General features: G+C 52.3%; 62 protein-coding genes across 62 annotated transcripts; 24 read left to right on the plus strand and 38 right to left on the minus strand.

Moving 5' to 3' along the window:
- Nucleotides 1-2,436: 2,436 nt before the first annotated feature.
- On the plus strand, nucleotides 2,437-4,573 carry J7T55_000035 (uncharacterized protein; the record flags this gene model as incomplete). Its single annotated transcript, XM_053134245.1, has 5 exons — nucleotides 2,437-2,539; nucleotides 2,757-3,219; nucleotides 3,311-3,824; nucleotides 3,877-4,371; nucleotides 4,430-4,573. 5 exons carry the CDS (start codon nucleotides 2,437-2,439, stop codon nucleotides 4,571-4,573), a joined length of 1,719 nt encoding a protein of 572 aa, XP_052987936.1.
- Nucleotides 4,574-7,557: 2,984 nt separating this feature from the next.
- J7T55_000036 (uncharacterized protein) lies at nucleotides 7,558-9,743 on the minus strand (the record flags this gene model as incomplete). The annotated part of the gene is made up of 5 exons (XM_053134246.1): nucleotides 7,558-8,408; nucleotides 8,470-8,621; nucleotides 8,805-9,401; nucleotides 9,462-9,600; nucleotides 9,650-9,743. The coding sequence occupies 5 exons, from the start codon at nucleotides 9,741-9,743 to the stop codon at nucleotides 7,558-7,560; spliced, it is 1,833 nt and encodes a 610-aa protein (XP_052987937.1).
- Nucleotides 9,744-13,638: 3,895 nt separating this feature from the next.
- Nucleotides 13,639-16,761, plus strand: J7T55_000037 (uncharacterized protein; the record flags this gene model as incomplete). Its single annotated transcript, XM_053134247.1, has 3 exons — nucleotides 13,639-15,268; nucleotides 15,325-15,811; nucleotides 15,861-16,761. 3 exons carry the CDS (start codon nucleotides 13,639-13,641, stop codon nucleotides 16,759-16,761), a joined length of 3,018 nt encoding a protein of 1,005 aa, XP_052987938.1.
- Nucleotides 16,762-17,599: 838 nt separating this feature from the next.
- On the minus strand, nucleotides 17,600-19,234 carry J7T55_000038 (uncharacterized protein; the record flags this gene model as incomplete). The annotated part of the gene is made up of 5 exons (XM_053134248.1): nucleotides 17,600-17,797; nucleotides 17,853-18,289; nucleotides 18,354-18,888; nucleotides 18,952-18,979; nucleotides 19,041-19,234. 5 exons carry the CDS (start codon nucleotides 19,232-19,234, stop codon nucleotides 17,600-17,602), a joined length of 1,392 nt encoding a protein of 463 aa, XP_052987939.1.
- Nucleotides 19,235-20,199: 965 nt separating this feature from the next.
- Nucleotides 20,200-20,627, minus strand: J7T55_000039 (uncharacterized protein; the record flags this gene model as incomplete). The annotated part of the gene is made up of 4 exons (XM_053134249.1): nucleotides 20,200-20,226; nucleotides 20,282-20,363; nucleotides 20,422-20,453; nucleotides 20,532-20,627. 4 exons carry the CDS (start codon nucleotides 20,625-20,627, stop codon nucleotides 20,200-20,202), a joined length of 237 nt encoding a protein of 78 aa, XP_052987940.1.
- Nucleotides 20,628-21,073: 446 nt separating this feature from the next.
- Nucleotides 21,074-21,676, plus strand: J7T55_000040 (prefoldin subunit 4; the record flags this gene model as incomplete). Its single annotated transcript, XM_053134250.1, has 4 exons — nucleotides 21,074-21,088; nucleotides 21,158-21,280; nucleotides 21,349-21,416; nucleotides 21,484-21,676. 4 exons carry the CDS (start codon nucleotides 21,074-21,076, stop codon nucleotides 21,674-21,676), a joined length of 399 nt encoding a protein of 132 aa, XP_052987941.1.
- A 924-nt stretch (nucleotides 21,677-22,600) lies between these two features.
- On the plus strand, nucleotides 22,601-24,732 carry J7T55_000041 (Polyamine transporter 3; the record flags this gene model as incomplete). The annotated part of the gene is made up of 7 exons (XM_053134251.1): nucleotides 22,601-22,658; nucleotides 22,724-22,914; nucleotides 22,973-23,129; nucleotides 23,204-23,215; nucleotides 23,279-23,523; nucleotides 23,614-24,297; nucleotides 24,364-24,732. The coding sequence occupies 7 exons, from the start codon at nucleotides 22,601-22,603 to the stop codon at nucleotides 24,730-24,732; spliced, it is 1,716 nt and encodes a 571-aa protein (XP_052987942.1).
- Nucleotides 24,733-25,539: 807 nt separating this feature from the next.
- On the minus strand, nucleotides 25,540-26,546 carry J7T55_000042 (uncharacterized protein; the record flags this gene model as incomplete). Its single annotated transcript, XM_053134253.1, has 2 exons — nucleotides 25,540-26,098; nucleotides 26,182-26,546. The coding sequence occupies 2 exons, from the start codon at nucleotides 26,544-26,546 to the stop codon at nucleotides 25,540-25,542; spliced, it is 924 nt and encodes a 307-aa protein (XP_052987943.1).
- A 683-nt stretch (nucleotides 26,547-27,229) lies between these two features.
- J7T55_000043 (uncharacterized protein) lies at nucleotides 27,230-28,129 on the minus strand (the record flags this gene model as incomplete). The annotated part of the gene is made up of 1 exon (XM_053134254.1): nucleotides 27,230-28,129. The coding sequence occupies one exon, from the start codon at nucleotides 28,127-28,129 to the stop codon at nucleotides 27,230-27,232; it is 900 nt and encodes a 299-aa protein (XP_052987944.1).
- Nucleotides 28,130-28,936: 807 nt separating this feature from the next.
- On the plus strand, nucleotides 28,937-30,893 carry J7T55_000044 (uncharacterized protein; the record flags this gene model as incomplete). Its single annotated transcript, XM_053134255.1, has 6 exons — nucleotides 28,937-28,965; nucleotides 29,109-29,228; nucleotides 29,322-29,344; nucleotides 29,722-29,930; nucleotides 29,990-30,152; nucleotides 30,220-30,893. 6 exons carry the CDS (start codon nucleotides 28,937-28,939, stop codon nucleotides 30,891-30,893), a joined length of 1,218 nt encoding a protein of 405 aa, XP_052987945.1.
- Nucleotides 30,894-31,118: 225 nt separating this feature from the next.
- J7T55_000045 (uncharacterized protein) lies at nucleotides 31,119-31,468 on the plus strand (the record flags this gene model as incomplete). The annotated part of the gene is made up of 2 exons (XM_053134256.1): nucleotides 31,119-31,219; nucleotides 31,270-31,468. 2 exons carry the CDS (start codon nucleotides 31,119-31,121, stop codon nucleotides 31,466-31,468), a joined length of 300 nt encoding a protein of 99 aa, XP_052987946.1.
- A 639-nt stretch (nucleotides 31,469-32,107) lies between these two features.
- J7T55_000046 (uncharacterized protein) lies at nucleotides 32,108-33,292 on the minus strand (the record flags this gene model as incomplete). The annotated part of the gene is made up of 4 exons (XM_053134257.1): nucleotides 32,108-32,127; nucleotides 32,309-32,615; nucleotides 32,908-33,039; nucleotides 33,095-33,292. 4 exons carry the CDS (start codon nucleotides 33,290-33,292, stop codon nucleotides 32,108-32,110), a joined length of 657 nt encoding a protein of 218 aa, XP_052987947.1.
- Nucleotides 33,293-35,165: 1,873 nt separating this feature from the next.
- Nucleotides 35,166-36,758, minus strand: J7T55_000047 (uncharacterized protein; the record flags this gene model as incomplete). Its single annotated transcript, XM_053134258.1, has 1 exon — nucleotides 35,166-36,758. One exon carries the CDS (start codon nucleotides 36,756-36,758, stop codon nucleotides 35,166-35,168), a length of 1,593 nt encoding a protein of 530 aa, XP_052987948.1.
- Nucleotides 36,759-40,332: 3,574 nt separating this feature from the next.
- On the plus strand, nucleotides 40,333-40,916 carry J7T55_000048 (extracellular conserved serine-rich protein; the record flags this gene model as incomplete). Its single annotated transcript, XM_053134259.1, has 2 exons — nucleotides 40,333-40,384; nucleotides 40,459-40,916. 2 exons carry the CDS (start codon nucleotides 40,333-40,335, stop codon nucleotides 40,914-40,916), a joined length of 510 nt encoding a protein of 169 aa, XP_052987949.1.
- A 725-nt stretch (nucleotides 40,917-41,641) lies between these two features.
- J7T55_000049 (uncharacterized protein) lies at nucleotides 41,642-41,947 on the plus strand (the record flags this gene model as incomplete). Its single annotated transcript, XM_053134260.1, has 1 exon — nucleotides 41,642-41,947. One exon carries the CDS (start codon nucleotides 41,642-41,644, stop codon nucleotides 41,945-41,947), a length of 306 nt encoding a protein of 101 aa, XP_052987950.1.
- Nucleotides 41,948-42,166: 219 nt separating this feature from the next.
- Nucleotides 42,167-45,805, minus strand: J7T55_000050 (cytochrome p450; the record flags this gene model as incomplete). Its single annotated transcript, XM_053134261.1, has 8 exons — nucleotides 42,167-42,314; nucleotides 42,391-43,267; nucleotides 43,335-43,581; nucleotides 44,036-44,180; nucleotides 44,242-44,521; nucleotides 44,647-44,659; nucleotides 44,711-45,682; nucleotides 45,752-45,805. 8 exons carry the CDS (start codon nucleotides 45,803-45,805, stop codon nucleotides 42,167-42,169), a joined length of 2,736 nt encoding a protein of 911 aa, XP_052987951.1.
- Nucleotides 45,806-46,380: 575 nt separating this feature from the next.
- Nucleotides 46,381-49,014, minus strand: J7T55_000051 (uncharacterized protein; the record flags this gene model as incomplete). The annotated part of the gene is made up of 4 exons (XM_053134262.1): nucleotides 46,381-46,526; nucleotides 46,955-47,515; nucleotides 47,581-48,787; nucleotides 48,844-49,014. The coding sequence occupies 4 exons, from the start codon at nucleotides 49,012-49,014 to the stop codon at nucleotides 46,381-46,383; spliced, it is 2,085 nt and encodes a 694-aa protein (XP_052987952.1).
- A 948-nt stretch (nucleotides 49,015-49,962) lies between these two features.
- Nucleotides 49,963-52,484, minus strand: J7T55_000052 (uncharacterized protein; the record flags this gene model as incomplete). The annotated part of the gene is made up of 7 exons (XM_053134264.1): nucleotides 49,963-50,195; nucleotides 50,863-51,014; nucleotides 51,075-51,490; nucleotides 51,555-51,714; nucleotides 51,794-51,903; nucleotides 51,986-52,138; nucleotides 52,203-52,484. 7 exons carry the CDS (start codon nucleotides 52,482-52,484, stop codon nucleotides 49,963-49,965), a joined length of 1,506 nt encoding a protein of 501 aa, XP_052987953.1.
- Nucleotides 52,485-53,231: 747 nt separating this feature from the next.
- J7T55_000053 (UNC93-like protein 2) lies at nucleotides 53,232-55,317 on the plus strand (the record flags this gene model as incomplete). The annotated part of the gene is made up of 10 exons (XM_053134265.1): nucleotides 53,232-53,466; nucleotides 53,517-53,562; nucleotides 53,627-53,783; nucleotides 53,853-53,945; nucleotides 53,997-54,016; nucleotides 54,254-54,415; nucleotides 54,490-54,573; nucleotides 54,652-54,935; nucleotides 54,997-55,099; nucleotides 55,164-55,317. The coding sequence occupies 10 exons, from the start codon at nucleotides 53,232-53,234 to the stop codon at nucleotides 55,315-55,317; spliced, it is 1,338 nt and encodes a 445-aa protein (XP_052987954.1).
- Nucleotides 55,318-55,702: 385 nt separating this feature from the next.
- Nucleotides 55,703-56,422, minus strand: J7T55_000054 (uncharacterized protein; the record flags this gene model as incomplete). The annotated part of the gene is made up of 3 exons (XM_053134266.1): nucleotides 55,703-55,782; nucleotides 55,899-56,235; nucleotides 56,300-56,422. 3 exons carry the CDS (start codon nucleotides 56,420-56,422, stop codon nucleotides 55,703-55,705), a joined length of 540 nt encoding a protein of 179 aa, XP_052987955.1.
- Nucleotides 56,423-58,823: 2,401 nt separating this feature from the next.
- Nucleotides 58,824-59,396, plus strand: J7T55_000055 (uncharacterized protein; the record flags this gene model as incomplete). The annotated part of the gene is made up of 2 exons (XM_053134267.1): nucleotides 58,824-59,150; nucleotides 59,217-59,396. 2 exons carry the CDS (start codon nucleotides 58,824-58,826, stop codon nucleotides 59,394-59,396), a joined length of 507 nt encoding a protein of 168 aa, XP_052987956.1.
- An 813-nt stretch (nucleotides 59,397-60,209) lies between these two features.
- On the minus strand, nucleotides 60,210-63,520 carry J7T55_000056 (uncharacterized protein; the record flags this gene model as incomplete). Its single annotated transcript, XM_053134268.1, has 6 exons — nucleotides 60,210-61,741; nucleotides 61,796-61,989; nucleotides 62,052-62,170; nucleotides 62,242-62,502; nucleotides 62,701-63,013; nucleotides 63,081-63,520. The coding sequence occupies 6 exons, from the start codon at nucleotides 63,518-63,520 to the stop codon at nucleotides 60,210-60,212; spliced, it is 2,859 nt and encodes a 952-aa protein (XP_052987957.1).
- Nucleotides 63,521-64,117: 597 nt separating this feature from the next.
- J7T55_000057 (uncharacterized protein) lies at nucleotides 64,118-65,277 on the minus strand (the record flags this gene model as incomplete). The annotated part of the gene is made up of 2 exons (XM_053134269.1): nucleotides 64,118-64,834; nucleotides 64,909-65,277. The coding sequence occupies 2 exons, from the start codon at nucleotides 65,275-65,277 to the stop codon at nucleotides 64,118-64,120; spliced, it is 1,086 nt and encodes a 361-aa protein (XP_052987958.1).
- A 1,692-nt stretch (nucleotides 65,278-66,969) lies between these two features.
- J7T55_000058 (uncharacterized protein) lies at nucleotides 66,970-70,002 on the minus strand (the record flags this gene model as incomplete). Its single annotated transcript, XM_053134270.1, has 4 exons — nucleotides 66,970-67,160; nucleotides 67,218-68,235; nucleotides 68,298-69,554; nucleotides 69,613-70,002. The coding sequence occupies 4 exons, from the start codon at nucleotides 70,000-70,002 to the stop codon at nucleotides 66,970-66,972; spliced, it is 2,856 nt and encodes a 951-aa protein (XP_052987959.1).
- A 9,702-nt stretch (nucleotides 70,003-79,704) lies between these two features.
- Nucleotides 79,705-81,926, minus strand: J7T55_000059 (perilipin mpl1-like protein; the record flags this gene model as incomplete). Its single annotated transcript, XM_053134271.1, has 4 exons — nucleotides 79,705-80,214; nucleotides 80,368-80,456; nucleotides 81,192-81,396; nucleotides 81,459-81,926. 4 exons carry the CDS (start codon nucleotides 81,924-81,926, stop codon nucleotides 79,705-79,707), a joined length of 1,272 nt encoding a protein of 423 aa, XP_052987960.1.
- Nucleotides 81,927-84,715: 2,789 nt separating this feature from the next.
- J7T55_000060 (uncharacterized protein) lies at nucleotides 84,716-86,115 on the minus strand (the record flags this gene model as incomplete). The annotated part of the gene is made up of 4 exons (XM_053134272.1): nucleotides 84,716-84,825; nucleotides 85,208-85,607; nucleotides 85,660-85,794; nucleotides 85,924-86,115. The coding sequence occupies 4 exons, from the start codon at nucleotides 86,113-86,115 to the stop codon at nucleotides 84,716-84,718; spliced, it is 837 nt and encodes a 278-aa protein (XP_052987961.1).
- Nucleotides 86,116-87,103: 988 nt separating this feature from the next.
- On the plus strand, nucleotides 87,104-88,960 carry J7T55_000061 (uncharacterized protein; the record flags this gene model as incomplete). The annotated part of the gene is made up of 1 exon (XM_053134273.1): nucleotides 87,104-88,960. The coding sequence occupies one exon, from the start codon at nucleotides 87,104-87,106 to the stop codon at nucleotides 88,958-88,960; it is 1,857 nt and encodes a 618-aa protein (XP_052987962.1).
- Nucleotides 88,961-90,348: 1,388 nt separating this feature from the next.
- J7T55_000062 (uncharacterized protein) lies at nucleotides 90,349-92,401 on the minus strand (the record flags this gene model as incomplete). Its single annotated transcript, XM_053134275.1, has 4 exons — nucleotides 90,349-91,731; nucleotides 91,941-92,184; nucleotides 92,261-92,296; nucleotides 92,385-92,401. The coding sequence occupies 4 exons, from the start codon at nucleotides 92,399-92,401 to the stop codon at nucleotides 90,349-90,351; spliced, it is 1,680 nt and encodes a 559-aa protein (XP_052987963.1).
- A 1,501-nt stretch (nucleotides 92,402-93,902) lies between these two features.
- J7T55_000063 (uncharacterized protein) lies at nucleotides 93,903-94,860 on the plus strand (the record flags this gene model as incomplete). Its single annotated transcript, XM_053134276.1, has 5 exons — nucleotides 93,903-94,043; nucleotides 94,185-94,230; nucleotides 94,289-94,322; nucleotides 94,378-94,601; nucleotides 94,748-94,860. 5 exons carry the CDS (start codon nucleotides 93,903-93,905, stop codon nucleotides 94,858-94,860), a joined length of 558 nt encoding a protein of 185 aa, XP_052987964.1.
- A 2,965-nt stretch (nucleotides 94,861-97,825) lies between these two features.
- J7T55_000064 (uncharacterized protein) lies at nucleotides 97,826-99,598 on the plus strand (the record flags this gene model as incomplete). Its single annotated transcript, XM_053134277.1, has 1 exon — nucleotides 97,826-99,598. One exon carries the CDS (start codon nucleotides 97,826-97,828, stop codon nucleotides 99,596-99,598), a length of 1,773 nt encoding a protein of 590 aa, XP_052987965.1.
- A 2,271-nt stretch (nucleotides 99,599-101,869) lies between these two features.
- Nucleotides 101,870-103,104, minus strand: J7T55_000065 (uncharacterized protein; the record flags this gene model as incomplete). Its single annotated transcript, XM_053134278.1, has 3 exons — nucleotides 101,870-102,169; nucleotides 102,263-102,846; nucleotides 102,924-103,104. 3 exons carry the CDS (start codon nucleotides 103,102-103,104, stop codon nucleotides 101,870-101,872), a joined length of 1,065 nt encoding a protein of 354 aa, XP_052987966.1.
- A 3,837-nt stretch (nucleotides 103,105-106,941) lies between these two features.
- J7T55_000066 (hexokinase hxk2 protein) lies at nucleotides 106,942-107,406 on the minus strand (the record flags this gene model as incomplete). The annotated part of the gene is made up of 2 exons (XM_053134279.1): nucleotides 106,942-107,209; nucleotides 107,261-107,406. The coding sequence occupies 2 exons, from the start codon at nucleotides 107,404-107,406 to the stop codon at nucleotides 106,942-106,944; spliced, it is 414 nt and encodes a 137-aa protein (XP_052987967.1).
- A 528-nt stretch (nucleotides 107,407-107,934) lies between these two features.
- Nucleotides 107,935-110,187, minus strand: J7T55_000067 (uncharacterized protein; the record flags this gene model as incomplete). Its single annotated transcript, XM_053134280.1, has 1 exon — nucleotides 107,935-110,187. The coding sequence occupies one exon, from the start codon at nucleotides 110,185-110,187 to the stop codon at nucleotides 107,935-107,937; it is 2,253 nt and encodes a 750-aa protein (XP_052987968.1).
- A 1,612-nt stretch (nucleotides 110,188-111,799) lies between these two features.
- Nucleotides 111,800-117,458, minus strand: J7T55_000068 (uncharacterized protein; the record flags this gene model as incomplete). The annotated part of the gene is made up of 3 exons (XM_053134281.1): nucleotides 111,800-116,812; nucleotides 116,876-116,882; nucleotides 117,001-117,458. The coding sequence occupies 3 exons, from the start codon at nucleotides 117,456-117,458 to the stop codon at nucleotides 111,800-111,802; spliced, it is 5,478 nt and encodes a 1,825-aa protein (XP_052987969.1).
- Nucleotides 117,459-124,285: 6,827 nt separating this feature from the next.
- Nucleotides 124,286-125,455, minus strand: J7T55_000069 (uncharacterized protein; the record flags this gene model as incomplete). The annotated part of the gene is made up of 1 exon (XM_053134282.1): nucleotides 124,286-125,455. The coding sequence occupies one exon, from the start codon at nucleotides 125,453-125,455 to the stop codon at nucleotides 124,286-124,288; it is 1,170 nt and encodes a 389-aa protein (XP_052987970.1).
- A 1,233-nt stretch (nucleotides 125,456-126,688) lies between these two features.
- On the minus strand, nucleotides 126,689-128,407 carry J7T55_000070 (uncharacterized protein; the record flags this gene model as incomplete). Its single annotated transcript, XM_053134283.1, has 1 exon — nucleotides 126,689-128,407. One exon carries the CDS (start codon nucleotides 128,405-128,407, stop codon nucleotides 126,689-126,691), a length of 1,719 nt encoding a protein of 572 aa, XP_052987971.1.
- A 1,078-nt stretch (nucleotides 128,408-129,485) lies between these two features.
- J7T55_000071 (uncharacterized protein) lies at nucleotides 129,486-133,184 on the minus strand (the record flags this gene model as incomplete). The annotated part of the gene is made up of 11 exons (XM_053134284.1): nucleotides 129,486-129,497; nucleotides 129,568-129,750; nucleotides 129,825-129,887; nucleotides 129,940-130,124; nucleotides 130,566-130,656; nucleotides 130,715-131,273; nucleotides 131,993-132,049; nucleotides 132,100-132,226; nucleotides 132,418-132,865; nucleotides 132,923-132,985; nucleotides 133,167-133,184. 11 exons carry the CDS (start codon nucleotides 133,182-133,184, stop codon nucleotides 129,486-129,488), a joined length of 1,806 nt encoding a protein of 601 aa, XP_052987972.1.
- A 419-nt stretch (nucleotides 133,185-133,603) lies between these two features.
- Nucleotides 133,604-138,654, plus strand: J7T55_000072 (Vegetative incompatibility protein HET-E-1; the record flags this gene model as incomplete). The annotated part of the gene is made up of 4 exons (XM_053134286.1): nucleotides 133,604-133,609; nucleotides 133,675-134,169; nucleotides 134,226-134,478; nucleotides 134,831-138,654. The coding sequence occupies 4 exons, from the start codon at nucleotides 133,604-133,606 to the stop codon at nucleotides 138,652-138,654; spliced, it is 4,578 nt and encodes a 1,525-aa protein (XP_052987973.1).
- Nucleotides 138,655-138,759: 105 nt separating this feature from the next.
- On the minus strand, nucleotides 138,760-139,912 carry J7T55_000073 (midohydrolase family protein; the record flags this gene model as incomplete). Its single annotated transcript, XM_053134287.1, has 2 exons — nucleotides 138,760-139,648; nucleotides 139,737-139,912. The coding sequence occupies 2 exons, from the start codon at nucleotides 139,910-139,912 to the stop codon at nucleotides 138,760-138,762; spliced, it is 1,065 nt and encodes a 354-aa protein (XP_052987974.1).
- A 7,482-nt stretch (nucleotides 139,913-147,394) lies between these two features.
- Nucleotides 147,395-149,976, minus strand: J7T55_000075 (uncharacterized protein; the record flags this gene model as incomplete). Its single annotated transcript, XM_053134288.1, has 2 exons — nucleotides 147,395-147,733; nucleotides 147,793-149,976. 2 exons carry the CDS (start codon nucleotides 149,974-149,976, stop codon nucleotides 147,395-147,397), a joined length of 2,523 nt encoding a protein of 840 aa, XP_052987975.1.
- A 973-nt stretch (nucleotides 149,977-150,949) lies between these two features.
- J7T55_000076 (uncharacterized protein) lies at nucleotides 150,950-152,223 on the plus strand (the record flags this gene model as incomplete). The annotated part of the gene is made up of 2 exons (XM_053134289.1): nucleotides 150,950-150,957; nucleotides 151,032-152,223. 2 exons carry the CDS (start codon nucleotides 150,950-150,952, stop codon nucleotides 152,221-152,223), a joined length of 1,200 nt encoding a protein of 399 aa, XP_052987976.1.
- Nucleotides 152,224-152,506: 283 nt separating this feature from the next.
- Nucleotides 152,507-153,127, minus strand: J7T55_000077 (uncharacterized protein; the record flags this gene model as incomplete). The annotated part of the gene is made up of 1 exon (XM_053134290.1): nucleotides 152,507-153,127. The coding sequence occupies one exon, from the start codon at nucleotides 153,125-153,127 to the stop codon at nucleotides 152,507-152,509; it is 621 nt and encodes a 206-aa protein (XP_052987977.1).
- A 1,025-nt stretch (nucleotides 153,128-154,152) lies between these two features.
- Nucleotides 154,153-154,869, plus strand: J7T55_000078 (uncharacterized protein; the record flags this gene model as incomplete). The annotated part of the gene is made up of 1 exon (XM_053134291.1): nucleotides 154,153-154,869. One exon carries the CDS (start codon nucleotides 154,153-154,155, stop codon nucleotides 154,867-154,869), a length of 717 nt encoding a protein of 238 aa, XP_052987978.1.
- Nucleotides 154,870-157,688: 2,819 nt separating this feature from the next.
- Nucleotides 157,689-158,749, minus strand: J7T55_000079 (uncharacterized protein; the record flags this gene model as incomplete). Its single annotated transcript, XM_053134292.1, has 3 exons — nucleotides 157,689-157,770; nucleotides 158,000-158,152; nucleotides 158,418-158,749. The coding sequence occupies 3 exons, from the start codon at nucleotides 158,747-158,749 to the stop codon at nucleotides 157,689-157,691; spliced, it is 567 nt and encodes a 188-aa protein (XP_052987979.1).
- Nucleotides 158,750-168,134: 9,385 nt separating this feature from the next.
- J7T55_000080 (uncharacterized protein) lies at nucleotides 168,135-169,547 on the minus strand (the record flags this gene model as incomplete). Its single annotated transcript, XM_053134293.1, has 1 exon — nucleotides 168,135-169,547. The coding sequence occupies one exon, from the start codon at nucleotides 169,545-169,547 to the stop codon at nucleotides 168,135-168,137; it is 1,413 nt and encodes a 470-aa protein (XP_052987980.1).
- Nucleotides 169,548-171,240: 1,693 nt separating this feature from the next.
- J7T55_000081 (tp-dependent rrna helicase spb-4) lies at nucleotides 171,241-173,163 on the plus strand (the record flags this gene model as incomplete). Its single annotated transcript, XM_053134294.1, has 1 exon — nucleotides 171,241-173,163. The coding sequence occupies one exon, from the start codon at nucleotides 171,241-171,243 to the stop codon at nucleotides 173,161-173,163; it is 1,923 nt and encodes a 640-aa protein (XP_052987981.1).
- An 861-nt stretch (nucleotides 173,164-174,024) lies between these two features.
- Nucleotides 174,025-174,975, minus strand: J7T55_000082 (Initiation-specific alpha-1-6-mannosyltransferase; the record flags this gene model as incomplete). Its single annotated transcript, XM_053134296.1, has 1 exon — nucleotides 174,025-174,975. The coding sequence occupies one exon, from the start codon at nucleotides 174,973-174,975 to the stop codon at nucleotides 174,025-174,027; it is 951 nt and encodes a 316-aa protein (XP_052987982.1).
- A 1,320-nt stretch (nucleotides 174,976-176,295) lies between these two features.
- On the plus strand, nucleotides 176,296-180,292 carry J7T55_000083 (uncharacterized protein; the record flags this gene model as incomplete). Its single annotated transcript, XM_053134297.1, has 7 exons — nucleotides 176,296-176,442; nucleotides 176,576-176,778; nucleotides 176,903-176,976; nucleotides 177,601-177,736; nucleotides 177,875-178,170; nucleotides 178,226-178,746; nucleotides 178,829-180,292. The coding sequence occupies 7 exons, from the start codon at nucleotides 176,296-176,298 to the stop codon at nucleotides 180,290-180,292; spliced, it is 2,841 nt and encodes a 946-aa protein (XP_052987983.1).
- Nucleotides 180,293-181,624: 1,332 nt separating this feature from the next.
- J7T55_000084 (uncharacterized protein) lies at nucleotides 181,625-181,858 on the plus strand (the record flags this gene model as incomplete). Its single annotated transcript, XM_053134298.1, has 1 exon — nucleotides 181,625-181,858. One exon carries the CDS (start codon nucleotides 181,625-181,627, stop codon nucleotides 181,856-181,858), a length of 234 nt encoding a protein of 77 aa, XP_052987984.1.
- An 89-nt stretch (nucleotides 181,859-181,947) lies between these two features.
- On the minus strand, nucleotides 181,948-183,471 carry J7T55_000085 (uncharacterized protein; the record flags this gene model as incomplete). Its single annotated transcript, XM_053134299.1, has 1 exon — nucleotides 181,948-183,471. One exon carries the CDS (start codon nucleotides 183,469-183,471, stop codon nucleotides 181,948-181,950), a length of 1,524 nt encoding a protein of 507 aa, XP_052987985.1.
- Nucleotides 183,472-184,523: 1,052 nt separating this feature from the next.
- On the minus strand, nucleotides 184,524-185,777 carry J7T55_000086 (carboxy-muconate cyclase; the record flags this gene model as incomplete). The annotated part of the gene is made up of 3 exons (XM_053134300.1): nucleotides 184,524-184,894; nucleotides 184,959-185,511; nucleotides 185,583-185,777. The coding sequence occupies 3 exons, from the start codon at nucleotides 185,775-185,777 to the stop codon at nucleotides 184,524-184,526; spliced, it is 1,119 nt and encodes a 372-aa protein (XP_052987986.1).
- A 1,750-nt stretch (nucleotides 185,778-187,527) lies between these two features.
- J7T55_000087 (uncharacterized protein) lies at nucleotides 187,528-189,153 on the plus strand (the record flags this gene model as incomplete). Its single annotated transcript, XM_053134301.1, has 1 exon — nucleotides 187,528-189,153. The coding sequence occupies one exon, from the start codon at nucleotides 187,528-187,530 to the stop codon at nucleotides 189,151-189,153; it is 1,626 nt and encodes a 541-aa protein (XP_052987987.1).
- Nucleotides 189,154-190,588: 1,435 nt separating this feature from the next.
- On the minus strand, nucleotides 190,589-191,697 carry J7T55_000088 (40S ribosomal protein S0; the record flags this gene model as incomplete). The annotated part of the gene is made up of 4 exons (XM_053134302.1): nucleotides 190,589-190,842; nucleotides 190,901-191,349; nucleotides 191,443-191,481; nucleotides 191,567-191,697. 4 exons carry the CDS (start codon nucleotides 191,695-191,697, stop codon nucleotides 190,589-190,591), a joined length of 873 nt encoding a protein of 290 aa, XP_052987988.1.
- Nucleotides 191,698-192,104: 407 nt separating this feature from the next.
- Nucleotides 192,105-193,320, plus strand: J7T55_000089 (uncharacterized protein; the record flags this gene model as incomplete). Its single annotated transcript, XM_053134303.1, has 2 exons — nucleotides 192,105-192,150; nucleotides 192,392-193,320. 2 exons carry the CDS (start codon nucleotides 192,105-192,107, stop codon nucleotides 193,318-193,320), a joined length of 975 nt encoding a protein of 324 aa, XP_052987989.1.
- Nucleotides 193,321-193,538: 218 nt separating this feature from the next.
- Nucleotides 193,539-194,812, minus strand: J7T55_000090 (uncharacterized protein; the record flags this gene model as incomplete). Its single annotated transcript, XM_053134304.1, has 4 exons — nucleotides 193,539-193,622; nucleotides 193,680-194,572; nucleotides 194,631-194,719; nucleotides 194,781-194,812. The coding sequence occupies 4 exons, from the start codon at nucleotides 194,810-194,812 to the stop codon at nucleotides 193,539-193,541; spliced, it is 1,098 nt and encodes a 365-aa protein (XP_052987990.1).
- A 451-nt stretch (nucleotides 194,813-195,263) lies between these two features.
- J7T55_000091 (uncharacterized protein) lies at nucleotides 195,264-197,356 on the plus strand (the record flags this gene model as incomplete). Its single annotated transcript, XM_053134305.1, has 4 exons — nucleotides 195,264-195,298; nucleotides 195,385-195,474; nucleotides 195,548-196,944; nucleotides 197,079-197,356. The coding sequence occupies 4 exons, from the start codon at nucleotides 195,264-195,266 to the stop codon at nucleotides 197,354-197,356; spliced, it is 1,800 nt and encodes a 599-aa protein (XP_052987991.1).
- Nucleotides 197,357-198,124: 768 nt separating this feature from the next.
- J7T55_000092 (uncharacterized protein) lies at nucleotides 198,125-199,015 on the minus strand (the record flags this gene model as incomplete). Its single annotated transcript, XM_053134307.1, has 5 exons — nucleotides 198,125-198,264; nucleotides 198,345-198,444; nucleotides 198,530-198,708; nucleotides 198,808-198,865; nucleotides 198,932-199,015. 5 exons carry the CDS (start codon nucleotides 199,013-199,015, stop codon nucleotides 198,125-198,127), a joined length of 561 nt encoding a protein of 186 aa, XP_052987992.1.
- Nucleotides 199,016-204,396: 5,381 nt separating this feature from the next.
- On the plus strand, nucleotides 204,397-205,302 carry J7T55_000093 (uncharacterized protein; the record flags this gene model as incomplete). The annotated part of the gene is made up of 2 exons (XM_053134308.1): nucleotides 204,397-204,957; nucleotides 205,027-205,302. The coding sequence occupies 2 exons, from the start codon at nucleotides 204,397-204,399 to the stop codon at nucleotides 205,300-205,302; spliced, it is 837 nt and encodes a 278-aa protein (XP_052987993.1).
- Nucleotides 205,303-207,590: 2,288 nt separating this feature from the next.
- On the plus strand, nucleotides 207,591-208,274 carry J7T55_000094 (uncharacterized protein; the record flags this gene model as incomplete). The annotated part of the gene is made up of 2 exons (XM_053134309.1): nucleotides 207,591-207,624; nucleotides 207,751-208,274. The coding sequence occupies 2 exons, from the start codon at nucleotides 207,591-207,593 to the stop codon at nucleotides 208,272-208,274; spliced, it is 558 nt and encodes a 185-aa protein (XP_052987994.1).
- A 498-nt stretch (nucleotides 208,275-208,772) lies between these two features.
- On the minus strand, nucleotides 208,773-210,591 carry J7T55_000095 (uncharacterized protein; the record flags this gene model as incomplete). The annotated part of the gene is made up of 3 exons (XM_053134310.1): nucleotides 208,773-209,692; nucleotides 209,765-210,344; nucleotides 210,550-210,591. 3 exons carry the CDS (start codon nucleotides 210,589-210,591, stop codon nucleotides 208,773-208,775), a joined length of 1,542 nt encoding a protein of 513 aa, XP_052987995.1.
- A 922-nt stretch (nucleotides 210,592-211,513) lies between these two features.
- Nucleotides 211,514-212,941, minus strand: J7T55_000096 (uncharacterized protein; the record flags this gene model as incomplete). Its single annotated transcript, XM_053134311.1, has 1 exon — nucleotides 211,514-212,941. The coding sequence occupies one exon, from the start codon at nucleotides 212,939-212,941 to the stop codon at nucleotides 211,514-211,516; it is 1,428 nt and encodes a 475-aa protein (XP_052987996.1).
- Nucleotides 212,942-214,112: 1,171 nt separating this feature from the next.
- Nucleotides 214,113-220,956, minus strand: J7T55_000097 (uncharacterized protein; the record flags this gene model as incomplete). The annotated part of the gene is made up of 14 exons (XM_053134312.1): nucleotides 214,113-214,237; nucleotides 214,304-214,779; nucleotides 214,838-216,296; nucleotides 216,462-216,654; nucleotides 216,967-217,013; nucleotides 217,477-218,917; nucleotides 218,966-219,390; nucleotides 219,461-219,712; nucleotides 219,850-219,943; nucleotides 220,046-220,085; nucleotides 220,175-220,269; nucleotides 220,408-220,516; nucleotides 220,606-220,625; nucleotides 220,816-220,956. The coding sequence occupies 14 exons, from the start codon at nucleotides 220,954-220,956 to the stop codon at nucleotides 214,113-214,115; spliced, it is 4,917 nt and encodes a 1,638-aa protein (XP_052987997.1).
- Nucleotides 220,957-222,611: the final 1,655 nt, after the last annotated feature.

Below are 222,611 nucleotides of genomic sequence, written 5' to 3' on the forward strand. Positions count from 1 at the left end.
CAAACAACAATATTGAATCTGTCAATGCTATCGAAGCTAGCTCGACGTCGCGTGAACCTTATCCCTAGACGTACATGATCAGTGACTACCTGCAGTGGGGCACTCGAAGATTGTAGCAGGTGCTGCAGAAGACCTTTAGGAGGTGCTTAATGAAGTTGCATTGTGTACGTGAGTAGCGTGGTACGATCAAATACAACGTCGTTTTGTGGATCGCAAATAAGCTTTACGCTGGCAAGGGTCCTGTGTGGCATCCACGATCCAAAGGGCGATCTAACAGGCGATCCAGGAGGTTTGCTGTGCTGCCCTGTTGACAGCTGCTGAAATGCAAACATGCGGAATTGGCCTGCGGGATTTAGGGGCTCGGATCCGAGGCGCGCGCTTCCTTGAACGTATGTAGCCCTGCAAGGCGAGGCGAGGATCGCGGTCTGCACCGTGTTTGGGAGCTGTGACATTTTCCTCCTGGAAGACAGCTACGATGAATAGGTCACCAAGAACCCACACCTGTCAATTTCGGCCATTTAATTCTAATAATGCCGTAGAGTAGCTTCTTGATTTGGCGCTGAAGCTTTTATGCAATTAAACCCCCTAATGGCATACAATGTGAGTGCACCGTTTGCACCTTAGGTTTTCGTATCAACCGCCTTTGGCACACCACAGCTAGAATACGTCTATCCAAGTAAGAGCCTTAGCGCTAAACTTGAAACAAGTTCCAAGAATAGAGGCCAAGATCAACCATATTTAATTACCGAGCCAACGGAATCTCTGGGCGTCAGCACCCTCCCCCGCCTCCCAAGGCTGCATACGGTGACCAGCATCATGAGTAACGTCCCGGATATTAACCTTTCTAGCTAGATTAAACTCCCCAGGTCGTCTTACAATTCTTGTCTAGACTAGTATTTTGCAGGCCACCTTGTTTCCACTCCTCGTGGGGTACATGAACGGATTGTCTGGTGACGACTCGGGCATCACACTGGATAGGGTTTCGTACCGGAAACCTGTATGGTTAAATTGTCTTGACCTGGTTCGTTTCGAACTCTGCGAGCCTATTTAACATCAGCACATAGCCGAAGGGCCCTAGCACTGGCCCATCGCTCGATTCTGCCGCTGTTGGACGAAAGATGCCGCCGCGAGACCAGGGCCAGCCTTACCTACTATGCGCAGGGACATGGTCACGGCGACAGGGCGCACCTGTGGCACCAAATCCTAAATCTGGCGCTAGCCCACATTCCACCAAATGTTTCAAACATGTCCAAACGCTATGTCGTTCTGTCAGTCTTGTGGTGTGGTCCCTCTTATGCATCTTGGATGAAGACGGCCAAGAAAAAAACCCTATCGCCCTCGGCGTAACTCCTTGATTGTAGTGACCGATATCCTAGCCCTGCTTAGCCCAGTGCAGTATATGCGATTAAAGCTGAGCTTAGCGTGCTTTAATTCTGGAGCTGACGAAAGTTGCGTTTGCCGATTGGATACTCAAAGTCCAGCCACGTGTATTTGCCAAACTATCATCGCGGCTCAGAGGCGGCAGTCGCGCAAGCCACAGCTACAAACACAGGTAGGGTCCACTATAACCAGCACGTTGCCATGTACACTTGCAATGTTCTAGAATATGGCAGCTTTGTACGCTGTAAAGAGTGAAGTGGAATCACCTTGTGTTGATGCAGCTGAGCGCCACCCCTCTTGTGGTCAGGGCAACTAGGAGCCCTCACTTGTGAGACATGCATGAAGATAGGTCTTAACAAATCTAATTCATAATACTTGGGGAGAATGATGAATTCCGCAGGATTTGGTGTCCATTCGTGATGACCGAACTCCTCTTCTCCGTCCGTTTCCTCAAGGAGAGAGAAGTGAATGGCCGCTCTGGATTACTTCCTCGGCTGCAGGGATCAAGTATCTGCCCACGTACAATCAGGACGGCCAGAGTATCTGCACGAGAGTTTCATATGTAAACGATAACGTGAGGTACCATAGGTTCCATTGACATCCTGTTGGGAGTTCTGTGCATCTGCTTCATGCTCCATTATACCAGAATGGGGAAAAACCCGTCAGCCTCATGGACGCGCCCGTGCCAAGATAGGATCAACTGCCGTTACACGGCGATCTGCCCCCGTCCCAGCAATGTAGCATCGTGGTCAAAGATCCTCAGCGCGCCCGCGGAATACGGGAACTATCATCTGTACTATCTTGTTTCATACCTTAGCTGGGAACCGCATTTGAAGCGGAATCCAATTGCGAAGCTGCAAGTTTGCACCCTGGATTTCGGCGACCGAATACAATAAAGGCATCACGCCCTTCCCAACTAGGTCATGGTTTTTCGGCGATCATTCCTGATCATCTTCTTCACGCGCGTATTGTCAACGGAATAGCTGCTCAGCTACCGGTTTTGGTGGATTCTCCGTGCACCGCCTCAGCCTTGTTGAACTTATACATAAATCCAAAATGTCTCCCTCAGCGACAACGACGACGAAGACGCATACCGGCGACGCTTCCCCCACCCAGACAACCCAACGTACAAGGCCTCGACAGAAGCCTGGCGCGGCTTGTGAGGAATGTCGGCGGAGAAAACTCAGATGTGACCGGCGGCAACCCCAGTGTGGCTCATGTCAGGCAACTGGCGTTCCGTGTCACACAACAACAGTTCGGGCGGCACGGGGGCCAAAACCAGGTTACCTCAAGGACCTTAAAGCTCGAATAGGTAAGTCGGCCGTTGAATTTAAGCCTTTATCTAACACTGCTGACTGTTTATGCCTACGATCTAGCCGCTTTGGAGGGCACTCTCATACAACAGGCCCAGCAATCTGCCCGCACAACATCTCCGGATGAAGACCCAGCATCATGCTACGATCCTTTTCTGTTCCACGGCGCGGATTCGCTCAAGCTTTCCCATCCGGGTAGCGAGCCCGAAAATGTTTTCCTCCACGACATGGCAACGGCCAACCCGATCTCAAATGGATTGGAACCATCACTTAACTTTCCGTGCCTCGGCGGCACCACCATGTCCCCGACACCGCCAATGGACACGAGCTTGATGTCTCCTCCGCTCACTGCATTCGGCGGCATTGGTTTCGATACAATGCTCCCAAATGGAATGCATCCATCAGGAGAACCAATTTCATCTCTCAATCTCAACAACATGAGGAGGATGTCTACTGCATCGAGTTCTTGGAGTTCCCCAGAGGGAACGACAGAGTTTAGACTCTCACCTCTGATGCAAGCTGACCTGTGAGTGTTGACCTGGCATACATGTCGATTCAAGTGTGCTACCAGTAAACACTTGACACAATGGCACAGTACCGTTGCTAATCATTGCCAGCGACCAGATCTACTGGGATAGGACCCACACATATGTGCCCATCGTCCATCAACGGCGCTACATGGCGTGGAGCCGGAAGCCGGACAAAACCGAGGGCCAGAAGTGTCTTCAACTCGCCATGTGGACCCTGGCAGCCTCAACATCACCCGGCCAGTATCAGACCATGGCCAACTACCTATACAGATATGCCTCACAATCTCTCTTGAACCTCGAGCAATGGGATTCAGGGGATGACTGGCACCAGATGCAGCCCAGTGACTTTGCGCAAGTGCAGGCCCAGCTCCTGCTGGCTTCTTACGAATTTAAATCCGTCGACTTTAGACGAGGATGGATGAGAGCGGGGCGTGCTTTTAGACTTATTCAGCTCAACTGGTTTTACGACATGCTTTCAACGTCTTCGACTTTGTCCGATTGGGTAGAGGCAGAAGAAAGGAGGCGAACGTTTTGGTTAGCATTTTGCCTTGATCGGACTATCAGCTTACGAAATGACGCTCCTTGTACATTTAATGAGCCGGTAAGTGACGCCATATGCCTCATGGAGGAGATCAATACTGACATGACGCAAGATCTACGTGCCTTTGCCTGCGCCTGATGCAGAGTTCCAAAATGAGATTCCCACGGCGACCGGATACCTGAACGGTGACTCCCTAACCGTCGGTGCAACCGACTCGCTCTTTATCGACATCATTCATTTAGCTACGATTTGCGGTAGGGCCGTGACGCATCGTCACCAGTCCATCATTGACAAGTCACTTGGCGTCCACAACACGGCCGGTATTTGGCAGCGCCATCGACAGATCAACTCGCTGCTGGCAGACAATCTGGACTCGACCACATCAAGGCACCAGCCACCCACACAAGAACCTGACCCTCTAGATCCATTCATGGGTATAATGTGGCGGACAGTCATTCTTCATCTTCACTCGACCTTGAACTGCACAGTGTCGGCTGGAAAAGATGAGTACGACTACATGTTGATGGAAAGTATGCAGCGCGGGACCCTAGCTGCGCAGGAAGCGCTGAGCTGCATAGAGCGGCTGTCGCAATTTAACAGTCTCAAGGTTCGATTGGCCCCCCTGTCCCTACAACTCTGAGCTCAGACTAATATGTATTTTACAGCTTCATCCTATTACTGTTGTTCCTCTGGCTCTCTGCTCAGAGCTGATGGAAGCGTGGCCAGACCTTGCAGGACCGTTCAACACTCACTTGGCAAAGATTATGGATGCTACTCATCGGGCAAACAGTGGGGACACTCCTTCATAGACCAGACGGGATCAAAACCAGCGGCATAGAAGTGTAAATTTAACCAGCAGGGAGTGCGCACAAAGGAATGAAAATATTACATAAGGCATGGGCCTGATAAGCTTCAAGTCTCTTACAAAAATCTGATCTTCCCAAATGTGACATCCATGTAACTAGGGGTTCAGGATTTACGCATAAGCTCTAGTGGGGTGCCATATATGCGAACAGCTTACTACGAACGTTGCGATCGGTGGTCTCCCTCCAAATGATTAACTTCGGATGACTGGCACGAAATGCTACTTCTTGAGGAAAGCAAAGCATAAAGTCTAACTAGAGTGTAATCCTCGACCCCAATTTCACGTCTCGGCCCGATGCGAGCTGAGCCGCACAACGTAGGTGTTCAACCACAGGAACCGTTATTCCCTCGCCAACATATTACTTTCAGCCTCACTTGTAACACACCATCTCCATGCAAGCAACGAGAACTAACAGAAACGATGGAGGCTCAAATGGAGTTTGATCAGCGCTTCGGCCACAGTTCATCGGTTTCGCGTTGCATTTCACAGGTAAGACGATGCCGTTGACAGCCGAACCGTATCGTGATGACACGTAGTGGCTGTCAAATTAAGCTCAGTCCTCGAAAAATCAGATGAAGCCACAAATGTTGCGGCCGGGGGAGCAAGGAAATATCGGACGACATTGGCACAGCATGCGGCCACTGTAGCGCGGACGGCTGCATAAAGTTGCCTAGACAGCGCTAGAGGTCTGCCGACTCTCGAGTTATCGCGCATTCGCATAGCTACGCCGCAAGAGAATACGCAGTTATCTTCAAAAATGAATCCGCCCATCTGGTAGATATTGACCCAGGAACAGGGTGCAGATTACTCCGACATCCGATCGATCGATCTCCGAGGTGGCTCGTGGCAGCCTTGTCTGCGTTCGGCAAGGCGCCCGCAGCCAATCATCTTACACGCGTGTTACCAAACCTCGGAGAGCTCCTAGCCTCCCCTGGCAACCTCGCCGCGGGAATATGTCGGTCTGCCAATGCAAGACCGACGAACTCGGCCGACACAGGCAGCGACACAGGGAACAGGGGGTAATAATCTCCCTTCGAAACACTACTCTTGACCACAACGGCTGCAAATGGCAACCTTCGGGGCCGATTTCCCTTCCCAGCCTGGCCCACTCTGAACATCTGCCGGTCTTCGACTCGAACAACGCTCGAACCCCGGCTCCATCTTTCTCACCTTCTCCCCACATCGGGCTGTTAAGCGGTGAGCGTTGCTAAGCCCATCCAGCACGTTGGTAACTAGCGCCCGGACTGATCGACACCGAGCCGCGCATCGCTTTCGTGAGGAACCTTTCCAGAACTGCCAACGGCTCATCGAACAGAACTCCACTTTTCCAACGCCGTTCTCTAGCTGTTCGCAAGCTTCCGTCGTGAGACAGGAAGCACTGGTAAAATGCCACACGGCCGTCCACGTAAGCTTCGTCCTGTGTCAAGACTTGGGCGCTTACGATCGAACCACTGGCATCGCATGATGAATGGGGATGCCTGCCGGATGAAACTATCTTCTGCTCAACAGTCGAGGTAAGTTTCGGCTCTTATAATGTGGACACATTCTGTGGGATGGCCAAGCTCATCGACAAGTCGCATCCCACTTTGCGCATACACTGGAGGTATATCGGCCCCTTGCCGGTCTAAATGGCTCATTCATAGCATCCGCCGCATCCGATTCCGAGTCTGATCCGCGCTCAAGTAGTGGCTGACATGCCATCGACGATTGCTCTGTCCAGACCAGAGGTAAACGGGACGATATATCGTCTTCGCACTGGTTACTGACCTGAGATTATTGCTCCTAGAAGTCTATAGCGACAAGAATCAAAGTCTTTGCCTCGCGGAGAAAGAGAAGATGCATACTGTTTAACAATGCAGGGAAAAGGCCATCTGAGAGGCAATGCCAAGCTCATAATATTCTCTAGAATCGAAAAGCATTAGCTTTAATGTACACCCGGAATAAAATCACATAATACCAAATAGCCGGAATTCCGGCCCCTCCCCTCCACATATGACCACAAGGCATTTGAATTGCTGATCACAATCCGCACTACGAAGTGAAGTTGTCACAAGTTATAAGGCGCCCAACAAGCTCTTCCGAACAATGATATCGCACACTTCAATTGAGCCCCACTCCAAAGTTGGTCAGATCTATGCTGTTCGTAATCAGGAAGCCAAGATTTCTCGTAATTGTATCAAAGCCCAAGATCACGATCACACATGGGATGTTCCATAGCCGACTGATCGATCAGTGGCGTTCTTCTGCCCTTGGGATGTAGATGCCGAGCTACTTGCCGCAAAAGTGCATGCTCGGTACATATGTACGCTGTCTCTGAGACCTCCGAGCTTGATCCTGCTGTTAGAACTATTGGCGCCTCGGCTAAGTCGTGGCAATTGTGTATTCTGTATACTGTCTTGGCTTGTTTGAGAGCTCCTCGTAAGACCTCCTCGTAAGACCTCCGTACACCTGGGTGCGAAGCCAATTTAACTCACAGATACTCATGTATCCATGCGCCTCCCTATCAGAGCAAACATATTTAAGCACAGGCTATGAGGTCACTGAAGTTTACTTAAATTGAGTGTTGCCTATGTTGAGACCATGTCAATCTAGTACTAGCGTAGCCTTCGTCGATACAGAAGCCCATTCAATTGTATTGCGGCTATCGTGGACTCCATGGCTGCCAAGCCCTGTGCGGATATCGTATGCACTGCAGTGCTTAGCCCAATACCCAAAAAGAAAACAGGAAATCATGAAAGACGATTACAGGCCAAGCGACTTTTCGGCAATATGGTGTTCTGATAGCACCAGAGAAGACTTTCCAATCGCGATTCGAAATCAACAATATGGCGTTATTTGAGCATAGCCTTAGACAAAGGAAGTAGCTTGCCAATGGACAACATATCCGACACTCCTAACTCCGTGCGCCCAACTTAAAAGCACAGACAATCAATACATATTCGTCAGCGGCCCGAGGCCCCCATCGCTATTAGAGCCTTCTGGGCTTTCCGCTCCCATGAATGTGCTGCTTCCGACGCCGCACAGGTTGAATTCGGAACTTTGTTCTGGGGGCGAGTGATGGCAAGGCATGCAGCCTGGCGGAGTGGAAAAATTGCCATCCCCGCTGCCGCTCAGCCTCCCATCGGAATGAAGTGCCGCGTCGTGCTCCTGAGTCTGATAGCCTGAATCGCGGCTCTGCGACGATGGCCCGCTCGAAGGATTGAGGCTCTCTCCCGGCGAGCACGGACGGCCATTCTGGGACAACATGGTCGTGTACGGCGCTGGATACTTTGCAGGTGCGGGTTGTGGGGCCGCCTGTTGTGTCGGGATTTCAGATGACGGAAGCACGCCCGGAGCGGAATCTTGAGAAGCATGGATGCCGAAAGGACTGGGATCATACGACGACGACGAAGTAAATTGAAAGTGTCCGTCGTTGGCATCGAGATTGTCTCCAAACATAGGGTCGTTCTCGTTGGGCATCCACTCGTCTGGCAAAGTTTCGGAAACATGGTAAACAAACGCAGAGGGCCTTTGCTGAGCGCCGTATTGGCACTGACTTGTGTTGAATCTATCGCGTACCGTATTCAAGAATCGCCGATCGCGCTCAAGTCTCTTCTCGGAATGATCGTGAGATTGTTCACTACGGCAGTGCCTGAAGGTTTCAACGATGTATCGGAAGCCGTGGCCTTCTGTCGACCCTATATCGTTGTTCACTGTATGGTTCTCGACGAAATCATAGAGTGCTTCTTCACTGTAACAATGTTCTTGTACTTCGTCGAGCTCAACAGGCGGTTCGTGGTCTGTGTACAGTCAGCTGGCCGGTATCCTGCGATGCTCTTCAGTTTGGGAGGTTCTACGAACCTGGAGATGGAATAGCATTGAGATTGTCATCAGGAAATAAGAGATTCCATAATGATGCCCATGAGTCGATTTTGTCTTCATTTCCTCTCGCTGTAAGCGCTCGAAGGGTGTCTTGGGTGATGCCATCCTCGGGATCGTCCTGTCCAACAGGCCTGCGAACTGTGCAAAACTCGGGTCGGACTAAATGATCGTTCAAAGCTGCCTGGTTTGGAAACTGTTCTTGGCAGCGAGGACAGGAACTTGAACTGTTGTCTTTCTGATGGAAAGTCTTGATGTGTCGTCTGCCAGATGTGAGTCTTCACAGGGAGATTGAATCTTTGAATGGAAAGACTTACTTGAGTAATGCGAAGTCCCCAAATGAGCTCAACGCACAATTTCCGTGCCCGCGAACGTTGAAGCGGTTTGGGTTCCTCTTCCGGAAAGGGCAGCTCAGATTGACGTCCTTTCTGCCCATTTTCTGCTTCTTGATTCTCTGTTGGTCCTTGCTGTGCTTTTCTTCTTGGATGTCACCGGGATCGTCTTCATCCTTGCCGCTACGCTTGCGAGAATCGCCGGGTGCTCCATCGCTCTTCCGCTTTCTTCTGCCCGTGCTGTCTTTATTGCTACCTTGGTCCTGAATATGCATGTCTGATTCGCATGCATCTCCATGAGACTCATTGTTTTGTATTGGGAGGCTGCGAATCGGGAGACACAGAGTTTGACACTCAGGGGAAGGCCTTGGGTGATTCATGATTTGCTCAAGGAAATTGTGGATGTAGAGCTCCACGGGGATGTTTCGATCTTCGGGGTTATCGACGCAAGAAGACTTCAAAATGAGGTTGCTAATACTTTCCACTAATTCATTATATGCGAAATCATCGTCATCGTCGCTTGCCAGACTGCAGCTCTCGTTCAGAGAGCTGATGTTGTCATCGGAGTCAGACCAGGATGATCTGCTAATTTTCATACCGTTAGTGACATTCAATGTGCCTAGTAAAGCTCTGAAATCTTACCGTTTTCTCTCTCCAGATGGCTTGTTTCCAGGACTCGGGGTTGGAGAGCGGGATTCCTCGTCTTCCTCGCTTGGGAGGATTTCGTTCCTGCTAGGGTCTTCTGGTTCCACGGTAGCTTCCGAGGCCACGACTGTACTGGCTGCGGAAGACATAGTACTGTCTGGGCTACATGTTCGCTCTCTATCCACCTTGGAACTCTGTAAAGTCGTGTTGATCACTCGTTCCGCACTTTTCCGTGCCTTTGAAACCGACCTGTTCCGAGACGTCTTCTTGCGATGCCATGACGGTAACTCGATCGGCTCATAGGAGGCGAGTTCACTAACCAACCTTAGCGGCTTGGAGTTGAGTGAGCTGGTTTTTGAATCTTTCGATGTTATGAGCTTTCGTTGTGCAAGCATTTCGGTTTGCGCTTGAAAATGGTACACATCTGCCTCGTCCGACGCCACTTCTTGCCTAGAGAAATGGTGGTAAATGACCGTGCCCGTACTTTGTACCTGGTGTTGATGAGGACCAACTACACCAGCCATATTTGATAAGGCAGAGACTGGTGAATCAACGTTTCCCTCACATAGAAAGGAGCGTGTCTCATCCAGTCTTTGTGATTCCCTTGACCGTTCTACGGGAAACGTGTTTTGCTTCCGAGCTGGAGGCAATTGTCTGAGGTGGAACGGCACTCCCTTTTCTCGCCCGTCTGACCACGTGGACAATCTATTGATTTGGCCATTTCCAGAATGATCCATGGGAACAAAAAATCCCCTTGGGTCTGGGAAAGCTGAAGAGCTCTCAAAAAACGACCTAGGAACGTCGACCACGTGAATATTTGCTCCCTTCGGGAATGAATCGGCATCAACAGGACGTGAGCCCATGGCTGTAGGAAAGCTTAATGATCTGAATATAGGAAGCGTTTCATGTGAATAGGGGCTGATTTGGCTATATAGAGTGTTGGCGGACTCCTGGGATAGCATAGAATTGGAAGAGTTGAGTGTGCTGGACCGTGAGAGGCAGCTAGTGCTTGATGCGGTAGGCGTGTCCGGTCGAAAACCTAGAGAGGGATCCATGGCTTTTTCAAGGCTCACGGGAGGAGGCGACGTAGTCCTTTCGCCTTCAGAGAAGTAATCGAGAGGCTGAACGGGATCCTCGGTCTGAGCTTGGGCTTCCTGTGCGTTATGCCTGGGAGGTGACGCGGGCCTCGACCTCCATTTTTCTTTCGCTTTCTGGAGAAAAGACGGTCCCATGGCCTTTTTGTCCATATTCCTGGTCGGAGGGCCCAATCTTAGACCTGTAGACGCACTTGGCGAGGCTCAAGAAGCGAAGTGTAGTTACGACGCGCCCGGTATAAGCCACGATCCAGACAAGCTTAATACCTGGCTCAAAAATTGAAATAGAGTATTGTAAATGCTTAGAAAGTTTGAGAACGAAGGACCCGAAAGCAACTTGATGTGAAGGTGGGCATAAGCTTGCAATACCTCACCCACTGCAGAGCCGCAATTCATTCTGGGCTGATGACGCCGATACCCTGCTGAATCCTTCGCTACCTGGGGCCCAAATTTGGGGGCGGAGGAACATTTTTTACACTTGCTCAGCATTTTAGCTTGCATTAGCCCCACGATATCCAGTCAGCGCGAGGCCATAATGGTGTTGCTGCAAACTACTGCATCCTGCTGCATCAGTCACACCACATGCAGGCACACAGCCAGGATGCCTTGGCTGATAGCTAGGCATCATCTAGGGCAGTTCAGACAGACATGAATGAATTCAATATGGCGCAGGCCTTTTTCTGACCACTGGTTCCCCGACTCAGCCTCGTCAACACGAGATAGCAGCGGCCCTGGGACTATGGGCCTCCTTGAGACCCCCAGCCCTAGGCCAGATATATAGCATGCTGCATTTCCTCAATCGTGACGGTGTGCTTCTTCTTCGTTTGGCCGTGATTTCGAATTGGACAGGTTCTCCTTTTCCTACGTCCGATGGATGGGCTCAAAACATACTCTATGATGTCCCCAAATCCCCTTGCCCGATCTCAGGCGCTCACAATCACGAGACATATGCACGCATTCAGATTGTCACCACTGGTATGTCATTGTAGGCATTGTGGGCGATCTTGTCCAATTCCAGATCTTGTGCATGGAGTGTGCTGGAACAGGTTTAGGCGGGCGTAAAGGATGCACACCTGCGTTCCAAGGTGCCCCCTGATTGGGCCACAGCCATTTGAATCACCGTTGTTTGAATTCATACCGGACTTAAAGCACGTAGATACAGTATCAAATCGTGAATTTTTGTATTCATCTGAGAATTCAAACAGAATCATGGCATCAATTAACAAGAAGGACTATTTAAACATGGTCTCGATCGTGCCGTGCTTTGGCTTTGAGGATGGAGCTTGCGTCAAACAACACAGCTCTAGCAAGCATATTCCGTGAATTACCAGAAAGAACCAAATTCATGCCCTCATTCGTGGTTGATCAAAAGATCTTCCAAACAAGCCCATACTATGAATCAACAAATTCAGCACTGTGGATCCAACAGCTCCTTTAGTTCCCAAACGCGAAGGCATGTCCCATTCGACTCTGAGCTCATGATCATCGACTGACTGATATAATACAGGAAGCCCGAAGGAGGGAGCATGCTCGGCGCATACATCTATGACACGTCATCTCTCTCAGAAATACAATATCGAGGCCCTGGGATGACACTTGACCAGCGACGCCAAGAGATGAAAAGTCGAATTGATAACTTCGACCACCAATTCACAGTCCATAGTGGTCAATCCCGATGTCAACAATCGCGTAGTGGTTCTCGAAGATAAAGACTCGGAGAATCATAAAGGGCGAGCCTCCGATGATCAAGACCCTCTTTCACGGCCTGGGAACAATTGGGGGGTTCTTGAATGAACGAAAACGGGACTGTTTTGGCACTTGGGAGATTTCTCACGGAGAGGGCAGGGAGTACAGGTGAAATTGCAGATTTTATGAGATACCCAAAATAAAACTATACATGCACATAAGATCAACTAGACCTGCACTGGCGAAATGATGTCTTTGAATCCAAGGACCAGAGAAGGACAGTGGATCGAAGAGATCTGGCAATACAAAGTGGACTGCTGAGCAATTATCATCATCTAGCACAGTATGTATTATATCATGCTAATGAGGTATATCGAAGGGATATCGAAATCTCACTTGAAATCTGTAAATGATGCGCTAGGATTGTGTCAGTATCGCATAGGCAGCGTAGCAATGCCTTCATGTATTAAACTTAAATCAGCTGCCTAAATCTTGTAAATGCCGTGAATATTTATAAGTGGTGTGTAGTGATGGTTGAGGGAGTTAGCAGTCTCCGCAAAATGATGAAAGCGTTTATGCATTTCTTTCTTTACCTCCTTTGCTTTTCTCTTGGTGGGAAGGGGGGCAACAAGTGTTCAACTTTGCCACAACATCCCCTTGATGCGTACATACGCATTCGATTCGATCTTGATGGCTCCTTGATTTATACATTCAAAGCGGTGTGTTGTGATTTTCAAAAAGCCAAACTACATGAGGAACTCACAATTCCACTGGCGGAATATCAAGGGAGAACTATGCCGATGGATTTGAGTAAAAACAATACATATTGTTGCCATGACTTCCAAGCTGCCAGCTTCGCGGTCGAGAAAGGCATGGCTCTTCATGAACATGCAGCCAAGTGTTTGACAACACGCCATTCCATATTGACTCCCCCATCCCAACAACACTATTGTTTGGTAGGTGCATAGAAATTTTGAAAGTGAGACAACTACGAGGGCATGTCCCAGGATGTGGATATGTCTAAGCCCATCGAGTCCCCTCTTTTGCCTAAAGTGGGAAGTCTTTGATGCACGTTGGCTTGAGTCACACTACGTGGCACCGGCCTCCGACCCACAGTACACGTATCGAACAAGCCGCGGAAATATGCACAGTCGAGGCGTAGCTAGGCAGAATCGGAGGCTCTGCGGCTCAATAAGTGGAAACCAACAGATTGGCCTCCTTCATCATTCTCGAGCCGATGCTCATTTATGAATTGAGACGTCAATGGTCGCCACAGTACTTGCTTGTGCATGCATTTCCCTCTTGGTCTCATCACAAACTTTATTCAGGTCCTATCTCACAAATAATCAGCTCTGCAGCATATTAGGAACATTGAACACCTCGCAGCAGCCAAGATGACCCAGTACAAGGAGGGAAAGGCATCGAAAGATACACCGAGCCGATATAGTCTACCAGCCTGGTTCATCGAGCGCAACGTCAAGACTCCATCTGATCTAGAGATATTGAAGGATCAAGCTATTATTTGTCAATGCAAGATTTGTCAAGATTATCAAAAAAGCTACGAGGACATCGATTCGGATTCGGATGATCAACCCCCTGAAAGCGACGTTCTTGAAGCAGACGAGGAAGAACACAATAGCGCTGAGACTCACGAGATCAGCCATGAAGATGCCATATCCTACGCCAAGTTCTCAGAGCTACGCGATCTTGTGGCCACGAACATGCTTTGGCGGCATATGCGGCCTCAAGACTCATCCGTTCTGCTTCGCCGGTGCTCTGTTTCGGGTTGCAGCACCTGCGCAATGGAGCCGTTGCTCATGAACGATTTCGTCACTCATGTGGCCAAGTCTCTGGGAACAGCGTTGATAACTCTCAGCTTTGAGGATCTGGAGGAGTTGGGTGGTGACTTTCACGCCCAGGATAAGCGACAAACTCTCAGAAACGCTAATAAGCAGACTTCAGAGAAGGGGTCCGATAGAGAAACGAACGAGACGACTAAAGAAAAAACTCCCTTGACCGTGGATGGCTCAGCAGCTGGAGCCAGTTCAGACAATGGCAAGGAAAAAGAAACCCAGGAGACTTCTGATGAATCCACAACACCAAAGCAACCCACCAAAGACGAATGGAAGGCGGATTCGGCAGATTGGGCAACTTACTCAACACACTTCTTTGCAGCACGCTCAAAAAAATGGGAGGACGACAACTCGATCTCCTACTCAGCTTGGCGAGACCGTGCTGAACAATCATATGCGGCGATTCTGGACGGCGCCTTGGTTAAAGCAGGCCAGCAGGCCAAGCCACAGAGTGAATTGCAAGATGTGGCAGACGTCGCCTCCAGTTCACGTGGGCTTCTTGTGCACTTCATCGACTGTGACTACTCCGTCCTCCCTTTGGACTATCGACAAAAGAGGAGGATTTTGGTCAGACTGGGAGAGCTTGTGCAGAAGAGGCGTACAAAAGGCGAGAATGTGGCCATGGTCATCTCTTCCAAGTTCCTGGATTCAGGAGAGAAGCTTTGCCAGAAGGCAGGAATATCAAGCCTCTCAAATGTTGTGCTGTCTATAGTCAACCCCTCCCAGAAGGCTCGTGAGGAGCGAGACCTGCGGCGCAAGGGCGACATCAATACGCGGCGTCTCAGACGCATCCTGATGGCTGGCATTACTCACACAGACAAGGCTGCTCGGACTATTGAATGGTTGTCAAGTAGCTCTCACGAAGGCCTCACATCGTATGGACAAGAGATGTGGTCTATCGATGCTAGTCATCACGCGGCTGCACAAATCTTGGCCAGGATATGGATGAAGCCAGAGCTTGTCTTGTCATCAAAGCATGTCGACTGTGTGCTACGAAGACTGAAGATGCTTACAAAACCCAAGGCATCCGAAACGGCTGACGAGGAAAAGGACTCGGAGGAGCTTGAAACGATAAGTGATGAGGTGGTTGAGGAAGCTGAGCAGAACCCTCTGGATAATATAACGCTGGACGAATACGAGGAGAGACTTCGTGATTGTGTTGTCAGCTCAAGTATGTCAACCCCAATTTCCTCAACCTTTCCAGTACTAACCAGGATCTTGATGCAGAAGATCTCAATACTTCTTGGGAAGACGTCATCTTGGACCACGACACAAAAGAAGCGATGCAGAACCTGGTACCATCCTCAAAGCTCGAAGTCGAAGGATCCTCGGAATTTCTGCTCTCGCAGTTGCGCATCCGCGGGTGTCTATTGTATGGGCCCCCAGGCACAGGAAAGACGCATCTATGCCGCGCGATCGCAGGGACCTCAGGTTTACGCATGCTCTCGGTCGACTACGCTTCGATCCAGGGAGGTATTGTTGGAGAGGCCGAGAAGATGATCCGAGCCGCATTCTCGCTCGCTGCCAAACTTTCCCCGTGCGTGCTCTTTATCGACGAGGTCGACTCTCTGTTCTACCGCCGAAGCTCCGGGGATAAGAGCTGGGAGCGGTCGGCCATCACACAGTTCCTCGTGGAGATGGAAGGTCTCTCGCAGAACGCTGAGGCGCCGCTGGTGGTCGTCGCTACCAATAGGCCATGGGACTTGGATGAAGCGTTCCTGCGACGCCTCCCACAGAAATTTCACATACAGCTTCCCGACCAGGACTCGCGCGCTGCGATCCTCCGTCTTCCTCAAGAGAGACGATTTGGATCCGGCGGTGGACATCGACGGCATCGCAAGCGTGACGAAAGGCTTCTCCGGCTCCGACCTGAAGAACCTCTGCGCGGAGGCCGCCCTAGTCTGGAAGATCGAGCAGGTCAAGCTCGATTCCCTATACGGCACTATGTCCCCGACGTTTTCTACCGCTCGCAAAGCTCCCAAGAGACTGCGGCTGGAGGTAGATCACTTCACCGCGGCGTTCGAGAGAATGCAGCCGAACAAGACCGAGGAGTTGAGTGAGCAATTGGAGCGGTTCGCTCGGCGCTTCAACCCCGACCAAGGCGAGTTCGGCCAGGGCAACGGCGGAAAGAGATACATCTACAACGACACCGGCAGGAAAAATGAAATATTTAGTGTGCGAGATTTAATTTCGCGGCCGTTGCCGCTTCAGGAGGACACGCCCGCCAACATGCAGATGGTTGTCTGGCGTAGCCCGGAGTCCATGCTCTTTCCAACAACAGTGAGCAATCAGACGAGAGAGCCGACCTCCCTATCGCCAGCCTCTGACATGAAGTCACAGAAAGACGAAAGTAAGATTGAGGCTTGTGCTGACGAGCGGCACAAAGACTCTGAGGATGGTTCGATGGAAATGAAGGTCCACAATCTGGAAGTGTTCTCTTGCGCTGGATTTGACACGGAGAAGGCTCATACGTCTCCCGACCACTTTCAAGACTGCGAAATAATAGGCGAGAGGGATTGTATCGAGAATAGTCCTGAGCCGATCGGTCTTGCTTTATCACAGACAGAACGCTCAGTACTCAAAGCTCATAACCCGAAATCAGGGGCTGATGTAGATTTGTTGGCCTTGCTAGTTACTTTGGCAGCCGTCTTCTGGTACAGTTAGTTGATGGCACACCTGGCTTTGAATGCTTTGAGCGCTGAGACATCTAAGCACGCGGTTTTACATTCAATATCTATGCAGACCGAGAGACACGGTGATGATGTGGAGAGTATCACGCAGACTAATTCACATTTATCATGAGCACATATAGACTTGCATCAATTCTGTGATCAACAAAATCACTTGATGGGCATAAATGCTCGTGACTCGCATTAGCCTTATCTTGTCCCTCATGATGACCGTAATGCAAATGCAATACATGCTTCGCAATGATATATGCACTTTTAGGATACCGGAACCGAACACCGACCGCGTATGAGTGACCAACCACACAAGCTCAACCGGAAATTACTGCGCAACCTGTACCAGGTAGCACAGAGCGCCCAGTTTGTCCAATCCCTATGCCACAGCATTCCCACCAGACCAGACCAGACCAGACCAGAGATGAAACCAGGCCATTCACAGACCAAACCGGACCAGACCAGACCAGATCATGTTGCTTTTTGTTTTTTCATTAATCATTCTCGTGAACCGTCCACTATTAAGAACAGAGCGCAGGCAGTGTGAAATTAATCTACCACCCCTCCTGGCACAACTTGGAGAACGGCCATTCAGAGTCCCCCATTTCCACAAAGTCGATAGGTGAAGGAATTCTCGATTCGGCCGCGGTGATGTGAATTAGAGTAGCATGCTGGTTCGCACGCTCGGTGCGCCAGGATATGTCTGGCTGCTGATGCAAGTGATGTTGTACACGGGCACGGCGATGGCGACGGTCCGCCGTTTGAGAGCCTGAACCATGACCCAGTCCTCGTCTCCGCCGCAGGTAGCGCTGGCGCGCCCCCTAGGACGACGTCTCGGGAGCATCACGGCGGGGGCCGCCCCGGCCCCTGGGGCCACCACGTCCACGGCCACGGAAGCCATCGCCACGGAAGCCGCCTCCACGGCCACGACCTCGTCCTCCGCGGTTTCCACCATCGCGGTTTCCACCACGACGCTGGACAGATTGGAAACCGTCATTGGGGTCGGTGGGGGTCGAAGCCTGAGTGCACATGTCAGTAGTGTTGGGGAATGAAGTGAGCAACATCTCAACGTACCTCTTGCGAGGGCTCCGGGTGATCGTCAGCCCAAGATGGAGCGGCAGCAGTGGCAGTGGCATCAGCGGTCACGACAGGAACAGCGGGAGCATCGGTCGGGAGAGTCTCGGGTGGCGCCTGCACCTCAACCCACTCCTGAGAAGCGGCCAGGTCATTGCCTGTATCCCATTGGTTTTCTCCTGCCGCGTTCGCAGCGCTGTCGCCGACATCAGCATTGGGAATTGTGCTTTCCGCGGCGGCCTCGTCCAAGTGTCCATTCGTCAAAGCAGTGTCTGTGCCAGCGTCTATCTCAGTGAGGCCAGCGTTGGCGACGGTTGGGTCGGTCTGAGCAGTTTCAGTAGCCTCCGTGGGCACGGTCTCGGTCTCGGTCTCGGCCTGCGCAGCGGTCTGGTAGAGGGGTGCGGAATGGGCGGCAGCCGAAGCCTTGACGGTCGCGACTGTGAGGCAGGCAACAATCAGAAAAAGGCTGGCAGCAGTCAATGGAAAGGAATTTGTACTTACAAGTCGTCTGCAGAGTCTCGCCTCCCACACCAGCAGTCTTGTCGTCGGTTCCTTCACACAACTTCAGCATGACACTGACAGCAGCCTCGTCACCACCGTAAACACCCAGAAGTATCCCTTCCAGAGCCTGGTCCTCGTCCTCAGTGGACTCGGGAGCTTCGGCTCGTCGGTGGGCGGCAAGACGCAGAAACTGGGAGAGGACCAAAAGACCGTCGTGCAGCGACTTCTTTGCATCAGCCTCATACTTGTTCTTGACCTCGGCAACAGCGTCTGCCTTTTCCTGCTCGTATTTCTCGGACAAGCCCTTCTCGGTGTCAGACCTGACAGAAGCAACCTGGGCACGGTACTCTCCATCAATCTTCTCGTACAGGGCTAGCTGCTCCTCCAGTCTGGTAACCTCGGCCTTGAGGGAGTTCAGGTTGTCGACTTGCTTCTTTTGATCGGCATTGATGATCTTGAGATTGACGAGCTCTTCGGGGGTTTTGCCTTTGGACTTGTGCTCGTCGACCAGAGCCTGAGTCTTGGACGCATTTCCCTGGGGAGGAAAAACGGATTAGAGTGTGTGGTTGGGAGTCGGAGGTGGATGTTGAGCGCTTACAATCTTCTTGTTGGTGTTGCGGATGCCCCTGGTAGGTGTGTTTAGATGCTGTCTCACTGACCGGGTGGCGACTGAGGGGCACGACTCACTTCTTCAGCTCACGGATATAGGCATGCTCGGAGACTTCGTTGTTTCCGGAGACAGAAGCAGCCTGGTCTGGAGTAGCAGCCGGGGCAGGAGACTCGGTGCGCTCTGCAGCAGCGGCGGCTGCCTTGGCCTTCTTCTTCTTGGAGGACTTGGACTCAGGTTGGGCGGGAGGGTTCTGGACTGATGCAGCGGCCATTTCGATGACGGACAGGCTAGCTTGAGGACAGGCAAGTAGACAGCTTGGTTTGGAGGAGGTTGAGACTCGAGGTGGAAAGGTCTACAAAGGGAACAGTAGTGTTTGCCAGTAGGTGCAGCGATATGACGCAGCCGTATGTTGGATTGACAGGATTGCTTTTGCAAGCACGAAGATAATCAGAATTGATGTGATGCAAGGATTCGTCGCAAAGGTCGTGTCGAGGTGGCTCGTACAAAAGTGAATGAAAAGGGTAGGAGGCTTCCTTAGGTACGGGTGAGAGAGAATTGGATGTTTGCGGGGCTTTTTGCAGGATGTTGGTGTTTGGTGTTTGGTGTTGAGCTGATGGAGAGAGCTGTCGAGGCTGCAGGTCAAGTGGAAATTTTGAAGCGGGCGCCCGACGTCGTTGGACAGTGCCAACCCTGCCTGACGGCGACGGACTTGGGACAAACGGACCCTGGGCCGTGCTGGCCTCTGGATCCGGTCCATGAGCGTAAGCATGACCGTTTGCACTTTTTCTAGATCACACTCGATCTCACTATGTAGCCTTTCCGGCCATCACTTGCGGCCCTCTATAAACAGACAGACTCTCTGGGTGCATGCTCAACTTCTGCATCATATTCGTCCTCTACAATATCAGATATGCACATGGCTGCGGGAATCCATTCCGTCCTAGAGTAGCTCCCGCTGTGGACCCTGCCTTCTTCTCCCTTGCCCCATTCCCGGGCCAACAGCTTATTTAAGGCCTTGTCTGGTGCATCATGAGGAACGGCTCTCAACTAGCAGCGGAGTATGCGCATTCTGAATGCGGCAAACAAGAGTTCACCCACAGCTGCAGGGCGCGTGGCTGTCCTATAGTGATATGTAGTGTTCGGCAGCGGTCGCGCGTCTCTCAAGGTCGGCTCGAGGCACGCGACCAGCACCTCGGCCAGGCCGAATGAATAAATTCAAGTCTGATCAGTGTTTCTTCATCCCTTGAACTTTGCAAGGGTATTCTGGTCGTGTCAGCATCGTTTTCGGTGTTGCCTGGGCATACGATGCTTGTCTTACGCCTGTGACTTTCTTGACACTTCTGGCAGTGATACCCCTCTCGCCCCCTTGCTTCGATTCGATCCCAGCCTCTTTCACTAATCTGTCTTTCTGTTCAGTCAATCGCGCTTGGGTACGGAAATCACGATATATTGGCGTACGTTTCCATGAAGATGATATAGTCGAGGAACATCTGTGCGACAGCCAAAAACAAGGTCAGCGCGTGTTGACTTCAGGAGAACGCGTCGGGCGGTTTTGACGGCTAGCTTACCGTCACGTCCGCATTCTTGCTGACATTGCAGTTGGAGTGGGCCTTGACGATCTTCTTGACAGTCGCCCGTGGGTACATTTTCTGTCCTGGCGCCATCTCGTCGTCAAGTGTCGCGTGGTGAAGAACAATGCTGGGTAAGGACAGGCTGATGATATGGTAGAGTCCCTTCGGCACTGCTGCTCTTAGTACAGAGTCTAGTTTGGACGGACCGAGGTCGGGTTGTTGACTTTCGGCTGCTTCCTCGCAGAGCTCGCCAGGCCCTCCAATCGGCAGCAACAATTCATTTTAGTGGACCCTGCCAATCACGCCTTCAACGTCATACCGTTCGCGGGGACCGTATACGAGTAGAGAGGACTGTGTTCTCACACCGTCCCCGCACAAGCCAGGCCGGCGGCCCCAGAACTCCAGGGGAGAGGAGCTTGGGGTCCAATTTGGAGATCTTTTGACTTGCCAGCGAAAAGGTTGCCTGCCTAGGAGATAGCTTTCGCCCACGACTCTTCATTACCCAGCGCTGCATAACAACAGCAGCAACAGCCGTCAACATGCAGAGACGAATGGTGAGCTTCAGAGACCCATCCTTTCAGCGTGCAGCCAGCCTTGAATCACTAACACATCGGCACATTCAGCTCACGAAAGAGGACGAGCAAGCCGTCGGCGACGAGGTCGAGGTCAGACGCGAAGACCAGGACAAGATTAACAAGTTCAGCCGCCTGCACCAGCGCGAGCTCAAGTACGAAGAGGAGCTTAAGGTCAAAAGCGTGCGCATACTTCCCCTATCGTCCCAACTCGGGCATGCAGGAGCTGACGGCGTGTGCAGAAAGAGAAAGAGGAACTCGACGACATTACCATGGAGCTGGAGCTGGCTGACGAAGACGACAAGATACCGTCAGTACTATAACATACCACCGTACGAGTTGAAACGTTCCGTTATTGACTTGGCTCTTACATGCAGGTACAAAATCGGTGACTCGTTCTTCCACGTCACAGTATCACAAGCACAAGGAATGCTCGAGGCGTCTACGGCCAGGATCGAGGAGGACGTGTCACAGCTGGAGGACAAGCTCAGTACCGCTCGCGAGGAGATGACACAGCTCAAGGTCGAGCTATATGCGCGGTTTGGACGAAGCATCAACCTCGAGACATGATCAATGATACCCATCCTTTCCCATCCCGAAGTGTTGTCCGAACCCACCGGCAGGCACGCCGAGCTCCTTGACAACGTCCGCGTCCGGTGGCCCGATTGTGGGTTATTGGAGCAGGGACGCAGGGCTCGCAGAAATATATGCAATGGAGCTGTGTCTCGCAATATGTTACCTCAGACCCACGCCTCCTGGGCACTTCTGGGCACTTTCTGGGTCAGGGGCGCCGACATCGCTAGCCAGGACAGCCTCCTTCGGACGCATTAGACTAATCGGCATAGGGCGCATGTCAAAGTCCCTGACACTATTGAAGTGTGCCGGGGGCGACTGGCCGCCAGTCGCCCGAGGACGTCTGTCCTAAAGCAGACACGCGCGCACACACACGCAACAAACACACCCACCCACTCTTCCTCTTCTCCAACTACGAAACGCATATTAGCGGGCCCGTGTGACGGCAAACTGCAACTACTGCCACGACTGCCCCAGACTAGGTCATGTTTAGTCCAGATGATCGACTGTTACCCCAATCATCTTGATTTCTGTTTGCTCTTTGCCCGCGGTAATAACCCACTCTTCTTAAGCCCGGATCTATAACGGTCGCGGCTCGCTTCTGAAATGCAAGACGAGTCATCAGCCTCCGGTGGTAGGCACTACCTTGACCAGGACGGCAACCGGCAAGCACAATTAGTAAACTGCCGGACAGCCGTCACCAATATGGATGAATACATAGCCACCTTCCTCTTCACACCGTTATTGTCTGGGACTCTTTTCACGATCCAGTGACTTGATCTGCTATTGTAGTATTTTGTCCCTACGGCCTGTACGTAGGAATGGGTTCAGCTTTGTCGTATCAGCCCTTGCACAGCATTTCCAAGAGTACTCCCTCTTCGTCTATGCCAACCCTCCTTCCCAGCGCATCATTCTGTGTCGATGCCTCGCAATGACAGCAATGAAGAGGTTGGGTCCCAAGGCAGCCCTCGCCTCAGCCGTAAGTATTCGACTACTTAATTCAACAGTCTGGTCTTCCGAAGACGTCAAAGTAACACACAAAAGGAACTGAAAGCCGCTTGCAACGCTTCATCAGTGAGATCGACGAGGAGGATGCGAGATCACGATACCTCGAGGAGGAAGCAGACAATAATGTTATCCAACCCAGTCACGGGTCGATCTCGTCCGGCAGCGGCGAGCGGAGCATCGTTGCTTTTAAGCCCAAGGACCCAGAGAATCCATATAACTGGTCTACGGTAATCCAAAGATCGACATCTGCCATCGAAAACCATTAGCTAACAGGTCACCTTCCAGAGGAAGAAGGCTTTTATCGTATTCACCACTATGACTACTGTTATCAACTCGACTATGGGCAGCGCGCTTCCCAGCAACGCCATTCCATATTTCACCAAGGAATGGAAGGTCACCTCTCAGATTCAGGAAGTACTGCCTATTGCTATCTTCCTTGTTGGTACGTCCAGAAAATTTGATATGTGTTTCTGCGATTCTTAAGTCCATAGCTGACCGAATATCTCTCATTACCAGGGTACATCTTCGGTAAATAAAATACTACCCAAAAAGCCTCACGAGATCGGTCCCTAATAATTTTGAACTCTTCAGGTCCAATATTATGGGCCCCACTGTCCGAACAGTACGGTCGGCGGTGGCTTGTCATCGGGACCTTCGTCATGTTCTGTACGTGGACATTGGCTTGTGCCCTGGCCCCAAACTGGCCAGCCTTCCTCGTCTTCAGGCTCTTCGTGGGTACATTCGCCAGCGCGCCCATTGCGATAGTAGCAGGCATCATGGCAGATATATACGGCGAACACCGGACGAGGGGACGCGCAATGGCGGTTTTCATGGCAGTGAGTCTGACTCGTTCTACGACAAAGCGACCACCATAAATATTACCATGGCTCGATCGGCTTTTGCTGACAGACTGTAAACACATTCAGACAACCGTCTTTGGCCCGCTCTTTGCCCCTATCATTTCCGGCTTCTCCTCGCCCAGCATCGGATGGCGCTGGAGCTTCTGGATCGGTCTCATTTATGCGGGCATGTCGATGATCCCCCTGATTTTCCTTCCCGAGACCTACGGCCCCGTACTCCTCCTCAGGCGGGCCCAGCGAATCCGCAAGCAGGACCCCAAGGCAAACGTCGTCGCACCGCACGAGCTCGAGAGTACAGACCTGCGCCAGCTCGCCGTACGTGTCCTGACCAGACCGGTCCGCATGCTCTTCTTCGAGCTGATCGTCTCCGCCACATGTTTGTACCTCGCGCTCTGTTACGGCATATTCTACATGACCTTCCAGGCCTATCCTATCATTTATCAGGACTTGTACGGGCTCTCGCCTGGTGTTGAGGGGCTTTGCTTCCTCACAATTGGCGCTGGTGCGCTGTGCGCGCTTCCTGTGTTCTTCGGTTGGGATGCATACCTCAAGAAAGCACAAGACCAGGGAAGGCCTTGGACAAAGAAGGAAGAGTATCGACGAGTCCCATTGGCGTGCCTCGGCGGCCCGCTGTTTGTCATCAGCCTGTTCTGGCTCGGCTGGTCGAGCAGGGAAGGAGTCCCATTCTGGGTGCCCATGTTGGCAGGTATACCCTTTGGCATGGGCTTTCAGCTTATCTTCATGGCTCTGGTGTGTTCTGTTTCTGTCCAGCAAACTCCAACACCTCCTTTAGCTAACCTGAGGTGCTTTACATAGCTGAACTACCTGACCGACGCATACGAGATCTTCGCCGCTTCCGCAAACGCTGCTGCCTCCTGTACAAGGTCCGTCCTCGGCACCGTCTTGCCATTCGCATGCACGCCGATGTTTCGGCGTCTCGGCATCCCAGGCGCATGCTCCCTGCTTGGAGGGCTCAGCTGCCTCGTCTGCGTCATTCCTTTCGTCTTCATATGGAAAGGAGAGAGGATACGTGCTGGCTCGAGGTTCTGCATCGTACTGAGGGAGAGGAAAGAGGAGATGGCGCGACGAGTCGAAGAGCAAAGGTGTAGGGATGAGACTGCTGATGAAGGCGAGAATAGAAATAGGACTGGTATTTTTGAACAGGAAAGCAAGGAAGAGGTCTAGCATATGAAGACATCAACCCCACTTCGTGTCGATGGGCTGAGGGCCAAACTTCTGGGTGCACGCGTTGCTGGACCTATTTTGAGAGCGGTGGTATACCGATAGGTAATATGAAATAAGAAACTTCATCTCCGCCGAGGTCATGCTAGTGCTGGCCGATAGGTTGAGCAGTTTCGAAGGAGTGCACACCTCTTGATTTGCCCTGAAAGACCTCATGTTGAAGACATGAGAAATCTGGCTTTGGTCGGCATTTATGATCAGGGCAAGGTCGATATTTATTGAATTGATTTGTTTGGGATGGCAAAAAATGGAGCTGGTGTCTTGGAGCAAGCCTGTGTGAAAAGAAACTTTCACGACGTGGAAAAGAATTCTTCAACGAAAGCATGGCCGTCTCTGTTCATAACTGCAAATGATGAAAAGAGCTTCATGTATTTTGGGTCCGCTATCACGTCATTTAGAATTTTCTCTCCCTCTTGGGCTTTCTCTCGAATATTGCTTAAAGTCAACGTTCTCTACTCACACAGGCCCTCATTCCACAAACCTGCACGAGGGGCTCAAGCTCTTTCTACAGCGTTGAGAAGCTCCAGTGATCATAAGTATGTCAATGTAACTCATGCATAAAATCGCAATACGAGTAATCTATGAGAATCCATAATATAACCAAGTTCTAATAAGTGACTAGGCATGTCCAGGTCAAATCAGGATCATGCTCTATTATACGCTCCATTAGCAAAACCCTGACTCTTTTTTACTTGAAAGAAAACAATTTATAATCAAAAAGAACAATTGAGACAGGTCTCAATTAAATGACTAATTCCGAGACTCCAGCTCTGTCGGAACGCCGTTTGTATATGGACCATCACCGTGTAGCTCGCCTGGCGGCCCCTGATCCAGCTCATGCCGTTGATGTAAGCTTCCAGCATCCAGGCCAGATCTTCTCCCGTATCTGCCTTCGCGCCATACGCTCGTGCCTTTTGGTGCTTCGATTGTTGTCAATGTTGTGACTGGTGTCCGTCTCGCTCGCCTCGATCTGCGCATCATGATCAGCCCGGCGGCTAGTGTCATAACACCGATGCACCCCATCGCTGCCCCAACGCCGATGCCGATGATGTCCCCGTTGCCGAGCGCTCCGTTGCCTGGAGCGCATGTTGATTCTGCCTGCCCGGGGGAGTCTGGCGTACCTGTCTCCTCGGCAAAAGTCCAGCCGTTCACATGAACTGCGACAATCGATGAGGTCTCACTGAACGACAGGTTGGTCTTCTTCCAACCGCTGAACCCCTCGTAGAAGGTGAAAACGGCACCTGGGCTGACCATGCTGAAGCACTGGCCGATGGAACCGGGGGGCTTCCATGTACGGAATGTGTAGTCCCTAAAAGGGAAGCCATCAGTTCTCCAAGTTTCTCACGGAATCTGCTTTACTTAGTAGGGATGATGGCGAGAACGGCGACTCACGACGGGCAGCAACCCACAAGCGTACTGGAAGCGTCCAACACAGACGTAGTCATCTGTACAAATGGTTCAGGGCAGGTGAGAAGAGGTCCGATACTCGTGATGGTCTCGATGTTGGGACCTAATCTATCCTGATCCCACCACGCTGTGACCGCTTTGGGCCCACATTGAGACCTCCGATCCACGCTGATGCCGAACCCAGGGTCATATGCAATGATGGCTTCGGAAGGATCCCACCGCATGAGAGCAGATGTGCACTCTGGAAGGATTGAGTAGGGCGTGATGAGCGGGATCCAAGAAGTGACAGTCCCTTCCCTAGACTCGGGCGGCTTGTAGACTGTTGCTGCGGCCTGAGATGTGGCAGCCATCCTTTTGGGAAAATTGATGAAGAAGATGATTGAGCTCTTTCGAGTTGAAACTCTGGACAGCCAATTCCTAAAAATGCCTTGTTCTTTAAATATCAACAAACCTGTGCCACATAGGTGCTCACACGGGGGCTCAGCTCACGTGGGGGCCGTGTGAGACGCGCCCAACGCAGCAAATACACATAGGTTGCGCGGGCACACACCCTTCCTCCCGTTATTCTATGCATTGAAATTCGAGGAATAGAAATAACTAGGCGTGTTTAGTTGATAACTGACCTCAATTTAGCCAGGTCATGGAAGCGATAGTCGAGACGAAGACGGCATGGTTAACATGCTATAGCCCTGGGCAGGGTGGTCCACGGAACATGTTAGTGTATCCTACTCAGACAACTATCTATCTTGCAAATCCTTGTTGATATCTAGTCTAACAGCATCGAAGACTACTTGAAAATCACGAACATGAGTAGAATTCCTCTTGTCTTGTTGTAGTAAAGAAATGTCACATTTTGTCGTCAATTGGTTAATTCCATTGAGCTTATGAACTTATAATATTGGCAACGAGGGCATGAAAACGCCGAAATCACGAAAATGATGATTCAGAATTTGTCAATTTCTATCTGGGACTAGAACGCCAACCTTCAAGTAACCATTCCGATAAGTAGTATGTACACTCACCATGAAGGGACCTACTTACAAAGATGGACCCACTTGTTCATGGCTTTCATCAAGAGTTTGCTTGTCGCTGCGGCGTATTCCTCGGAAAGGCCATGTTGTAGTCCTACAAATCCTCGAACATGCTCTTCCAAATCCATCATTCGGTTGATGCGGGCTATTGTAGGATCTGTCAAAAATTCTGGCGAATCCACGGAAGCAATATCCGTTTCGAGATTGTGGAATGAAGCCTCGATGAAACGTAGCTGCTCCCTGGCCTGGCATGCATGCCGCTTGACTGCGTCGACCTTCCTGAGAGAGCGGATGATTTCCAAAAGTGTGTATAGAACATCCTTGAGGGCGAAAGAAAGACCATGGACGTTGTTCTTGGCATTTTGAAATTTGAGCCATGCCTCCTCTTCTGGTGAGCTTTGTTCATCCGCCTCAGGACGTGGAGCTTCGTATGGCATATGTTCTTCACGCGCGTTCTCTGGAGCATCCGGATCTGTCTGATTTCTCCACTTCTTCTGCTGTTCCCTGTTCGCACGTCGCGCTCGCTGACGCCTACGAGCGTTTAGCTCGTCCTGGTCAGCATAGAAACGAGGATTGCCAGGAAACTGGGATGGCTGGGGCCCACGAGCACCTCTATCTTTCTTCTCGTTGAAACCCCAGCTAGTTTCACTGTTCGGATGGTTATCTTTCGTTTTCTTAGCTAGCTGCAAGCTTTCATCGTACTTGCTTCTCGACTGGGAGTCTTTGAGCACGTTGTATGCGGCAGATATAAGAACGTACTCCCTATGGGCTTTCTCAGCTTCGGATTTGTCTCGTTTATCCGGATGTTTAGCCAGAGATTCCTTAAAGAACGCCTTTCTAATTTCTGCAAAGCTTGCGTCAGCTTCAACACCCAACACTTCGTAGTATTTCTGAGCAGACATGTTGATTGAGTTGATGAGGCGTTTCTCTTCTACTTCTGGTATTGTTATCAATGTGTGATGAAGCAACCAGAGAGTTTGGATACTGAAAGAGGAGTTCGAATTGAGTAAAACCAGGAGTGACAGTCTATTTATAGCTCTGGGATTGCTTCTGAGATGCCTTTGAACAATGGTTAAGTCGGGCGAACAGAGTCTTTGTTGCCAACAATGCCTCTTCCACGGTAGATGGCCCTTATAAACATTGTACTTAGTTTGCGACAAAGTCAGCGGCTTGTCATAAATGCATAAAGACAAAGAGAAAATAGTGCTGAGGGCTGAGAAAAAGACAATGCGGCGGTGCTCATCTATTGTGCGCCGCGAGTATCTGAAGACATTTCTGTTGGACACCACCCTGGCTGAGGCCGACCATTGATCATCATTTCCCGTCATGGTCTGAATGCGAGAGTGCAACTCTTCCTTCCCGACGAACACTTCAGGATGTCTTACCACCTGTGCATCTTACCCGCACAGTTGTTCTCATTATGAAACCTGGAGCTATTGAGGCTGCTCACGATCATGAAAAATGGTTGCATAGCCGTGGACTCGAAATAATAAAGCCCAAGGCATCTGTAAAGCCAAAAGTTTAAGTCGTGTTCGTGTTCTATGAGTGAGCTAAATTACTCCTCTGAGACTTGAATTACGGCCAGATTTCGCTACTGAAGAAAGCGGAAAGATATCAATTCTGCAAGCTCCTTGTGCCTCTTGATGTCTTGACCTCGATCTGTTGGAGAAATGCGCTGGCCAGCCATCATGTCCCATCACAACAAACGAATGAAGGAAGTCAAAACAGCGGAGGAAATGTACGTAATTCTCCGGATTTCATCAACCAGCATTTTCAATTCTGTGAGAGCACACGAGGTGGTGATACAGGGGCAGCATGTGTGTTGTTGCAACATCCGCACTTGGATCACCTTGAGTACCGGTTTGCTTCGAATCAACGTAGTGAGCTCGAAAGGGACAAAGCGGAGAAGTTCATCATCCAAGCCCTGGAGATAATGCAGAACGTGCGGCGGACATTCCTGGAACAGCAAAGTCAGATCTTCTCAAATTCGTGGTTCCTGTTGTCTAATCCCCCACGTGCATTTTCAAGCGTCGCTATCCAGTGAATATGTACTCCAGGTATGCCTTCAACAAATCTCACCAACTCCCTATGTAGATATGAGAGTCGATACATCGGTTGTCATCATATAAATAATGAATTAATTATGTACAATCGACCGCAATTACTACAGGCCATTAGTCTACATGTGTGACCGAGTAAGAGGAGCCTGGGTGAGCTCACTTCCGAGTGCAAACCTCTACGGTACTTACATTTTTGCCGAGAGTCGTTTCCGATCATCGCAGGCTATCATGCATGGTGTGATAAGCCAAACTCCCACTCAAATGCTGCGATTTCGAAGCAGGTGCGGGGCGATGAGGCGACATCCTCACTATCCTGCAGCTGCACAGAATCCAATTTCAAAAGCTTACAACTACTAGATAGAGTTCAAGAAAACAATACTTGGAAATTTCTTTATTCTCAAAGTTGCTGAACACTATGTCCCGAACTGCCACAGCCTCTGAGTCTGCGATAGCGCCGAGGACTGTCACGTTGCATAATGGACAAATCCTCACCTTCAAATCCAACATCTCCACCAATCTGGAGAGCATACCCATCACCGATGCTAGCAAGATCTGGTCTGAATGCTTAGAAGATCGCCAGGCTGTCGCTGAAGAGGTTCGAGAGGCTTCGCGAACTATTGGTTTCTTCTACCTCATCAATCATGTAAGATTCATTTATTTCGAAAGTAGTTTTGGGAACGAGATATGGCTGATCATGAACAGGAAATACAGGAGAAGTACGCTCAAGATTGCTTCGCACAGGCGAAGCGATTCTTCGCCTTACCCGAGGAGAAGAAGATGGAGGTATGGACAGGGCAATTGCCCACTGAGTATGCAGGTTTTCACCCAATGGCGGCGTACAATAGGAACGGTTGGAAGCATCACGGTAAGCCACTCAGATCGGTAGCTCATCTTGTAGAGCAGAAGCTGACAATGGTTCCCTGACGAGCAAGATCTCAACGAGGCCTTCAACTGGCCGTATGATCCCCGGCAGGACCCCGAAGCCGTTAGCGATCATGCGCCTTCACCGAGTCTCTGGCCTTCAAACTTACCAGGTTTCCGCGAAGGCTTGTATGCCTATCAGTTACAGCTTCTCCGGTTATCGCGCCAATTGACGCGAATATTTGCCCTCGCTCTCTATCTACCCGAGGACTATTTTGACGAGTACATCAAACGGCCTGAGGCTGGTATGCGCATTCTGCACTACCCAGAGCAGGAGAATTGCATCGACGATCAGAACGGCATCGGTGCTCATACAGATGTCGAGTGTTTCACCATCGTGACTCAGGACTCAGCCGGGGGTCTCGAAGTGCTCAGCAAATCTGGCAACTGGGTGAGGGCTGACCCGATCCCAGGAGCTTTCGTGGTGAATATTGCAGACTGCTTCATGAGACAGACCAACGACTTCTTTGTCTCTACCGTTCACCGTGTTATCAACAAAAGCGGAAAGGAGAGGTATTCAGCACCTTTCTTCTTCGGATTTGATAAGAACAAACTACTAGAGCCGGTCCCTACTTGTATTAGCAAAGATAACCCTATGAAGTATCCTATTATGACTGGTGGCGAGTATTCTCGATTCAGGGTAGGGAAAGTCAAGGGCTTACAAGAATCAAACGACAAGACCTAATTTCAGGACTACTGGAGCATTGACAGAAGCGGAGGTGTCGAGCAATGAGCAAATGGTGGGTGATGCAGATCACCTATGACGCATACATGAACGCATCCAACGCAGGCAACATCGAGCAACCGGCGGTAGAGCTATTTGTTGGGTCACAAGTCATTCTTCCATCAGAATAATCCCATACCATCTTATTTAAACTTCAACTCAGGATCACAAAATTGTATCACGAATATGTCCGGAACAGCGCCATCAGAGAACCCAAGCGGCGGTGCACCGGGTGACCGGGGAGTAGAACAGACATCGCTTGACTCGCACCAGCACGGCCAAGCGCAGTATGTTCGGCCAAATCTGGTGTCGGATTCCTTGTTCTAACTAGCGACAGGAACTTGATCGATGAAGCACAGTTGCGACAAGAGCCTACAGACCGTGACATAGGCGCAAACAAGGAGGCTACAGATCCGAGGGGAGTACTACAGGGGCAATCCGGCACGAAGGCTAAAAGTGAGGCAAGAAACAATCAGGGTTTCCAGGTCGGTGACGAGGGAGACCTTCATGATTTAGCTGCAGGCAAACAACCATAAATTGTTTCTTGACTACGAAAGTACGCAGTCCAGTAGCTAAGAGGAAATACTCTTTGCTGGGCCGGAATGCATCGTAACATCACATTCAGCATTGTTACGCCCTAGATAGTCAACGAAAGCACGACTTATTCAAACATTAGACTTCAGCCAGAACTAAGAAGTGTCGATCATGTTCGAACCGGAAAACATACCTAAGTGGCTCTTCGTTCAAACTTTTGCCATGATGATATGTCCGAAGTAAGTCCAGCTGCTCAGCTTTGCCTGTATCTAATGTTGCACTCGCTGAGACATCCAAAGCCGTTGTAACAAGAAGAAAGTTTATGCCCTCTACATTTTAGTCTGTAATGTTTGAAAAAAGGGCAATGACCAACATCAACAGAATATAGTCAGGAGCTTTCATTTATTCAATACAAATATAGATGTCCACAAGCCGGAAGAGCATTGTATATTAATGAGCGGTAACTTAACTGCGTTTTGATGTTCTGGACATCAACAATGTCGTGCCGCATGAAAGTTCTTGTCCCCTTGTGTGCTTGGAACACAGCCTCTTGTGCATAACACCTAGATATATATCTTCCGCAAGAAAAGGTAAGGAGTTGGTATACAATATACATCCACGAGGAAAGGTATCGCATAACGTTAGGTGAATGCATTAGCCACTACAGCATCTGGAGTTAGCTACTAAAACACTAAAGAAGAAGCTTCACGGAGATGGGGAGGAAGAATCACAGTCTGAACAAAAAAAAAAAAAAAAGGACGTTGAGGCATATACTAAAACAGACCATGGATGACAAATGTTTTCTCTTGAGAGGTTTAAATTTGTATGTGGAAGCTGCTTACAAGGCCTTGCGTTCGGGCGTGAAGGATAGTGGAGCCATCTCCTGAGCCAGGCTTGATCTTGTGCTGTCAGCACGGGCGGTCCCAAGACGTTGTCAAGAGTATGTCGCAGCTGTTGAAGCGATGGCCTGTCGATGGGCTTGTGCATCAGACATGCAGATACAAGAGCACAAAGATCGTGTCCGTAGAGCTGCACATAATTCTGATCCATTATTTTTTGCCCGTAAGTCCAATGATTCTGGTTGGCGGCGTCCTGCGTAGCTCTCGGGGGCTGGATAGGGTGCATGAGTGTCATGCAGCACCACATCACCTGAATACCAAATCAGTTAGGCTCGTAATGATCCAATGTATGGCCTACCATTCCAATTTGCCACACATTTGACCACTCTCCGTAGTTTGCAGCAACAGTATTAAGATCACCAATTCTGCTTATTGGGCCCGGTGGGTCGGTTCCCAAGTCTTGGGAAAACGGATCTTGATGTTCCCTTAACTTATCCCAGTCCGAAGTGAATTGTTCCTGATACCCATCGAAAACTTGTCAATTAAAATTTCAAAGACGATAAAATGCCATTGGCATGACTCTTCAACCAACTGTGGCTTACCGGCAAATAATACCCAGGTTTGCCTATCTGCCGATTATCCCATATTTCCATCATCTGTTCCAAGGTATACGGAGGACCACCATCGGAGCTACGAGTTTCATTGGGGGTCTGTGCAATTCCAAAGTCTGCTATCTTGCTGTGGGATTAGCCACGAAATTGGGCGACAAATTTGTGATCAAGATCTTACTTTGAATACCGGCATAGTCCGGTGGTTGGCGTCGGTGTCGTACACAAACACATTCCGAGGGTCGATATCGAAATGAACAATATCATGGTGGTGCACATGTGGGCCTGGATTGGGAATTACCTCGGGTAGCGCTGCGCCGGTCTCGTCAAAAATGTCATTTTCATTCGGTGGCCGTTGTTGTCTTGGCGGGTAGGCCATGGCCACGCATGCTGTGATCACTAAATGACAAGTTAGTAGCTTGTTATATATAAACGAATCAGGTCCCGACTCAGCTGACAAATAACCGACAAGACTCACAGCAATCGAATATTTGCCAAATGATCGCTCCGGGGAGAGCATCTTGAGCTCTACTCACTGCATACTGTGTGTTTAAATTCCTCAAACTGATCTGATTTCCTCTGAAAACCCGACGACCAGCTTTGGAAAGTAGCGCATGCAGGTCTCCTCTTCTTGCCCATTCGATCCAAATTGTACGCCTATTTCTATCCATTACACCGGCCCGTGCCCCAGGTGCCCCCTCACCAATGAAGCTTCGAATAAGGAAGCGCTGTATAATATGCGTCGCCCGAGCTAATAGCTACGTGATCCCAGAAATAGTCAGCTAGAGGTTACATGGCTAAGAAAACGAGGCGCCGTGGTCAGAAGCAGAGTCTGGCAAAGGGCCTTGGGAGGATGGAATTGGTTTTAAAGGGCGTCCACAGACTCGAATTTTAGGTTTTTCATTGGCAATCGCTTCGAGACCAGAATTGTTGTTAGGTATCGCGGTCTTAAGAACTGATCTGGCGATTTGTTGTGTTGTCGTGTTTCTCCACTCCCAGAGACTCGCGATTCCCATTCCTGCATTGACATATCAGTCAGTCGTTGACAACGGTTGGAGCTCAATAAGCCAGTGGTGACATTGGTTAGCTTGTCTCGAAACACGCAGAGGGAGGCATGTAAATTTTGATTGTGAGTGAATCAAGTGAGCACACTGGACGTACCACCAACACCGAGGCATTTTATAACTAATTGGGAGAATTTTTAATATCACGAGATCACAAATTGAGGAACATGTTTGTCAAGAGCAATCACTGACACTTCAAACTATTTCCCCAGTTCGCTTGAAGCTGTTGGAAATCACCCAGAGCTCGGACTATATCAGCTGGATTCCGTCTTGCGACCTGCGACCTGATGTTGGGTCTTGGATTGGAAATCCTGTTGAAGCGGCCGGCATTAAGAGCGGCCCGTCTGCGGTTGCTCAATCTAATGGCAAGTACTGGATCGTACGCGTCAATAATCACTGGCTGTGGTAAATCTCGGTTACCGAATGCTTGTTTTCTAGCATCCCGGTCCCAGTCTAGACCTTCTCTGTAATATTGGAACTTGTCGCCGTATTCTCGCTGGTCCTTAGGCAATTGGAGCATTAAATGCAGAAAATTATTCATCCCGGCCATTATTATATATTCGAGCGCAAAAGAAATATGCTCCTTTACTGGTCTGGTGCTGAGGTGTGTTCTGAAGCAGACCATCATGGTTATATGATTGAAATGCAATTCGGTGATTCTGGGTCACCGGCGGGGCAATTACGTCGGCACAATGCTGAACAAAGGGAGACACCGAATCAATTCCAATTTTTGCGGACAGGATCCATCCGTTTCGGCGATTTTGCCGATACCGCAAACGTCTGCCGCTTCTTCTAATCCAGCTGCATGCATTTGGCTCAATGATCTAATCCTAGTTGACAAAATGAAGGCACGGAAAGCAAGGCCAACATCAAGAGACATCGTGCATCTCAATTGCTACAGATTCTATCTTGTACACTCAAAAACACAACGAACGTTGTGCTCACCAGCAGTTTGTGCGAGAGAAGTAGAGGAGTAGAGTCTACTTAATACTCAGATTTTCCAAAACTGGACCTGAATCGACAGTTCAAGACAGTGTGAATGAGAGAAGGGTATCCTCGAATAATATGACGATGGAAAATAAAAGTCCATCAAGGCCCAAAGCACCCAGAAATCTAGAAATTGTACCTTGTAAACAAGAGAACGAATTGGACACGATATGATGAGCAAATTATTATCTTTATCAGCAATCAATCCGCCTTCGCACGTCCGTTAGCATGGCCATTTGTAAACCCCTTCATGTAGCCTTTCGTATTCTTTCCTTTCACCTCACCGTTGGCCGCTCTATTAGCACTTCCATTTGTATACCCCCCACTATCGGAATCCAAAATAAACTCCAACCCTTTGGTGATGGAGCTGATTGAGCCAAACTTTGCGAACCACGATTCGGATATATATCCCTTGCGCTCGTTCCAGGGGTCGACCGCAGCCTTCCTCGGCAACTTGTCCCGTGCAACCATGAAATAAGTAGACTTCATGCTGATGATGGGTTCGGCTTTCATCTGTTCCCTATTCTGGACAACGGGCTTGAAGGCTACCGCGCCAATCTTCTTCGTGTGGTGGATGACTCGCATCAATAGCCGGAGGCACGCGTCGCTGCCCAGTGTCCAGCTCATGTCCGTGTACCCAATCACCATGGCCAAATTGGGCACACCCTCCAGCATGAAGTTGCGCCAGGCGAACCTTTCCGCGATGTTGAAGCGCTGCCCATCAAGGGTGCAATCCACGCCGCCGAGGATAAGGAGGCGGAGGCCCGTCGCCGTGACAATCACATCGGCGTCGATGGTCTTCCCTGATTTGGTCTTGATACCGGACTCAGTAACCATGTCAATATGATCCGTCACTACCTCGCAGTTACCGCCTCGCAATGCGTCGTAGAAGTCGCCGTCCGGGCAGACACACAGTCGCTGAGTCCATGGGGTATATCTTGGCGTGAAGTGCGGGTCCACGGGTATGCCTGAGCCTTTGAGCTCTCTGGCCATCGCTCTGATGAGCATCCTCCTTGCGAACTGGGGGAAGGTGAAGCAAAAGGTTTTGACAATGGTCTGAAAAAGAACGTCCTTCCAGAAATTCATTGTGTCCGCCACTCTCTTGGGCAATAATTTCCGTAATGCAAAAATATGACGAGGGGCCGCTGGCAACGGCATAACGTAGCTTGGGCTTCGCTGAAGCATTGTGACTTTTGCTGCTGTCTTCGCGAGAACAGGCAGGATAGTCACGGTGGTCGCACCTGAGCCAATGATGACCACTCGTTTTCCGGAGTAGTCCAGGTCTTCGGGCCAGAACTGCGGGTGCACAACGGTTCCTTTGAAGTTCGATATCCCAGGGATCTCGGCCTGCAACGGTTTCTCGTAGTCATAATAGCCGCTACATGCGAGGACGAATTGGGACCTGATTCTCTTTTTCTCTTCTCCGTCATTGATTTCTGCTTCCAGGGTCCATTTGTTCTCGGCAGACGACCAGTGAGCGCCTACGACCTTGTGCTTGAACTGGATGTGCTTGTCGATGCCTGCGGCCTCAACAGACTCTTGGAGGTAATTCTGTATAGTAGCACCGTCCGCGATCTCCTTCTCCTCGCTCCATGGTCGCCACCTAAAGCCGAAACCTGTGAGATAGGAATCTGAGCGAAGACCGGGGTATTTGAAGAAGTCCCAGGTGCCGCCGACTGTGCCTCGCGCTTCGAGCACGGTAAATTTGGCGTTTGGGAATTCCGTTTGGACCTTGTGCGCTGCGTTTATACCCGATGCACCGGCACCTATTATGACAAAATCGTAGTCCTCCATCACTGATAACTAATTCCTTGGCGGGGAAGACAGTTGGGCAATACCTCAAAAAGTAGGGTGGGACAACGAAGCATCTAAATTGTGTAGCATTTGTCGGTTGAAGCGACTGCGCTTCCTTATCTCATTGACGTCAAAACGGAGTAAAACTACCTAGATGCAAAAGCCTCACATGAACAACCCCCATTCGTTTCACTTGCCCAACTCGGGCCACATGGAAGGAGTTGGGGAAGACATGCGACGATCCTCGGTTGCATTCCGGGCTTGTATGGGTCGGGGTGTGTCCTGACAGGAAATGTGAAGCGATTTGTCGAGCACCCATGCGATTGGGTGGCAATGGTTCGAGCGAACTCAAGTTGGGATGATCTCTAGCCATCTGCTCCAAGACACGCATTTGTTTGGGAGAGAAGACAGGCCTTGGCAACTCCAGAACCTTCATGCCGAGGCTTTCCCAGCTTTTCTTGTGACAGTCGCGGCGCCCGAGACTCCTAGTGGTAGCTAGTTGAGCTACTAACACGGGTATCCCCTGTACCTCTCGATTTGGAGATTTGTGAAGCACACGATGATGGACAACTGTCCACATCCCGGGGCCATCCATCTAGCTACTGCTAATCGTCAAACATAAACCGAGGTACATACCGAGGCGTGCCTGAGTGACCTTTGGATGACGATTACATGGCGAGCAACGCTGCCGACAATTGCGAATGCAATTCCTCGCCGCATCCACTTGCGATCAATTAAGTATCAAGGTGACTGATTATCTCATTGCCTATCATTCACCGTGCCTAGAGAATAAGGCGCTTCGTAGCAGAAAAGCATCGTCGACGTCTCGTGGTCATTACGTACCCATGAACTGCTGCTTGAGCTTTAGCCTTCGCCAGTCTGATGATCTAGATTCATACATTCGGGCCGTGTGTGGTACATCGCAATGATCAAAACTCAGAGCTGCTCATATTGCCACAGAGAAAGCAGTGCACGGGGCAAAGGAAGCGGTCGTACAGATGCTGAAAACGGCAGTGCAATGCATCCTGAATACAAAAGAAGATACGATCTTATCCGTACAAGTGTCTTCGGACGAATAACGTAACAATTACAATGTAACCTCAAGTGATACGCGGGCGTTTTCTTTGGGAGTGCTTTGAGCATGCTTTATAATTTTATTTACACAGGAATTTCGCAATATTATTTTGCACCTTCCTGGGATCAGCCATGTTTTTACCGTCAAACTGCGATCTCTAAGATACCAAGCTTCTAAAGTTATCAAGTAGGCGGTATCGGGAGATATTCGAGGGTCGATGAAAATAGTCTCAGCCCATGAGATGGTCATGAGTTCATACACCTCAACTTGTTAAATACACGAGATCAGACACGGGAAAGGAAGCCATTAGTTGTTTTTGAAGGAGCTGAATGCATCTGCTTCCTGTATCTGTTTCCTGAGCTCTCTTAAACAACCTACTCATTATCTGGCGTCGACGTCGCCCTCTCTTTTCAGCGGCAAAACGTTTTTGCACGAAGTGGACTTCCGCATGGAAAGCGTGGCAGAAAATATGGATGCGGTCCCATGGTAAAACATGCCTTTCGTTATTGCGAACTAAACTATCTTTGTCATGATGAGCGGGAGATATTGTCCCAGAGTCTTGAGTATTCGAACATTCAGTGAATCAGAGTCAGGAAGAAGTTGCCAGTGTTTTCCTGACCGATCCGGAAAAGACATGAGTGGTCGTTACTCGGCTCGGATTCATGAACGTATCCCGCGAAATCTCGGCAGTCATGGACGTGCCAGATTCCGCATCGTCGAAACAGATCCAACTTCGCAATCACAAGCAAGGCCACGTCACTACTCAAGAGGCTCTGCCTTTCGGCAAGGGACCCATGATTGGAGCCACTTGCCCAAACACAGGGATACAGAAGGTCAGGCACAGCATCCGAGGAATAAGGCTTGGCTTCGTGACATTGAGCAACGGGCCCGTGCAAATTTTCATCACTTTCGGTTTTCACGTGCAAGTACAAATACATGTGAAAAACGAGAAATCGATTGATGGTACACGATCGACCTGGGTCAAAGTACGCGCATCGACCAACCATGCTCGCTTAATCAGATGTTGCGTAAGTTCAAAGACGGTCTGCTACATCTATTTCCTTTGACAAAAAGATTGAAAACAGGTATGTTTATATTAGGAAAGTCTATAGAGAACTGTTGTTGGGGTCATTTCTCGGTATGGGTATGTGCTGTCCTCCATGAATACAAGCTATCATCAGGTCGGCATACACACTGATTTCCGCCATCTACATGTCAGACTAAAGTTGCAAATTCGCTTGAAATGCCTCGCCTGTGCGCTTATCCAGCTGGTTTGAAGAGGTGATGCCGTTCTACTTCAAGCAAATCATCAAATAACATTGGGGACATACTTGACTTTTCCATAACTATTTCTGTATTTTGCCTTCCTGCTTAAACCCAAGCCAACGACAGTTCGTAGGGTGAAACAGACGTGCCATTCTAAGCATGTCAGCCGTACAATGTTTCCGTGCGCTGAGCTTTAGTACGTCGGATCAGACATCCTATTCCCTATCTTCTACTACTTGGTCAGAGTGCAGCCTCCCTGTATTCGCCATCTGCCGGTGCTGAATTATGTCGAAGCCTTCCGAGATCAACTCCGGATCTACAGGTATCACACACTTCAGCGTTAGATAGTCATCACGTGATAAAAGTGCACTATTTGATTCTGAGGGAAGAACTTGCGCTTCTACAGAAAACAGTCTCAGACTTCAATACGGCTTTGGCCTGCTCTTTCTTGTGGGAATCTTGGAATATTGTGTTCTCCTTGATTGCAAGTATGATAGGAGATCCGGGCCATTCCTTGCTAAAGCTCTCGCGGCGCCCCAGCTGTGTTGCGCAGATATGAGTCACCTCCTCAGCTTGTAGCATAAAGAAGGGGTGTTCTTAGATACAGATAAAGTACGTCGACAATCAGACACATGAAACTCGTCAATTGAGCTGTATCTACATGCAGTCGCACATAGGTCGAACGGAAATCAGGTGAGCATTGATTCCATTGCGTTGAAGAAACTGAGCCACTGTCCCATGTGGAACCAAAAAGAAAATAAGCTGACAAGTTTTGTGGCGTGGCGTTGGCTTGGTCCGACAGCGGGCTTGAAGCGGCCGCCGAGCTGAATGAACCAACATCCGAATGCTAAGCAATCTGATTTTTGACAGTCCAATCCCGCATTAGTCTGGAAAATCTAAGGAACCCAGTTGGTCCTGAAGCGGGCTGTACTCGAAACGTGGGGGGCTGTGCGGCTCACCTCTGTATCTTGTTGGTAATGTGGTGGAAATTGCTCTGCACTTGTTGGATATTGAGCGCCATGGGTGAGCATACCTCAGCACGGCGTACCCTAGCGCTGATCAGAGCTGGCATGTTTACTCGTTGGCTCCCATGATATAAGATGCCAGGTCCTTCCGCTTCTTGAACATGAACGAGACGATTTTCCTAACTTCGACTCTATTGTTTGTAGCCGTTTCCTTCGATCGCTATTCTCTTTGTTGTGCGTCATTGATACCCAGACTCCAAGTCTCAAAATGATTTCCAAACCTCTAATTACCTTCGCCGGTCTGTTGGCAGCTGTGTCAGGTATGTTTCTTCAATGCTGTAATGAAATATTGCCACTTTACCTAGGTACCCGGCTAACACAGAGTTTGCTCCAGCCATAACAATCACTGAGCCTCAGCAGGGCGCCAAGCTCGATTTCAGCGGTAGCAACACAATTTCTTGGACGTCGGTGGACACCGACCCCGTCTCTTTCGAGATCGTCCTCGTGTCGCCGAACAACTCCACGATTGCCCAATCTGTCATCACAAACTCTGTCAACACGACTGAAAACAAATACACCTTCTCAAACTTTGTCACCCCTGTCGGCGACAATTACCAGGTCAACTTCCTTGGCAATGTCGGCACAAACAGGGGCATTATCAGCCAGTCGCAGACATTCGCTGTCACCAAGTCTGGTGTTGAGTCGACTGGCACATCCTCGACCGGTGCATCTGCCACCGCTACTGGCGCCTCGCAGAGTGCTTCCGCCTCTGGTACAAGTGCTGCTAACGCTTTGAGCGTGACTTTTGGCATCGCTGCACCCATCGTCGCAGCCCTCGGCATGTTGCTTTAGACTTCACCAAAGCTTTCAGACAGGAGAGCGCAAAGGAATAGAAGCTCGGTTGCATTTACCTTTGGCCTAATAGAAAATATGATTTGAATATACTAGTGTTTCTCAAGCTTCTCGTTCACCAATCACACCTCTCGCCGCCCCATTGCCCCTGCGTTGCTTCTTCTCGTACACGGCTTTAAAAAGCGATCAGGCGCAGAATTTGCTCAACTTATCAATGATTCCATGTCACTCCACATTTATAGACTATTCTGCATTCTAATGTCATACATATGCGTCCATAACTTGGTTAATATGCCTAGATACCTTTGCATACACACGCCACTCGGCACCTATGAGCAGACAAAATGTTTGAGTACAGCGTATTACGGTACTGTCTTTCAAAACTCGATTTCCCTGCGTCAAATGATCTGATTCAGTATGATTATGTGAGCAAATAGTAGAAACCCAATCAGCACGTCATCGTGACCGAATTCCTACTTTGAAGCCTGTCCATGCGGATCCAGTATTTGATGTAATGACGACGATCAGCACTTATCTGAACATATTCATCTTCGAAGCTCGCCGCCGTGCTTCAATGATCAACTGAACACACGAATTCCGACGTTCGAAGCTTTAAGAAACAACTCGGAAAAGAAAAAACGCCAAAGTGAGTCTAGTCACTTTCAAGACAAACCCAAACGATTCTAATGGAAACTCAATCAAGAGACCAATACCCGTCACGAGATATGAGCAGTGACGCCGAGCCCACCATCCACACCGTCGGTTCTCGCTACAGCCCGGACCTGCCGGAACGCGATGGCAAGACGCCCGAGTACATAGATAAGATACTGCCCAGCGCGCTCGACAGCAAGCTAGCCAAAGGAGGAGACAGCAAGGCAGACAACCATGGGGACGTTGTCACGAGACGCCCCAGCGGTGCCACTGGGCCTCATACTTCGATCGATTCTGGTACAACCAAAGTGTTCCGGACCGTGGGCAGCGCAAATCCCGGCAGTTTTGGCGCAACAGTGAGCAGGGAAAACACTGAATAAGCACTGCCAGTAACAAACGACAATGGTTTAGCCGTGACTTTCGATAACTCTCGACTCTTGAGGTCTGGCCCGAGCGGACTGTTGACAAAAATGATGCTCGACAACAGTAGCCACTCCCAAGTCATCAGCCATCCTAATCTACTCTCGTTTCTTTGCAATTGAGTGGCAAACGTCTTGATTCCTCCAGGACAAAATTCAAGGCGTTATCTTGATCGTCTCTTACTGGTGCCTGTTAGGGTTTCCAGGTACCATCACAGGCACGGACTTTTCCCAGTTGCTAAACCATGTTCTTCCCTCCCAAACATCCTCAACCGGCTTCCTACCTGCAGATATTTTTGCAGAAACCTCCTCGTTCTTCTTCCAGGCCCTGAAAATTTTCCTCTTGTCAGCAAGAAGGTCCGCGCGTAGGGGGGTGTGTGTTGAAAGAGGGCTGGCTGGCTCACCTCAGGATGTTCTCGCCCACCAACTTCCGAATCTGTTCATCCGTGGCACCCCTTTTCATCACAGCTTGGATGAGTTTGGGGTAGTCGGCCACAGAGTTTACACCATCAGCGACATCGGTCGTGCCGTCGAAGTCGCCACCGATGCCGACGTGGTCCCAGCCAGCCACCTCAACCACATGCATTATGTGGTCGACCACCGTCTCGATATTCGCGGCTTCGGGATGGTCCTGATTCAGAAAATAAGTAACAAACATGATCATAATAACGCCCCCGTTATCCTTCAGCCTCGCCAGCACATCGTCGGGCGCGTTGCGGTATACCTTGGCCAGCTCGTAGCACGTGCTGTGGCTAAAGATGACGGGCGCCTCCGTAATATCCAGGACATCGCGCATTGTTTTGTGCGACACATGCGCAAGGTCCGCCATCAAGCCTAAGCGGTTCATCTCCCTGATGGCGGCCCGGCCAAACTCAGTTAGTCCGCCGTCCTGCCCCGTGGCCGTCACGGTCGACGCAGCGGTAGCGTAAGGATTGTCGCAATTGTGGGTTAGGGTGATATATCTGACGCCGAGGTCGTACAGCTGCCGAATCACCGCTATCGAAGACCCCGTCTGGTGCAAGCCTTCTGCGCCCAGCATGGAGGCGATCTTGCCCTTCTTGAAAGCCTTCTGCACACAGGACGAGACGCCGCAGAACTCAAGCTCTGGAGTCTCGGAGATGAAGCGGCGGGCAACATCAATTTGCTCGAGGGTATCTCGGACAGCATGAGTTGGGTCGTTCAGGTCCTTGAGATCCGAATCGCACTCGATGAACACGGACCAGAACTGGCCGCCCATTCGGCCCTCCTTCATGCGTGCTAGATCTGTATGACTGGCTAGGCCTGTGGTACTGTGAGTCGATCGATTTAGTTTTGGGGGATCGATAAGGTTGATGATTATGTCACTCACTATCACGGAAGGGAAAAGACTTATTGTCGTAGATCTGATTGTGAAGCTCCAACCGGAGCAGGAAAGGGAGGTCATTGTGACCATCAATCAATGGTGTTGACCTCAAAATCATATCTGTCCTTGTTGCATAATCGTCCTGTCTGAGATTGGCAGTCTCATCTTGGTTGTATGCAAAGAAGGCAGCCAGGCTAGCTCCAGCCAGGGCAACGAGACTGGGAATCGTCCAGCTCCAGGATGTGGCCGATGTCTTTTGCGTCGCGCTGTTATTCCCCATAATGATTGACGCTGGGGAGATATCGATGCTATAAACTAGTGATCAAACGCGAGTATCTCAGGATCAGAACGACTCGAAGCAAACTGGTTTGAACTCGGCTTATCTTAGCCCAGTCAGAGTATGCGGTCGTTCATTCATTCTATCGGTCAGCAGAGTTTGTTGGCTTCTGCAGCGGGCAAACGGGCCCGTCATCGGGGCTCTTGGCCCGGACTCGGCAAGCTCCATTCGGTATTCCTCTTCAACCACTTCTAATAATGCACAGAAATGGAAACACGTCACTCTTCATAGTTGATTCATTAATTACTTCAAGTCTGATTCCCTCACTACAGATGCTCGCGTGACCTCTCATCACCTTTCCCCTGGCAGGTAATACATGGCCGCATTTATTCCTGCGATCGAAACCATGTTTTAGAGTATGTCACCTTACCGGTGTCAAATACACGTTCAGTGGGAGTTTCGTCCAAAGAAAGAAGACCTTCTGATCCAACCAGTCTTTCTTGGGATCCACCAGTTCGATATCAAAGTTGAACAGTAAGCGTGCCAGTATCGTCCGCATCTCGGAGTAGGCCAAACTGCACAAGAATTAGGAACAGTTCTCATGACAATATACAGCCGAATAACATGGAAACTTACTTCTTCCCTATACAATCCCTAGGCCCCATACTAAAGGGCTGCACCGCTTCTAAGATGTCTCCTGGGAAGCTCTCGGGCGCGAGAAATCGCTCGGGCTTGAAGCTGAACGGCTCGCTAAAGTTGCGGGCGCTGTGGTTCATCGGCCACTGTGCGACGCTTACAACGGTATTTTCGGGCACGAAGTAACCAGCAACATTTGCACCGCCCTTTGGCACAACACGAGGCAGTGGGCCTGCTACTGGCGGATAGCAGCGGAGGGCTTCCCGGAGACAGGCAAGCACTGCAGAAATGCGTCAGTAAGCTGGAATAGATGAGTCATAACAATCACCTTCAGGAGTAGGCGAGTAATATGTCTAGTCATCGACGGTATTGTTGCAGGACTTAAATAAGAGGGACGTGACATACTGTATGACAGATTCTGAACGGAAGAGAATGTAATCTCGTGTTCTGACTTAAATGCAGAGCGTACTTCTTCTGTGACCTTGCGCAAGCACTCTGCGTTCGTCAGAAGCAAGTAGGTGACTCCAGAGAGAAGAGTTGCCGTTGTTTCTGACCCCGCAATGACAAGGAGCCCTGCGTTGGCTCTCAGGCGCTCGAACGGCATGTTCAACTCCTCCTGCTTACGCAACAAAGGTTCGATGAGGTCTGGACGCTCGACGTTGAGGCCCATTCTCCTCCTCAATTTCTCGGCTGTCTTCTGCCCGTTGATTCTGCGGAATTTCGAATTGCGTCCAGCTATCCACGATATCATTCGTCCCAGGCCGAGGAGCTTCATGGCTGTTCCAATCGGCTGCGATGCTAGTCCTCTCTCGATGTTCTTGACCAGTTCGCTTTCTTGGCCTGTCTCGAGACTGCCAAATGGCTCGCCAAAAGCCATGTCGCCGATTATGTCAAAGGTCGTGAAGTTGTACCAGTGGCGCAAGTCGAAAGCTGTTTTCGACGGCAACAGCTTCTCCTTCTCACTATCAGTCTTGTTGACCGGTATACAACGCTCCCGCAGCTGCTGAATTAACAAGTCAACATATCCCTTGACAATTGACTCCTGGTCCCGGAGAGTCCTGTCACTAAAGCCATGGCTGAGCTGCCGCCGGATGAGCGCATGATTGCCGCGAGTCTCCCCTAACAGGGAGGGTGTGACGCCTCGGGTCTGGTAAAAGAGTTCGAACTTGCCGAACTCTTCCCCCTTGACAACTGCTCCGTTTTGATGCGAATAAATGTCCTTCCAGGCATCTGGGTGAGTAAACAAGAGCTCGTCGGGCCTGATGCGCACGACGGGGCCGTATTTCTCTACCAGGGGGAGAAGTTCGGCGGTCCACTTGCCACGTAGCATAGAGACCACGTTAGGGAGACCGGAGGCACGGTTTTTGAGCGGACCGGGGAAGTTCCGGAGCGGATGCAGGAAGACATTGTAGAAACATCGCAGAACACTGAATATCAGCAGCTGGAGTGGTCATCGGGGAATGTCAGTCTGGATGGCTTCGATATCAGACACGAGGATAGCAATACATACCGCTGCTAATGCCCAAATCGTTGCGCCGGATGCGTGAGTGGGTAGTCTATCCATGATGAGGAAAGAACGACATTCAGATCGTTGTGTCTGCTTGTAGGTGAGCCTCGGCGAGCAGAGCGGTCAACAAAGGATGAAACTGCGGTTCAGCGTGGCTCTAATATAGAGTGCTCAACCCTGCAGATCATGACTCGTTGGGGTATGTTTTCTTTAATCCGGACGCGCTCGTCAGCAAGCAGCTTTCCTTCCTCTCCTCAGCGTGGCCAGTTGCTGATTATGAGTTGTCAGGCGGACTTTATAAAGAGATTAATATTCTGGCTCAAAGGTCTTGCCCTGCCGTGATCGTTGGATGCCTAGCTGCATATGTACGAATTGGACAACTGGTCTTGGTTGCAGGCCATCGGAGGAATGGAGTTCCCGAATTCCAGATGATGCATCCGAATAGTAAGCGGCATGAAAGGTTCGTCTCCAATTAAAGTTGGCCAATTGCCAAACCATGATTACTGCAATGAAACATCGTCCTAGAGGTACTCTTCTACTTATTCGCCAAGCTCGCCGCAGCAGCTCGTCAGCGTCGCACTCGGCAAAATGCACTGTAATCAGATCAGGTAGCGACGACGAAGTTCATTGCGCTACCAGCCGTTGTGGTGGCTGGTTGGTGTCACAGCACACGCGGCAGCGCTAACGTCACGGTATACTGAACTGTAGTCGGACATGTGAACTGAAGTCTCCAAATGCTGTACGCCCTGGGGAAGCAGCCCATGCAGATCCGAGCGGGCTTCGGCGTTTAGCAAAAAGTCCGTCTACAATTACCAAAGACAGCCCAGTGTGGGATTCTCGCTAGCCTGGGCAATTCGGGTGTGGTTGTGCGCAAAAAGAAAGGCCTTTATTCGCACCGCGATCTGAGACCGGTCTGTAACCTTAGCGTAACAGGTGCTCTCTCGGGCAACTACCTACCTAAACTGACTTTTATCGGAAGAGCTATGCATGCATGCTCGAAGAGTTGTACAGTAATTAAAGGGAGCCATGAAAGAATTCAAGCAACGCCGTTGAATCAATCCCGGGGCATAACTAGCAGTTCACCCTAAGCAAGCATCCATGGGCTCCAAATAATTTCTCGCCCGATTTCAGTCGCGCCGTCCTCCTCCCTGCTCTTGTGATATGTCATGCACACCAACAGCCCAAGACATCTTCAATTTGACTTACCAAGGTTGGGACCATTACCGGCTGTTAAATGCAACACCATTAAAAGCCAATTCAGGGTGTTCATGAAAATGCTGATTGGCGCGAATATAATCAGCGGAATGAGGGTATAGGTGAAGAAGAAAACCGCTCCCCCGGTCCTTCCCACAAGCTTTCCGAGCTCACCGTCTGCCCTCATCAACCTAGCGGCCTCATGCGCAGTATCTTCGTTAGCCCACGGCCCCACGATGCGGAACTTGGTCGGGAAGTTTGGGCCCAGAGCCCAAGTGAAAAACACCTCGCGCCCGAACGTCCGGAGGATGTGGATCCATGTCGGCGCAGACCCCATGTCGAGTGCGAGCTGATAGGCGTAGCTCTCCTGGTCAACACCGCGCTTCGTGACAGCAACGTCATGATCTTTATCACGGCAGTTGAGCTTGTACGACATCTCGTATTGTTCCACGGCATCGTGAGAACGCTGAGGAGGCTTGAAGCTAGGTGACAAATACGTGCGGTACTTGGAGCTGGTGATGAGGTGATATATCCAATGCTGAGCCTGGAGCTCTGCAAGTGGCGGGATAGCACCTAAGGCCAAATGAATATGTCAGTACCCAACAAGAAAACCATCCTGATGCAAGAGAATTGCCTACCAAAAGCTGGTCGAACGAAGCCGATGTATGCGATGCCATCGTCAATGTCTCGGAAAATGCCCCTGGTCACTGACGCATCCAGTGACGGGTATGCTTCGGCATTGGGGACGAACGGGAACGACTGCTTATACCCAGTCGCGAAAATGACGATGTCAGGCTTGATACCCTTCTCTCTCCTCATCTTCTCTGACTCAGGCCGCTCATTCCTCTCGAAATGTACCACACCCTCCCCATCAACATGAGTTGGCCAGGGAGCCAGATCAATCTTCTTTCCGCCAGTGGGCCTCAGCTCCATGTTCAGCAGCCAGGTTCGCCATCGATTCAACCTCGACTTACTCCGGTACTGCTCCGATATGTAAGGCATTGCCCTGTCACTCTTGCAGATCAGAAGCGAGTCGGTATGCAACCGCTTGGAGCTCACGCCTCCAACCCACTGGTCGAATCCGACACGGGTGCCAGATATCATCCACCCCATATTAGTCACGAACGCATCGTAAACTGCCCACTGCCAGGGTCCGTGCTGCACTACCTGCGGGACATATGCTGTGTCGAACAGGGACGCAGTTGCGCAGTCGAGGGGCTTGTTCGGGTTATTTGGGTCGGGGCCCCCGCTGCGGCCGCCCGCACGGTATGGCTGAGGGATTATCTTTGGCGCATGGTGGAAGCCGTCCCTGTGGCATAGTATGACCCGCTCGGTGGGTGATGTGATGGCCAAATGCGCAATGTCCATGGCTGTCTCACCGACGCCTAAAATCAGGATGGTCTTGTCTGTGCCGAATTGAGAACGGGTCTTAAAGTCAGCAGCGTGCAACGTTTCGATCCCAGCATAATTGGAGACGCCGGGCTTGTAAAGTGGATTTTGATTTTGTCCTTTCTCGTCGGAGGTAAATAAAGACGCATTGAGTCCTGGAATGTCCGGTATGAAAGGATCCTGATTCAGACCACTACATATCGCGACGGCATGGTATTTGTGCTCTACAAGTACTTGGCCTTGGGCATCAGATGTCGTAAGCACATGTTGTGATGTGCTTGTCGGGTCTGGTCTGATGGAAGTGACCTTTGTCGAAAGATGGATATGATCCCACAGAGCAAACCTTGTTGCGTACGATTTCAGATATTCGACGTATCTCTTAGGTGTTAGAAAGTCTTTCTCGTGCTCAGGGACACGAAAATCGGAGAAAGTTGTCAAATATTTCGAAGAGACAAGCTAAGAAGCTGCATTAGCTCTGGTCGAGATGGGAGACCAGTGGTGAACGAGCTCACCTCGGCGTCCTCGTAAACCCTGTAACTAAAGATACCACCAACGTCTTCCGCCTTCTCGAACAAGTGCGCCTCGATATTCGCGCCCGCAAAGAACTTGCGTGCTTCTAACAAGTACTTCAGAGTCACGAGACCTGATGGACCACCTCCAATGACTGCGACTTTGAGAACCATTTTAAGAATGATAGGAGACTGCGTGAAACACTTGGACCTATGTCAAAACAGGCATTTATGCAGCACAAACTGCAGAACGTCGTCCTAAATCCAAGTTCGTCTTTTACGAGGCGGATGGCACGGGTTGTGTCCAAGACACAGAGGGCCCACAACCCCCGGCTTCCTAGAACTAATTGTTTCAAGAGCTAAGGGCTTCGGAGCCTACAAGTCGGTGTGGCGTGTCCGGTCACGAGGCATGTGTGACTTGTTCTCTTCGAAAAAGAACACAGCTGGAAGGGTTTGTGAGAACCACTTGTTCTACAACCCGGTGCACGGTGTGACTAGGGCGGGGCAGGAGGCGAATATGGTCATGGGTTGCGGCCAACTTCCAAACGTATTACCGATGAGAGGAAATCAGTATGCACAGTCTTCGATTTTGTTGGCGTTCTGAGTTGGATTTCGTCGTCGGGATGCAGATTGGCTGTGGGGGAAAATGGCTTTACAGAACGGGATCCATCACAATGACTCGTCTTTATAGCTGGTGCGCCTTTACTTTTAGCTTCCCTTTCTCTAGGTGAAATCTGGTCAAAGCTGAGATAGCAAGTAAGTTGCTTGGCTTAATCAGTAAGGAATGTCAGGGTCTCACCTTTCAGGCTGTAGCGTAAGTGCCGAGGCCGAGTGGCCATGACAACCACTACAGCTGACCATGATTCCTTCTGGAGGAGAGGATGATATTTTCAAAGCGATTGGGGTTCAAGGATGGGCCGGAAGCTTCCAGCTACACTTTCGTGGCATCATTTGATATGTATGTCATCAAATAGACTGATCTTGGCTGCATGCATGGATTCTCTCGCAGTACAAGTGCAGCAAGCTAACCTCTCTGCCAATTGTGCCATATAGTCTAATTATCAGCTGTTAATTTCCTACTACTGTGTTTTTCGTGGCTTACTGTAATGGCAGCTTCGGTTCTCAGGCGAGGAGTTGTTTGTCGGGGATAGCGGCCACTGTCTTCGTCGGCCCGTTGTGCCACATGTGCAGGTGATTGACAGCGGGCATATGCAGATGCGTACAGATTACCGACAAGACAATTGGTGTAACATTGAGGAAGTAAAGGTGCATGTAGATGTCCTTATTTCTCGCATCCGTGATCGACAGTGCTTGAGTTTCTGTGAGGGAGGTAACATCGCGTGAGAAAGTTGCGTCTCGTTTAGCGTGTCAGCTTGCCACAGCTGAAAAGCTCTGCAAGCTAACATTTCAAGACGGAGGGAGCACCGAGCGTCGGAAAACAAGTTCAAGTCAGCTCACAAATCTTCAAAAAATCACATTGCTTTCTATTGATAGCTAGGCTTTAAGTAGATGACATAGAAGATTGAAATTTCGTCAACAAGCACACAAAGAGTTTCTAGTTTCTTCTCTGCAACATCCTAAGCTGCATCTGCTTGCGTTGCGAGTACAGTGGTAAGTTCAGTGCCAACTATAGTAATCAAAATCTTTTCAGTCTTGCCTCGCAATGTTTCACAGTGCAGACTGGTGGCTTTTCTAAGAAACGGTTAGGTCCCTCTGACGAGCTGATCTGTCAGTTTACCGTTCACAATTATGTGGATTGAACCCTTCCAGCAAATTGTCTCAAATATGTGTCTGCGCATCTTGATTCTTTCACCAATAGCCGTGAAATGGAACTCATATCGATGCTGAAAAATAAAATCCAAGCACTCGTGTATCGTGGAAGACATTGTGGTTCGCATCGTGGTGATCCTAACCTGCAATGGGTGCAAATACACCAGCAGAACATCTTTACTGCTTCCATTAACATGCTACATACACATCACAGCCTTGCTTCTTGGTCGTGCTTCCAACCTGGCATCTCACTCAGATCCTTTGCGGGTGCTGCGCGCGTTGACTTCCTCGCGTCACCGGATCCTGGCCGCCACCGCCATGCATCAATCAGGTCTGGTGCCAAGTTTCCCTCGATCAAGTCCACAACATGCTTACCAATATTCGGTAGCAATTTGAAAGAGTGCCTAGTGCCATATTAGCAAATAGACTGCACAGTTGCGGGCAACTTGCTGAAGAAAACTTACCCGCTATCTCCTGTCGCCAGGATAAAGTTCTTCCATCGCGGATGCTCACATATAAGTAACGACGAGTCCGCTGTATCGGTGCACCAGCACAGGGATCGATTGAAGAGCTCCTTTTGCTTGAAGCGTGGCAGGTACGTGGCTATAGCTTTTCGAATGGTGATCTCAGAAGCGTCAGGGTAGGTATCCGTCGGGTGCTTCGCATGAGAACGAGGAACTGATACTGGCTTGGGACCAACAGCACCGTACGGTTGGTGTTGCTTGTACCGGGTGAAACCGGGGAACTCATCACAGACTTTAATGACACCATACTCGTTGGGTTCGAAGAAGAAGCCGATATCACCATGATAGACCACTGGTACCCCCTTGTACTCGGCGGCTTCGTCGGGCGTTAGTTGTATATGAGCATAGACCCAAGCCTTTCGTTACATGTCAGCACAGAAATTCTAACGCTGGATCAACGTTCAGGTTCCAGTTTCTTACCTTTGAGCAGCATTGTTCTTCCAGGTCGACTAATGTTGGGCTCCAGGCTCCTGCAGCAAGAACGATCTTGTCTGCGTAGTACTTTGTTCCATCCTCCGTCTCGACTCCGATACACGTCGTCCCGTCATCTTCGAAAAGTGGGCGTTTGAAGGAGCCGGCACTGCGCCAGGGTCCGACGGTTAGTGAACTGTCTATGCGGTGATCGACGCTTTTCCCCAGAAGGTTGATTTTCTACTCACCCGCCGAAACCAAATCTGACGCCTTGCTTTTGGCAAAACTCGCCGATCGCGTTGATTGCTTTTGCCGCAGCAAGCCAGCCCCCATCGTGACTGTAAATTGCGTTCCAGCCCTGACGATATTCACCATCAGCAACTCAGCAAAATGTGGTATTCAATGATCCGGATGATGATTTGAGTAGACGATGTTCTCACTTTGATGTTCTCTCTTGGCAAAAGTGGTACTTTCGCCAGGATCTTGTCCTCACTGTCCAACCATTCGTGGGTTTCTCCGACCCCTGCATCAATCAGAGCTTGATATTGCCGCCGTAAACCAGCGATTCCTTCTTCTGACACTTCACAATCCAACTAAAGATTGTGGCACGTTAGACTCAAGGATCTGTAGGCCCCTTGCAATAGTTCGCCGGCTTACTCTTCCTGTGTTGTGAAAAAATGGCTTGAAAAGCTCATCATTCCTCCACATGTCACGCGCCTCCAAGCTAAGTCGCACAGTGGCCCTGTCCCGCACCCTTATCCCCATGATCTTGTTGAGGTCGTTTCCTGCAGACTGCGCAGATGGAAAAGGATAAGTGTCAAGCACGGTGATGTTTGACGGGGCATATCCGGATCGAAGGAGGTGCAGAGCCGTCGAGGACCCGATCGTCCCACCGCCCCCGACGACGATGACCTTTGTGATTCCCCGAGAGTCGGCCATATTGTGTCGAGTCTCTCAAACGGCTTGCTGGTCCGAGCCACGGACATTGAAGAATTTCTGGGCGTTTTTAAATTCCACTACGAGGATCGTGACGTTCAAGGCCCTCACGTGTCGGGTGGATCAGCAAAGTGGACATGGATCCCCCCCGCCTAGCCCATCGCTTCGACCTTCCTTGTGTCAAACTCCGTCATGCATGGGCTGGTCACCGTCGGCCCGGACCGGAGATATCCCCGCCAAGCATGCAAAATAACGGGGGCAGTCCGACCTCTTATCAACACCAACGACACATGTCAACTGCTGCAATTCGCCAGACTGTTGCCGGAGCACTCAATTTCAATGTCGTAAAGCAAGGACATGTTGCTAGTTCTCCCTCCCCTGTCATTCTGCTAAGCTTCGGCGGCTAAACGTGTAGGCTACGGTCAAGTCGTTCCACCTTGCAGTCTATCGTGTCTGGTCAACATCACCGTCCAACTATCACGAATCATGGCTTCGGTCGGGGAAATTACCCCATATTGTGTGTTTGGAGAACACACATGGTCGAAGATCTCTAGGCCCACAGATAAGCAGCACCATCCCAGCCAGGTTGGATTGAAGAAGTTTAATCACATACATATATATGTACCTACGTCCAGCTCGTCGAGACAAATTACAAATAGTCGTATGACCACAGCGCAGTTCGTCCGACATTGTTTATTCCTGTCACTTGGAGAATCTTAAGCCTCCACCACAGCATCATCCGAGCACGCCATGTCAAAAGTTGACAGCATTCCCACTCCCAACGGGGTCGGGGCAACCCGAGAGAAGGCCCCATCCCTCGAGGTTGTGGATAGCCGCCCTGATGTGCATCCGGATTTGGTTGATATGGAGGCGTACAGGGAGAATGTGCCTTTATGGAAGAGGATCTGGCAGCATAGTCTGACACAGATGTTGCTTCTAAGTGTCCAGGCATTCTGTGGGCCAGCTATGGATGATGCAATTGCCGGTATGTGATATTCGCTGGACGGTTCGTACTTGATATTGACTTTGCATTAGGTCTCGGTGGTGGTGGCTTAGCGACGCCGCAAACTTCAAACACCGCGTACGTACCCTCCCAAGCATTACTCCAGATCAAGACGCTACTAACATATCTCTTGCTACTATAGCACCGCAATCAATTACACAATGCTGGCAATTGTCTGCGCATTCGGCGGACCTTTGGTCAACAAACTCGGCGTGAAGTGGGCTTTGGTCATCGGTGCCGCAACATTTCCTATCCGTGGCGCCTCGTACTACTGCAACAGTAAATATGGAAACCAATGGGTAGGTCTAGACAATCATTATCTACGCTGCCCCGCATTTCTATTGTCTCTCTGATGAATACTCCTATAGTTCCTTATTCTGGCTAGCTTCCTCAGTGGCACTGGCACTGGCTTTTGGTATGTTGCAGAAGCCGGTTCCATCCTCTCTCTTGCTCCATCAGGGGTAAGAGGTAAATATTTAGCTCTTTGGATCGTATCCCGCAATCTTGGACAGCTTGTTGGCGGCGGAATCAAGTAAGTGCTCAGGCCAGCGCTACAACTTTGTATCCTAATTATTACTGACAGCTTTCTCCCCATGAAGTCTAGCAAAGAATCACATCAAGGGAGTGGAGGGAGGTGTGACCCCAGACACTTACATCGCTTTTGTAATAATTGAATGTCTGGCGTAAGAATACTTCCCTCCTGCGTCGAGCCATCGGTCGTTGCTTGGTTTTCACAAGAGATTTAATGGAACGCTGACAACTTCGGAAGCTTGCCCTTTGCATTCCTCATATCCCCTCTTGAACGGGTTGTCAGGTCGGACGGCACCAGGATCATTGTTTCCGAGTCCCTGAGCACCAAGCAGGAGTTGAAGCAGATCAAGATCACCGCGACTTCCAAGCTGATTCTATTGTCCTGCATTTGGGCATTCTGGTCATTCTTTTATAGGTAAGTCATTCATTTTTAATAATTCATTTATGATCTTCTTTAGCTTATTGATTTTACAGTGGGACATGGTCTACTTATCTGGCCGACTACTTCACTGTTCGCGCTCGAGCACTCTCGTCGCTGATATCCCCATTCTTCTGCATGTAAGTAGCCCGTCTTACCTTTTCCTTCCTTGCGCTTGAGATGTTCAAAACCCCTTCGCTAAACTTTGACTTTCACAGCGTTGGTTGCTTTGGACTAGGCTTCATCCTCGACATCAAAGGGCTAAGCCAGCGACGAAGGGCCCAGCTCGGTCTTTACACAGTCGTCCTCCTGAACATGGGCGTCTACATCTGGTCAATCGTGATGCAGGTACGATTTGACGCTCACAATCCGGGTGCTATCGACTGGGATGAACCTCTCTATCCCTCGGCTTTTCTGCCATATTTCTTTGTACAGACCACCGGACCACTCTCGCAGTCCTACATGTATTGGCTCATCTCATCATTTGCTACCGACGCACAATGTGAGTTTGCTTCTTGTCCACTGGCGTGATCGCGGTACACCATTCTAACCAGAGTGAAAAGCCAATGTTCGCAATGGAGCCGCATTCAGATGCGTCGAAGCTGTGGGCCAAGCAGTCTCCTACGGCCTTAACACTAACGCGAACTTGAGTACTCTTGTTGGTTTGTAAGTCATGTCATCAGTAGACTCGGAGTAATATTATTGAAAATGCTAACAATTTTTGTTCAAGCTGCGTTACCTTTGGCCTCATGGCTGTTGCGCTTGGCCCAATGATCGTATTAACCAACGATGTCCCGGATCGCATTCCAGCGGATGTGCTCGCTGAGGAGGACCAGGCTACAATCGAAGGCAAGAAAGAGGACAAAAATGCCAATAGTGTCTAAGTCATGTAGTGAGAGCTGATTTCCTGGAACGCGGGATTTGTGACGAAGTTCTTTAGAACCGTGAAGCTGTCGCAAGCTAAGCTCTATCGGAGGAACGACGCTTGGCTGGCAGTTCTAGCACATCAGACAAGAGAACATGATGCTTGATAATTACAACTTTAAATTTAGTACTATTTCAGAACTAAACATGCGTGTTTTCAAAGTCTAGAACATTTCAATTGTCTTCCACCATCTGATCAGGCACCAAAAAGTCAATCCCGCCCCAGTACTGCCTCTTCTCATGTTTTTGAGCCCAGAAGTAAGCAATCGCACGCAACAAATATAGAAACGAGAGGTGTATCCGATTCTTAATCCTATTTTCAACTACTTATCCCGTTCATAACCATCATTTGGTGTATGTTGCTAGCATCGAATACTCAGTCTCCGTCCGGGATGTCTGGCTCTTGCGGAGGGGTAATGACCCAGCTATCTTCGGAGTGTTAGATGTAGGTCTAAATGAAGGAGCCTTAATGCAGTATGTTTGCGCGGAATATTTTTAATGGAACATAACGCTGCCGCAATACGGTTTCATATATACTCACATTTTTCTGCACCAGTGTGTTCTTTGCCTTGTGCTTTCGTGGAGACCACTATCCTCCCCCTTTTGGTTTCGAACATGCCGCAGCCCTCTTTGCTAGCCAGTGCCTGATAATCACGCTCGCAGTTCCTGTCCCCGTAAATCAATCTTGTGGACCATGCAAAGGTTACCGTCCAGTGGTTCCAAGGGTCCATGAGTGGGTATTCCATTACGGCGCTGGCGACCTCGCCCGGTTGTGTGTAAACATGATTATCGCAGAAGTCGGAAATATACGGTTTAAGAACCTTGAGCGGAATTCCCTCCTTGTCACTGCACCAGACTTTCATCCGGAACGGAGGGGTCTGCCAAGGCTGTCAGTATTCATTCACGTCAGGACGACCTGGTCTTCTGAAGTAGTCTTCATACTCCAAGCTCACTGGCCGCGACGGGTGTGTAGCGTTGTTCATATCTGAGGCCTGCTTGAAGGCTCTCACCGACAATTCCCAGTGCCACCAGAGGTCTCAGCAGAAATCTGAGATTGACGATCATGGCGAACGTAATTGTATGGCAAGATTCATTCACAGTGCAGAGGGACGTCAAGGAAGACGGGGAAGACAAGCTGGAAAAGAAACGACCAGTAATCATGTCGAGGGGGCTGGGTAGGAGGGACCTTAAGCTGCTCATACCTGGATATGTTGGAAAGGGCCACGTCAAAGCACCTGAGTTGGCCGCGCTAAGTCGCTCAGTGCCGTCGATGCTTCATCAATGATGACTTCGTCATAAAGATTGTTGTCTACATCTACGCGTCACGACAGCTAAACAGTCGTCGGCTGGTGATCTATGTTGGATAACTCATCTTAAATCCAGCCGGGTCAGTAAACTAAATACGTCCATCAGAAAATCGCTCTCTTTGGTGCATCTGAATAATTGACCATGTCTAAACTAACACACTAGCCATTTCGTGACGCAGGCCCTAGTTCAGCACTAAATTGTTGTACGGGCGCGCATCATGATACCTTATGCTACAAAGAGACAGTGAAGAATACATACCACTTAAAGCATTTAACCTCTTCTTTCAATCTCGATCTCATCTAGTTTTGCTCATCTGGCCAGAACATACGATCCAACGCGTCATTCTTTGATACTAGAGTCCTGTATAGATCTACTTGCGCCCGTGCGCATGCAAACATTCAATTTTCTCGCTTGTTCGTATTCTTTTCTCAGCTTTTGAGGAAGCAACTCACCAGGTGATGCAAGGGATGATAACCAATTTAGACGATACGAGTAGACCCGGGACACGAGTTATGTGTTCTATTAACCTGACCCCCAATCCTCAGCCCAGAGAATTGCCTATGTAGGCACAGAATGAGGTTTCTATGAGTGTCTATAACTTTGGAAGTTTTAACAGCAGAATCCTTTGGCGGGTGTACACCGTGAACCAGGTTTCACCCATTTGCTATGGCCTCCGTCTGGCCTGATGGCATGAGTCGACATGTTCCAGTCCGGCACGAATCATGACTGTATAAGCACCAAGCAATACAAGTGGTGGTCCTAGTTTGTCGTTTCGGGCCGAGGCTAGCTACTTTTCTAGCTCTAAATGCTGTCTCCATGCGAGGCTGTGGTGCAGACATCGTTTGACACCTCATCTCTGGGACAGAACTCGGAAAGCTGCTGGCTTTTGGCATTTGTATCTTCGCCATTGATGCTGTGCCGATACACCTGAATGCATAGATCCAAGGCCATCGTATTTGGTGGTGTCTTGGATAATGACTACATATGTAGTTTTCCATTTGTGTGCTCCAAAACTTCGCGATTCACTATTGTCCGCTTGGTGTGCATCGAAGTGACGTCCCTTACCAGTGACGATGAGCATGAGCCGGCAATATATACCTGTCTGCCATGAAACATTTATTTAATCATTCAATAAAACGACTGTCTAATGTTCAGGGCATACTTGACCTCTCCCCATAACCTGCTTTTCCCAAATCGCAGGTTGCTTGCACCCCCGCAGGTGCATGCTTTTGAGACCTCGTCATTAATGTAAGTTGTTGAAGTGAAATTATATTTTTTGAATCATCATCGCTTACAGATTCACCTGCAATATATGCTTGTTCGCACGCCTTTTTTTCGCGTTCATGCCTCGACTCTACCTGAATGATAAGTTTGTACGGATCAGAGGAATCGGGGAACCGCGATGAGATGGTAGTACAAACCCTTCGGACTGTAGCGGGTGGAACAGATGACACAAAAAGTTGTCAATGTGCCTCTCAAAGCGACGAACATCAATCTGTCATATGCCTTGAATCCTGTACGCGTCTGCATGTGACATGCGCATTCTCTCTCTTTGTTGCTGTTTTGGTTGTAACTTTGATTTGCGGACGGAGCACAGACTTGGCAGGCACAACTGGATGTTAGTCAGCCTCGATTTCGTTTCTCCAAGTCCAGCTCCAGTCCCACTATAACTGAAAGTTGTACATGTATTGCTGTTGGACTAGTTCGTGGTTACATCTTGGTGACACCGCAACAGCAACAGCGGTTGCAGCCGTCTTGGTCTTTGGTTCGATCTTGCATTCTTCGTCCATGTTTGCTCGCTTAAGTCTGCCTCTATCGGTATGTACGTAGCACATATATGCGGCAGAGATGTGACTTTGACAGGAGTGATTGTTCATACGCAACAATCTTTGAGCCGCTGTATGAGATTAGAATCTCCCCAGCCGTCGGTGTCAGCGGTGTATCTGTGTACAAGTATCCCAACAAGCAACTTCCGTCAGGTCCTATTTTTGTTTCTTACTTCCCGAGTCTCTTCTTCTTTCTGACCTCTTCGAGCCCACATGATCTTGATCGACTAGAATGCTACTATACCTTGACCGGACGGCCATTTCAAAATAAGTACAGACCTCTCTTCACTACACAGGCAACCTCTCTAAAACACCAGTATCCTTCATACAGCATGGATGGCGTTACCAACATCGACGAAGGCCCGAAAGGCTCCTGGAAATCCCGCAACTGCCTCAGCCTTGGCGAGTACCTCTGTTCATGGTCCTTCAACGGCACCTGGTTGACAGTCGCGCGACGTTTTTGCATGTGGGCCATCATAATTTTACGAACAGTCACCAACATCCTGGCCATGGCCCACAACACTCTTGGAAGCAAGATCGTGAGCATGATTTGCGGTGTCATCATCGGCATCATCTCCTTCGCCTTTGTCTTTTGGTGCCTCACAATTATCGACCGCGCTCGTGGAAATCGTGCTTGCTGGTTCTGCGGACTGGTCGTTGTAGGTCTGCCCCCAAAGAATGGGAGATTTTGATGACGGGTTGCTAATGCTATATGATTTGGCAAGGGACGAACTCACCTAGATGTTTTTGTTATTGTCAATGCCATTCTCCACCTCTCCCTTCTGGCATCGTTCTGGCAGCTGGTACTTCATACAGCCGTCGGCTTCAACATCATCTGGTTCGCCCTCTGGGTTCTGATTGCTTTCTATGGATTCCTCTGCACAAGAGCCCCGCTGTCTATTTAATGGACACTCAGAAGAAGCTGATCACCAAGGGGCTCTACTTTCGTCCTCTTCATGGCAATCTGTTTAAGATGAGTCTGGTAGAGCCACAATATCAAGGGCCTTGTCGAGTCCTTGTTCGATGAGTCTGTCTACAGTGGCACTGTCGCCTCTCAAAAATTGTTTATTCTTTATTGATCTCAATATTACCATGTAGCAAGGCTATGTCTCACACTCATTGATAAGGACGGCTTCATATCATTTTCATCGGCGCTCTATGAACCCTTTAAATACCCTGCGTGATTGCTTCCCCACATACGTGGTCAGGTTACCAACTAGCACATCGACGTCGCGCCGAAAAGCCACTATGAGCGAGGAATTGCATCTTATTCGAGTTGTACTGTCATGCTAGATGGCTCCGACTGGTATTGGAACAATATTTGCCGCGATTGAGACAGCCGATTTCTACATGTGACTGCTGCTGCATCCAGCATCCGCAGAGCTTGATCAAGTTACTGAATAACAAGAGCATACGATGAACTCTCGAGGCTGTTCTTTTCGGGAAATTATTACAAGAGCGGTGGCTGGTTCTGCTCGCCGAAAGGACCTGTTGGGTGCAGAGCTTGTAGGTGATCAGAGACACGGCGCAGACATACTCAAAGTCAACTTAATCCAACTTAATCTCATAGGCGGGTTCAACATGCAACTAGTGGGCTATTTCTTGACGAAGAGATCCGGGTAATAAAAGACAGAAACACAGTTCCATAGCGCGAGAGATCGTCTTATGTCTTTTTTTTTTTTTCTTTCTTCTTGACTTTTGGCCCTGAAGCATGTCGTTCACGCATCTTCCAGAATAACACCCGTTTTCCGAAGTGCCACTAATTCCTCCCTGGAAACCTTGTCCTCGGCTTCAACCTCGTTCATGCGAATCCACCAGTACGACCAGAAGAAATCGCCCAGAGACAAGCCTAGCTCCTCGTACTTGACATCAAATTCGTGCACAAGTTCCTCAAGTCGTTCCGCCAAATATCGCTCCTCATCTTGGATCTCAGCTCCATCCTCAGGGTCCATCATCTCGACGACTATGTACTCTCCCCTCAAGATCGCCAGGGCCACCCCATCATTAGGACCTTCGTACATTCCACTATTTTCCACGTATCTGCAGCACGTGTGGCTCATGCCAAGTCGTTCAAAAGTGCTGACACGGATGAAACTCGACGCGAATTGACGAGCTCCTGAGTGATCGGATAGTCTGCTCGTCAGAAGGTCCATGGTGATTCGCCAAGTCGTCCGGTCAAGTTCAGACAACTTTTCCGCCGGGGTGGCCCCACTGAAGACTTTCCACACTTCTCGGGAGAAGACTGAGGCGGCAGAGCAGCCACTTTGCGTGCAGAGACACTCACATGGGTCCAGAACCGACGAAGTTAGTATTTGCTGTGAAATCGCGGTATACCGTTCACTTCCAAAGGCTGCTGCATATCGCAAGCTCCGCCCCATTTCGCTAGCGATGCGGTGGACCAGGCTGACTCTCCTGAAAATATTGCCTTTGCTCGCTGTTTTTCGGGTGATAGCATTTACTGGTATTGGCCTGCTCAGGTCTTCTCCATGGCTCAGAAACCATTCAACAAGACCTAGCGCGCTACTGCTGCACATGAGCTTCATGTCGTTTCGATAGCTAAGGCCGACGAAGTCTATTATCATCAGCGGGGTGAGTCCGATGAGCTCGACGTTTGTATGGCTGAATCCAGCGCGGAAAAGTGACTCGGCAGTCTCATTGTTCATATATGCGCAGTGGTAGACTGATCCTGGTTGGACGCTCCGGAACTCCTTGGGCACGCTGATTTCCTTCTCGTCTAGCGCCTTAATCACTTCAAATGCATCTTCCTGTATTAAGTCCTCTTTATTGAGGCTCAGGTTATCAAGGATCATGCTTCCGTGGAGTGTGTCATTCGCGAGGCTCAGTAACTTCTTGCGACGCGCCGCGAGAGCCTGCGTCAATACGGGGACAACGGTCAATCGCCCCGGAGTCGTTTCCCATTTCGCGATGTTTTGAATTACTTCCAAATCCATCTCAGCAGATGAATCCAAGAGCATGCTGACACATTCAGGCTCGACCAATTTGAGCGCGTAGTCCAGGGCCGTGGAGCCGTCGTCATCTTCGGCATTGATGATGCCGGTGATAGTATCACCTCCCAGCTGCAGAAGCAGCTCCATGCCTCGAGGCCAACATGTTGCAATATGCAATGGGGTTTCACCCACTTTACCCCTTGCCAAGAGGTATCTTTCGGCGTCGCTGCGTGCGAGAATGTCACACACCTGGGTGTCCCACTTCTCTAGCAGAGCACGGGACAGTTCTCCCTGGTCCATGGCTACCAGAGGTCAATTAAATATTTCGAAAATCACGCAAAATGAGGACAACTCACTGCCTTGCTCTTCAAACATCCCATGCCCGACTATTGGAAGAATCGATGGTCCAAATGTTCGCAGTGGCATTATGTCCAGAACATCGACACCGAGATCCAAAAGGCTTTTCACCAGTCCTGTGGCGACCGTAAAGCCCGAAAAGTCATTCTTTTCCCTACTGGCTAGTCTTTGTAGTACAATGGCAATTGGTGTCCTGCGTCGTTAGAATCGATAGTCCCAGATATCCATGACAAGTAGGGAAAACGAGAGGCTTACTCGTTTAAGCAACTCGTGTCTTTTAATGGGACACCGAATTCTACCAGTGTTTGAAGAAATTGAGAATAGATCTCTTTCATTTCGTCGGCCATAAAATGCCAAAATGCGCTGGTGGCTACCTGTGAGATTGTCGGTCAGCTCAACGTTGGAATTTCAATTGTTCATGTGAGAAGCGTCGATTTGGGCGTACGTGAAGTAAATTGTTTCCAGTGCTGTCTTCAATATCAGTAGGCCATGCTCGACCTTCCATGAACAGACGCTGAAGCCCCCGGAGACAGGACTGAAGGGTTCGTTGCAGTGATTGTACTGTGGAATAGCTGCCCATGTTGAACGTGATACCATCTATCAGGTCAAAAGCCGGGGAGCCTTGAGGGACTGTCGCTCGGATGGTGAAGTTATGCTGGATGTGCAGACTGCGCAAGAAGGCGTATTGGGAGTACTCGATTGCGATCTGAAATTGAAAGAAGTAATTAAAGAGCCTAATCTTTCCGATAAGAGCTCTTCGCTGTCTGTGTCTGAGTGAAAGATAGCAGGATGTTGCATGAGTAACTGGATAAGCAGGGGATATAGAGCCTGCGCAATGACATTTGAGCTCCCATAAGGGCCTTGTTGACGACGAGGTTTCTCCTGAGCTAGGCGTCCCTTGTACCTTGGTCATGAGTTCTGATTCATTCGTAGAAGCTTGAGGAAGCGTCGAGGCTGTACTAGAGTCCTTGATACTTTGAGCGCAATCGGGAAAAGCTTCTTCTATGCGTAAAGAATCTTTGATCATGGTTTCTAGACTGTCCATTCGAGCTTGAAGAGACTGCTCACTCTTCGCAAGTCCAGACTCAAGCGTCTGCGACAAGTCGGGGACCATAGCGGCAATCTGTTCCTGAATATCTTGACCTTGAGCAGAGATAATCGACGAGAGATTCAGAGACTCCGACAAAGTCTCTTGCCGCAGGTTTCTCATAGCATCGCTGGAATATGCGGTCAGCGGACTGAATGCGATCGAGGGTCTTCTCTTGACTCTCCTATGTGACGTACTAATTCAACAGCCCAACCTGAAAAGAGAGTGTAACGTGCAGCTGATTAATCTGCTTTCTGAAGGACTCAAACTTGTCCTTCTGTAACGGAAATGATATTTTGCGTGTCAAGCTGGTGCGGGACCTCTGGAGTGAACCCGTCATTGGTGGCGAGTATTTGTCGCTCAGTCGACTCAAGCCGTCGAGACAGGTTTTGCAAGCCTCTACACACTCGTCCATGGAAATTTTGAGACTCGGTGACATGGGCGGAAGACCGACTCCAAGGTGCTGTCTGTCGAGGACTTCGAGGTGTTTTCGTAACCGCTCCGCGTTTCCCTGGAGGGAGGTAATGTCATCTTCACGCGATCGATAACTTCCACAATAACTAATGAGCCCATTGCAAACCGTGATGCCGAGAGACACCAGCCCCCCAGCGCCAGTGACAATGGAAAATGGATCCATCCTGTATATTTTGAAGCTGAATCCCACCAGCGCGGACTACACTGCTGAAAAGTTCCATGGTGAGAACGGAGGTGGGGGTGCCATGTTTAGGAATAGACCTCAGGACGTCAGCTTGCCGGCCTGAGGCCTCTTTTGACCCTGGTGAGTCGATAGCTGCGCGTCCCGCACATGTGGGTTACACGACATGGCACAGCCAGGCCACCCGGGAGGCCAGGGGGCCGGCGGCTACAAAGAAGTAAGCGACAACTGAAAGCCAGGGTTGGAAACGCGGCATTCGCTACGAAGAGGCCAACAGTCGGGAAAAGCTGAGATGTGATTAACGGCAAGAATTGCGAAATATTCGAAGAAAGCTGGCTACTTTGCCCTGGAAAAAGTGGAAACCACGTGAGACTCAGTCGCTGTATAGGCGCTCTCCAAGAGAGTCACACGACAGGGAAGTATTCCCATCTTCTACAAAAATATCTAGGTGCTTTCAAATTGCTGAGAACAGGTATTTACATATTGAATCCTATCGAGAAAATGAACGAGAACAGTACGCCGGTTAATAACGCCAGGACACCGGACCTAGTAACAGTATATACGCGACATCTAACCCCTCTAATGCACCATCGACTTCCCGATCTCACTCGCCCAACCCTCAGCCCTCTCAAAACCTCTCGAGTATGTCGAGTAGTCTGTCAGAGCCTCTCGCACCTCGTCAATCGAATTCAGCACGAACGGGCCGTACTGCACAACGGGCTGATCCAGCACCTGGCCCGCGACAATAACGAACCGCGCATCGCCGTCACTGCCCGCCTCATTCTCGACCACAATCGAGTCGCCCTCGAGCTCAAACACAACATTATGATACTGCGGCACGGGCTTCTTGTCAGGCCCAAAGAGCGCCTTGCCCTCAAGCGTGTACACAAACGCGTTGAACCCCTCCGGCACAGGCTGCTCGACGCGGCCGCCAGGCTTGATAGTCACGTCGAGCAGCCAGACAGGGGTGTAGGCGAGGTCTTTCACCGAGTCGACGCCGTGGCTGCGGCCCGAGATGACCTTGACGGTCACCTTGCCGTCGTCCGCCTCCGCGGCGGGGACCTCTGCGGCGCGCAGGTCGCGGTAGCGCGGCTCGCACATCTTGAGCTCGCGCGGGAGGTCGACCCACAGCTGCAAGCCGGTGTTGGCGCTCCCGTCGGCGTTCTGCGCCGGCATCTCGCTGTGCACGATGCCGCGGCCCGCCGTCATGAACTGCAGGTCGCCCGCGTGGATGGTGCCCTTGTTACCGGCGAAGTCCTCGTGGTCGAAGGCGCCTGAGAGCATGTATGTGATTGTCTATTCCGCGGTCAGCACCAGTGCATGAACAAATTCGCGTAATGGGAAGTGAATCTCGGCAGGGCCGAACATACCTCTTGGCCCCGATGAGGGTGGTCCGGGAATCCCGCGCCTGGCTTCACGGAGAAATGGTCCAGCATCAAGAACGGTGAGAAGTTTTTGAGCTGGGGCGTGCCGATTGACCTCCTGACCCGCGCGCCTGCGCCCTCGGCCTGCTCAATGGCCAGGAAGGCCTTTCGAATCGCGCGAGGGACGCTCATATTCGTCGTGGTGATCTGCTGTTCCTCAGGGGACGAGTCCGTCGTGCTCGTGCTGTTGATGTTGCTAATGCTGTCGCTGAGGCTTCTATACAGGATCGTAGCCGTCTCGAGAATGTGTTCCTTGAACAGTAGTACCGACACTATTCCAACAATGATGGAGAGCAGGATCGCGAAGGGCTTCATCAGGGAGGGGCGGGCCACGTTCGCCTTTTATATAGCGAGCCGGGAGAAGAAGGTCAGGATGAGGGTGCCGGATGATGGTGGGAGGAGAATCTCCAAGAATATTCTAATTCCCCATCGCAGCGGCGCCAGCTACTTGTGTTCCCGTCGATGGGAGGCGGCATTGGACCAGTCGTCGGCCGTTGAATAATCGCCCCGCTAAGCCCTTAGTAAACGGCGTGTCAGCACATACGGCAAAAATCCGGCTGAAGGCCTGGGATGGGACCTCGGGAGGACCCAGAGTAAAGGCTCGGCCCCTTTTAGCGCATGATTTCTAAATGCTGAGCAAGGATAACGTCAGGGGTTTGTCAGGCCATTGCCCAATCATGTCGGCATCGCGGTTCTGACGTATATGGAGGGTGGCTCGACAGTGAAGCCGCTGGTCTTACTAAAACATATAGAAAAATGTTCTCTTCGACCGCCTGCCCGAATCCAATTCTGCCCTCTTCAATGTTACGTTGTGAAATCCATGCCCAAGAAGTGTATAATCTCCCATAATATAAGATGTATTGCATAAGGTGATTATTGCAGATCGGACCTGATCCTCTTTTGGCGGGATGTGCCGCGCGCATCCAACCTTATTCCCCCAGAGGCATGCCAACACGATGTTATGTTCACGCCTTACAATTTAAAGTAGCCCCCTGCCCTTGCCCCTTCATGATCGATAGAGTTCGCTCCTGCGGTAGTTCCCGTCACGGATTGAGAAGTAGCCTGGGCGATACTATGTAAAAGGCAAGGCATAGTACTGTGTAATGCCAGAACCTCAGTGCTGTCTCCGTATGGCGTTTCCCACCTGGGTTGCCGACTTCTCAGCTGCCGGCATATGCATACGGCTTTATTTTAAGCAAACCTGAGTATTTCTCTAGTGACACCAGCGGGTGTTCATGCATTCAGGCCTGTCAATGCAATGTCACACTGGTACAAGTCAAGGGTTTGGGATTAATAATCTGAGATTCATGTAGCATCCAAATGTATGTGATCAAATACATGGAGTGAGGGACGCAAAGTGAAGCTGTGTGCAGTGGTGGGGGGTTTGTATCGAGGTATCAATAAAAAGGTAGGTAGGTAGGGTAGGAAAGGAAGACCACCAAGCCGTACGTACGTGCGGGTAGGCAAGATGAAAAAGGAATGAAGGCACACCACACCACCACCACACCTCAAAATCTGCGCGAGACCCTTCTCTCTCAGGCAACAAAATCCTACATACATCTCCGACGTCCGAGTCCAGGCAAGCAAAACGTATTGCGTCCAAGCCAGTTGTCACCGCCGTTTTTCGACCCCTCTCTTGACATGCAAACTGTACGTGCAACGGTACGAAAGAATCAGAATATTCAACGTTTCTCCTCCAGGTAAACCACAAAGTCCGCTCCAAATGCCCAACGTTGCCAAGAAAACAAGACATCGGGAAACAAATAAATTCGGGAGCAATAAACAAAGAAATCAAAAACCCAACTAATCAGTCAGGTGTGGGGAATCTGAGACGTTTCGAGAGAAAGTTCCACAACGCCTCATTACGTAGCAGCTTCAAAGTCTTTCCAGAAGCACATCCCCCTGGTATAATGATCAGAATTTTTGTAAAAAAAGAAAATACTTGTACGCCAACGGTTGGCCATGTGTGTGCATGGGTGTGGTGTCTTCTCCGCCGCGTTTCGCTGTTCATCTCCAAAGCTTGTGGAGGTTCTGGTCGTAGCCCGCCAGTAGTTCAATGGATCGCCTCTTCTTGAAATCGGCATCGCGCTTCTTTTTCCGTTGCGCCGCTTCCTCTTCTTTCCTTCTCGCTTGTTGCTCTGCCCAATCGCAGGCTGCTTGCATTTCCATGGATCGTCGCTTCTTGAAGTCAGGGTCTCCTCGTTTACCGAGGGGGCCCTGCTTCGCTGCGATTCACCGCGGCCCGCCTAATGCACTTATTCGAGCGCCAGAGGGGCGGTGGATGAGGGACTCGGCGTGCTTGCCGACAACAGCCTCTTGCTGAGGTATCTCGTTGTCGCTGCGCTCCGTGTAGTCCTCCTCGTCATCCTCGACGATCTTGGTGGGGATCTCGTGGCCGATGCTGTACTGCTGCGATGATCTCTCGGGGGTCGTCATGGTGGACGCGATGGACATGCTCGTCGAGCTGCGGTTGGGGATCAGATCAGGAGTAGGAGGGATGCTCGAAGTGCGTCCCGAGGGGTTGAGATGGCTGTCTTCGCCCATATCGGAGGCGGCAGTCGAGCGACCGTCCTCGCTGTAGCGGCCAGAAAGATTGCTGCTCCTGCGACGATTGGCCGTAGGGGTGTCAATCTCCGCGTCATGGGCCAACTCCAAACCCTCCACAGCAGCTTGGCACTGCTCCGCGATGTTGCGGATAATGTGAGAGATGGCGTCAGTCTTGTCCTTCAAGTGACGGTCTGCTACATCGAAGAAGCTCGAGGTCGAGAAGCGCTTGCTGTTGCGAGCGGCTTTCATGAGGCGCTCCTTGTCAACCGAAGACATGCCGCCGTCTTCCTCAGCGGCCGCAACAAAGCCGTTTGCAATCTCTTCCTCCAGATCGACGGGATGAGTCAAAGACTGCACGAGATGCTCCATGTGGTGGCTCTGTCCGCCGATCAGGCTGCGCAGGTGCAGCACAACCCGGCGGGCCTCGTCACGCTGGCGCATGATGGTCACGTTGGTGTGCTGCATGGCAGCAAGCTCCTTCTTGTTCCTCTTGCGCTCGCGCTCAAGCTCTTCAGCAATCTCTTGCTGGAGGACAAGAGCCTCAAGTGCGTCATCACGTTGCTTCTCCGTTCCAGTGAGGCGCACGGACATACGGGCGGCATCGTCCTTCTGCTGGTCAATGAGGCCACCCAGACGTCGGTTCTCTCTCTTGTGGCCCTCGATCTTAACCTTGAGGTCTTGGGTCTCCTTCGTGAGTGTCTCGGCGAAGGCCTGGAACTTGAGGAACTGTGACGACGAGTTAATAATGCTTGCCATGCCATGGACAGATTGAATTTTGGGATACGTACCTGTTGCTTCCAGCTCTCCAACTCCTCGTTCAGGTAGTTGTTGCGCTTGGTAACCTTCGCGAGCTCGGTATCCATACGGCCCTTCAGGTTGATGAAATCCTGCCAAGCCTCCTGAGCGTCACGAGAGTACTGGTTTCTCTCGCGAACTATCTCATTGAGATGTCTCATAGAGACCTTGGTCATGAGCGGCTTCTTGACAGAACCACCCAAGACGGCCTTGATACCGGTGTTACGACCCATCTTCTCACAAACATGGTCCATGACAGCCATGATGGAGTCCTGGTTCCACCACTCGGGATCCTGGATCGACTCAACCTCACCGCGCATAACGATGATTTGGCCGGCAGGAACAAGCTTGCCACCACCGTATGCGGAGCGCAGATGTTGCGGGACCCCAGACGGGGTGACGTCTCCATTCAGCGCCTGAGTCAAGCGCGTGACAAACTTGTTGCGCTGTCCAGGATTCAGAGCAGTTGGCGGGTCAGAGGTCAGGACAAAGTTGCGGTCCAGGTCAACGACAAGAGCGTCATTCGGCGCTGTGAAGAGTGATCGGCACTCGGCGGTGACACCTAGGATGTAGGGACCGGGCTCCTGAACGAGCTCCTTGGCGTGGCGGGCGTGCACAACCGGTACGTACAGCCCACTCCACTCATAAACACGAACGCAGTACCGAATGGTCTCGGCAGCCACGGTGAGAATGGCTGGGTAGTGGCTGACGAAGATGATGCGACGTGTCGGTGAGATGGCGGCCTCAATCACTCCAACGATGTTGGGAATAGAAAGGCAAGCAAACAAGGGCCACATGGCGAAGTTCTGGAAACCTGTTGGGGACGATGGGAACTGATAGCACAGGGCATAGTCCTTCATATCGATCCGGACAAGATCGTTGAGGCGTGGCGCGGGGAAGCTCAGGATGCGCGAAACCTCTTCGGCATGGAAGAGGTTGGTGGCCTTGTTCCAGTGGATCCACATGCCGCGAAGGTAGTCACCCAGCAAGTTGTAGAGTGGGTACCTGGAGAGGAAGGACAAGCAGTATGGAATCCAGTATGTCTCATCAGTGTTGTCATAGAAATCGGGCTCTGTCCTCTTCCTCAGGTCACGAATGGTCTCGGCTCGCTTCTCGTCCGCTCGTGACCACACCCTCAAGCAGATGCCGTAGAGAGTGTGTGAAGAGTCCTGCTGGAGGACAAAGGCGTGGTGGACGCAGTGAGGCTGGCTGCGACCAGTGCAGATCTCGACATCGTGGGGAAAACAGGCCTAATTCAGGTCAGCGCGTGGTCAATCAATTAGGTGAGGGCGCGGAGGGTAAACCTACCCTCATGGCAGCATGGAGGGAGCGAGCGATGTCATTGTCCTGCTCCAACCTCGGGCTACTGCCCAGAATCTCTGGTAGCCAAAACTGTCCGACGGCACCCTTCATGTGTCCAATCTTGCCTTGAGTTGGGGCCGGGGCCTTGACCCACTGAGAAGGCTCGCGGCCAACACCGCAGACCATGTACGCATGTGTGAGTGTCTTGGGCGTCCGTTGCTGGGCCTTGGCATTGAGGGTCGATGGGATGGGCTGGGTGATTCTCGAGTGAAGCGACGACGTTCGGCTGGGGATGATCAGGTTGTTGTCACCCTGGTCACGGGTCGTAGGGCGAGCATCGCGATCACTCGTCCGGGGACGAGTGAAAGAGGTGTGCGCAGTGAGCGAGGGTGCCATGTTCGCGTATGTGACCCAGAGGTCGGCTTCCGAATTAGGAGAGGGGTTTGTAAAGGGAAGGGAGCTTCAAGAGCTTGCCGTGCAGAGCAGTCGTCGAGCTGGTGGCCCAATTGTCCAAGGTGGGCCTCTTCCAATGATGTGGAGGAAGCGATGAATCAAGAGCAAGGTTGGTCGGGTATCCAAAGGGTAGAGAATGTTTGTCGAGGGCGTGAACCAAACAGTAGATGGTGTATCGACCTGTGAGTTGGGCGGTTGGAGTCAAAAGGAGCGATTATAGTGTGGACAGAGACGCAAGGTTTCCCAAGTGCTGGTCGGTGCAATGGGTCGGTCAATCAGGTCTTGTCCGAGACACCGGAATAGAAAAGAAGAGGTCCAAGTCCTAGGATTTGATTTCGATTCCACGTTGATCCCCCCCAATTTGCGAGAGCCCGTGTTGTCTTGATGGGTCCTCGCTGCTGACACTTGCAAGCAGGTGCAGATGGGATGGAGATGGGGGAACGAAGTAGAGCAACAAAACAAAAAAGGGGGGCCAGAGGGTAAAGAAGAAGGGGGCGAAGAGGCGCAGACGGAAAGATTGGCGAGCCAAACGGAGGGACAGGCGGTAAATAGGAGGGAGGGAATCACACACGCGGTCGAAGTCAACGTTTGGAAACCCTGGCCGACATGGGAGGAAGAGGAGGAGAAGAAGGTGGTGGTGGTGGTGGTGAAATGGGAGGGCGAGCAGAGACGGCAGACACACAGAGAGCAGAGCTCCAAGCTCAGAAGTCAGCACTGCACTGCAACAGCACGAGCACGGGGCCGTTTCTGCCCTGGTCGTGACCGTGAATCAATTACAGGGACCCCACGTCTTCTAGCTGGTCTGGGAACAGGAAATCGTTGGCGTAAAATGTGGCACTTTCCAAGGTTGGAAGTGGGAGAGCAGGCATACGGATACGGACATGGGCGAGGCACTGTAATTTGCGCACTGTGGGTCCTGAGAAACGGAGGCAGACTCACACCCCGCTCTGGCGCCGGTAGTGGCACGGATAGTGCAGTAGAGGGTGGAGAAAAGAGAGAGAGAGAATGCAGGGCAATGAGCTGTTCCTGCAGGACGGATCCAATGTCATACATGCTGTTTGACTGTGCACTACCGTACAGTGGCCTGTCCGTCCTGGCCGTCTTGGAACTGTGGGCCTCTCTGCCTTTGACTCTGGCTCTGGATCGGAGGATACCACAGTATCATGCGGAACGGTCCTGGCGGTACGGGAGCTTAGCAGCCAACGTGGGCGTGATGCAATGTATCACAATATGATCTGACTTATTATGCAGCTAGGTGCTGAGCGCAAGTCACAGGTCACAGATCACAGGTCACAGCGGTCTCGACGCCTTGTCAGTGAGCTGCAGACTGCATTCAGTAGCCAGCCGGCCAGGCCTTCCGCCGCCTAGTTGATTCAGAGGGTGTGATGGGCGAGGACGCTGACAAGAACGGACTTGACAGCCTGCATCCGCGAGGGCCGGCCTAAGAGGCCTGAGGGGCTCGTGCGATTCGCGATGTCGCCTCTGTTGGGGGCAATTCAGGCCAAACCTGCAAGTGTGCACAATGTGCATATGTATGCGAGCTCCAGCAGGTTTCCAGCAGGCTTCCATCACAGCCTCGGAACTTATGTATGGCGATACCCCAGTGGGCCATGTGTTGGATGCAGTGTATCCATATCTACGCGTGTAGGTACGCAGTTGTCTGGGCTTGGTCTCTATCTGCAACGGCATATTCGAACCTTGGTGCGCTGCTGCTACGTTTGGCTTGATACGAGACGTTGAAGCGGAACGGAGAGCGAGAGAGGGAGTGACTGCGACGGCTTGACGCCTAGACGGTGGCAAGGATGCTCATCTAGCACGGTGCCCCACCCGTCCAGGGTCCTGTGTGCGGCCCTGCAGTGTGCACTCTTTTTTCCCCTGGATCGTTGCTGCAGGCCCTGGAGATGGAATCCACACTGGGCCTAGGCGTGGCATATCATGCAAGGGGTCCCATGTCCAATGCTTCCCAATCGCACCCGCTTCAATTTTGCGCAATCAGGTACGTGCCCACGCTCTCCACAGCTTCTCGACGAAGCACAGTATCGAGTGCGAATTCTCACCTTCCTGCCTCTGTCGCCCTCGACGAGAGACGCTCCTCAAGCTGCTACTATAAGCGACATCTGGCCCAATATACCATATCTGTCTGGCTTCACTTGCGTGCGATTAGCGAGATTGACTTGGGACCAGATGACTGCCACCAACACCTGGGCTCCCGATGACTTGGTCAACTCTAATTCTAATAGCACATAGCCAGAGACATGAGGCATCCGTACCGTAGTCCATTTCCAGCGCCCCCTCGTCGACTCCGTTGATCAAATCACAGGTGGCCATCGTCAGTTGCCACCACCGACGAAGTTATCACCAGCACTACTACACAGCTAGCTCGCCCGTCGCGTCCATACACTATACGCCAGGGACCATTCAAGAGCGACAATCGGTCAGCTCTGGTCACGTTGAAACACCCAACTAGTCGAAACATGTCCGAGCCCTGATCCTCCGTTGATCCTGACACGCCACGAGTGAGCCGCAACGGTCGAGGCATCCTTCAAGGCCTCGCTAGCCTACCACACTCTGCCTTTGGCTGCTGTCGGGCTTGGGGCAGGCTGCTCAGAGCTCAGCGTTCATCTCATGGACTGCCATGCGGCTTAAACCGACCCTCATCAATGCTGGCCTGGCCCACGCTGCTGACACTGGCTGAGTCACAAAGCTATCGTCTCGTCTCTTCCTTGCGTTGCCGTCCCTTTTGGACGCACAAGCTCCAGCTCTCCTGACATCGCCGCTGGTCTGAGCTGCTATGTATCACGGCAGTTCGAGGAAACCATGTGGCTGGCAAGCACAATCTAGCCTCGACTGCGTTGTTGGACGTCCTCTCGCTTACGGCGCCTTGGGCAACCTGCCGCGTTTCGAGGCAGGGAAAGCCTAGGTGATACCCTGCCCTCTCATAGCTCCGCCGCTCGTCCCGACTCACACGGGTCGATCTCGACTTCTCAGACTCCTCACAGTGGCGATGGTCACGCACATCATAGCAGCAGGCAACATCTACCACTACTGAGGGAGGGAGAGACAGAGCACTGTAGAGAGTGCGCCCCAGAAGTGCGGCTGTCCACTTTACCCAAGCAGTACTTAGTGGCAGTGTTATCGCCGCTTTTCATCTACACGCCGGGCTTCATTCGCTGCTGCGCATGCCGAGGCGTTGCGCTCTGACCTCCCGCCATGATCCAGCAGCAGTCCGCTTCGGCTTCTGCCTGCTTCTGGGCAGTGATCAGTCCTGTGGCGGCGGCATTCGTAATCCGGGCCCATCCTGCAAATGCGCAAGTCTCGACGATTGGCGGTGCTTGAATCTTCGCGGCCGCTGAAGAATTGCGCTCATCTAACCCCCTTCTGCATCCCCTTCAGTCGCAAGGAGACCCCAGGATATCAAGCCAAGTCGTCCTCCAATCCTGCGACCACGGCTCGTTGCACACCCTTCACAGCACACGCAACAACGCGGTCAAGAAGCGGATGCGGGTGGACATCCACTTGAAGAGCCGGCTGGCCTTGGGACACATCGCCAGTCGATCGTGTGGAGAGGCATGAGTGAAGGCGCGCCGATCGGGTTCGTCAGGGTCCCTCGCACGTACTGGCAGACATGCAGGCAGTGCTCAAAATAGCGATGCATTGACAAATCAATGTGGGTGGTCTGAAGGTGGTCAACTGCGAGAAACCGGTCCGAGCGCGAGGGTGTCATCGCTTCAAACTCGCTGAGATCAAGATATCGGATGAAGCAGGGAAATGCTGTCCTCCGGTCACAACAACTCTGCACCAACGCAATATCCTGATCTACGGACCGCTCGGCCGGAAAATTGTCTGCAACAACTCAATCGAAGGGGGCATCCAACGAGACGTTCGAAAAACAACCCGCGTCTCCGGCGCATTGCAAAACATTCGCCTCGATGACTCGAAAAGGAGCTTCACCGTCACATATCACACCTTGACTGTGACGGTAGTTCGTATCAGCAACCTATAACCAAGCGTGCTATAGGTGTATCCTGCCAGGTAAAACTGCCCAGACCGTCGACACAGAGGGGTCGCGAGTTTCTCTTCTTCACCGAAGCTCAAATCCGATGCAGGTCTCCCGCAATTGATACCAAGCTTGCGTCGACCAATCCAAGCCACAGGGCGGCCACTTGACTAAGCTATACCGAATGTGCCTCCTATGGCAGAGGCCAGATTGGGGGTCAGGAGATTGCACTGAGGCCCTTCCGAATTTCCTCATGAGGTGTCCGACGCATCATGCACTGTAGATCCACCGTGAAACCCACTGTGGGCTCGCTACAGTACCAGATCTGCCGTTTGCCAGAACTTCAGATGGAATGCGACCGCACAGCAGGCAACAGAAGCAGTCCTCCGTGCGTGCGGGCGCCGGCGAGCCCGCGGGCCCGAGTTGCAAAAGCAACTCACTTGGCCCGGCCGATCCTTCCGCAGTAGCAATAGAGATTTTGACAGCACCATCCCGAACGAAGGTTTTTCATTGCCAGAATCCAAACTCCGCTGCCGTCAAGCCAACCGGTCCCGCAAGGCCTCAGGACCGGGGACTGCCGCATGTCTGTCTGTCCGTCATGACCGAGAGTCAAGGTGCACTGGCCCGTGAGGGAGCAGCATTGCAACAGGATGGAAGTGCCGCTTTCACCACGCAGCCAGCTCTGAAAGCTTAAAAAATGTCGTCAATGTTTCTTCTCATGGTTCCACAGACCACGTTCTCCAGTTCAAGGCTGCATGTTCGTCACAGCAAAAGGTTAACGAGTTCGCGTCATTGCTCCTCATCGCCACACCTTTCTGGTCAAATAGCCGACACCATGAAGGAATAGGTGCGGTGCTCGTGCCCCCTCGTGTGCCCACATCCTGCATGTCACGGCTTGACAGTACCGGCCCACATTATGGAACTGTGGATCTTCAAATACCGGTGCAAACAATCATCAGCAGGATTGCTCACCCCATCGCCCATGAAGTCTCCATAGCACAATAGATTGCAAGGTTTACGTCTACTTGCGTTTCACACAAATGGAGGTTCAAGAATATTTATCCGACCTGTCAGCTACGCTTTCATCAACAACCTGCACAAGCCTGGATGAGATGGGAGGAAAAGCACTGACAGGACGGCATAGCTTCTCGAAGGATCTCAGACATCGAACGATAGTCCAAGAAAACTCAACCCGAATCTACGGTTCTGCTATCGCTTAGACTGGTTTTCGCCCCTCCAAGGTTTGCGCTATTGACGCTATTGACGCTATCACAATGGGGGAGGGCCCTTTGGGACGGGCATGCCAGTGTTTCTCGTTAGTAAATCTGTCTCTGTCCGGGAATAAAAACGGTGAGAACGAAACGGACAAACGCACCGATCGACCACGAGGGGAAGCCGACACACAGACCCCCTTCTATCACACAACACGCAGTCAGGAGGAGACAGAAAAAACGGACTTGACTCCCCAATCTGATGCGACAGGCGGAAATTACTCCCCTGCCCCTTGCCTGCTCCGATCACCCCCTGCCCTGCCCTCCGGCAACTTTCCGATTAGCTTTCCGTTCCTCAGGAGGCCATTTCCCGGCCACAGGATGCAGCGCTTTGGGAAAATCCACGGTTTGCTGGTGACGCGGACGTGTTGATAAAGAATGTGCCCAGTCACGTGGCTACTGGTGCTGGCTAGCACGGGCCTTTGAATGTCACCCTTCAAAAAGTCCATGCCTGCCGGTTGATGGGAGGCTCGTCGATGTGTTCCTACGTCGAGGAGTATCTGAGGTCTCATTATAGCACCTCTCATGTCTGCTCTGCTGGCTGAGAACAACAGGTTTTGTTCTATCCAACAACCATGGCGGAGCGACAGAGCCAAGCGTGATGCCCGGGAAATCGGTGGGGCTCTCCCGTGGCCTCGAGCCTTTTATCCGAAAGCAACACGAGGAAGGCTTCGCAATGAATCGTAATTATCGGCAAACCATTGGTTCTGTCGAGTCGTCCCGATGCCCGGGAGAGTTTTCTGCGGACCGCACGCCGAATGCTGCCAGAAGAGGAACACGGCGGAGCGACACACGGAGACGAGCTGTCTCGGTGGGATGCTTCCCATAGTGCCGCATGTCAGCCCCCACCCCCCCTCCCCACGGCCTTCTTTCCCTCGAGAAAGAAGAATGAAAAATTAAGTGCTGCGCATACTTGCGATGGAGCTCCAGCGAGTCACCCAGCGGTCCTCAATTTTGGTGACCCGGTTTCAATGGAGGCTGGGGATCGTATATCTGAACCCAGGGGCCCACGATTAAGGTTGGTTGGTGGGACGGTCCTCGCCTCCACCTGTCAAGATTTGCCCAGGGCGCTCTCGCACCGCATACAGCCAGTTGCGGTCGGATGCTGCCTGAGGGGTGTGGGCAGAGGAAGGCGAGGCGGGAAAGTTCGTCTGTCGTCGAGCCAGGCACGGCCTTTTCCAACTCTCCAAGGTGCGCGGACAATGGGGCTTGACGTTCGATCAACCCAAAACTTTTTCTTGGTTCGGACGGACGTCCACCCGCACGGCAGGAAACAGAGCTCGCCTACTTCACATGTCCACTGTCCGCGGTCCGTCCCGCTGCTGTTGGCCCTGTGTGATGGCTCACATTTTGCGCGGGTGGGAGGGTCCCACTTTCGCCCACGGGTTCCTCTATGGCATGCGCGGTGAGGATAGCTACCGTTCGTACCGTGTGGACGTGTGAAAGGCACGTGCTTGCAGTGGACGGCTGGATTCACACCTGCTCACGAGATTCTACCCTTTTGGGGCCGAGTCTTGTCGTGATGGGCTCTCCAAACCCGGGCGGCAATCGCCTGAGGCTGATGTGTATCGGAAGGCGATATCGTCACATGTCGACGCTTGTGGCTCACCGCCGTCTGCGCGATCCACCGCCCGCATCTCTCTCACCTGTTGAGGCAGACTATGAAGCCGGGCCTCACGGCGCCTTCGGAAAAACGGTAGGTTTATTGTGCGCTATCGAACGACAGAATTGAATGTTAATGTACCCGACCGAGCGTGATTGAGTGAATTCGAGACCGTAGCCACCTAATGTCGGATCACCGAGATCCAGGTGGAGGCTCGAGATGGGCTGCTGTTGAGCCGAGCAACATCCGAACGTCCTATGTCTTCACCGTCCTGTACACACATCTTTCTGTCCTTGGCACGAGTGAGTTCTCGTCAACCGGTACAACAAGGTAGCGAAAGAGGCGACAGGCCGATGTGTCGTGTTGGCTTCGAGCAAGTTGCCCGGGGCGGGAAATAAGGCCTCTCCTCCCGCCATGCCACAACTTGAGATTCTAGCTGCAGGCGAATGAGAATCATGTCATCACAGTGAGATGCTTACCTTGTCACTTGTTCATCTTACATTGCATGTGCAGACTAGTGAATAGGTAACAAGGCAGCCTTGACATGCTTGCCTTCCGATACGGCTGTTTATGCTAATTGGACACATTTTTCACGAAATGACCGAAGGCACGTTGCCGGTGACAAAGTATCACCTCACTCAGACCCGAAATGCTCAAGTCGGGCCTCATTCTTCTTATGGTTGGCCCTGGGGAGAGAGGTCTCCTTGCTCAAACAGCGAAACGACGCCCACCAGTAGATTCCGCAATGGATCCAATACGGTCATCTTATATTCTTATAGAGAGCAAGGCCCAGTAAGCCAACGGCCAGTGTCACTCTCCGTTTTGGTCGCAGTGGTGTGCGTGCGTGGGTAAAAGGTATCGCCACGTTCCATCTCGACGGGGGACCATACTTGCCCGACCACCAGGTATCCACCCTCACCGGTGCATTGAACCTATGTCTATTTATGTATCTATCACGAACGTATGGAGGAAGACACGCGGCTACATCCTGTCCTACCGAGCTGTGCAGTACTTGGGCATGCTTTTCACACAAACAACCGCAGACATGGAAACGCAGCCAGTACCTCTCGAGCCCAACTTCGGGGTGACTCCCGCACCACGAGATCCATCGACAGAAACTGGGAGAAATACGAAAGTCTAAAACAGACTCAACCCATGGCATCCCCAGGGAGTGGGACCCTCATCCAGTACAATGAGCGCAAGACCACACCGAGAGACTTTTCCGTAGCACCACAAATCAAGCATAAAAACCGCGAAGCTCACAAGAAAGTGGATAAATTCCCGTCAAGTGGAATTCCTTCCAAATATATATGGCCACAAATACACTGAACGCCAGATGTTGGGAAATGGAAGGCCAGGGGCTCCAGGCAAATGACATCGACAACGCATAGCCGGACAGAAAGGCTTTGGTTTGACAAGGAGAAGAGACTTAGCTTACGAACAGGCCATCTAATCTGCCATTCTAGGTCAGACACTTCTCGCGTTGAGCGACCTGTCCGAGCTGCCTTTGTCTGCCAGAGGGGACACCCAGTCCCTTCCCTCCCACTGAGCAGCTCCAGAGGCACAGACGAACGAAGCAAGCAAGAGCCAAAACCACAAGACCCCGAGGAAATTTATCTAATCGTTCCCTCTCTCGTGCGGGAAACTTCTCACCCACCCACCTTGTCAAGACATCACCACCACCCCTATAGTCTTCACCCTCGGCCCCTGAGGACCGCCCGCCCTGTCTCCATCGTCGACCTCCCCGGCACAGAACACAGAATCCGTCATCCATGCAGTCACCCACGGCGAGCCCACCTCTCCCCGATTCTATGAGAAGGCCCAGGACTGGGCAGAAGAGAGCATCCGGTTCGCACTCATCACGTCCTGCGTAGTATGCGCCCAATGTCCCAGTCTGATCCTCACAATCTCAAGCGCAACAAGCCCTTGGTTTACTCCAAATGCTTGATACCACTTTCCGCTAGGGTTGTGGATGAGATGATGCTATGCAAGTAAGTGTAGAGGTGCAGTAGGACCAACAGACGGCAAGGACACGCTCAGAGGAAGGCCAGCACTTTGACCCATAGCATCAAGCCTTGATGGAAAAGGGCAGGGCGGCTGTGGAAGTGAGGCTGAGAGCGAATCACGTACGAGTCTCAGCAGACTTGACGAAACCCAGACGAAGCAACGTTGTGTAGTTACCAAATAAGAGATCTATTAGCTATTTCGTTCCTCTGAACACCTGCCGACATCGATCCTCCGTTACGGCCACAGGTCCAACGCGCAACACCAAATACGGCTGCGACAATAATAATAACCGCCTCGGTCGTCATCAAGTCATGGAAATGCAGACTGAGTAATAAGTAGTATTCTGCCTTGCTCGGGAGTATGATATCAAGGGAATCAGATTCCGGTCCGTCCTGCGAAAGGCCACGTAAAGACATAAAGCGACAGTTGTGGTCTTCAGAGTAGTAGAACAGTGAAATGGAAAATAACAACAACAGAACAATGCCGAGCGTGCGAAACAGTGTGATATATTGATGTCTTGCCCCGGCTCAGCTGTGTAGGCAGCTGCCGTTGACATCTTCGGAGCAACTCGGCGTCATCTTCAGCTTCGACGATGTCTTCTTCTTATTTGCACTGCTGGTCCTTGCGGTGTGGATGCGGTGCTCTACGGGCTGGCCAGGGGGGTGTTCGTACCAAGGAAGTTTGATCGTGCTAGACGGTTCCTTGTAATTCGGAATGGTGCTCTGGCCTCTAAAGTAGGCAGTAAGACGACGGGCCAAAGAGACTCCCTAATTGTTGTTGACCTTGTTGTCCACAGCGTTGTGGGCCTCCTCCTTCTTCGTGCTGAGGAAGTCTCCGATAAATCTGACGGTCTCGCCAGTAAGAACGAGAGCAGTGGCGATAGCGGCCTTGCCGGTCGAGATCAGAGCGAAGCCGGTGTCACTGCCGCCGTTGGCCTTCTTATACTCGTTAGAGTAGAGGCTAAAGACGTGGTCGCGGCCCTCGAGGCCCTTGTGGTATGGGAACAGGACGATGCCCTTGGCGTCGGTGTACAGCTCGTTTGTGGGCTTCTTGACGGCAGGGAACCGCTCGTCGACCTTGGTCAACGCCTTGTCGCCGAGGTCGTCTGCCTTCTTGACGTACGGCTCGACATATTGGTAGGGGCCGTTGAAGTAGGGCACGATGGGAGCAGCAAAGGTCTGGTAGGCCGAGTCGCCAAGCTTGATAGACTTAGCGCCATAAGGGTTGGACTTGAACGTCTCGATGCCATCGTGGACAATGTGATAACCGACCAAGTGCTTTGATGAGGGTCAGCTTCGGCTCTGAAAAAGGAGGAGACAAGCACAAGTGGCTGGCTTTGTACAGAGAGGGGTTCCGCTCAGCCAGCCCGCGCGGAGCAGGTTTCCGCTGTGGTGGCAGTGGAGACGAAGAGGGAAAAGAGGGGTGCTTACCTTCAGGAATGAAGACCTTGGCACATCACCGTTGACCTGGGGTGCCGACATTGTCGTGGTATCCGACGTGACGACGGTGGCGTGGATGGCTTGGGAGATGTGGGTAGCTTGCTAGCTAGGGACGAGGCTCTGACTCGTCCGTGGAAGAGCGATTGAGATCTGACAAAGCTGACGAGGGCGTATGCGCGTGTGGTGGGTATGTGGGTGTGTGTATGTGTGTTTCAAAGCCACAAGGCGGGTGGTGTGAAGCTTGATCCGAGTTTCGTGACTCGTGATGCGTTGAGGTAGATGGATGGGGGGGGGAGCAGGTTGTGTAAAGGTAAAAGAGAGGGAGTAGAGAGAAGTGAGGAGTTGTCCAGCTGCTAGCGGAGGCAGAGGTCAGCAGGCGCTTGATGGGAAAAGGTTGGGTGAGAGAGGACAGAGGGGGCAGAGACGCGTGCGTACAGTATGCGTTGGCGTTGGTATGTGAAACTGAAAGCAGGAGGGGGGGAAGAGGAAGGGAAGTCTTGGGAAGGAGGCGGGTGGTGGAATGGAAGCTAAAAAGAAGGAAGGCGTTTCTTCCAGAGCAGCTCTGCCCCCATAGAATTGATTGCTGTACGGTTATCGAGTGGACTGACGCCACGCGCGCGGTCGCAACATCAATGGGAGACTGCAGAAGAAAAAAGGTGGGCAGTGGGGGGAGGAGCGAGTGGAGAGTGGGCCCCGGTGCTGTCAGATAAGGAAGGCTCACAGCTGGCATGTGAGAGCGAGAGGGCGGGAAGGAGGGAGGCGATGTACTCCTTGGTACCTACCTGCCCTGGGATTGCGTATTCGCGCATACAGACCTGAGAAGGGAGGGAAGGAGAAGGCGGGCAGGGCAGGGCAGGGCAGGGCAGCTGGAATGGGACAGAACGAGACGGAACCGAATTGGGTGGAGGAGAGACCTCCTGTGCTTCTCTCCTCCTCCTCGCACTTGTCTACTATGCTCTCTGCTCCTGCAGCATTATTTCCCAAAGTGTTCGTCGGTCGAAGCATCCATACATCTGCAACCTGCAGCACTGCAGCAACTGCACGATGCGAGACACATCCCATCCAGAGGTACATGACCATACATCCTCATCGTTTTGGCGGGGCTTGCCGTTGCGCCATGAAAAAGAAGAAGCTGCCAGGGCAGGGCCCCCCTTGCCCCAGAACCCTGTTTCGTAGCCCTTGTCCAAAGCATGTGAAAGGTGGCTCAAGCTGGCTGAAGCTGGCTCAGGCTGCTTAAGCTGGGCCTGCGTTCGAGCTTGATCGCCTCCTCCACCAACGGTACGGTGCCGTGTAGGAGGTCGAAGTTCGACGGACGCCCAATCACGGCCGTGGTAAGCTACCTTGCTTGTGCTCGCATGGCTTCGCATGGCATCGCCCTGCATCAAATCTGCAGCTCTGATACGGGCGACGAACAACCTTCGCCAGCAATTGGCTTCCCCAGATCCAAACCATCGTTGGAATTGGCTGCTCTGAGTGGCCTTTCCCTGCCCGCCTGCCTCTTGCCCGACACCCGCCATCTCGACGCCGTGGAACCCGTCGTCATCCTTCATTTCAACTTCTGGAGCGTCTCTGTCCGTCTCACCGCAGCCTACACTGCAGTCTACGTGACGAAAATTGCACGCTGTGTCACCCACATACGGGAGCAATTGTTCCTCCTCGCCCTGCCCTTCCCCCGCCGTCGCCGGTGAGTGGTTGGGCAGGCTGGAGCATCAATCGCCCGAGCGAGGAATAGGACGGCGAAAAAAAGTCATCCAAAGTCTCTGACAAACTCAATCGGGGCCACCCCACACTTCATGGATCCTGGAGCTCAACCTCGGGAGGCTACCCTGCAGGACGTTGACGGCTGCAGTTGTGCTCCTCCCCGGGTCCGAGGTACCCGACGGCAACATTACCATCGCGACAACCTCCAATCCAGCCCAGCCTGGGCCCGGCCGCCGGAAAGCACACAAGCACATGTCAGGCAAATGAAGGTCATCCTGTCTCAACGGCCTCACCTATCACCACCACCACGCCACATCACGCCACCCGTTGTAGCCGAGACACACCTCAATGGCTACCACTTCGCTCGCTCATCACCGGCTCCGACGGGACAATTTCATGGCATGGCCACCTGAGTTGCCTTATGACAGGGCTGTCGAATGTCAGTCCCAATCTGCATGTGAGACCGCACGAGGTGGCTGGCTGGTTGGCTCAACTGCCGTCTCATTTCTCGTGCCCGAGCAGCGACGGAAACCTCATGGAACCAATTGTTCGACAAGCAGGCCACTCGAGATCACATGGCGCCCAAAAATTACTTGCATCTGCCCTGATATCACGCCTCACCTTGCGCATAAAGGGGCCACGCCACTGAACATGTTGACCTGTGACAGACATGGGTGCGCTGTCGACCTGCTGCCCCACAGTTCAACCCGAGCTGACGGAACAGGGGCATTAGTTTGCTTGGGTAGCTCTTTCACATGCTTGAGCGTCGAGCAACGACCACAGACGGGACAGGGAGTATTCTTCTCGTGTGCGAGACACAAAAAACTCTCCCAACAATCACGTCTCCAGTCATTCCTTGGGCTTAAAGCAAAATGGTGACATCGTCGCCATCTCATGTCTTGATATAGTCGCCGACGAACCCTCGCTTTCGCATCTCCTCGGACCAACCACCTCTTCGTTCCTACCCTGTCTATCCAAGAACAAAGCCCAAGCCAAGGGCAGAAAGCAGAGTCGTTGGTGGGTTCGTAATCCAATGCAACATCAACGCCCCTGTCGATGATTCTAACCCTCCGGGGCCCCATCCCGCACACGACTGCCCTATACGTACACGTTGATCCCGCCTTCGACACTACTTGGATCCGTTCGGCAGATCCTGGACGCAGTCAAATGCGATCCGATCACCAACACCAGGTTTGAGCGATAAATTCTCCCATTCGTGCCACGCCCTCACCGCGACCGGTCCGAGCAGCTCAGTGTCCGCAACAGAAGAGCCGCTTGCGCAACATACGCCGCCAACAACTTGGCAGTACAGGGGGCCCCGCGCAAAGCGGCAGATCTGTTGGAACACGCTTCCATACAAAAAGAGCCAAAGGGCCCCCAAAAATTGTCTCAACCTTGACGCAAGTACGGCTCTTGATGCCCCTGTACCCTCCATCAACATCTCCTCAGCAGCTGTCGGCCTGGGGTTGACGCATGAACTCGCAAGAGAGTCCCTCAACAATTTCAGTGTGCAGCTCTGCAAAAATTTCGTAAGTGAAAATGAAAATGGAAACCAATTTTTGTAATTAGATCGTCGATGATGTCGAACCATCGTGTTGCATCAGTTGATCGAAAACCGCGCAACAAAAAAAAAGCAAACGAAAGTCCCGCGGCCGCAGCTCAAGCGCCAGTATAGGGATTAAAGTCGCCCCTTGAAGTTAGAGGGATACTGGCTGTCAATTTGCCAACTATCCTCAAGATTTACATTTTCGTCAGAAATCCTCGGCCAATTTCGGAGGAGTCGACCCATGCACGCAAGCACCCGTCATCATAGGCAGCCGCGATTTCCCCGTCTCAACCTGCTCTGAGATGTGTTCTCAAAGAAGCTACCACCAGCCCATGCCAATTCCTCGAAGTTTTGCGGTTGGAGCGGACACATGGACGCAGCACGACATGACGTTATGATGTGAGACAAGGCTCACTCTGTGTTGCCATTCTAGCTTGGGCGTGCTCCGCGCTCATCTCGGGGTTAGTACGGGGCGCAATCCCGGGCCGTGCTGTTATCACGATATGCGTCGCTCTCAAAGAAACCCGGTCCTTGGATTCTCGGGACGGGTGATGTCCAACGCATTGGAAGCTCCACCTGCTATACTAGCCTACCAGAGCATCCAGGAGGCTGCACTCACTTGTGTTGCTAGCAAGCCACGGGATCCGGCAGCATGCGGGTAGCCACTCCGTCGCTGTTGGCCATCTGTTCCATGTGCGAGAGCTTGTCTTCGTCGAGTGACGTGGACATATGATGTTGAGCAACGTGCGGCCAGCATGCTAATACCAAGACCGTACATATCTTGTGCGCCGTTGGCAGGATGGGGACACGATACTCCTTGTTTTGACTGGACAATGTTGGCCGTGGTCTTGGATTTTGTGAGCGCACCGAATGGTCGTGTACAATTGACAGCGGGGATATCCTGGGCCGTTCTTTCTTTTTCTGTTCAAGCGAACAGTCTCGTGAGGTAAGTAATACTGTTGTCGTAAGTAGAGGTTGAGCACGGTCTGCTGGTCGAGGGCCGCAGAGCAGCTGGACGCGCAAAAAAAAAAAAACAGGCAGTCGAGGCCGATACACCCGAGTCTCCTCAGTCTGAATTGACAAGCCATTCGTCTAATTGAACAGCATCAAGAAAAGGGAACCGGCCTGAACTGGTATGATGTAAATTAGGATGTCTGTCTGGTCGGTGCTTGTTTTGGCGCCGCGGCCGGGGTTCGCTGGGCCTGTGGTGATACGTTGGATGTGTTCCAGTGAACATCGTTTTTTTCATGTCCATAGCGTGTAAGGAAAAGACAGAAGCGTTTGGGAGACGGTGATGGATTGTCTTGCACAGTCGTGACGCATACACCGAGTTGCCACTGAGACAAGAAGCGGGTGGTATGTGATGCACTCGTAGATATGTGCCTCTCGGAGAGCACACCATCCTTACATACAGGAAACGTTCAGCTTTTATTCCAGGCCAAGCTATAGACGAAAGGAGGGCGGGCTCTAAGTAACGTGCAATTCGGTGCCTCAATGCACATACCTCTCAGTAGACTTCCGGTCCAACTGCTCTCCTCTACAGTCATGATGACAGTCGGCTAAAGCAGTCGGCAGCAAACTCACCCAACAGCAAAGCAAACACCACCTGCTGGTCCCAGCACGGACAGTGACCAGAATCCTCGAGCCGGCTCACCCGCCCCCGCCACAGGTTCCTATAGTCGAGCGTGTCGAATACGTCCAGCTTACAGAATACATCCGCGGCGCCATTCACAACCGCCACAGGAACTCCTCCCGGAGTGATTAGGAATGCCCGGTGGTCGCGAGTGCCTCCACGGCCCCCGCTACCGCCGGTGAGCACGCTACCGACCATGGCGGCCCTGGCACGCATCCACGGGTGGCCTTCGTCCTCGTCGGGCCCGGCGCCGTAGCCGTGGCGCACGAGGGCGTCCAGCTCGGCGTCGGTGAAGGGCTGCGGCGTGCCGGCCAGGTTGTCGGCCGGGTCTTTGTTGAGGCCCTCAAGGGCCTGGGCGAGGTTGTGGCAGGGCGGGCTGCTGCAGATCATGAGGCCCCTTGACCTTGGTCCTGCCGTCAGTGCTGCTGTGGATGTGGCTGCCCGGGTCGGCGAGCTGCATGGCCAGGTCCATGGCGACGTGCCCGCCCAGGCTACACCCGTAGATGAGGACGTCGGTTATTCCCAGGTGCAGCAGGACCTGAGCGGCGCTCGAGGCTTAGCCTGCGAATGTGTAGGTTGCCTCTGGGTCTGTGGCGTCTGGGGAGGCGCCGTGGCCGGGGAGGTCGAATGCTATTAGGGTACGGTGGTGTTGTTACTGATTCTCTACTCCGCTAGACAACGAGGGAGAGGAGGGCTGGGTGAGGGCAGATGGGTTAGCCAGTAGAGGCTTGAACATTTCCCAGCTGCCTGACATGACGTGCATGAAAAGGATGGCGGAGGTTGTGGGGGTGCTGGTGCTCGGCCGGTAGATCCCCGTGTTGAGGGTCCCATGGGTCGTTGGTATCTTGATGGACTCCATTTTGGATGGTTTTGCTGTGCTTCGCGGTGCCGATGTCTACTACGGCGTTGCTGTCTTCGTCTTTCAAGGACTAACAAGAAAAGAAGTGTGGGTTGGATCACTGGGATACTCGATATGTCTCTAGACGACTAATTCTACTGTGGTCCATATTGAGTCCTGTGCCGCAGAGTTGCGTCTTGTTGGTGCTGCTGTCGTTGGTGTTGTTTGGGGAGGGATGGGTTTACGATGTATGAATAGAAACCTGGAAGTAAACTAGACCAACTCACCAGAATTCAAGATGTGTAAAGTAACACGATGTATTCTCAACTGCGTGAATCCCTTATTAATTGAACATTTAAGACCTTCTAGTAGAGGAACGACCTCAGACTTAAGGCATAGTTTATACATACGGGCTCACCCCATTTCGATATTAAAGTTGTCAGCCCAACCAAGACTACTGTTCTAGTGTGCGAATGACACAGCTTTATTTTAAATACCACAGCGTCGTTCTCCTTACACTTACTGTGAAACTGTATTGGCATGCCCGCAAAGTGAGCTTACAGTTGGACAACAGATTACAGCCATCCCACCATCAAGCACGTTTTACATTCTTTCACTCATGAGTAAACATATGAGAATGAACGGTCTTGTTTTTCAGCTGGATATAATGAAGAATGCATGTGTATAATAGAAACATATCTGACAGTGATGGTACACAAGTCATTTGGTGGGAGAAGGGAAAGCGTTCAATGTTTGAAGCACTCTTGTCATGAGCCGCCTTATCCTTATCAGCTGCTTATCGATAATGCCTCCATAATTTATTTGACTTCCCAGCAGAGGACCCAGCAGAAGACAAAACTTGACATTTACACCACTTCATGCACATACTCATCGCATTTTTTCCTTTGAACTCTTCATGCAATTGGTCGGCTCCAGGATTAATATACAGCAGTCATTCTCATTCCTAATTGCCTGAGGTGCACCACAACCCATCGACCGACCAGCCAAGATGGCTGACCCGCTGCTCAACACGCTGTGCAGCATCTGCCACATCAACGCACCCAAGTACACGTGCCCGGGCTGCAATTCGCACACCTGCTCGCTGGACTGCAACAAGAAGCACAAGTCATGGGCAAACTGCTCCGGCAAGCGAGACCCCACCGCCTACGTGCCCGCCACCAAGCTCAAGACCGCGGCCGGCGTCGACCACGACTACAACTTCCTGTCCGCCATCGAGCGCGAGCGCGAGCGCAACCAGCGCGACCTGGTCGACGAGCGCAAGCTCTTCTCCGAGAAAGAGCTCGGCCAGCTCGAAGACCCCTACAGCTTCCGCAAGCAGTGGTTCGGCGAGAACGTCCACTTTCACCCCGTCAGCGGCGCTCCTAGGCAGTTCGGCTCCGACGGCGAGGACAGCGGCGGCGAGGAGGGCGATGGCGCAAGTAACAAGAGAAACATCCCCGCCAGGGCGAGACAGATGACGCGCAGCGTCCGTAGCCGCCTCGCCAGTGAGTACATCCGGGTCGTACAGATGCCGGTTGGCATGACGAGGCAGAGGGAGAACACGACGAGCTGGAACAGGAGGACCCGGCGAATCAATTGGTGCGTCGAGTGGATCGTATATGGTGGCAACGGCGACGGCGATGGCGCAGAGGACGTCGAAGGCCTCAGGAAACACACGAGGATACGGCATAAGGCGCTCGAGACAGTGCCGCTCTACAAGGCGCTGGGTGACTCTATGGCCTGGTACAAGAAGGGCCAGCAGGCGGACGACGACGCGGCCGACGATGATGACATTGAGCTGGCCCAGGACCGGAGCCAAAATAAAGTGCTGATCCGCGAGGTCAACGAGACCCGGCGACGGGGCGCCGGCGCGATGCAAGACAACGAATCGGCGACATGGCCCACAAATACAAAGTACCCGACCCAGAACCCCTTCACCAGGATCTGGGCCAGCGACACAGGCGCGTCCGCGACATCATGGCAGACAGACGAGGAGATCGAGGTGCGCAAGCGGCACAGGTTTTACATGCTGAGACCGCTGACCGTCGCTGGCAAGCCGCGGGAGCTCATTCCTCTCGACGGCGCCGACAACCTGACGGAGGCGCTGCGAGGCCGCACGGTCCTCGAGTTCCCTACCATCTATGTCCTGCCCCCCTCAGATCCATCCTCAACGACAACACCGCCGCTGCCGGACGGTCATATCCTCAGCTCGACGGAGCGCCGCATGCCTTCGAAAAAACAGCAGGCGGCGGCGAAGCGGAAGGCCGCGCCCAAGGACGACGCACGCCAGCCTTCCCACAAGCGCCAGGCTATGGAAGAAGGGCGCATTCCCATCCGGCCATTGACGTCAACCGGCGGTAACGCACGTGGCCGAGGCGGTGCCACCTCTCGTGGGAGGGGCAGGGGCCGTGGAGGCCGGCTTCAGGCAGCGGGGCGGCACGGCGACCAGGACGCCGAAGAGGGCGAGGTCAATAGCGACGGCGACGAGGTGGCAGCGCGGCCGAGGGTTCGGGCGGCGGCGGCGATGGACCGCGCGGATACTAGCAGCAGCGACCCGGACAGCTCGAGCGACGAGGACGAAGAGTCAGATGACGAACCAGACAGCTTTGTGACACCACATCGGCCGTCTCGACGTGATATGGATGCTGACGATGGGCCGCCTGAGGAAGTCAGGTCTGCACCAGCGCCAGCACCGATGGTGGCCAAAAAGCCCAGCGCGGGCTTGGTGGACTACGGGTCGGACAGCGAGGACGAGAGCGATGGCGGCGGAGACGGGGATGAGGAGGTCGATCTGGCTGCGTTACAGCCTGAAAACCCGGAATTGGTGGCCGGAGCCATCCAGGAGATCGTTGGGCTGCTGACCTGACGGAAGAGTGGCCTTGCTGTTCGGCGTTTGTTGTTGCATCTGATACCCATTCAAAATACATCAAATAAATGAATCACTTCCGCGAGGACAGCCAGCGGTTGGTCGTGTTCGGTTTCCATGATCTTTCCCTTCACGGATCAATTTATACGAGAATGAGCTTTCCTCTTTCTTCTGAGGAAAGTTCTACAATGGACATGCGAGACCTGGGATTTCTAGATGCCTCTGTTTGTAGCAGCCCTTCTCTTTGAGCACGACTTTCTGCCACTCACTTCCCGTTGGGCTTCAGAACTTTCACGAGTCATCCATTCGCAGATTGGCTCTCATCAAATAAACAGCCTGCGACTTCGCACGATCTAGAACGGGGACAACGCCCGAAGCCCTAGGTTTACTTCCTACCCCCTATCATGATTGAGCATCAACCTCCACGACTGCTTCAAGAGCGCACAACGGCTACGTCGTATACAACACATACACAGTAGGAAATTCAAGAAGCACCAAGATGTGAGACCGGAACGCAGTTTATCTATTGAGAAGACATCACCAAAAGTGACGTCCTCGTCATGCTAGCCTAGACCGCACAACGAAGGTGGCTGGCCCAAGGCAGCAGTCAGTCAACGACGTAGAGGAAACCTAGCTTCGTCCAGCCTCAAAAAAAGAAAAATAGCCCGGGCCAATCCGACCCGAGCAGCCCTTTTCCATAATTATCTCTTGAGTGACCATCATTCGATGAGATGGTGTGAGGTTCGGTTCCACCACTTTTTCTCCTGAACCGCCACACCTGTTTGTGCTCGTAGGTAATCGAGAAACGAAACCACGCAGATCGAGATCCAATTTCACCCTCTCTGTTTTTTCCGCTTCTCTCTCTTTATTCTTTTATCAAGTGCAAGAGAGACGCTGCGCAACCACATGTTGGCCGCTTTTGCTTCCCTTCCCTTCCGTTGATTGGTTTGAATGCCAGTGAAACACCCTTCCCCCTGTTCATGCTGTGCCAAATAAAAGCAAAAGTAATTTCCCTTCCTTTCAGACGCCTAATCAGTCAGTCCCTTGCCCCTGCCCTGCGCCAGTGCCACTGCACATCTCAGGATCTCATCCTCGTCGGTATAAAACAGAGTCGCGTGCCAAAATAGGAAGACCCGCCAACTCTGGCTGTCCCGTCGCCGCGCCTGCTTTGGGAGAAAAGGAGATTCGTAGCGGGCGCTATGATTCTTCGTATTGATACAATGGCCTGGTTAACCATGGGAAAGACACCTAAGTGCCGAGAAATGATGCAGGAGAGACATAGCCCAAGTCGTCTCAGGCCGGAAAACGTGTCGTCATTATGCTCTCCACTGGGGATGAGTCTTGCAGTATGCTGCAGTGAATTATTGGTGTCGAGATCCGGAAGTTCCCTACTGGGGGACAGTCTGGGCGTCTGTTCGGGGGCCTCGGTAGCCTCCGCGGCCACGACCACCGAAGCCTCGTCCACGCCCGCCACGCCCACGTCCACGTCCCCGATATCCTCGGTAGCCGCCATCGACGCTGCCTTGGCCGAACGTTTCAATGTTGCGATTCTGCTCCTCGGCACGCCACTCCCGACCACCGGGCCTTTGGCCATTGTTTGCCTTGCGGTCCTTGGCTTCGCTAGAGATGTTGTCGAAGAAAGACTTTGCCTTGTCGTAAACTTCCTTGGGCTCAGCCGCAGCGCCAGGCTGGGCCTCGCCTGACTCAATTGGAGTCTCGGTGAGTGGCGAGCCCGCGATTCTCTCTTTGACAACATCCTCCTTGTTGAACTTTGCATTGGCCGTCGCAAAATCGAAGTCCGAGTCTGGTACCTCAACCTTGGCATGACGTGCTCCACCGCGGCCGCGTCCACGACCATTCTGAACACCAGATCGTGCAGCGCTCACTCTCATCTCGTTGACCTTGTTGGTAAGGTTGTCCACGCCGTTTCCATTCGCTTGATAGCCTGCCGGGCCGGTTGAGCCACCTGGTTGCTCGAGCTTGGCCATAGCAACAGCCACAGCAGCCCTGGCTGCCTCCGTCGCATCCCTAAGAGCAGCGGCCGATGATGCAGGGTTCGCGGAGGAGTTGTTCACATTGGCACTGGCAGAGACCGTCGACTGCGCCGCCCTGGCGGTCAAAGCAGAAGGGAGAGGCACTGCTGGGGTGATCTTGGTCAAGCCCTTGGGGCCAGTTGGGATCTGTTTGCCAGGAGCTGCTGGCGCTCCAGGCTTTTGGTTTTCCAGCAAGGCAGCTGTGACCTTGACCTCTTCTGCAGACGGTTTGGATGCCACTGGAGGTGTAGGTGCTGGGCCTGTTGAGGGTGGCATAGCAGTCTGACCGAGGACTCGGGGTTCAGATGGCATCTCAACAGGAGCTGGACCTGGGCCCCTCGACAAATCTGCGGCTCCACCGATGGGTGCTGGTTTGTTTCCTGCCTGAGACGCCATGGCGTTGGGAGACATTCCTGGTGTCTGCCGCTGCTGTTGCATACCGGGAGGCCCGAGGGGCCCTCCCGGGGGGCCAGGAGGGAACGGGTAGTTGTTGTTCCAAGGACCAGGCCCGTTGGGCGGGAAAGCTTGACCAGGCGGGAACCATCCCTGAGGAGGGTATCCCATGCCAAATCCGCCAGGACCAGGAGGACCAGGACCAGGTCGGCCCCAGCCTTGTGGAGGCGGGTAAGGGGGAAACATGTTGGGGTTTTGAAATCCAGGCGCGCCAGGAGGGCCGGGAGGACCATTGGGGCCAGGAGGTTGATTAGACCCAGGAGCCCGTCCTGGATGAGCGCGAGCCTATGGGGATGAAGCGTTAGCTTGAGGCTCCCCTGAGGTAGTGTGGTAACAGTTTTGAGTGATGACAGCTTGATCAGAAGGAAGGCAACGGAAATATCAACATGGGGTTGTTTGCGCAATTCAGACAGAAAATAAACTTTACATCCGAAATATTTCATCATGCTGAGGAGAAGGTGGACGAAGCGACTAGGCAATAGGGCGGTACTTACACCACCGACGATAGCTGGGTCATTGGGCATTGGAGGTTGGTTCTCTTTGGGCGCAGCTGGCCCCTCTTCAATGCGCAAATCCTTCACGTCGCTGCCTCGAAAGACGATGAAGTCGTAGACCTGATCCGAGGCGGACACCTCCTCGGAGGGGTCGCCCTTTCGACCCTCGGAGCCATGTGACCTGACGTTCTCGAGGGAGACGGTGGACTCGTTCGAGTTGATTTCGTAGAGGGTGCCGACATAGCTGTGGGGCAGGTCAGTCAGCCGACACTGGAGCTCAACGTGTCAACAGCGCAGGCTGCAAAGGCGGGGTCGCGTACCGAATGTCGCTCTTGGATATAAGGGAGATGCGAGCTCTGTTGTTATCACGGTCAGCAGGTGCAAGGAGGACGAAGAAGCAGGCCCGCGATTGAGGCAGAGTGGGAGGCAGAGGAGGATACGAACCCAAGGAAGTCAGACATGGCGGCGGGCAACCTGGACCTGGATCATCCAGATCGCGCAAAGTAGGGGGATTGATTAATGCAGAGACGAAGAAATGAAAAGAAGTTCTGCATCAGCAAGCGCTTTAGTAGATTGCGGAGCGTACAGGAGGAAGAAAAGGAGGATGTGATTGAGGTTGTTACTGATGGAGTTCGGCGGAGGAAGTTGGGAAGGATTAGGAGAGGATGAGTTTGGTGGGTGGCTGGCAGCAAGTTGTGAAAATAGAGCCTTCCAACAGGCCCAAGCGAGGAGGGACAGCTGGGACGAGCTTGACCTACCTCCGCACTAGTCTGTACCTGGCTAGCGTGGCAAGCCACAATGGTCAGCCACGGCAGGCTCTCCCGCCAACGCCCAATGTCTTCTCTATGCGAGCTTCAGCTTCACTTTCTTGCTTACTGTTTGCTTTCTCTCTCTTTCCCTCACCTTTAGCTTTTGATTTCACATAATTACCTCGGTATATGTGGATTTAGAGCCTTGGAAATTGCATATTGACATCTAGTTGGGCTGCAAATGTTACTTTGCAGCTGCAAACAAGTTGTCACCATGCCTATCACTCAGCCTTTGACCCATGGTCATATCAAAGGGCCCAGCTTTCAAACGTGCTTTGAGGTGAGGCTATTTGGCACCGGCACTCTAAAATCTCGCAAATGCATTGCCTGTTCTTACACAAAAATTCTGGTGCCTTTTCTGCATTCATGTCAGGGTGGAAAGGAGATGCACGGCCCACCACATACAAAGCCACCCTTTCTCAGGTAGGTGAGCTGTTTGGTATCAAAGCCAATATACATGCTTGTCTATAGGCCACTGGACTGCCATCGATGGCTACACATTGATTTAGCAAGGCCTCATCCAGACGGTGGGATCTTGGATCCAAATCTTCCGAAGAGTTGGACCGCTATGGCCAGTCTCCGCCATAGCACCTCGATTCTCACACCGATGTCAATCTCACTAGCCCCGCCGTGGTCGAGTTTTCGTCGAGCCTGCCCTTTACATGCGATGATTGCGGTGGCAAGTCTCCAAGCAAAAAGAATTTGGATGATCATGTCCTATTCAAACAACGAGGAGGATGCTAGAAAAAGGCCCATGTCGCCGGAATGGAGGTGGGCACCACCATCACAAAAGCAGCATAAGGGACTTTTCACTATTTGATCGCTACATCATGTGCTGCGCTCACTCACCCTGGCCGCCTTACAGGTCAAACCTCGCCTCTTGAAAATCAAAGACCCCCGTGACCTACGACTCACCGTTGGGCTCGACGAGAAAGTCTTTGAGATATTAAGCCGAAAACTGGAGCCCTCAACAGTGCCCATCTCTGAGGCCACAGGGTACCAGATTGCCAGGAGTTTTATTGTCAGACTAGGAGCAGGGACTTCCATTTATGTACCAGGTCAGTCACAATCCGTTATTTGTCCCTGCATAAGCCGTCTCGATTTTGCTATTTAATACTAATTTATTCCTGCCTTGCTGGTAAGAGCTCTACCAATGTGGAAGGATCCAAAGCTACCACTCGACCTCCCTGATATGGCTCACGAGGTACACGAGCCTCAAGGTCCAGGATCCACCAACTTCAGCCGGCTCATGCTTGCTGCACGCGCTACGCGGCCAGATTTCCGATACGACCAAGTCGATATTATCACACGCCTATCAAATCTTATTCTTCTCTTGAAGTTCCGGAGTGGTCGCAACGTCGGGACTCGTCGCTCCTGGCTACGCATGCTTCAAGGGTCCCTCTTCGTAGTCGATTACCCAGCTATATGGCTATAGGTTTCTGATGAGATTGCGGCGTTAAAGTCCGCTCTTGAGAAGCGCTGTACGGAAATGCCTCCGGGTCTCGAACATAGCACTCACTAACGCAACGTACAGTACAGCCTTGGACACGTCAGCTGCGTCGTTCAAAGCCAAGTCAGTGCTCTATGCGGTACTTTCCCTAACGAACCTCCGCCGTCCTCTTCGCCAGGTCCAGTGGCTGGGCCGGTGGTGAGCTGGTGGTGAGCCGGGGGTTTCAAGTTCAGCACGAGGTTGCCAAGATTAATGTCCGCTGTAACGTACAGCAGACTGTTCTCAAGTCTATCAGAGAGGATTTCTGGTTCAGTCGAGTCCCAATCAACCTGTGTTGCTACCACAAGAACGGCGCCCTCGTCAAGCTTTTCAAGATTAACATTATAGCAGCACTCAGGAATGGTAGGAGAATGAGAGGAACGAGACTGCGATTCGGAAGCTAGCCACACTGCTGTCCGATCTCAAGAGAGCGGCCGGAGCTGGGGCTCCCGACGAACAAGCATGTATTGGCTTGCTAGAACGATATGACGACCCGGCCACGATATAAGCCTTTCTCTCTGAGGACGAGTTGGAGTTGGCTCCAGAAGGCACATCCAAGGGCGTCAGGGACGGAAAGAAGAGCCATGGGCTAGACAAGACGCCCGGGGCTGTCCTTCGTTGACCGGCTAGAGAAGCCGAGGCACCTCTGGACAAACCACCAAGCAGCAACTAGGGCGGGGTGGCGGAATAATTTTGGGGACGCAGCAATGGCCTGGATTGCAACAAGATGGCTAATTCTTTGCAAACCGGACGCTCTAGCCGTTGCGCCAACCTTGTCTTTGAGATAACACTTGGAAACGGTGGCGTCGGCTTCGTTGATGCAGCTATTGGCGGCGACGGCGAGCTGGAGAGGTTGGAGGACGGCTGATGGCTGGACGCCACGATGCCCGCATCACCAAACCAGCTTTACAGTGCAGAGCTGCCTGCAGGATGACTGGACAGACTTCAAAGGTGTGCAAATTTCGATGTGGAGGCGGCCGGGTTCAACGCTTAATTTTGGCTGGAGAATACTCAAGCGCATGCTGTCGTCGGACGCGGACGGAGATCTATGCTACGTTCATAGCGATGAGGCTTGAACGTACGGTCTTTTCTGGTGGCCGAAATGCCGACAGCTATCAAGGTGTGCAGATCTCCTTCGGGGCCTGATCTAACGGCGTCTCGCAAGCTGTCCAGCACCTTGAGCGGCTTGCTTCCATGGCGATGGCCTAGTTGGACTCAATTGCGGGCGGTCACGCTGAGAAAGTTCAATCTTCAAACCACTTCGGATGAGTTATTAACGGCGCCAGGGATCTGGGGACTATGCCTCCAAGGAGGGAAAGAGGGAGTTTCTACCCAGTCACGTATGTAGGCATTGCGCGCCAAGAAGAGGCACAACGGCCGGCGCATTGGCCATGCTGTTACAGGACGGCCGCAACATACGTGCGTGCATTGACAATGGCAGTGTGCCGCTGTCAAGCAAGCATGCTACGGCAAAGTTAGTCTGGCCTGGGGGCCGACCGCACACAACGGGAGATCTGAGGACCCCGGATTCTACCCCTGGATTTGTTCATCAGGCGCCGTTTGTGTGCATTCCGCGAGCGAGTACGAGTACGTTTCCCAATGGCAAGTGAGCAAAGCAAGCACGCCAAACTTCAACCCGCCCGCCAACGCCGCCGCCGGCCCAAACTAAAGTATCCCCTCCTGCCAAGCGGCTGCCCGTCTTGTGCACCCCTGGCGTGCGCGCGGTAAATGATGTGCTGTACACAGTAAAACGCGAGGATGGAGTTGTTTGGCCCCTTCATGACTCGTTTGTTGTCGGTTCTTGTACACGTTTTCTGTTTCAGATCTAGGGAGTTCGGGTATTGGCCTTATTTGAGGTTATTGGCTACCTTGTACATGACATGACATGCGTAGGTGCCGCCACAGCGGTATTGTAGATTTACGACAATTGGGGCCCCATTTGCAGTGGAGGGGATTAATTTCTGGCAATATTGATCCGTGGGAGATAACAACTTCTGTTGTATGAGATGATACGTTTAAAATATACAGAGAAGGGGAATTAAGTTGCAGAAGATTTGAGGGATACATGCCTACCCAGGCACGACGTCGTTCAACGGTGGAGCAGGCAAATGAGACCTTGAGCGTCCCAGTCGTCTCCGGAGAGATTCATGTGATTAAATTCAGAGCTTTCTGATTCAGAGTCATTCACAATATACCAGGAGTCAATTCTATGTTTTGGTGTGCTCAGTAACTCTGTGGCTCAATCAATACAGCAGCAATGGACAAGCAGATTGCAGAATGGTGTAGGTACAGTCTGACTGTGTACGTACAATTTTGGAATCTAAAGTTTAATTGGAGTTAGGCCATGCTGAACTTAGAACGAACATGTGCACTATTGCGCAGGAGCTGGCTAGTGCTGCTCTAGCACACGACCAAGATGGCGCTAGACGATGCCAGACTTGTCCCGTTATGGCGACGCATGGTAGCAGATCGAACTGTTCTAGAATGAACCCCTTTTCGGTGTGTGGTGTGTGTTGTGTGTGTGTGTCCCCACAAGGAGTGTGTGTAAGTCTCGCAGAGACACAAGCAGGCTGGTATTGCAATCTGGCCAATGTTTGTTGTCCATGTCCATCCACTTAGTCTTGAGTCGTACAGAGACACATATGTGGGCAGACGGAACCAGTGCGCTGAGTAACTAATGCTCCCCACGTGGTCCAAGCTGCTGCCTTGGCGGCGGCTTATGCCAAGGATTACGAGCTGTTTGTTTGCCACAAACAGAAGGCCGGAAAAGGGAGCGACGGAAGGGAGAGAGGAGGCTGGACTAGGAGGATAGAGGACGGAGGACGAGGACGGCCGGAGGAAGCTTACCTATTCGTGCGCAAGTGAGGATTTTTTTCCCTCGTTTCCCGTATCTGCTTTGTGACTAAAATGCTACAGCAGATTACTTTGTCTGTATCTAGGTCAGCGGCCCTTCGGATCCTGGGATCCTCCCGAGCATTAAGGCCAGCAGCCGGACCCGGTTTGATTGGGCTGATAAATTAAAATTATACCTGGAGCATTCGAAAGCTTGGGACCGCCTCATGCGAAAGCTAATACAGTGGGTAAGCCCCGAGCACTCCATGGCCACTTTTGGGCATGAGAATAATGGCCGAGAGCTGAAAGTTTAAAGACACTCACACCAATTGACACGCACGAGGCGTTTTGGTCTCACTCTCGGTCACCCTGTCAGATATAATCACCCGACTGTGCCCCCCGATTTAATTCCCCCTCGCTCAAGTGCTGCTTCTGCTGAGAGCCTCCGAGTCGAAACTTCAGCCGAACTTTGAATTGTTCCTGTAGCACGCCTCGAGATGTGACCAGTCCTTCACCAACTTGCTTTTTTCTTTCTTTTTCGTGTTGTCGTCTTGCTTGTCATCGTGCATCGAGTCACAGCCACACTCTTCGAGGAAAAAAGTCAAGTCCAGTCCTAACTGGGTAAACGCGTATTCCAGCGCGCGGACCACTTTTATTTCGCACCCTTTCTCTTTTTTCCCCCTTCTTTCTCTGTCTCACTCACACCTACACTCTTTTCGACGAAAATAGGGCGCCGGCGAGCGAACGAGCGGGCCATGGCTGTGATGAATCACACATGGGTGCCGCAGAGGAGATTGGGCGTGTGGGTTGTGGCCGTCATTCTCATTGCGAGCGCATACTACGCACTATGGACAGACACCATTTCGGTCGACCGATTCCGATTATCATCGGCAGCCTCCTCCTCGTGCCAATGTCCAGGGCTCCGGCCGGAGGATGCGTTTTTGTTACATCAGAACAACAACAACACCAGTAGCAGTAGCAGTAGCAGCAGCAACAGCAACAGCAACAGCATCACCACCACCCTGGTCGACGACGCTGCAAAGGCCGCCGCCACCAATGCGGACGAGTCTGACCTCAGGGCTGAGCTGCCGGATACCAATAACCCATCAGAACAATCACGGCCTGAATCTAAACCACAATCATTACCAGCCCATGCCTCCTCGGCAGCAGCACCGCCACCACCACATGCGTCCGCAACACCCATCCCGTTTAAGCCGCAACGAGACGCCGAATTCTTCATAGACCTCCCCAAGGAGTACGAGCTGACCACAGAGGATGACGACCTGTGCACGCTCTTCTACACAGACGACTATGTCTATGGCATCGCCAACAGCTCTAAGCAGCTGTGCAACGAGGGATCGTCAGTGCACGGTTTCGAGGTCCCCACAAACCCACACCACCATAAGCTCAACGGCGCCACCCCAGTTTATCTGATGCAGGGCGTACAGTGGGACCCGACCCGCCACACCTTCAACGCGCAGTGCAGCGACACGGCCGACAAGGCTCTGATCTACGGGTCGCCGCTGCCCGGGCTCAGCTACGGCGCGGCGCCGTCGCCCACCTGCGACAAGAACTCCCCGAACCGCCAGCTCATCATCTACCCGGCGCTCAAGGAGACGTACGAGAATGTCTGGCACAAGCTGATGGAGCTGTGGCAGAACAAGCTCTCGTACGACGCGGCGCGCATCGCCGTCGACCCCTCGACGGGCCAGCCCTTCCTGACGCCCGAGCAAGCGGCGGGCGCGCTGGTGGTGTTCCCGGACGACCACGAGGGCCCCTGGGACGACGCGTGGGAGATCCTGACGGGGAAGCCGCCGATCCGCTACTCGGAGCTGTCGCGCGAGGGGTGCTACGACGTCGTGGTGGGGACGGTGGGGTGGGGCGGGCCGTTCTGGTCGGCGCTGCTCAAGACGACGTACGAGACGTGCCGGCGCGAGACGCTGCTGACGAGCTTCACGCGGTGGATCTTTGACTTCTACGGGCTCAAGGAGCGCCCCGCGTCCGACATCCACGCGAAGCCCACCATCACCGTCGTGCAGCGCGGCAGCACGCGCAAGTTCCGCGACTTTGACGGGCTCATGGAGAAGATGCACGCGCAGCACCCCGGCTACGCCATCAACGTCGTCGACCTGGCGCTCATGACCAAGCGCGAGCAGATCGCGCTGCTGCAGGGCACCGACGTGCTGGTGGGCCACCACGGCGCGGGCATGAGCTACGTCATGTTCATGCGGCCCGACTCGGCCGTCGTCGAGATCCTGCCGCCCTTCTTCCTGTCGCGCGGGTTCCGGTGGGTGGCGCGCATGCGCGGGCTCGTGCACTTCATCGGCAAGGCCATGTGGCGCGAGGAGTACGCGTACCGCATAGAGGGCGTGCCCATCCCAGATGGCTGGCAGCCCACCGTACAGGGCGACGGCGACGCCAACGAGTGGCAGACTGAGGAGTGGGTCTGGATCACGCATGAGGAGATCCTAGGCCTCGTCGACGCGGCTGTTAAGAGCCAGCTGAACGGGATAGGCGACCACATGTAGCGTCTGCTGTAGATTACTTCTGTCAAAACTTTCTGTATATACCCATTGTTCGATACCACTTTTCAAATTCAAGGATAAACAAAAGCACACCTGCTGGCTAAATGGGAACGTGGTGTAATGACGATCGCACCCATGTTCGTCGGGGTTCCAGCGGCTCTCCCTCAATGCTACCTATATCCACCTGTCATTATAGCCGATGCGGGACATCGCAACCCACCGATCCTGAAATGAGACACATCACATATACACCAATTAATTAATTTCACCCTAGTGTGAAGGCATGGTTTCTCCATACTTCATGCCTACGCTACATTCCGACTTTAGCAACCATATGGGCTTGCAGCTACCGTCAAAATACATCAGCAAGCGGTTGACAGCCAAAATATCAGGCATTGAAGCAGCAGACAACGGATGTGACTCCGAGCGGTACTGTGCCACTTGATCATCACAGAATCTTTGAATCGGCTGTGCAGTGTATCTTAATCTTCAGCGACTTTTCTTCTGATAGAATTCATCAATCTTGGTGAAGTCTGAGCAGCAGCTGGTCGTTTCTGGTGTAGCAAGCATGTTGCTACACCAGGATTGCGCCAACTTTTTCATTTTAGTAAAGACGCAACGTGACAAGCGATGAGAAAGCGACGTACAAGCTCGCCGCTCATTTGGTGTTCAAATCATCGCCGACCTGCCATCTGATGATTGCAACACCTCTCGCTCATCTGGGATCCCCCCTATCTGTGTATGATTCACGTACGCGTGTGTCCGCGCACACATAGATTTTTTCTTTCCTTTCGAGCACTGACTATCTAGGCAGCTTCTCCTTCCACAGCAGAAGCCGGAGGGACAACTCACTAACTCTGCGAAAATGCGCTCGCCATTCCATGCTCTCTAGTCCTGACAGAGAGCTTCACACTAGATTTCTTCGCATTAGCTACAATGGTCAGTTTCGTGGGTGACGCCCGCCAAGGTCAGAATAAGTTTCCTACCTACTTTTGCAATCTTGTCAACAACATACGGAATACTGAAGAGCAGCAAGATCACAGATTTTGACTGGGCTGATCTAGTCCATTGGTACTAGATATAGTGTCCAACTTCGACTTTCCTCTTCCCATATTACAGGATCTGGCAGTTTCATACCAGTCATCTCACAAGACCCCGGCTCTATGCCTCGAACCGTTTTATTTGGTACCCAGATACCCAACTATAGAGGACGTTCAGAAAATTGTCTCTCGCCTTATCGTATCACCTTCACAGCCACAAGCGTAGCCTCTTCACACATGTTCACACGCAAGTAATCGTTTCCCGACAGCGAAGCCTGCCCAAACGTAACATCTCCGAGCAGTGTCTTGCGAGGACAAGACATGACTTAGTCCAATTCCTGCCGAGGTCCGTCGCGCGTCACACACTGTCCACCACGAAGCTCAAGCCAGCCCACCAAATGACCACCTCCCCTGCATATGTCGAACCGTTGTAGATGCGACCTTCTACGTCCACATGCGCCCAATAGTCGTAAATTCAGTGTTTTGGATGTCCCCAAGGATACTCACTTGACCAAGACGACAACCAGTAAAGAAGAACGAACTTACTCTCGGCCGCCATAGCATCTCTGTGACATGTGAAAGAAGGGGGAGCCGTAGGATAACCAGCCATAGGAACCAGTGCTAACATGATCTCTCATAGATAACCTTTCTTGAGATATCCTCCCTTGGGATAACCTTCCTGTGGGATAACCTCCGTGGGATAACCTCCTTGGGGATAATCTCTCTTGGATGACCTCTCCTGGAATGATCTCTTATATAGTATTGTCCTGTTGGATGACCTTCTGTGCAGAAAGTAAGCCACCAGGGGCTTCGCGATGTCGTTCGCACTTTTTCTTGAGTGTGGCGGTGTTGTTCCAACAGTGTATGTGATACATAGCTACGTGCGAGTTACTTCAGTTAGAAGTTAGAGTGTATTAGAGAATGTAATTTATTAGCGAATGTCGTCATATCATTAAACCTAGAGGTATCAACCACCGAGACAGCAAGCCAACAGAAAAAAGACCAAAATGGGGTATCCTATGTCAAAAAGCACAGCCGTTCTCCATCCCCATGGTATCATCAGTCAACGGGGGTATCCGAGTTGGCAATCTCCTTCTTGAGAATCCCCTGAACCGTCCACGTCATTCTCTCCCGTTCAACTTTTTGCGGGATTATATCGTACACTCATAAGCTATGCAAACTCAAGTAGACCAGCCTTCAGGCGGGGCAGGTGTTGGTCAGCATGGCTTAGAACTTAAATGTTCTCAATGACACGAGCGTTCATGGCCTGTTGAAAGGAAGGGTCCCCACCTCCAAAGTCATGGTAGGTATTCTTGCCGCTGCTGCTCTCGCCCTGCTCGCCAGAGATGGCCTTGGGGTCGTTGACGACAGCGTTCATGGCAGCTGTGGAGGAGGAGCTTGCGCCTGGCATGAAAATGACCTTAGAATTGGCCGACTTGGCCATAGCTTGCATGGCCTCGAGGTAGCGGATCTGCATGGCGGGTGCAGAAGACAGAATATCGGCGGCTTGACGCATGAGCTTGGCGCTCTCGACCTATAGTTGGGAGAAGAGACGTTAGTTAAGTGTCTACGAGAGCACTCTACTAGCATGCCACGGGACAGCTAGAGGCGGGAGTTGTAGACGAACCTCAGCCTTAGCGGCAATGATCTTGCTTTCACCGATACGCTTGCTCTGAGCAGCCATAGACAGCGACTCCTGCAGCTCTTGGCTGAAGACAATGTCCTTGATAAGCATGCTCTCGACCTGCACACCCCAGCCTGCGGCGACATCCTCGATGATCTCCCCGATGCTCTGAGCGATCTCCTCACGGCGCTCGATGACATCCTGCAGAACGCGTGCACCGACGACGTGGCGCAGGGTGGTCTGGGTACGCTCGATCAGGGCCTGGCGGACGTTGGTGATGCCGAAAGCGGCCTTATGCGGGCTGACAATGTGGTAGTAGATGACGCTGGTGAGGTGCAGGTTGACGTTGTCCTTGGTCATGCAGACTTGCTTGGGGACCTCGACAATCTGTATCTTGACGTCGACTTGAATAAGACGCTCGGACAGGGGGTTGATCTTGACCAGGCCAGGGTCGACTGCCTTGTAGAATTTGCCGAACTTTGTGACCAGACCAACGTTGCCCTGGCTGACGTTCTTGTACGGGTTGGGGCAACAGATGCAGCACGGAATAGCACCCAGGGTTCCCATGCAGGAACCAAGGGTATTGACTAGCAGGGGGCGATGGCCGTTAGCATCGACTGCAGTGGAGAAGCGAGGAGTGGCTGTTGGAGGTGGGCAGACTTACTCATGCTGCCGTACCAGCCTTTGGCATCGGCGTCAGTCCCGACGATGCTGGCGTAGCTCTTTTGGAGGTCCTCCTGGCGTGGTGGCTGGACGACCATGTTGACCTGTGGGCGAAAGCCCTGTGCACCGACGCCATTGGTCTCGGGGGCCTTGGACGACCCTGGAGTGGATGGGGCGTTCATGTTGTCTTGATGGTGTTGCTCCTGGAGCAATAGCAGTATTCAGTAGGTGCTGTTCGTTTATCTGAATGCCGTGTCAGTGGTGGCGACCGAGAGACGACGCTGGCTGGTAGCAGGCGAATTGTTAGTGTTTGGGTCTTTTGAGGTTGGCCGAGTAACAACCCGCACACGTCTGTCCCGCTTTTGATGTATGTGGCAGCGATGTACGAGGACGGATGATGGTCTTGGCGTGCTCGATATTGGGATTGCTGGGGATGTCTCACATTTAAAAGAAGCGACCCTGGGTATGGGTATGGGCACTAAGGGGTCTAGTATGTGGGTAATAGACTCCTGGAAGCTGAGTCTCCGACGGCCTGGGTGTGGGTGTGGGTGTGAGTGCGGGTGTTGGTAATTGGATGGGACGAGATGGGGTGATGGATCTCGGTGGTGAGGGGGGCGAAACACGCAAACAAAAAAAAGAGAGAGAGAGGATGTGACGGCAATATTTATCCTTTTGAGCACTGACCCAGGAAGAGGAAGGTCGCACACACTTGGGGCGATCTGGTGTGGGAGTGGGAGTGGAGGGGGGGAGGAGAAAGAGACCAGAGGCGACGACGAGACAGCTTCCCGTATTGATCGCTTCCGTTCCGTGAGCTTACTGTGGGTGGGAAAGAGTCACGATGATGGATCTATGGGAATGCGTGCGGCGAGGCAGACAGCCTCTGCTGCCGCGTGTGGCAGCTGTGTGCCTGTGCAAAGAGGAGTTGGATGAGCAAGTGACCTGTGTGACCTCTTCCTACTAGCCTGTCAGTTACAGGGTACTGTAGGTAAGCTCTGGGCGAGCTCTACCCATGCGTGGTTTCTGCTGGCGTATTGGCGGGTGCCAGGGGTGGTGGTGCAGTTGCGGGTGCGGTACCTAGGATTTGGGAGCTTAGGTGGGCCCATTCCCCAGTGTTAGGATGTCGCCAAGGGCGGGCTGTGGAGTGTTTAACAACGGGCCATGCGGGGCGTCGGGTCTGCAGCTTCGCAGAGGTTCGTCAAAAGGTGCAGAAGGAGGTGCCAGGTGGGTGGCCCCTGCTCTGGTCCCTAGTCCTGGTCCTAGCTTGCGCTGGCTGGGGAAGGAGGAGCAGCAGCGTGGGAAGTGCGGAAGGAGCAGGGGCCAGGGTCGACTGACATCACCGATTGACTGGTCTGCTTCGTCTGCTTCCGCCCTCGACTGCCAGACTGCGCGACTCCTTCAAACACTCGCAGGGCGCATCCGAAACACAATCATCTCAACCGTCACATTGCTATCGCCATCGCCGTCGCTGTCATTAGTGGGTGACACGGGTGCCTCTCTGGTCATCCTCGACACTTGACAATAATCCACCAACACCAACGCTCGGCTTCTCCAGCTTCCATCTCTTGTTTCAGCCAGCTCGCTACTCAGGTTGGAGCTTCGTTATAGCTTTCAGTCAGATCAGAGTTCAACAATGTGTCACCCGACATTCTAGGCTCTCCTCTCATCTCCCCTGCCCCTCCCCTCGCCTCCCCAGAGTTTGCGTCGCGTACTACACCAGCCAATCCCTCTTCGTGCTGTCATGACTTTGTCTGCCGCGCCTCTCGGCCCTCAGCAGCTCCCCAATCGGGACCTCCAAGATGCAGTAGTGTGCCACCGGGGCTCTTCACGCGGCCGACCTCCTCCAAAGCGCCTGCGTGCCGAGATCCGCTGTATCTTAGTGGCATGCTGACCACCTCAATCACCGATCCGCCTCGAACCGCGCCTCTGGCGATCCAAGTCCGGCTGGATGTGACGAACAACCAGTGATGAAACCCAAGACTTTCAATACTTGGCTTTCTTGGGCACTCCCGTCTGGAAATCTGACAGTTGCTGCATGGGCCACCCCCGGAACTCGTGGGTCCCTTCAAACATCCACAACCCGCCCCCGCCAATCGCACAGAACCCAAGCTTGGGCGGAATTGGAGATGGAGACGACAGTCAAGATGTCGACAAAGCCTTGAGCGACTTTCGAACACCCACCACTTCGACCTCGTGACTTTACTCGGGCGTCTGCGCGGCTCCCACCGTGCTCAAAGAACGTAGCAAGGAACTCAAGGCCAAATTAGTCTGCTCAGTCACCTGGGCTCTTCTCGAATGAAGACTCCAGTCTAGGCTAGCCTCCTGCAACGAGAGCGCGCAGGCCTGTATGCAGTGGAAACTCTCGGTCCGGGAAAGCCATCTGAGCCATTTCCTGGGCTTTTGGAGAGCCAATCGAGACACAGCGCATTTCTCGATCGCGGTTCAAATCCATTCCGCCATGACAACTACGCCCGACTTGTTAGCAGATCGCTTCCGCTATGCAGGGCCGGCGCGTTTGTTTAGTTGTCAGCGTGACCCCTGCACTGCCTCACTTGCCCCAACCCATGCCAAGAAGTGTCGACATGCCAGCTAGCCGTGCCAGCGTTTCCTGCAACAATTTGAAGTAATGACCACCGCATAGGAAATTGGCTCGCATGCGCCCTTCGCAAAATCACGCCCCTGGATTTGTCCTCCCATGGCCACTGGTCTTTGCCACGCGACAGGCCTGCACTGCCATCGTGCACTAGGGCCGCATGTGGAACTTTTCTAGAATCCTTCCATTCACCCTGGTCTGTGGAACATTAGGCAACCACAAACGGTCTGCTGGTACTCGCCCGCACAGCCATGACGCCAATCTGGTTGCCGATAATCACTCCCAAACGGGTATCAAGCTTTGAAGTAACACAAAGACCGACATCATATTCCTCACCAATTCATCCAGTTCGTGTCCCGAGCCAACCAACCGCGGCCCGTATAGAGTCGCGTGGAGACTTGATGACATCTCCGCTGGTCCCACTGCGACTGTGAGATGGCACAAGCCTCTTCCAAGGGCTCACTAATGGTACCGAAATTACCTCTGCCACCGCCACGATGTCATTCCTTTGCAGCTTCTTGCCCGAAAAGGCTTCATTTTGCCCTGGACGTCTCAGTCTGGTCTCCTTTGTCCTCGGACAAAGCCAAATTGGAAGAACGGCCAACGCTTCTGGCGGTAATTTCAACTGCGGGTCTCTCCGAGTGAGCATCCACAAGGCGCAGAGGTATATCGCTCAAGACGTAGGGCTACCGAGAAGCTCGATATGGCGAGGATCGTTAGGATCAAGTGATCCGTTAGGCTCCTCTTTGTGTTTGCCGATGCAACAAGACTTCTTGCGGCGTGGCGATGTACGCGCCGGTCCAGAAAAAGGCCAGTCAACCGCTCCTGTTCTTCCCGAGCCACCCGGCAGGAATGGGGCTGGTGATGCCGCTTACGGAACGGGTTTCTCTTGGACGAGGATGTGCAAGGTTGACGATGATCCACCTGCTACAGGATGGATGTTGCCTGCGATAGTCTTCGAGGCTGGCACATGCATGCCATGTCCTTTGCTTGAATTTGTTCTGATTCTAACTACTCAAGTTGCGAGACTTCATCCACTCCGTTCGAGGTGTCCAGTCTACTACCGTACATATGCGCGTCCGAAGATGGACGAATAAAGCACCCTAGTGGTTCTCTGTGCAGTTTCAAAGGTTAGGTCTAGGGGCATGCTTCTCGGACTGGACACAGGTGAAGAAGGCGCAGGGGAACGAGTGAGTCGCCCACCGGTTACACCCTCAGCTTTGTTGGATCTGAATTACCTGTGACAGAGCCTGCGTTCTTTCTGGCGCGGTATACTTGATTTGATTCAATTAACGGTATACTTTCTTTGGGCGGAAGCAGCTCAAAGTCAGGCTGTGGGGTTTACGCTTAACGTACCGACCAAAGTGATGCTCCAGACAAACACCACAGGCACAAGAGTCAGAGAACTCGACCTGGCACGCACACTAGGTCAAGTCTCAGCACCAGAAATCCCGTCGTACAGCTGAAAGAGCAATGATCGCAGCCCCAACAGAAGGCTCATCTTTCGCAAGCCCAATGACAACCCGGACCTCGCCTTCTTCGCAATTCCATCCATAGCCCTTAGCACCCCCGTCATATGGCCCTCAAACCCAGCATAGTGCTTCACGACGCTCTTTTCGGCCACGACGTCGACAGCGTTGCCCACACCCTCGTTTTGGCGATCGAAGATAGAATTCTCGCACGTACGTTCAGGGCAGCTGTGGAGGAGCCTGCGCCTGGCATGAAAATGACTTTAGAATTGAACTTACTTGGCAATAGCTTGTATGGTCTCGAGATGATGGGTCTGCATGTCGGGCGTAAAGGACAGGATATCGGCAGCTTGAGGCACGACCTTAGCTGTTGGCGTCGGGAGTGAAATCTGCCATCTGGGACGCATACGGGATATGGGGCTCATGGTAGCGAATGGATTGTGAACCGTCAGTTGCAAGCCGCTGTCCCTTCCGACGCATGTAGCAGGCCTTTCAAGCTCACAAGTCACTCTTGAGGATATCGATGTCAACTATTCTGAGGCTTTCCTTAGGACCGGCGTGCTCGACGGTGAAGATCGGGAAGTGTACTCGTTATTGCTTTTGGCGTCGCTGCTGTAGGCTTGAGGCGCAGACGTGATAATGCAGGCCATGGCCGCGCTCTTGGCACGAAAGGGGAAGCTGTCGCTTTACATGACATATATGGCTCGCCTCTAACATTCATAAGCCTCGAGTACCTGTCCCGTGAAAATGACTCGATCAAGGCGTATGTCAAGTACGTTGAGCATATTTCCTATGGATTCATCTCCATACAGGCAACATTTGACTGGGTGGCTACTGCGCTTTAGCACATCATATCTACATAGCCCTGGCATGTAATTTCCAAGTTCATGCGTCCCAAAAATGATGTACTCCGTCCCATGAATTTCCCATAACGCCACCCAATGCAAACAAAATCACACAATCTGCGGTCCCTCTTCCTCTTCAGACAAACCAAGACCACTATCCCCCCTCCGGCCCCTCGCCGCCTCCTCCGACCCAACAACACACTCCCGCTCCTCCTCCTTCGCAACAACACCCCCCTCAACACCAAGGAACCCATCCCCGACAGCCAGCGCCCGCAACATCTGCGCCCGCATCGCCCCAACTGCGTTCTTCGCAGCCTCGTGCTCTTTCCTCTTGCTCTCGCGCAGCGCGTCAACCGTCCCGCGCGCCTCAGCAAGCGCAGCCTCGAGCCGGCCCACATCCGCCCGCAACGCGCCGACCTCGCCTTCACGACCGCGCAGCGCCGTCTCCCGCTCGGTGAGCTGTTCGCCTAGGGAGGCGAGCTGCTTCAGAGCGTCCGCCAGCCGCGCCTCGGCCTCGGCCACCGCCGCGTCCTGCTGCAGCGCGTTGTCGCGCGCCCCGTCGAGGTCTGCGTGTAACGTGGTCGTGGTGTCCTGCAGCTCTGCGACCTCGTCCCGGAGGGACTCGATGGTGAGGTGGAGGTGGGAGACGTCGCGCTCTAGGTTTGTCACGCGGGCGTCCTTGGTGGCGAGGGCAACCTCGCGGTGAGAGAGCTGGGCGCGCAGGGTGGCTTCTGCTTCGCGGCTGGTTTCGAGCTCGGCGGTGCGGTGTTTGAGCTTCGTGTCTAGCTCGCTGAGGCGCGAGGCGGCTAGGACGAGGGTGTCGATGGTAGACTGTGGGAGGGCTGAGGCTGGGTTGAGGTCCTCCAGAGCTTGATGGACGCTTTGGATGGCTGAGGTCAGCTCGGCTGTCATTTCCTTCTCGTCGATGTTGGTGGTGGTTGAGTTTGTGGGTGGTGAGAAGAGGAGTGAGGACAGCTCGGCGAGGCGGGTTGTTTTCTCGGTGAGGTCCTGGAGAATTATGTCCAGCTGAAGCTCGACGTCTTGGTCCTCGCCGGTGTGGTCGTGGGAAGGAGTTGAGGAAGGAAGTTGATGCTGCACAAGCTTTTCCTTTATGCGAGCCTGGAGCGAGTCCCTTTCCACGAATGCCTCGTTAAGGCTCGCCATCTCAGAGCGCAGATTGCTCAGATCGTCCTGGAGTGCGTCCACGCCAGGATCGGACATCCAGACCTGCACACCAGCATCGCACCCCGAGCTCGTCCTCGTCGACGCCAGTGGGCTTCCGCCGGAGTGGATTTGCCGCATAGGCGACGAAGGCAGCTTGGCCGGGCTGGTGCTAGGCGGCGTGAGTGTCGGCCCATGGAGATGCAGCACCGCAGGCTTCTTCCTCCCCGGCAGCGCTTGGTGGTGGTTGTGCACAGGAGTACCGCCGCTCTCCAGTTCCGCGACCGAGCTGTCACCAAACTCGTCATCGAAACCGTGACCAAAGTCTCCGCTGTCGCGGTCGGACATCCCGCCCGGCAAGTCCCAATCCTCATCCCTGACAGGCGGCGACGACGACGGAATATCCTCATGCTGCCGGGCCATCACCTCTTCCCTCAGGCGCGCGAGCTCCCGCTCGAGGTCCTGCACGTGGCTCGCGTCGTGGTCGTCCTCGACGTGGTCGCCGCCGTCGAAGATGGCAGTCAGCTCCCGCAGGCGCTCGATCTCGGCGTCCCGCGAGCGCAGGTCATCACGCGCGCGGCGCAGCTCCGCGAGCGTCTTGTTCCTGCGGACGCGCTTCTCGCCGTACGCCGAGTTCATCTCTGCGCTGAGCCCGTTGCGCCGGATGCGCCGCTTGATGTGGTCGTCGAGGATCTGAGTGCGGAGGGGGAGCACGTGAACTATGGAGGTGTTGCCGCTGTTGTTGGTGCTGCTGCTGCCTTTGTCGCTGCCATGCTGGCGGCGGGCCCTCTTGATGGCCGAGTTCCCGCCCGAAGGTGATGACGAGGTGACAGAAGGTCGCCTCTTTCTCTTGCCCATCCCGGACGGCGTGGTGTGGCCTGTTGCCGATGCCTTCGAGGCGATGGGGATGTCAAATTCCAGGACCGTTATGCTGTCGTCTGCGTCGTCGACGAGCGTGATTGAGTCGTCTATGGTGTCGTCTGTCCCAGCAGCAGAAGGAGCGTCCGAGACGCGGGTCTTGCTCTTTGCGGTATTGCCCACTTTCCTTGGCGTTGTCTTTGTGACCGACTTCCGCGCAGCGGTGAACCGGGAGGATTTACGTGGTGACGCCGCGGCGGGAGTCCTGTAATCCTCCTCTGCCCCATGCTGCTGTCTCCTCCGAGGCGTGCGCCGTAGCGCCAAAGGGAGGTCTCCTGCCATTGTGGTGGTCGTGCAGCAACCCGCAAGATGTTCCGTACTTCCCCTGACCAGTTTCTCCGCCTGTCTGGCTAGATGCTTACTTCTTCTTCTTCCCTGCACGACCTCTCACAAGTGAAAATACAAGATGCACAAGAACATGAAAGACAGAGACAAAGTCGAGCCTGAAGCAGCTCGATTATATGAAAAGGACACGCTCACAGACTACGAGACAGGAGAACAAAAAGGAAAAGGTCGTGAGCGAGTGAGGGTCGGTGAGTTGGCATTGCCTGGGCTCTGTGGCTTCTTTTGTTGGAACCGTTGACCCGCCCGCCCGCGATGGATCCGCCCAGGCCCACCGTTGTGGAGTCGTGAAGAACACGTCGACTCGCTGCAGCTAAGACGCGTCTGGCTCGTGTCGTGGCTGGGGCTGGGCTTCAGTGGGATTTCGACAAGGCTCAGGGCCACTTTGTGATCCTTGCCCACCCCGGCATTGGCAGGAAAGTTCATTCTATGACGGTTGGTGCCAGTGCTGCCTGGACGTTTCGGCCAGGTAAGTTTTGTTCGTTCAATCTCCATTGCATGTAGATATGTACGATGACGCAGTGTCGGGAATACGATGTGTCAATTGTGCTTTCACGATTTAGGGGGAAACAGACAGTCTAAGACAAGGAACAGTCAATGTCAGCTTTGCCCGGCAAAGAGCCGTGGCATGATCGTGTATTCGTCAGGTCCAGGCGCCTGTTTCTGCAAGACAGAGTGTTCCTAGGAGCCGGCTGCTTCGCTGGCCTTGTCTTTCAGGTCCACCTCCCCGTCCTCCTGCGTGCCCCTCTACCTAGATGGGACCGCCCAGCTCCGCCCGTTCACCGAAGCAAGAAAAATGAAAACAAGGGGGTATATGAATGAATCACGCTGCTCTTCCTCCGCAACCTCACCACCCATCGTTATGCCGGAAAGGGAAATCAAAGGAAATAAGGAACCCAGCTCGATCCATGTCAGAGCTCTGTAAAGACAAAAACAATTATGCATCTCGAAACACCACCGCATCATCCCCTTGCTCTGGCGCTACAATACTGCTGGGACAGGCAATATACCCTCCCGCTAGGACGCCTCGCCCGCTGGCTGATAAATTTTGGCTGTTGGAGCAGCCAACTCTATCCGTCAATCCAAGAAATATCAGATCGTCGCGATCAAGGATGGGTAAAGGAGAAACCAATGCTGGCTTTGCTCGCTGCTCTTCTGCTGTTGCTGCTCCTGCTCCTGATGCAAATTCGTAACGCGAAGCGGGAGACGTGACTTAAAGAAATTAGGAATTACTCGACGGTCCGAGTGTTCATCTAAATGGGTATATAATAGTTCGCACTATAAAAAGGCCAAGAACGGCCAATAGCGAAGGGAGGAAAGTTGTCATGTACAGACAACTGGAAGTACGCATCTGCTCGTTGGTGCATACCAGACTCGTAATCTAGTGTGGGTACGTCTTTTCGTGCCGTCAAAAGCAACATGTGCGGTCGTTGGTTGAAAGACAATATACAGGGGTATCGTGGTAATTTCATTCAGTTCGCTTGACTGAAGCAGGCATTCTCGACCTTGAAGTGTTCAGTCGCGGAGTTGCGCTGTTGCTTGTGTTTTCTTGTCATTGCAGCTGCTGCGATCGCCGCCGGATCTCCTCGTCAGACAGAGCACTCATCCAGAGACAACGTTCAGTAATGCCCTCAATCGGCTGGAAGGCGTATGCGGTGCTTGCCTCTAGCAGCCTCAGAAGAGTCTTGACCACACCAGCAGCGATTCGACACCGCTCAAAATTGACAAGAGGTGCTGTCGTTGGACTACTCGCAATCTCGCTTGGCCGCTGTGCGTTGAAGATGAGGTCGTGGGTATAGATGCCCACAAAAGGAATGCAGCCCATTTCATGAATAGTCAGGCCTCCACCTTCCATCTCTGAGCGAAGGGCGTAGAAGTTGCGAGTCGGCGAGATCAGAGCCTCGAGTTCGCGCAAGGTGCGCATGTCATGGGGTGGCACCATCCTCCACGTCTGAGACAGGCGCTCGACTTCGCCGCTCGTCAGTGCAATGGCGATTTGGCTCATTGTGGCAAAGTTGCGGTATCGTCTGCAGTGTGCGGCAATATGGATGTACTTGATGATGCAACGAGCTCGCTCCTCCATGTTCTGGGTGAGAACAATTTCGGACACGGCCCACTTGACCACGATGTTGAAACGCGCGATAACCACCTCAACACCTCGGGCATCTGTGTCGCGCAGGAACTGGACCCACGACCGACAGTCGTTGTTCTCGGCATTCTTCCACCGCATTTCAATGAGCTCCTTCCAGTCGATCTCATTAAGAGCGTCCTTCTCGATGAGTGTGAACTGCTGGGCGAGTATCTCCGAATCGAAAGCTAGAATGAAGGGCAGGTGCGCAGAGTACTTCCGAGCCTTTTCTTGTTCGACCGCGGTGGCCGCGTTGCGCGATGCCTCATTGGCGCTAGCTGGATTGGGTGGTGATTTCAAAGGCTGGTTCGGTTGTCCGAAGGTCGGTGTGTAGTCGGGTGCGGGAGGTAAAGGCTTCCTCTGTTTGTCTTGGCCCCATATCTGAGCACTGTGCAGCTCTGGAACATCTGCAGTCTCGGGTGACACTTCATACGTCTGGACCGTGGCCGAGGTCGGTGAAGCAACGCTGACCGTATGCTTTGTTTGCGTCCCAAACGTCTTATACGACTTTGCCGTGTGATTTGTTTGGATCTTGGTGAGGGTGGCGCCACGCCGCAAAGATGGGAAGGCGTCCAGTTCTTCATCGTCTTCCGCCGGGTTGTCCGACAATTCTGACGACAATTCATCTTCGGAGCTTTCTATATCCAGAAAAGACTGTGACGAGTCTCTGGTTTTGTCATGCTGCTTGAGTGTCGGCATGGTGTCTCCTGGCTTGATCTTCTCAATGCTTTCAGACTTCTTGACGAACTCGTATGAGCCATGTTCCTTGCGCTCATCTCGTTCGTCCGCAGACGTGCCATCTTCGGGATCTTGAAGTATGGACTGGTTTGTCCACTCTGCTCGGCTCCTGTGGACGTCATCGACCACCTCGCGTTGCAGCAGAGGGATTGACAAATATGATCCATCTGATCCATCGGATAGGAAGGATGCGACCTCATCGCGCAGAGACCGGCCTTTTTCGGGAACACGCAGGGAACTTGAGTCCGAGGCATCCGCAGAGCTCTCAGCAGGTGGGGCAGGTGCCATGACGCCTTCTTCCCCAATATGCTCCTGTCGATGTTTTCTTTTCTCTGCCTTCGAGTCGGGCCCGTCTTCTGACCCAGGAGAATTACGAGTAAGGTTCTCCAAGTTCAACATAGCGGTGCTCGTCGGATCCAGAGACAACTTGAACGGTCTTCTCTCATATCTTCCCTCAAGTTTCAGCAAGGCCGACTCAACTCCGCCATCATCTTCATCGTCTGGAATGTTTGCGAGTTTCTGTGCCTCAGCCTCAAATGAAGGCCGCATTATGGGCCGTGAAGAGGAAGTGCTAAGAAGCGATATTCTGCGTTTTGGTTTCTCTGCAATGACGCCAAGAGAGAAAGCTTCCGATCGATTACGAGAGAAGTCACTGTTGACTGTGTCCATCAACCCCATGGAGCCACGTGTTACGGCCGGACTTTGGATGAACGAGGTCCGCAAGGAGTCTGTGTAAGTTGTAAGAGACCCCAAAGAGCGCGACTTACGCAGCACATGTTGATCCAAGTCTCCAACGCGGTTGACCGCTCTAAGATCTCCGCCTGGACGTCGTCGGAGAACTCTCAATGGCGGCGGCACGGAAGATTGCTCTATGGACGCTCTGTCAGAGTAAGTGGTCGCGTCGAAGCTGCGGATAGTTGAGCGAAGACCCATTCCGCTGTGGAACGAAGCGTATTTCCTGAGACCCATGGTACCGTTTGAACGCAGCGAGCGACTCGAACGGTGGCGCCCGTGCCCGCGAACTCCACTCAGTGGCGGTCGACTCAATGATTGTCGCAGGAACTCAGACGAGGAAAGTCTAGCATCTAGCGATGGCCTGCCCATATCGTCAGATCGCCGGTGACTTTGTTCACCAGCGAGCGTGTCTAAGTCCGGAACAAAAGGAGGCAAAGCATCTGTGGACTTGGTTGAGCGGAGGGCGTGCTGTCCGAGCAGGTATGAAGATCTCCTGGGCGTGTCTGTTATACGGCCAGGAGGTGTGCTTGGCGGCGTAGGATCTGCGCCTCCTTGTGGCATAAAAGATTCCGCGAAATCTTCCACAGATTGAGTAAATGCAGGAAGAGCGCCGGTCATTGCGGGGAACTCGTTTGGAACCCTTAGTGTGTCGTCAATGATGAGAATAGATTTGCTCCCGGCGGTCACGCCTCCGTCACTAAAGGGACGGGTACCGTCTTGTGGTTCAGCTTGTCGCAGACTTTCCATGTGCGGTACCGAGTACTCTCCATTTTCCCCAGGTGCCCTCACCGTGGTCGGAGTGGATGGAATGGAGCCGTGGAAACTCTGCAAAGCTGCTTCTGCCGCCGCGTCTTCCCTTATCACTCTCTTGAAATCTTCCACGATTTCCGCACCAAGCACATCAATTCGGACGATAGGTCGCATGCTACTCGCTCTCGGCCGGGCTTGTGGCACTATCGCAGTCCCGGGCAATCTGTTTGTGGTGACACCTCGAGGTCCTATTGGCGCAATGTTGAAATTCCCTTGCGTAGGCGATACATCCTGACCTCGGGTACTCAGCGCGCGACGAACCCCACCTATTAGCTTTCGCATGCCTTGTCCAGACATTGCAGACGCCGTGGCTTTATCAATCTCAGAATCATCCGGGAACGGCTGAAACACAGTCGTCTGCCTGCTTGCACCGTTCGTAGAGGTCGGCGACACAATCTCAACGAAAGCTTGGCCTGGTGGCATGACGTTGCCTCTCACCAAACTACCAGCGTACGGCAGTGAAAGTAGAGTTTCCGTGTTCTGCTGGAGAAGCTGCTCCAGTGTCGTATTGTTGTGTTCCCTCAATGAGTCGGAAAGGCTCCCATTACGCTTGTGTGATTGTTGGGGACGCAATCGCTTGCCCATAAGGGCACGGGGAGTCGTGGCGATAGGCTCCATGTTGTAAACGGAGCTCGGGTCTACCGGATGTGCACCCAAAGGGTGATGGTTGGAACCGGGACTCGAAGATTTCAAAGTTCTGGTTGGGAAGGAACATGAGACGATGTCCCCGCTCGAAATGCTTGTTGGAGAGACTTGTGCCTCCTCAGCCGTGTTCCTCTTGTCAATTTGATTCTCGGGCGTCGCGGGTCGTTGATCTTGTCCAAAGTCATTCCCTCCACCACCAGCCCTAGCAACGTCGCGGTAAAAGCTGGTTTCTGAATCCGGCGGATTGCTTGTCAACGGTGCAAGAATGTTATCAAGCGTTGGTGGACCATTGTCCAGATATCTCTGCCAGAATTCGGGGTCCAGGCTGGGGTTTCGATGGCCAGGTATGCCACCCGGCGCAATTGGTGCCTCCGGTGGCAGCGAAGCTTCAGACTCAGGTCCGTCCCAAAATTGAGCACAAACACGTCTCCAACACTTCTTGAGCTCGGCCAGAATCTTAAGCTGTACCCTGAGACCTTTTGAGTCCTGTGACACGTCGTTCGTCAAGCTGTTCAACAGTCTGCAAAAGTTTGTGCGCATCTCGTACTCGCAAACAAAATCGTCCACGAAGTAGTTCAAAATCCAGTGCCGGAGTGCCACAAAGGTTCGAACGCGAACAACCACTCCCACTTCACCATCTCTCATCAAAGCCCATCGCATCCGTGAAAAGAGCATTTTGAGCAGATCCATAGGCGACAAGTAAGCGCGAAAGGTGAGGAAGAAGTCGGAGAGGAGTTCGTAATCGAGGAAAGTAGGAGAGGTAATTTCCGCCACGAGGCGCGGCGGAGTCGCTGCGGTCACGGCTCCAGTCAAGGATGAGTACCTGACGATAGCGGGATTGTCGCAGGCCGGTTTGAAGGTTAGAGAGTCGAACATTGCAGGCTCAATCGAGACGTGCGAGGACATGTACTTTGCTCGAGTGGCATCATGAGGCGACAGGCCAGAGCCGAGCCAAGCAGGCCTTTGTGAGGTTGACAAATGAGACGGCGCTCCTATGACGGAACCTGGCCTCCTAGAAACCATCGACGAGGTGAAGCGTGGCGTCATGCCACCTGAGCGGTTCATGAAGGATTGATTACTCGACCGGATGTCTTCAGTCGGCGCGTAGCTAGAACCACGAATGAAGGGCGTGCCTTTGACCGAAAACCGCGGTGTGCCCAGCTTCCAAGATGGTATCGAGATCTCGAGGAATGGTGAGGTATTGGCGTCCAAGTCTTCCAATGTCTTTGGCCTCTGTTCCTCGCCTGGCTGAGTGACGACAATCTTGAAGGCTCCCGGGTCGGATTCACGAGCCACGCTCGATCTCGATTCGTGAATAGTTGAGTCAGATTGAGTACGTCGGTGGGTTACCAGACTTGCTTTTCGATCATCCAAGTAAGAACGTAATAGCGCAGTTGTTGGCGTTGAAGGGATAAGACTTGGTGTCCACTGCGACCCTTGCAGCTGACCGATGCCGAGTGCACTCTCCCGCTTCTGATCTTCGATCACTGGTGCACCTAGACCGGCGGTCTGTGGGGGAGTCATGGGGAAGACAAATTGAGGCTGTGGGTGTCTCTGATGTGCCGGACGAACCGTGGGCCTGGAAATGAGCAACTGGGGTTAGCGGCTGTGTCTAGTATTGCCTTTCAATCTTGGGGCATTCTTCGGACGGCAATAAAGCCGGAAGAGCCAGCCATCTACTACAACTTGGAACGTACCTCAGATATATGCGACCATTGTTGCCGACATTGGCCACAGTGAACTGCCTTCCTTCGCGCCCGGCCGAACCCCCATCGGGCGTAATGTCCCATCTGTCGACATCTGAATTCTTCCTTGGCCGCCGCGACCCTGCTTTCTCTTCCTGACTTTTTCGTTCCGTCACCGGCAATAGCGGGTTAATCTTCTGAGTTGGCATGGTGCGCGTACGAGGCTTATTTCCGGGGATCATCGGTGCGCTTTGATCAGGAGCGCGCCTGGGCGGAACAGGTCGCGTTCTCTTTGTCGCATCTCGAGGTGCTGGTCGCAGGAAGACAGGCGCTCTTGCGACATCCTTCTTTTGGTAGGAGCTCTGCGGAGGACGTCTCGCTTGCTGCCGTGGACTCGACTTGATACTGGCGGTGGGCATAATACGAGGCCCTTGGAGCGGAAGGAGGGGAGGATCGTGGTCAGGCTCCATCTCTTGGCTCGTCATTGCCTTGGTGGGCAGACGAACGTCTGCGGGTGCTCACTGCAGCCACTGTTAGAAACAGACATCGAGACTTGGGTCGTCTGACGGAATTGTTGGCTGTATGGTTGTGGAAAACAGTGATTGGGGCGCAGCGTGAGGAGAGAGGCAAGGAGATGCAAATCTAATGGTGGCGTGCCAAGAAGCATGCGATCCTGGACTTGATTGTTGTGTTGATTGGTGGTCACGTCGGGAGAGGGGGGGGGAGCAGGACTGGAGGCCGTCACACAAACACACATGCACATACGCACACACACATGACAGGGAACGGACGTGCCGACAGCAGAGCCGCCAAAGAAGGCCGTGGAAAGCAGCCAGACAGAGGGCGGGAATCCGATGGGGGTTGTAGAGTCAAAGAATGGCAGAGCGGGCAGTGCTGGGCAAAGAGAAGGAAAGGCCCGTCGAGATGGGACGAGACGTCACTTACAGGAACCGGACTCTTGCACAACGCCATAACATCCGTACACGTAGAGACCGACGCCAAATGGTACACACAAACAGATACAGGCTCAGCCAACTCAGCTCTAGCTGGCCTGACAAGCCCAAAACTCGACGTTCCAGATCGGGTCGGGTCGACGCGGAAAGCTGGAGTCCTTGAAGACTCTTGATACCCAGCGCAATGCGACCAAAGGCCTGGGTCAGTTTTCCCCCAAGTCGTGCCGAGTCTGACGTTGCCTGGTCAATCGATGGCGAACTCGCAGGTCGGAGGACCCCCTGGTTGATTTCGTGTAGGGGTCGGAATGGCGACTGGAGCAGACAAATAACAAAGTGGGCGATCACGTCAAGTGGAGTCAAGTCGTGGTCGAGGTCGTGGTCGGGTCGTGGTCGTGTTCGCGGTCGTGGTGGTTACCCAAGGGAAAGGAGGGCCAGAAATATCACAGGCGAAGTCGAAGTAGTAAAGAAGAGAAGTCTGGCAGACGATGCATGGCAGGATAAGGTAATGCAAGGCAGAGGCAAGGCAAATGCAAGCGTCGACCTTGACTACCTATTTCAGGATGGGGTGGAAACCAAATTGGCAGGGCAATGCAAGGCAAGGCAAGGAAGGGTAAGGCAAGGTAGAAGGCAACGGTTCACGGAGAGGAGATTGTGAGATTGAGGTGGTCCGTGGGCCGTGGGCGCCGCGGGAGTGGGAGAGTGGGAGATGGGAGAGGGACGCGGGAGGTACCAAGGTACCTTGGGTGACGGGCTGCCTGGGAGGGAGTGATACGGGGATACGGTGGGAACGGGGGTACGAAGGAACGAGGGTACGAGGGTACAAAGACACGCTGTTGTGAGCTGGAGTCAGGCAGACAGTCAGGACGCTGGGGAGCAAAACGAAACGGTGCGATGAATCGTGAATCGTGAATCGCTGGCAAGGACAGGAAAGGAAAGGAAAGTGCTACTGCTACGCCCAGCACGGATAGATCCCGGGCTGGTTTTGGGGGGGGGGGGGGGAGAGGAGGCAGTCGGCCCCCTCTTCTGCTTCTTCTTTCTCCTCTCCCACTGCCTCCCTCTACCTCCTCGTCCACCATCTGCCTCGGCCCTCGCATTCTGGGGACTGACCGACACTGTTATGTTACAATGTCGCTTAGCAGTATGGTGTTGGCGCTCGCCCTGTTTTGACGAGAACGTTCGATCCAGACGTTTGAGGCGGTTGAACCTCATGATCCCTGTGATCCCTGGAGGCTGCGCGCTCTGGCGTCTGTGTCTTGTGTCTGGAGTCTGGACTGGATGGTCCTGCGCAATACAGTAATCACGGAACGGGCCTGAATGGGCCATGCACGTTCTGTTCGGTCACTTGTTGGCCCCCATGCCGACGGCCTAGCTCTCCTCTTCCCCCCTTGCCTAACCCAGGGCTCGCATAAAAGTCTGGCTGTCATCCGGATCATGCCATGCTCGGTGCCACGGCTAGCAAGAGACGGACCCCAGAATCGAAATCGATTGATGCTGGACGACAGCTCTGGGGCTTGTGTCAAAACTGTCATACATGGAGATAAAAATCCCCTTGCCGGGGCCCCATTGTCGAGATTTCAGGGAAGACGAGGCCCCATCCGACGATGCGACAGCCGTCACCGTCACTGCAAAGAGAGAAGGGAGAGGCAGAGAGAGATATGCCTCGGAAAGGCAGACGGACCCATGCGCACGGTCGAAGCCAATTTAGGGCCTGCAGGATGCAGATATAGTGTGAGTGGGCCAAATGGCTACCCTGGTAGACTACCCACTGCACGTACTACAGTACTGTGTGCTAGGTGCTGTGTGTTTGTGAATGCTTGATGCTCCAGCTGGTAACAATCCACTATTGACAACGGCTGCTTCAACCACGACCGCTTCAGCTCAGCTCAGCTCCGCTCCGCTCAGTTTAGCACGAGCACGAGCACCAGCACAGCAGTTCGGTGCTGGTGCTGGTGCTGGTGCTGCTGGTGCTGCTACTACTACTACTCCTACCGGTGCTGACCAAGTTGCTGACCAAGTCGTCCCCATAGCCTGGGCCACAGGTTAACCCGCCCAGCTCGCCTGCCTGTCCTATCTTGTCCCAAACGGTTCGGTACCAAGGCTAGCGGCGTGAACTGGCTTCCCTCTCTTCCCCGGACCAAACCAAACCAAAACCCAACCCAACTTAATCCAACCTAAACCATGAATAACAACAACATCATCATCAACAACACAACTTCATCATCAAATCCATCTCCATCATGAATCACACTGTACACACCATAACGTGCCAACAAGGTGACGCCCTGTTTCAGTCCAAGCTTGTCCAATCTTGTCTCCAGCCGTGCCTGTTCTGCCGTTTTAGTTTTCCTGGATCTGGAGATCATGCACATCCCAGATACCACCAAAGAAGAGGCAGGGCTTAAACAACCTCGACTAGGCTCGGACCAAACCATCTCGTCCAAACTCACCACCCTCCACTCCTCCCCACCTGCCCACCTGCCCACCTCTCACAGCACTGCACACACAGGCCATGCTTTCTCGAGCTATGACTTCGTCCCATGTTGATGAGATGCAAGGCCCACTCACAGGCTCAGCGGGGCACGTCATGGCGTCTGCTCCCCCCTTCCCGCTCCATTCAGCCAAGGGGCCCCCCGACCCTCGACCATGAGCTCGGGGAGCTCGAGCTCGAGCTCTGGCCACCGCGGCTCGCGCATGCGCATGCGCCTCGACACGCCTGACGCCCCGACAGCCCGCCCAGTCTGCCTTGGTGAGAATCACCCTCTCGCCACGCCGAGGTGTCCGTGCCACGTTTGTTTATCTTTCGTTTAAGATTCCTTCTAGATGAATTCCTCAACCACGTGAGCCCTGACTCACGCCCAGCAGCACTGATGTCTGCTGTCTACAGTCTGCTGTCCGTACAGTATCATTGTCATCACCCTGAGTGTCCAGACGGTGAAACTGGCTCCATCCAGTCTCAGGTGGCATCGTGGCATCCTCTTGCTTGTCGACAACAGCCCGTGCTGCCACTTTCGCTCTCTTGCCGCATACAGCCTCGCCTGCAATTTACAATTTACCCCCTGGCCTGTCAACAAGGGATCAGCACGAGATTGGCACTGGTGCTGGCTTGGAAACTCGATTGCCGAAGCAGCGGACCTAGACCCTCAGGTCTGCTGTTTGCGAAATGCGCCGCCGCCTGCTACGATCCTGGCATTTAGTCTCCTAATGTGTTTAATGCTTGCTAGCATTGAAGCTCTCCATCTCGCGCCAGCAGCAGTGATATCACTGGGAGCTCCAATTGCTCTCAAGTGACGGGTTTGAGGGCTCAAGGCCAAGCCACTTGCCCTGTGCTATAGTGCCATTGGAGCTCCAGTTGGGAGTGACATCTGCGACCGCACGACATGGAGTCCATCAATTGCCCAATCACTGCACCGACTGAGCTCCTGAGTGGGCATCAGCTGCATGCACGTTGCATGCAGCTAGCATCACAGCAGGCCTGTTCGAGGACTGTAGTTTACTTGCCCATGCGTCTCACTTCTCACGGTGCTCGCTCTTGTCGCGGCAACAAAGGAAAAAGAAAAAAACCGCCTCTTTGGGAACAAATGTCCCACTACCCATCTCGGCAGTTGACACCCGTTTCCACCAGCAAATGCGTTCATCGTCCAACATTTTGACATTCTGCTCGTCCGGAGATCACCGTCATCCGTCTCTCGCTCACTTCCGCCGACTGCCCAATCTCCCTGGCCACACGTGGCTACGGGGTCACCACGAGGGCTTGTTCGGATCAGGAAGTTAGTGGGGTCGATCATTCATCACGATCTTCACCTCCCAGGCGCTGTTTGGTGCTATGCCCGCCGCACCCTCGGGCACTTATGTATCTGATACAGACTCAAGCTCCCCGCGTCGCTGGGTTCCTGTGTTCCAGCCTCTAGAACTGGGTACATACCAGCCCTTGAAACCTTCAAGGCAGCACAGAGCTACGGCTTCTGCAGGAGCTCTCCAGCATATGTGTCAGTGCCATCAAGTGTCTGTGATGCTTCACCGCAGTGGTTCGTCATTGGATTTTTGGCAGAGGAGTTGAGCAAGAAGACGTTCCGCTTTTGTGGCCACGCTACCTTTGGAGGCCCCAGCGAGACTTCAAAAACGCGAAAGGCTTTTTTATTTGCCTTTCCACATTGTTGCGCTGATTTTGGAGCCCTGAATGCACTCTTGTCTAGACAACACCTGCGGGGTTCACAACCGTGGCTGCTTGACCCTAGACCGCCGACCATTCTTGTGTGTTAATTGTTGACAACTCAATTAGGGCGCTGAAGAAAGGGTCGGACACTGTGTGGCCTGTGACCGATAACGCAATGTATCCACCTGGGATATGGGCTTGAGTTTAATATACCCTCCCGTATCCACGTTTCTTCATGGATCAAGCACCCTTGGCATCGCACTCGCTTCGAGTCAAGACGACCGAAGCAACGCCCACAATGCCAACGCGTAGACGGTCAGACCTCTCTCAAGAGACGAAAAGGGTCCAAATGTCGGAGAGTCGACGGCGTCGCAAGCGAGCTGCGGAGTTGCCCAGCAAAAGGTGTCACGGTTATACACATGACCTGTAGCTGTCCGCTGCCCTTAATCATGCCAGCGAGATTATCAACAAGGGTTAGGAGAGTCGATGGATCCGAGCCCCGGCCGAGCCCAGAGCGAAGTCCCCTGTCGGAAAACCCGGATCGATCTCAGCCAACTGCGGGCCCATCAATATCGGCGATGGAGTTCCATTGGTGGCAGAGGGAATGGGAAGCCCGCCGGCCCCAACGGGCACACCAATCTGCTAGATTAGAACAGGTATTGTGTATAAGGCCGCAAGATCATCGACTCGCAGCAGCGTAGATCCCAGCATACGAAGGCCGGCACAGCGAGATACACAGCGGGATTTGGGGGCGGGGAGCAACTGCCGGGCAGGCCGTAAAGCCCCGATCTGCAAGAGCACGATTATGCTAAGAGTCCGCGCCGTCCACCGCCCGCTAGTGCTCTCCCAACGGCCTCGACCGCACTACCAGCCAGCGCCGGCCGGTGGGCTTCAACGGCTCGGCTCCTAGTTTGCTTTGGGTATCATCAGGTCCCAAGTGCTCGGAGAAGCACACAATAGCTCGTCGAACAGCCCTGGAATTCGCGCCAGGCCTAGCGCCAAGCTACACACTGTCTGTCGACTCATGGCACTTGGTATCAGCCAATGACCTCACCGGCCACCCTCCTCCCAACACCGTCACGCACAGGTGGGTGATCCGCTCAAGGCTGCAGCAGGGTCCTCATGATCAGCAAGGTCCAGCCCACACCCACCCACTCACGGGGAAAAGGAAAAAGGCAAGACATGCAGACATACAGCAGACTCACGGCCAGCCCTAGGGTCGATCAGCTTGGGCGTCTTTAGGGTTTAAGCTTCCATGCGGGACATGGATCGAGCCAGTGATAATCCCGTATCCTCTGTGTAGATCAAATGTCCTCTCGGTCTGGGTGGTGGGTTGATCGCCGCTAGGGGTCATTTCGGCCACCACCCAGTCGGCCCTTGCCCTCTGCTATTTGTCGTTGCCGTTTTGCTTTCGCCGGGGACATTGATTCCTTGGAAGGCGCGCATGCGACTGTGCATTTGATCACGGGATTTTGTTTGATTATTGGTGGTATGCTCATCTCTTTTCTGCTTCCTTTTCCGGAGTGGAGGTGGGGGTGGGGGACATGTTGGTGTGTGATTGTGGCTAGGTAGGCTGACTATGTTGTCCTATCTTTGGACGTCATCCCATTTAGCCAACCTTGTTTGTGTAGCTCTCGAGACACGATTGCAGAGAACGAGACATACGTGATTGAGCGTGAGTCCGGTAAACTGAGATTGATAATTTTTCTAAGGCACATTGCTTTTCGTGGATCATTATATTACGGATTCCAAGCCGTGGCAAGTATGCTACGGATCTCAAACAGGCCAAGTGGCTGCTGGGCACATCGAATATTGGGCTTCTTTCTCTTGTCTCTCACCTTTGCTTCTCTTTTCGGCTCCTGTTCTCCACACAATATCCTTTGTTTGTGATGGCTCTCAATTTCGTATTCTTGATGGTGAGGTACTGGAACGAGCCCAGGCACGGATGGAGTCTTCTCATGAAGTCTTCTCGATCTCTCTGGACAAGCTTTGATTAGTGCCGTCGAAGCCGAAGCTGAGAAGTTCTCACACATATGTTGACGAATATTCAGTGCACCAACCCCCGACGTATAAGATTATCTTCATTACGTGACCAGAGGTGCAGATATGTCTGTCACTGGCCCAGCCTGCCCAGCCTCGTCCCATCCGCAAGCAGAAGTCCAGCCTCAATGTTCTCGGATACACGCACTATCTAGTTGTTTTCAATGAACTCCCCAATCCTAGCAGCGACCTTCCTCGCACTATCCTCCCACTTCAGCGCGTCCCCAATAAGCAGCGTATCGTGAGGCGCGTTCTCCTCGTGATAGACTTCGATGTGGTTGACACCGCCACCCCCAAACTCCCTCATCTCACGCGCCCACGCCGTCCCGTCCGTCGATAAGATCTCAGCCTCGCCCACGCTCACCAGCACCGGCACGCCCGCCCTAAACGGGTGGCCCAGAGCCTGAATATACGGGTTGCCCCTGGAGGCCTCGACGTCCCCACCAGGCGCGTACGTCTTTGCTCCCCAGCGCAGGAACGACGACGGCAGGATATCCGAGCCATAGTGCGGCATCTCCTCAACGGCCAGCTCACCCACGGGCCGGCGCGGGAAGCACGCGGCCGGCGCGACCCAGGGGGCGATGAGGAAGACGCGGCCCGGGCGCGGGACCCCCAGCGCGCCGCCAAAGGCGTCGAGGTACCGCAGCAGCGCGACGGCGATGTTGCCGCCCGCGCTGTCGCCCGACAGCGTCACGGCGGCCGGGTCGACGCCCAGCCGCCGCACCAGGTGCAGGTACGTCGTCAGCGCGTCCTGCAGCGCCGCCGGGAATGGGTTCTGCCCGCCGTGGCCCGAGAGGCGGTACCGCGGCGCGAGGACCGCGTCGACGCCCGCGACGTCGATCAGCGTCCTGCTCAGGAACCCGGATGCTGGCGTCTGTGGGTGGTCGCGCACGAAGGCGCCGCCGTGGATGTGCAGCACTACCTTCTTCAGGCCCGCCGGGGATGGGGGTGGGTCCGGCCGCCAGGCGGCGCCGACTGGAGCCGGGGTGACAGAGGGGTCTGAGGCTAGGGGCCCCGTGTAGAGGTCTGCCTCGAAGGGCTGGATCACTTCGAAGCGGTCGCCTTCCCCCCGGGGTGGTGCGAGCGACTGGGTCTCGCTTTCACCGAGGCCGATGACTGAGTCCATGTCTAGCGAGCAACGGAGGAGCCGCGCCGTGACGGTCTGGAGGAGTGACCATTGCCTGTTGGGCCGTAGAGCGGGGACAAGTCCAATAACGATCCAGAAGGGGAGGCGTGCTATTATTGATGCTGCCGCGGCGAGCTGGTAGAGGAAACGCAAGGGTTGGTAAGACACCAAGGGGTATTTGCTTATATTTGCCATTGTGAAGCTGCTTCTGCTTCTTATCGGCAGGCTTCAGAAGAGAGAAGGATGGCTGCTTGGTGTTGAGTCGAATCAGCTGCCAGGTAGGGTAGGCTTCGACGCTTTCAAATTGAAGGACTACGCGATTGGGGTGCTGGGATGAGAAAGAAGCCGAGGTGTACTGATTATTTTAAGTTTGGTAGATCGGCTGGACTGCCTAGTATCCTGAAGACCATTTGAAGCCACGCAAGGGTTCAAGAGTCCGCAAAAGGATGCATCGTCTACCAACTGTAGGATTCGGTTGGAGCCACTTCTCTGGTTGAGATCCACTGAACATCTCTTGGCCGGTTTCCGGTGACCCACTTCCTGAGCACTTGCGTGCAATGATCGCAAATGAAGAGTGCTGTGATGAGGGTGGTGAGAATGTCTGGAATTGGTGCTACCAAGTATAGCTGCTCTTACTGAGCAAGTTTCCAAGATTGCTCTTGCGCACGCTTGTCGATGAGCCGGTGGCATGATGATGTATGGGATGTTGCGTGAGACGGTGGTTTCACAGAAACTGCGTGTCCACGCGGTCCGAGGTTGCATCGACTATTCATTTCCACGGGAATAAGATTACACATGGGTTGCACTACGCTATTACATAGTAGTTTTGGCTGTCACTCTACACGGAGGCTCAATCATGCTAATTCAATAGTCTGGTTTGTGCCTGACATACTCAAGGTTGATGGTCATAGAGAGACTCGCTAGGATGGACTATATTCACATGATTTCGCGAAGTCAGAATACAAGATACTCAGAATATTGATTTTAATGGTACGACGCGGAGTATTGCGCTTGGAGCTATTGGAGATACTTAGGTATGATTCTCTTTGCTTGACCGCGAGGAGAGGCATCATACTGATGCTTCATTATGCAGCCAAGGAGGTTACTGGTGACTGATCCTCCTCATACTCGTCTCTCTGAAAGCACAAGCTTTACAGGAAGAGCATTTGCCAGGTTTGAAACTGAAGTCAGCTCCAAATCCTTCCGAAGCTAAATTAAATATACCACACATGAAGAGAGAAGTGCGTCGATTGCACAAGGACTGCATGTTGCATTTGTGTGTTTTTATTTGAAGAAATTCATGCTTTTAGCCTCCTCCAAGACGTTATTATGCTCTCTCTCTCTAAGTGTATTCATAAGCAACATATTAGTATTATTGTCGATCCGATGGCGGCATAATACCCTAAGCATCTTCGTCGTTCGTCCCGCTCATTCCAGCCACGGCGCCTTCTTCACCACACCCAGATGCGTCAGCGCAAAATTATCCACGTACGGCCGCTCATGACTTGGGTCAAACGCGTCTCGCTCAACACCCATCCCGTTCCCCATCAGCACCTGGTTCGGTGCGAATCCATCTTCGTGGCCAAACGGATTCGGTGCATCGCTATACAAGAACCTTCCCATGGCCTCGCGGTCGACCCACACAGCCCGCCCACATCGCGGCACGATCAGCGTGTGTCCAACGACCACAGCCGGCCTGGAAGCCACCTCCAGCTCATGCCAGCCTAGTGTGTCGCGCATCTCCTCAAGCAGGCCCCGATAGTTGCCGCCGTTGTCGAGGAAGTGCAAGAAGCTCAGCTCGACCGATCGCAGCGAGCCGGGCAGCGCCCTCAGCAGCGCGGTCACGTCCTCCTGCGTGACGAGGAAGCCCGACAGCCCAAAGTGGACGAGCCCGGCCCATGCGTCAGTGGGCACGATGCTCCCGAGTGGCACGTGGTGCTCTGCGTTGCCGCCGCTGCCGCGGATCAGGGCACGCGCGTCCGGGTCCGGCCATACGTTCGTGCGCAATTTGAAGTGCCTCAGTTCAGAGGCGCCTGCCAGCGCATCGCGCAGGTGGCCGCCGCGCAGGGCGGACCACCCCAGATGCTCCTGGCCGCCGACAGCAAGCGCGAGGTCCAGGCGGCGGAAGCCCGGGCGGCGCAACAGGGTGCTTAGGTGGGCGTACTCGGTGCTTGCGGCCGGGTGCTCGAAGATGCGGCAGTTCAGGCCCGTGTCGAGGTCGTGAGCGTCGAGGAGGAGCTCTGTGACATTGTGTGCTGTCTGTGCTTCGGCCAGCACGCGAAGGGCGACGCGGGCGCCGCGCCACTGATCCTTGTACGCCTCGTCGTCGCCGTCAGCAGGCCAGGGCCGCATTTTGTGTGGCGAACAGCCTTCTGGAGCCGTGGGCCACCCGCGAGGGATTGGGTAGCTGAACCCGTAGGGCAGGGCGCGGATCATGGGTGTCTCATAGAGGGGGTTAAACAGCCAGCCGTGGGCAGCCGGCGTGATTGTGACGCGCTCGAGGGATGGGAAGCGCTGCAGCGCATAACGAAATGCAGCCTCGTCGGCACCGGATGCCAGGACGGTGTTCTGCTCGCGGAGCAGCTCCTGGTAATGTGCCCAGCATGCGACGTTTGGGAGACGTGCGCTCAGCTGCTGCGCCCGGGCATCGTGCTCGGGGCGGTCGGCGTCCAGGCCCTTGCGGCTGTTGAGCTCGTCTACATTCTCATCACACGCTTTGGTGAACCATCGTGGGACCCCTTGGCCGTCGTCGTTGTCTTCCGCCTCGGAATTATCATCTTCATTCTCATCGTACGCCTGCGCCAAACGCGGGGAGTTGCTCAGGCGCGAATCGTCCCAGATCAGCTCAGTGACGCCAGGGCGAAATGTGTCGCTGTCAGCGACAGCGCGCAGGACGTGGATGTCACGCGGATGGGCGGAAAGGAATATGCGGTGCAAACGTAAGCGTGCGATGCCGTGAAAGAAGGAGCACGTCGAACGGAGGCTCTTGATATCTTGGTTGGATAAATTGGATATGATCGGACCGTGAAGCTCGGCCGGCAAGCGAAGCAGGCGTGATAGACTCTGGTTAGTCTCTATCCCTCGTCCAGTCTCTCCCTTGCTTAGAGGATCTTCGTCGTCATCGTTGAGAATGGCACTCAGATCCATAATTGACGTGAGGAAGTTCAGACGCGGCCGAATCGAAAGAATGAAACCTTGATGTCGGTACACTCCTAACTTTTAGTGAGTTGACAAGTGAAAACCTTCAACAAGAAAAGAAGGATTATAATGAGGTAGTAAAACAATCAAAGGAGTAAATGAGAGGTGTTGGGGATGAGACACGACAGGCAGCTGGCCTGTCTTGCGGTAAGCATTTGCTGACATAATGTAATATGAAGTATCAAGGGCTAATATTTGACCCCAGCCGGTCTTGCTCCCCTTACTTTACTGACAGGGATCTGTAATTAATATCACTGTGAATGTGAAGACATTGCGCTATCGGTGAGGATGTCGCACTATTGCTGTCTTGATAACCAGGGCGGATGATCAGTAAAACAGACCCGTGTATGTGATCGAACCAGTGTGAGAGCAGTCGCTAACAAGAGGCTGCTCTAGACGACTATCCCAAGGTGGGCTGTTCTTGAATTGCCAGATATTTCCTGATTTAGCTGTCCCATTTTCATAATCGTACAGAGCGCTGTCCCGACAGAGCTTCGATGGATGAACCGCGCGAAGACCGTTCTTGGATAAAGGGTTAAGTGCTTTCAGGCTTCTCCCCAGCACATCGCATTTTGATCAGACCATGTAGACACATAGTCACAAGGAGCGGGCTTTCCGTAAATTCCCTGTCCAGCCTAGGGCTCTTGACGATTCTACTATTAGATGCGAACGCCGGAGTATTCGGAGTGAAATCGGTAATGTCATACTCGGACTTGATCACTTTCGTATGCAGTCAAATTGGGCATTGCGGACTCATACACCCGCCACGTATTCCATTTTTGCTTGATCTCTTACGTATTTGTCATCAAGTATTTGAAAATCTATGTATGAACACGTCTGAGTAAGTCATTCCAGATAAATTTCCTGATATATGAACTTATGGAGAATGACCGGGACAAAGGAATGCCTACAATGACTATATGCAACCTTCGTCAAGCGGACAGCGACTATTTCACCTATCGGGGGCGATTCTGAATCTCTAGTTGGATACATCTCTTTATTATGGATTGCACCTTACTTATGGGAGTCAGTTCGAGAGCTGAAGTCCAGAAATATCATTAATGATTTTGGCGCCAGGAAACGCCTCGCCGCTCTAACATAAATAATACCGGGAGTGTCACGCCATGGAGAATGCCAAACACTGAGAAACACCAACCAGGACTCATTCTCTTGATCATGACATCTAGAACCGCCAGGCCTAGGGCAGCCAGCTCGCACCTGACGAGATTATTGGCAGCTTGGACCGATGCTGAGCGGCCCGGATGGTAGTCGACGAGCAAAGTGTTCAGTGACTATTGATACATCAGTGAACTATTCATTCGTTCAAGCTTTGTTGTCTCGATGAATTTCAAGAAATTGGACTTACGGTATACAGAACCTGATTTGTAAAGCCGATAAAGAATTGTAGGATGAGGGGCACAGCCATGGTCTATTGAAGAATATATCAGCTATATCGAAGCGTGAGAATGAGTGTCTCATACCACTTCCAACTGAAGAACCCATCCGTATGCGATAACCAAGGGCGCACATATAGCTACCGCGTACTTGTGCGTCCGGAGCCTGGCACGCTCGATAGGAAAGGCTTCAAGCTCATCATCCCTCGATCGATCTATTGTTAACCCTTGTGATTTAGCCGTGATGCGGTAGTCTCGGTTAACGATTTGTCCTAAGATGGGGGTTTTCAGCACAAAATATGAGATGAGAATTCAATCGAAGCTGAATGCGAACATCACATACCGGCGACGAAAGATGCTATCATGCAAGCAACCCCGAATGGTATATATATCAGTCCTGCCTTAAGGCCTGAAATGTGATAGATGTCGACAAACATAGTTGATAAGGACGCTTGCAAACAACTATGCACCGTATAGTATACGCCATAACATAAAGATACAACTAAAGTCGCTGGGTGTCTGAGCAAGGTAAGGCCTGAGAGCGGATTAAGAATCACGCGAAGGCCCGGTGCCTGATTCCGTCGGCTTGCTGTTGGCTGCAATTTGCTTGGACAGAGCATGTGAAACAACGGAAGGTTCCATTTTGGCGCGGAATAAGTCCCGTTGCCAACGATTACTCTGCAAGTCTCAGGAAGGAAGAGCACAATAGATACCAGTGCAGCAAAAGAAGCTACAGACAAGAACCAAAAGATAGATGGCCAGGGCCATCTCATCAGAAGCAGTCCGCTTATCATTGGTGCAATACTGGGGGGCGTGTTGAGGCTTTTGAGTCAATACAGACCCAGAGCTCGTTGTACTTTACTCGGACTTGAACATACAAGATGGATACCACGCCTGTGTAGCCTCCTCTCTCCGCCGGTGTCGTAAGATCACCAAGAAGACCATATGTAATCGAAAATCCCGCTGTGAAAAGTGAGTATTTGTATTTGGACTTTGTGAAAAGCTTCAGATGGATGTTACCAGAAATTGTTGCGCTCTGGAGCATCCTCAACATAAATAGAGCCGCAAACGATCTTTGTGATGCAAGACTAATATTGACCAAAGTGTAGACAATGAGTGAGACTATGAGGGTGTAACGGCGTCCGTAGACATCTGCAACACTGCCCGTTACAGTAGGGAAAATTCCGGAAGCAATCAAGTATGAGGTGACGGTCAAGTTAATGTCCTGGACAGAAACATTCATATCACCAGCCAGAAACGGTATTGCCGGGAAGTAGATGAAGCTACTGGCTGTTGAGAACCATCCAGCCCAAGCAGCGATGAACAGAATCCATCCTTTTTGTGTCGGGTCGAATAAAGAATACGGTGCTGAGTGGGGGACTTCAGGTGCAATGTTCTCGGTCACCTCGGCTTTCTTCTCGCTATCGACACCATTCGAGTGGTCATCAGTACTTGCGTGAGCCTGCGTTTTCTGCCCTTTGGTCAATTCATGATTGGTTGAAATAGCCATGGTATTCATAGTTCGAATGACGGTATTTTGCTCTCCGGATGCAAGTCATGGATTGAGGAGAGGGGGAAATCCAGCCGCGGTGAATGAATCCACAAGAGCGCTAGCAACATGTGGCCATGCAAGGTGACTGGCCGGCAAATGATTTCTCCAGCCAATTACCAACATAGGAAATCACAGGGATTTTAAGAAGGCGAAAGTGACGGAAAAGGATTATAGCTTTCTCCTCGATTTGGGAAACAGACACCTATAGCGAAGCTCACTCTAAATCATATTGGAACCATGTATGAGGTACAGCTAAATTTCTCACTACGAGCATTTATTTGAGTTTGAAACGTTTGAATCTCTTCAATAGCAAGTAACCGAGAGACATAAAGAAAGCATTATAAGACCCTAGATCCACCATGAGGAGGTCGTCGAAGCAAAAATTCTCAAAAGATCAGTAATTAACACTGCTCGATCTCTATGCATCCAAGCCAAAAACTCATGGTGAATGCCCTTGCGTTTCAACCTCCAAAGCCTTCAAAACCGTCAGGGAACTTCTGTAGGAGCTTTTTCATTTTTCCTTTTGCCCTGAAACGTGTATCGAGGACTTAGTATCTCGCTGAACGTAGACTTGGGGCTGAAACATACGTGTCAAGGAGCTTGTGCCATTCTGGGCATATTGCAGCTACCACAACATCGTTCCGACTTGTAATAGTCAGCATCGTCTCGCAAAAAGCGACAGAGGACGGACTAACACTCCGTATAAGTCATGTCGATCATAGAAATCTTCTTTCGGCTCAGATGCACCAACTTCAGTCTTGTATAGGTCGACTGCGTCCATTTGGAGAGCGTAACGAGGTTCGCCCATTGCTTGAAGGTCCACTGCGAGTGTTCGTAGAATTAGTCAATGGCATGTCTCGTATGGAGCGCTAGGCAAACTTCAAACTTGCCTTCTGCGTGCCCGTAAAAAGCACACGAGTCAAATAAAATTGTTTGTTTTGTGTCCACATCAATCTGAACATTGCCATCCCATAGGTCGCCATGGCAAAGTGATGGTTTGATATTGCGCCCACCTGTTTGTAAAGGACGTAGCAGTCGAGCGACCACCTTTTCTATAAACTCCTCGGTCAACGCGTCTAGTTCTTCATCTCTGCCGTATACTTGTTGAGCATAAGCGATATCGCTGCGAAATTGACGTCCCCAGAACTCTTCCCAATTGTCCGTCCAGTCATTTCTCATCACAGGCGGCCCCCAATAAGTTCTACAGTGGAAACCGAATTTGCCTGTCGGTGAAACAGATGTTTGATGAAGCTTCTTCACGATGGCTAAGAATTGCGGTAGCGGGGGCAGTCGAGACCGCAGATTGCGAAAACGGGTCAGATAGAAGGATTTGGTCTTATCGTTTTCGTAGTAACCCCAGGCAGTTGGAGCCACAACGTTGTCTGGTATGATGGCTGAAAGGGCTTCCTGGGACTCATACTCGGCCCTGGCCATATCGACCCAATCAGCTCGATCAATAATCTTCGTATTGAACATCAGTCAAGGATCTTGCTCAATTCGTCAAATGCTCTACTGTACCTTGAGAAAGTACTCTTCTTCCTCGCCGTCGACTTCAATGTCGACACGCATGCCTGTTGACCACTGTTAATCCGACGTCAGCCGAAAATGCGTCTCTTTAGCTAATCGAAGGATTAAACTACCCTGGTTTTGCCATGTGGAACGACAGACAAGACTTCGTGCCCGGCAGGTAAAGCTAATTCGAAGAGTCAGAGAGATTCGGTAAATGCGCGTCAGCATGTCAACGGAGCAAAGCCCTGCTTACAGGCCAAAATGGCTGCATCGAGCGTTTCGCAGCTCATGTCAGCGATAGTAGAATGTGCAAAAAACCTCGAGGCCCGATCGACGATTTCGTGAGAAACGCTCGGTGTTGAAGTGATGAGCGAGAGGAAATCTTGGGCAGGTTATCCCCTCATATGCATTATGTTGCTTAAAATATCGACAGTCGAGACCAACCGCGGACGCAGACCAGGGTTTTGGGGGCCATGCGACCTATCTCCTGAACGATTGGCCCACGCCTAACTTGCTGCGCATGTTGGTTCTTAGATCGCCGCATCCCCGCTGCCGCCGTGGCGTTCAATACCAAGACAAGACTAGATAGCGAATTGTCCGCGGCAAGACCCGAAGCTCGAGTTTCCTGTCTTCGTAAACTTAGATGCCAGGGACTTTGTCTCCTATTCACGCTCTTCGGCGGGACTAAACATGTCAGTAAGTGTGCGAACCCACATTTCAAACGACATCGGACTCACAGATATTGACCGTTTCGGGCTCAGGCGAGCGATTCTCACGCGCACCCCGAAGCGATTATCGACGACGCATCCATATCGCCAGCATCGGCATCCGCTTGGTCCGGAGACACCAAAGCAGAGACACCCTCCAGGCCGGAACTATCCCTCAAGAAACGATTTACAAGCACATGGGCGAGGAAACAAAGCAAAAGCAGTGATGGCGATGGGGAAGAAGGCACACGTGGGCCACTTGGGCTGCGACTATTGCATTACTCTCCGGAGCCTATGATTGACTTGATCTTCGTGCATGGGCTGCGAGGTGGCTCGATCAAGACGTGGAGGAAAGGAGACGACCCACGAAACTACTGGCCTCAGCTTTGGCTTCCACTGGAACCAGGTTTGGAACATGCAAATATCCATAGCTTCGGGTACGATTCAGACTGGGCGAGTACGAAGTCGAGCGTTCTAAACATCCACGACTTTGGCCAGACATTACTGGAGCAAATGAGGAACTCCCCATACTTGAGAGACAATGGGAACGTAAGTTCGACATCTTTTGTGCGTACAAGACTTGAACCAACAAGCTTACGTGCTAGGGACCGATTCTGCTTGTCGGACACTCTATGGGGGGTTTGGTTGTTAAGAAAGCTTGCATTCTAGCCAGAGATGTGCCAGAGTTCCATGAACGCATCCGATGCATTTTCTTCTTGGCTACCCCTCACAGAGGATCCGACTATGCTGCATTGTTGAACAATATACTGACCGTGTCCGGAGTTCTGTCCCCACGTCACTATATCACCGACCTCATGACTGGATCCACCTCGGCTCAACTCATCAACGAAGATTTTGGTAGATGCGCGGCTGATTTACCTGTGTTCTCTTTCTATGAAACATTACGGATGAGTCTCGGGATCACATCGTGCGTTGTTGTGGAAAAAAGCTCAGCAGTTTTAGGTAAGACATTTGGAGATTTATACCTAGATAGGATAGCTGATGCATCTCATGATGGCAGGGCCTGGATTCAGGAAAGAGAGAGTGCAATACATTAACGCCAATCATCGTGACATTTGCAAATTCGACAACCCAGATGACCCGAATTACATTACCCTAAAAAACGCGATCGCTAGCGCGACAGAAGACATTCTTAGAGGGGGTAAATCGCCCCTCAATTTGCTATTCAACATGATACTAATGGTATCAGTAATGACGACCAAGATCAAAGACTCAAATGATCAGATGAACATTTTGAAGACATATTTGTGTATTTCGGACAGCTCAGACGAGAATTATCCACGAGTCGAGGGGTCATGCCAATGGATCGACGACCGAGAAGATTTCCAAGAGTGGCGAGACTCAGCCGCGGCATACCTCAAAGATGACGCTCCCACACCGGCGAAGAATCCTTCCGTACTTTGGGTCACTGCGAATCCTGGAACCGGAAAGACGTTTCTTGCGGCACATGTTGTGGAAGAACTTACACAATTCCAGCTCGAGTGCGCTTCCTATTACTTTCACGCTGGCAACAAAACCGCGCAGACACTTGGAAGCTTCATGAGATCGATTGCTTATCAAATGGCTGCCTCGAATTCATCAGTACGGGAGAAACTTCTCGCACTTTATAATGAAGGATCAACATTCGACAAAGATGATGCCGGGACAATTTGGACGAAACTGTTCAAGAGAGGAATCCTTCAGGTACGTACAAGCAGATTCATGGGGCTGTCCTCCGCTTACAGAGATGATTTACGCATCAAGGCTCGGGTACGCACGCCACAATATTGGGTTATCGACGCTATAGATGAATGCAGCAAATACCAGGAACTTTTTACCCTGATCAAGGGCATTCAGCCTTCCTTCCCACTTCAAATATTTATAACGAGTAGGAAGTTGTCCGACATGCAACATTTGATTCGATCATTGGAGCCGTCCATGTTAGTGAATACCATCGGAATAGAGACAGAGGACAGCATTGGGGATATTGAATCCTATATACAATACCGCACACGGGACCGACCTATCAGTACTATCGAGGGCCAAGAAGACCTAGTTGATATCTTGTTGAGGAGGTCGAATGCCTGCTTTCTTTGGGTGAGACTCGTACTGGATGAGCTTGAACAGGTCTACTCCAACGAAAGTGTTCTTGAGGTTCTTCATAATATCCCGGAAGGAATGATTCCATACTATGAGAGGACGATTGGATCAATGGCCGAGAAGAAACGCGAAAAGCACATCGCCAAAGCTGTGCTTCTCTGGGTTGTGGCAAGTTCACGGAAACTTGTCATCTCAGAGCTCTCCCATGCGCTGAAACTGGATATCAATGCCGTCCTCCCGAGCGCCAGGAGCGCTGTCGAGGGCCTTTGTGGCCAGCTGGTATCCGTCGACCACAGTAACGGCCTGGTTGACCTTGTTCATCCCACTGTACGAGAGTTTCTTCTCTCGGAGGCTGCAGCCGAGTTCAGTCTCTCAAGACCTCGAGCTCACGAACGGATCGCCCTTACATGCCTACAACTTCTATGCTCACCCGAGTTACAACCTCCACGGAGCCAACGTCAACTATCTTCCCAGAGTGTGAGAAGCAAAGAATCATCGCCTCTCTTGGACTACGCCATAACACAGTTCTCGGAGCATGTTTGCATGGCCTCGTCCGAGACAGATGAGCTTCTGCTTTCCCTTGACCGCTTTTTCAGAACCACAGTACTTTCATGGATTGAGAAGATTGCTCGCAAAGGAGATCTTCACCCACTTATTCGAGTATCCCGAAACCTCAAGAGCTACCTCAATCGACGGGCGAAGTACAGATCTCCATTGAATATCCAAGTTCAGAACCTTGAAAGCTGGTCAACAGACTTGAGCAGGATCACGACAAAGTTCGGGACCGCCCTTTTGGAAAATCCGGGCTCTATTTACTTCCTAATCCCGCCCCTCTGTCCGTCCACTTCCGCCATCTATCAGCGCTTTGCTAAGCGGCCAGATGGACTAATGGTAGTTGGAGACATTGAAAATGCGTGGGATGACTGCATTGCATCTATTACGTTTAGCAAAGACACCATCGCTGCGGCCGTATCTTGCGGAGAACGCACGATAGCAGTTGGCATGGAGTCAGGTGAGATAGAGCTATATGACCAGCGCAGCTACCAGAAAGTTGGCCTCATCCAAGGCAAGCACCCAGTTGATCTCGTACATCTCATGGATAATTGCATCGTGGCATGTACGACAAAGGCCATCATCCTCATGGACAGATCAGGAAATATTGCGTGGCAAACAAGACTGAGGTTCCGATGCATTCTTCTCACATCGACCCCTGAAGCCATCATAGCTGTGTCGCAGCATGGTCACGTGCTTAAATGGGACATTTCGACCGGTTCACTCCTCGAAGATCAGGTTTTCACATACAGGAGTCCTGACGACGAAACCGAAGTCATAACCCAGATCAAAGCTCCTCATGTAGCGACATTGTCACCAGACGTGGAGCTGCTCGCTCTGGGTTATAGGTGGGGTACAGTGTGTATGTGGGAAGTGTCAAGTGGTGATTTAATCTGCTGGGCACGAGATGACGAAAACAGGCTGGTCTCAGTCTTGATATTCAACCCAAACCCCAGCATCAATCTTCTGCTTGTCATCTTCAGGGACCATGAATTGGCACTATATGATACGTGGTCCGGTGGCCTGGTCACCTCACAGGCGTCGCCAAGTTGTGTCGGAGTACTTTCTGCTACCTGTTCGCTTGATGGAAGAACGCTGGCAACAATGGATCCCCAAGGCATCTTGCAGATTTGGGACTTTGAGTCTTTGAACCTCCTATATCACGTCTCAACACCATCCACGTCCTTTCGTATCCTCAATTTCACTTCGGACGGCACAGGAGTGGTGGATATCATCGATTCCGGCATGTCTGTGTGGTCACCCGCGGCACTTGTTCGCAAGACCAACGAAGAAGATCAAAGCGTTAGCGAGGATGCCATCAATCTGCCTCCTATAGAGGGTGAGTATGAGATGCAAAGAACCTCAAGGATATCAGCATTATGCGCCCACCCTTTGCTCCCCCTTGTCTTTGCTGGAAAACAGGACGGACAGGTCTCGGTTTTCAGCACAAGGACGGGAGAACAGATGGCGGGCTTGTATGTTCATGACCACTCAGCGTCAATTATGGAGATCTCTGTGAGTAAGAGCAACATACTTGCATCACGAGACATCGACGGCGTCGTGCAAGTGTGGCATCTAGGATCTGGGCAACTTTCGACGCTGGATTCCAGATCCATGATTTTCCAAGTAAAGCTTTCGGCCCAGGTCATGCAAATCTGTTTCACAGGCCTCGAAGACCATCTTCTCATCTCGGCGGAGACAGTTGACAAACTATTTCACATCAGAGACGGGCAATGCGTTGGGTCTCTGCACTTCGCCCCCGGAGAGAGGAGGATTTGGCGTTGGTTCCCAGCGACCACTTCAGGGCAGAAGGACGAGCTATTCTTGTTGAGAGACAAAATTCTGCTGAAGTACGATGTCCCGAACTTCTCTTCAGAGGTTGGTCGTTCCAAAGTCCAGTTGTGCTTCAATGTGGAAGACGGGACTGAGTTGACGGCTATTGCCGGAGCCGCCATCATTCCAAACACGCAGACCCTAGCTGTCGATGTCCGCCACAGCTCAGGTTTTATATCGTCCTCAACCATGTTCCTGTTCGAAATAAAAGACACGGATATCTTGAAGCCATCGGAAAATCAGCTTCAAATAAGTTCAACGAGCTTGGAGCTTTCCAAGATTTGCAAATACCTCATCGGTATCAATGAACGCGCACAGACGGTCACATTCCTACACCAGAACTCATGGATTTGCAGCATCGAAGCTGGGAATTTATCAAAAGGACGCTTCAGTCAGCACTTCTTCGTTCCTACCGAGTATATCTCGGCCAGGAACCAAGTTCTGCCGGTGAGGACAGTTGAGAATGGCATCGTCTTCTGCCTCAATGGAGGGCTGGCTATAGTGAAGAATGGGTTCAACTTCCGAGATATTAGAGAGGTTGGAAACTGAATACCATTAAATCATCATACCAGAGGAAGAAATTGCATTGCAGCTGATCTAAATTACGCGTTCCTTGAATAATTCCTGCGCCCTCGATGTCGGACGTCGCAGTTCCTAGGACACAGGGGCCTCAGAATCATGGAACTTACCCAGCTTCAGAAGCGCCTTCGCATTGTCCCTACCAATCTTCTTGTAGTTCTCAACGCCACCAACAGCAGCCTTAACCTCGTCGGCCTTGCCGTCCCACCAAGCAGAGCAGTTCTCGATCGTCTCGTAGGGGTAGTCGACACTGAACAGGACGCGGTCGGCGCCGATCTCGTCGACCACGTACTTGAGCGTATGGCTGGAGAAGTGGCCTGAGGTGGTGACCCAGATGTTCTGTTTAAAATAATCGTAGATTGTCTTCTTACAATACCGATCATTACCCTCCTCCTGAGCAATAGGTCGCTTGACGTCCTCCAGCCAGTGGTTGATGCGCCAGAAGTCGAAGGGGATGTGCTCGCCCAAGTGGCCCACGATAACCTTGGCCTTGGGGTGGCGGTCGAACACACCGTTGACGATGAGACCCATCAGGTGCAGGCTCACGGCGTTGGCGAAAGACAGAGGGGGTCCGATGAGGGACTTGCGCTGGGCGTAGAGCTTGTCGTACACAACGTCTGCAGGGGCGGCAGGGTGAATGTACAGTGGCACATCGAGCTCCGTGAGGACCTTCCAGAAGGCGTCGTACTGGGGCTGGTCGTAGAAGAGGTAGTCCTCGCCATTCTTGCCGGAGTGCTGGAAGTCGCAGAGCAATGCCCCATGGAAGCCGAGCTCCTTGACGCAGCGGGTGAGCTCCTTGCCAGCTTGGACGGGGTCGTGCATGGACAGGCAAGCAAATGCACCAAGCTTGTCGGGCTTGGACTTGATCTGCTCGGCGACCCAGTTGTTGACCTCTGTAGCGCGGCGCTCAGCCTCGGCCTTGTCCGAGATTCCCTGAATACCGGGGACAGTGAGGGACACGATACTGCATAATCAAGTGTCAGAGTTACGGTCAATTCAAAGTCTTAGTCAAGGTAGAAAAGCCAACAAGACTAAAAGTTGAGACTACTAACGTGTAACCGATACCATGGTCATCGGCAAGCTTCACACGCTCGTCATTGATGTCACTGATTTGTCTCATGTAACGAGTGCGGTCATCCTTCGCGATGTAGAGGGCCGCTTCACGTTGAGACTTGGCCTCCATGCCGGCCATCTCATAGGCCTCCTCGAGTGCGATCTTGCCGAGCATTTTTGCTGTTTGTCGTGGAAGTGAAGGTTTTGGGTGTTGTTATTGAACAATGTATTCCAAGTGAATCTCGAAGAAGGATTTGTAGTCAGGTGTGTATGGTTCTGGAGTAAGAGTTGAACATCTCAGTTCGTCCTCGAGGCAGACTATTATATAGTTTTCATAATCTTCATGGAATCTTTAACTGACCCATCGCTTTCACGTCAGGAGCGAGTGTCCGCGAACATCGTCCTTCGGCGTCGTGGCAGATCTGCGGGCTTGTCATTCTGCGGACCTGACGTCCCTCAGGGTGTCGAGATAATGATGCCATGTGGAAGACAACATCTCGAGATCTCGAGCCAAGACCCGATTTTCTTGTGGGGTACTCCCTGAACCTCGCGCGGCTTTAGCGGCCGAGCTGGAAGTCGGAAGAGCGCGCCGACACTCAGAAATGATGTCCTACACGGCGATACTGGTGGGGAATCAGAACATGTTTCCTCTTTTATTGGTACACCCAGGCTCGAGCCAGGGCTGGTTTGCAGGACTCTTGCGATGACCCCGGTTCGCGGCTCGGGTAATGCGCGGCAGCAGCGAAGACAAGAAAGCTTGTTTTCTTAGGAATGGTCGATTCAAGCGGGTCATTGGATTGCCCCCCTGGGGTATCGAACAGTTGCCGACGTGGGATACGTCTAAGCGGAAGTCTCGACTCTCAACTCGCCTGATCTTCGACCATCTCACCGACCTGAAGGGGCTCGGTTCCGCGTCACGCAGCGACTGTGGCCTGAGCAGACGTGTATGATCCGATCCGGCCTTGATACCCAGAGCCGGTTGTAACGAAGCCAATCGATTCAGAATGAGCCACAAGGTGACTGTAGAGATACTATGCATTACTTGGCACTACTCCATGCATGTAAGACACAGGCTTTCAACAGGAGTTCAATATCAACGTTATCATCTTTGGGCCTAGGACACAGAATGAGAAGGAGTTCAACTCCGAGACACTTACAAGACAGCGCTCGGGAATGATACATCACTCCCGAAAACCTGGATTTTGTAGTCGAATGCAAGCGCTAAGCAATTTATTTTCCGATTGTATCAGCATGTTTCTTCTTCCTTCATGGCCTAGGCAAATACAATGGTACAAGCTCCAGCACCTAAAATCCTCAACCGCGGTGATGCCAGGGGAATGATCGACATCGCGTCTGACACGCTGATGTTCTAGGGCTGAGCCCTGCCGATTAGTGCTGTCCTCGGATCGAATCATAACGGTCCGGGGGCTGGCACTCGACAGGCTTGCCCGGATAAGGCACCTGTGGGCCCTCGGAACGTTGAGTTCGGTACCCGAGCCTTTCTAACATAAGCATCCGATAATACATCTCATGCGTAGTGGTATGTCAAACTTAGTATCTATGTACAACGGCTTGGAGCAACCCGGATAATTTTCAATGTGTAGCACCGATTCACACTTCCACTATGCGCTGCTGCGGACATCTTTCGGATCACGAACCGTTCAATTTGTACACCACCAGCAAACTCGCGTCTGCTTCACGAGCCACACAGCGACTAAAACACACCTTGAAAAGGAGGTGGACTGATTTAACTCGCGCTTCCAATATCTCTCGGCTTTGCTGACACCTGACTTGCGAGCGCGAAAGCTACTCGCGAGATGCCGATGTATCCAAGCTTTATTATTTTCGTCAGACGAAGTGCAAGTGTTATGGGAGGACTCTGCGTCAAAACTAGATCTCTCAGGCTCGCTAAAATGTCGCGAAAACATTGAATGGCAGACTGACAGAAGCTCGAAGTGCCTCAGATCTACTCCGGTATCTCTCTGGCATCACTTCCGCATATCATTGCTTCGTCGTGCTCGTAAGGATTCACGGAATTTCTTCTTCTATTCTCGTTTAACTCGGATGGTACCTATCAATTGCAATTGGTGCGGTAAGTGACGACTTGAGCTCATTGCCTTCATCATTTAGGTGACAACTCTATCTCGATCTCGCGTCTGCGGAGCATATTCTCACGATGTAGCGTTGCAGGCATCTTCTCTGTAGCCAGATGAGGCACCATCCATGATGCTATTCTGGGCAGGGCTGTTGCTTTTTGGACTGTGTCGGCGAAGAGCTGTGATCTAGCGGTTTCTCCCACTCCTAGACATTCGTTGTATGTTAATGGCCCAAATGAGGTCATTCACTCTTCAGAATAAAGGTTTGGCATACTTTGAAGGTCAGGACTTTTGCGCCTCGTCGGCCAGGGAAATTCCTTTGCGGAAGCCAAGCTGGCCGGGGTAGCCATTCCCTTCCTCAGGGCAGCAGAAGACCCAGGCGTCTCCATCCACACCTGATACTCACGAACAGCTACAGCTTCCGCTTTCATTTTCGTCATTAAGCCTCTATCCTCGTGTTCGGACTGGCCAAAATCATCGCGAGCTGCATGCCCCTGTCTCCAGCAACCGCCGCCAGATATGAGCGTTTGCGTGAGCAGCTTCATACACAAAACGGGTGATCAGCCTCTGCATCTCCGATATCTTATTGGACCCTCCAGGACGCGTCTGCCGTGGTCTTAGTGAAACTGAAGCTGAAGAGGCTTGCTCCAAAGCCAGTGCCCGATTTCTCGCAAATCAGACCGATGATCTCTTGTGGTACAACAGTGCCGCGGAAGGCAAGAGAGGTGTGTTGTATATCCTTAAGGTCTTGCAGCACTTTGATGGCCATTAGCTTGAGCAGTACTTGATGGCCCAAAATGGCGTGCTCATAGACAGATTCGAAGTTACAAGACTTATAGATCTCGAAAACCTTTTCGACCATGTCACTCCCCGGTTCAGAATCTAAGTGCTCCGTCATATCAAATAACGGAAAATCGTCGCATTTGTGTGCCGGTAAATAAACTTGTAAGCGACCGAGTCACGACCCAGGTGTACGTACAGCACGAGGACGAGATGTGCGGTGGCCCCGTATACGCCCTTCCAGCCGATGGAAATCCGGTGCTTGGCATATATATCGAGCATACAAAACAGCAATCTTTGAACTACTGTGATATTGGCAAACAGGCGGAGCGAGAGATCGACCTTTCTCAATCTTGTTTCGAGGTCAATGCGAGTGCCTTTTAGACAAAGCTTCCAATTCGGACATACACATCGAGAAGTGCCGGTTTATGAGAAAACTTCGGTACATTTCGCAAATTCCAGTCCTGCAAAATATACATACTACAATGCCAATACCTGTACCACTTGCCTGGAAGCACGAGAAAAGCTTCGTTTTGCTAAAGCATAATCTTAATTCTCTGAAAGTGTCAATTTGATTATAGGTAGTCCTAATTACGTTTTAATCAATATGTAAAGAAACTCCTTTCTTGTGTCACTATACCCGCCTTGCCTCATTTTCTAATTAGTCTAGCCTACCAAAAGTTTGCACCGTACCCGTCACCACTTCCCCGCAAGACATCAGCCCTCTGGGCCTGGGCAAGAGGGAAGTTTCCTGAGAACACCGAAGCTTCTACCTCCATAGACGGCAATGGCCTGTCTTTGAATGTCTGCTGGACACTCCTTGCAGTCTGCAGGAACCGCCCCTTCAGGCCGTCGTACCCTTCCACAACCAATTTCCCGCCCTTCTTAACGACGTTCCCGCCGACTAGAACGGTGTCGATGTCACCCACACTAGCATGCAGGATCACCGCCGCGACCGGGTCCACCCAGCCCAGGAGCGCGGGCGAGTCGCCGTCCCAGAATACCAGGTCCGCCTTGGCGCCCTCCTCGATGACGCCGAGGTCCTCTCTCCGCAGCGCCAGGCCGCCGTTGCGCGTCGCGAGCAGGAAAGCCTGGTTGACGCTCTCGGGATTGTTGGCGGGAAGGTTCCATTGTTCGATGACGTCGGAGTACATCTGGTAGCGCGCTTGCTGGAGCCAGATGCGTGCCTGTGTGAGGATGTCCGTGGAGAAGGTGAAGTGTGTATCGACTCCGAGCGCGGCCTGCTCCTGGAAGTAGTAGTTCTTGGGGTGCGTGTGGCCGTAGTGCATTTCCGACTCCGGTGTGACGGAAATATACTGGTTGGTTGAGCGGAGGAGCGCCGCCCCTGTTGAGGTGAGGAATGAGGCGTGGGAGAGGACGACGGCTCGGGTCCCGTTCAGGTAGCCAAGGCTGTGCAGGTCCTCGGGGGAGTTGTCTATCTGCCAAGGCCCTTGAAGAGAGTGAGAAGTGACCAGAGGAATGTCGAACTGGTCGGCCAGAGACATGATCGACCTGATCTCTTCTAAATTGCCATCAGGGTCGAAGGAGTCATATGCGATTCCCAGAGTGGTGGAAGTGTTGGCGAAGTCAGCCTTTGTGGCAATGTCTCTGAAGTTGGCAAGTTGCTCTGTAATTGTGTAGTTGGTGACATTGTGGAACGTATAGCACCAGAAGACTCTTGCGCTTGAGTCAATACTCGCTTGTAAACCAGCTTCCGCCGTCTCATTTGACCACGTGTGGTGTGCGTGGTCGAGCGTGGTCGTTACTCCTGCGGCTTGGGCTTCATACAGACCCATCAACTGCGAAATGTACACATCGTCTGGGGTCAACAAGCCGGCTGCTGCGAACTCGCCAAATCGAGAAAAGTACTCGACCAGGCTTGTGTTCGAGCCGATCGTTCTCATGGCTGTCTGCCAGCCATGTCGATGAGTGTCGATGAAGCCAGGCGTTACAATCTTGCCAGTGATATTGACGATCTGGGAGTCTGACGAGATGTTCCCCGGAACAGACTCCGAGATTTCAGTGATGGTATCACCGCTTACTGTGATGCAGCCATCCCTAATTACTCGAAGTCCCTCAGTCGCTCTATCAAAAGCAACTATCGTCCCACCTTGATAGTGAGTGGTGGCTGCTTTGACAATTGCCGGGAGAAGAGGAACCACAAAGCTTAGAAGCCTGTACATTCTGCCTGTTGTTAACGAAAGAGATAGGAAGAGTAGTAGACAGAGATGGCCTCACCATTTTGCTGTCAAATTCAACATGAATTATTGCCATTAAATAGCCTACCAGATTTTGACTTCCTCCGGATTCCCCGGGCTTCGCCGGTGAAATCGTGGAGCTAAGGAACAAAAAGAAACTGGATGTAAGCCACGGTGAGACCTAGATCCACAGCCGTCGGATTTAGAAATCGGTCGTAGACCAATGGTCGGAATTCCAACTTCAGCTATACGTACTACAGCTAGACAACAAGAAATCGATTTCAACAGCGGGATTTGAAAAAGATTGGAAATCTGGCTTACTAAACGCTGCATTGTCACGATCAAATAACCACAAAACAGGCACCGGGCTGTTTGAGTAATGCGCTCTCGAAAGTTCGAAAGTTAACGTTTTGGAGTTTGAAGGAGTCATTTAGAGCTATGGCCGGTTTCTAAATCCGTGGGCGGACCGCTTCTTCCAATGGCTACGGGCCCATCGGCCGATGACCGTCCCTGACCATGCGACTTTGTAAAAATTGTACGTGTATACGTCACGAAAACTGGGGCATGTTACTATAGCCAAGTAGCAGTTGCTCGCGGCAACTTCTATAGCTGTGCTGTGCTATATGTACCGTCCAGATGGGGCTCAAATAAGGTTCGTCTAATAGCATAATCTGCGTGAGCCGCTAGCACGCTAACCGAATGCTGACCAAAGACGATCAGGCCCCTGACGAGCATCTTTCCTCATTCGGTACTCTATTTGCTCCTAGGTAGTTCTCCCTGCCATAAAAGCTCCACTGTCACGAACTCCCGAATGAGTTAATTCCGACGGGTCTATATTGGTTGTCGGTGCCCAGATCTGAAGAAAAAAGGGGCAATATCAACGTGCTATGAGGCCACACAGTGGAGAACCTACGGTCAAACTTGTACTGAGTGGCTGCTAACTCCTGTGATGACAAGGGATATAGCATGCAACGCCCTTGAATATATACTTAAGAGTGTCATTTAATTGTAGTGTTATCAATATTAGAGAAAGGAGCGAGAAATCGTACAATGCAACGTAAGTCTCCAGTAGCCTCAGCTAAATCTCATTCAATGCATTTACAGCGCTGGGAATATATGATGTCGCGGTAGTTGTTGAGACGTAATAATGATTGAAATGGAGTATTCGCTGGAGTTCAAATGAAGTGTTTGCTCTGCACAGTGTTGCACCTGATATAGACCAAAAAGAAACAGCGAAAATTGGCATTACATGACTGTGCCCTCGCATTTGTTTCGGTTCGATATCGCTGAAGTCAGAAGGACGTCTTTATCCCCCAAGTAAGATTCTCCACTCGCAGTCTGCGCTGGCGACTATGCTCAACTCGTTGGGAGGAACCTCGATGTTGCATTTTGGCGAGTGTGGATATTGAATGGAAATCGAGTGCACCAGGCAACGGATGCTCTATCATGGCGTGTAGTTTGCAACGAAGGAAATGTTTGAGCAGCGAGTTGAAGATGTGACTTTCTTATATGTCAAGAAGGTCGCCAAATTTATGAGAAATTACATGTCCTTACAGCAATTCACCGACTCCCGAAGAACTCCCCTGATGAAAACATTCTGTTCTGGCTATGCACTGAATGCTGACACTCGTTTGATGGGTGATAGATCTTGGCTCCGCTCTGCCGCCGAATTCTACTGAATCCGCGCGCATATGGAATACTGTCCCATTAGATTTACCCAATCGTCCACATCTAAATATATCGTAATCATGATCTGAATCAGCTGAGACTTCTCCTTGGGCCCGTTGAGATGTTTTGACTTCCCTCAGATGTGTGCCTTAACCTGCCATCTCATCCTACAACGTTGCACAAAGGTTCGGGTGCATCCTAGAACTTGTGAATGGAACGATCCACTGGAACACTACCTAGGTTTGCTTGCGTACAGGTACCCCGTGTCTCATAAGCACTCGAAACTCAAGGTCGTATTGTCCATGGCGGTGGAGAATTAAGGCTGGTAGTTTGTTCAAGTTAAGGTCCGGGAAATACGCATGTATATCCAGCAGTGATGCACCTATAGTGTCCCCAGAAGGGACATGACAGTCATTGTCCTATCTCATCTACAATATGAAGCGATTTCAAAAGTTGGCCAGGCACTCAAAAAAGCGTAGAAAGAGGTTATGCTGCAAGATAGGGGTTTTTGAAAACCTATCCCGCAGGAGGAAAGGAGGTCATCCTACATTCCATTGAAGGTTATCTTACAAGGAGTTGTCTTACAAGAGATTTTGCTTCAGTCTATAGAGGATTACCCCAAAAAAGGTCATCCTATAGGAGGTTATCCTATAGCATGTAAAAGTGTATCTTAGAGAGGGCTATCCCGTTAAAGGTTACCTTACAATCTATAGAAGGTTTATCTCACATGAGATCATCTCACGAGTGGTTATCCTACACGAGGTTATTCCATCAGGAGTTGTCCATTGGAAGGAGTCGTATCTACTGGTTAAGTGGAGCCCGACCGTTTGGGATCCCCGTGCGTTGTAGCATCTAATCTACCGCTAAGCAAGCAAATGTCAACCTGCTCCCAATACGTCATTCTCTATGCCCTGCTCAGAAACCCCTAGACATCAAGACCTGCATCTCTTCGGCGAACCAGCTAGCCTTGGTGTCCTCGTCGAGGGCCTTCGCACTCTCGGCGATCTTAAGAATGTCTTTGATGCCAACACCAACCTGGTTGGAGCCCTGGGTGGCCTCGGCGACGAGGTTCATGGCCTCGACCATGGACGCGCCGTCGCGGAAGGTCTGCTGCTCGCGCAGCACCAGCTCCAGCTCGTTCAGCCCGCTCAGGCTGGGCACGGCGATCTCCTTGTCGAACACCGTGTCCGTGAAGTCGAGCTGCTGGAGCACGCCGCGCCGCGAGGTGGTGCCCATGACCAAAATGCGGTGGTTCTGTACGTTTCCAATAAGTCAGTTCAGCACAGGTGAGGAAATGAATGCGTGATACATACCTTGGGTGGAATCGTGCGGAGCAGCGCCCTCAGGGTTTGAAGAACTGTGTTTGACATGCGCGGACCCACGGGGTTCCACTCGATGAGACCTTCGATGTCGTCTATGATCAGGATACTCAAGGGCGATTTGAAAGCGTCTGTGAAGTACTTGTGGATTTGGTCACTTTTGGCGTTCTCGCTCCGATACCCAACAAGCAGTTCGGGAGAAATGACCTTGATGAAGGGGAAGTCAGACATTTTGGCAATGTATGCGGCAAGTGAGGTCTTTCCGCTCCCGCTGGGACCATGAAACAGTAGGGAGACGTTAGGCAACTTGGTGGTCTCGCTGCGGAGGCCATCGATGTAAATCAGGCAGGACTGGATGATCCTTTCAATATTGGATGAGAATCGTATAATGCCATAGACCATGGACTTGGTGAGCTCATCTTCAGACACACCAAATGCTGGTGTGACTTCGGATAACGCAACCAAGAAGTCCTGCTGGGTGATCACGAGCTCTGACGCGTCGCTTGATATACCGGCCATGGACCCTGCCTTGGTATGCCTGTTGAAAGCGAATGATGCCGCGCTCTTGCACAGGCCGTTGATCTCGGCACCGGAGAAGTTCTTGGTCAAACTGGCGAGTTCTGCCAAATTCACGTCACTTGCAAGTCTTCCGCTTTGCTTCATCTTGTTTGTGTGGATTCCCAAGATTTGCTGCCGACCTTTCTCATCGGGAAGGCTAATCTCGACTTGGACTTCGAGACGGCCAGGTCGCAGAAGCGCGTCATCAATCATGTCCTTTCTGTTCGTCATGCCGATGAGAAGGATGTTGTTCAGCTGGTCCACGCCGTCCAGCTTGCTGAGCAGCTGATTCACCACGCTGTCTCCCACGCCGGTGCCGCCACCCGCGCCCGAGCCTCTTTGCTTGCAGACAGCGTCCAACTCATCGAAGATGATAACGTGAAGCTCGCTGTCATCGCCCTTTTCCTTGTATTCCTTTTCCGCGTCTGCGAATAGCTTCCTGATGTTTTCCTCGGACTGACCGACAAACTTGTTCAGGACTTCAGGGCCGTTGATGACCTTGGGTTCTCGAGCTTGAAGCATCTTTCCGATCTGACGAGCAATCAAGGTCTTGCCGGTGCCAGGTGGGCCGTAGAGGAGCATTCCCTTGACGTGCATTATACCCAGCTGCTCGATAACGTCAGGTGGGAATATTCGGGAAGCGAAGGCCCGGCGGAAGATGGTTGCGAATTCATCATCTAGACCGCCGATTCCCAGGGTCGCAAAATCGAAATCAGGCCGCACGACGGCATTGGCGCCCCGTTTCGGCGCGCCGGTCAGATTCATGAGTGGAACTTTTGAGCCTGTTGGCACTGCGTCCTTTTGGAAGAAGACTTTGGTGTGTTCGCCGCAGAGACCTCTTGCGAGAGGGTCCTCCTCGGAGGAACCCATGAGTGCTGAGGCCTGCCCTGCCTTGGCGGTTTTGTCGAGGGGTTGGTCGACCAAGGTGACTCCCCTCACAGAACATTTGCAGGGGATTGTCCCGTTCCCAATATACATGATCAGTTCCTGACCAGGGGCGAAGATCTGGCCTTGAAAGGCTCTGATGAAGGCATCCTGGAGGTCTTGATGTTTGACAACCGAGGGTGGGTTGTTGAGGACCTTGGCATACGCGATCGCAACATCCAATGAGCCCAGATAGCCCTTTGGCCCAAGTTCGATGGGGTTGAAAGCCTCCGCGGTCACGACGTCTTTGATAGCTACCCTGAAGGTGTTGCGGTGGGGTAGCCCGAACCAGATGCAGCCCGGCTCGACGCCAGCGAATGGCCTGACTGTGATAACATACTCGGTTCTCTCGAAGGAGACTTTGAGGTAGCCGGTCTCGCCGTCGCTCAGCCCCCAATCCTGGGAGTTCACCGCAGCTATGTTGTTCTTGTGGTATTGCCAAAGTAGTTCTTTGGAGGCGGCCTCGATCCGTTCCTGGGTGTCGACACGTAGTTGGAGTCTGTTCCGCTGCCCACCAGATTGTTGATATTGGTTACCGCCTGGCGGGGGAGGTCTGTTGCTGCTCGGGCGAGGCGGCGGCGGCGCCTGCTGGCCGTATGGATCTTGGGATGGCCGCATCGGGCGTGGTTGGGGAGGTGCTCTTCCGTAGAATCGCGGGTCCTTTTCCCCGAAGCCACCGGGGGGAAGCCTGCTCATCTTGATCTTTGGTGGACGGTTTTTGGTGATTCTGTTCCGGCGAGGAGTGCTGAGGGCTAGCGTGGGAGGAAATCAGTCGAGGATGTTCGAATCGGCAGTTGGCACGACCAGGTGCAGGTGCAGGTGATGGTGGAGGCAGGTGTGAGTGTCGGAAGAGGGAAATGCGAGTGTTGATGGATGAAGATGCGACTGATGGTTGCTGGCAGCGACGTGTTGGCCTCTTCAGCTGGACACGTTTGAAACACCCTCTAACAACACCACCACCAGATGGACAGATATGACGTCCGTGGGGTAGGGTACTGGGGTAGGGGTACCCGAAGCAATCTAGATAAGGCTGGTATCTGAACACTACTTACAGTGGGTTAACCTCTTGTACCAAAACCTTCTAAAGCAACGGAACAACCTCGTGTAGGATAACATCCTAAAGCAACGAAACAACCTCTTGCAGGATGACATTCTAGAGGCTACAAGATAACTTTTTCTAGTATAATCTTCGATAAACTGCAGGATATTTTACTGCAGGACAACCTGTTACAGAGTAATCTCTTGTACGACAACCTCTTGTAAGAGAACCTCTCATAGGTAATCTCTTTCAAGATAGCCTTTTACAAGGTAACTTTCTGTATGCTATAGTATAATTTCTTGATTGAAAACGTCCTGCGGGATGATACGATAGCCTCTTTTCTTTGTCCCTGCAGATTGTAGACTGTGACTGTCTACTTCCCGGTAGCCCGTCTCCTTGTCAGCCCCACCACCTCCAACAAGCAGTTGCCTGCCCACTCCTAGCAGCTCGGTTCTACCTAGACACTGCTAAACTAGGTACCCAGGTACTGTCAATACTACCAGTGCCGAGGGAAGCAATCATTGCTTCAGACTGTACATTTATTTTATTTCGGCGACCAACCTTACTCCCCAACCATCTGGAACAACCTGGTCAAAAGCCATTCATAATAGGTTGGCAACACCAGCAACCATGCCTCTGTAAGCCAAGCACATGCTCCCTTCCCACCAGACCGACACCAAGACCCGAATTGACTGACATACCCCCACCATAGCCACCTCCTAGGCAAGAAGTCCTGGAACGTCTACAATGCCGACAACATCGCCCGCGTCCGGCGCGACGAGGCAGCTGCCGCCGCGGAGGAGCTCGCCGCCGAGCAGCGCATGCAGGATGCCGACGCCGCCCGCCGCCTGGCCATCCTGCGCGGCGAGACCCCGCCGCCCCTGCCCGAGGCCGAGCAGCCAGACGATCCCACCGACAAGAAGCACACGCGCCGCAGCCGTGACGGCGACCGGCTCGGCTCGAGGAAGCGCAAGCGCGCGGGAGAGGACGACACCGACTTCGAGATGAGGGTGGCGCGCGAGCGGGCCGAGGAAGGGGCCAGAGTCGCGGGCGAGCTTGCCGGTGGCACGATGGCTGGGCCAGTGTCGAAGAAGCAGAAGGGCGACGTGGAAATCGTGGACAAGAGCGGCCACATAGATCTGGTTGGCCCACCGCCGGTGGGAGCTGGTGGCGAGAAGAATGCCGAGTATGAGCGCGAGGCCGCCCGGAAGAAGCGCGAGGCGGAAGATCAGTACACCATGCGGTTCGCGAACGCTGCTGGCCGGGACGTGCTTGCATCTGACGCGCCATGGTATGCCAATGCTGGACGCCGGCAGGCTGGAGCTACAAATTTCTTCGATGCTGCTGCTGCTGCTGCTGTCCCTGCTCGAAGAGAAGACCGGGAGGCTGAGATGGGCATGGAGGCACCCACCAAGAACGTCTGGGGCAGGGATGATCCCAAGAGGAGGGACAGGGAAACGTCGAGGCTGAGTTCCAACGACCCGCTGGCCGCGATGAAGATGGGTGCCAGGAAGGTGAGGGACATTGCAAAGGAGAGGAGGCGGGAGGCTGAGGAGCGAGAGCGCGAACTGAAGGAGCTTCGGCAGGACGAACGGAGGCGGGAGAAGCGTAGGAGGAGGGATAAGGCTCATGCGGACGAGGATGAGGACGAGGAGGGATCGCTGTCAAGGTCGCATCGTTCACAACGCCCTGAGCGAAGGCATCATGGGGATGAGGGACATGAGCGCCGGCACGTCCATCGAGATGATGCCCATGGAGAGGAACGTCGACGGCGGAGGGAAGTCGAGCGTGACGGACACCGAGAAAAGGACAGACACCATGGACGGGAGAGGGAGAGGTCTCGTGAGAGAGGGACCTCGACTCGGTCACATCGAGACAAGGACGACAGCCACCGCCGCCACTGACAGCACCATGCTTGTTGCGGCTATGTGGCCTAATAGAGGGAATGATGTTATGATTCAAGTGATACCAAGATACCCAATACAAAACCATTTAACGTGTAATACCTCCACTAGTGACAATTATTTATCAGCCCGTCCAACGAGTGCGGGCTCGACTCCCCTGCCTCGCTGCGTGTGTTGAGAATGTCGCCACAACAGCATAGATTACTGCAACGCGGACACTTAGCACAGATTACCGCCCTGATCCTACGCCCATAGACCACAAACATGTGGATTCACAAGGTTGCTAACCCTCCAACCAAGGCACCCGAACCTCAACCTCCTTCATATCCGCCTCGACCATCTTCACAAGCGGACCAGCGTCTAGTCCTTTGAGCGCAGCTAGGATTTCACCCGCGAGCGCAGGGCTCATGCCCTCCTTGCGGTCACTGTACAGGTCCACGCCCTCCTTGGTGAATAGCGTGGGCGCAAACCAAGTGACAGCCCACCTCTCCTTGCCGCCCTCGACGTCGCGCTCCCCCCAACCCAGCACCTCCCAGTGGCTCGTGACGAAGCCGAGCAGCCCCTTGCCGCGCCAGTCCCAGGTGGCTGTGTCGCCGGGCGTGGAGGCTGTGTCGACGCCCGAGACGGTTTTCACGCCGCCCTTGCCTGAGGTCTTTTCGTACTGCACCAGGTCGTCGACGCGGGCCCGACTCGTGTCTTTGTCGCCGGTGGCGGGGAGCGGGGTGTAGGTTATGCGGACATTGCGTGCTGTGCGCCACATTGAGAGGGTGGAGTGGGTTACTGTCCAGGTGCGGTGGAGCCAGTCTAGGGGTGGGGGTGAGGAGGTTGATGGGGAGGAGGATGAGGAGGCATATTTGGATGGGATGCGAAGGGTGATGGGTGGGTTGCCGTTGCTTGTTGACATGTTGCTGTCTATTGCTGGCCACTGGGATATATCCTGCGACGAGCTCGTATGGTGATGACACAAATTGTACTCCTGAATGACTTGCAAGAGCTGGTAACCTTGGAGAAATTCAAGATTGATGAGTGTGCCGAGTGTCAAATGCGTGTACAGTCGATGGGTAGACAGACAGTCTGGCTGTTGTTTGCGGGTTGGGTGTGAACTACATGCAGCTCAATAGAGAGTTGAGACGTCAACGATATTGATCGACAAACACTGCAGATACGTGTTGCGCAGTCCGACAGGTGAGAAGTTGTCGACGTAGGTAGGGGTTAGAGTGAAGCTTGAAGCTCTCCAGATGCTATCAACAGCCCTTGTGCCTGAGACGTCCAGGGTTCCCCAGGGCGTTTCAGCCGTGATGTCAGAGCTGTGCGGACTTTCTATGGGCACCTAGCTCGAGCCTAGGTAGCTTCAACATCCCCCACTCTTGCTGCAATACACAATAGCTCTGCGCTTAAAACTCAATCTACTTTGCGGCTCATGTAGAGTCGTCTCATCAAGCATCCATGAGGACTTTGAAGTATATTCCAAGGTTACTTGCAGAGCCTTGAAGCTTTCCAGAGGAAGCCCCCCCCCCCCTGTGCCCTGGACCTGCGATGCTGGACTCCACATTCCCCTCTGCAGGGGCTCCGTTCCAGCAGGGGTCCTGGAAGCTAATCCAATTGGGGCCACCCATAGGGCTGGCCTGGAATTTCACTCACCCTTCCACGTCGAGGATGCAGATTGACTACCTCCACTTCAACCTCTGATCACTCGACTCGTCGCCGCTATTGCTCGGATTGACTTTGTTCGTTGTAAGATCTCATCATTCGATAATTTTGAATGCTCCACACATACTGCAACCCAACTCTAAGGCCACACCGTTCGAGGGCGCCGCTCCATTGAGCTCGAAAGAAAAGCTCTGAGGAGGTAGACGCTCAAGCTCAAGGACAACCACACCCAGAGCAAACAACATCTCACGGCACTGCTCCCCAGCACCACTACCCATCATGGCCGACATCACCTCAGACGACGACCTGGACTCGGCAGCCATGGCAGAGGCAATGGGATTCACCGGCTTCGGCATGCAGCGCGCAAACAGGAAGCGCAAGCTCACCCCGCCCGCCCAGACCGGCGCCAACAATGCGCCCCTGGGCAAGCGCCGCCCGCTGAACCTGCCCGAGCCCGTATCCGGTGACGCCAGCGGAGCGAATGCCGATGAGATAGGCCTGGATGATGATGACGATGACGGCGGCGCGAGGCTGGCGAGGGACCAGCAAGGTGGAGGAGAGGAGTTTGATGCAAACGCCGCTGGGCCGCAGTACATCGACACGTCCCGGCCATCGCGAGGGTACTACCCCGAGGAATTGGAGGACATGCAGACGCAGGCTAGAATTGACGCGCTTACCTTTGCTGATGCACCCTCAACAACGGGCCACCACCAGCTACCCCAGAAACCACCGCAGCAGCAGGGGCAGCACGCAGGCAAGGCGGCGCGCTGGTCCGGTGGAAAGGCTGGCTCAGGGCTGCCGTGGTGGGAGGGCGAGTGGGACCCACGGCTGATCGACAGGATGGTCGAGAACCCGTGGGAAAGGCTGGAGAAGCAGCGTGGGCTTGAGGCCCGAGGCACGTGGCCGTCGAAGGATCGTGGTGCCGCTGTGCCAGCTGGTGCGGGCTCATCAGGTCCCCTTGGAGGGAGTGAGGCGGGCCAGGCGACGATGTCGTGAAGTTGGTCTCGTTATGGCACGGACACTGCATCGCCCCTTGAAGCGAGGACGTCGTCGATGAATACTTGGGACACTGTTGGTGCATGCCATCGACAGGGCACGGCACGTACCATCAAACAAGAGGGCCAGTGCACCATGACATGTTCTGGCTGGTAAAGAGAGGTCATAGAGAATGGCAAGACGGGATGGAGGAACGAGACAACACCACCTTCCAATCTACCTCGCCGTCTCATGACACGGGATTGTCTTCCCTCCCGCCGCGGGCTGAACAAAAAGGAAAATATACGCAAGAAGGTCACCACCACCTCTGACACCCTTGTGTATATCAGGAGCTTTCCTGCCAAGGATTCTACCATGCCATGCCATGTCCAAGTGGGTACCATCTCTCCGGTTTCCGAACAAGAGAAAGACATATGTCACGTGACATACGAACAAGGGAAGCTTAACGGCGGGCAGTGGGGAGGGGAAGGAAGAACGAGAGCACCCACCAACCCCATCATCACATGATGGAGCCCACATGGCCAGCACAGTGTGCCTCCCACCCCCTCTGGCTATACGAGGTCACCTCCCCTACTCAGGTGAGGGAAAAAAGCACACTGTACGGCCGTGCTACGTCAGCCGCACGTGGGAAGTGTGGGAGGAAGGTCACCGGCCAAGACAGGGGAGGGACGGGAGGGTGGAGCACGGGGTTCACCATCGCGGCTCACGATCAAGGAAGGGAGGTAGGGAGGGAGGGAAGAGAACGGAAAGGATGGGGAGGGTTCCATGCCCCCCACACCCTTCGTCTCTTGCCGCCCCCTCCCTGGTAACAGTCATATCGTGCCTATTCTGGTATTTGGACTACGAGCAAAATGAACAAGGAAAAACAAATCGGGAAAAAAGAGTTCCACCACCCCCTCCTGTAACGCCTCCCCGTTCTGGGAACAAACAGCACCCTGGGCCCAATGAGAGGAGCAGGAGCCTAACCCCCCTCCTTCGCTCCCCCGTGCGTATTTTTGCCGGGGGGCTTTTCGCCAAAACCTTCCCTCTCTCCCCTGCCTCTCTGCGTCTCGCCAGGTACATAGACTCCCCAGGCACACAGAGCCAGTACTCCTGTCTCCCGTATAGTGACCTCAGCAAGGGTGGGGAGGTGGTGGGCTAAACAGAACCACCCCCCCTTCCTAAAGAAGCAGTACTCTACAGCCCCGAAGGGGACAAGTGTGCGCGTGCTGCGTGCCATTTTGAAGGGCGGTGGCCGCCCGCGCCCGCCCAGGAACCGAGACCTCGCAGCACTTCCCGATCCATGCCCCTGGGGCTGCGCCAGCCCAGCCAGCCCTTCCCACCTCACGCACCTCATCCCTGTCAGGACTTCTCTTCCTCGCAGCACACCCCTCGCATTCCTACCCACCCAACCCCGGGTCCCTGCCACCCTGTCTCGGCTCGGGCCTTGGGCTTAGAGTTTTCTGGGGTGTGTTCGTGCGTGTGGTTGCAGGAAGGGAGGGGGTGGGAGGTGGTGGGACGGGTGGTCCCTTTTCCCTTCCCAACCCGCCCGTCGTTCCCTCGCGCGAACCACCGCGCCTGATTTGCCGCCGAGCCCCCCGGACGACGAGGGAGATTCCTGCAGCCCTCCCAACCAGCCCACACACACCCCTCCCCTGTCCTCGCCTGTCCTGCCGTGCGTGCGTGCGCTGCTGCTGCTGCTGCTGCTGCTGCTGCTGGCTCGTTCCTGCAGATGGGGCCGCACGACATGGTTGAGGAGCCTGCTGTGGCTGCAATGTACCTGTACCTGTCACCTCTGCCCCCGTTTTCCCACCGCGAGCCGCCCAATCATGGCGCTGCTGGGCCCAGAGCGTCGGGTCGGGCGGGCGTTCCCGCTCCCCAACGTCATCTCGTCTCACGCCGTGTCGACGCCGGCAGGGGGAGACGACGCGGAGAGATCAAATAAACAAGAAATCACCATACCTACACTCGCTCCCAAACACCGTGAACACCGCCCAATGTAGTCGTGAGTCGTTAAAAAAAACAATTCGTCAGAAAACCCCCGAGAGGAAGACGCAGGCTGGGCTGATATGCGCGCGCTCACACGCACGCCCACGTGTGCGGCTTGCCGCCCAACGTCACCTCGCTTGCCTCGCTCTGCATCTCCCCACCCCCCTCCCTTTCCCCCAGCGCGCATCCCCCCCGGCTTGTTTCCTGCAAGCGGAGAGTGTGTGCAGTTGGAGGGGGAGGGGGGCGTGTACCGAGAGATGTGCGTAGGGACCGTGATGTGATATGCAGCCCTACGGGGCTGGCTTCACCACCACCACCACCACCACCGCCACGCGCTCGTGTGTGATCCAGATTCAGATCTGGATCTCGCGTGTGCCTTATTTTAGTGTGTGTGTGTGTGTCAGATCTGCTGCTGCTCGTTCTCCTTTTTTTTTGCGCGTGTGTGTTTTGTCGCTTCCTGGCCCCCGTTGGTCGTGTTTCGCAGATCCCACGTGCGAAGAAACGGACAGGGGTTTTTGTTTCTTGCGTTCCTGGGGGGTGTGGTGCTAAGCTCGTGGGTAAGGTGAGTTTCCCTCCCCCCCTGGTAACTTTTCATTGCTTTTTCTCTCCCTCTGTTTCGTCAAATGAACGAACGACCGCTCTCGAATCGTCATAGAGCGGCAACTTTTTGTTTTGTGTGCTTTTTGCGTTTCTTTTTTGAGCCTGACCAAAACTTAAAAAAAAATTGAACTTGAAATTGACGCCCCGCGACTGATGCACGCCCGTTCGCTCGCCCCTCCGCCAGTCTGCCTCGATCTGAAATGATGCGAGATCTGCAAACTAGGCGGAAATTGAGCTGGAAGCAAATACATCTAGTATTCGGGAGAAGGGTGCCTCGCGCGCGCCTTGCTGTACTCCTTGGAGTGCTTTTTCGACGCCTTCGTCTTCAGTGATCTGCGAGTTGCATAATTAGCTATCGTTGCTCCCCGTAGTATTGGACAGAGAACGTCGTATGTGGCACAAAAATGCTGACCACTGGTCGCTAGCTGGGCTGGCTGTCCTGCTTGCTCCCGCCTGCTCGGCAGGGAGATTCGCGAACACAAAAGCCTCGCTAGCAAACCGAAGCCGCCAGAGCCAATTTTTGTGTGATTCCGTAAGGAGCTGAGGACGGGTTTCCACTCACGAGACCTTCTTCTGCGTCCACTCCAGGTTCTGGCGCACCTCACGCGCGTCGTCCATGCCCTCGGCAAATCGCGCCCGCGACCTCGCAAGCCGCGCCTGCGCCTGCTTCTGCAAGTCCAGCAGCTGGCGGTGCTTGTCGTTGAGGCGGCCGGATCTGCGATTTTGTTAGCATCTGTTTTCGTTTTTGCGTGTTTGCTCAGAAATTTGCCCCTGCGCCTCTCGCGCAGAATTAGGATCTCGGGAGTCCTCGCGCGGAGCTAAGCCAGTTTGCTCGCTCTGGCGAGAAATCTCCCGGCTCCTGAATCTGGGCAGTTGATTTTTGCTGCACCGCAGAAATTACGGCTGGTCTCCGTAATCATTGCGCTGAGAAGAGAACTGTAGGATTTCAATCCTCAGATAGAACGGGAAAAAAAGCTTACGTCTGCGCCTGCGTGGCCATGGCCTTGTCCAGGCCGAGGGGGTCGAAAGACTGGGCGAGATGCTCGTGCATGTACTCGTTGAAGTCAACGCCGCTGGCGGAGCGCTCTGAGTCGTATTCGCCGTGGGTGCTGCCGGCGTAGCTGGTAGTGGCAGAGTAGCCCGGCGTGCTGTAGGATGCTACGCCAGAGCCGGAGCTCACCGAGTGATCAGCCTCCGGAGGCGAGACTGAGTAGGTGCTGTCCGGGTGGTAGTAGCCCTGGTACTGGCCCTTGTGCGGGACCGGCATCGGCAGGGTGCCGGAGTAGTACTGTGTTGGCGAGTAGGACGACATGGTGGCTGGCTGGTGGTAGTTGTTTGTGGTGGGGGTGTGGGTGGGTTGGTGGCTAGGCTAGAGGAGATGACGGCCCGGTGGGGGGGAAAACTAAGTGGTAAGATGTCTGGTGGAGGGGAATTCCCTGAGTGCAGAGGATGATGATGATGCTTATGGTAGGAGGTGGGCCTCTTGTGAGGATGTCTGTGTGTGATGATGGAGGAGGACTTGGTGGTTTGTGTAAGATGTTGATGAAGGCTTGAGCTGGCTTGGGAGGGCAGGACTTGTTCTGCTGGATAGCTGATGATGGTGTCTTGAGGAGACTGAAGGAGGAAGAAAGAAGAACAAGAATGATCGAGCTCTTCCTCGAACAAGAAGGGCCTTTTTATACCTTTTCGAAGGCATCCCCCTGTCGACCAGAAGGGCCCCAGAGTCCCGTGATTCAGAGGGATAAGACATGTTAACTCTATTCGTCGAGCATGGACGGGACACCCCGCTCGAGGCAGGACGGGATAGCATGACGATGGGGACGACGATGGCCGGTATCCCTGCGCCTCGGTGTTTGATGGCCTCCTACCCGCACTCCCGCCCGCGCAGGGTCAGCCAACGGGAGCGAGGGGTGGCGTGGCCGTTGGGGGTGATCCCTGGAGCATGTTGACGAGAAGGGAAGGCTTCGGATTGGCCTGCAGGACGGGGGCCCATGGATTTGCTCAGAGAATGGCGAGATATGGGAGCACCGCGTGCATGTGCCGAGAGAGGCAAATATCACGGGCCTTGTATTGGTGGGATGTGGGATGTGACCCGGCGGTGGAGGAGGAGGGGGCAGGGCAGGGTAGGGCATGGCATGGCATGGCATGGCATGGCCGCGGAAGAAAGGATCGACTTGGTCCTAGCACGACCTACTATGGTCCACGGTGAGGTGAGCAGGACGTAAGGGGATGGAGTAACATGGGGGCAAAATGGCAAAAGACGGAGCCGGATCCGAAGCTCTCAGAGGCGGGAGTCCTGCAGCGTTTGACGGGCACATGAGGCGGGCAATGGGAGGGAGGGAGGGTGTGGGCGTATCGGGGGGCGGCCGGCAGCACGAAGCATAGGTCCGGACCAGGGGGGGTAGACTGGCAGGATCGCGAGATGGAAGACGAGATGAAGGTGGAAAAAATGGTTATGTATGGCCGAACGGACTAGGGTGGAAACAAATTAAAGAGAGAGGTGTGTGTGCGCGTACATATGTGTGTGTGTGTGACTGACAGGCAGGCTCTGGCTGGCTGGCTGGCCGGCCGGCTGGAGGTACAGTAGTCGGTAAGTAGTATGTAGGCAGAGGAAAGATAGGCATGGGAAGGGCAGGGCACAGCAGGGCAGGGCAGAGCAGGGAATCAAGAGCCGGCTAACGAGGGCTGTCTTGGATAGGTAGGTAGACGGGTAGGTAAAAGTAGACTTGGCTCAGGAAACATGGCAAGTCGACATGCAGGCAGGTCAGGTTAGTGGATGTAATGGCAGGTAATGGTAGGTAGCTCGGTGGTTCAAGGACAGGGACAACGCCTCGTGTGCCGTCTGGATCGTCTGATAGTACAATGTACTGTATGTATAGTGGGCATAGGAACCTTGGAAGACAGGGGAATGGCAGCAATGGCAGTCCATGGGCAAGGCCGTGGGCCGGCCAGACGTCAAAAAAGTCCGATCTGAAGCGCAGAGTTACATCCGCCGCTTTCTTGGGGCAGTCGTGGAGCCTTGTTGCCTTCCGTGCCAGAGCTTAGAACAGCAAGCCGATGTACCGGTACTCACATCGGCCGGCTGGGGGGGAAGGGGGAGAGAAGGGGAGGGGGGAGGGGCCGCCAATGGCCCCGAGGCGGAGTGAGTGAGTGAGCGCGTGTGCGTGCGTGCGTGCTTGCGTGCGTGCGTTTGTTGAAGCGTTCTGTCTGGCCTCTTGGATTTCTGGGTTCTGCATTGCGAGTTCAGATATTTCGTGACTTGCCAGGGGTATTTTCCATGACATGCAGAGGTGCATGAGTTCCACGAGTGGGTGGATCTTTTCTGGTCCTGTGCGAATACAATGTACTGTAGACAGACCGACGCGTCAAGGGGGGAAGAAAAAGAATAAATGCGTCCATGGACAAACCGGACTGGCCTCTGACACCGTGCATGCCAACCATTGAAATATGACATGTATGGGGCAGACAGACAGACCGGACAATTGGTAATGGCAATCAATGGGCGATGACAGTGACTCTGACCATGACTATGACTATGACGAGTGAGGCCAGAATGCAAATGCGGTCAGAGGCCAGGCCAGGCCAACCAAGGCCAGGTCAGGCAGAAGTGCATCAGGGTCGGGCCTGATAATGCGTGTGCCGTGCGTTGCGTGTGAGCCATGATGCTTTGGGCCTTTGGGCCTTTTTTGGGCGTCTGTGGCAGAGACACGGGTGCGCGAGTGTGCAGTGTGTGCAGTGTGTGCAGTGTGTGTGTGTGTGTGTATGTGTGTGTTGTCACTTTTAGTATTCCAATGGGAGCCGGACTCGGGACACCAAGCAACTGGGACCGACGCACGAACGAAACGAACGCATTACGCTTTACGCATTGGGGCAGCATCTCCTGTGCCGTCTCTAAACGGCAAGAATTTGAATTGGAGGGCCTGTCATTTTCCAGCGAGTAATAATGCCTGTTGGCGCTAGAGGACTGCTCTCTCTATGCCCGCGCAGTGCGCAGCCGGCCCTTTGGGTGTGTGCGTCAGGCCCCAAAACGTGCGGAATTTCGTTTCAATTGGGAAAATGTCAGAGGGCGCCGGTCTGATTGGCCCAGAAATCCAATCGACGTGGGGTATTATTTTTTTGGCTCAACTCAGGGTCGTCGCGTCTTTGCTTTTTCTCCATTTTCCTTTTTCGCCCTCTCAACCTCATCATCCTGTTTCCTTGTTGCCAACGGTTTTTTTCTCCAAGCTCATTTGGAATAGATCATCAACGCTGCTGCGCCAATCACGGCGGCAGCCATCAGCACAGTACCACCGGGGATCGAGTGGCCATGTAATATGTCCGCAGGTATTATGTCCGCATGTAGCGCGACCAAGGCTAAGATACGATACAGATGACGACCTGCATCTTTCTGCTGCATTCTGCTGCATGTATCTACTACATTGAAATTACCTAACCTAACCTGCCTACCGCTCGTCCTCTTCTTCTGGGTCAGGTGTCAGATGGGACCTCCCAAATCGCACTACTGTATACACAGCACTCTACTTATCCTCTTTGGGGGCTGCATATGAGCTGACTCCGAGCTTCCTCGACGGCCCTGGCCCTGGCCCTGGCCCTGGCTCTCTGGCCGGGCCCCGTCTAAGTCCTAGGCACGATCGAGTACCTGCAGATACTCCAACGGTCTATACTTGCGACATTGTACATCACCAAGGCCGGCTGTCTGTCCCTCACCGTCATACTGGAACACTGAGATAGTGTGTCTGTGTTTTCTTGACTGCCTCTCTTGCATCTGCCAGATCTTCCAAGGTCAATATGGGGCAGCATATTGAGTTGGAATCATTCCAGATGTCCCCTGGTGCACAGTGGCGTCTAGAGTGTCCATCCCATCAATGCCACAGCCTGTGACATAGCTTCGTCAGGTCGGCAAAGTCCACTCCGGCTTGATTACTGCAGCTACATCCATAGATACAGTGTGCGCCAGCCCACCAGCCACTTGCGACCTAGTCTGGCCCGGCAAGTCATCTGCGCCTGCAGGTGTAGAGAGGATCCCACGATGCTCATCAAATCATGTACAACGTATGCATGGCGCAGGAGAACGGGCCCCACGCGTATTAAGAGCAGCAGCAGCAGCATTATTAGCAGCAGTAGAGATTTTCTCGTCAGTCTTGACGGCCAGAACATGAGCCCCGGCATGGGCGGGCGGGCGGGCGGCTGAGACAACAATCCCGTGGGTGCATCTCATACAATCAATTCTTAACCAATGCCGTCCTTCTCAGCCCTCAAGGGCGATGAGGACAAGACTTGCCGAGTTGGACAGAGCCCACCCGACCATCTCGCATCTCGTAACCCGACAAGGGAATCCCGTGATACGGTGTAGCTGTCACCATTTGCCGCCGCAGAAGCCATCCGTCCCTCTGGCTGGTCAACCCGGAGATCTCAAAGCCGCCTCTTTCTCTCTTTCCCTCACGCACCCACGCACACACACACACCCACGGAGCTTGCTTACAGGACCACCCCGGACCCATAACCCGTCGACCAGTCCACTCAGATAACGCAGACTGCTAGTGTCGAAGGGGGGGTCTCTCGCGCATCCCATCTGTCCAACCCCAACTTTTGCCATCAAACGTCGAGGGGCCGGCTCATGTGCCAACCGCCAGTCATCCAATGCCCGAGCGAGCAATATATGTCACCGCTTCCAAGGTTGCGGGACATCCAAATTGCTCCTCCTCTCGTATCAGCTCTTCCCGCGTCCGCCCGTCCGTCAGCCCGAGATAGAGAGAGTGTGCGCGAGAGAGCCGCCAGACAGGCAGAACCTTGGCAGAAAACGCAAGGCCGCGGGGGAGGGGTAATACTAAGAGGGACGGACCCAGGGAAACAAAGTAAAAACAAAATAAGCCAGACCTGTGACCTGACGGGCATGCGAGGCCAGAAGCGATAGGGCCGTTGCTGCCCCTCCAAGCCTAAGAGAGCCGAAGAGTCGGGATCATGGATCAACGCCAGATCGGCTCTCCATCGTCTGTGCATACATACCATACACTAGACTAATGCTACTGCCATCGCGAGAGGAGAGAGAGAAGTGCGTGTGTGTGAGTGTGTGCGTGTGTGCAACCGACAAGACAGACAGGCAGACAGACAGAAAAATGCCAATGTTCCTTTGCAACGGGCCAATCCAGCTTTTGCCCACCCGTGTGGCCCGGGACAGACAGACAGACAGACAGACAGATAGACAGCCAGCCCAGCCAGCCAGACAGTCAGCCAGCCAGCTCCCCCCCCCCTGGTCGGCCTTGGGAGCCTAGCCCGCCCAAATACTAGGCAAGCCTGGGGCGTGTTTGCCTTCGCTCCCAACGTGATCCCAATCCCACCCTCCCCTCCGACCGATCTAGATACTAGACTGTGTGATCTCTTGTGTGTCTGTCTATCTTTCTTCTCGCCGGTCCCCTTGGACTTCCGCACGCGGCGTTTGGTCATCATGTCATCACCGCCAGAACCTTCTTTCAACTTTTTTCCACTCTTCCGCTGTTTCAAGTTCCGTCCCTGTGTCTCTCCCCCACCACCCCCTCATGGAGTGACAGGAGGAGGTAGGGGGGCACAACGTGGTCGAAACCACGAATAGATGGTCTGAATGGGATCGCATAGATTTGGGTGGGAGGTTTACAAAGGCACGCAGGAGCTGTGATAGGACCTTTCAATACCTGCCCCCACCCCCCTCTCCAACGGTCCTACATGTGTCCCACAGATGAACAAGATGCGTCCGACATGACAGGTTGCATGCTCAGCCGGGTCGGTAGCAGCAGCAGCAGCAGCAGCACTCAGCGTCCAGCATTTACCTTCAAAGTGAGCTGAATGAAATTACGAATGGCACATTCACTACAGGCATAAGGCCCGAGGCTGCTGCTACCTTGCGCCCCTTTGGCTCGGCGGGAGAAACACAGCCCTTGCAGCATGCCAACGTGACGGCTGTCACGGTGTCGTTTTTAATTATTTTATCTTTTCCCTCTCCCTTTCACGCATCGATCGGCCATGTAACCTGGCGAACACTCATTCTGGCCCTGGTCTCGTCCCACTGTCCCACGGTCGCTCAGTCGCGGGCACTAGGATCGCCCGATCGATAGGACGCGGGCAATCTGGGTAGTTCCCTTTCGACGAGAGCCTGGCCGGCCGTTAATCAATCTATCTGCCAGCGCTGCCAGCGCAGCCAACCTCGTGGCCTCTTCCAGTGGAGCGGAGACGAGAGGATAAAAAGGAAATAAAGGACACGGAAAAGCAGTCCATCGCACAGACAGGCGGCCGGGCCTCCTCCCACACCGCCTCGACGGACTGGCTCATCTAGGAAATTCAATCATCCAGACCTCAGTCGGGAGGAGGGTAAATCACGGAACCAGCGAAAGGGGCGCCGCAGCAGTTCTTGTTTCGGGCCACGTTGGAGGCTGCTGCAAATCGAGAAGAGAGAAAAAGAAACGAGACAAAACGGGCGTGCAGCCTGCAAATCAGACGCCGTCTCATCGCATGTGCCTACCCTGAGCCCCGGCTCCCGGGTGCCAGCAGGGAGGGAGCGCTCAGCTCCCCTCCCGACGGCGCGGGTAGGGCAGGTAGACTTTCTGGGGAGGGAGGAGACACACGTACCCCACGCGCACACACACGCACACGACGGGCACCTCTTCTTCCTCTACGGCGTGCGCGATGGCTCGGTCGACGAGGCGTCGTGCCAAGCATGCGAGACCTGCCTACTCGAAAGCGGTGGCATCGCTCTCGTCCGAAAGGGGGCAATGGGGGCGCACATGCATATACTCATGCTCAGCCCCTCGAGACCACCATCTCCCGGCATATTATCAGCGACAGCGTTATGGCCCCCACCTCCCGGTCCTCTTTCCCTTCTCTCATTCTTGTGCGATGGACCAGCGGTCCAGACGTAACCCACGGAGCAGACAGACGCTCAGCGCTCGGCATCTTCCGGACGACGTCCGCGGGGAGAGGGCGGATTGGAAGGCGGGCAAGTCCCATGCCGTGCGATCATCTCACAAACGACGCGGAGACACCGCGCTCGAAACGACCTTGCGACTGCTGTGGGCCCGAGGCCCCCTTCTTGTGGCACACATATCGCGGTGCGAAACCGGGGGCGGGGGCGGGAGGGGTTTGCTGCTGGTCCTGGGATGGTCGGTCGATAGCTTCCCGCTTTTCTCGCCATGAGGACTGGGAGGGCGGTTTGTGTGTGCACCGGTTTTCCGGATGGACCAAGAGTGTTCCTCTTCAGTTCATCTGTTTGTTCGAGCGGATGAGCGTGGAAAGACAGCCTCGCCGTACGTTTGATGCCAGCCAGCCAGCCAGCCCCGTGCCCGGCACCAGTTCTGGAGTATCGTATTGTTTCGCATGTTCCACCGGCGCTTGTCCCTCGTACGAATTGGGAGCTGTTATCTTCCTGCGACGATGTTTTATCTGCTGAAGACGCAGACCACACACACGATGGGCATGTTGACTCCAGACACATCATCCAGGCTGAGCAGCCCTAGCCCCTGGAGGCATCCGCCTAGCTACCTCATCCGTGAGGAGGGGCCATGAGGGAATGGGATGTCTGACTGTGCTTTGCTGGTCAGGGACCTTGATCGGCATGTCCTGGCGTACACTTAGGCGATGTGCCTGCTTCGCAAGGTGGGATACATCTCGATCAATTGACTTGTATACTCGCCGATCCTCCGACTGGCGTTGACTCCTCGTCGATATCATAAACGCCGTCACTCATAGGATATATGTAGCGGGCAACAATGGGCGAAGTCGCCCTCCATGTCCTGTCCGGAGGCCACCACAGCAACCATGTTCTTTCCTTCTTGTATTGGTGATAGCAATTATGAAAAGCTCGGCACCTCGTCCCTTTTTACTTTCCATGTCCTCTTGACGAATTTCTCACCATCTCTGTGATGGTTTTTCCATCCACTCAGTCACTACTAGCACTGATCGCGTGACAAAACTCGCGCTTTCGCCAGTGCTCAAGTGAGAAGTGAATCCTGCCTGAAGCCTGAAGGGCACTGAAAGCATCAAGTCAACGCGGGCATGAGACCGGCCGTGTTCACAACTCACTTCTCAGAGCGATGGACACCTCGATCCAAGCTACCGCACCACGCACCGCCTAGCCTGTAGCTTCAGTGATCTATCTGATTTGTGACAAGGGGCTTTGTGTCCAGCCATGCTTTTCGCAAAAAGGAGCCTTCGAAAAGGGCACCTGACATGTGCGTGCAAGGCTGAAAGACTGAATTCGAAGCGTACCTGTCTTCTGATCTGAGTTGAAGGATACGATTGAGGAAGAGAGGGATACTGACGTTTCATTCTCGCGCTGGAGAGTGGGGAGAGAAAATAAAGGTCCTGACATGCGCTCTGTGTCTGTCATCCACAGTAACGAATCGTATGTGTTCCTGGAATATAAACCGAACAAATGCCATCCGATCTAGGCATGGCGGGTCAATGGACTGCTGAGGAAGGGAAAGAGAAGTAGGCTGGGCCCGGTCTATGGTTCACGGCCAGAGGCTCTCAAAAATCTTTTGAAAGACCGTCATGGTGATCCAGGAGCTCAGCTACGATGAAGCCACTCCTGATTCCTCGAGCGTTGGCTGAAATCATGGCAGAGACGTGAGCATAGCCACATCTTCTATGCGGATGAGTTCACACGCTCGAACTGTAGCATGTGACGAGTTAGCAGAGACATGGACGAGTAAGGTAGGCTCCCTCTCCCTCTCTCTGTGTCTTTATCTCTTCGGTCTCTTTTCAAAGAATTCGGCCACCATACTTTCCTCTTGAACAGCATCCCATGCTCGCCCCTTCTGTCCCCGGCGCCAAATGTCATTTTAATCAGTCTTCCAAATCAACCTTCCATTTCCTAAAGGTCTGAGTCGTCTCCATGACAGTATTGTTGGCCAGGCGTGGCTCCAAGAACATGCCCTCGGAACACGCCATATTGTCCAATCCTCAAGCAAACGGCCAACTCAACGCCCTGCTTGCAATTCCGACCATGATTTCCAAATTCATCCCATTTAATCCCTTGTAGCCTGCGCACCCGCCCACCCCTGTCAATAGCCTCTCTCCCCAAGTGTGTTGAAGCGAGACGGTAGCAACTCTAGCCCAGTGATCTGCAAACATCACGAGATAAAACGAGTATTACAGCCATTCATTCCCCAACAACCAACACCGTCAAAGCCACCAATCCAAGTCTACTTTCCACTCGTGAACTTTATGGGGTCCTGACAAGGTTTGATTTCCCTCCTTTCCCACCGTTCTGGGTGTCCTCATTTGATTATAAGTCTAAACATCCTGTTCCTAGGCAGGCTATGTATGCCTCTTGCGACCTTACTAGACGAACGGACTGGGTGAAGTCAAAAGGTGGTTTGTTAGACAATGTAGAAGTCGTAGAAGTTGATGATTGGTATTGAGGTGTTCTATATGTGTATATTTATCTTACCCGAGAGGGATTTTCGAACTGCCTGTCTGGACCTTCACCGCCATCCCAGTCACCCAAAACCAACCAACCATCTATTCATCCATCCACGCTCGCCTTTTATGCTTGAAAGGAGGTTGGGGAAGGCAACCGCCTTTCGTTGAGACCACCGCAGACGCCCAAACACCAAACCTGGCAATAATTGATCGGAAGAAGAATGAGACACGCTCGTGTCATATATTCATGCATGAACAGCTTCGTTAAAACCCAATTTAGATTTCCTCCCATTGTGCGTCTGGATCTACCCAAAGACCTTCAGGAACCCCCAGATGCCCAGCCCGCTCAGGACCGGGATTGTCAGGTTGTCATCCCACCCAAAAACATCAACGACCTCACTTACCGCAGCGGCGAAGCCCGACCAAAGGCTCATCAGCCCCAGGGCCACGCCGCCGGACACGGTGGCCAGGGAGCTGTCCAGACCGACAGCAGACGCGACGGCGTGAGGTAGGCCCAGCGTCCCCTTGAACATGAAGCCCTCATCGCCAGGCATGGGTCCAATGGTAGGGACGAGCCAGCCCCAGAAGCCCCAGGCGGTGACGACGCCGACGACGAAGGCGGCAGCAGAGCCGGCGAGCGACTTGCCGCGGCGGATACGTGGGGTGTAGCGGCCGTAGAGGCGGCCGAAGGTGCTGGCGGCGGTGTCGCACCAGCTGAGCAGGAGGACGGCCATGACGCCGACGTCCTTGGGGAGGCCGCCGAGGGCGAGCAGGGCGCCCAGCAGGTAGAAGACGACACCGTTCCAGCCGGAAACCTCGCTCTCACGCATGAAGGCGCCGAGGACGCGCGTATAGAAGCGGTTGAAGGCCGGGTTGACGTGCCGTATGTAGTCGGCCGTTGCGATGGGCGCCAGGGCCCCCGCCAGCCAGGGCGTCACGGACGTGGTCTGAGTGCCCGACGCGTACAGCCACAGCACCAGGAAGCCGATGGACAGGTGAAGCAGCTTGCGCGGCACCTCGTGCTTGTGCACAAAGGTCCGCCAGTGCCGGTGGATGGGGATCAGCCCCAGCGGGCTCGGGCTTCGGCTGAAGTCACGCCAGCTCCATCCTGGCGTCTGGGCCGAGTTGGGAGACAGGTGTCCGTTGGTGTTGCCATTGGCATCGTGGGAGGCCTTGCCGTTGGCGTTGCCGTTTGGCAGGTCCTCCGGCGTGGTGGCTAGCAGGGTCTTTTCCGTGTTGATGGCCGTTAGGCCGTTCACTTTGCCCGTGCCCAGTGGGCTCCTGCTCCTTGTGCGTGACCTCCGCAGTCCGTCTCGTGTGTTGTCCTCGCTCGGGCTCTCTGGGACGGACTGGGGCGTGGCGAGCCTCCTCCTTCTCGCAGCGGACCTGGTGGTGGGGCCAAAGTAGGCATCTTGTGAGGATTCGCGGTCGGAGGGCGTGGGGCTCGGCGAGATGACGCGCGGAGTGGCCGGGATGACGGGCTTGGTGCGGAAGGACATGATGTCGGAGGGGAAGGGCGGCAGGGCGGGGAGGGCCACGGTGCCGGAGAAGAGAGGGCGGAAGAGATACAGGCGGTCGAAAGGCCAGAACAAAGGAAAGAGAGGAGAGGTGGAGTGGAGATGTAGTTCGAGGTGCCGGTCCCTTCTAGACTGGCGGGCGGCGTCGTCGGAAGCTGCGGCGTGGTGTTGGCGGTGGAGCAGGGCCGCTACACCTTGCATAGGATCCAGGGTGAGATGAATGTTTGATGCGGCTGAGCGTCGTGACTCGGCCGCATGTTTGCTGAGCAGAGCAGGCAGAGCAGAGGGAGTGGGCTTCTGATATAGAAGCAGGGCAGGGCAGGGGGGGGGGGCAGCACAAGCCTTGGGTGCAAGGGGAACAATTAAAAATAAGACGAGTAATCAGCGGTTGTGCCGGAGAGGCGGCCTCACAGAAGGGCCCGATGTGTGTGGGTGTGTGTGTGTGTGTGTGCCTGTGTGTTGGACAGGAACATTCGAACCCACAAGAATACTGGAGTCGGTAGACAAGTCGACAGTCGACAGTCGGGCGACAGACCACGGCAGAAGGTCGACTACTGTTAGACCGGTCTCCGTCACTCGATCAAGGTTTTGGAGACGGAGATGGGAGGGAATGACGCTCCGTTCCGTCCGTCTCTCTGCTCTGTGCGCTGCACTCTCTCTCTTTCTCTCTGCCATGGCCTGTGCACGCGACCACTGAAGAAAAAACGAGACCAGGGTACCAGCCTAGCCCAGACAGTCACTCAGTCGCAGGCAGGCAGGCAAAGATTGGACGGATTACAGGCATGTGACGGACCATTGCTTCTTTCAACCACCGTACTGCTTCTTCTTTTCACCTTTGCGTCTGTCAGTGATGACCACTTGAGATACTGTGTAAATGAGTATCTGAACTGAGATATGGCATGTCTAGTCGGCCGGTTTCTTGCTTGTTGAGTAGAGTACAGTATCGCGACGGTATCTATTCACAGACTCGGCTGAGGCATGACTTTGCCCACTGGCGGGCAGTTCGTCTTACCCGCAGTGCCGCCCGCCACTTGCAGTTGACTTCTATTCCAACGGTTTTGCACCCACTTGTCATGCTAAACATAGTTTCTCAGTATACAGATTAGCTTTGGGTGGAATGAGATGTTCTGCGCCATCGGTTGCAGACTCGGCCTCAGCGGTAAAATCTTCCGCTGGGTCTGATGGGTCAGATGGGTGAGCCAGACAACCCACGTACAGCAGGTTTGGAGCGAAGACTGTTTCGGCTTCATTCCTGCGTGAGATGTCGGCCTCTTGTGCCAGTGCAAGAAACATGCGGTGTACCATGGATCTGATGTCACATCGCTTTTCTTGCTGGAACAGTGTAGTGCTCAGAGAACCCAATCACAGAGCCAGCCCGTACAGAAAACCTGATCATCAGATTGACTGGCTGGATGACCTCATGAGCCAAACACATCTCCCCCAGTGCCCTGACGACTTCTCACCAGTAGATTACGTTAATCTAGATGGTCTGCTTGTTTTCCCTGCCGCCCACCATCAAGACAAACATGATCCCCGATCCGATCCCCGATCGCTTGGGGCAGCCGGCGTTTCCGATGCTGGGCATGCGGCATGCTGGGTACCTAGGAAGGGTCCTCGGCCGATAAGATAAGATAGCGATAACCTTAATTATTTTTCTGGTTGTGTCGCATTGGCAAGCGTCAAAGTCAAGCCTCTGCGCCAATGAAGCAGATTTGGACTTGGGACTGCGATTGAACTTTGGCGGCCAACTTCTCAAAACAACCATCCCAGATGCACTTGCGACTGTTTCTGTCTTGAAAATAGAGAGGGCAGCCAGTCGCAACAACCAACTAGCAGCTTCCGACCGACAAGCCACCTCTACCCCACACCACCACTACGTCCTGTCCAACCCGCGATGGCTGGGAAGACGGCATCAAAGGACAAAAAGGATGCCCGCGCATGGGAGGGGCTGACCCCGCCTCTCGCCGAATGGATTCTCGACGCCATCAAGAGCAACGGCTGGGGCGCACGCATGACCCCGGTGCAGGCAGCCACCATCCCACTCTTCAGGAGGAACACCGACGTCGTCGTCGAGGCCGTCACTGGTAGCGGCAAGACCCTCGCCTTCCTTATCCCCGTCATCGACAAGATTCTGCGCTCAGACGAGTCGCGGAAACTTCACAACGTCACCGGTGTCATCGTCAGCCCAACCAGGGAGCTGGCCACCCAGATATACGACGTCCTCACCAACCAGGTCCTACCTTTCCACCAGCCCTCCGCCGACCTCCTCCCAGTCCTCAAAGACGACGATGACAAGCGATCCGCAAGCACCGAGCCCGTGGTTATCCCCCAGCTGCTAGTGGCTGGCACGACAAAGCCACGCGCCGACCTTTCCTACTTCGTTCGAAAATCACCCAACCTCCTCATCGCGACACCCGGTCGTCTCGCCGAGCTGCTGTCCTCCCCCCTTGTCAAGACGTCGAATTTGGAAGTGTTAGTCTTGGATGAGGCGGATAGACTACTAGATCTGGGCTTCAAGGAGCAGCTGAATACTATTCTTGGCTACCTGCCGAAACAGAGGAGGACTGGGCTGTTCAGCGCATCGATGAGCGAGGCTGTCTCAGAGCTGATCAGGGCCGGCCTCCGCAATCCGCAGAGGATCGTCGTCACTGTTAAGAACTTGAAAGACGGGGGCATCATCGAAGAGAGGAAAACACCCGCCTCGTTACAGATGAACTACCTCATTATCAAAGCGTCCCACAAGTTCCTCGCTTTCGGGCAGCTGCTAGAGAAACTCAACCCTCGCCCCCAGAAGACCATCCTCTTCCTAAACACATGCGACTCAGTCAAGTATTTCTTCAAGGTCTTCCCAGCGATAATGCCCCCAGGGTTCACATTGCTCCGCCTACACGGGAAGCTCGACCCCTCGACCAGAGAGAAAAACTTCAACCAGTTTCTTACCTCATCATCGCCAACCGTCCTCCTCTGCACAGACGTCGCAGCTCGCGGTCTCGATATCCCCCAAGTCGACTTGGTCGTCCAGGACCCGCCTCAGGACCCAAAGACCTACATTCACCGCGCGGGCCGCGCAGGCCGCGCAGGCAGGCGCGGCCTCGCGGTCGTCATGCTCCAGCCCGGCAGGGAGGAGGACTACGTGCCGTTCCTGGAGATCCGCAAGACGCCGGCGCAGCCCCTGACGCAGCCCAGGATCACCGTGACGGACGAGGAGGCCGAGGCGGCGTCGGCGCGCATCCGCGCCATGGCGCTGGCGGACCGCGAGGTACTGGACCTCTCGTTCCGGGCGTTCCCCAGCTTCGTGCGCAGCTACGGCGAGCACCGGGCGGCGTCCATCTTCCGCGTCGCGGACCTGGACTGGCCGGACCTGGCGCGGCAGTACGGGCTGGTGGCGCTGCCGCGCATGGCGGAGCTGCGGCGGGTCGAGGGGCTAGACCGCGGGCTGGGGCTCGGCATCGATGTCGCGGCCATCCCGTACAAGGATGCTGCCAAGGAGAAGAAGCGCCAGGCCGCACTGGCCGAGCGCCAGGCCGCCGTCGAGAGCGGCGAGGCCGCGGCCGCGGTGGAGAAGCGCGCTGAGCAGAGGCGCAAGAACGCGCCGTGGAGTGGCAAGGTCGAGAAAGAGGAGACGAGGACGCGTCGGCGGGAGAGGAAGGAGAAGAAGAGAGAAGCTGCGAGGCTCGCGGGCCTCACGGACAAGGAGAAGGAGGAGCAGAAGGCGCTGGAGGAGATGCTCGCCAAGGTCAGGGCGCAAGTGAGAGCGGAGACTGGTGGGACTGGCAAGAGCAAGAATGAGGACTCCTTTGAGGGCTTTGACGATTAAAGAAGGTGTGGTTTGAGTTAGTTGGAGGGTGGAAAAGGGATGCTGGGAAACAGCAATCGACGTGTGCGTCGAAGCATCTACAGATATGCATCTACATGTGAATCCCGAAGGTTCACTCAATACTAATGAGGAAGACCACAACATCAAACTAAGCCTTAACGCAAATGCCACCTGTGAATGGTGAGCTTTCTAGGGAGAAGCCTTGACTGCCGAGGATCAGCTGTACAGGGAGATGCAATGTTCAAGAACAACTTTGAACCTGCGGATTTTTCAGCAAGGTTGATTAATTCGGTCGAATAGACATGGCTGCTGGAGCTGTGATGTTTGCCCCTTGTGCCATAGTGCCATCTCACGATTCAAGACAGTCTATCCGAAGGCTGATCCGTCCGGTCGCCAGTCTTTATATGAAAGAATGCTACTGGATTGGTACATGCAAATAAATGCGATGTTCCTAGTATGTGCCTTTCCTTCCGGCATCTTTGAAGCCCCCCCCCCCTCCCCCCTCCCCCCCACCATTTTCCAGTTCCACTAACATTCGCATTGGTCTCTGATGGATTTGCGAGCGGTTGTGGACCATCAAACCAAGAGTGAAGCTCGGAAGTCGCTTGAGACTTATCTCACAAGGCTCCGACCTGACTAGACCAACAAACCCTTTCGCGGTTGTGAGGAATTGAAGACTCTCTCTTGGACATAGTCTCGCCGTAGTCGATGGATGCGCACGCATCTTTGGTATTCGTGTTGCCCCATGCAAGCACCCACGAAGATCGAAGATGTCGATCGAATATGCGGAGCTTCTCTGCGACGGTAAATGCAAAAGATCTTTTGCATCCGGAGCTGAATTTTCCAGGAACCATCCATGTTTCAGACTTCCTCGCCACCATGGTCATTCTTCCAAGAGCCAGCATAGTGGTGGGTAACCAGCGATGGACCCACGACGTCCGTCTTATCATAGTGGTTGGTTGACGAAGCAAACGAATATCCGGGCAGGATCAAGACATCCGCAACCTGCTTCGGCTCCCTGATGAACCAAGTGCTCTCCTCGATCGGGTCGAACTCGTCATCTGTCACGTTGAGCTTCTGCTGCAGGGTCTGGAACACACTGCGGGTCAGCCGCCTGGGCCCGGTGAAATCGACAACGTCCCCGACCATCGGCAGCGTCACGTTTGCGATCGCGACGCCGTTCTTGGAAGCGACCTCGTGCAGGCTGCCAAGGATGCCGTCGATGGCGGCCAGCATATGGGGCAGGCCCGGCTTCGCCAGGATCATCCAGCTGTTGAGTTGGTGTAGGATGTTCTTGCCCCAGCCGACGTCGAACTCCCAGCCGACGACGAGGGAGGTTGCGCCCTTGTACTGCGCGGGGATCCAGTCGTCTATGGGCGTGTCCTCGCACGAGACGTCGAGGTCGGACCAGATGCCGCCCTCGGCGTAGAGGAGGAGATAGCGGAGGAAGTCCGCCTTCAGGATTGGCACGGTAAGGTTGAGGTAGCTCTCCACGATGTCCGGGCGCGAAGTGAAACTCTTCTGAACCCACGCATCTGCAGTTTCATCTGTGAGGAACTCAGTCCGGTAGCCGGGGTTCTTCTCGATGCAGCTGTTTGTCCAATTCCGGGCGTTTTCGCTGAGTCCTTTGGGGCCAAGTTTGTACCATATTGTCTTTGGAATTGTAGGCGGTAACGTTGATGGCGTAGACTGAAATAAGAATTGTGGAGAGAGTATCCAAGACTGGTATAAGAACAGGCAGAGGATGCACGCGGCAACGCATGCAACGAGCCTGCGCTGCAACACAGACAAAGACTGGTGGGAGGGGATCATGATCGCTCGAGACAACTATTGAATGTTGTCTGAGCTGATGATGTGAAGTTGAGATCAGGGGTTCAAGGACAGATACTTTTGCGACAGAGGGTTTTCATGCGCCGTCGGTGCCGGGTATGTGTTCCATGTATCGAGTACGACAGGGTCAGCCTTGGAAGTGAGTGGCCCGTTTCAAACCTTAAAAAAGTTCGGATCGATGAACATAGTTAGAGTAATTCGAACTAAGGTGACCGGCTCCCTGGATCGCCAAATTAAATTGCTGAAAGTGGGTTCGCAAACATGCATGTCCGTTTGTAGGGGATGCCGCAATTTTAGCTCGTCATCAAGCTTGAAATATTCGCATTCACAAGAAACCAACATCAAGCACGGACATGAGAGTCTCGTTAGTACTAAACCTAACAGCGTCTGTAGAGGGCTAGCCACGAGCAGCTCAAACGGTGGGTATTTTTCATCTTAAGATACGTGAGTCTGCCACCTTAGTGTGGGCACATAGGGATACAGCTTTCTGCTCAGTGCGAACTTAATTTGAGTTTGTTTGTGCGCTTGTCCCAGCAGAAATATATAAATTTTCGCATTAATTGAATCATTAACTAAAAACTGCAATCAACAACATGAAATGAAATTCAATCATTAAGAACGACGAAGCAAAGTATTTAAATAAGTTTATTAAAAAAAATCATTTTGTGTCCATGCCAGTGAACTGCGCAGAGAGCATGGGTCTTGAGTTCCTTGTCTTCCATCTCACAAGGTTCCAATCTGTGTGCTTACAGCGGCATGCCCACTCAACTTGTTTACAATTCTGTTCCGGCGCTAGGCAGACAGATTCCTTTGTAAACGGAGGATTTGATCAACATAAGCAAGCAAGTCTCTCTTTGTCACACGTGAATCGATTGTGACTGGACCCAGACGGTGTAAACCACGCCGACATAACGATCTACGGCCAAGACAAACAATGGGATTCCGGGCTGCTTATTGTAGCTCGAATAGGAATTGAGTGTCTCTCAATAGTAATATGTTTTGTCAGATTATTTGTCTGATATAGGCACGCAAATCCTTTAATCCTATGCCTCACATACGAGCAGGCAGAACTCATCAGCTATGACCTCACTTGATACACTGCCCCAGTGATGTTCGGAGCAACATCGCCACAAACCTTTGAGGCGTGAGGGCTCGAGGGACTATAAAGCCGTCCGGTATATGTCACTACGAAAGAGAGAATAAAAAGTAAAACGACAATTTCCTTTGCACCACTTCGACCAGATCAAATAATCCAAAGACTGATTATATCATTCAATCGATAAAGTGAATTTCTACATAACAATGAAGACCTCGACCCTCTTTCTGGCGTTGACTGGATCGGCTCTGGGAGCTCCTCCGGTTGCTGTCAAATCCGATAGCCTGGACAGCCGACAACTCGGAGATATCGGGTGGAACATTTACATGGGCAGCTGGCATGGTGAGGGCGTTGTATGTTGCTCCCGTTCTTTATTTGATCATCTCAGCCACCGCGCTGCTGAGATATGAGGCTCGATCCCAAGAGCCATGAAGCCTGCAGATTTGTGTTTCTTTTGGTGCTTCTGGCTGACTCTCGCTCTGTTAGTGCGCTGGTGTACCAGCTACTTGCGATTATAAAAACACCTGGGTACTCGGTAACAACGTGGATGACATCTGTAGTCGGGCGGGAACTGGCTCACCATTTCCTTATCCTGCTGATGATGTGGTCTACTGCGACATTGAATTTGGCGATCGCGGGTTTTGCGACGACCACATATTTAAAATTGTCAAGGGCAAGGATGGTGATTGGTACGTCTATTTTCGATTAAGTTGTTCCGAATGCATGGTTTCAAGATGGCTGTCCCAGTTTTCGAAACAGTTTTTAAGTCATGACCGAATTTGGAAGAACATGGCACTGATTCTAGCCTGCTAGCTCTCCTAACGGCAGTAACCCCGACAAGCGATACGGTGTTCTCGTTGACGTGACCAACAATAATGAGGAAGTCGGTTTGTGTAATAAGGATACTGAGCCTGTGAGGGGAACAAGCTGCCCCGATCCGGCTGGTTCTCGAGCATACTATAGTCTCTTGACTTGCACAGTCGACTATAAGAAGGGTCGGTGCGGTGCCTAAGTCTATGGGAAGGTCTGGGTTTGGGTTAATTAACAATCTCAGCTGGTTTGTACGGATACAAATTATAAAATGAGAATATTATTGATTATTTTCTGAATTACTATTCGAAATATTATCATAATTTGACGTCCTGTATTAAGCTAGACGTACATTCGTAGCTTCTTTAACCAGAGACAGTGGGCTTAAGTCAGTAAGAAAGGAGGCAAAATACGCTGACAGAACACTTCAATTATACTCTATTATATTATTAATGAACGTTAACTAAATTCCTGTCAGCTAAGCATTTATGTTTCACAATGGGTATCTCCAGCTGCTCAATTGAATGTCTCCGAACAGCGACTGTTAGTAATCTGTGTGACATTTGGCCTCCTGCTGTACAAGCATATGCGTGCACGTGGGTGCAGGGTTGCTTACTTCAAACGTATCTATATCATCTGGTCTGCTCACCCTACATCCACTCCCGGTCCGTCTGACCATAATTTCGACATGTCTGATCTAGACCGGGCAACTGCAACTCTCGCGCTTGGTGACGGGGACGAGATATGTGAGTGGTACCGCCGCCCTGTCATCGGCGGGGATGCGTACCCCCGCCTTCAAGGAGGCAGGGGCGTCCTGGAGTCTGGGCTATGCGGAGAGTGCGCATCTCTAACCCAAGCGATGCTGGGTGCGCGACCGGATACCTCCTTAAGTCACAATGGACAAGGAGACGTCGTTGGCGTATCTGTCACACGCATAATTCTCGATGAAGGGTACACATTCCAAAAACCCTACAGCCAGTTACGCGACGATGCGGACTTCTGCGCGCTCTGTCAGACCATTGAAGACTCGGTGATTTTTACCCAGAGATACACAGTTGGGCATGATCCTACTCAGATTCCGCCGGGCAATCATTTGTATCTGGAGCCTGTCAAATCCGATAATGATATGGTTGGATTCCTTGTGAGAGTCGTCGAAGACGAGAACACGCGCGAGACCGATTCTGAGACAAGTTCTTCCGACGCCTCCGAGGGAGGTTTCAAGAGCAATCCAACGTGGAAAGGATTTCTAGAAGTCGAAGTCTGGGAGACTGGTATTTCGATCTCAAATAGGAATGAAGGCTCTACTTGCTGATTTGTATCATGCAGAGGCTGTCCGAACGTTTGATAATTCATCATCGTTTGATGCGATCAAGGGACGCGAAGCTGTTAACACCCCGGTTTCTAGCTTTCGAAAGGCTGTACCTTGGCGGGACATGACACAGATGCTTCATTCGTGGTTACGAGACTGCGACTCCATCCACGGTGTTTGCCGAGACCACAAGAACTCACATCGAAGCTCAATGGATGTCGACACGTCAGCGTCTCCGACCAGGCTTTTAGAAATCCAGCAAGTCAACGGGCGGTTTCACGTCCGTCTTGTTGCAGGCACCGGAAACAGAACAAGATACACTGCACTGAGCCATCGATGGGGAGATTACAGAGCCAGCCGGACCACCACAACCAACATTGAACAATACCGGAATGGCATCAAGCTTGATTCCCTACCGCTCACGCTCCGACAAGCTGTACAGATCACACACGCAGCGGGAGTGCGTCATCTCTGGGTTGATTGCCTGTGTATCATTCAGAATGATGACAATGACTGGGCACAAGAGGCGCCCAAGATGGTAAGATTTCTGTCTGGGGGCACACTCTTATTCCTGGGTAGGCTTGTTTGTGGCCTTCGAGGCTAATCTTGGAATATCACAGGGCAGCATATATGCCAGTGCATATTTCACAATTGCTGCATCTGCGTTTGAGGACGCGGGGTGCTTTCCACTCAAGTTTTCAGAAGACCACCGCGTCACGATAGACGTTCATCCCGGGTTTGAGCTGAAGATCTCTCCCCGGAGCTCTGACTTTAACACATGGGGGATCGAGCACGAGCCTCTTCAGAAGCGAGGGTGGACTCTCCAGGAAAGGTTGCTATCTCAGCGCATCCTTTACTGTTCGCGGTATGAATACTACTGGGTGTGTAGAGAGCAGCGCCTCCGCGCATGGGGCGACCCAGGCGATTGGTTCGAGTATGGGTCGGTCATGCCAGCAATCGAGAAGCATGGCTCACCCCTGCTGCTATCCTACTCCCCGCAAAGTCGAAAAGCCGCCTTAATCCAGTGGTATATGTTGCTATTCGACTACTCAAATCGTCAGCTGACGCTAGAGAAAGACAAACTTATCGCCATCAATGGCCTGGTCGACATCTTTCAGCGCTGGATCGGGTCGAGGTACCTGCATGGGCTTTGGGAATGCGACCTCGCGTGCGGCCTGGTCTGGTACCCGGGCAGTCACTGGTCCAACAGCTTTTCAGACTCCTCGGACTCGGAACTTGAAATCAAGACGTTCGGGCCCGACAAGTCCCGGTTCTGGCGCATATGTCCTACAAGGGCCCCTTCTTGGTCTTGGGCGAGTGCGGACGGCTTCCAGGAGCATTTCGGGGCCGAGCTCAACTGGCTGGCTGACGCTCTGGGGAAGCCACTGAGCGAATTAACCTACGTGAAGGCCACGATCGCGAGCGACGACGAGCACAGATCTTACCTGGGTGGTGAATTATCCGCAGAACCTCAGGTACTCAAGATCAGTGGGCGGTTGAGCAAAGCCTTCTACGGCTATGAAGATGCAGAAGAGCAAGACAGCCGCGTCTGGCAGCTAGACCGAGAAGGTGGTCCCAAAGTCTTCGACTTTATTGCCGACGATCCTAATTTCGATTCTGACGAGCATATTGCAGATGCAGAGAGCTCTAGACTGTATATCTTGCCCATTAGTGCTCACATGGGGCTGGTCATCACGCCGGCGAGTGAGGTTAACGTGCCGCTCTATCGGAGAGTCGGCATATCCAATTTCATGATTCCACTTCTTGAACAGCTTACTAGAGACAAGGGCGAGGGTTCAACAGCTAGAACCTCTGGTGATGGCACAGAATATGCCACTGTACAGACGAACGACAGGATCATCGAGGCACTGGGCTCCGCAAACAAGACTGATATAGGGGCTCTTGACGAGGACGCCGATGCTGCATTGTATACTGAGGGTGAATCAAGCAGTAAGAAGATTTTAACCAAGACTGAAGGCACAGCAGACTCCCGGGGACGTAGCTATTTGTATTGGGAAAAGTTTGCAGATGAGTGCCAGTGGCTCGGGGAGACGGGGGCCAGTGAAACTATCTTCCTGTGCTGAGACTCAAACTTTAACAGATTCAGCGGCTCCGTTAGTAACGGGGATCGCGGAGAACCAGCTGATTTAATCACTTCAATTTGAAATTATCCAGGCCTGCCGCATATCAAAGGCCAACTAGAAAAGTAAACAGAGACACCATAGAAAGGATGGATGATAGATGGGTAAGTCACTTATAAGAGCTAGCACTCCTGTGTCTGATGCGCCACGCATATCCCATCTCGCTCGTGAAGTAGGTAGAGAGTGCTGAGTAAGACTTCTCGTGGTATCTAGGTCATACCGAATTGTATGTGAATTCTCACAACTTTCCAATCGCAAGCTCGCCGCAAAGGTACAGGATGGTCGACTCATATTTGCCTACTACCCACCTAGGTCCCTCATTTGGGGGAGGGGGTGGGGCTGATATACATTGGTACATGAATGCAACGAGAATTCTATCATCAAGCTCCCTAGAAGAACCACCTATCTGGAGCAACTAGGTAAGTTTGGCGGGTACGTTAGTCATCAATAGTAAACCCTGTAGACTGGCCATTTCTGCGAGGAAATGTTCCAACTTCCGGCGCTTAGCCAGCTGCGGCCCGGACTGCTTGACGAGAATCAAGGACAGGATTGCGAGTGACAAGAGCGTGTGTGTTCAAGAAAAGTTCGGGAGTAATCATGAAGAAGGTCGGAGCCATGACCGCCAACTCCTTACGAGCTACTTAGGCCTTTTATGCAATAAACGTGAGTCCGTGACTGACTGTGCAACTGCTGAGATGTTGTTCAAAGATATCCTGGTATCTCTCAGTTGTAAATATGGTCGGTAAAGCTACTACATATTCCAGCTACAGCTGAAGTGATATTGACCCGTTCCTCTTTTGGGCAAAAGCTGCTGATTGCCTGGCTGTGACGACCACACCCGCGTTTACGTTTGCAAGCTGACAACCTCATTATGCCGCAAGGATATCGAACGTAATCCACTCTCGCGTTTTGCATTACTCGTTTGTTCGATGCGAGAAGCACACGGTTACAGACATTTGAGGGTTAAATGAAGTTATGGCGGAACGACTGGAGATGGCAAGGAAAGGAAGCACAAACATGCTTCACAAGAAGCAGAGCCAGGATTTGCATGATTCGGGGTGAAGGGCTGAACATGCTCTATGAGGAATCGCAATGGAGAATCCTCAGGGTGAAAGATAGGACTTGGGAGATGTAGGCGAGTTGTGGCATTTTTCTTTTCTCTTTCTGTGGCATATCATCCTCTCACTGAAGGATAATGTCTTCTACCTTTAGTCCCCAATTCGTCCATCCTTCAAGGTCACAGAGCTCATGCCAGTTCTTCCAACTGGATAGAAAATGCAAACCCTTCAGAACCCCCTTTTCGTTCAACTGCTTGCTGACAACGAAAGCGGGACCGATCAATTTGTAGCGGTCATCCTCCCCAGGGACTCTGCGGAGGATGAGCGGCGTCTGTACCCCAAAGATGAAAGCGCAGACGTCGCTTGTTTCAATGGTCCATGGGCCGAGTCCATAATACCCTCTCTCGAGCATGAAAAGACGCGCATTGACGGCAGTGAACATCAAATTTGAATGGCAAAATTGTACCCCAGCAGATACTTGGCAGCTCTGTGAAGACCTTGAAACTTGCACGCTGTTCTGAAGAAGCCGTGAGTACGACTTCAGGGAGTCATCCCAATCTTCCTGGGAAGGTCCTGAAAAGGTTCCGAAAGACAAGGCCTGGAGGAAAGCCAGACTTCATGAAAGGCGTCAGACTCTTCTCGTCCTGAGGCGCGGGGAACTCCTTCCGAAGCAAGCGACCATACCCTGGTCAAGTCCTCAGCTGTCGAATGTTGCATAAACCGCTGCGAAACAAATCCGACCAAACCGAAGACGACAGCTCGAACCTTTAATAAAACTGGGGCAAGGTCATTTTTGTGCACAATCGCAAAGTCGGCCGAGTCTGCAGAATCAGAGCCGAATCGATAGCCCTGACCAATGATACGAACAGAAGTTACCCAGTTCCGATGATCCCATCGTGGAACCCATGAGCTCTCCAGGCTGTCAGGCCCCTGCCCATCGTCCACCTCATGTGTCACATAACATAGGATATTCAAGTCTGAAGTATGTTCCAGATACTTCACGGCGAAGTCTCGATAAAGCCTCAAGTGTGATTGCTCATAGTCAGGACGAAGAGCAGGCATAGGGTTCTTGACAAATGGTAGGGCCATGAATGCGTAGATCCTATCTCTTGGATCACCAAGGCCCAGATTCCTAGCACCATCCAAAGTCTCTAGAATGTCCATGTCTTCCATTAGGCACTCCGAGTCGTAAAAAACCCTAGCCTCTGCCCTTCGTTGATGAACGAGCGTCTGCCGCACGAGTTTGGTAATCCACCAGCTGACATGGTTTGAAGTCCCCGCTAGTTCTCTCACGCGTCTGTTAAACCATAACTCGACTCTCATCAAGTCCAGCAATAGGATTTCGCAGCCGGCCCACAAGATACGCGCTTCACGTCCTAATGCTGCCTCTTGCACCACCCAACCGCGCCAGAACCAGGGAAGATCCACCATAATCTTGATTGACTGCCATCTCGAGTCTTTGACGAGCGGATCTTGAAAATTGGGCCAAGGGAAGCTGTTAAGTTCCCAAGAGAAGCCCGGACTTTGGAGGGCTTGTTGGATCATTGTATTAGCATCAGAAAGCACTTCAAAGGCGTCCCAAGCGTGGTCTCGATTGTCAGTGTCAGTCCCTAGGCAGATTAGGGTACACTGGGAAGAAGCATAAACGCGATCCATCACTGCGACTTGTTGTCCCTTTTCCTTCAAGTCGTTTTGATTAATGCATATCGAATCTGCCCACAAGGCTCGCGGCTGATCTGGCAGTCGGCATTGACGAAGAGCATCGTTCAAGTTGGCCGTAATCTGGTGGGCCATACCATTCAATAGGATGGCGTGATCCAACATATTTGAGCCCCATGCGTAGGAGATGGCCTCAAAGGGTCTGCCTGCGGTCCATCTGGGCAACTGGGCCGCCGGCGACGTCTTTCGTCGTTTGGGTGCTCTCTGGGCAGAATGGGGAGTTTGCTGACGATTATTAACATGAGTCGTTTCGAGGGTTCCAGACAATGGATCGTTGTCTTTGCCTGGGGCGAGAATGAGGATTCGAATGGAGTCTTGCTCCGGGAGTGGCTGATACTCATACATATTGGACAATTTGTTTCGAGAGGAACAATTTCAACAGGCGTAGTCTCGAAGTCAATCACTCTGTTTGTCGAAAAGAGCGAGCTATAAGGACCTCTGAGTGTGACTGTTGGCTGTATGCTGGGAGTGACTTGTAAGAGTTGAAGCTGATGAAGCGTGCCGAGATCTATTGGCACGTGCTAGTCTAGAAGTACAGAGTCGCCCAGATCGAGCTACAGGGCTGATCCAAATTCCTGTCTTTGCTAAGTAGATGAAAAGAGCAAGTGGCATCTGGAAGTTTCTGACTGACATGTAGATACCTAGTACGTCGTCAGCACGAGCCATTCTTTGACAAACAACTCTATCCTTCCCTGAGGCAATGCACGTAAGCTCGTGTCACTCGAGAACGCCCAATTCGGGTTTGACAGCATACTTTATTTAGTGACCGGTAATCTCAGCTCATGGCGCAGATGATATGGCTTGTAACGGGCATCTGTGTACTATCGAACAACAGAAGGGACTGCAGACCGCACGTGTGCACGTCAGGATCTGGCAGGAGCAAAATTTCCCGCAATCCACCCAGTGTTGATCATATTTCGACAGGCTTCAGTAGCGCCCAGCCATCTCGACTTGCCTATCTTCAAGAATGTTATCATCTTCATGCTGATGAGAGCCTTCACTATTGGCTTCTTGAAGGTCCTTTCCAGCTCTTTCTGATTGTTCAGCATTCACTTCTGCCACGATCGTCGCTGGACTGGTGAGAGTCTTCACTAGCGAGATTCCTTCCTAGAATTCATATTTTTGAGATCACCAACACCACTTTCAGTCTGTTTTGATGCATGCAATGTACGATGTTGGGGGAAGACTCTGCCATTTTTTTTATCGAGTTGCAATTCACATGCAAGTATGTTGTCGGCCTTGATGCCCTGACGAGCCCAAGTTTAACTTTTGGTGTCACACTCGACAAGTGTCTCCAAATTTAGCCATCTTAAGCTACCGACAACGCTCTCATGTTATAGGTAGTGCCAATCCCCCTCAGCCGTCTGGCTGCTCACCATTTCCTGCAAAGTTGACACTTAGCTATACCACACAGCATTCGCAGGCCCATTCTCAAGATCCAGGTGTGCAACTGCAGATGCGCTAGACGCATCATCGGCCATCTTCCAGACCTCGAGGAAGTTGGAGCCACTGTCGGGAATAACAAAGTACTCCTCGCTGAACCCAGAAGGGCCCACAGAGTTGGAAGAGCCACCGCTGTTAGTGGTGGGCAGCAGGAACAGCTGCTCCGTGATGGCTCCCGTGTCGGCATCCAGGGAAAAGGCAGAGACATAGCCCGGGATGTCTGTGGTCCGCGACCGGGTGGCGGCGTACAGGTACTTAGGCGAGGTGGAGTTCTTGCTCGAAACGATAACCTCATCAGCCCAGTAGGAAGATGAGTTGGTGAAGCCTGTTTGATGGGTTAATGAAATACAATCACACAGGGTATTTCCAGATATTGAGAGAGATCTTACCATCAGGCAGTAATGAATAAGTGGTGTTGGTGAAGGTCAACAACCCAGTGCTGTTGTCGCGGCTGTACACAGCGATGGAGCTGGCCGCCTCATAGACAACATATACCCACTTTCCATTGGGGTGGACAGCCAAGTGCCTAGGGTCGCTGCCGTCATCAGCGTCGAGGTGCTGGATCTCCTCGACCGTGCCCGCCGTTTCATCGACGGAATGGACCCAAACGCCATTACCCATATCATCTGCTGAATAGAAGAAGTCGCCGTCAGGGCTCACATCAGAGCCGTGGACACCGGCTGATGTGTCGTAGGTCGCATTCGCATATGTACTCTGTAGCGCGCCGTCCTCGTCGACAGAGATGGCAAGGCTAGCACATCCGGTGCTGTAGGCCGTGCCGAAGACAGTGTAAGGAGATACACTGGATGCTGCAATGTAATTGGCGTTGGAGCAGTCCGAGGACAGCGAGACGTTATTCTTATATGTGAGACTCAGATCATCTCCGATGGTGTAACCCTGGAAGTAGCCAGTGGTAGCCACGTATAGGTTTTGCTTCCGAGACTAGTCATTGAGCGTTAGCATTGAAATATGTCTTGAGAGCAGATAACGCCAAATCCGAAGCCTGAACATACGTCGAGGGTGATCCATTTCTGGCCGCTCGTGTTCGGAGCAGTGATGTTCTCGACGAGGGTCAATGCATTGGTCGAGTCGTCGAATTCGAGCCGCACCAAAGTGGTGCCAGCGAAGAAACCAGCATAGAGGGTGTGCGAGTCAGCGAGAGCACGCGCAGCACATGCTGCCAAAGTGACTGTGGAAGCACCACGCATGGTGTCTATTCAGAGGCTAAGGGAAAAAGAGTGTGGTATGTAATATTCTGTACAAAGTGGATTTAATGGAGTCTGAACTGCGCTATGCGTGCAAAATATGGCAAATAACCAGAATGGAAACGACTGCTTCTGGTAATTAAATGTTTCTGTCAGTGACACAATATAGTACTGGTCACTTGTCTCCTTTTTGCACATTGCGCAAAATATCCCCTATTATCCTCAATAACTCATGCTTCTGTACACCTGTTGCTGACGAATTAATTGCGTCCATGTTTGCGGCTTGGCGATCGTGCTGTTCCCCCACATCGCGGTCAAACGCAGGACCCAGTTCCTGTCCACGGTCCGCCTGTTGCAGCAAGTAGGGATCTGTCGAGTCCCAGAATCGCCGGCATTAGTGGCGCAGCCAATTAGAAACTTCCGCATTCTCTTGCTTTCTGGGCTCTCACAGGGCTATTTCTGCCGTTCCCGCTCCCGAACCCAAGGCCTCTCCCGCTTGCCGATCGGAATATCTGGGGTGAATGACTTAGCAGCGTAGGGCTGGGCTGCTGGTTTTACGAAATCGACGCGCGTCACTGGTCGTTTGTTTCAACGCTTCGCCCCTTTAAAACCAATCTGGGGAATAAGATTCAAGAGCACGGTATTGCCGCACCTATTTACATCACCGGAGGAGCCGGGTAGCTTTTTATGGTTATTCAATAAACGATTCACTTCAGTGAGCTATTCGCGGACTACAATCACCAAAGGACTCAAAAAGATAGGTCAGGCAGCCAGAGATACAACAGAAGCCATCTGTGTTATGCCATGCGCAATGGCTGAGATATGACGAAGGAGCAGATACTGCTGACGAAACATCTGGTTGGCAGAGAATGATGAGAGCGACCCTATATAGGCTCAGAGAGTGATTGTATGAGAGCAGTCCCTAGGCTATAATCATTATGACCAAGCACTGGATCAGGCATCAGGGGAACGACGGTGCGTGAATATTGAAAGTTCTGGATCTCCATAGAAGGCCCCTTGGTCTTAATTGCGACGAACACTGCCAGGGTCTCCTAGTGGATCATTCCCGGCTTGGACCAGACCAATGACCAATGCCCTGTGATGACTTCGTCAGCGAGTTTATCAAAGACAAGCTTTGGCCAAGACGACGCGTGGCCGCTAAACAATTATCCACACCCGTCTTTACCCACCCAGCAATATGACGAAGACTTCATGATCCACTACGCACCGCTTTATTCCTGACGTTTCGTTTTTTGGACTGTACTTCTATCGTTCTGCATCATTTTTGCTGCCCCCGAAAGCATCGCGTGCTGGTGACTTTCTCGAAATATTTCGGTGTTCTATACATGCACGCATGCAGTTTATTTCAAATGCAACGCTCAGATGGATTCGAAGACAAAGAGGATAATGATCGAAGAACTTCGGCCGGCCAAGTCCAGGAATTTGAGAACCAGAACACTAGACTTTGAATTTTTATTTTTGTTTCGTTCACCTGGCTGCTGTCCGGATGCTCCCTTTCCTGCAACTCAAGTGCTGCTTTGCCGACTAAATGCTTACTAACGAGAAACCAACAAGGAACCAACAAGCCAGAAACCATATGCTTATTGGGCTGACTATAGCAGTAAGCCGTAAAATAGTCTGACCATGGCTTATGAGATCAATGGAAAAGAGGCACGGCAATTTGCCCTCCTCTCGTTACTCAAATCTCAATTCTTCAAGCGGTTCACAATTCTGATCCATTGGTACCCGAAACATGACAGACTCAGTTGCAGACTACATAGTGGTAGGCGGTGGCCTGACTGGATGCCTCGTGGCTTCACGTCTTAGTCAGAGTGAAGCAAGACCCAAGGTAGTCCTGCTGGAAGCAGGAACGGACCCATCCAGCAACCCAGCTGCGGCGGGGCTCTTGAGCGGCCTGTCACTCCTCGGTGGCGAGCTTGATTATGCCTATCAAAGTGAGCGCGTCGAGAGCACGGCTGACCGCGTCCACACCCTCAACTCTGGCAAAGTCCTTGGTGGAGGCAGTATTCTCAACTTTGGAGGCTGGCTGCGTGCAGATGCCGCCGACTACGACGAATGGGCCGACAAAGTCGGTGACAAGCGCTGGAGTTACGAAGGACTCAAGCCCTGGTTCCGCAAGTCAGAGAGCTTTCACGGCGCAGGTGCCGACGCTGATGAGCATGGTTTCACCGGTCCTATGCACGTCACTACAATTCTTGCGTCTGAATCGGGAGAACGCAAATACCTGCTTCGCGAACCCGTAGAGAATGCCTGGACCGAACTTGGAGTTACTCCCAACCTGGATAAGAAAGGCGGTATCATCGCGGGCTTGACTGAAGTGTGCGAGAACTCTTCTCGCGAAGGTCTACGGCAGCCGTCGTATTCGACTTATCCGCTCAACAATGTTCGCGTATTCACTGAGACTGTTGTACACCGGGTCACATTTTCCGACACCATTGCCACTGGTGTGGAGCTGGCCGACGGCCGCAGGATTACGGCGCGGAAGGAGGTCATCGTCTGCGCAGGCGCGTACCGCACCCCTCAGATTCTTATGCTCTCAGGTATCGGTCCGTCTGCAATTCTTGCCGAACAAGATATTCCCATCGTGCACGAGTCGCCACACGTCGGCCAGAACCTCCACGATCACTTCGCCGTCTACTTCGCCTTCCGCTTGCGTGATCCTTCCAAAGGATACGCCCTCGGGAGTCCATCGTGGCGAAATCCCGCGCTGTTCAAGGGCCTCCCGTGGGACTGGGTGGTGAGCCAGCCTCTGCCAGAAGACATCATTACGAAGCACGAGCCCAACGCTGCAAAGCAGAAGAGGAACCTGTTCGAGGTGCTCACCCTCTACGCCCCTCCCGGCATCCCGGGCATCCCAGTTGACGGCACCCACATCGCCACATCGACGATGCTTCTCCTCCCCACCTCCCGCGGCACGGTGTCGATTCGGTCCAAAGACATAGCCGATCAGCCGTGCATCCGACCGAATTACTTCTCCACCCCACTAGACCGCGATACTCTCGTCTATGCCGCCCGCCAGACCCTGAAGGCCATGTTGGCAACCACCTCGATGAAGAGCATCGTCGACAGCGAGACTCCACCGTCCGGAGAAGGCCTGGAGGGCTTGGTGCCTCTCATGCCCGATGCCAGTGACGCCGAAATCGAGGAGAGAATCCAACGTACAGCAACGCAGCACCATCACTCAGGTGGGACCGCAGCTATGGGCAAAGTCGTTGACGCGGAGGGGAAGGTGATCGGTGTCAAGGGCTTGAGGGTTGCTGATGCAAGCATCATTCCGATGCCTATGGGCGGACACCCGCAGGCTACTCTCTATGCTATGGCTGAACAGATTGTGGCTATGATCATTGAGGATGCTTGAAATCAGGAGAGAACGAAGATGAGAGGGTAAGGCTGGGGCATGCATTGAATGCTCTGCTAATCGACCGCCCCACAACTGAGACTGACATTCACTTGGGTGCGAAATTGTTATCTTCTTGAGGCCTGGACCTCAATCTTTACATGAATTATTGGAACAACACCGCTACAGCACTAAAAGAAAATAGCGAAACCATCATTGTAGAGCCCTCTGTGGCTTACTTAATTCCCTGTACAGGTCATTCAACAGGAAAGTACTGTACAGGACATTATCACAAAAGAGGTAACCCTGAGAGAGGCTATACCTACGGATTGTTAACCCACGTAAGGCTGTTCTATAGCTGGTTATCCTATAATAAAATCTGTCTATTTCTTTCACAAGTCCCCTTGTTATTGTATTTATCTATTACATAGATAATGTGACCGCGAAGCGGACTCCCGCGCCCAAGCTGATGTTTTGACAAATTCGAAAGCTGCCTGGTTGCCTGGGTTTTCCGTTGTACTATGCTGTTGTCTTGGCTAAGTCTGTCCTCCGCACTGGCCCCATAGACACAGAATGATTCTAGTTCAATGGTGTTTCAGCATGAGTTGGCATCAATACAAATATGAGATGATTATACAATGGCTGTAGACAAAGAATGTGAACAGGGTTCTTGACCGCTGAATGTGTTATCATGCAGTTGGTGTCGCTGTGGGCGGGGCGTTTCCTTGGACTTACTTTCAGAGATCCGAGCATGAAGATGGATTATCTTTACTTTGTCGGCTTGTATGTACAGCCTTGAGGGTAATTCCGGCGAGTTAACATGGAGTCGACGCTTGCCATGCGATAGAAAGAATTTCTTAGCTCAGTGATGTTTTCGATTGAAAGAAGTGGTGCTGCTAAGACCAAGGACGTAATTCACTTCCCGAATCTACGACGGTTTGCGGAACATGGTCGCATCTTTCCTTGCAAAAGTGACACAAAAATCTGAAAGGGGCAAACCCATGGGCAAGAAGCACAGAGGACGGAATTGGAAGGACACAGGCTGCGTCAATGCAGTGTCGACGCCTCGGCGTTGAAGGACCAGAGCATCATTAGAGTCGAATCAAAGCCATGGGTGTATTACGGTTTTTGAGGTATCGCATTGGCTACCGTGCCTTTTCCTATCCTTTGTCTAATTCCATTTTGGCCTTGGGTCCGTGCCAGGACTGGATCCAAGAGCAAGAGCGAAATAACGATTAAGTCCATTTCTTAGACCCAAGCACACCGGGCTTTCTCCTTCACCAGACAACAGGGTCCAGATCAGGCTTCTTTCCCTTAACGGTGCAAGATCAGGTCGACCCCAGCCCTGGATACCGTCCCACTCAGAACTCGTCGAGTGATGCCAATCATGCCAGAAAGTACTCGCGCCAGTCTACCATCCATTGGAGTGCGATCCCTGCTCGGCCGGGCCTTGGTCCTACCATTGGCTCGCAGCAGGCTCCTTAGCAGGCTCAGCACCCCACTCGGTAGCCTGGCCAGCGGGAGCAGCGTCCCAGCTGGCGGCGGCAGGGTCGGCGCTCCACTCGCCACCAGCAGCGCCGGTAGGAGGAGCCTCCCAGTCAGCACCAGCAGCGAAAGTGCCAGCCTCGATGGCAGCAGGGCCAACCTCGTCAGCGCCGGCGAGCTTCTCCTCCTCGACCTTCTCCTCAGCCTCGGCCTCAGGGTCGCGGTCTGTGAAATGTTAGTGGGGTTCCTGAGGGGCTTGAACAATCAATTGAGCGTGACATACAGAAGTAGAGATCGACCATGACGTCCCAGGGGGTCTCGCGGTTGTAGATGGTGCCACGCAGACGCAGGACCTCACGGGCGAGCATCCACCAGACACAGCCAATGGCGTGGCGACCCTTGTTGTTGGTGGGGATGGCAACGTCGACGAACTCGGTGGGGGAGTCGGTGTCGCAGAGGGCGATGACGGGGATGTTGACGTAGGAAGCCTCCTTGATGGCCTGGGCGTCGGTGCGAGGGTCGGTGACGACGATCAGACGGGGCTCCTTGAAGGAACGGGTGATGTAGTTGGTGAAGGAACCGGGGGTGAAACGACCGGCGATGGCCTGGGCACCGGTGTGGGCGGCGAACTTCAGGACGGCACGCTGACCGTAGGGACGGGCAGAGATGACACAGACGTCGGAGGGGTTGTCGACGGCGGCAATGATACGGGCAGCCAGAACGATCTTCTCCCTGTTCGTGGCCGTTTGTTTAGAATACCGCCATTTGTAGCGTTCGAGGGCGATCGTCGCGAGAAGTCGCGACCCATCGTTCGGTCGAACTTACCAGGTCTTGCCGACGTTGATGACGTTGACACCATCAGCACTGTTTAGACGCCGTTAGCAGGTGAAGCTGGAGGAGAAGATGGCTTTTCAAGTCATGCCAAGTCATGTCGTGGCTTCAAACATACCGAGTCTTCCACAGGTAAGGCTCCATGTGAACCTGCAAGTTCTTGGAGCCGAGGTGGGACTGAGCAGCCAGGAGCAGCTCAATGTCCTGGCTGGTGGCGTTGAAAACGCTGGGCAGGTTTGCGGGCGCCATGATTGCGGTTGGGTGTGACAGAAATGTTGTCGTCGCGAAGTTCGGCAATGCAGTGGTGCTCGAGATGAGAGGAATGAACTTCGCGAGGTGAGGCTGCTTGGGGCTCTGCAAAAGAAGTTTGGCAGGTTTGCACCACACACAGCAATCGATTTTGCTTGCTGCAAGTGCGCCCTCGAAAAGTGTGGACCGCCGCTAGGGTGCGAAAAAAAAAGTGCAGGGCGAGGTACGTACCTCCCTGTGGCTGTGGTGGCTGAAGCCAAAGCTGCGCTAACCTGATATGATAAGCGAGCGAGCTGGCTGCGGCAATGCGAGGACGTCAAGAGAGCCGCGTCCCCAGAAATTTTGATGGCGGCCATGAGACGAGCATCGCGGGTCGTTAAGCTGTCGATGACCGCGGCCAACCCACCATGCCGCCCAGAATACCAGGCCCTTCAGGGCTCCAGAGCCTGACATGTATGTGGCTTGATTCTACCTTTCTCCTGTCCCAAGTTCGCCGAGTTGCATTGGATATACGCTGTCTTGCGAAAGCTGGTCTCCAGGAAGGGAGTCTGATGGGCGACCTCTCAGAGCTGCTAGAACCTGCCATAGGACAGGGCATACTCTGTCACAAATCGTGAGAGACTGGTGCTTCCTCCGCCAGTGTCTTGTGCAGTTTTGCCAAACTTCAAACACTCTTGACTGACATCCAATGCAGTATGTCTCCGGCCAGCGGCAGCATCCCGACAAGCCGCGCCCTCCCTTCAACCCCTCATCCAGAAGGCCACCCTTACCCAGAAAGAGAGGGATACTCTTCGAAAGCAGAAACTAGACCCTTACCGGTGGCAACAAGCCCAACAACGAAAAAACCGAAACCTCGAGCGGCGAAAGGTGCTCGAGGTCGAGCGCGACCAGGCATGGGGTGACCCAGTGAACGGCCTCGTGACGCCCTTCCTCGAGTCCTTCGACACCGGCGGTCAGTCGTCTCTGTCACAGGTCAAGCGGGATGATGACGGAAACGCGCTTGAGGAGCCGCACGCCCTGCCGACGTCGGAGCACATCCTCAACTACCAGCTCACGAAGCAGGAGCTCGACGAGGCCATCGCCGAGTCCTACACGCTCACCGCGCCCATCGCGGGCAACGTGGGCTCGATCTACTACAGCGAGGTTGTCGATAACCAAAGCAAGCAGGATCACGAGGAGAAGCACAAGCGCGCGGTCGAGGCCCTGAACCGGATCACAACCCTCAACAACGCCAGCAGCAAGGACAAGCGACATGCCAACATCCGGCGCATCATCGAGACATTTGGCCGGCATGAGACGGACGCGAAGCTGCGGCAGAAGCCGCTGGCCGAGGGACACACGGAACGTATTGAGAAGGTCCGTGGCGGCCCGGACACGGGGTCCTCGGAGGTGCAGATCGCCATCCTAACGGCTAAGATCAGAGTGCTGGCCCAAATGTACGCGGGCAAGAAGGGCAACAAGGACAAGCACAACAAGAAGAATCTGCGGCTACTGCTGCATAGGAGGCAGAAGCTGCTCAAGTACATGGAGAGGAGGGAGAGAGGAAGCGACCGGTGGTCGCACATGATCGAGACGCTGGGCCTGTCGCCTGCGACTTACAAGAAGCAGATCGAGGTTAGGTAACGAGAAGTAGAGTAGTACCGAGTGGAAGAACATAAAAATGTAAATTCTGTACAATACAGTCGTGAGTGACCAGAATACGGTGCAAACTCGACCCTGCTTTAACCTCGTTGCGCCTTCCATGATATGCCAGCCTACTTAATCAAATCAATCGCAACAGACCTCGAAATCTTTCATACTCTACACGAGGTGGGAATCCACGTTATCTTCGATTTCTTTTCTTAGAACACGGCGATGTAGTTGCCGATCCGCTCCTTCTGGTTTTGCGCTATGCACTCGGCAATCCATGTGATGTTCCGAATTTCCTGCAACAATGTTAGCGATGCATCCAAGCCACTGCGTGGAGTTAGAAGGCAGCTCACCTGTTCCCTCAGCTTCAGCCATGCATATACAATACCAAAGCTGAATTGTCTCGTGAAGGCTTCCTTGGAAATCTCCATCTCCTTTTGGTAGAACATATCCTCCAGACTCCGGCCATCAGACCCAGAGCCTCCCCCCATGTTGCCAGGACCAGCCGGCCCGCCACCCAGACCAGCCGCATCAAAGAAGGTCTTGTAATCGTGGACACCGTCGACAGCCAACCTCACGCCCTCAAAATCCTCGGCACGCGACAGCATCAACGTGCCCTCGGGATACAGCCGGCCGAAGTTGGGGTAGAGCTTCTTGCGGTCCGCCTTCGTCAGCTCGGTGCCGAATGAGTTGAGCGTAATGTTGATGGCCCTCCGGTCGGCCTCGAACTCGAGGATCTCCGACATGACCTCAGCTGTCGGCGTGCCCGCCATCTCGGCATGTGTGTTGACAAAGTTGTGGAACTCCTCGAGGTAGTTCTTGTACAAGGTATTTCGCACAATCTCAATGTTCAACTCGTCCAAGTCTTGGTGGCTCAGACTTCCCTTGAAGAACGGCGCCAGGGGGGTCTCGATCAGCACGCTGTTGTAGAGCTCCTCGATGTTGGTGGCAACGCAGAGCACTGGCATCGTCTCAAACCATCCCAGGGGATGGCACCTGTCAAGAAGCTCCCTCGTGTCCCTCTCGTGCAGTGTTCCTGTGATCAAGAGCGCAACGTTGTCGATCATATATCCGTACGTCAAATAGTCCATGAACTGGGCAAGTGCCCCCGTTGCGTTTGCCCGGACATATTTGAACTCGGAAACAAGCTTGTCGGTCGTCTTTGCGGCGAGACTCGAGGTGGATGGGTTCGGAGGCAAGGAGGCAAGGAAGTCGCCGTATGCTGGGCCGAGCTGGAGTTTGAGGTCTGAGAATATGCCGTGAGTAGATGCACTCGCCGCCAGATGCAGGGGAGGGCAACCAACCATCTATGCTCTCGCACTGGGTCATGTTGCTGTAGTTCGAGTTGGTGAGCAGGCCATTCCGATAACCTCGGACGATGCCCTCAATGTATCTGCGATCCGACGGTCAGTATGGCAGTCGTCATCGTTCAGAGCGGCTGGGACAGCTCATACCCATTGTTGACGTTGAAGAAGAGGCCCTCCATGATGATGCTGCCTGGAATTATCGCTGATGAGGACAGCTGGATTGGGTTGAGCAGAGCTGTTGTTGCGGGAGCCTCTCAGGATCATGGACCAGCGACGACGGCCTTCCTTTCTGGAGATGGATGAGCTGCTGATGCGCACCTTTTGAGGCTGCTATTGCTGGGAGCCGCCAAGGTGTCGCTGATTGGAGAGGAAGCGCCCAAAAAGTACGTACCTTTAAGCACGCCCTTTCAGGCTTAGCGCCGATTGCTCGAGTGCACCGACCCCACATGGCGAGTGAGAAGCACTTGAGTGAGCTTCAGCAAAAAATTCGGCCGACAACTTTTTTTTCTTGCTCGGCATCTCGACCGTTTCCTCCACAACAACCACACAACCCGCCTTTGCGCGCCTTACTAACCCCCTTGGAGGACGATATCTAGGAAAGCGCAAGGGCAATTCTACAATTTGTTCAATATGCCTCTTTTCGTTCTCTCCGAGACGAGCGTAGGGTAAGTTGCACCAGGTGCTGCAGCGAGCGAGCGCATGCACCCAAAAAGTTCCTTGGGCTATGGGTTGCTAACTGCCATGCCAATAGCTATGCCTTGTTCAAGGCCAAGGACAAGAAGCTGCTCGACGACAGCGAGCTCGATGCCCGTCTCCAGACCGCCGAACAGATCAACAATGAGTACGTGCAATTCTTTCCGTCCTGTTGTCTAAACGCCAGCCCCACGCGTACGAACGACCTAACAATCCCACAGACTGAAGCTCAAGGAGATTGTAAAATGGGACAATGCTGCCACTGGTCTTGAGGAAGTGGCCGGCTTGGTCGAGGGCAAGGTCACGCCCTTGCTGGCCCAGCTGCTTGAGTCCATCAAGGATGAGAAGAAGGCCTCGCTCGCCGTGTCCGATGCCAAACTGGGTACCGCGATCAACAAGCTTCCTCAATTCAACATCACCCCCGTCGCCGACTCCTCAACCCAAGAACTTTACCGTAACATCCGAGCACATATCACCGACCTCATCCCCGGCCTGCAATCTGAAAACCTCCGAAGTCTCGCCCTTGGTCTGTCCCATTCGCTGTCCCGACACAAGCTGCGATTCTCGCCCGACAAGGTCGATGTCATGATTGTCCAGGCCATTTCTCTGCTTGACGACCTCGACAAGGAGCTCAACACTTATGCGATGAGGGTCAAGGAATGGTACGGCTGGCACTTCCCCGAGCTGGGAAAGATCCTGAACGACAACCTCGCCTACGCACGAGTCATCCTTGCTGTTGGCATGCGTACCAGCACGGCCACCACTGATCTTTCCGATATTCTTCCCGAAGAGATAGAGACTGCTGTCAAGGCCGCTGCGGAAGTCAGTATGGGTACTGAGATCAGTGAGGAGGACCTGATGAACATCACGATGCTGGCGGACCACGTCGTCCGGTATACCGAGGTCCGAGCACAGCTCTCAAGCTACCTCGAGTCCAGGATGAAGGCCATTGCCCCCAACTTGACAGAGCTCGTAGGAACTCTTGTCGGCGCACGTCTTATCGCCCACGCCGGCTCACTGATGAGCTTGGCCAAGAACCCCGGTTCAACCATCCAGATCCTTGGTGCTGAGAAGGCGCTGTTCCGTGCTCTCAAGACGAAGCATGCCACACCCAAGTACGGTCTGATTTACCACTCTTCACTGGTCGGTCAAGCCACAGGCAAGAACAAGGGCAAGATCGCTCGTCAACTCGCTGCCAAGACTGCTCTGGGTATCCGCGCGGACGCTCTCTCCGAGTGGGTTGATGAGGATGGCAACGAGGTCGATGAGGACGAGCGAGCGTCGCTTGGTGTATCTGCTCGCGCGAAGGTCGAGTCCAACCTGAGAAGGTTAGAAGGAAAGCCGTTGGTCGCGAAGGGCGTTTCAGTTGGCCCTAACGGACAGGCTGCCGCCCAACCGGCCAAGTGGGATGTCAAGGAGGCTAAGAAGTACAACGCCGATGCTGATGGTCTCGAGGCCGAGTTTGCATCAGTTGAGATTACTGAAGAGGAGTCTGGTAAGAAGGAGAAGAAAGACAAAAAGGATAAGAAGGATAAGAAGTCGAAGAAAGACAAGCCTCTTGTCCAAGAGGTTTCAGACGACGAGATGGCGGATGCTCCTGCTCAGAACGGAGCTGATGGTATGTTGCCCGCCTCTCCTATCTTTCTCTACAGTCACTACGACAATATTGCTGTCATTCCTGAGCTTTGAGAAAAGCAAAGGACGCTCAAGTCATTCAACCCACTTGGAATCAATTGCTGACTTTTCTCGCAGCCACCCCAGCCAAGTCTAAGGCACTGTCCGAAGCTGACTTCGAGAAATATGCCGAGGCCGCTGGCATTTCAGTGTCCAAGTTCAAGCGCAAGTATGAGCGCGGCGACGTCGAGCTCGCTGCGGACGGCACACCAAAGGTGCTGTCCAAGAAGGAGCTCAAGAAGCTCAAGAAGGCCGAGGATAAGGCCGACTCTGACGAGTCACCTAAGAAGAAGCGCAAGGCCGACGCGGACGGAGAGGAGAAGCCCAAAAAGAAGAAGAAGAAGGCCGACGCATAGAGTGGTGGCCCCCCAATAACTGATGGCCGAGATGTCGGTCTTTCTTTTTTCCTCCACCGGGCTGTACTGGGTCATTGTATGATACTATGCATATCTTCCTGCGGCCTGCTTCTCACCTTTCCAATACTTATGGCGTGTTGTGAGAGATAAGATATCCTCTATGGCGTTTTGGGCGTGGCATCCGGCGGTTCAGGAATAGGGACTGGGGTGATTTGGTTTAGAAATTTTTGAGTTGCTCTGAAACTGGAACTCGTTATGTTAAGAGATTCTTTGAGATAATGTACCTCGGAGGGTCTTGTGATGTTCCCAATGGTTGGCAGTTGGCGCATTTTCTCAGGATCAGGCCTTGGAACGACTCTGGCATGGGCGCGCCTGTCATATCCTGACTGCTACTACCTTGCTTCTCATAGCTGTGGTCTCTTGGGTCGCCGCGAAGCGAGGACGTCAAACTCAATACAGTTTCAAAAAGTTATCACCTTGTCTTCGTTGATGCAGGTCTGGCGCAATCGAGCTCGTCGCTATGACCACCGAACACAAAGCCATCCTTCATCGCTTCAGCCATCCGGCTGGATAAGTGACCTGAGCTAATCTTTCATTTTCAAGCGTGTATCTTATCATAGAAAATGGCCACGTGATGTCCTTAGGGGGGGATATAAACGGCAGAGAAAGCAATATTCTTCTATTTACACTCGACAGTGATCTATATACGGTGATATGGCAAGAGCAAATTCCGTCCAGACAGCTCGTTTATCATGTTGCCATTACTAGCTATGCCTTCACATAGAAATCGACACAACTCTCGTAAGTCTGAGAGTTGCCGTTTGACCACCAGTACCATTGTAAGGCACATTTTCCGCCGGCGTTGCATGCGGACCCAAGGCTGCTTGGGATCGTAATGTTGAAGTCAACTAGTTTGTTGTGAGTAAGTGTGGCTTGGGTCTGGAGTTCGACAAGGTTGTGATGGAACAAAAATATTGACGTTACGTACCATCGTCCCCTCCTCCGGCGACATTGTCTGGCCACACATCCCACACCTTGACGGGGTCACCGATGGCTTTATTGGTTGCGAGGTCGATGACAGAGACATTCTATTAAGCCAGTCAGTTTCGCAAGTCGGTGGATCCTGGGACACCGCAGGATCCAATGTCCGATATGAGGATATGTGAGTCTTACCGCCCAGCCCGGTCGATGAGCTGCTACAAGGTCGATATGGAATGTCACCACGTCGCCGGCTGCGTACGTATTGAGTTTGTCGACGTTGTCTTCGTATTGGTAACCGCGACACTGATACAGGTTGCACTTGTAATCTGCGTCCGCTACCTTGACAGAGTTCTCAATCGGGCCGGCTGGATCTGAATGTGCGATGAAATCAGTATGATTCTATCCACACAACCTATGCAATTACTGGACAAGAGGAAGTGCGGCTTGGGTAAGTGCAATATCAAGCATACCATCATCGAGTTTAGTCGTGACAGCCTCGCCACAGAGTGCTAGCGTAGCGTCACCGGACTGGTCATGTGAGTCGAGTTAGATCCGATCAGTGAATTTTCTTTTGTTGACTTGACCACAACATACTCCGCGAGGAACTGGCTTCTGGACCACGGCATGGCCCAAAGTGCTAGGAAGCAGTAGGAGGAAGGCAAGTGTTGCTTCAAACATGGTGAATACTATTTTGCGGAAAGGGGAAGCTTGAAAGGAAGCGTTCGACACCGCCAGGTAATGAGCATATAGGGCGCTATCATATATTTTGTTACGGTCTGCTATTGGACTCTTTGAGAGCGGAAGTTGACCAGAGCCCCAGCGGCATTTCTCCACCAACGGCAGCAGCAAGTAGATGAATTCAGTCCTTGTTAATCAATACAGTCTTGGCAACGGGAACTTGACCATGTCCAGCCCCACCAATGATGGCTCAGAACATGATCTGTCATTTGTCTTATTTCCTATTGGAAATGTGAGGACGCACGAATTGATACACCGCTGACTGCCCTCGAGGGACTTGTATATACAATATTTTTCACCACCTTACAGCCTGCGAGGAGCGGTTGCAGTGATTTTGTACGATACGGAAAGTACAAAGTATTTGATGAATTTGATCCTTCAATGATTTCATATGAGTTGGCAAATGTTATATATATTCTTTTCACTCTTAATCATTTTTCAATAGTAACATTTTCAGTATTACGTATAATCACACTACATGCACTGTACAATCGTGTCTTATTCAAAGAGCTCTTTGAAGATAATTTATGTTTCACTCAGGAATCGAACATTACACCCAACCAGAGTTGCCAGTGCCACAAAGACTCCATTTACATCCACTCCGCGCCTCTCCGGCGTGAAAACCAGCACAACGGCTTTCACGCCAAGCCTTTACCCGAGGAGTTAGGCGCTGATAGCGACAATTGGGCATCTGTCCTCAAAGTGGGCGGAAAGTCGATCAAGATCGTTATTACCACCCCACCCGGCTTTCGGTCTTTGACGTCGTTTCGGGAACAAACGACGGGAAAAGCGCGGGTTCCAGACTAGATGTCGCCAATCTCTCGCCGTTGAGCATCAGGGCAAGCGTCGCACGGGTGGTCGTCACGACGAAGAATACAGACTCGGAAATCCATGAATCAAAGGGGGCCGCTTCAGGGAGACAGGAAAAAGTGCTGGGGCTTAGGCCTGGTGAGTGTGATCACCTCAATGCTTCTCGATAGTACTGGGCTATATTAAGTGACGATTAAGCGACCAGTCCTTACAAGTAATTGAAGCGCTGCAGCAACAGTACAAGGAAGCGTGTAGTTGAAATACAAGCAAGTCAGTACCTTGCATGGTAAGCTACTCCCTTTCATCCAGCTAAACTAGACAGCCAAATGAAAGGACTCTAAGGAATTCTCTCCAGCATTCTTCCAATTTAGTACTGTTCGTAAGCCTCGATGACCAGAGTTCAGTTTGAGGTCTCAACTTCTCATGGAGGTCATATCAGCCCTCCTCGTCTCCGTCCTTTTCCGCTAGGACGGTCCGCATACATCAGCAGCATATCATCTTTGTCCTCATCCACATGGTGCACACGAACGTGTCTAATGTCCACAACTTCATAGCACATCGCGCAGTGATGTCGGGTGTCTGATGCAGCGGGAACAAACCTACCATAGCAAGTTCTTTGGTCTTGGATACTTATGCTCCCTGTCCAGGCAGAACGGACACACGTATCTAGGATAGTCTTGTAATCGGACACGCATCGCCGTCTCCCCTCCTACTTCTAAACTCTTTGCCGTCCTTTGCTCGGCGACAGACTTTTGCAGGACAGAAATGGCGATACGCTGGAATGTGAACATTGGCGTGTGAGCTCAAGTGGTATTGAGCATGACATGATACCGCATTGCATCTCTCAAAAGTCTACACCTTTGCCTAAAGAAGGGCTGAATAAAGCATTTGCATCATCGCAAAGTGAGCCCGCGGAGTTACAGTCTCAGCTTGATGCCGTTGATAATAAGGACTGGACGAGATATCAGAACCATGACCCAGGTCACAAGGCTGCTCTTCAGGATCTTCAGAGCTGGAAAGCCTACAAGGCAACGCATAGACCATAACCAGACCGTTTGAAGTTAGTCATGGAGATCAGGAGGACTCTAAATGACTATAGTGAGCAAATAAGCTACCCCAAGCGATGATCATTGCTCCGGGCGCATGTACCAAAGTGTTGCTAATACGTGTGAAGGGGAGGCGTTAGTATTCGAAAGCACTCCAGCGTCCGTACCACGACCGGACAGGAACACCCTCAAAGCATTTCGGTCCACCTTCTTTCGAAAACTCGGCGATGAAAATCTGCTGCTACTAGAAGGCCATAGCTCTGAGGCCTATAATGACCCGGGTGATCTGGTCGCTCTACACAACTTTGAGCCTTCAGACAGACTGACTATGTTCGTCAAGAACAGCTTACGCTTGCTCTTCAAGGTCCGCGTCTGTGCGTACTCCAAACGCCACAATGGTATTCAGCTGATACATATGCATGTTGCAAAGTAATGGTGATAATCCCTTGAATCAGAATGACTCTGTGAGTTACGCATCAGGCAACAAATTGGCGGCATATGTATCATATCTGGCACCATGCTGGCAACAATGCTACTTATTGGACCTATCTTGGTTTCATACAAAGCCAGTAACAACGACCTTAGTTTGGGACTGATCGACTTGTTCACTATTGTCTTCGCGGGCAGTGTTGGCTTGTTGACGAACGCATCTATGGCGGAGACTTTTTGGACCACAGCTGCGTCAGTGGTCCCTGTCAATACACAGACAGCCATCTGATGATCAAGCGGAGCTAAGTTCGCGTTACTGACACGTAATAGCTATGCTGCTGTGCTGGTTGTGTTTGTTAGTGGCCACAAGTGCTTGAGAAGGATGGATCGACCGATGAATACGAGCGACTCAAAATGAAAGAGCACTCACGGAGCTGGATTAAAGAAAATCTATTGACTGCTCGATATTAGCTTGTTGCACTATGAAAGTCACAAGACCAAGGCGAGAGAACATTGCCGTGGCTCGAGGGCGCTATGGGACCTCTGCTGTGAAGATCTAGTCTCTCTGAAAGGGGCCCGTCTCAACAGCTACCACTAAGCTGCTACGCGCAAATAAACTTGTGGATCCAACGGCTTGCTACTGGAACTTCACCTCGTTTCAATCCACCGGGGACCCTACCTGAACCGTAGAAGAGGGAAAATCGGCCCGACTCCTATTTTTTCTTCATTCCTTCTGTTTCATCCACCAATTTCGATATAAAAGAACGTACAATCATTCAATGACCATTTTTTTCATGTTCATGTGTGATGGACTCTACGAATAGCTCGTCTACCACGTACCTGCATCCCTACTTTAAAGCTGCCACAATGATCATCGAGGCTTCTCTTCAATCAGGCTGGCTTGTCTTACATGGTCCTCACAAATAGGCGCTCGATTTCTTGGGATAGTTCCTGGAGGAACTGAGTTCAGGGCTTGATCGGGAAATTATGCCTTCAGTACACTTCCTTGATGAGAGAAAGGATTTTTGACGTATCTGAAGGTAGATTCAAGCATTGGCAAAGAGGCATCAGCAGGCAGAGCCCAAAGTGACCTCTGTTCTCGAAACGGAAGCCCATCTGTGCCGTTGGTTACCGCGGTGTCACCTGTGTTGGCCAAAGATTTTGGTTCGTTAGGACGTATCAACCTCGAACTCAGGTACTGCCATTTTGCTGAGGGTGTTGACACATCTTGGCCGTCCTTCGATTTCTTGCTACTTGAGTCTCTACGGAAGAGAGCTCGGCGTCGTGGATGATGCATTCCATCGTCTTATGGGATGCACTTCTTTGGTTGTACAAGAGATAGCAGTACTACTCACAACCCTGTCCTGTCCGCTATGCAGCAGTGAACTTTAGTCCCAGCCGTAAATAGGGTCGAGACCCGATGATCGTTGAATCAGACTGTTGGGAATCATGATGGAGAAAATTTGGAGAAGTTCCATGATTCATGTGTGTTTGGCCGACGCACGCGACTGCAACTCGCGCATCGTCCACCTACCGCCCCTTGGTACATCGGCTCCAGGGCCCTGGGATAAAGTTGTGAGTGGGTTTCCCCCTGACAGCTTCCACGCGATGGGGCTCCTACTAAGGGATGTCACGAACAATCGATGCGAGCAAGCGAGGTGTCAATGGGTCCGTGTTGCTGCCTGGATGTTGCACCGGTGCATCTTTGGTGACAAACATGAGGCACGCGTCAAATTCGCCATGGGCTGTGGCATAGATGAGCTAGTTTTCATCGGCTTCGCTCTTCATTCAGGGGATGGAACGTGGCGATCTGCAACTGAAGCACAAAAGCATGCTAAGTTGACTGCTCTCCAGCACCTGCTGTTCGTCTAATAGGAAGCAGGTGGGTGGATCCGGAGGCATTCGTCGCTTAGCAGGGAAGAGAAATTCCCCACGATCGAGGTAGGGAAGAAGGAGTGTTTTTTTCACGAAGGGCGCTACCGGAGGAAAACTGATTGGACAAGAGGACGAAGCTCGTCCCAAGATGTTGATAGGGTTGCATATTGACAGGCGTTATACCCGAAGACAGAAAATCAAAATGCAGATCGGAGTGCTTAAGTTTGAGGTTATTCTTGATCGCTTTGGGCACTGGGGTTTGAGGAGCCATCCATGCAACTCAGGAGTCTGGTTCGAGGTCTGCGACAGCCCTATACCCCGGGAAAGACCCCTACCCCTGTCGCTGCGTGTGCCTGGCCAGTGATTCTCGCGATCTTCCCGCCAAGCAAGCGGGTCTAACCATTGATCTGGACAGCCTAGGATAGCCCGGATATAACGGCTCGAGCCTCCACTCCCGATGCCACTGGCTTGCCAAGACGAAACGTCCAATGCTTCCGACGACACTTCACCTGAACTCGCTCGTCTGAGATCAGACACAGATGACGAGGCCGGCCGTACTTAGTATACACTACGACTGCTTTTGTTTTCCACATCCAACCGCCATGGTCTCCCCGCCGTAACAAATGGGGCTATTTTTTGACACGCCCCACAATTGTCCACATCCACAACGACATGCAGTCGCTCAGGCCACAGGCCGGGTTGTGGGAGAACTCGCGCATGGGCAGACGTCGCCTGCAGACGAAAAGATGAGATGAGACTGTGTTTCGGCGTCAAGATGGTTTCTGCCCATGGGGACTCTAAGGAGCCATAGCGAGCCGAAGGTCGGGCATGGCTCGAAGCAGGCAGGCTGACGCGGCCAAGCCTTGATGGGATGGGATGCAATTCTGCTCGGAGAAAGTCTCGTATATAATCAGTGAAGCCACTTGATGATTCCATGATCTTGAATGAATAGCATCAACCACTTTGAACGCAACAACACAGTCACAGTCTCCTTTCACCTTTTTCAATTTTCCTCTTCTCTTTCTTCAGACGGCCGGTTCCGTACGCTCTGGTTCAGCTGTTTGCTACTATTGCTTATTCTTCTTCACATAAACATCCCGTTTAATCAATCGATCACTTGTTTGTCTTCTGTCATCAGCACAGCCACCCCCAACAGTCAACATGAAGTTCTTCGCCACCCTCGTTGTCGCTATGGCTAGCGTCGCCATTGCCAAGGACGCCAACAACACCGATGGCACCTCGACCAAGTCCCAGTGCAAGCAGGTGTCCAAGCTTACCAAGCTCATGGACATTGCAAACAACTCCACTAAGCTCGACAAGGTCACCAAGGGCAACGCAACCCGTGCCGCGGATATTCAGGCCAAGGCATCTGAGGCGGCAACCAAGTTGACCACGCTCCAGAGCAATGCTACCCTCATGACTGCCTGCGACCAGATCTTCGCTGTTCAGGACACCGAGGATGCTTGTGAGAAGATGGTGGGTCTTGAGAAGCTCACGGCTATCGTCAACAACCAGACGGCATTGGATGCGATGACCAAGGGCAACACCACAAAGGCCGACAAGATCAAGGCCAAGGTGCAAGAGAAGGCTGCAGACCTTACCGCCATGCAGAGCAACACCACCCTGACGAGCTTCTGTGCTGGCTTCAGCGACAAGCAATCCTGCAAGGCCATGGCCAAGGTTGCCAAGGAGCAGGCGCTTGCTGCCAACACCACTGCCCTTGTGAGTCCCCATGAAACAAATAAATTTGGGAACCTTGTGTGTACGGTTGACTAACGTGATGTGATACAGAACGACAAGTTCAACGGTGACGCGGACAAGATCTCTAAGTTCCAGGCTAAGCTCACCAGCAAGGCTGACAAGATCAACGCTCTGATGAGCAACACCACCCTCATGGACACCTGCAACAGCCTCGGAATCACAACCGCTGCCACTACCGGCGCTTCCACTTCGTCAGGCTCCTCCACCGACAGCAAGAAGAGCGCGGCTGTCAGCGTCAACGCTCTGGGCGCCGGACATGTCCTGGCCCTCGTCTCTGTCTTTGCCTACGCTGTCGCCATGCTCTAGACGCAGCCGCGACGGGTTTTGACATTAGGACTTTCATGTCCGAACATGGAAAATTGATCAAGGCGACTGGTGCTTCATCCGTGGTCGGGATCATCTCTGTTATGAGCTGGACTGGGAATATTGAGGCTGTTTGGTGCTTGTGGTGAGATGACAACGCAAGACTTCAAAGTGTCCATCCGAACAATGATGGAGTACAGTCTTTACCGGCCCATACAGAGGCATCGGAATGAATTCCGAGTACGGACTTGGTATTGCGAGGTCTTCGAGCATGTAGCTTAGCTGACATTATCGTTGAATGAGCTGTATCGAGTTCATGCCACATGAGACATTATTAGTAACAACTGTACCTTTTGAGCCGTTGATACCCCAGAAATAATAATGTACTCTCTAATTCGTTGACGCTCTTCTGCTGTATTTTTCGGTTGAAAATAATCTGCGCGGCTACTCCAGTGATCAGTGTAACTCTAGATCAAGTAAGCATCGGTATACTTCCCCACCGCATGCACTGACGAAGTCCGGCCGAGCTAGATCCACCTCTCTTACATTGCCCGTTTCGACGCGATGTCCATTCTGTGGGTCTATCTCGTCCAAGCTTTTCACCCCAAAACCTTGCAGTGCAATTGGCAGGACTGTGTTTCTCTTTGCGTGAATTTCTTATTCGCCTGCAATTTCTTATTCGCTTTCAAGTAGAACCAAGAGGCAGACCTACCAGGCAGAATCGCCTTCTTCAGCCTTGCGAGCGTCAGGGCGGATGAGATGGTTGAATCTGTAGGTCTGCTCGGAATTCTAGCTCATGCATTTCGTCTTGAAAATTGGTTCCCCACGGCTAAACGGGCGGAGTATTGTATATCGCCATACAAATCGCGCACACCACACCCAATTTAGTGCCAAAATTTGGGCCAAGAGGGTTGCGCCTGGTGACAAGATGCTCTGAATGTGACACAAGGCTTTGAATTCCCAACGTTCGTACGAATCTACTTCAGCAGCATCCCATCAAGTCAGGTGTGGCTTGCGTAACCGTTACTTGCAAAATGATTGCCCAGACTCCCTCACCACTAGGGTATTGGCTTTGGATCGTCTCAAAATTTAGCCGAAAGTGCTCCATTGAGAGCCATCAGCAATTTCTTCAGAACTAGAAGTCTTGAGATGCGCGCCTCACTTCAGGCTCCCGCATGCCAAATCAGGCACTTGATACTGCGGTTCCTGGCTATGAATAGAGCTGTGCCACTTTCACGCGTGATACTAGTACGTTGTTGGAAGTTCTCAATCTGGTGTCTTATTCTCGATCAAGCCCAAGTGTTCAAACCACCAAGTCCGACGCAGCTTTGCGAATGCCCACGTGCGAAGTCCAAACCTTCAACAAATTTGCTTCACGTCGTAATATCTGCAGACAGCATCTCTCATTCCATCAGTAGTGCGGCGTTATCTTGGTACGGACACCCGAGATCGTGCATTACAGATAATCTGAGATATCAATGGGACGCAATGTTTGACTGAGGTTTTCTTTCGACTCATCCTAGCTCTTTCAGACCAACCTCTGAGCCCACAAAGCTCAAAAAGCCTAGATAGATTCCATGCACTTCTTGATAGGCCTGGTAGTTGACGAAGACGGCGAGGCTCATGCTCTAGGACCAGGCATTGTACCAAATCAGAGACTTAAGCGCGGGCGGTCCCAGAGTTCAGGACGGTGTGTAGGACAAATCGGTACAGGATCATTGTTAATCTTTTGGTTTTTTCATCAACTCATGTTTGGTGGCGGAGTACGTAGGAGGTCTGTAAACTAGGTTGTCTGATTTACCCTATAAGCATTCACTCCTAGCGTTCTTAATCAATGACGGGTCAAGTGAGGGGAGAGGGGCGGGTTGCCTGGCCCGAGAAACAGTGTTGAACTAGCTCCACACATTCCTCAGCATTTTGCGATCCGAGGTCCCCAACATTGCGACGTGCGCTCTGAACTGCAATAGAACATGTGCAACATCAACCCAATCTAAGCTTGACTCGGATATTTCGCCTCCAGATCGCTCACATCAGCTCATATCAAACCTACGTACACCTCACCCCTGACCAAACAAACACCGTGAACACCAAGTTTTGACGATGAAGATAACACTATATGTCGACGTTGTTTCTCCATTTACGTACATTGCATACCATGTACTTCGGGTAGGTTCAACACCGGTGGAAGCAATTGGGAGATGTGTTCTTCACTTACACTCTTGCAGCAGGATCCAGTGTTCAAGAACTGCCAAATAACTTACATACCAATCTTCCTCGGGGGAATTTTCAAAATGGCTGGGAACATAGCACCTCTCCGAATCAAGAGTGGGTTCACTTCGTCATCGCCAGATGACGTCTACTGCCTTCATCGCCCTACGCTGCACCGCTGCGGGGGAAAGCGGGTTCCATTCTCAATAGTTGCGCTTGACTGACCACCGTGACACCGACCAGACAAGGACAAATGGATCAACAACGAGCGCCTCCGATGGGCAAAATACTTCAATGTGCCCATAGTGAATACCGTCCCGGACGGCTTCCCAGCAAACACCGTACAGGTCATGCGTACCATCTGCGCCGTCAGCCACCTCGCCAACACCGACCAGCCAGCCCCATCGCCTTCATCCCCGCCTGCCCAGCAAGCCATCATCAAGGCCCTCGATGCCGTCTTCGACGCCTACTGGGTCAAAAAGCGCGATATAACCGACAAGGACGTCATAGCCGATGTGCTCTCGCGCGCCGGGTGGGAGGACCTCGCCAAGGTATCTGAGCTCACGGCCGGCGACGCCAAGCGGATGCTCGCGGAAAACACAGACGGCGCGTTTGCGGACGGCGCTTTTGGGTTGCCGTGGTTCGTGTGTGAAAATGATCGGGGTGAGAAAGAGGGCTTCTGGGGCGTGGACCACCTCGGTGTGATGTTGGACTTCTTGGGGCTGGAGAAGCCGGCTGCTGGTGGCGAGTGGAGGGCAATGCTTTAGACGGCGGAAGATCGAATATTGAGCTGCTGCGGTGGGGCTTAATGTAGGAGATTGATAGTGTGGGCGGTGGTTGTATCGGTCTGCTAGTTGAAGCGCTGGCATGGCTATCGCAGCAGTTTTGGAATTTCATTTATAAAGTCAACCAGGAGATGTCCAGATGTGATTGGAATTGCCTGAAACAATTCTTTGACATTATCTAAACATATACCTATCATATATGAGATCCTTCTAGAGCTTCTTAGGCACTTCAGCTGGACATGACAGCGGTCGCAAGGAATTCTCAGCGCTGCAATCTGTTCGGTCTATTATATATACTGCATTGTCTTGGGAGACTCTGCTATGCTCTTCCAAGAGATCCTCCCTGAGAGACCTGGACTATATTCTGTCTTCCTGTGAACAGATATACTTTGGTTCACGTGATTTATTGTACCTGCGCCTCCCTCCCTCAATCGTCCCCCCCCCCCCAACATGAGTCCTTTCGTCCGCACCTCAGGCTTGTCAATATGAATTCTCCATCTCATTTGCCACATCTTCCAGCCGGTCTTGATATGTACTCGCGCACACCCTCGAAAAAGTCGCCCTGACCTCCAGCGCCAGAGAGTGCACTGCATTCTCCAGGGCCTGCAGGAGCTGGACCTCGAAGACCAAGCCCCGCCAATAGCTTGTGTCCATTGAGTCGTCAACAAGTGAAATAGCGTCGACCCCTGTGCGCATCGCAAGAGTCTGGATGTAATCTCTAGTGTAGTATAGAAACGTTTCTATGTCTACACAGTGCATGGTCTTCTTGTTGCAGTTCTCAGCAACGCGATGACCGACGAACTTCGCGGTCAATATCACGAGGCTCTCGGTGCTAGTGCTGGAAGGCTGTAGGACAGCAGCGATTTCCCTGGCGGCCTCGACCGCACGACGCTCGACCAATGTTTGAGAGAGGTCCTCATCAAAAGCGAATATGTATCCACAGGTGATGTCCGAGATCTTGGTCGAATCGTATAGGGTCTGGGGCGACACGCAATGATACTTCAGACCGCTGACGGGCCCGTAGACCAGATACTCATCTGCAAACCACTGGTCGGCCAATCCTGACTCAAAAAGGTCCCTGGAAAACCAGACGTGGTCCGCCATAGAGGTGGTATCTAGAACTGCGATCATAGATCCATGTTCGTGCTCGGCGAAATCGAGAGCTGTGTCGAGGACATGGGTCCACGAGCTGAAGTCCGAAATGATACTGCTTGAAAACCCCAGGTGTTTGCTGACCATCTCAGAGAGATCAGGAATGTCCCACATGCTGGTTGGTTCTTTCCCGCCAAGGAACCCGTGAGGTATCACCCCTCCCATACCGTTCAGCCTGCAATCCTTCCCCCCGCCGGACTTTGGGTGGAATCCTCTGAATAGGAATCTCGGAACCCCGGTCTTTGAATCTGCGGAGAAATTCACGGTCAGCACATGCTGTGTCCTAGCTTCGAGGGCGCAGGAATTCGGGGCTTACTCACAGGACATATACCGTTTAGCTTTATTCAGCCGTTCCAAGGCTTCTTCACCTAACGCGTTCGCAGACACTGGAGTCTCATAGACCGTCCGCTGAGTTTGCCGTTTCCATGCACTGGACGGAAAGAAAAGTACCCCCTCTCTCGTCGCGGACAGCCTCCCGCACATCTGCTGGCAGTACGCTGGCTTTCGACCTGCCGTGGCGGTCAGTGGCTGGAACGGGACAAGGGACCTAAAGGCGTTCTCTGTCTGCTCCTCTTCTTTAAGCCATGATAGAGCAGCGTAGTCGTCGCAGTCGTCCTCGTGCGGAAGAGACTGTTGCCACCAGGAGTCATCAATGCAGTAGATGGTCTCTTCGGTGCTCCAACCCTTGTGTTTGGGGGCGTCCCACATTGTCAACAAGGGTATTTCATCGTTATCTGAAGCGCAGAGGGTACCATTGATCCAAGGCCCCAGAATATTCTTCCCCTGGTCCTGATCCATGGAATGGTCGTCCTTCCCGTCCTCGAGTATAGTCACGATGCTCTGCATGATCGACTTGGTAGAAACACTGCTTCTTCGCACGGTGTCCTTCTTCGAATTCTCCTAGTTTTACAAAGTATTGTGCGTCTTCGAGTCAATACTGAATGTGGTTTGTTAAGTTGACTTCTGGATGCTCGAATAACTGTGGAGCTGGCGATTTATCACCAGTGAGGTTGGGCTCGTGAGGACGGTGCGAGAAGTAGACCGGGTGAATTTGGTACTGGTTGCCTCCGATACCTGCAATATATACAAGTCAATACTGCCCAACTTTGATAGCCGCTGTCATTATTTCCAATTTTTTCGACTCCATGTTGAGAGCCATAGAGGTGTCTTCGGCACTAACCAAGATCGATTGTTCAGTAGTAAGTAGAGAGTATCAGCTAGTGTGGCCAAGGACCACACTAGAGTTGATTCAAAGAAAAGGAAGAAAGTGAGACGGCGATGCTTCACTTCTAAAATACGGGAAGGAGAAAATATAACACGGACGCTGCTGCATGTATTTTTGAATGTATGGTCCGCAAGGGAGCAGAGCAGTGAATATTTGGCGACTTCATCTCCTCGATGCTTCCTGCGCACGTTAATATTGAATTATTATTGATCATTGAATTGGCCGGCAAAGTGTCAGCGAGTGAATTGGACCAGTGCGCACGGTGAGGCCGGCAGTGAATCACTGAAATGATCTGTTGGGATGTAGCCGCATTACCGCATCACCGCATCAATTGCGACTCGGCTTAGTAGTGAAGTGGTAAGTCCAAACAATCTAGTGTGTATTTGAGTTTCTGGTCACATCCACGGTGAACACTGTGTTGCCTCTGACAGTCTGCGCTGGGAAGTCTGAGGGTTGCGAGGTGCATTTGACCCTAATTCGCCTGCCTGTCAACACACAATCGGGGTCGCGAATTGAAACGTCGACAATAAACCTTCACGTTGCGTATCTGTGCGCCAAAGAGTCTCCATTTACGCGAAGTGATGTTGTGGATGTGAGATTTTGATCTCTGAAATTTGAGCGCCAGCATCCCCTTTCCTTTGAAGCTATCGCCTGTCATTGTGAGCTATCTTTGGGCTTGCGGATATATGGAAAGGCTGACATCTCAGATAGTAGACGCTGCAGGATTTGTGTCCAGCGGAGAGGTTGGTCAAAATTTCGTTTGATTCTCAAATAAGTCACAAACTTGATTCACTCCTTACCCCCGTTCTGCTGCGGCTACGACATGGCACCTACAAACAAATCCCTAGAACCTGGCCTCTACCTTCTCCTCCGTATCCTGCAGAGCCCATTCACTCGCCCGTTCCTTGCTCCTCACGGCCCGCGCCTGCGCAGCCGTGAAGCCCTTGGCCTGCGTGGCAGGGTTGTACCCCAGCCCATTTATCTTGCCCACCGTGGCATCATCCACCTTGGGAGCCTCCTTCCCGTCCGCCCGCTTGTACACCGTGACGACGGCGGCGCCCCCGAGGCCGAGGTTGTGCTGCAGGCAATACTTGGTGCCGGGGACGTTGCGGTTGTTGGCCCAGCCGCGCAGGTGCCAAATCAGCTCAGCGCACTGGGCGATGCCCGTGGCACCGAGCGGGTGGCCCTTAGAGATAAGCCCGCCCGAAGGGTTTATGACAATCTTGCCGCCGTAGGTGATGCCGCCGGCGCGCACCAGCTCGTGTGCCTTGCCCGGCTCAGACAACCCTAGAAAGTCGATGGTGATCATCTCGTTGGCACTGAAGCAGTCGTGCAGCTCGCACACGCTGAAGTCGGAAGGCTCCACGCCTGCCTCGGCCATGGCAGTGCGGGCCGCGTGCTCTGTCATCTCACGGCCCATCAGGTCGATGGCGCTCTTGGAGAAGAGCGAGGGCGCGTCCGTCGCCAGGCACTGGCCCGCGATCTGGACGGCCTGCTCCTTGAGGTGCGGCCGGGCGTCCAGGAAAGCCTGCGAGACGAGCACGGCAGCCGCGCCGCCGTCCGAGGTCGGGCAGCACTGGAGCTTGGTCAGGGGCTCGAAGATCATCGGGGCCTTCTCGATCTGCTCGCGCGTGTAAACATCTTGGAACTGCGAGTAAGGGTTGTTCACACTGTGAGCATGGTTGACGCGGGCGATCTCGGCGAAATCCTCAGGCTTTGCACCGTATCTGTCAGTAGATGTTAGTATATGGTCGTACTTAAGGCCAGGATGGACTCGCCTCTCCATGTATTCACGACCAGCATTGCCAAACATTTGAGCAGCACCAGGGGCATTTGTGAAGCCTCGAGTGGATGCCATCATCAGACCCGAGGTTCCTGTGGGGTTCTCGCGGTCGTTGAAGAAAGTCTGGAGACTTCCGGGCATCATCTTCTCGAATCCGACAACAAGCACACAGTCGGCAGCCCCGCTGGAGACATACTGCCTCCCTATGGCCAGTCCGGTGGACCCGGTGGAGCAGTTGTTGTTGACGTTAATGATGGGAATCTGGGTCATGCCAAATTGGTAGAAAACCCGCTGGCCGCATGTCGAGTCTCCGTAGCAGTAGCAGGCGATGCCTTGTTCGACGTCGTCGTAGTTGATCTTTGCATCCAGCATAGCTTTGACGCCAGCCTCGAAGCCCAGCTCTGTATAGTCCACCTTCCCGCGAGGCTTGATGAACTTTGTCATGCCCACACCGAGGACGTAGCATGGCTGCTTCTGTTTTGGGGCCATTGTGGATGTTGCGTGGGCTATGCCTGGGCCAATATCAAAATTGAAGGGGTTCAGCAGCGTTGAGTTTGTATTAAAAATCCTTTGTTCGTTTATGCGATGATGGATATTGGTATTCTATTCACAGAAGCTGTCGAAAAGATTCAGCGTTGGTTATTTAATTCGTTTGCGGTCACGATGAGAGTAGGCTATATGCGTCGCGGTGGTTGTATCCGAGGACTCCAAGGTTTAGGGCGTTGCGGGGATGCCTGACGTGCCTCGGCATTGCTCCCCAGATCTACAGACGGTAGACGCTAACAATGGTACGCGCCACCCCAGAATGCCCCAGCCAGATCCCTGCTAATTCCCCGATATCCGAGGCCCACTGCTCGCTCCCCAAGTCTCAATGGGGAAAATCGTTCGTTGGAGAGCCGCATAGCCGCAAATCTAGCCTATTGGGGGAATATATTGGAAGTTGCTTGAACGACGTCTCCCAAGACTCGTCTGTCGTAAGATCGTTTTGACTCTGTTACTTGTCCCCAAAGCACGGTACCATATATCGCATACATTATCTCATAGTAGATCTTGCCGCTTCATGTTGTTCCAATCGGGGACGAGGTCATGGCAATTAAAAAAAAAGTGAAGAGGGTGGGAGACGGGGTAGTGGATGATGAACGACTATCTAGCATCTAATTGTGTCCTAGAAGTGTATCAACAGAGAAACTTCAGATGGGTACAGCATATATTAGTTCATAGTTCATCATAAATTCCTTCCTCGCTAACATGAATAAATTGGTGCTGTTCCGGGGTATACTCACGCAAAGATTCTCAGAGTGGGTCCAATGCCCGGTCTGTGGCGCATGTATATACCTAAAACAGAATTTGTAGACTGCCCATCATCCGGAGAAAATTATGGATATAGCAAGCTTCAATATGGGCCAGTACCGTATCTCTTGGTGCATCTGGGTTGATGACACGTTACAATACGCAGAATGCCTTGATTTCTGGACGTTGTATCCACAATCCCCGGAAGGCAAAAGCTTGGAATCGGACTGCCGACATATTGCTAAACAGGACCCAAAATATGTTTGTTCACCTTTAGCAAAGATTGGCATCTGTGAACTGGTTCAATGCGAACAGGAGTGGACACGATATTACTCATGGCTATATGTGCATGCAAGGCGGCTCTTCAGAGTTACTGACTCAGGTTCACCGTCTTCCTCTTCGAAATAGTCTCCATCTCCTTCAAATTACTTCTAATGTCAGACTCTCCGTCAAGGCGTGCTTGCGCAGACGCGTCCGTCGTTAATTGCCCAAAAGCTATTGGCAAGAGTGAGGACTTCCAACCAGCCGTAACTGTATTGCCCGTGCCTACCACTGACTGACCAATGACAACAATGAGGAAAGCAGTAGTCAAGGTCACCACGGCAGCTGGGAAAGCCAAAAACGGCCACCTCACGTCCACGCACGTCTTCTCCTCAAACACCACCCCTACCACTGGCCGCGCGACAGGCAGAGCCAACGGCTCCACGTACTGCCGGATCCGCAGTGTGATACCCTCCGCCACGCTGGTAAAGGTGTCATTGATGCTGGAGAAGCTCGCATATGTATCGTTGAAGATGACGCGCAGTTGAGGCGGTCCGTCGGAGGAAGCCCCGTTGACCCCGGGGTTGATGGCGCCTTTGAGATAACCATCGAGGTAGTCCGTAATTGACGACACAGCGGGATAAGCCATATCGTAGAGACACTCTGCGGGAATTATGTCTAAAGGTAGACCGGTACCATTAAGTAAGGGACCAGGAACTGTGACGTTGCCGTAGTAGGAACTGCTCTCGCCCGCCCACAACGAGGCTGTTCCATCACTATTATCTACATGTCAGTCACATATCCAACACAAGTGATACTGCCATCACAACTTACCTTGCGTTGACCATCACATTCCAAGGTATAACCACATCGTCATCATTGATGCGGAACCCTTCTTTTCGCAGCCTGGAAACTGCTTCAGGCCCAGCACATGTCAGATCCGCTGCCAGCCAGTGCGGATAATTTGACGAAGTCGAGACAAACATATCCTTCTGGGTCCTCACCAACCTCTCTCTCAGCTGTCCCTGTTCCACGGTCGCCCTGTAGGTCTTGACACACGGGCTGATCTTGCAGCGAGCCGCCCCTGCGCCTCCGAAACCGCTGCATGCCCATGTATTATTATCGTATGCCGTTGTACAGCCACTGTCGTTCAGGTTCGTAACTGGCCTCATCGTGGTTGCATAGTAATGGTCCCAGTACCAGTCTTCAGGCGCACCAGGAAATGCCTTTGACGCTTGGATGATATCGGTCCACCCGTCTACCGACTGATTCAAGGCGAGCCATGATTCGGTGGTGGTCGAGGAGCCAGTCGCAGCATATGAGCCAGATGGAAGCGTCGTGTTCACCCAGGTAGCGAATACCGTGGAATTGCTGGTCCCGTTGAAAACAGTACTGGGAATCGACACATTCTGAAATGTGAGTTGACTGCTCATGTCCTCGCAAGTAGAGCAGAAGCCGAGTGTCGAAAACAAATTGTCGAAAGTGCAATTGCCACTGTCACATGTGAATGGTGTCCTGATGTCCGCAGGGTTGTAAAGGCCTTGGTCGATATAGCCCAAGACAGCCGTCGCGGGCGGCCAGATGCCCGCACTGGTGTGTGCCCCAGCCTCACTGTACATCATCGAACGTGGGAGCGTAGCATTCGACTTGGTGCTCGTTTGTTTGCAGTCGTAGTAACGAACTAGCTGTTGTGTGAACGGATCTACTGCCAAAGTCAGGAGGATCAGACCTGCCCCAAGCGACGCGACAAAATGAGTCCCTCGTGGGAGGAACAGCAGCCGCAGGCAACCCCAGGGCCCTCGGCTCGCACTGTCGAACACGACGAGGTCGTGCAGAGGCCTGGTCTTCTGGAACCATCTCCATTTCAGGTGGCTGATGCCTTCAGTCAGGATCAGGACGGCGCAAGTCTTCAGGCCGGTGCTCAAGATGGAGACGGCCGTGTTGATCGATACGTCGAACGGCCAGTCTGGTAATGGCTTGGTCTGGTTAGGGTAGAGAATACCGATGATGGCACAGAGTGTTCCTATCATGAGGATACAGTTCAGAATCTCCACCCACCATTGGCTCCAGAGACTAGGTGGCCGTCGTGGTTGCGAGTGTCTGGGACCTGGGCTGCTCGCGTCACCAGCCAATATCTCGTATGCATGGGATTCAGAAGCAGCTTTGTGTGGGGTTTCCTGAACGTATTGCGGTTTTTCCGGCGGCCCTGTTGATGTTGTGTACGTCCGTTCAGAGGGTTCACTGTTGCTGCTGAACAAACTTTGGGCTTCCGGTTTGGCCATGATGCTGCCCACTGCTAAAACTCGAGCAGCTTCATGCAAAGCAAAAAGAAGGAAAGAAGCAAATAAGACTAAACAAAATTAAGAAGTAGAAGAACAAGTAGAGTCGGATTTCCGCTGCTGAAATTTTGATGTGGTGGTTAATTCTTTCTATTCCTCTTCGACAAATACGCACGTACATCCCACACCATGACCACTACCTCCTTGCCGCCGCGAAATAAAGGGGACAAGGGCGCAGTGCGGTGGCTTATGCCTGAACGTTGTGCAATTCCTTAACTCTGTCAAGTGTTCAATTGATAGGATGTCATCGGCCTTGGCGTCTGCCTGGCCAGGGTAGGGGCTGTCTTGATACGCTGACCGCCTGACCAGGGACTTTGACGGGCAAAGTAATGGGCCAATCGCTTACCATTAATTGTACACCTGAACTTCTTACTCAGACGTGCATGCCTAGTGCGTGTAGTAATGAGGCGAAGGATCTCACTAGACAAGCGAAATCAGGTAGGTCTTTGCAATAGTCCGAGGCATGTAAGTCGTGGGATTTGGCACAGAAGTGAGTGAGCCCAAACTTCTAATTAGAACTCCATTCGTTCTATATGTCCCCCGAGAGCCGGCTCTCATCGTTCTATTCAGGCGCGTTACAAGGCGATCTACTCTTCACATAGAATATGAACTACTCCTACTCACCTCGCTAAGAACACCTGCGCCATTCCCACAAGCCGTAGATCGAATGCCTGTGAGAACTCAGTGAAGCCACACACATTTGCAGAGGGTCTGCCATCAGAGATTTCCACCCAAATGAACATGCGTAGAGACTCAGTGTGAACATAAATAGGAAAGAGGGGGTTTCCGACAGCGGGAGTTGTGCTATCCATTTTAACGATTGAGTTTGTCGTGGTGGGCTTTGTACGAGGGTCAAACCTGTATAACCTTGCTACCATCTCTTCCTCTCAAGCAAAATCAGCTTTTCACAGTTCAGTGGTTTCCACACACGCGATATGGCTCGATTCACTCTGATCTCCTTGCAAATCTAGACCTCTCTAGCCTTCCAGGGTTGCCTGACTTTGAGAGGCTGATATTGTCGCAAAAACGTCTTTGCCACTCATATGATATCTACAGTCATGACTGCACCAAGACATGAGCATAGACGTGGCATAGATAAAGTGTGTTGCGTTGATGATTGGCAAATCTGCTGACGATCGAATGCGCAGATGCCTATGCGTCTGAAGCTTTTGGGAGAATCTGGCTGATGATCAAAGCTCTCAAAATATTCCTCTATGTCAATGTCGGTGCGTTGACCGAGTCCAAGGGGAGACAGCACAAGAAAATACCGTGCGGACAGCATGTTGACATAACCGCCCTCTAATAGCAATAAACAGGTGACCTCAAGCGGCGGCGGTTCAGATTGTCTCCTAGAGGGGGTTTGTCCATTAGACGATGCTCCCTGGTCATCGTATTTGAGCTCGTTGTCGAGAAAATTTGATCTCGCACCGGTGGGAGCGTCCGGATCAGGGAACTCCACGTTGTCGGCGAGAAATTGGGTGTCGAAGAAGTATTTGTCGAGCGTCCTCGATGACCCGTAGCGCTTCAGGATCTCAGACCAATATACACTGGTGAGTTTTGTCTTTCCATCCTCAGAGAGCTCAGACAGTTTTGGGGCTGAGGATGTGCGGTTCTGGATGTAAACCCGGTTCCGAAGCAACAATCCCTTCAGGGCTGCGCCTCGGAGACGAAGCTGCCCAGCGAAGACGTCGAATCTATATTTGTTTGGGTTCCACATCGACAAATCCTGGACAGAAATCAGATCCGACACGCGCTCGGTCTTTTCTTCAATCTCCATATCGAAGGGATGGTATAGCCTGTACTGAATAGGATGGCTCACAGATATCCAGGACCAAGAAGGCGCACTCACTACGGTCCCATTACTGTGGTGCTGGGTGCGTGATTGCTTCTTGGAGGCTGGCTTACTGTCCACAAACCAGGCGAGGCAGCGGGCCGCATTGCGTCTCCATATACACAGAATGCAATCGTCGTCGAGTGCCACCCTGAACTTGGCAATTATCCCCTGAAGTGCGATGAACCTATCCCGGCCCCATGTTATGTTGCGTGTTGTATAGTCCTGTACGGCCTTTCTCCAGTACCAGTAGAGCTCAGCGTCTGATAATGTGCCCACCGTGGCTGACGGCCGACCCAGAAGCACGGTTTTGAATTTCCGATCATCGGTGTCTCGGAAGTTGGGTGAGAAGTCCCCGAGAATACCCGTAGGTCGGAAGCCAGAGGCTGAGTGATGGAGGCAGTCCCAGAATACCCCATCCTTGGTGATGCTAATGATCCTCCTGGAGAGCATCTTTTCCTGAAAGGTCCAGCATCTTGTGTCCAGCTCTCCATTCGGCCTCCAGGCGAAGTTACCGGACTTCTCTAGTGCCATGTATACTTCTTCCGGGGAACATATGTCAGAGGTCGGTATTAGAGCTTGGAGCATGTTCTCGTCGTAGAGATTCGGCCGTAACGCGAGCCCCGAGGCCGTCTGGAGGCTCGTACCATCGATAGATGCGATGGTACACGTCGCGTTCAGATAGATCGACGAAATTTTCTGAGCCTCCACGTGCCAGTCTCCCCCATCGCCCTGCATGATACACTGTGCGTTTATGAGAATTATTTCATTGAATGGAAATCTCAGACATACCAAGGCGTCAACCCAAAGATAGCGGAAACCAAGCTTGTGACATAGTGTACACGCATCTCGGGTGATGTAATGCAAAAAGATTGGATGAATCCCGGCGTAGAGCATTTCCTTGCTCTGGGGAGTGAGAATCGCCAGACTAGCCACGGCCGACGGCCATCTGTAAGAAAGCGCACAGTATGGTTCATCAAGCCATTCGCTCTCAACTACCCTCACACGGGAACCTTCAAGAGAGGGACGGTAGTTGATTAAGTCGATCATCCGACGTGGTTTGCTGGACACAGAGTTTGGTAGTTGGTCGTATCGACATTCTGGATGGTTTAAAATACACTTCTGCAGCCAGTACGAGACAAGGGAAACACTTGCCGCGAGATTATCAGCTAGAATGCCGTGTCCTCGGATTTTCATGCGTTGTTGGAGGAATTCAGCTACGGCACGCAGTCAATTGGTTGGATGCATCAGCATAAGATTTGGCCGCGGGGAAGATCAGTATAATACCTTCATATCCTGCAGGAATCAAATAAGGCGAGATGATATCCTGGTCAAGCTCGGTGCTTTCAAGAAGACCAGTCACGCGAAGACCCTCGAGCGAGCCGAAGAGGTGGACCGGTCTCGAGCCTGTGCGACATGTCCGGTAGTGGCCGTCTCGGGTTGATGACCCATAACTTGCGCGAAGGAAGTTCAAGGAAATGAGATCATGAGTCGAGACATTGTGGGTATTGAGTGGCATAGCCAAAACCTGCCAGGGAACTGGCCAAGGGTAACCTGTGCGCGCATACAGTATACCAGCGTAGTACATATTGTTGCACAAGTGTCGCATAAATTAATCGCACGGAGAGTATAAGTGTAATCGAAAGCCGCACAGAATCAGATACTGCGCTCTCAACATGTAGGACTGTCTAGTGGCGGGATGTCGTCGGTTGGCCGTTCTTGAATTGTGAACGGCAACCTGATTGTGGCTGAGGAGCCGACATCGAGACTCTATGCATGGCAGAAGGAACGTCAGCAAGTACATGTACGCAACCCCGCAAGTCAGATGCGCTCGCATTTCCCGCTTTCACTTGTCCCTCTCCATGCTCTGACATCTCTGAGCGCTTGTGAGTTATTGTTCTTTGACTTCTCGCTGAAACAAAGTGATACTCCCACTGCATTTGATCTCGAAGAAATCGATGGCTAGCTTAAGGATTCGACTTCCTTTGCCCATCCTGTCACTGTCTAGCCGGCATGCACATTGTTCTCGCCTGGCCGGCGCTAACCAGTAGTCCAATGATCCCAGTCAGAATAATTTTTTCTTCAACTTTCTTGGTCTGCAAGGCCGCGGAAGTCGAATTCACACCCCTCAACAGCCTCCCAAAAGACGGGCTTCAAACGGAACACTTGGGAGAATTTTAAGAATTTTTAATTTTCAGACCAGAACAAACAGATACTAATTGACGAAAGCTTACACGATTTTGAAATATCAAAATGGTGCCCCAGTGGCTCAGCACACTTGTGAACGGAAGGCTCTCCTTTGGCAATACCTTGACAGCGGCCAAGATCGACCCGTAGAAGCTCCTTCATGCTTGGAACAAGACCAAAACATCTTGTTGCCTCGTACTAGAGCAATAATCGACGCAGTCAAGGGTTCAGCAGCGGCCCCTTACACCCGTTCATCATGTGTATCCTGTCAGGTTGGTTAGGGTCACAAGTGGAGTGAGTAGGTATATGCAGCGGCAGCGCAGCGAAGACGTAGTGATATCGTGGGTTGTATTATTAAAAGACTACTGAACTTGCCTCATCCTTCTCCCTTTTCCCTTTCCTTTTAGTCTTTCTTTTATAATGCTTTTTGTTTGCCTTTTGCGCGCGCTGCGCACGCGTAGCGTTGGTATGAAGTTCATTCCAATATAGTGTTTTGCATTCCACGAAGCATTCCAGCTGCGCGGGAGCTGCGCTTGGTATGCTTGTGCAACGTTGGTTTCTGGCATATCCCCACAATGACGGGAGTAGACGGACATGCTCCTTTTGGCACACAAATGTGAAGATAATCCACAAGTTATTTACTGTGTGAATCGTAGCGTTAGCGTTTGTAGCGAGCTAATTAGTCTGTTAGGCTTATAGCTATAAGTAGGCCTTAAAAGGATGCAGCCTTCAGCTACTTCCTATAACTAAGCAAGCAACCTATACCCAAATAAACACCAACATTCTTAAACACATATTATATTTAAATATATAATTTAGCTAATATTAATTAGTAATTATAAAAGCAATTATAAATAGCTAAATATAAAAAAAGATAATTTACTACTTTAAAATTTATATACTATTTATATATATTTTTTATAAAGTAGCTATACTAATATTTATTTATATTTATAAACTTATATTTATTATAAATATTTTCTATAAATATTAATAAATTATTATATAACTAAAAAAACTTAAATATAATAAGTATATTTTTTAACTTAATTATTTTAAGTATTTATTATACCTTAAACTAAATATTAATTCTTACTAAGCCCTAAACTCTTTATTTATTTTTATTAATAAGTAAATTTACTATATTTTAATAATACTATAATATATAAAAGAAAAGCTATTACTTATATATATTTACTATATACTTAATAAATAACTTTAAATATAGCTATACTTAATTTTTTTTACTTATAACCCTTTTATTAATTATAAAAACTTTAACTTTTTTATATAATATAATACTTACTTTTTACTTATTTATTTTACTTTAATACTTTATTATTAATAACTTTTATTAATATTATAGTAAATAATAAAACTAAATTTATTTTACTATTAAAAAATAAACTATTAAAGTATAATTTATTTTTTAATATTATATAAAATAATACTTATTTTAAATACTATTAAATAAAACAATTTAACTTTTCCTTATAGGAATAGTTTATTACTTTTAATAATAAATTAATCCACTTTAATATTTTTATTATATTTTATATTAATAATTATAAATATTTATAATTAAAAATAATTTTTAAGTATTTTTAAAATAATTTTACTAAATAATTAAAAAATACTTTTAAAAGTATTATATCTAATTATATTTTTAAGCTTAAAAAAACTTTATATATTAAAAGTATTTTTATAAGTTTTAATAAAAAAATTAAATATTTAAAGGCTTTAATAATTATTTTTAAATTAATAAACTTTTTAATATAGCTAATAATAATTTTTTAAAAGTACTAAAGTTTAAATAAAGTTATATTTAGCTATAATTTAAAATTAAAAAAAAATAAAAATTTAACTATTAATAATTACTTTAATATAAAAAATTATTTTAATATAAATAACTTTAATTTAAATAAATTTAATTAAAAAAAAAGAAGAAAAAAAAAAAGAAAAAAAAAATAATAAAGCTTATTAATAAGAAGTTTTTTAAAGATAAGTTTAAAAAGAAGAAGAAAAAAACTAATAGTAATTTTAATAATAAATTATTTTCCTTTTTTAATTTTAAAATAAATAAGGATAAAAAAAAGAAAAGGGATAAAAAAAAAAAAAAGAAAAAAGATAAGGATAAAAAAAAAAAAAAAAAAAAAAAATAAAAAGAAAATAAAAAAAAAAAAAAAAAATAAAAATAATTATTTATTATTATTAATTAATAAAAATAAATTTTTAATAAATATTAATTTTA

This window comes from Diaporthe amygdali (genome assembly GCF_026229845.1).
Source record: "Diaporthe amygdali strain CAA958 chromosome Unknown NODE_43_length_333103_cov_65_012416, whole genome shotgun sequence".
NCBI lineage: Eukaryota > Fungi > Ascomycota > Sordariomycetes > Diaporthales > Diaporthaceae > Diaporthe > Diaporthe amygdali.